Raw genomic sequence first — 243793 nt, forward strand, 5'->3', positions numbered from 1 at the left:
TAATTAGAGAAGATACAATATTTTATAAGAGTGTACAGCGTACACCAATGATATTTATGTCATTTGCCCCAACAACCGCGCCTTGAGTTCTTCTTTCTCTAGACTGGAGAAGGAAGCGCAGCGATTGGATTTGGTTGTGAACGAGTATAAGACGAAATATCTCCTTCATCAAACAAATAGTCGTCGCACTCGTGACTTGGCTCCCACGACACTAATAACTTCGAAGTCGTAGATAATTTCGTTTATCTTAGAACGAAGATTAACCCCAAAAACAATGTCAGCCTCGAAATTCATCGCAGAATAACTCTTTCCAACAGGTGCTACTTCGGACTGAGTAGGCAATTGAGAAGTAAAGCCCTTTCTCGAAACTCCAAAAGTCACTCATTATTCCCGTGCTGCTATATGGTGTAGAGGCATGGACGATGACAACATCTGATGAGTCGGCGCTACGAGTTTCGAGAGAAAAGTTCAAGGGAAGATCTATGGTCCTTTGCGCATTGACAACGCCGAATACCGCTAGTCGTTGTATAGATGAGCTGTACGAGATATACGACGACATAGATATAGTTCAGCGAATTAAGACACAGCGGCTACGTTGGCTAGGTGACGTCGTCCGAATGGATGAAAACTCTCCTGCTCTGAAAGTATTCCACGCAGTACCCGCCGGGGGAAGCAAAGGAAGAGAAAGACTTCCACTTCGTTGGAAAAACCAGATGAAGAAGGACCTGGCTACACTTGGAATCTCCCATTGGCCCCAAATAGCAAAAAGGAAGAACGACTAGCGACTATTTTTTCGAAGTATCTATTATCATATCTCTATGTTTATATCGCATAATTAAACGTGACATATTGCCAACTGGGTAGCTCTACAACCTAAGCGCTCCCCAGTGAATGCGGTTCGCAGGCATGCGGGCGCTGAGGAGGGTTAAGTGAATGTCAACAGAGCGTTCATAGAGGAAATTGAGACTATTTATACACAAACATACAAACACTTTTACGCAAACATTATAATGTCTATTTATTGATTAACTAGCATTTGTTGCAATCCACAAAGCGCACTCGCCACACACATTCCAGCCACAAACCGTAAAACTTGTTTGCTGCATACACGAGCACATGAGCGCATATATTTACATGAAACTATGTGCAACTGCAAAGCCGTTCGCAATTTCCCCTCACCTCACCGCAGCCATTGATTAATTCTAATTATTAAGAATTTAGCAGAATTTATTGCAAGCAGCTGGCGCAACACCTCAACATTCACACGTGCTAATCTGCGTGCAACAACACAGCAAGCATATGCGCCACCACATGCACGCACACAAACACAGCTTCGCAGTTGCGCATGTGTTCGAATACGATTATTGAATATTTATAAGTCAATTAAAAGCACTGCTTGCCCCACTGCCGCTTTGCAATGGAACCGGGGGGAGGTTGTTGGCCGCCACAACCACTGAAATGTGGTTGACCAGGAAAACCACAGAAATTATTATCTGTAATCCTTTTGCAGTGTATGAGTTCGTGAGTGTGTATTATGTATATACAAGTATATGTGTGTATGGCCATGTGGTCCATTGCTCTTTGAGTAACCATCATCACAGCGCCGCAGGCATAATTTATGAGTAAGCGCCTTCTGCCGTGCGTGCTGCGAAAATGTTGCACAAACTGAAACAGGAAATTTGAAAATTAATAAAGCGTATGCAAATATTATTGCTAATGCAGCGCACTTCCATGTTTAGGTTGGATTCGGTCGAGATTTCGTAATTGTTTTCTAATCGGCTTGATAATCTAATAAAATGGATATTTCTTTATTTTTACTGCAACTGCATATCAGTTGCATAGGAAGGCTGGCTTGTGAGTGAGTATGATTATTTTGAGCTAATTTTTGTATGCGTACATCCAATGGTAGCAATTTATAAAGCTTAAGGTGAGCTCTTTATGGCCGAAAGGAGTGGATAGAGTTTGAAGTATTGAGGATATATTTTTAATATTATTCAACAATGAACAGTACTTTATTCACTTATTCTATATAATTTTTTCATTTATGTACTATATATACTAATTCAATATCAAAATGCAGATCGATGCTGAAGCCATAATTCTCTTTTGAATCTAAAAACTAGGCATAGAGCGAATGGTTCAGATCGTCAGAAGGATGATCATTCTTAAGGGATCGTCTCAGTGTATCGAGGTATCGAGTTTTTTTTTGTTGCATTATCGGATAGTATCTTGTAGAAAAGGAAGAGAGTGGGGAACGGAGCGACTCAGAATGGTGTTTTTCAAAACGGTTTCCACTCTCAAAGGAAGAGTTTCGAAGATATCTAGTTCCAATTTGTAGAGAAACTTCTATGGAAACTTCTATATTTTTTTCTACGAAAAAAAGGGCCAAATTTGATACCTTTTGTTCAAACCGCCGCCATTTTGTCAAATTACAAAAAAACAAAAAAAACTTCTATAGCGCTATAGCGAATTTTCTACAGATTAATAATCTTTTTGAAATTTTTGCCTTAAACCAAAATTGAGGCCGCAATCGTGAACATGACCAGCGTAGCCTCTGACTGGTCTTCCTCTTTCTCTGATTCCCCCAGCGGTTACTGCATCGAGTCCTCTCATAGCTGGAGTGTTTTTACCCATTCTATGTCAATGTTGTCGTATATCTCGTACAGCTTATCGTTCCACCAACTTCGGTAGTCGCCGTTGCCAATGCGCAAAAGACCACAAATCTTCCGCAGAACTTTTCTTTAGAAAACTGGTAACGCCGTTTCAACAGATGTTGTCATCGTCTATGCCTCTGCAACATATAGCTAGAAGAGGATGTTGTATGACTTGTAGAGGGTCTTTCGAAGATTTGGGGAGAATGAATATCTGGTCAGTTTTTGATTTTCCAGATCTGAAGCCACCCCGATAAGGTCCAATTTGTTGACGGTGGGCTTTATTCTTTCACACAGTACGCGCGATAGAAGCTTATATGCGGTGTTGAGGAGACTTATCCCACGGTAGTTGGCGCAGATTTTGGGGTCTCCATTTTAGTGAATTGGGCAGAGAACACTTAAAGTAGAATCGTCCGACCATATTCTACAAAGAAGCTGATGCATGATCCTTATCAATTCTTTGTCGGCGTATTTGATTAGCTCGACCGGCAATGTCTTCCAACTCGACCGACGTATCTTCCGTTTATCACAATATGATCGATCTGTTTGGTGGCTTTTGGATCCGGAGACAACCAGGTAGCTTGATTAATTTTCCTATGCTGGAATCTGGTACTACAAGGAACCATATTTCGGACCCTGGCAAAGTCGAACAGGTTCAACACATTTAGGTTTCATAATGGAGCCAGAAGTTACCGACCGTTGTGCCAAGGATACCTTCTTTTCCAACACTGGCGTTAGAGTCGCCAGGCACAATTGTGACAGTGTGGCGGAGGCAGCTCTCATAGGAGCTCTCCAAGCGCTCATAGAAGACATCTTTGGTCACATCATCCTTATCGTCCGTCGGTGCTTGGGCGCAAATCAACGATATGTCAAATAAGTTCGATTTAATGCATTGTGGCTAGATGTTCATCCGCCGGTCCGAATCTATTTCCCAACACAAACCTCACAGCGTATTTGCGCTTCTCTATGTATCCACTGTAGTAAATGCCACAAGGACCTACTCGTCTCAGTCGGGACGTTCAGGGCACTTCTTGGACGGCGGTGATGTCAGCTTTTACTTTTACGCGGACATCAACCAGCTGGACAGCGGCACCTTTCCAATTAAGGGACCGAACATTCAAGGTGCATACCCTTAAATCGTTATCCTTAATGCGTTTTCACATTGGTCGTCATTAAAAGGAGCTCTCAAACCCAGCGCACAACCCTGACAGGGCTATACAAGTATTACAATTTAATGATGGAAATGTCTGAAATCGGTGAAACCTCCCATATAATAGTGAGTGATTCTCGAACAGAAAAAATATAACCATATTTAAGATCTCAAACTGGAAAATTACTGGTACCCCATCTTGAAAATTAAGCTCTGAATTTTGAACTTTACCTTCATACTCAATTGTAAACTTAATTATTAAATACTTACAACTGCCTTCGATTCGTCATTTTTATGGTCGCTATCATTGACCAGTTTCAGTTAAAGCTCTCACACTTTGCTTGGAGTTGATTTCGTCAAAAGAGAGCATTCGGATGTCTTACTAAAGTGGTGTAACCGCTATCTTAAGTACTACCAAGTTAAGTATAATACATTTTAGACCAGTTTTACCATTGTGAATGGCTCAAATAAAAAATTGGTCACAAAGGTATAGTTTGTTAGATTTGCTACTTTTCGAACTGAATGCAGCTTACATATACACGATTGATGATCGAACTACTATTATCTAATCTATTTCTGACCAGCAATTAAACGGATAAAGTATACCGTGAAATTATGCACTCCGACAACTCTCCTAAAAAGTAATAAAGCGCATAGTGACTACTTCTACTATGGCACTTATGCCGCTATTTGAGCCCACATGCTGTGACCTCGAGCATTCCTGTTGACTTTTATATGACAAAATGTGATTACATTAAGGAGCTCGACGGTGAATAACCACTTGACAAAGCGCTGAAAAGAAGCTCAATTCTATGAAAAATATTACCGGCTCCTTTACTGGTAATTTTTAACTCGTTTACCAAACTCCCGTACACTTGACATGCACCGCCGCCGATGTGTGTGTGCCTGTGTGTTAGCGTGTAAGCCTTTAGCGCGCAGAAATTTTGATTTTTGCTACACGAGCAGCTCATAACGCCTGCTACGCCAGTACGTGTGTATGTGTAGCTGCATTGCGCCGCCATTAGTGGCAGCAACAACTTATGCCATCCGCTTTTTGCCACAGTCACATGCAACTCTGTAATGCAATTTGCTGCATGCAACATGCCATAAGTGCTTATGTGTGCCTTACAAGTCGCACACCACCCGCTGTGCTAAGTAAACGAGCGCTGCCAGCTTGTGCCAAACTTTGCACGCTCTTACCTTTTTGGGGAATTCTATCATCTTTAGATTTAAGTATCTACTTTGTCTACGAGTTGCTCCACACTTCAACTCTTCAGCGATCCTTTGTGGTTTTCGCACTTTTGTTGCTTCGTTTTTAAACTAAAGCACCGGTGTGTGTTTGTCTGTGTCTAAAGAAGTTTAAAATTGCATTGGCTCGATTTATTATGCCCGGGTATAATGTGGTTAATATGTACTTTCTGGATCTTTGAAATTTTATATGAAACTAAAGAGTTGTTCAACTCACTCGTCATGCTTATATGTATGCGAACCTTATATAGTATTCCGTGATCCGTTATTTCTAAAAGTATCATATGTAGAGATTTTCCGGTTCCGCACCCTTTCAAGGGTTACATGGGTTAACTGGTTTGAAGAAATCGAACTTTTTTATTGTCTTATTTAATTCTACATACATAAAACACCTCTCAATATTTCTCTACAATTTCAAGTTGATCCGAGTAATAGCTTCGAAAAGACAGTCTTGAGAACTTGTTCGCTCGAGGCTAGCTAGGCCTCTTTAAACGCGTTTTTCTGGAACCTGTGTTTTTGAAGTCGCTTGGCAAGATTTCTCGAGAAGAACTACTCAGCCGATCTTCATGAAATTTTACACAGGTCTTTGAGATACACTCTTTAAGACTTGGACGAAGGATTTTTTTCGTTTACAACTATTTGAAAGAAATTGTTGCGAAATTTTCACTGAAATTTTTTTTTGCAAACATGTCGGCTAAAAATTCAATTATCAATTTTTTTTTTTTCCTTCATCCAAGTAACCCCTTAAGAATTGCTATAGTTCCGTGTTTTAAAAAATCGTTATTCTATATCCGATGGAGTAAGATTTTTTGTAAGGACACACTTTTTGTGATATGAAGGGATCTCTTATTTTGGACGGATCTCTTGTCATTTATTTTCCGATCTGAGTACTCAGAGAAGTTAGTTATTGCTCTTATTCACAAATCTTTGAACAGCCTTATTTATTCCTCTTAAAATTATAACATAATATATAACGATAAGAAACAACAAAGTTCAGCAAATTCTTAACTTCAAAAATATTTGATGTATCACACAAGAAATTCTTAGCAAAACTTTTTTTTTCAATTTTCATTTTATTTGCGTTATTTATTCGGCTTTCTTGTTGCAAGCAAATTTTGCATTATGTAGTGATATTGTTGTTATTTGCATACATACGAACATAGCACACATATATTCTTCTTTAGACACCACTTACGGGGTTATGACACACACATAATAGCATAAAAATAAAGCCTGGGAAAAATTTCACTGGATTCCGGGGTGCTTCCGCGATTAGTAGCAAAGAGACAAGTGATTAATGGTATTTTGGAAGCTTTTATATGCCCTCTTTTATGCGAGAAAGTCCTTTGAAGAGATCCAACGCCAATCGCCTACCTTTAATAACTTTCACGGACTAGTTATCGTTGTTACTTTTTTCGAACGAGTCATCTTTCCAGCAATTCTAATATTTGACAACTTCTTCAATAATACCTTGACTATATGTCGTCACCAGAAATGCGAAATAACGTACCATCAAAACATTCGAAATTGAGTGTCTTATTGATTACGATTCACTATGTCCAACATTTTCAGGTTCTGCGCTCAGATATAAACCAGTTTTAATCAATTTTAAATTTTTTTTCACTCATGTTCCATTTTATTTCATGTTTCAATCATGCTACTGTACATTTCCGAAAATGTTCCAACGTTATTTTGCATTTCAGGTGACGATATCTAAATATTTCGCATGTTTTCAACACTAACTCTTTCCCAATGTACCCTACAGAGAATAATCCGGGTGTACTCTCTTTAAAGTTCACTGTCGTAGTTGTTTGCTGGGTATCTATCTGCAGCCTAATATGAAATTATGTGTGCATGTATGTCACTGGCACTTGTTTGGGAAATCTGCAACTCCGTCAACCTTTTGTGCACAAACTTCCGCTAGTTGACGTTGCAAAGTTGTTCTCTGATCTTCATGCTGCGGAAAAAACTTTTTAAACTCCCGCTCACTTCACTTCACTTATGACTGCAAACTTACTATTTTCTTATCGCATGTCACTTATTTTGAGCAAAGGATTCAACAAAAAGTTATTACCATTATTGAAACCTTTGCGATTTTTTAATCGTAGACACTTCGATTTAACTTTTATTAATGGAGTTTTAAAAATAATGTTATGCACAAATCACAGCATGGTCTGGTAGGGAGAAAATAGCTTTTCTCTCATATAATCTCTGATGTTTTCTTAAACAATTGCCTGACTGCCAATTACAAAAGTATGCCGATTATAACCAAATTGAGAGGCATCGATCAAAAATAACGTAAAAAAAATATCTGATGCTTGGATCATTTCTCACGACGCTGTGTTGAAATTTTTACCCAATGTTATGAAATGAAAGCAATATAATCATAACCTTATAAAACCCCTGAGCGGTAACTGCCAGAGATAACAGAGAGACAGAAAATCACCTGCTTTTAAGAAACACTACATTTTGCTAAGCCCTATATCAGAGGTAAGACCGAGTACTAAAACAATCTTAGTTCACATCAATATTAATTTTACAATTTTCTAGAACGATTTTTTTTTTACATAGATGGCCTTTTATTCTTCGGAATTTGGCAGCCCTGGTATTGCAATTTCAAGTTCGAATAGCAGTTACTCGTCTAGAGAACAACAAAGTGGTGGAGGCCGATGGATTGCCGGCCTAGCTTTTAAAATACGGTGGCGAAGAACTGATAAGGGCATGTCTTAGCGTTTTTTGTAGAATATAATTGGACAAAAGTTGGACAATTGAAATTTAAGTGTACTCTGCCCAATCCACTTTTGACTCAGAACGTTTTGACACACCAGTGCCATTTAAAATATTCATCTCGGCCAGAAAAGGAAAATAATTCGATTATTTATTACAATTTTCAACGTGGCATAACTCAGCAACATTGCAACCAGCACCGATGGTGTGGTGAATTCATTCGAGAAGATCACTCACAGACGAATTTCGCGTCTAATATCAGTTTTTGTTTCAGAAACAATTGATACTGTGCGCAAACTGATATGGCAAGATTGTCATGTAATCTATCGTGGGATTGAGACAACTATAGGTATTAGTGGGAACATTCAATATTATATGATTATTTGACTGGAAAAAAATTTTGTTTTCGTTGATCTCACACAATTTTTCATAAGATCAAGAACGGTCGATTGGTTGAATTATATGTAATACATGCCAATGTCTCCATTAAGGCGTTACGTGGGTTTACGGGTTTCAAAAAATTGATTTATTATTTTATTAAAATTCTAAAACACCTCCAGAATATTGTGCTAAATTTTCAAGCTGATCCGAGTAATAGTTCCGAAGATACAGCCTTGAGAACTTGTGCTCCGGATGCTAGCCTAAGTTTTTAAACGGGTTTTTCTTGGAACTGTGTGTTTGAAGTCGGTTGGAAAGATTTCTCGAGAACTACTTAATCAATCTTCTTGAAATTTTGCAGATGTCTTTGAGATACAATTCGAATTCGGACGAAGGAGTTTTTTCGATTAAAACGATTTAAAATAGATGTCGCTAAGTTTTCACTGAAATTTTCATTTTTTTTTGTAAAAATATTTGCTAAAAATCCAATTTTCTGTTCTTCCTTTGTTCAAGTTTTAAGTCAGGGTTTTAAGTAAGACACGTATTTTTTCACTTAGATGATCCTGTAAGGAGTTATCCTACCAACGCGGGCGCGTCTATTTTGCGAGAGGTCACCGAAAATGGCGTCGCAATGGCCGAGTTTTTTTCCAAAACTCTCAGAATTTATTTGTATGGATGCTTGAAACAATAAAAAAATATATTTAATTTCTTATATGAGAATAAAATTGTTGAAGAAAGACTGTTGTTTACCCGAGGAAATCCATGTAACCCCTTAACAACTCTTATCTAATGGCGTTGCACACCAAAGCTTATAACTTGAATTTTACCCGAACAAGCTTTCCCGAAATTCCCTGTCAACGAGTTATTTGTAATCATTACCGAAAAATTGCAGCGCTTCCTAAACTTTGCCATATTACCAGATTTTATTCACTTTGTAGCGTGACAAGGTCTACCGAAGACTGCATATCTTTTTATTACTCCCAAAAGTGCATTATTAAATACACTAGTAAATGTGTCTACAAATGGGCTTACACAAGCAACAGCAAAGCAGGCTGGAAGCCAACACTTTGCCGGGGAAAAGTTTCGGCACTGAATATACCCCAAAAATTCATAAAAATGTTTACACATTCCTCTTTTCATATATGTAAGAGAACCCGCTTGCAGTGCCGAAGCACAGCAGCATCCTTTGTAAGAGGCCACCCAACCAACAACAAGCCCAGGCAGGGTCGCATACGCGAACAGGTCTCCTACGTATGCCATCACGACGCTCCATTAGACCTTACCGTTGAAACAGCGGTAAAAATATGAAGGAATAACTGCGAACGTATGTGCGCGCGTGTGTGTGTATTTGTGTGAGCGCATATTTTCGCCATAACGGAAGGATGCCGGATGTATGATACAACCTCACTTCGAAAGTTTATAAAGTGCGGTTATGTTGGCGTTGTTGTTCTGCTTAAAGGCTCAGTTGGTGCTGAGCTTCCTAGTGCCTGACTACGTTTGGTGCGAAACAACAACAACAGCAGCACCTATACATGCATGAAGGAAGCACCGCTCGGCATCGGGCAATGTTATCGGAGGTGCATTTCGGCGAAATTTTTGCTTTCCTTTTGAGCTCATGTTGTCGATGTGCGCGGTTGGGAAGGTGGCGAGGGGTTGAGGAGCTTTGGTGTTGAAAAGTTTAAAACTCTTTTGTGGTTAAGCATCAGTTTTATCATAAATCCACAATGATGCCCACCAGCTGGGTGTGTCAGCGTGCCACTGCCTGTGCGTGTATATGTGTATAGGTGTATGTGTGTGTGTGTGAAGTTTTAAGAGACGCATAGGGGCTAAATTGTAAGATATAAAGTGAAAAAATGTAATGCGGCTATACTATAAAAGTCTTCACTTCTTTATTTCTTCCTTTTTATTTTTTGTGATTTTTTTTTTAGTTTTTTTTGGTGGCAGCTCCGTGCGCTTTTCGATGAAATGTTGAGGCAAACATATTGAAGTGTTGATATTTTAAAAGTCAATGTTGATAACTTTTCGCAAACTTTATTTACTGCAGCAGCATAGTGGTGTTTACTTGCATCAAATTTTTTCATACTTTTATTTCAGAGTGATTTTTAACATAACGGCAATTGCGAGCGCTGCCATCGTGCCAAAGTTGCAAAGTTTGCGTTGTAAAAGTAAATGGGCTTACAATAATCGTTTATTTATTTTCTACTACAGTGGCGCTGAGTCGACGTGAAAGCTCCGACGTCGTTGAAGGCTCATTTGCTCGGCAAATGGCAATATTGTGTGCAGGTGGTATTGGGTTGGTATGTATCCCTCAGCGAAGCCTCGATATCCGAATCAGATCTCTCTAAGAATAAGGAAAAACTGTTGAGAAATAAATACACATATACTTCAATTGCCCATTACTTGGGCAATAAATGAGCTCCGTTGATTTGGGATTGCGAGTAGGCTTAAAAAGGTAAATAGAAGACAGTAATGCAAAGAAGAAATGTGATGATATGTGTAGTTGCAGATTACTACCTACTATCGAACCAGTCGGTGTGTAGACTGGTACGGCCATGAGTTATTTTTAGTAGATGAGGTGAAAAGAAGTATAAAAGATATGTATTTCTCTTTCTGTCTTCTTGGACCAATTGGACTCGGCACAGATTTTCTATCTATCTATCCATCTACATATGCATCTATAAATTTTATATTCTGAAAAGGTTATACTAGGCCACGATGTTTGTAAGATCCAAAAGGAAACGTCAGAAACTTCACAAAATTTGTAAATCCGTGAAAAAGTCCCTCAGTTTTTGGGATAACGATCTGAAATTTTGCACACATCTTTTTCTCATTAAGAAGCTGCTCATCCTTCAGAACCTCCGATATCAAATCACTTTAGCATATAACTGCCGTACAAACTAAACGATCGAAAACAAGTGCCTGTATGGAAACTTTTTCATTTGACGAGATATCTTCAAGAAATTTGGCACGAATTATTGTACCGGGGTTTTCAATAAGAGCGCTTCAAAATTTCGATGCCATTATGTATGGAACTCGATTTCTCTTACACACACACGGTCACCCTTGCAGAAGTCCAGACGCTGAGCCCAATTTTCGACGGTTATCAAGCATAAATCGGCCGATGCTGCTGCAATTTCACGTTTGATATTCGTACGAAGTTCACCAATCGTCGCTGTCTTGTTAGCAAAGACCATAGACATTACGTAGCCTCACAGGAAATGGCGTCAAATCATACGACCGAAGCGACCAATTGACTGGGCCACCTCTTGAGATAAAACGTTCACCAAACTTGGTTTTAAATAAATCAATCAATTCGCTTTGTGGCTTATGACGCCGTTCTGTTAGAACCACATATGGTCCAAGTCCATTTCATCCAATTCGGGCCAAAAATCTTCGGTTATCATAGAGCGGTAGCGATTCCCATTCACAGTAACGTGCCAGTCTTGATCATTACGGAAAAAGTACGGCCCAATGACCCCGCCGGCCCATAAACAGCACCAAACCGTAATTTTTTCGGCAATAGTGACTCAGGTAGTACGTGTGGATTGCTGCCTGACCAATAGCGCATATTTTGCTTATTGACGAAGCCATTCAGCCAAAAGTAAGCCTCATTGATGAAGATGATTTTTCGATGAAAATCCGGATCATTTTCAAGTTGTTGCTCAGCCCAATTCACGAACATACGACGATTCTGGTGGTCAAGCGGCTTCAGTTCTTGCGTCAATTTGATCTTGTAAGAATGTGGGCCAAGATCTTTTCACAAAATTCGCCACAAAAACGTCACAGAGATGCCCAATGCTTGAGTGCGACGTTTGAGGGAATTGATGTGCTAGCGACAAAAATATTCTCGACACAACAGCACTTCTTTGTCTCACTGGCACGGCAACATTCTGTACTATGCCTGTGGATTAAATTTTTTCACTAGACGCTCAATTTTTATCTGACAGTACGATTATGACGACCATAAATTGGACATAGCACTCTTAAACTTGGCCTCTAATGAAATAGTTCAGACCACATTATTATAGCGTATAGCTGCTATACGAACTGAACGATCGAAATCAAGTGGTTGTAAAGAAATATTTTAGAAATGTCTTACATATATCACAATACCTCCCGGAAATATTCTGAGCTTGATAAAAGGCTTTGCTATTTTGGAACAAAAACATTTATGGAAAGATGATAGAAAAAAATTTAAATTTAGACTCACTATTTGATAGACAAAACTTAAAGAACTTGACATTCGAATTCCTATTCCACCACAAACTCATCTGAACAGCATGGCATCCCCGCCGATCCCAACCGAATCCTCGAATCCTGTTGCCAACTGCTAAATACCTGCCTCTGCATTTTAACTTCCCAGGTCATTGCTCAGCTAAGCTTTTGCCACAAGCACATACACAAACTCACACACACGGTTCATGGAAAAAACTGCCACAATTCCCAGCGTCGTCACACTGACGACAACAAATTTATCCAGATTTGCAATATATCTTCTTGTTCTCTCCTCTTATTTATGGCACATTTTGGCACCGCACCATTGTTGTTATTGCCATTGTTGCTTGTATTTCTTTGTTGCATCACCCTAAGTTTCGCGTCATTTGTAAATTACTTACGGCTGCAGCGGATAAGTCATGTTGCAAATACTTACAGACTTACATTGCTGCTTTTGTTGTTGCTGTTTTTATTGCTGCACCTACGGTTACAACACCCTAACTGTGTAATTTGTAAGGAGCCTTCTCTCTACATATGGGGAGGTGGTGCGAAGAAAAGGTAAATAAAAATAACTTTTGCATTTTTGTTTTGCCAAAAAGTGGAGCTTTGCAACACTTTGATTTGTCGCTGCTTGCGCCATTTTTCTTCTTCTTCCTGTGCCACTTTTTGCTCGTAGTTCGCTCGGTTTTGCAGTGATTTGTGCTGTTTTCTTATAGCTCGAGGATTTTTCAACAACTTGACGGGTTTGTAGCTTACGAATGTTCTTACCGTTTTTTTAGGTTTGTTTTTGTAATCTTTTTGGACTTTTTCACAAACTGCTGCTTGCCACACAGTGTTTCCCTCATCTGTTGCAAGGTATTTGCAGGTAAGCCGTACGTTTACCTCGTTTTGGTTTCAATTTTCTAGCTTTGTGCATATTATCGTTGTTGTTGGTAGTTGTGTCGGCGTCACCGTGATTTATTTTTCGAATTTTTAATTTTTTATTTACATAAGTGTTCATACATATGTACCATATACATATATTTACTCTTCAGTACCGCATTTGAACAAGGATGTCTTGTTATTCTTTTAAGACTTTTGTACTTAATATCGATGGCACCAAAAGCAGCAATGAACCGGGTATTCAGTCATGCAAGCTTATTAGACTTAGCTTAGTAGGAACCTTACCTCGAATGTTGTGAGCCCAAATCAATTGGTTACTTTCGGAGTCTAGATCAACCGTCATTGCTTATCCTTATCCTTTGTTCCTTCGAAGAAATTTTGAAAAGAAAACTAGAATAATATACGTTTACGTGGTAAAGATTTCGTGTTTCCGATAACCTTCGATATAACCACAACGCAAGCGATTGTTGAAAGATATATAATCACAAAACCTTTATGCGAAATCTGACAATTGACGATCTACTCGATCTATTATTCAGACAATCGAGCCGAAGTTAATTGCTTCAGCTGATTAGATTTCGAATAACAAATTCTTTTTGGTAATAGACTATATAAATATTTAGTACCTACATGACAATCTTCACCGCTCTCTACCGTGATCTTGTACACTGGCACTGGCATTTCAGCACTCTCATAAAAGCGACCATTTCGCGGTTGGCAACTTTGGTACCATCTATTGGTTGATTTTGGTATCCAAGCCTCTCGATTAGACAGTTCAAAAGTATTCTCCGACAACAAGTGGTCTTACCGTAAAGCTTTGACACGGACAAACCCATATTATAACAAATAAGGAAGGGATATGCAAGAATTAAAGCCAGGGAAATACCTCAAGATGTAAAACGTCAACCAGAGGATCGGAATCTAAGAAATTTTACATACATATACATGTACTCTATATAACTCATATACTGCCCGACAAATTCGGCATAAGATTTGTTAAAAAAACGAAGGCATTATATGTAGCATGTGGGAGTTGGGTTAGTATCGGCCCGATATCATCCATTAACTATTATCATCAAGTTACCCTACATACAATTACTAATAATCAAAGTCAGCCGGATGTGCGAAAATCCTGGATCAAGTTTTCGCTCTAATTTATCAATTTTAGGCACAAAGATACACTGTCATGATTAAAACACGCTCTCCCAATCTCATTGAGATAACTCACATATTGGCCGATATATGCGGTATTAAGTCACTCTGAAGTTCGAAAATCTTTATATTAGATATATGGCGGCTCAGGCAAGTATGGACCCTAATCAACCCATATTTTATGCACAGAGATACTATTATTAGAAAAATGTAACTCTGAATTTCAATTGCATATCCCATACATTGAACGAAAATTTTCGGTCACATGTCAACTATAGATACCGATGTTCACATATTTGGTACCTGGGGTCTTGACCAGTTTTGGTTGGACTTGGACATTTTTTATCAAAAGGTGCCATACTATAAGGGGATTATTATGATTACGCCCATCTAGTATCTCAAATTTTTTTCTAAGGAACTTGCATACAAGGTTTCATCAAGGTAACTCAATTTTTACTCAAGTTACAGCTTGCACGGATGGACGGACGGATGGACCATATATCTATCTCTCTTAGTTTTAAGTGATACATACAACCTTTATGTGAAAAAAACTATAATACACTGTAGCAACTGGTTGCAAGAATATAAAATGATATGTATATGGATAAATAGATTCTAAGGTTCATAAGGTTCCTGTGCTGCACCATTGATCCGACTCAAAACTTAAGGGTATTTTCCTATTAATTCAATCATGAGAAGAAAAAGTAGAAATGTATCTCTATCTGAGTCTATTTCCTTTGAAATATCTGCTCGATCAACACATTTTAAAGCATTCCCCGGATAGCTTGAAGAGTCTTAAATTTTTTATATACATTTTTTACTTCTATATTATTTCCTTCAATGCATCGTCTAAGTTTTTCTCCCCATAAAGGATGAAAGAAAATCTTGCTTAGCATGTACGAGTACTAACGACTTCCTCGGGGGCATTGCGCGCATCTCTCAAGGCGCTCTTTTTCTGTGCTCGCCCTTCAGCGCTCTTGCCAAAGTACGAAAAGCTGCAGGACAACTAAAGCTCCCTCAACTTTTCCAACAGCGCAGTAGTGCTCACACTGACACCTGCCTCGCACCTGAGCAACTACATACAAAAAGCAACAACAACAGCAGCCATATGCAAATTTATTTTCTTCTTTTTCGGCAATTTGCTTTGGCAGTTTACTGACTTTTGGCGGTTAGTAAGTAAGTATATGGAAAGTTGGCTGGTTTTTTCCTCGAGCGTCGCTTCTTGCTTTTGCTTTGCCTTTCATGGACCTATTTTCATTTACATATACCATGATAGTTACTGCTTGCATTCCTTGGGGTAAGAAGCTTCTTCTTACTTACTTTTTTGTTTTTGTTGGCATCTCGTTGCTTGCAGCAGCAGAAGTGAAGGAGAAATTTGTAGAATTCGTATTTGCATTTTTAGTTTTCCTTTAATATTTTTCATTTCTCGGTTTTTTATTTTTTGGTTTTTGGTGTTCCCTAGTTGTTTGCTTACTTCTTTGGCGCTCGTTCACTTCATCAACAAAATCCAAGGAAAAGTGCAAGTTAAATAGAAACAAAAATCAAAGTTCCGCAGTGATTCTGTGGCCGGTGTCGGTGCTGAAGCTGCTGCTGGAACCCAAACTCTTGTTGATAATGCAAATGAAGGTGAGTGTTGGTTGGTGTGTGTGGGTTGGTAGGAAGCTCTGAGTGGTCATTAGAGTATTTGCTTATTTAGCAAGTAAGTCACGTAATTTGATTTTCAAATTGCAATGACGAACAACAAACTATCAGCAAACTATCACTGAATTAACTTGATTGGAAAAATTTATCAAATTATGACTTTAACAAGTCTTTTGGCAGGAGAAGTTGTTTAGAAACAAATATAAATGCAAGAAGTCCTTTACTGAAGAAAATCTGATGTTAATTAGAAAGGTTTACAAAATTTACAAATTTACTTTAAGTTTTATTGAAGCTTTGGGAAGATTGTAGTAAAGTTATGCAGAATTTGGTCCCTTGAGTTTTCATGCCAACAAAAGTCTTCTTAAAAATGCAAGTAGCAAACTTTGCTTAAGCCACGTGTCCCAAAAAAAGTCAGTTTGTTATGGAGTTGCAGAGTTCTACTGAGGAAACACAGGGCTAAAATTAAATAGGGAATTTATTCAGTCTCAACGACCGTTAAGGAATAGAAAAAGTTTTAGCCACAGTAGGAGTTTTTTTGCGACCACTCAGGTTCCTTTTTACATAAAGGCATTCTGGAAAACCTTGAGAAGACTTACTGCCGCATGATTGCCTTGACAGTTTTTGTAGCTCCCCTAGTTGAAGAAAAATTTCCAAAACGGCGTATGTATCGCAACAGACCTGAACAACTGAAATTAAACTCATTATAAAACCTAATGAGACTGAATCTGTGTTATTAAGTAGGAATTACAAAATTCCGGAAGCTCTTTTTCCATCTCCACGAATATGTCTCCGTCCGGCGAATAGTATTTAGGACACATCTTACATATATAAGAAGCTCCCATGAAAACCCAATTTTAAGGATATAGCCGGAAAGAAAGATGTGCCTTATACTTTAGGAGTAGTGGAGCGAGGAATCATTTGTCTCCCACTAAAAGCAACTCTTCGTCTCTAAGAAACCATAGACAAACTTTTACCTCCCATGGAAATTGCGTGTGAAGAAAGACACTGGAAAAGACTTCGATCGCGACGAAACCAGTGAGTTTTCAAAGCGCAACTCTCATTAGCAATTGTGGTGCCCTCATGTTCAGAGAAGCTGGATTCATAAATGGCAGTGGGCCTGGTCGTTCAGCAATTCTCGAACTTACTTTAATTCCAAAATACTTCCTCCAAGTGGATCATAATTAAAGTAGATCTACCGACAGAGCTGATAAGTTGTATAAATCAGATACTTCAGCCCATTTGCTGAAGAATGGAAACAAATAAAAGCACCGCTGTGTTCTTGCGATTTACTGATGTATGGTTAAATCTCTAACTCTTGCAAAGTCGGCACGCAGTGAATTGAAAATGAACCTTTTTGAACACTTCGAAATCACTCTTCTTCTTTACTGGCATAGCCATCGCTTACGCGGTTATAGCCGAGTTTACAATAGCGCGCCAGTCGTTCTCAAGTTTGGCAGTTTGACGCCAATTGGAAACTCCAAGTATAGCCAGGTCTTTCTCCAACTGGTCTTTCCAACGGAGTGTTGGTCTTCCTGTTCTCTGCCTCCCCCGGCGGCTAATGCGACGAATACTCTCAGAGGCGAAGAGTTTTGATCCATTCGGACCACATGATCAGCCCACGTAGCCGCTGTCTCTTAATTCGCCGAACTATGTCACTGACGTCGTATATCTCGTACAGCTCATCGTTTCAGGAGTAGAATGAAGAATTCGCACGACAGGGAGTTTAATTTTCTCAAACCTCGTTTGGAATCGAACGGTTAGGAGAGGTCTTTCTCAAACGAACGGAGATACCAAATTCAGTCATAGAGTGCTGTCAAAAGCAGCTTTGAAATTCCAAAAATGTGATGTGTGTCGATTCTCTTCTCACGGGTCTTTCCCAAGATTTGGCGAAGGGTGAAAATCTGGTCGATTGTAGATTTTCTAAAGCTAGGCTGATAAGATCCAATCAGTTTGTTGAGGGAGGCTTCAGTTTTCACGCAATACGCTCGACAGAACCTTATGTGCAATGTTGAGATGGCATATCCCACTGTAGTTGGCTCAGATTGTAGGGTCTCCGTTTTTGTGGATTGAGCAGAGTACACTTAAATTCCAAAGATCGGTCATGATTTCGTCCGACCATATTCTGCAAAGAAGCTGATGTATGCTCTCAGTTCTTCTCCGCCCTATTTGAATAGCTCGACCGGCAATCCATGGGCTCCAGCCGCTTTGTTGTTCTTCAGACGGATAAATGCTAATCAAAGTTCGTAATGGTTGGGCACTGGAACGTCCCCCCATGGTCCTCGATTGGGAATTCCAACGTTTTCATAACGTTGCAAGGTAGGCAGTCTGTTTTCTCTCGACTGCGACACGGCGCTCCTCATTGTACAAGCTATTCTATTACTTTTTTCCGATTCCGAGGTCATTAGTTACTTAATTTAAACTAAACTATCCGACTTGATAAAACCATGATCATAACCACCTCTTTGCATTCATCCATCAGACACAAGATTTATATTCTGATTCATGTGCATTGCCAAAAGTCAGCGTCGCCGTAATTTACTAACTTCAGCTTAGACACGCTTTAATGTCATAACAAAAGCGAAATCCTCCCATCCGCCCAACAAAGGGACTTACTCACTTGAACAACACTAATAGCTGCACTTTCCTCCGACATTTTCATAAACGCCAAGCGGACTTGGTCTACTTAAGAAACGCTGTTAAAGTTGCGATGTCAGACAACTTTATTTGCACTAATCCTAAACTGACAGGCAACACGGAAAACTGCGTGTTGCAACAACCACTTCATCAGCGCCAAACAGCGTGTACGCGCAGATGCCTCATATGTGAGCTGGAACAACTTGTAGGACTCTTTAAAAGTGCGCCCAGCAATGAGAGCCAAAAGCGAACGCGAAAAAACTAGTGGACATTTGCAGCGGAAAACTGATGTCAGTACATAATCGTATGTAGGCCTCTGGTACTGAGTGAGCTGAGTTGATGCGATATTCTACACATACATATGTATGTGCGGCTTATGTCGACATGTGTGTGCTGCGTAAGTAGAATCACAGCGTTCTTGTTTTTCCACGAAGAACGCTGGCAGCAAAGCAAGAAATTGAATTAAATTGAATTGCAGCAGCGACGGCGGCAGTGAAAACATTTGTTAAGCAAACAAAATTGCAATCAATTGGCTGCATTCACGCATGCGCACACACGTAGGCGCATAGGAGACTCCGGCGAGCGAAGATTTGCTCCGCGACTCCGCAACTAGAATACACTAGAGCTGTATGTGGCAGCGTGGCAGTACTGTGTGTGGCTCAGCGCCTACTGCCTGGCCTTGTCAAGTGGCGTGTTGCAATCACCCACGCCATCAAGCATAAAAGGCACTAAAGAAGTTTGTAAAAGTGTTTAATGTATGCACACACACACGCGAGTACATACATACATGTCCGCAGTATATTTATACATATGTATGTGTGCTTTGGGTTGAAAAATCACCACGTCGTCGTCGTCGTTATTGCGTGTGAGTAGTGGGCGTTCACTGAGTCAGCGTGAAGTGTCTGCCGAACACGCGACTGCACAGGCGTAGCTCACAGGCGCATGAATAATGCGCGCCGCGCGAATTTGAATGCGCGAAATTTAAATCAAATACTTTTGTATATACTTCAACAATTGTTGTTGTAATTGTTTTCGATATTGTAATGCAAATGTAATCCACCGTTTTGTTGAAATGTACATAATAGATGCGCCTGCAATTCAAGCCTTTGACCTTGTCAACATAAATGACTGTGGCAACAGCGGATCGTGCGGAAATCCATTAATTTCAGTCAGCATTAAAACTTAGTAAAGGCGTAATATAATACTACTCTTTTCAGTGTCAAGAAGAGATATAGTTTAGCTAAGATTATGCAAGAATTTACATATATTATTCAAAAGTAAGCTTAAACTTCGTTCTTTATTAGGCGAGTAACAAACACTTAGTTGATAGAATATATAAAGCAACAATAAATTCGATCTCAAAGGTTATCTTTCCGAACTTAGCGAGTTTTAAAGCAAAAAAAAGCAAACATAACGTATTGGAGCAAATATCCAGGAAATGAGACTTCAAGATCGAAAAAAGCGAATTTTCCAAAATTTTTCTGAGAAATCTTTTAAATTTATTGATCAAGAAATTTTCTAACGGTATTTTAAGACTTATATTAGTAAAAATGCTTTCATTGGTATCGGCTATAATCGCGTAGGCGGTGTCTACGCCAATTAAGAAGAAGAATATTAGTAAAAATATTTATTTGGAAAGGAACTACAGCTGATCTCCGGGAGCTCCTCTCAAAACAGACGTTTTGCGGTGGTCACTATGTCTCTGAACTGGATCCTCTGAAATTAAAAAACCAAACAGATTTCGTTAAAATAATGTTAAATCAAGTAATTAATAGAAGCAATAAGCAAAATAAACTTTTTTTACAAATTGGCGATTTCTCAAAAAAAAATCGATTTTTGATCTAAACATCGGCCTTAAATTGCGTATAAAAAAAATATCGGTGAGGTCTTTTAAACGGAGTAAAGGTCATCCTCTGCTTCCCCCGGCGGGTACAGGGTCGAATACTCAAGGAGCTGAAGTGTTTCCATTAATACGGACGACAAGACCTAGCCAGCGTTGCAGCTTTCTATTAATTCGCTAAACTATGTCAATGTCATCGTAACGCTTTATAAAAAATTTAGGTAGCAGGGCCCTAACACTCCCACTGAATGCACATAAAATGGATGAAATTGTTAAAGCGTTATTCCCTAAACATAAAATAAGAATGGAGGAAACAAGACGATGCACCCTTCTTTACCATCGAAGAGCTGCAGCTGGCGGAAAAGAAACTGAAGGCAAACAAATCACCTGAACCTGACGGCATACCAGCAAAGGTACTACAGATATTAACCGAAATCCGCTTAAACGTGCACATAGAAATGTCCAATACCTGCCTCAAAACCGGTGTATTTACAGATATTAGTAGAAGACAACAGCTCGTGTTAATTAAAAAAGGATAATGAAAATCAAACAGCCCATCAACAAACAGGCCCATCTGAATGGTTCATGCAGTTGGTTGCTGCTCGAAAGATTGCTGAAACCAAGAATAGAAGAAGCAATCGTGACGGCAAGCGACTTAGCACCCAAACAATACAGTTTAGGACTTAATAAATCAACACTGGAGAAAATCGAAAATATCGTGAGGAGTGTGAAAGAGCCGCAAAGAGAGTGCAGCAAACTCAGACGAGTGGTTTTACCCAACACCCTGAGCGATGTTACGTATCACCCACAGCAGAGCTCGATAGAAAAACATGATTGAAGCATTAGAGAAAAACATTAAAATACCCACATACCTCAACGTAATAGTCAGGAGCACTTTGGGAAAATGAATTTTGCTGTATAAAACCTCTGAGGGACCGACATTTAAAGGTCACGTCAGGAGCTGTGCAGAGAACAATACTCGGTCGAGACATATTAAGTCTCAATATGTCCGACGATTCTTACCTAGCTGGCTATGCAGGCAAAATACACCACTATAATCACTGCCAGAGCACAAGTTTGGCTTAGTTTAACGAATCGATTTGCCATTCCTTGTAAAATTTCGCTATGTATACTGCTTTGTAACTAATGTATGAAGTCTGATCAACGACAGCTGAAAGATGTGTTGAATACATGTGAACGCAAAGAACAAAGATTCGCTTACGAGCTCTGGGAATCGAAATAATTACTCTGATCGATAGCTAAATAGCTAATTTTAAGTATTTCGGTATTCAGCAAGTTAAAATATTTTAGCTGTTCCTAGTGAAACGAGATTGTTGTGAGGTAATTTTTAAAATCTCATGTGAGTGTGGTTAATAGTTTTGAAGCTTGTGTTGTCACAACATCATTTCTCCCTCCTTTTTACTTTCTACCCTCCGATTTCTGGAGTGACCACTAATCGCCTCTTAAAATCGAAAATTTAGTGAAAACTGTCGCCTAGTAAGTTCAGGACAGTCACTTATTCCCTTATCCCTATTCGCAACACTATCACCCATATTGAGAACTCAAACTGACAGACGGAACGGCTTGACACATTTAAATCGAGAGCTTGAACTGTAAAACTGAATCCGCTCGATCTTTCTAAGCGACAATTCTTCACTCTATATGCTCTTGAAAAGTTCCAAGAGTATAAGACGTGTTCGAGCCAAATTTTGTTCACCGACGAGGCCCATTTGTGGCTCTCTGGCTCAATGGTTAAACAATTAAAATTTTCATATTTGTGACGAAGAGCAATCTGAAAATTTTCAAAAGCTGTCATTTCATCCAGAAAAAATTTAAGCTCGTGATTTCGACGATATTTGGTTTCAACAAGACGGCGCCCCTTCCCACATATCGTATCAATCAATTGATTTATTGAGAGAAGTCTAAAGTCTATGCTGGTAGTACCGCTTAGTTTCAAGCATTAAAGCAAACCATACCGCATGTCATTCACCAGTTACTAGTCGAAACAAGTCATCATTAAGTTTGCCACGAAGTTTGTAACACCCAGAAGGAAGCGTTGGAGACCCTTTAAAGTATATGTATATATAAATGATCAGTATGTATGTTGAGCTGAGTCGATTTAGCCATGTCCGTCTGTCTGTGTATATACGAACTAGTCCCTCAGTTTTTAAGATATAGGTTTGAAATTTTGCAAACGTCATTTTCTCTTCATGAAGCTGCTCATTTGTCGGAACTGCTGATATCGGACCACTATAACATATAGCTACCATACAAACTAAACGATCGGAATCAAGTTTTTGTAAGGAAAACTTTCACATTTGACGTGGATCTTCACGAAATGGCATGGATTACTGTTTAAGGTGGGTATATAATCTCCGAAAAAATTATTCAGATCGGATTACTATAGCATATAGCTTCCATAAACATAGTTACTGAAAGGAATTCACCTGTAAAGGGTATATTAGCTTCGGTGCAGCTGAATTTAACGTTTTTTCTTGTTTTTTTTTTTTTAATGTAGGGAACTTCAAAATGGATCACCCTTTAATTAAATATACTATAATCGCAGTTTTCTATCAGAAGCTTTTTTTTAATTCAAAGTTAAATATTACCCTTATCTCACCTTTTTGCACCTCTCCACCAAAAACAAAATTGTTTGCGAATTCGCTCATCTAAAAAAATAAAAATATAAATTTGTATTTTCGCTACTCAACTTTACTGCCAATCTCAGGAGACCGCTTTTCACGGTGGAAACTCGAGAAAATGTTGCGCAAACGAAACCTTCAACCCAATCAGCGTTTTTCAACAAAAGGAAAATCAAATATTTTAACATGTCTTGGATAGGCATGTTTGTTGGCAGCAAAGCAGCAAATAAAAGTCGCAGCGGCTGAGTTTGAATGCTGATTTCACCTTTTTTTGGAAACGTTGTTGATTGCAACAAGGCTGCCTCGTGCATTGCGCATACGCCGTGGCGAGCACAACCCCAATGCAAAAGCCTATAACCCAAACAAGCGCATACTAGGATTTCTATAGTCATGTGAGGTAGAAAAATATATATACGAGGAAGAGTATGAGTGTGCATGTGTATGTGTGGGTGTGTGTGTGTGCATAAGGAAAATTTTCAGCACATACGGGTCCACAGGGTATTTAATAATATACAACACATATGTAGGCTCAAGCAAATATGCATGTGCTTATATGTATGTGTTTATGAGTGTGTGTGTGTGTGTGACGAGTTGACTTTTATGCGCATAGAAATTATGCTGCTTTTCCTTTTGTGTGTTGCCATTCAACGAACGTCCCCAAGTTGCAATAAATTCAGTCATAATACAACTGGAGAATGCAAAGCGCCGCAGCACACACACACACCTACACACTTTATAACGAATACATAGAAAAGTTTTAGCTATAAAGGGCGAAAACGTAATTTCATCAGCATAAATTTTTGTTTCGGCTGATTTTTGTGTTTACTTTTTTACTGTTATATTATTATTTCTAATTTTTTTTCCTCACATGCCACAGTGGTAAGCAGCAAATATGCCTCAGTGCGGCGGGATCTCATTGCTAACCATCGGACCATTTTCCATTTTAACTGTTTCGAAATACAAAGTGGCTACTTGTTCGGTTTATTGCCGTTGGGGGTCAGTCATAAAAATGTAAATTTCTCTAAACTCCCATTTATGGCTGTAGCAAATCCGCAACAACAACCACAACAACAGCAACACATAAAGCCTGGTTAAATCACAAATGCAATTTACAAGCTCCAAAGCAAAGCCAAGCGGCTAAGAAGGGGCTAACGGCGCCTTTGGAGCGCCGCCGCAACGACTCAATCAACAGCTCGCATTTTCAGCTACACACGCACACCCACACACACACACATGCCTGCCTGCATATATATTTGCGCATAAATTTCTAAATAAATATTTGGTTTTGTTCTCGATTCGGCTTATTGCCTGGCGTTGCTCTCGCCGCCCGCATTATGGCCGTTCATTTTTTGCCCCCAAACGAGCATATTCGATTAGAACGCAGCACTTCGGCCGCCCCCATATGTGTGCGTGCGCACTCACACATACTTATTTATGCATAAATTTGCCATTTATTTATAAACAAAAATCTTCAATATGCCGGACGTGTGAGCGTCTATTGCGTTTAGCCAACTCAAGCAGGCTTTGAGCATCCTTAAACGCTCATGTCATGGTTGTAAGCGTGTGTGTGCGTGTAAGAGTCTTCGTTGTTGTGTGCGTTTGCTCGACTGGCTAACAGTAGCCAATAAACATGCTAATCTTTTTGATTTTATGCTTCGATATTATTTGCCATTTCATTGTGGCTCGGCATACGACGAGATAAACATGCCAGCGCCAGCACCTCGACCAGCATCCAGCCCAAGCACCCGGCATTTAGCAGATCAAAACTCACACTCATAGAGACGCACGAGTGAAGTGGTTACTATAAGGAGGCACTTTGTTGTTTGCGTTGTGGCTTTCGTTTATTCGTGCACATTAAAAAGCAAATAAATTGTCTGGCATTATTATGAAATATGAATATGGGCATAGAATTTGAAATTTGCGTAAATTGTAATAAACGACGACTCTCATTTAATGCGCTCCATTAAAGCGTTTTCTAACAAAAGCAAAGAGTTATTTTATTTTATTTTATTCTACTGAGCCTATTATCGTTTACCTCTCAATGCAAAAGACATAACAATTTCGAGTATTTACAACATTTTTATTTTAAAGCTTTTAATGCAGAAGTAAAATGGGTACATAATCTACCAATTGGGAGGCCATGTTTGTTTGCGGATTTGTGTCAAATTTTGGCAGTGTGTTTAGTAAGCATTTCGTCTTGCCACGTTTCACTTTAGTACAACGCTTAGAAATTTTGCAAAGTTACTACGCTTCTTCACGTTCTCGCAAAAACCATTGAAATAAAATGAGGATCATTTTTGGCTTAATAGCTTCGTCAACAATAAAAATGTTCATTATTGGGATTAGTCAAATGCTCGTGTGTTTTAGGAAACGCAATTTCATCTCCGAAAATTTACCATTTGATGTGGATTGTGGTATGACAACGTCTTGAGGCACATCGGGTAACTATTACCATTAATATCGAGCGTTATAACGCGATGTTTTCTGTTCGAAATTGGATAAAAGCAATGCAGACGATCTCTACTTTCATCGAACGCATGGTGGTCCTTGTTATCTTTGTTTTATATCCTTTTAACATCATATCGTTCTCGTTGGAAGACCCTTTATACCTATTATACAGATTTCGGGAAGAACAATATTAATATTTTCAATTATAACAAGTAAGAAAGGGCTAAGTTCGGGTGTCACCGAACATTTTATACACTCGCATGATAAAGTGATAATCGAGATTTCATTATCCGTCATTTACATATTCTTTTAGTTTGCTGTAAAATTAATTAGATTAGTAGTTCCTGAGATATGGTTTTTGGCCCATAAGTGGGCGACTCCACGCACATTTTCAATTTAAAAAAAATCCTGGGTGCAGCTTCCTTCTGCCATTTCTTCCGTAAAATTTAGTGTTTCTGACATATTTTGTTAGTCGGTTAACGCACTTTTAGTGATTTTCAACATAACCTTTGTATGGGAGGTGGGCGACGTTATTATCCGATTTCTTCCATTTTTGAGCTGTATATGGAAATGCCTGAAGGAAACAACTCTATAGAGTTTGGTTGACATAGCTATAGTAGTTTCCGATATATGTACAAAAAACTTAGTAGGGGGCGGGGTTCAACGCGCAAAGGACCAACGCGCAAAGGACCAATCTTTTCGCAGAACTTTTTCTCGAAAACTCGCAACGTCCACTCATCAGATATTGTCATCGTCCATGTCTTTGCACCATATAGAAGGACGGGAATAATGAGTGACTTATAGAGTTTGGTTTTTGTTCGTCGAGAGACGACTTTACTTCTCAATTGCCTACTCAGTCCACAGTAGCACCTGTGTTGGCAAGAGTAATTCTGCGTTGAATTTCGAGGCTGACATTTTTGTGGTGTTGATACTGGTTCCAAAATAGATGAAGTTATCTACGATGACTGTCAACAGTGACGTGAGAGCCAAGTCGCGAGTGCGACGACTGTTTGCTTGATGACAGGAGATATTTCGTCTTGCCGTCGTTCACTGCCAGACCCATTTGCTTAGCTTCCTTGTCCAGTTTGGAGAAAGCAGAACTAACGACGCGGGTATTCAGTAATATCATGAAAGAAATTTAAGAAAACCTTAAAGAATTCAAATGAAAATTTAATGGGGTTTTGAAAAGACATAATAATTTAATATCGTCTAGTTATATAAGACTTTGGTATACCCTCAAACTTGCAAGCCTCCGAAATATAAAATAGTCCCGCCATTTGCCAAATATCTGCCACATATATTGTGACAAAAAAGCGGCCGGAAATTGTTAAATCCCCCTTGTAATGTATACCACATATGGGACCGTTCTATCAACCAGTTTGTCTCAAATTTTGTATTTCTAACCAAATTTCGTGTACGGAATCATGCATACGATGATACAGTTTTATCAAAAACACAAGCCTGGACAGCCTTCGGTGTCTTCAACTGTTGAAAATATTAAAAATTTGAAGGATATGGTGCTAGAAAATCGTCAGACAAGTGTTAGAGAGGTAGCAAGAGAACTCGACACATCTCTCCAGTCCGTTCAAATTTGATGATTTTGGTAGAGCTGAATTAACCCATTTTAAAATAATTTCTTCAGTAATTTTTTTAGTGCTGAAAAATCGCCATTGTCTGTCACACCAGGCGTCCCACTTAAAAGACGCATGGAAGAATATATTTTAAACCTATCGCAGGTTATCGGCCTTACCTTAATGTTAGTGGGATATATAAATTACGTATATTAGGGACGCCATGGATCAGTAGTTCAAGTTGGAACAGTTAACTAGACAACATTAAGAACTAGATTTGTCGTATAATAACTGAACCACCTCCTCCACTTTTAACTGTTTAGAAAACAGAAAGAAGAGACACATATGTCGTAATGAGATGAAAGCTAATACTGAGCATAACCATGATAAAATAAAATTTTAAAAATTTTCTTTAGAACAAATATAAGCTGGAAATTATTGTACATAATCTTTTACCATATCGCATGACAAGTTGTGATGCCTTCAAGCCACTTATACTCCCATACTCTTCTCTTCCACAAATAATGTCTCCACTTACTCCAAGCTCCTAAGTAAAGAAACATTTCCTACAGCTGAGTGCATGCTCTTACCATTCATATACGTACTAAATGAAGTATTCTATATTAAAACCTTTGGCTTGCATTGCTTTCACTCACTCAGCTGCAAAAATTTCAATTGGATTCACAAAATAATTCTAATCACAATCGACTTCAATTCATTAGGGCGCTCAATTCAATCACTTTACACATACAAACATACATACATATGTACATACATATATATATACTCGTATATTTGACGGAGTAATGTGCAGCACTTTAGGCTATTGCTTATCTGCATATTCATTTCCATTACAATTCATTTCACTTTGATTGTAACGAGCTGACTGGGCTCCTTCAACACCAAGCACCAAGCTGTCTGTCGGCCATCTCATTAGAGTAATTGAATTCTTCAAACATGAGACCACGATTTAGCGCGAAATTGTCGGCTTATAAGAACTACATGTATTCAAGTTGTTTTTGAAACCTCAGCAAATTTTTGAGGAAGATTACTCGTACAATACTCGTATTATATTTTAACACTCCAGTGCACAGTTATGTGACAAGTGAGCTTATGTGTGCATACAAGTACTTACAGCCTGTACTCCCTGTAAGTACCCGTGGAGAGTGAGACCACAGAAGACTCTGTGCTAAAGCGAAAAATTCCAACTTCGCTGTAAAGACGAAGACTCTAACTGTCGGAAAAGCGTTTGCCCGTTTCGTCCGTCCAAAAAAGAGCATATTCTAATATACGAGTATTGTAATGAAATTGCTGCGAAGGAATAGCGGCAGCTCAGCAGAGGGGTGCTATGCAAATTCTCCGTAAAGTAAGTAAGTGCGGCGAGGGTGGGGAAGTGACGAAGCCATTGTAGTAAATATGCCGGAAAACACCAATCTCAATTACCAAAATAGCTGCGAACGACGAAGCGGAAACAGAATGGAAACGCGGCAGCTTAAAGAAATATGACGAAAAGGGGAGGAAACGCGTAGGCGCAGTCGAACTAGAAAATTGCGATAAAATAAAAATAAGCAAGTTAAACAGCGGGATGAAGACCGTGTTGAAGGTTACGGCGAAAGTTTGCTAAGCAAGCAGATGACAGCGCTCGAAGACAATACTTTGCTTGTAATGCTACTGTACATACGACTTCGGGCCGCAAGTCCAACTTCGGCATGAAAGCGCCCTGAATAGACATGATTGCGAATATATTCATAAACTCAGAGGACAGCAAAGCCAACCGTGCCACAATAAAGGCAATGATAATGGCAGCGCCGACAATGAAGTATGAGGAAAATATGCCAGAAAATAGGAAAATAAGAAAATACTCTTGAAACAGGAGCAAGCATAATAATCATAAAAGAAAAAGTATATTATCCTGTTGAGGAAGATGTCCTGCCAACGACAGCATACACGTCGGCGCACCAAAGACTTGTAGTCTGCTTGTAGGCGCAGGACAGGCAGCTACAAAATATACCCTCGGCATTGCAGCGGCAGCGAGAGCGTTTTACTTGATGTTTAATTTTGTATATCCATCAATATATACATACATACCTACATACATACAGATATTATAAATATACAGGCAGGAGCGGCATGTTGAGAGGCCGTATATTTTTGGTACAGATTAGAACGCAGTGGCAGCATCATTAGCATAAAATACACACGCACATAGATTTTTACATCAAAAATTACTGTTAGTCTTACTGAATGAGCAGATTCTCGCACAGCGGTGTCAACACTAAAATGCCCAATAAATTCAAATTGAAATGCTGGCAATTTGCTTTTTGTCCCTCAAAACTTCTGTATTCGCTCTGAGAATATGTTGTAGTACAATAAAGAAGCTACTAACTTTTGATGTTTTATAATAATCCTCACTTTAAATAATATTTATATTTTATTTTTTTAACGATATAAAAACACTTTCGGAGTTTTACAGAAAGGTCTTTTCAATAATAAATAATTTTTTGTTCACATTTGGTACTTATAATTTTTGTAATTTAAATGAAGCCAATGGAACAAAAATTCTCCACGAAAAATTAATAAATGTTCAGAAAGAGATTCTTAATATTACAAAATCTTGATGAGGCTTTTGCGGTGAAGTCTGATTTAGGTTTCGGTTTGATTGATTTGATTTAATATACATATGTCTTTAAAGGATATTCATGTATAAGAGAAGCTAGAACCTATGGTTTCTAAGATTTATTACATCATCAAACGATAACAGGGTTACCCATAGAGCACAGCAAGCTTGTTAACAAAAACTGGATCATCATTAATTACTCCTTATTGAATAAATATTTTGGTATCAGCACGCCTTAGCAGTCTAATTATTCAAATTTTTTTTTCGGACTTTATTTTGAATATTACTTCCTAGCCTAAAAAACCCTGAAGTGTTAACTTTTAATAAGGAAAAGAAAAAAGGATCGCAATCCCTATTTGCAAACTACGATCCCTCATTTATTGATTTTCTTTGATGTCGAGTTTAGGGGTTTCACCAAATCGAATTTTTCTATTATCTTACTAACTTCTATAACATCTCTATAATACTTCCCTAAGTTTTCAAGTTGATCCGAGTAATAGTTTCGGAGATACAGCCTTGAGAACTTGTGCGCTCGAGGCAAGCTAGGCTAAGTAAGCCGTCTTTGAACGCATTTTTCAATGTGTTTTTGGAGTCGGTTGGCAAGACTTCTCGAGAACTACTCAACCGCTCTTCTTAAAATCTTACAAAGGTCTTTGAAATACAATTTTTAATGACCTGGATGAAATTTTTTTTGATTAAAACTTTAAAAATAAATGTCGCGAAAATTTCACTAAAACTTTAATTTTTTGTAAAAATTTTCAAAAGCCGAGTTTAAAACATTTTTTTCCAAAAATTTCAGAATTTCTTTGTTAATAGTGTATTTTTTTAACAATAAAAAATCTAATAAAATATTTGATTTTTTATATGAGAAAAAAACTATTAAAAATGCACAATTGCCTTTGGAAGTAATCCGTGCCAAATTACGTGAATTTCGTCAAATGAAAAAGTTTTACATGCAACACCTGTATTCCGATCATTCTGTTTGTATGGCAGCTATTTAATATAATGGTCCGATATTCGCTGTTCCGACAAAAATTTTTCGGATCGATATCTCAAAAATTCACTATTTCGCGTAAATGCAGACAGACAGACGGACGTTGCTAAATCGACTCAGCTCGTCATGCTGATCATTTACATAATGTATATCTTTATAAGGGCTCCAACGTTTCCTTTTGGGTGCTATAAACCTCATGGAAAACTTAATATATTTAGAGTAGTTAAATGGGTTAAGCTTCCCACCTTGATGTACTCAACTACACCGCACAATTCACCACTCACAAGGTAACACTCATACACACCACACCTGGAACCAGTACCACACACCAAACACGCGTTTACACCCAGGGAGACGAATTCGCGCGATTAGACCAGCAATCAGAGCCGTGTGTAGACATAAAAAAAGAGGAGATGGCAAACCTAAACTAAAGTACGGTGAACCAGAGACTATTCCGGATATCCTCTAGTGAATAGATGATAATATGGGACCTTGACTTCCACCTAACCCAAATTCTGAGTGAACATGGATGCTTTAGAAGCTACTTGTTTCGATTTCAAAACGACTTTAGCAGGTATTGTCCGACGTGTACCGAGTGCATAGAATACCCTGAGTACGTATTTTTTCAATGCCTTCGTTATTCAAATGTGACAGCACTCATGTGTCAGTCCTCTGGTAAACGGAAAGCTGTCATCGAAGCGTCAACTATGACAGTCTTTTTCTCTGCCATGAAGTAATACTTAATCCGTTGATCGCGTGGGAGGGATATGAGTTGAGAGTAGGTTAGATTTAGCGGATTAAAGATCTGCACTCTGGCTTTCGATGCTACCTCCTACTAAAAAAAACACCAATACACGCAGGTTACCAACCCACCTCTGTTTTCAAAGCGAACAGAACAGTGGCATATTTTTTTGGATTTTTGTAAAAAAGTCCGAGACGATTGACACCTTGGAAGTGAATATTCGGCTCGTTATTGCTGACATACGGCACCAATCGCAGGAAAAACTAGTAGAACATTTAAACTCTTAGTTTATTGGAAGTAACAACTGCCCAAAATCATTTTTAAAGCATAATAGCTAACACGTTTTCTTATGACAAACCCTTAGCCGTAAGATTAAGTAATAAGCGATAATTTCTTTTTGAAACCCACATGCCTAAAGAAAGCACCCTTTATAAGAGGCTTAGCAGTGGCTCCCAGCTCATTTTCCTTAATATTTCTCGACTGTTTCGCATAAGAAGACTATTTACTTTAATTTTTTTTTTACGTAAAGCTTCGCTTTTGAAATGCCTTCAGAAAAAATAAACACGAATTATTCCCTTGTTACCCTCAAACAGCAACACCGCTTCGAAAATCCTTTATTTTTACCAATGAAAGTCAGTTGAAAGGTTTGATATATTAGGATTCGTAGATATTTATAATTATTTAAAATTTCTAGTAATAATAACTACAACAGCTGAATTTCTAATACACAAATATTTATTTTCAATACCTCTCTATCTATATATACCCATGAATTAAATTTTCTAAAGAAAAAGTCATATTTATATGTACGTACCATGTATTCCCAAAATGGTTACTTTGTAAAGCAATATACTTACCTCAAGAAAAAAAAAAAAAAACAAAGCTAAGTGAAAACTAAATTTCTAACATGAAAAGTGATTAATCACATGCTAAATCAGTTTCTTAAGCCCAAAAATTGACTGAAACAGCGCACAAACATTGCAGAGCTCAAATACTCCGAACCACTTGTCCCCAAACAGCGCCAAGAGACATGAGGGAACAGCATACCCAAGCAAAGGGAGCGATGGAATTACACATCACATCACTTTTGTGCACACCAAATGACAAGGCCGAAAGAATAGTCCGACTTCAAGAGGGACAGACAGTCGTCGGTCCGAGTTGGCAGCTGCGAAGACTTGTTTGCCTGCGAGCTTTCGGTAATTTACACTGGCAACTGAAAATAATAGAAATTTCACAATTAGTCAAACATTGTCGGACTCCAACTCATAACGGCGTGTAAAAGGAGGAAACTGGCGCTCTTGAGTGGTTTTTAGACAGCTGCAACTCCCCGTAGACTTGCCAACTGCAATTTGTTATATTTTCTTATTTCTTGCCACTTTTTTTTTTTTTGCTTTCTTGCTCGTAAACTTGAGAAGCGTCATCGTTTGCTTAAACAGAAATTATAATTGGCAAACTAGCTAAATTTGTGCTGCCTTTGAACATTCACAATTCTTGGGATCTTTTTTCCGAACACATTTCGAGAATGTTACACTGGGGATGTGAAATGGATCGGTATCTTTTTCTATATATTCATGTATATAGAAGCATGTATTTTTTGTATTAAGTAGAAAATGAAGCGGCGCGCATCATAAATCAAAGTGTCAAAAAAATTTAAACGTGGAAATTCACATTATTAACTGGCCGTCAGGGCGGTGGGTGGCAGGACGTTTCTTGCATAGTTGTTATTGTCGGAAAGTGTGACGCGCAAGCTGACAGTCTTGCTGGCGTAGCTCGCCTCAACTTGCGTGTACGTGAAGTGCAAAGTTTTTGCCGCAGCCTGTCCGGTAGGGGGCGTGTAAAGTGAGGACTGCAAGTGGGCGTGTTGCCAGTATTTAGTCGTACCTGCGTGTAATCGTTAAACAGTTGCAGTAAGGTATGTGTGGGCGTGCGTTGCTTGAAGTAGAAAGCTGTGTGGCGGTTTGTAAGTGTCCTTCAAACACCTAATGATGGCATTAGTGCAGCTGACACTCTCAACACTTTGTACGTGCAACCAGAATTTATGAAGTACGCGTGCAAGGTGGTGGTTGGTGTAGGCAAAAAACCGGAAAGGTACTGCAATAAGGCACTCTTAACTATACTTTGGAGAAAATAGAACCGTTTCATTTTTCTTTAGTTAGGGGTTAATGAAGGTTCTTAGTTGTCAAAACTTAGTAAAAATACCGTCGGCTTTGCTAAAAACTCTCCGTTTTACTCTCTACTTCTTTCTCTCTACTAAGCTCTAGTCTTAAGATTTGGTTGTTGGCTACAATACCTGAGGTCCCTGAACCACACTTACTTGTACAAGTTTTTATTCAATGTAGAGCGCGAAGAGACCATCTACGGAAGCCGAGTCTCACGAGTAAATGCCTTAGGTCTCAAAATGTAATTCTTGATTTAGAAACCATGACTGCCATTAAAAGCATGAGTTTATTCTCAAAAAAATCACATTCGTAAAACATGAAATAATAATTTTGAAAGTAATTTTTAACTACATTCTTATTTTTTAAACAGCTCAGAAGCTCGGAGCTCAAAAATCGGCAAAGCGATTTCGGCTATGTTTCTTGGTTCGCCGAAAGTTTTACTTTTTTGTGGAACTTTCATCCGCTAAACCTAATATACTCTCAACTCATATTTTTCCCACGGAACCACCGAATTGAGTATTACTTCAAGGGAGAGAGAAAGATTTTAAATCTCATCCACCATACGGACTGACTGACGCCTAATATATTAATCTTGGTCTTAGTTTTGTCATAATTACAGCTGACGTGTCGCTGACAGATTTCAATTTACCAGGGTACTGACTCATGGGTGCTGTCAAATTTTCACTGAAAAACTAGCGTCAAGTGATGTTTTTAACTTTTCTCTTACATTTGAAAAAACGAGGGCTCAGAGTCTTCTTCACTCTGTAGATGTCGGACAGTACGAACTAAGGTCGTGATAGAATCGGAACAGAGAGCATCTAAAGCATCCATGTCCACTCAATATTTGGATTAGGTGGAAGTCTAGGTCTCCATGTTGTCTATCTATTCTCGAATAGATAACCGGGATGAGTATGTGGATACACTGTCCTTTGGTTGAGATTTGCCAACGCTGCTGCTACATTGTGTTGCTTTTGGTTCTCTCCTCTTTTTTACTTTGAGTGACACTCTTTCTTCCACCTTCCTTGTGCTTTGAACAAATCTTCCGTTTTCTGCTCAGCCAACTCTAAAATCATGGTAGCAACACATTACTACCATATATGCTATCATTGCACTTGAGCCAGATGTCATTTAGATGCTTAGCCACTCTACCGCTATGAGGTTAACCGCATATACGATTGTTTTCACGTTTTTTGGTTGATGTATTATTACCACCCCGTCGTACATCAAGTTCCATAGTAGAGGTCCTCAAAGCCTTGCTTTGCGGTACTACAAATGTGATATTGTAGTTCTGAATGCCTTCGCCGAAGGTATGACTGCCAAGATGTTTTAACCTCAGCCATTCAAAAGCCGAACAATGAATAAGAAAATACCGACATGTTTCACCCATGCCTTCTTCCAAGCAATTTTGACAATTTGCGCCCGACAAGTCTTACCGCATGACAATGGCCAGTAAGAACTTCTACAGTTGCGACACCCAATTGGTCACCCAATTGAGGTACTCTGAGCAACTTGTTCGAGACTCGGTGTTATCATATATGGTACATAAAACGTTACCTTAAGAATCGGAAGCTTCAAACCCACACAGATTTGTTATTAAGTGTTTTTCCAAAATTATTTAAAAATAAATAGTTTAAATCGACTTAAGCTAGTTTCATACACTGCCTTAGCAGTGCGGCATAGACTCATCTGCGTCAGTAGAATGTAAAATCATGTGGCACGTTTGCTGCAACGCTTATTGCCGCTTGCCATATAATTTCATGCGGCTTTATCTTGTCACTGAAATGGTCAAAAAAGAAAAAAGAAACAATCAAAAAAGAATTGAAAAACATGCAAAAGAATGTAACTGGTTGAAAGCAAAAATGCAGGACATGGCAAACATGCAAACAGCGCAAAAGTGCTCAGAAACATTTTTATTACACTTTTTCCGTTTTTTTTTTCGTTTCTGCACGTTTTTGATGTATTGTTGGTGCGTATTTCCGTCGTCATTCAGCCACTCGGCATGTAAGCTGAGCCGGCAAGCCTTTCCGGAAATGTTGGCATTTTGTTGCGCTGGAACGCTTAACGGCACAGAGAAATCCAAGCGCGGCTTTTATTTGATGTGCGGCAAATGCTAAAGGCTAAAGGATACACGAGTACGCACGATGGGCGCCGAGGAATGCGGCGCAAAGGCAACCGCGCGACAACAAACAACAAAGCAAACAACACACGAAGGGCGCAGCTGTGGGCGGCGAGCATGAGAGAACCTGTTATGAGTAGTGCAGTTTGGGTATTTGATGTGTTGAGGAAATGAGTGTGTATTACATGCCGCGCCAAGGGTTAACTATGTGGACGTTTTCGCCTACCCTCCTCCAAGCGCTTTTAGTTTTCTCCAACACTCGTCGCTGACGTCGAAAGCACTATCTCTCTGCTATTACTAGTGGCTTGAACATAATTCTGCGCGTACTACTTAGAAAGCTTTGCAGCGCCGCGAAATCTCCGAGAATGGCAGCATGAAGAACGTGCTTGAAATAGCACCAACACTACTGTGCGGCAACAACATGAAGTACAACAAATACGTGGCGTGTATGATATGTCAACGTGTCGGCCATTTATCATCTAAGCGAAGGATATTTTTCCCCTTTTTTTGACTTGCTGCAGCAGCTTCGTATACGTGTCGGCTAGTGCCGCGCTTTACCTCATCTTCGTGGCTTTTGCTTTTTAACGCTTTTTCTACTTTCATTCCCCTATCCACTATGCGCTCTAATTTTCTTGTTGTAGTCTACTCATAAAGCTCGTTACTTTTTAACTTGCTCCATCTAACCCTGCTCGGGAAGTAGGGACCGTTAAAAAATGCGCGCAAGGAATGTGTTGCATACATTAGGGCGTCTAAGCGCTGTTTTTTTACTATTTTCTTCAAGCATTGCAATCATTTAACTACACTAACACATACACCTCCACTTAAACTCTCCTCCCGTGTTTTATTCGCATTTTACATACTTATTATTCGCGTGTCTTCGCCGAAAGTGGACTAACTGTCGGAGCTTTTTAAGCACACATAAAAAAGTAACGGCATTTTTCTTATTCATGCGACCAGCTCGTGAGATAAGCACATGAAAAATGCCAAAGGAAATGAGGGACACACGTTGGGATTCCTTCAAGCCAGCCAGTTCGTCGTGGCCCCCCCTATCGGTTTGGCAGGGCGTATGTGCGGCGGGAAGCACATAAAATTAATGCACTGCAGCAATAAATGCTTTCATGAAAACATATTCGTCGCTCTGTCTTAATTTAAATTTATACCAAATGTTATGCATACAAATTTTATTTACCGAATTCATTCATTCGCATCCTGTTTGGCACGACTGCATCCTGTGTGGAAGAGTTGAGAGTTGAAATTTATGTGCCGCATTTTGTAGCTCTTTCGACGTGAAACCTTTTATGATAAATGCTCGTAGTTTATGGAAATTTACTTAGTGCGACCTATCTTTGTATAAGCGTGTGTGTGTGTGTGTTTGTGTATGTATGAAATATTCACGCCTTTAAGCATTTAGCAGAATAAATGAGTGGCGCAAATGCGTTTATTCGCATGAGAAAGATGAACTCATATTTTATCATTAAACTCTAGATTTATTTTGTTTAGAAAGACTGCTTGCTAAGATAATTTGTGCATATGTTTAAAAGAACCGCTTAGATATGTATACTCTTTTAAGGGTGTTAAATATTCCAGAATACTTCCTATCAGAGTTAGCACATTTTGAAAAGCTTCAAGCAACAAATACTAATGAAATTCGAAAAACGACTAAAACAGTTGTCGGAAAAGATCTCTTGAAGTATTTAATTTACATATAACGGGTGATCCAAGTAGAGATACTTTTTTCAATATCCTTTTCTTCACAGATCACGCGTGAGTCCTGCCAAGCTGTCATGTTATTTTTGTTCAGTGTTGTTTTACATTTCATCATGTAAAGACTTACGTCTGAACAAAGTTTACAAATCATTCAACTTTATTACGAGAATTCACGTTCTGTAAAGAATGTGTTTCGTGCGCTACGGCCAACATAATCGGCCGCTTGAGCGTACTATTCGCAACACCATAACCCATCTTGGGACCCAGCATTCATTATTGCATAATATTCGACCGATAGATCAAGCTCAATACGCGTTAAAGAAAATATAGCACGAATAGCTGAAAGTATACGCGAAGATCGTGTAGAGTTAATTCGGCGCCGTTCGTAAGAACTCGGACTGACGTATCGAACTATTTGGCGCATTTTACGTCGAGATCTTAAAGGCGTATAAAATACAGCTTGTGTAAGAACTGAAGCTGCTCGATCTTCCCATGCGACATCGCTTCGCTCTATGGGCTCTTGAAAAGTTCCAAAAAGATCCGACGTTTTTGAGCAAAATTTTGTTCAACGTTTTTTGTCAATGTATGTGTAGGCAAGCAAAATTGCCGCACTTGCGACGAAGGGCAATCTGCAGAGAATTTAAATGTTCTACGAAGTGCGGCTTTTTCTTCCAGCAACCAACACTTGAGGGGTTTCGAAAGCCTTCTGAAACAAAGAGAAACGTAAAAGGTCTATTTAACTATTAGCAATACTATCATCTCCGCAATTATAGGCAAACTAATTGGCCACTAAAGATTCTGGAAGACCCATCTCGTAAAAGTTGCAATGAGAAAGATGAGGTAGAAATATTTAGGCACTTTCTCGTCACGCTTTCTTATGTTAATGAAAGTCGCCTGGCATACTTTTCAAGAACACTCCGAATAAGCTCGAAATGATATTAGCCGCCTCGATAAATTTGTGACTGGCTTAAGGCGTTTCGTCGATAACCGACAGTCTTTTCATGGCTGTACAAGAAATCAGCCTTTTTACCTAACCTAACCTATTTTTTGTGCCCCGAACATTAATAAGCCGCAACTCCAAAATGAAAGTGGAAAATTCAGCCTTCATGAACATAAGAAGACTAGGCATGTTTCATTGTTGTCTCTGGATCAGAAGATCCATAACCAAATCGATCAGGTTGTGTAAAACAAAAATCATCATGCTCCTGTGTGTCTTAAAGAGCGCGCTTTCAACCACATAATGGTAAGCTCGCCAGCATAAACAGATTTGCTATTTGATGACTTTGTAAACATTGAGCAGCACATAAAAAACAATTGGAAAAGAGGAGGACTCCTGGAAGCGATTTCTTTACAACGAGATTGCATACTTTATGTCATGCGATAAGCAGTTACTTATATGAAAATGAGGATCATGGTGAGGCGGAATATTTTATAGATATCTGTACATCCGTCTATCTGTCCAGGATTGTGTAAAATTGAATAAATATTAAAAGGTTTTCAGAAACTACCTGTGTTCCTTGGCACTCCTTAGACAAAATTTCGTATTCCAACAATTATGCGAACTACAACCATACTTACTTCACCGATCTCTGACATGATGTGCTTCCAATTCACTTAACATTGTAGTTTGGTGCCGTTTGGTGAGCTCATAAAATTAAATATTTGAACGATTTTCATTCTTACGGAAAGTGGGAGTCTGCTATTCCTTACTATTATTAGCGATGCGGCTTTGACCAACGCTTACGACTCGAAAACAAACGATCACTCGGCCGAATATCGTGACAAAGCTAAGACGAAGCTGAAAAAACCACGTCAAAGCAGGTCAAAAATCAAGGTTATGTTCACAGTTTTCTCCGATTATCGAGGTGTGGTGCACTCCGAATTCCTTTCGACCGGCCAAACTGCCAACAAGGAATACTATTTGAGTGGTGTGCGTCGTTCGCGAGAAGCTATTCGTAAAAAGAGTCCAAAATTATGAGCCGACAACTGTTGGTTTCTGCACCACGATAATGCACTGTCGCATACATATGTAGTTGTTGCCCAACCAATATCTTGCCCCAACGTTCGTATTCACATATTTAGATTAATGTGACTTCCGACTATTCATCAAACTCAAACTACTGCTCTGGGAAACCCGTTTTGAGTCAATTTGAAGACAATGAACGTGAATTTCACGCGTTGAAGACTATTGCTGAAATTAACTTTAGCAAATGTTTCGAGGATTGGCACAGGTGTATTGGAGCCAAGAGAAATTACTTTGAGGGGAACGACATAGATTTTGAAGAATAAATTAAGAATTTTAATATTATAAACAAAGTCTTACTATTTTTAAAAAACATACGAAGAGGGTTCGACATATGCCGCGCATGTTGTATACCTTCAAGTGAGCATATACACACAAAATCGTTAAAATATTCATAATTAAAATAAATGCCGCTTTTATTGTGCCCGTCCGTACGTAATTCTTCTTTATTTCTTAATACGATTCGATTCCGCTACTATCATATCTCACACTAAACGACCATAATGTTGCTGTCAAGACGCAATTGTAACAAGATTTCTGCTCCAAATCATTAAGCATTTCGTCGGAAGCATTGAGCAAAAGCAAGAAATGGCCCTCTTTCATGGCAATAATTGCAGAGGCAGAGAATTCAATTTAAAAAATTGACCATAAGTCAAATTGAATCATGTGAGAGACGCTTTTATGGACCATGTCGACGGCGCTGTAGCGCTGTATGTATGTGTATGTGAGCACACAGCCGCACAATGGCAGGCGCACATAAATATAGCAAACATGCAACATATTACGGACTAATAAATATAAATCAGCTTTCATCAGCAATTTCGCCACGGAGAAAAATGGGAAGGCGGTATAAGAAGTTTTTTACTTTTTCACCAACTGCCGCCCTTGCCTCTTGCTCTCCGCACTTCTTGGTTTTATGTAGAGTAATGTGGCTACATGTCTTCTGTATATGTGTGAGTATGTATGTGTGAATGTGGCGATGTTTCAATAAAAGGAAATAAAGCATGGCAGCTAATAAAGAGCGAAAAAAGCAGCGAAAACTCCGGCTGTTGCAGTTCGAAATAAATTGATAGTAGCTGAGCAATTACAGCGGCGTGCGCGAATGTTGGCCGGCGCTGGAAGAAAAACGCTGCGCTCAAATGGAGCAGCGAACAAATGGAATCAGAAAATGAGTAATGGCAATTGTGGCGAGTAAATCCCGACGAACAACCGATTGCCGTCAACAATCGAGGAAAACGCTGGAGAGCGCTAACTTTTCTCCCCCTCTACTCCACACTTAACCAGGCACGTAGGGAAGTATCAAAGCGTAAAGCACATTACCGCTACCGCAGTGGAGGTTGGGTTGAGGCGCTAAGCATCAGAAATGGCTTCATCGCACAAAGGAAGCAGTGGACCGCAGCGCTTTGGATTGAAGTCAGCGCTGGTTGCCATAAATTTAGCGAATCAGTTCATCCAATTAGTAAAAGGCAGCAAAGTTGATAAATAGACGCGGCAAGCGGGAAAGAAGCGCACAAAGCGCCAAGTACTAAAGAAGAAATAATAACAATAACACAATAAAAACGCAAAAAATGTGTGCAAAATAATAAAAACTGCTGACTGCAGCGCAAATATTGCGACAACAAAGCTGCAAAATCAACGATGAAGAAAAAAAGCTCGCCGGTGAATTATGTGTCTTCGCTTGTGTGACATATATTCGCATGTGTGTGTGCCATGTGGCAAGAAAACATCTGCCAAGTTGCGCGCAGCAGTCTTCATATGAATCGCCGAAGCTCTACTTTGAGGCTGCATTTTCGGCCACGCCAAACATTGCCTACCCAAGCCAAAACTCGAAAGCGCCGCCGCAGCACGCGCACATCCTCGTACGTTGTCAACAGCTGCCTTGAATTTGTCGTGACAACAAGCATTGGCAGGCCGCATCACCGCTGCCATATATACTCTCTCGTTGACGGCATGTCTTCATAGTTTGTTGCCAATGGCCATTCAGCAACAACATTGCGTCACATACTCAGCACCTCCGGCTCCTTCATCGGGCAATCTCAACAAAGTGCTAACAAAGTAAAAATTATTTGTGCTTTCAAACGCACTACTTTGTACATTCCACACAAATTATGACAAATTGCGAATTCTTGCTCTTCTTCTGCGCAGCTTTTCGGCATTTCAGCCATTTGAAGTCGGTAAAAGGGGTTCCGCCACGAACTCAGCACTTCCGTTTGACAAATGAAATGAAGTCAAATGATGCACTGCAGCAAAAGCTATGAAGCATAATAACACTTTTATGCGGTGGCGCCGAAAGGAACCGAGGGGAATGGTGCCGCTGACGAAGGACAAAAGTGTTGACAGCAGTTTTCCCTCAAATGAAATTAGTTGACAAGTGCATTAGGAATTCATGAACGAAAGCGGAGCTGAAAAGGAACCCGCAAAGTAAATGAAAATGAAACGAATGAGTTAAAGAAGCGTTTAAATAAAGAACTATGTAGTATTTGTTTCCTTGTGAAATGTATTTAGTGCCAACGAGGGTACAACAAAATGATCAAGTAAATCAAATGAACACAACTAAAAAAGCTGAAAAAAGTTATATGCCGAAATCTCCCAATATATTTCTAACCTAAAAACTGTTGTAGTAACGCTCTGAGGGTGTGGGTGAGGTTAGGTTAGTCCAAAGAAAAACATTTTTTTTTTTTGCAAAAAATCGATTGTTTTATTCAAGACTGTTGCTTTTGTTACATTTTTTTCCAATGGTCATTGGCTTGAAATCTGAGAACAGTAAAAAGTTGTTTGGCTAGATCCGAAGTATAAAATGTGGGACAACTGTTAATTTTATCGAGGATTCTTTCAATAATTAGCTCTAACAGCTCTCGGAATGATTTACAAAAGACTAAGTAGTAATTTTTCTAAAGTTATATAGCGGATCGGGACGAAACAAGACCAATAAGATTATTGTTTACGTTAGGTAGAAGATCTTTTGATTGATTATAGACGACCAAGTTACTTTTCTTATGCACTCTGTTTATCCGTGCTATGGCTAAAGGTGATTTTTAGGCTATGTACCATACTCATGGAGGGAAGCCAGGGTAGTTTTCATACCGAAGGCAGGTACAAACAACCCAATCTACTCAAACGCGTTTAGCCCTATAAGCTTTACTTTCTTCTAGCTGAAAACGCCAGAAAAAATCTCGGATCCGCACATTAGGACCGCATCGCCTTTTAGGAGTTTGTCCAAGGCCCATCACACATATACGAAAGGCAAATCGGTAGAGACTGCGCTCCATACACTGGTATTTGATATCGAAAGGGCTCTTGAATATAAAGAATACAATCTTCAAGCATACCTGGACATTTCTGGAGCGTTCAACAACGTCTCTAAGGAATCTATTCTGAACAGTATCCAGTCAATAGGTGTTGATCCTGCTATATAATGCCGGATCAGTAGCCTTTTGACCTTTAGACGGATAAAAGCAGAATGGAACAAGCAAAAATGACTAAGAAAGTCTGTAGAGGTACTCACCAAGGTGAAGTGATATCTTCGCTTCTATGGATATTAGTGGTGAATAAACTGCTAAAGAACTTGGAAGGCAAAACCCTTAAGCTAATGGCATATGCGTACGACATTCTCAATAACGGGAAGGTGTCTACAGACCATTAGCTGTATTATGACCACCACTCTCAATACAGTCCAGAACTGTTGTGGAAGCACAAGGGAGAAGAAAGAGTGAGGAAAGCCAGCAATGCTGGCCTGGAGGCTACACAGCTATTGTTAGACCAATTCTCAAAATCGGCGGCAAGACTACTGGCTGCAGGAGAATTTACATATAGAACCTTCAAGCGTAGCTCGGTGGATAATGATGGTGGGACAAACACCGACCACATGACCTCCCTTTTCAACTGGAAAAAAAGATTCAAAATCAACATTGAAAAAGATGGCTGGCGTAAAGGAAGGTTAGTTACGCGCAACACTCTAAACATCTATACGTATGGCTCGAAAATGAAAAATGGAGTTGGTGCGGGAATATAGTACCCAGATTTAGGCATGAGGCAACCTTTTTAGTAGTCAGACCATTGCAATATATTTCAAGCTGAGGTCTTTGCTATTGCGAAAGCAGCGGAGCTAGCCTCTAATGTACCTGCAGTCGTTCGAGAGTCAACATCTGTGTAGCCGAGCAGCAATCAAGGAGTAACCTTTTATCGCGTATCGGCCAGAAGTGTCTTGGGAAGCAGGGCGGCAGTGGAAAGTGAAGCCAGAAACGAGCAACTTCACTTCTATTGGGTGCCAGGTCCCAAAGGCAATTAGGGCAATGGAATAATGGATGAGACTGCCAAGAATGATGAACGGTTAATATCCGAAAAAGGGATCAACCTTGGGAAACCCATGCATTGTATGTACGACGAGCTCGACAGAAGCATGGTAAAGAAACCTGATGGAACTAGCTACCTGGATGCAAACTGCAAAAATCAAGTGCAAAGCGGTAGATCGGAAGTACACAAAATTCCTATTGGCACTCGATAGAAGAGACTTTAGCAACATTATTGGAATACTAACTGGTCACTGTCTGGTGGCAACACATGCCCGCAAGATGAGGCTGACATATCGAAAAGCCTGCAGGAAATGTCTAGACCAGGATACAAGGGAAACAATGGAGCATCTCTTATGCACTTGTCCCGCATTGGTAAGACGCTATAAGTATCTGGGGTCCCCACAGTATGATACACTGAAGAAGGTATCGACAGTGAGGCCGCAGAGTCTGTTAAACTCGCGTCAAGCGCAGGCATCCTAAACGACTACTTCTCTTGGACTTAGCAAGTGGATTCCACCTGGCATCGCAAGGGATCAAACTGGTCTATGTGTGGCTTATTGGCCTCGCAGATCAACCTAACCGAATCTAACCTACTTTTTTATGGAAAAGTAGTTTCAATGGCTCGTCTATATTATATTATTTAGTGGTTCTGAAGTAGTATTTCAAATTCCTGACAAGATTTGAAAATATTTACTTATGTACTCGTACATGTGATTATTCGATATCTCAAAAATATTTTTATATCTAAGTATGCAAATTTTCGCTGAGTGCTCACTAAAGCGAAATTTTGATATATCCTTATAGAAGAAACATTTTATTCATCATATCTAAGGTAAATTTTCAGGGTAGGAATTCTGAATCAATAATTAAAATGTGTAAACTTTGTGGACACCAAATTGTATCACAATATACAGTAATTAAAGTTGTAAAAATACAAAACGATTTAGTAAGATTCCAAAGTTATGCAGTACTACATAAACTGTCTGACGTTTTAGATAAACAGTTTTCGATAAAAAATGTAACCAAAATATCTGCTACGTAAACTATTTGTTCAAGTAATCTGAGAACATACAGGTATGGACTCTCAAAATCCACAAAACAAAAACCAAATCAAAAAACAAGAAAAAGTAGGCGAAAGTTTTGTAAATCAAAGCTAATCACTTAGACTATTTAGAGCTCGAAACCACACCTTCAAGCACAAATGAGTATCGCGATAAAGATCAGTGGTATTTATCAAGCAAGCACAAGTGCTTTCCGTTACAAAACCGATGTAAACAGGTACTACACATTCGAATAGGTATTTAATTTCATTTAAATTATGTTGCTCACCCAGCAATGAATAACAAACAAACCCATTGACATTTACATGCCAGCAACACTGTGAGGCGCAATAAAAACAAGGCGATCCCACGCGGCGCCAAACAAACGAGTTGCCACCAATGCCATGGCTCGTTAGCGCGACGCAGCCACCAACAATGTAACCACTGGTGCATTGTGGCTGGGGAATGTCGCTATGCTGATGTGCTCGGCTGCAAACAGCTATTTTGACAGCCTCATTGCCATGTGTTTGGTTTTATTCATCGCCGCTCATAATATTAGAGTTGCTGGTGGCGCCGTGTAACAGAAATCTAATTTGAATTAGAAATAAATTTAAATCTAACAGTGTTTACCCAAAATTGATTGTTATCAATGAAAACATAAACGTAAAACAACAAATGCTACAAATGGAATTGTCGAAATTATGCGGCAACACTGGCGTTAATTGTCGAATTGACAAGTGAACTGCACGGCGACAAATAGAATGCGCGATCTACACAAAAATAACAATGGACAAATGTCAAAATAGCAAGAATGGCGTTTGTATTTATTGAGCTAAATAATAGTGTTACAAAAACAACAGGCGGGTAGAGCGCGAAAAACAGGTGGCAGATAAACATTTAGTACAGTGGACACTATTTGTATGGAGATAAGCGAGTGGGTGAAAAAATACGGTAAATTCCTAGTACTACGAATATAAACAGTTACATTAAATCGACTGAAAAATTGACAAATAATTTGCAGAGTTACAGGAACTTAGTTTAAAATAAACTTCCAATTTGCACAGTAAAGCCTCAGAAGAAGCCGGGAGTTATTTAATTATATTTTTGAAATGTTAGAGAAAATTTAAAGGATCCAAATTTAGTTAGGTTAAATAAATAATAAAAAATAAGGAAAATCGTAAGAAAACTTACACATGAAAATATTTTTGAAAAATGGTTGCCAACTGTTTTCATATGAAAGTAAAAACTATAATACGTACTTAGGTGAGTTTACGAAGAAAATATTTTTAAATTTAAAAACTTAATTATAAGAAGTGTTGCCAGTTGATTCGTTTATTATTAAAAATACCACAAGTCTTAGTCTATAGTGAACCGTTGAGCAACGTTGCAGTGAAGGCAACGATAAGAGAATCGTAAAAAGTGAATACAACTGATGAAGCGTCCCCGACCTGACACTCAGATGGCGCTACTAGAATTAAATCCATTACAGTTATAGTTAGACCAAACCTTCGAAAGGCACGTGTAAACATTTAACAGCTATCGGAATATAAGTTTGTCAATTATAGGCCTTGAGGCCCTATGTTCCACCTAGAAACTGGCGGAAAATATCTGTATGTGACCTGCTCTACGGAAAGGAGGCTTAGGTGTCAAAAAAAAGGAGAACAATTAATGAGATAACGAGAAACTGTCAAAGTCATTGTCACCGAGAGACAGCAGACTCGTTCGAGATAGCAGACTCTCTAAAGATATCAACTGAATGTGTACGTCATAGCATTCACGAATATTTGGCTGAGAGAAAGCTCTGTGCAAAGTTGGTGCCGCGCGAGCTAACTATTGCTCAAAAACGACGACGAGTTGATGATTCGGAACAGTGTTCGGTGATATTCACACGTAATAAACGCGAGCTTTTGCGTCGATTTATGACAATGGATACAACATGCCTCCATCATTTCATTCCAAAGTCCAATCGGCAGTCACCTGAGTAGACCGCACACGTTCAACCCGCTTTAAGGCGTGGAAAAACATTACTGTCGGCTGGTGAAATATGGCGTCTGTATTTTGGGATGCGCTTGGAATAACTTTTATTGACTACCTAAAAAAAGAAAGGACCATCAACAGCGACTACAGCGTTATTGGGGCGTTTGATGGACGAAATCCCCGAAAAATAGACGCATTTCAAGAAACAGAAAGTACTGTTTCTACAAGACAAAGCACCGTGTCATAAACCAGTGAGAACGATGGCACACATCCATCAATTGAGCTTCAAATTGCTTCCGTATCCACCATATTCTCCAGGCTTAGCCCACAGTGACTATTTTCTGTTCTCAGACCTCTAAAGAAAATTTTCTGGGAAAAAATTTTCGTCAAATGATGAGATGATTGCCGAAGCTGAGGCCTGTTTTTAAACAAAGGATTATTCATAGTAGAAAAATTATAGCTATAAGTTGAGGGGTTGCTATAATCAGTGTATGACCCTTGAAAGGAAATAAATTGAATAAAAAAACAGAAATTTGGCGAAAAAAATCTGTTTAGCTATGCCTGAACTTTTTAAATGACCTTTCATGTTACATAAAAAAAATTTGGTCAGTCCGGGTCAAATTTGATCAGACACAACACAAGTAATTTGTAATCGATTAAGGATAGGTTGAATAGCTTTCTCAGAAGATAACAAAAACAGAAAAAAAAATATTTTAAAAAAATTTGAGCTAGCCTACAATATATAACGTTATTTCAACTTCAAGTCTGTGGCATTAACTTAGGGAAACCAGCTACAGTCTTTTTTTTTTATATGCAGCGATAATAAATTTTATGCTATTTCTTGGCCACAGACGACTGAAAAATAAAACTAATTTAACTGGCACACGCGACAGCCGATGGCTGCAGTCGGTCGCCTCGGGTGGAAGTATTTAACTGCAGTTCATTTGCTTTCTTTTGTTTCAAAAGTTTATGGGCCATATTTTCGTGTGTTTATATGGATTTCACGAACTCTCACGAAAGCAGTGAAAGATAAATGTAATAACACCGCTATTAGAACGGGTCATGGAGAATCTAATTTCTACATTTGCATAATCAAACAAGAAAAAACGTTAACTTCGGCTGCACCGAAGCTAATAAACCCTTCACAGGTGCATTTCTTTTAGTAACTATGTGTTCAGTTTGTATGGTAGCTATATGCTAGAGTTAACCGATCTGAATAATTTCTTCGGAGATTGCATTGTTGCCTTAGAAAATAATCTATACCAAATTTTGTGAAGATACATTGTCAAATGTGAATGTTTTCCATACAAGAACTTGATTCCGATCGTTCAGTTTATATGGCAGCTATATGTTATAGTGGTCCGATATCGGCCGTTCCGACAATTGAGCAGCTTCTTGAAGAGAAAATGAAGTTTGCAAAATTTCAAAAGGATATCTTAAAAACTGAGGGACTAGTTCGTATATATACAGACGGACGGACGGACAGACAGTCAGACGGTCATGATTAAATTGACTCAGCTCAACATACTGATCATTTATATATATACTTTATAGGGTCTCCGACGCTTCTTTCTGGGTGTTACAAATATCGTGACAAACTTAATATACCCTGTTCAGGGTATAAAAAGACTTTCCTACAAATTTAACTTAAACAAAACGTAACTCATTGTCATAAATTCATGTATTTATATATATACATATATAATATATATGTATGTATTTACAATAACAAAGCAAAAGGGCGTTTCGTTGACTAGTGGACATTGCAGACCACGCCCCAGCTAATCAACAGATTATTAAAACAATATTTTCCTTTCTCCAATCTTCTGCAACCGTTTTCTTTTCTTGTTCTTTCGTTCTCGCTTTCGCCAACTTTATTTCATTTATGTCACTCTTGTTGTAAATAGTAAATGAAGCACACAAAAGGTCCATCAAGACTAAACGGAAATGATTAAAACGATTATTGAACGACATTAACTGCTCGTCTGACTGAGAAATTGTTGTTGTTGGTAATGCATTTCGAATGGAAGACTTTTGGCTTTTTGCTTATACGCATCTGATTCTGGGAAAATAATGTCGGAAATTGATATGAAATTTATGAAAATGGCCAGTTTAGCAAGCACTTACGCAGCTTATTAGCCCCGCCGAGCTACAGGCTACAACTTAGAAGAACCAATTCTATATTTTCAGTTAATTTATTGCTTTAGACGATTTTTTTTTTTTTTTGACATAAGGAAATAATTTTGTGAAACTAATATTTTGCCGCAGCCGGCAACAAGTTGTTGGCTGTCGACACACTAACGTTTTTGTATGTATGTCCTTCGCAGTCGATTTATCTCCTAACCTTTCTTGTTTCTAAATTATTCGCTTCATTGCACTTCTCAATAAAACGCGACAACCTTTCGTTGTGTCCTGAGGCTAATGCTGTAGGTCCGCGAATTCGATACGAAGCAACTCGCTCATATGATAACTATTATACATTTATACACACATACATATATATAATAATATAGACCTTAGGCTACGCGGCTAATAACACAGCAACTAGCTCGCTTTTCTGAGAAACCGTTTAAGATATTTTTGCAGATGACTTCTCTTTTATTACCAAACGGCTGTCACTATCAATTCTTGTCATTGACTTGTATTAAGCGCGGTTTTCCTTTCAACATATTAATGTTTAGTTGAAATTTCATCTTATAAAATCTCATATATCTCAGCCGCAGAGTGGTGGCGCCAGATCGTTGCGTTGGTAATAGAATATTATTAAAAGTTTAAAGCTCAAATTTTGGAACACACTTCTGAAGTTTAGCGAGCGTAAAGTTTTAGATACAGCGTGGTTCATAAACCCTCCATATATTCGAAGCATAGAATGGCTTTGACCCTAGTTAAGGTTTTCGATCTTCATGATCGTTTTACGAGCCTAAATTGTTGAAGATATGCTTTCCATCGCGCCATCTCTTAACTGCATACAACAAAGAGAATAATAGTTTCGCATTGCAGCTGCTATGCCGGTGGACAATTGATCCCCACAGATTGTGAAGATTTTTTTTATACAAAGCATAAAAGTATCAAATTTATAAAAAAGTCTTTCTAGGTTTGAATATTTTAAAAAAAGGAAACTTTGTTTCAAAATAGTAGAATATAATGAGGCCCATTTCCAGCTCAATGGCTATTAAAACAAACAAAATTACCTCATTTAGGACGAAGAGCAACCTGAAAAGATTCAAGGGCTGCATTTCATACAGAAAAAACATTGGTTTGGTGTGGTTTGTGGACCGGTGGAGTTAACGGTCCATATTACTTCAAAAATGATGCCGGTGAGAACGTAGCCGTCAATAGTGTCCGTTATCGCGCCATTATAACCGACTATTTGATGCTTGAAATTGAAGCTTTTAACCTCGGCGACATTTGGTTTCAACAAGACTGTGCTACCTCCCATAAATGGCATCAATCAATAGATTTATTGGGAGGACAATTCGGTGAGCAGGTAATTTCATGTTTTGATCCGGTCGATTGGCCACCAAGATCGTGTGATATCACATCGTTAGACTTTTTTTGCAGTGATATGTAAAGTCTAAAGTCTATGTGGAGAAAGCCGCTTCGATGCAGGCCTTGGAGCAAAACATCACGTACCATACGCCTGTTACCAGTCGAAATGCTCGAACGGGTCTTCGAAAGTGGGACTTAAAGCATGGACCATCTCAGACATAGCCACGACCAACATTTGAAAGAGATAATCTTCAAAAATTAAAGCCAAAGAACGTTCTTTCGAATGATAATAAACCTTCCCCATTAAATATCTAGTTTCTGCGTTTTTTCTTTAAAAAGTAGGGAACCTGCGCCGAATTCCGTGGAAATATCACGACAAATAAAAAAGTTTTCCGAACAAGGTTCCGAATTTACGATCAGTTTGTATGGCAGCTACCATACTATGTATATATTCTATAGTTGTGCGATATCGGCTGTTTCGACAAAAAACCTGAGGAACTAATTTGCGTACGAGCAGACAACCGGGCAGACAAACGGATGTGGTTGAATCGAGTCAGCTTGTCACATTCATTATTTATATATAAACTTTATAGAGTCACTTAATTTTTCTTTTGGATGTTACAAACCAGGCATAAAAATTCTTCTGCACAATCAAAAATCGACAAAATGGTGGCGATTTTACAAAACAAACAACACATACAAAATTTTGGTCTATTCTTCCTTGCCAAAATTCAATCTCTATTCGAAAATTTGATAGCAGTCGGATCAGATGTCAAATTCGAAAGCTGCTGTTTCAAGATGAACGATCACTTCGCATGCTTTAATCCAAATCTTCATTTTGGCGTTATTTAAATAGTTTCTTGAGCCAATCAAGTATTGCTTTCACTTTTTATAAGCCTCGACTGGGTTTGCCTTCAGAGCCTTCAGCGAATTTTAATTTTTTCGGTTTCGTCTCATTTTTGGAATGCCATTCAGCTGCCAAACAGATACTAATTTACACATGGAGATCAAACTCAACACGAATATAAGAAAATTGTATCAACCTAGAATTTTTTTTGTAAAATGAACTAGTCCGGATCAAATTTGATCCGACGGAATTCGAATTGAAAGATGTACTGATTGAGATGATCGAATTGAGCAGCTACAATTTATAAGGTTATAACTCAAAAACTATTTGAGATATATTTTTAAAGGCATAGCCTATCGATATTAAATTATTTAATATTTATTTGCAAATATTTCTTTAGAAAATCGCACAAATTGTGCAATATAGGCGCTATGAATATTTGCTAAACACTGTACAGCAAGATACCTTACCAAAATATTTGCTAAATTGATTACGTTGTCATGGGCCACAAGGAGGCATCCATAAACGGCAAAATGACGGAAAAAAATCTTTTAAGTCAATTTACGCATTGTCCAAACGTCTTTATGACACCAATAATTGGAAACGTGTGCTCGTCGTTTGTCAGCGTCATTGTGGCAGCCGGCTGACAGATTTTCTACGCCAACACAGCTCCCCTCTTGCGAAACACACGCACCTAACGGCACATATGGACATGTGTGCGCGAGTGTGTAAGAAGGTTGATAGGCATTTTGCGCTATCAGCGAAGATGTGTGCTCGTCCTTCGCGCAGACGCATGTGAACGTGTGTGTGTGTGCGCGAACGCAGACAAAGTCAAATCCCTCACAAATTCGGTATTATCGGCACGTGTGGCACGGTAAAGCCAACGTTGATTGCCGTGTCGCTTTTTAGTTTTCGACAAGCAAATGTACCGCACACACACATACACACATAGTTAGATATGCGATGACATGTAGTTGTAACTGCTGCAGCGGTGGCAGCCCACAAACGTAGAAATGCACGTGCTCGGCATACAAATGTAGGTAAAGACACACACACACCCATACACTAGCAACTGGCTGCGCTAATAAAGGTTCAAAGCGAAAATGATTGCATACTGTTGGGCGCATAAGCTGCCGAACGTCAGAAATCGATGCGAATGGCATATTTCTTCGGTTGGTGTGCTTGTATGTGTATGTGAGAGCATGATATGTAATCACACATACGCACACACTTGCAAGCGTGTGTTGCCACTATTAGATAATATGAAGTTCATAAAGGCTGTGGTGGCAGCCAACAGCATTAGAAGCACACCGCCATCCTTCCACTAAGCATTTTGCGGCGTCTGTTGCAATGACATTGCGTCAATAACTGTCGTTGTGGGGGGGAGTATTCGAGCTTTGATTTTCGACAGATTCCGAAGGGTTTTCCTGCCTCTTCGCCACTCTCCGCCCTAACTAAGGCGGCGCATCGCTTGCATGCGAATTCCCAAACGTGTTAATAAGCTTTGAGTTATGTAACTAGACTGAGGTGTTGAAAAAGTGAGCAACCACGCCTAATCCTCGAATAATGAACTAAAAAGGGCAGTAGAAATGCAGGCATCAGCCAAGTATGATTGGCTGCAATGCAACCCCGCAAAGTAGTGGCACGAAATATTGCTGCCGCTTATCAGTAACTTGATGCGCGCAACACGAACTTGCAACAGTAGATGTTTAAGCGCGCGAAAACCACCAGCAACCACCGTGAACCAACCTGGACCACCCCTTCATGCGCGTCAAGCGTCTCTCGGCAATTCACGCATCTGTCATTGTCATTTGGAAAAATTGTTTTTATGCATTCATATCAGATATTTCATGTTTACTGCCGCACACATACACACACAAACAAACAACTTTTTGCTGATAAACATCAACAACCGGTTAATGGAGGCACAAAAAATCTAATGTTTCTTCTCAACTAATTTATTTTTTGCTCTTTTCATCACCGAACATAAAAGCGTGTGTTTGTTTGTGCTTGTGTGTTAGTGCGCCGTATCACTTACATTGCCGCTGCACGCTGCTTCTCTCCCCGTGGGGTTAAATGTACGCACGTGCAACATGACGAAATGTGACACCCCCTTTACCTTTTCACGCAGCAAAATAAATATTATTGCTTTTGTTGTTATTGTTGCACTTATGAATTATTATTGCGCGTATTTATATGCTTTGTGGCAACTGGCATAGCAATTATTTTCTGTTGTTATTAGTAATTTATGTTAATCAGCGAGTACTTAAAAAGTGCTGCCGCCGCTGCTGCGCTGTAACTTAGTAATGCGCCGCACTAATTGAGCGAAAGTGTGAAAAATGTGAAAATAGTGACATTTAGTTTTCAGTCACTCAAATGTCATTACCGTTAGATTGACAGTGCTTGTATTTAATTAAGACGAAGCGTTTTTCAATTAGCTAACCGCACAAAACAAATTAGGCGATCAGTTTTTTGGGAAACTTTGAAATAAAAAAAAAATTGTAGTAATTTTACTTAATACTGACTCGTTGACAGCCTAAAAAGTGAGTATTTAGGAGCATTTGAAAAGTTTAGCATTAACCTTTAGATAAGTTAGCTTGTACTCAAAATCAACGTCATTGTGGAAGCAAGAGCAATCCATTACAGACTCTCCAAGGTCCCGCTACAACAAAGTGCAACAGTTATTCTTTCTTCAAATGGAATTTCACTAAAACATACAATATTTTTGTTTTTGTATTTTATACATTTTTCTAGCAGCCAGCCCTTTCAAGCTTAAGATATTGACAGACTGTGTCACATTTTCATGATTATACTCGTATTATTATGATTTAAACTTAAAGCACAAACTATTATTTCAACAAATTACTTTAAGTTATCCTTTGAGCACAAGTCTCAGTTGTCGAGGATCGATCAAATATGGATTATGGTATATCGAAAAGGATTTATGATTATGTAAGCAATCCGTAAAGTCACTCATGAGAGAAAGGAGCAAATCATTATCGTAATATTCAGTGCCAAAAACGACTTTTTATTAAAAGTTAGTTTCCTAAAAGTAAGTTCTTTAGTTTATTGAACAAAGAAGTGCGATAATGCACCATCTCATACTGCATTGGTTATTCATGATCATTTCGCCACATTTTCAACTAATATCGTGCTGCAATCACCGCATTCGCCAGATTTACCTTCTTGTGACTTCTGGTTATTCAGCAAAGTCACATGACCACTCCGAGGACACAGTTTTGACTCAATTGAGGATATAAAAGCTGCATCAAAAAAAGCTCTGATGGCTATCACGACGGAGGAGTTTTCCAAGTGCTATAATGACTGTAAAATTCGTTGGCATAAGTGCATTGCAGCGGGAGGGCATTGCTTTGAAGAAAATGAAATGGACAAAATTCACCTTTCAATTTGATCACAGTAGTATACTTATAAAGGAAATAACGTATATCTTTAAATTTTTTCTGAAGAAAAACTTCTACTCTCAATGAAGATTATAAAAATTCGAATTTTAAACTCATACCTGTAGCTATGGTTTTTCACCACTTATACTTTCTAATAAAGCCTTACTTGACATTTTTTTGGCAATTTGTTTTTACAAGTTCTCTTCAAGGATGATACATTGCTAATGGCGACACTCCAACTTTCCGGTCCCATTTTTGTAGTACGATTTCAGCAATCACCTTATCGTTGTATGAAAATTTCTTCCCAGCGAGTTTTCTTTCGAGATCTAAGTGAATGGAAATAGTCACAGGGGCCAGTCCTGGAGAATACGGTGAATGCGGCATCATTACAAAGCACAATTGATGAATTTTTGCCATCACTGTTCGTGACTTGTAACACAGTGGATAGTCTTGGTGAAACAGTATTTTCTTTTTTTTTCAAATTCGACCGTTTTACGCGAGTTCTTCCTTCGAAGTGTCCTTTTTCTTGATAATCAATAAAAATTATTTCATACGTATCCCAAAATACTGACGCCATAATTTTTTCAACCGACTGTTACTCTTTTTCACTCTTTGAGGCGGGTTTATCGAGTACAGTCCACTCGGATGACTATCGATTGGACTTCGAAGTGAAATAATGGAGCCTTGTTTTATCCATTGTCACATATCGATGCAAGACTCGGCTCCAAATCGTAAACTCGTCATTGCTTTTAATCAAAAGTTTTCTCGCGCGGTACCCACTTTGTACAGAACTCTCTCATACCCAAATTTTGGGTGACGATATGATGAACGCTTCGAGTTGATATCTTTGGATCTTCTCGATTATGTCGAACAACTTCACTTTACGGTCATCCAATATTATTTTGTGTACTTGTTTGAAGTTTTCGTCAGTAACAACCTCTTTTGGGCGTCCACAGCGTTCACCGCCTTCGGTACTCATTTCGCCACGTCTAAACTTGACTTGCCAATCCTTGATGGTTGATTTTTCTGGGGCAGTGTACAAAAACTCGTCATGAAGTTTTTGTTTAAACCGTATTTTTTCCCTTCAAAAACCAATATTTTAGCAACAGGCGAAATTCCTTTTTAGTTATTTTTTTTCACAATAACAAAAGTTGCTTTACTAAAATTATACAATTCACAAACTAATGAGCCGACAGCAGTCAAATTTACACCCCTGCTTTTTGATACAAGTATCATACAATACAAGTATAAACAAAATCTTCAATTGACCTGTTATGATTTAATTTGCTTGAAATAAAAGATTTTTGGAGTTTTAAGTTGTCTTTAGTAAATGAAGTACTTTCGTGAGAAGTGTTTTCATATTCGGTAACACTCGAAGAGATGAAAAAAAACGCTACTGTTATGATAAAAAATATTTAGTGATTTTTCAAAAAGTATATTCAGTTATCGCGGAATATTGAAGCGATGATTATTTTCATAGCGAGTTGAATGCCATTTCGAATTATTCTTCTGTTGAAACCAAACTTTATAAAAGATCTTTTAGTCACTTTGCTTGTTTCTGACAGTTGCCAATAAAGCTCACTTGAATATGTTCAACCACCGTTCTTTGAAATATACATTTTAATTGATTCAATTAGTAATTAATTTATCGTAATATCTTCGAACTAAACCGTTTTCTAGTAGTCATATACACCGGCTTAAAAATATAAAACTTTTTTCCATTATTGCACAGCAACTTTGTCGGTATAATTGCGAATATGTGCGTCTGTTTATTTATACAAGTATAAATTTATAGCGCTATTTTTATCGCTTTAAAGGCATATCATCCATGCTGCCAAGGGAATAAAAATCTTTTGTAGCACGTGCGTGAAATCAGTGCTTCTCCTTGCACTGTAATCTGATACTCTTGCTGAGACGCTTTGTATACAAGCCGCTGCTGTAAAAGTATGGATTTCAAAGGAACTTCCTTAATCGGCCACAGAAAATTGATTCTACAACTGTTCAGATTTTTAAGCAAAAAAACGACACACCAAGGAACTACATTACAACACTCCTCACACAATGAATATATGCGTGGGTCTATGTAAACATCCATCTGGGCATTACATATTTATTAGCCGAAATAAATGAGGTTCGTTTGACCGAAGTCATTGAGCTGACATTAAGGTGTGGCCCCGTAATGACTAGGATTCCAGGTTATCAACTATATAAGCGCTTAACTTTCGCTATCCGATTCAATTGGCCCACCAAGTGGACAATCTATTTGATTCTAGTGGATATTATGTGCAACCCCACACAAATGGGAAGCAACACGAAATGCGTTAAAGTCTATCAAACGTTCGTATGTGTAGAAAATAAAATACAAGTACAGACCATATGAAGTTGTGTCTCATTTAGCAGCAGACTACATTGCTTGTAGGAAAATTTTTCGTATTTCATACAATATTTCTTTAAAACCCTAAATGTAGGTAATAATTTTTATTATAAAACAAATCGCCTAAATGTAGACTATGTTTTGTTTCTAAAAATATCGACCACAAATACTTAGAAAAAGTTATAAAATTGTTGACTACAAATAGGGTTCTGTCGAGACCTCAAAAATCTGACACTCAAAAAGAGACTTGTTCCAGAGGGCATAAATATTTGAGTTTTGTTTTAATTTGTATGCAACTAAACAATAGAACTTCAAAAACATAATACCAGCTAACATCTAGGGTTAACATTTTTAAATTGTTTCTCTCTGGGCTGATTTCACTTTCGTTTATTTATTTTTTCGATTTCATTTACAGCACGCTTTCGTGCACTACTTCTCCCTGTCTGCTTATCACGAGCACTAATCATTGATTTGTGTGTTGGCTTATCATTGGCAGAAGATAAACGAATTCTATTTTAAACTCCACTTACTGCAGACGTATTGCATACTTTACGGCGCCGAGACTGTAAACTCCACCAATTCGAAAAAGCATATTTTCTTGCCACGGCAAACGGAAATTACACATTACAAAAGAGTGTGCATAGACACACATACTTTGGAAGTGTGGCATGCCACATACTGCATGCCCCAATTTCTTGCATGTCCAGTTGAAGCGTTTGTTAGCTTATGGTTCTGTAATACTTTCTGAAAGCGGTAGAAACGAACACGAAATTGCCGCACTCTGCATGCACTCACACACACACATACGGGCGATCCAAAAGAAATTCTGCTCTTTCATTGCTGTCTCAGCTGTTCTGTCATTTTCTCCGCCACTGCTGCTCTGTTGTTGTTGCAGCTTGTAAATTGTTCTTTCTGCTGTTCTTTTGACTAGCTTTCATTCAAAAATGCCGTTACGTTAGTGTTTTTTTTTGTTTTGTTGTCGAATCAACTTTCTTGGCGCGTTTCATTGCAATTTTTCAAATTTTCTCATCTGCATCGCTGCATACTGCGCACACACACACGCACACACAATCAACATAAGCGTTTTTGTTATTGTTGTTATTGCGTTGGCGCTATTGTAAATTGCTTGCCTTAAGCGGCGACTACTGTTACTTTGACTGCATTACACACGAATTGGCGAGCAAAGAAAAATTTAGGGCATTGCACGCACGAAAGTATGCTACGAATTTTAGCCTCTTACCAAACATGCTCCCATACATACAAGCGCATGCATGTGTATGTGTCAGTAAGTGTACCTAATGTGTAAGTGTGGGTGTGTGGGTATGCTTTCGCTCCATTTCTTTCGCATTGCAACCAGCCGCCCGTTGGTTGTGCGCCCTTTGTGGTCCTTTGCCGAGTGTGAAGAATGAAGATTAATCGTCGATCATTTCCGTTCGCTCTTTTTCATCGGGCAGCAGCAGGAAATCCTGCAGGAACTAATCAACAGCATACACTGTTCCACAGCAATGCACACATATACATACACACACACCCACATTTACATTCATAGTACTCTTTGCTTAAAGAGGAAACTTTGTTGGGGGAAATGTTGCGAAAATACTTTGAGTTGCTCGGCGAGTGCGAGTGCGTGGCATATGTCCACATATGCTTATGTAGATGTGTATGTGTGCATACTGCTGGTGTGAATTAATTTCGGCCGAGCCATATATAATATAATACGCGCATGTATGGACTTAGGGAATGCATGTTATGAATATAATAATACATATTTCCACTTAATGAACCCGATTATATGAAGTGGGCGCTACAGCTATTTATTCCATGACGTTCGAGTAAGGCAAGGTATAATAAACATACGAAACACGTTTTTGAACATAATGCCTTGGGTAAGCTGGCGATATTTGGCCCATTAGTAGAATAAATATGATTTCTGGGAATATTACTTTCATTGTCTTTTAAGTCTTGGGACAATTTTGGCTTGAAAAAACTTCGAGGAATTATGCAGCAACGTCAAAGTTTTTGGTAATTTATTTTGGTCACATATCCATACAAAAGCTATTTTTGTAATACAGTGAAATCTCCGATAAGCGGACACTGGCAGGACCAGTTTTTCAGTCTGGTTAATAGAGTTGTCCGCTTAATACATAGATCGTCTTTAATAAATATAAAAATAATTTTGGGACCGGCCAATGTGTACGGTTAATGGTGAATTCCGCTTGATAGAGCATCCGTTTAATAGAGCTTTCATTGTATATTTAATACGAATTGTACAGAAACCATAAATTATTCAGAATAAGCAGTAAAGGGGTCGATTACTAGAACACTGCAGTTAGTTCTCAGTCACGAAAATTTTGGTATTTGGAAAGACAAATCAATAAATAGTAAATTCGTATGTTATTGAAATACTATTATGGATGCCAGATATAGTTCTTTGCTGGAAAAGTCACTAATCATTCGTGAGAGTACAACTGTCACAAGAGCAAAGGGCACATGAATAAGATCTTTACAATAGAAAATGGCAAACAATACTTTTAATTTAATTTTTTATTAAAATATCGTGATTTAGTTTAAAAGAGCTAGTGCCCAACGCATCTGTTTTTAAAAGAATGTATAGAAATCTCTAAAACATGAGCGTTATTAAGAACGTCATTAAGCTACCTTATCCTGAGTCAGGTCAATCCTTATTTTTATGACTATAAGCATGCCTAAGCCCTCCTAAATACTCGAATGCTTTTGCTTAGTGCTATATTACTTGCATCATTGCGAGCAGGGCCTAATGCTGGTGACACATTCTCACCGCTGGTGAGGGATCTGAGGCTCTTGGCTCTCATTAGGGTTCACCTTTCCCTAGTTGTAGTGGTTTTAACTCGTTCTTGTCCAACCGTATGATGAACAAGTAAAGAAGTGATAAGTTGGGGTATAACCAAACATTTCATACTCTTCCAAGTTGCAAGGATTAAATGTGCCTTCAGGTACATAAAGCCTGTTAGTTACATGGGGTCTAGGTGGAGTCGAACGTTTTCAAAGTGGTCTTGAGGACATAAATGACGATCAACATATGGGCCAGTCAAAATCCGCGATCACCGGAAATACCATCGAAACTGTGCGTGAATTCATCAAAAATCAGCCGAAATCATCATTGAAATTCATGTAAATGGAACTGAACATCACCAAAACATAGATTTATTGCATTTTGACCGAACATTTTGGCTTACGAAAGTTGTGTGCATGGTTTGTTCTGCACAAATTGACTGACGACCAAAAATTGCTCAGAATCCAACATCCGAAGAACGATTATTTGACCAAAAATCACATTTTAACCATTAACCACTCCCCGTATTCACCTGATATGGTACCGTGCGACTTCTTCCTTTTCGGAAAAATGCATTTGCCCATAAAAGGAAAGCGTTATGCAGACGTAGAGGCCATTCAAAAGGCTTGCACTGGCATACTGACGGCCATACCGGCCAACGAGCTAAAACACTCGTTCGACATGCTTTTGGACCGTGCAAACAGCTATATTGAAGCAGAAGAAGACTATTTTCAATAAAATAAATTGATTTTGCCGAAAAAACCTTTTGTTCTCTTTTTTTTTAAGTCCTATTTACTTTGGAACGCACCTTGTATTATTATTATATATGGGGTATAAATTCACCCGGAAATTCCAAAATCTTTATATTAGGTATATGGTGGCTAAAAAAAATTATTAACCCGATTCCACCCTTTTGTAACACATAGATATACATATGTACTACTATCGAGAAAGTATTATCCCTGAGTTTCAATTAAAAGTCTGACACATTGAAAAATATTTTCAGTAAAAAGTGAATATACTCGTACACTGTGACATATAAATGTTAAATTTGGTTGAAATCGATCAAGGAGGTTCTGTTATATTATTAGAGGCCGGGTCACGACCACTTGTTCAAAATGTTTTGCCTACAGATGCTTCTTGCTATTGCGATCCCCTGAGTTATGGCACTTTATAGGTTTTCAGTTAATACTCGTAGTGTTTTGTGGCATACTAAGTTTCATCAAGATATCTGAATTTTTATACAAGCTAAAGCTTGCACGGACAGACGGACTAACAGACAGTCGACCAGATTTCAACTCTTCTCGTCTGCCTGATTATTTATTTGTATATAACTCTTTATCCATCTCGATTAGTTTTAGTTAATACATACAACCGTGAGGCGAACAAAACCATTATATTTTGTAGCAGCATGGTTCAAGGGTATAAAAGTCTTATAAGATGCCAGTTATAGAAATCTTATTGAAATTACCACAACATTTTTTTCTTGACTGTCCCGTCTTTTCCAGATCAAAGTGAAACACTTTGAATCCTTTAACTTCAGTCAACCAAGTTTTATGAACGGAAGAGAAAAACAACGCCACAGCAGATTTGTGATGAGTTCAAGGTGCTGCGTCGATATATTAGAACCAACTACAGAAGTTTTCTGAAGGATATGGTATTCTCAGTCATGGTATTATCCCCTTCATAGTGGTTCAGTCCTAGAACCAACTCAACTCTAACCTAAGGGTATATTAAATATAATCAATTAAGTGAGTCTTTGTACCTGAATACAAAAACAAACTGGGATCTTATTCGTATTGATGGAGATATTGAACGTTATAAAGCTTTGACAACAATCAGCCAGCACAATAGTATGGCGACATCGTCCAAATTAAGAGACGGCGGCTACGCTGGCTAGGTCATGTCGTCAGAATGGATGAAAACACTCCAGCTCTGAAAGTAGCTTCGACGCAGTACCCGCCAGGGGAAGTAGAGGAAGAGGAAGACCTCCACTCCGTTGGAAAGACAAGATGAAGAGGGAATTAGCTACACTTGGAATCTCCAATTGGCGTCAAACAGAGAAAAGAAAAAACGACAGGTTCTTTTATATATATTGTGTGAATCTTCAATAAAATTTACGACTTGAATTGCACAATAAACCTAATATTATTTCACTGAAGCGAATTTATCACAATAAAGTCCCAAGTTTTACATACTCCCACATACACATACGCATATCCATACTTATACTGAGAGGAGTTTAAAATATGGTAATATTTGACATTTTTGCCACAAAGTGGGTGGCGGAACATTCCTGTTTGCACTTCGGCAGGAAATTTTCGAAAGGCATGCCTTAATCAAGAGCGCTGGCATCATCAAATTCTGCTTAGATCAGCCTCCTCTTAATTTATGTATCTCCTCTGGTACAGAGTGCATATTTTGCATATCACAAACCAACAACAACAACTAAGACAAGTCAAGATGACACAAACACAACAACAAATACAGTACAGCCTCACCCATAATAGCAAAATAACAATAAATGAGAGTCAAAAGAAGCAAGACAACAACTACAATGGACACACCAACAAAGCAATGCCAACCTAACTGTAATAAAGCAACAGCAACATTTTTTACATAGCACAGCAAATATGATTTATGTTGGTGTCATGCGAGTACACATATCAACATCCTGCAGCAGTGCGAGTTACTACAGCAACAACAACAACCATATGATACGTACGTACATAGCATAGACTGGCGCTAAGGGTGCGGGCTGGGACCGATGTGGTGATTTTCAATAGATGAGCCGACCGCTACCCGCTTAGGCTCGAGCTTGAGCTGATGCCACCGGGCACAGATTGACTTGGTGCACACATTGATTTGTGTGTGTTGTTGCTAAGACGGAGGCATTTTTCTGCTTCATCACTCCGGACACAAGCAAGGCGCAGGATAACCTTTTGTACAAAGGACACCAGGGAAATGCTCCAGCGCTCGGTCTCTTTTCACATTATTGTTGTTGCTGTTTTATTTGCTGCTGCTGCTGCTGTATGGTCGTTGATAAACATTTGACGCATTTGCAATTTATGAACAATACAACAAAAGCAACAACATCTACTGTTACTCCGATAACAAGAGACAAAAATGAGAGCAAAAGAAAGAAACATAAAACGACAATAAACCTAAAAAAAGGGGCATTACAGGCCGAACAGAGTCAAGCAAGCATTGTGCTGCCGCTCTATGCCACACGCTGACCAAAGCTCTGCAGTTTTGTTGTTATTCCTACTAGCAACTATCGCTTATCCACATCCGTACATTCTTCTCATCATTATCATTTACAACCATGCCGGTGCATGTGTGTGTGTCGGCTATAAAATGCTGTCCTACTAGGGGTTCGAGGGGTTGAAGTCTAATGAAATGCACTCGGAGCATTTTTTTGTTTTTCGTGTTGCAGTTGTTGTTGCGTAATGGCACAGCTCACTACACTTCCACTGATGCAGGAGCCTGGCACTTCAGCTCGCTTTGTTGTACTGTCGTTGTTGTTGTTGTATTTTTTGTCAGCCTTTTCAGGCTTAATAGCCTTGCAGATATTAATGAACTACAAAACGTTGCACTTTTGGGTCACAGGACACAGGACAATGCGAAAAGGACATGCACTCGATCGCACAGCACAGTGCAACGACCAGCGCTTAGACACATATACACACATACATACATATATGTGTACATATGTATATAATCTCGTATATACATTGCATTAACAAAATGAAAACAATGGCGACATAAATATAGAATAGAGCATAGCATATGCAGCAACAACAACTCAGGCGGTATCATCATCATTGTCCTCATTACTTGGCAGTACAGTGTAAGAGGGTTACTCTGAGCCACTTAAATCAGAAATAGAAATATATTTCATGAAGTTTTAAGGATTTCCGAAAAGTATATTCTTCTTAGTAGAAAAGAAATATCTCAAAATTTGTTTGCTGGAGGCAAAGTAACATAACATTGTCTCTCAAGAATGATAAAGCATTTAGTTTAAGGTTGATTATGGAGGCCGCCAACTTCACCGTTGAACTATTTGGAACATCAGCCTTCTTTATTATTGGAAGTTTGTTGTGAAGACCACCCCATTTTTAGAGAAAGCAAGAAGCGACGTCGGTTGCACTGAAGCCATAATACCTTTCACAATCAATCAAAAGAATATATTTGTATAGGTATTGTAGCGTTGCCTTAAACAACAATCCATACCAAATTTAGTGAAGATAGCTCCTAAAAAACAGTTTTCATTCAAAGACTTGATTTCAATCGTTCCGTTTGTATGACATCTCTATGCTATAGTGATATCGGCGGTTCCGTCAAATGAGCAGCTTCTTGTAGAGAAAAGTAATTGTACAAGATTTCAGAACTATGTATATCTCAGATAGTACAAACAGACAGGCGGTCAAGGCTAAATTGACTCAGGTCATTACGCTGATCATTTATTATTCATAAAGTCTCGGAAGTTTCTTCTGGTTGTTATAATCTTCGTGTGGCTACATGGGTTTACGGGTTTCAAAAAATCTATGCTTTTATTACCTTATTTTGTTCTACAACACCTCTAGAATATTTTCCTAAATTTTCAAGTTGATCCGAGTAATAGTTTCGGAGATACAACCTGGAGAACTTGTGCGCTCGAGGCTAGCTGGGCTAGGTCTGTGAGATACAGTTCTTAAAACCTTGGACAAAGGTTTTTTTGGATTACAACTATTTGAAAAAGAAATGTCGCGAAGCTTTCACTGAAATGAAATGAAAACGTCCAAGTTCCAAGTTAGATTTTAACTACAACACGTACTTTTTTACTTTAAGATATCCTGTAAGGAGTTATCCAACGCGGGCGCATCTTTCTTCCGAAGGGTCACCGGTGTATCTGTGACAATGGCCGAGTTTAAAATATTTTTTTACAAAAATTTAAGAATTTCTTTTTAATAGTCTCTGTTTGTAACAATAAAATATTTAATTTTTTGTATGAGAAAAAATTGTTCTTTTTTACCCATGTTAGCCCTTATATGTATACCCTAATTAGAGTGTAATTACGCAAATTATTCTCACCAGCTTTTATACGGCAACACTAAAAAGAATTTTCCAAATCAGATACAGCTATTCTTAAGTTGGAAGCATCACCGCATAAGCCTTGAAATTCAACGTCGAATCACTCTTGCCAACAGTTACTACTTTGGAATGAGTATACAATTGAAAAATAAAGTCTTCTTTCGACGAACAAAGACCAAACTCTACAAAGCCCTCATCATTCCCATCCTGCTATATGGTGCGGAGGCATAGACAATGACATCATCTGATGAGTCGGGCTTACGAGTGTTAAAAAGAAATGTTTTGCCGAAGATTTATGTTCCATTGTGCATTGGTAAAGGTGAGTACCGCATTCGATGGAACAATAAGCTGTATGAGATATACGACGACATTGACATAGTTCAGTGAATTAAAAGACAGTGGCTGCGCTCATGTTATTCGGTTGGAAAAGAACACTCCAGCGTTAAAGGTTTTCGATTCAGTACCCGCCGGTGGATGCAGAGGAAAAAGAAGACCACCACTTCGTTGGAGAGATCAAGTGTACAAGGACCTAGTCACACTTGACTATCTTCAATTGGTGCCAAGTAGCGGCTATAACCGCGTAAGCGTTGTCTACACCAGTAAAGAAGGAGAAGAAGAAACATCACCACTAACATCTTGAAGGGATTGAAATAGCAAACTTACGAAACCATACTCAGATATTAAAACCAATTTAGGTTCAAAGTAAGGTTCAGTAGAAGAGAAAGTCGAAAATAAAATATCTGACAACCATTTTTAAACTGTTTTTCCAGTTTGTTTAATTCATAAACTATTCTGATCGTTTCAAAACGGGCAATGGCGTCGTAATACCCACATTCTGAAGAAGTTTTAAATCCCTTAAACTACTATATACCGAATAATATATACCATCCCGAAGAAAAAGCGAAATGTTTTAATAAACCTAAGTTAGTGCTTTTAAAGGTTCCAAAACTTAATAAAATCTGTTGAAAAGTTCTCCTCAACAGCATTTGATGATTATTTTGCTTTCGGTACGCTATTCTCCCAAACGATCCTTTTCAAGTGCCTATTTTCTCTGTTTTCACAATTGAGACCCAGGGTATTTCTTTTTATGAGTATAGGAATCGTTCCGAACCTAGTAAATACCGGACTGAGTAGTTCAAATCGAATTTTTGAGAAACACTAATGGAAAGCCCTAGTATATATTCTGAAATTAGATTTGTAAAAGGCATTTGTAATTGTGTATGCAAATCATAGTTGCCAGACAAATAGTCCGTCACATATAGCATTTTAAGGGTGTTAAGGAAACACTATTATTTGAAAAACATTTCTCCTCTGATGACAAAATGTGTTCGGTTCCAGGTGAATCAGCCATTCGTTGCAGGATGCCTCTTAATATCTCCCATCGAACACCTGCATAGTGAGGGGCGTATGCTCCTCCTGAGGTACTTTCGCAGAAATCATCCTTGCAATTACCTGTTTGGAGTGGAACTGCCTCTCAGGAGCATATAGAGATCATTCTTCAAATGCGTCGACGACATAAAAAAATACGCCGACCAGACTTCGGACGCAACTAACTTCCGACAAGCACTGACCGCCACTCACAGTGGAGCCATTAACACCTTCAACGACTCCCTCTCAGTGAATAACGTGCCTGGAGTCAAACCACCGCCCTTTACAAACAGAGAGCTCGAGTTACCGCGAGATACGAGAGCGACTGTACAGATACTGTAACAGGTTACACTCCCACTTATGCATAATAGACTCTGACAAATCAAACATATGTATGTCCAATGTAAAAAGAGTCTCCGCATAACACTAACTACCTTTTTGCATGTCCTGCTAACCCGAGTAGGGTAGGGTAGTCCGACACCTTTCTCTCTTTGATCCGACCCCGTCGAAACAGCACGCTTCCTGGGGCTACCGTTGAATAACAACTTGACAACTTCTCTAATCCTTACCATCCTAACGGAATTAGGTAACCGTTAAAGAACAACATAAAATATACAAAATGATATTTTTGGATAACTATATGAAGATGGAAATTAGGCCATTAGACAACTCTGTGCGAAGGGGGCGTCGTACAAGCTCAAAACCGGACCGATTGAAAGTAAGGCAAATTAATAAAAATTTAGTTTTAAATTACTGCCGCATCCAGCATATTTTCCAGATCTGGACCTCAATGACGTTCTTCTTTCCAGACCTCAATAGACCGCCCACCTATCTTTTTTTTAAAAATTCCAGTCTTTTCCAATTATTTACCACTACTTTTCCGCAAAAGAGTGCACCGTGCAGCGGCTGCAGTTGCAATAAGCAATTAACTGTCTCTGCATATTGCAACAGGCAACAATATATTGCACTCATTGCAACACGATATCAATATGGCAACATTTTTAGTACACGCACACACCCCCACTTAGCGCATGTATGGTGTGTGTTTACGACGCAGAGAAATGCATTGGTGTGCGTGCAGATGTGGTTAGTCGACAAGCCGACGCTGTCATTGATGAATTGCAATGATAATTCGTTTTGTTGCAACAATTGAAAATTCGCAATGTAATCGAAAAATGAAAACTGTGCTTTCCCCTTTTCTGCTTTTGGTGCTGATGTATAGTAGTTGCTGTTGTTGTTGCACATCTAATCGTTTCGTTTGCACAAAAATTAAAGGACACAAATGTCAACATTTCGCAAACGATGAGTAGCATATTATGTTGCAACACACACAAGAGTGTGGCTTATAGAAATCGAACAGTTGCCACGCCGCTGCTGGCCGCCACTGCATATGTGTGTGTACTCGAGCAAATCTACGAGCACCGATTACAATCTAAATGCTATCTGTGACCGAGCACACACCCAACTCGGGCTGCTCAATGTTATTGGCGTCAGCTGCGTGCTATAGCGGTAAATAGATATCAGCAAGGCATCAAAGCATTTGCATTTATAGTTGCATGCTGTATATGTTTATTGTTGTTGTTGTTATTGCTTTCGATGCACATTACTATTACGATTACTATTTTCCGATATCGAGGATATCTATGCAATTACAGCAATATTCTACGTCGTGTACGTGCTTTGTTGCAAATTCACCCAATTTACTGGCCCATCCGGTGCATTGCAATTAACTCGACTGCATGCGAAAATGCTCAGCATCGACAAATATAATTACAAGGCGCACGCACTCTCAACTCACACATGTACATGTAACTCTGTGTGTGTGTGTGTGTGTAAGTGAGAAATGCCTATATAAATTTAACTGCTTACTTCATTCTACATATTTGTGCGTGTGTGGGTGCACATAAAATGCATTTGCCTTCGATTTAAAGCACATTAAAGCGCACTTGTATAGCTCATACCCACACACATACAGATGTGTGTGTGTCGTGGTGTGGGGAAAATTTAATTTATGCTTATGCAAATATTTGTCATGTGCTTCATTTTAGTTGATATTAAAGCAAATTGCGCACAAGCAAAGCCAAGGAAAAGTGGCAGGCGTCTTACGCAATACACACACACATATGAATATATAAGCTTGGAGAGGATTTTGAAAGCCTTCGAGCGCAATTATTAATATTACTTTTAGTGCAAAGAAATTATGAAAAATGCACTCAAATAATGGAAGTCAAATATTTTCTCATATTATATATGGAAAGGCAAAGAAAATATATAAAACTCGTTAGCTTCATAATGGATTAATGTATAGAGCGCTTATGAAGTACAAAATCAAATTTTAATGTGCTCAAAATTTTATGTAATTCACTAGACGAGCTATTATAAGTAACACAGAAATTTTGTTTTTGTTAAGCTTTTACTTAAAAGTCTATTTTAAGCACAAAAAATCTTCATAAATTTTCTAAATTAACTTCAAGTCAGTGTCAAGTGTTGCGAAAAGTCCACTTTGATCACTCACAAGTTGGTTTGATTTATGGTTATAACGGTAATAAGGACAACAAGCGGACACATACATACTTACCATATTTAATATGCAATGTGTATGTATGCAAACAAAGCCTATATCCTCAAACACTGAACACAGTGTATTTGTAATGGTCCATTTGACGGTATTTTGGCATGCAAATTTTATTATCTTCATACAATTTCCAAATATCAGACTCTTTATATATTCATTCTAATATGCATACATACTTATATCTTTTGTTAGATCGTGCGTTTGGCCAAGCTAGCTGCCAGCAATATGTTTATTTGATAAATCTGTAATGTATGTAATTTATTGAGAAATTTTGCTTGTTGCCAAAGTAAAAAGTTAGTAAACTGTATTAGCGAAAATAATAAAATACTGTGCCCAAAAAATAAGGTGACATTGTATTTATTTTGAAAATTCTTTATTTATTCTTCCAAATCAATTTCATCGCCTTCAAAGTAATCCCCTCCCGATGCAATGCACTTATGCCAACGGATTTTCCAATCTTCGAAACACTGGTTGTAGTCACTTTCCGGGATGGCCTTCAGTTCCGTCTTCGCTGCGGCTTGAATCTCCTCTATCGTATAAAAACGGTGTCCCCGGAGCGGTCTTTTGAGCTTGGTGAACAGCCGGAAGTCGCACGGCGCCACATCAGGTGAATACGGTGGTTGCGGAACGATATAGGTTGAGTTTTTGGCGAAATGAACACGAATTACGAGGGCAGTATGGGATGGTGCATTGTCGTGGTGTAAAAAACAAGAATTGTCTTTCCACAATTCCGGCCTTTTTAGGCGGATAGCGTTCCGCAAACGACGCATAACGTTCAAATAATATTCCTTGTTGACTGTTTGACCGGTTGGAAGGAATTTATAATGCACAACACCACGATAATCGAAGAAAACAGTCAACATGACCTTGATTTTTGAGCGACTTTGGCGCGATTGTTTTGGTCTCGGCTCTCGTTTGGCACGATATTCGATCGATTGATCGGTTGTTTCGGGGTCGTAAGCATAGATCCAAGTCTCATCGCCAGTTATAATGCGTTTTATGACACACTGGTAGTCGGAAAGCATCGTTTCACACACTTCAACGCGACGCCTTTTTTCCAAAAAATTCAATGTTTTTGGTACCAGTCGAGATTTGACGCGCTTGAGGCCCAAAACATCCTTCAAAATGGTATTGGCTGAGCCTTTCGATATGCCAACTTCATCAGCAAGGTCTCTAATTGTTAATCGACGGTTTTTCAACACCAACTCTTTGATTTTTTGAACATGAGCTTCGTCGGTTGAGGTTGATGGTCGCCCTGGACGCTCTTCGTCTTCGACACGTTCACGGCCGGCTTGGAACTCACTATACACTTGTAAACCTTTTTTTTAGACATGGCCTCATCACCAAAGGCTTTCTGCACCATCCTCAACGTGTCCGCAGCAGAAAATTGATTCTGTAAACAAAATTTAATTCAAATTCTTTGCTTAACAAATTTCGACATCGCAAAAAACGAAAAACTCACTTTTAGCAGCTCACAAAACGACACGTATCTCAAACACTAATAAATATCTTGCCAGGAAATTCGACATAAATGTGACTGACAGTACTACCAAGCTAAAAAAAAAATAATTCTCCAGGAATCTTCGCTTCATTATCCAGTCTAGTAAAGCAGATCTAACGGCGCGGAAGTTTAGGCCAATGATAACAATATCATCGTCGTACGCCAGCAGCTGTACATTCTTATAGAAGATTGTACCTCCTCGGCTAAGCTCTGCAGCTAGAATTATTATCTCCAGCAGCGGATTGAAGAAGTCGCACGATAGGGACTCGTCTGGTAGCGAACGGCTCGAAGAGATTCTTCCCGATCCTGACGGAACTTTTGATGTTGATCAACATCAGCTTACATCAGCTTTGCGGGGATACTTAGTTCAGATAGCAGTTTCTTTTCATGCTGCCGAAGGCGACTTTAAAATAGACGAAAAGGTGGTGTGTGTCGATCTTGTGAAAATCTGGTCGATTGTTGATTTTCCAGGAGGAAAGCCACTCTGATAAGCTTCAATCAGTTTGTTGACGGTTTTCTTCAGTCTTTCACATGGGATGCTCGATAAAACCTTATATGCAATGTTAAGGAGGTAGTTGGCGCAAATTGTGGGGTCTCTCTTTTTATGGATTAGATATAGCACATGTAAATTCCAATCGTCGGGCATGCTCGACCATTTTCTACAAAAAAGCTGATGCTCGTTATCAATTCTTTGCCGTTGTATGTGAATAGCTCGGAAGAAAATCTATCGGCCCCCATCATTTTGTTGTTTCTTAGACTAGTAATTGCTATTCGAACTTCTTCTTGGTTTGGCAGTGGAACGGCTGCTGGATCGTCATGGATTAGAGAATCGAGTTCACCATCTCCTGGTGTTATGCTTTCACAGTCGCTCAGCATGCTGGAGAAGTGTTCCCTCCATTATTTCAGTATGTTCTGGGCATCAGTCACTAGATCACCTGTGAGATATGTGATTTCATATATGTAAATGTGGGTGATGCCACGCTCCTTGTCTGATTTCGACCCCAGCTTCTATTAAGCATCCTCTGGCGCTTTTTTTTACCGATTTATCGCTCTTTTATCCTATTCCTATTTCACCCATTTTCACACTGTTGGTAGAAGATCTTATAATATTTGATCTAAGTTAGTTTGGTTATTGTAGGTTCAGCGGCGCAGACATGTATTTTAAACTATCAGAGGGTGAGACCACGTCCATGTTACTAAAATTTTTGGCCCACTGGCTTCTCCCTGTAATAGCATTTTATAAGTACTCGAATAATGGTGTTTTATGGGTGTGGCAGTGTTCTTATTACGCCCAGCTACTCACATGTATAACGAACGTAACCGACAACGGTATAATGGTTAAATGGTAGATAAAGTTATGTTATAGTGGTGTTCGGGGATTGTACACCCCGTTGCTTTGGTTAAGAATCTATACCGAATTTCGCGAAGATACCTTGGTAAATAAAAAAGTTTTCCATAAAAATACTTGATTTTCAACGTTCAGTTTGTATGGCAGCTATGTATATCCCATGGTGCTCCGACATCGGTGAATCCGGCAAGCAGCTTCTCGTTGAAAAAAAGGACTGGGTCAAATTTAAAATCGATAAACATGTAAGTCAGGGACTAATCTGAGTATATATAAGCATATACACAGACAGACGATTCAGCTCGTCATGTCAATCATTTCTATATACATATATAGTACTTAATAAGATATCCGATGTTTGCTATTTACGGAATAAATATCGCCCGTTTGACAAGGCCTCAAACTGCTCATCAAGTGACGATTTAAATGACAAGTGGTATTGGGAAATTTAATTCTTTTCTCCCAAGGGGTTTACAAAACCTTCAAAAAATTGTATGTTTTCTCTAACTTCATCTAACTTTTTCTGTCGGCTGTTGGCTATTTTCGATTTATCTACTTTTACAAGTTCATAAAATATACATAAGTGCACAATTATAAACTTTTCTAGTCCTTACCACTCACAGTGACAGAGCGAGACCAAAGCGAGACGGACAGGGCATTACACAAATTTATTGCCTGTGAATGAAGTTCCAATCAGTTTTATACGATGATTTAGTGGCCGAAACGCAAAGCTTTAGTACTTTTAAAAATTTACAATGTGTCAAAATTGTGTGTTGGCACTTCCTTCCGTCCGAACGAACTTTCGCCGCCATTCGAGAGCTATGAAATTAGAAAATATATGTGTACGCCACTCGATGATAAATGACCATGCTGATGATTTGCTAAGAAAATTATGATGTACGAGAGTGGAATCAAGACAAATGGGCGGTTACTCAGGCATAACCGCAAGACACCGGCCAACAAACGCACACTTACATACACTACTGAGTGGCATTAGCGTCTAAGTTGCTACGCCAAGGTATGTGTGTCGAATACAAGTTTAATTACAGGTATGAAATATATTTTATCTGTGGTCTAAATTAACATAAATAACCTGATTTATGTGAAAACTTTTTTCGTTTGAGACTTAATTAGTTTAGTTTGAAATTTCGGCGCAAATCATATATTGACGTCAATTCGTTGTGCATTAAAATCTATAAATATTAATACACTTGCACTAATAATATTAATTTATGCATATTAAAAATCGTTCACATATCGAATATGTTTGTATGTATGTGTGTATGTGTGGATATAAATGGCTCATATAAATCAAATCATTAAATTTCGAGCAATCTCGGTAAATGTCGTTAAACTGACAGCCCGGCTCGGGCTAACCAATGAAAAATTTACGACCTAAAACAACAACAAACAACTAGTCCGGCTTAACCCACTCCGTAAATGGGCCAAAAATGTCGACTAAATAATCATAAAATGGCCAGCAGCTGCGATGGTTGTTTTAGACAGCGAAATGTCAGTCAATAGAGGCATGTGAAAGCGCATATTGTTGTTGTTATGTGGCAAGAGTTTGCTGCTGTTGTTGCCAACTGGGTGAAATATCGAATGAGAGCATCAGTAAATTGGTTACAAAAAATATAAACCGGCAGCCGGCACAACGCGCAAAACCCCAGCTTTTGTGTGTGTGTGGCGGCTGCTGCCAGCGGGTCAACTGTTTGCGTCAGCTCTCAGCTAATCGAAAACTGTGCTAACCGAATGCGGGTATTCGCCAATTGTTTGCTCTCATAAATCTTTGGGCAGCCGACAAGTAAATGAGTATTCAAATGTGGCAGATAATGAGAGCTGTTAGGCGGTGAGGCGGTTGCATTGTAGACAAATTGAAATTGTGGCTGGAAATATGTAACCGAACAGTTAATAAATTCGTACTTTAAATAGAGGCGAATGTAAAGCGTTAGGCAACAATACAGAATTGGAAATTAATTAGCTTATTTTTATAAATAATTGAGAAATAAATTGCGCTGCGATCTCAAATCTTGATGCAAATTCCGTGTTGGCTACTAAGTGTTACACTGAAAGTGTAGTTAACTGTAAAAACGAGTTTATCTTCCAGCCTTTGATTACTAGCAAATAAATTGTAATGCTAGAGAAGCATAAGCTATGTAGACATATTTATGTATAGCTACATTTATCCTAAGGTATATTTGTACAGGTGTTTAATGTGGTTGAACTTTTAACTTACAGTGGCACTCCGTCGCGGAAAAGTAGAACATATTTAGGCAATTGAAGCGATTTTGCCCCCCTTCCATTGATTTTATACAATTCGTAGTCTTCATTGTATAGCTTTTTTTCTATTTCAAAAGCGAATATTTGACCCAATTTCATCTTTCAAGAGTTCTAATGATATTATATATGGAGTGTTCAATTTCGAGGTTCCCTACTTTTGTAAAAAAAAACACAGAAACTTCAAATTTAATGGGAAATGTTTGTTGTCATTCGAAAGAACATTCTTTGGCATTTATGTTTCGAAAATTATCTCTTGCAAATGTTGGCCGCGGCTACGTCTCAGATGCTCCATCAGTTGAATTAAATTCTCGATGACTCGTTTGAGCATATCGACTGGTAATGAAAGATAAGTTATGTTATGTTTTGCTCCAAGGCCTGAATCGAAACGACTTTAGTGACTTTACATAGCCTCACAGAAAAAAGTCTAACGGCGTGATATCGCACGATCTTGGTGGTCAATCGACCGACCTAAAACGAGAAATTATCTGCTCACCGAAGTGTTCTTTCAATAAATCCATTAATTAATGCGATGTGTGGGAAGTGGCGCCGTCTTGTTCAAACCGAATGTCGACGAGATAACGAGCTTCGATATCAGCCATCAAATAGACGGTTATGTGGGCGCGGTAAAGGTCGCCGGTTACGTTCTCAGCGGCCACCAAACCACAACAAACTGTTGTTTTTTTTAGATAAGATGGCATCTCTTCAAGTTGTTCTTTGCGCTAAATGCGGCAATTTTGTTTGTTTACATATCCATTGAGCCAGAAATGTGCCTCATCACTGAACAAAATTTGCTCGAAAACGGTGGATCTTCTCAGAACTTTTCAAGAGCCCATAGAGCAAAGCATTGTCGCTTGGGGAGGTCGAGCGATCTCAATTCTTGCACAAGGTGTATTTAGTACACTTTCAATTTAAGATCTCGACGTAAAATGCACCAAGTCGTTCCATACGTCAGTTTGAGTAGCTGCGAACAGCACCGAATCGACTCTCCACAGACTTCGTGTACACTTTCAACTACGGCTGCTATGCGTGCGGGAAATTGTCTATCCGGTGGAATATTATCCAATAACACTGTGGAACATTTTTGGGATTATTGTCTGGGGGGTGAGAAATTCCAAGTCAGGGTGATGGTACTAGGTCAGTATAGTAAAACCCTCAAAGGGTTTGGCGTTCGTATGTGTCAGTTTTTTTATGACCTTTTATTTATTTATTTATTTATTATAATATGACTTGTAAATCAATTTACAAACATACTAGAAAAAAAAGGAACTGGCTACTTAGGCCTTCGTCCCAAAATGACCTTCTAAATTTTTTCCTTATCTTGATGGTTTTTCGCTTAGTTGTAACATTTTGGCAAAAACGTAGTTTAACATAACTCGCGAACCACTTGTCCGATTTTGATGAAACAAATTTAGAAAAATTAAGAATTACAATTTCTATTTGGTTTTATTTGTTTTTATAGCCTTTTTTATAAAATTTCCCCAATAACTCCAGACTTCTGGCCATAAACTACTAAAAACATAAAGTAAACATTTTTTTTTTTTTTTTTTTTTTTTTTTGCCAAAATGTTACAACTAAGCGAAAAAACATCAAGATAAGGAAAAAATTTAAAAGGTCATTAAAACAACTGACACATACGAACGCCAAACCCTTTGAGGGTTTTACTATACTGACCTAGTACCATCACCCTGACTTGGAATTTCTCACCTCCCTGATTAGCTGTTGAACTGTGTAATGAATGCAGGGTCTCAAGATGGGTGATGGTGTTGCAAATATGTAGTTCGACAGCTGTTCATATAAACGATAACTACTGTATTCTAGGGCACCGTGGTGTAGTAGTTACAGATATGAGGGACCTTGCTTCTAATCAGGTTCCGAATAAATTCAGAAAACGAATTCTCGCTTTCAGAAATCCGAAGAAATCCATGGAAGTAGAAAGATATCAATAACGCTGCAATGAAACATAATAAAAGAATGTGTACGAGGTTTGTACAAAAAGTATCGCAAATTTTGAATTTTCCCGAGTATTCGATTTTCGATTGTTTTATTGAGTTATTTTTGTACTCTTACTTATGCTAACAAGTTCGACCATTCCGAATGTTTAGTTACTTTTTGATAGCTGTGTTGCTTGGGGGCGTTTTGGTTCGTTTTCGCTTTTTTGCTTATTCCAAAAAATGGATCAAGGAATCTGTACAACACTTTTATGAAAAAAAATAATATTAAGTGCGTGGACGTATTTCGAATGCTTACTGTGGCACATGGTGAAGCTGTCTTGAACAAAAGCAACGTTTATTGGTGGTACGAAATGTTCTCAGAGAATCGTGAAGATGGGAACAACGAAAAGCGAATGTGAGGATTTTGCTAACAGTTTCTTACATTGCAGGGGCGTCGTGCATTATGAGTTATTGCCAAAGGGTAGTTCGGTCAATAAAGATTATTACCCGCAAGTTATAAGCAATTTATCCGAAGTAATTGGCCAGAAACTTCCAGAAGAAATTGGCTTTTGAACCACGAAAAGTTTTGTCCAAAGTTACGAGACGCTTGATGAACACTAAGTGAACTTCGCTTTAACAAACTCTCAATTTGCACATCCTTGGAATGACGGCGCCGAATGAGCATAAGTGAGTGCAGACCTATGTACTTTGTTAAAAAAACAGCAATAAGGATTATTGAAAAAGAACTTCAATCCAACAAATGACAACAAAAATTGCAACTTCATAATAATAAGAATTTTTCAAAGACTACTCGTTATCATTTAGCGCCACTCGTTGAAAAATAAACATTTGAAGCGCTCAAAGTTTGGTCTTCGATTTTCATTTTGCTTTTGTAGTTGTTGCCGCTGTCGCTGGTCTCCAAGCTGAGTACATTTTCAGTTAATTTATTTTGTTGCCACACCAGCTGGTCAACACTGATCAACGCCTATCCGCCAACACCGCCACCCCGCTCAATGCTCATGCCTCAAGTAGGAAATGCAGCGTTAACAAAAGCTGCAACAAGAAAAATTTCTGCAATCTTTTGATTGCTCTGTCAGCACATTCATACAAGCAAGCGCATGTGTATGAGTGTTTGTTGTTGTTGCCGTCATCAACAACAGCGCCGTGTCCGTCGTCCATCGTCTGCTAATAGCTTGTTCGCAAGAATGTTGCCAATCGATTCGTTCAGTCGCTTAAATGCTGAGTGCCATCAACGCTACTGTTGCCACAACTCTTTTGCTGCTGCTGCTTCTTCGTCTTCTTTGGCTCAGCCAACAACAAATGTTGTCAGTAGTACATATGTACGTGTTGTCGTAGTTTTGATGTTATTTCTGCTGTTATGTCCACAACATTTGATCGATGGGAAAAGTGTTGTTCACATTTTCGCGTTGACCAGCAACTTCGCTCTCGCATCGCCGACGGCTACTCAGCCACCTAAGCGCCCAGTTGCATCACGTTGCTTTCGGTAGCGCCAGGCGGCTTGTCAATTTCTCATCGCAATTTCAGCTGCGTCCACACCAGTCAGCATGGACCAAACCAGTGTCAGATAAAGTCAGCTACATGAAACGGGAGCTTGCTACTCGCTTGCTTGTAGACACAGTCGAGTTGAGCTATGATGCTGTGCTGAAGCACAGTGTCGCAGTGGTCGGGTGGGAATATGAAGTAAGCTGGCGGGAAATGACATCGACAATTGACCGATCTTGGCGCCTTAATGAGATTTCCGCTTACTCATTTCTTGTCTTGTTAACTGTACTATCATTTTAGCAGAATTGTGAAGGAATTCTCGTTTACGTATGCAAAATTTGAAAAGTGGCGATGAGTATGTTAGGTTTTCAATGTTTTTTCGAAGAAATTTTGAATTGAACCGAATATATAATTATAATATAATATTATTGTTTTTTTCAGCCGTTAAATGTACTTTCTTCTTTATTAGCGTAGACACCTCTTATACGGTTGTTGCCGAGTTTACAACTTCATTTTCGCTGTTTGGCGCCATTTGGAGAATCCAAATGTAGCCAAGTCCTCCTCCATTCGGAGGATTGCCGAGTCCATGCCTCTGCATCATGGAGCAGGACGGGGATGATGATGACTTATAGAGTTTGGTTTTTGTTCGTCGAGCGAGGACTTTACTTCTCAATTGCCTCCTCAGTCCGAAGTAGCACCTGTTGGAAAGAGTTATTCTTCGTTGCATTTCGAGGGTAACGTTGTTGTTGGGTGTTAATACTGGTTCCAAGGTAGACAACATTACCTGCCACTTCGAAGTTGTGACTGTCAGCATTGACATGGGACCCAAGTCGCGCATCCGACAATATATCGTCTTGCTCTTGTTCACTAGCAGACCCATTTGAGTACACCAGCAGTTGTACGTTCTTATCGAAGTTTGTATTTTCTCTATCCAGATCTGCATCTAGAAATTATTTTCTCCAGCAGTAGATTGAAGAAGACGTACGATAGGGAGTGGCCTTGACTGAAACCCCGTATGGTATGGAACGGCTCGGGGAGATCCTTTCCGATCCAGACGGAGGTTTTGGTATTGCTCAACGTCAGTTTACAGGGATACCAAATTCAGACATAAAGACAGTTCTTTTTCGTGATGCCGAAGGCAGTTTTAAAATCGACGAAGAGGTTGTGTGTGTGGATCGTGCTTTCGCGGATCTTTTCCAAATTTGACGCGTGGTGAATATGTGGTCAGTTGTTGATTTTGCAGGTCTAAAGGCACGCTGATGAGGTCCAATCAGTTTGTTAGCGGTGGGCTTTAATCTTTCACACAATACGCTCGATAGAACCTTATACGCGTTGTTGAGGAGGGTTATCCTACGGTAGGTGGCGCAGATTGTGGGGTCTCCCTTTTTGTGGATTGGGCAGAGCACACTTCAATTCCAGTCCTCGGGCATGCTTTCGTTTGACCATATTCTACAAAGAAGCTGATGTATGCTTCTTATCAGTTCTCGCCGCCGCCTTGAATAGCGCGATTGGAAATCCATCGGCCTCCACCGCTTTGTTGTTCTTCAGACGGGTAATTGCTATTCAAACTTCGTAATGGTCGGGCAATGGAACGTCCGCTCCATCGTCATCGATTGGGGAATGGGGCTCACCATCTCCTAGTGTTATGCTTTCACTGTCATTCAGCAGGCTGGAGAAGTGTACCCTCCATAATTCCGGTATGTTCTGGACATCAGGCGCTGGACCACCTCAGGGAATTCTACAACAGCATGCTCTGGTCTTGAAACCTTCTGTTATCCGCGGCATCTTTTCGTAGAATTTCCCTCTTTTTTGTCTGCGAATGCATCTCGCTTCCTTCTTCAACTCTCGGTGCACGTGTTGCAGTCGATTTTAACTGTAGCTGTAGCAGCTAGACATAGGGAGCTTGAAATGCCGTCCCACAGTTTCCTTATAAAGAATTACTGATGAACGCTCTCAGAGAGCCGGACTGCAAGTCGACTAGAAAATGGTTCAGCTGTCTGTTGTGAGTACAGCTTCTGGACGTCAAACCTTCCTTGTGTTTATTGACACGCATTTTTTGTTCTACAAAAGCGGGTGCGTATCTTCGCTGCAACTTGGCCTTTACTCAATGCTTATAACATATAGAAAGACTTAGATATGTAAACTTCAACTTGATGGGCTTTTCTCGAGGGATCACCTCCAGTTTTATTCGAAAATATTTTCTTGAAGTGCGTAGGTTCGCATAAATGCATACATTCTCACAATCACCACTTTGAAATGTGAAATATGTGATTATTTGCAAAGTACCTGTTTATGATTTTCCCCATGTCGGTACATCGCTATGTACTCAGACATTCGTGTAATCTTACTTACATTACATTTTGTGTAAGTACTCTCTTCCGCATGTGTGCTAAACGGCAAGACTCGCCGGCATATACAGCTGGAAGGTAGGCGCTAAGGTGGAACTGGTCGACCAGTTGACCGTTGGAACATTTAGTTAGTTGGCTTATTGGCCGACCGGTTGGCTGGTCGGCTGTCGGCCGCTGGGTGCGAGTAGCTACTAAACACATTGTAGGCTAATTAACGATTATGCTTTACGTACGTGCACACATGTAAATATTTTCCAACTAACAACACTGTGACACCAATGCCAACTGCAGAAACTGTCGGTCGACACAACAACAATAATACAATTACAAATGTAATAATGCCAACAAACTTTGACCGAACGGACCAACGAGCCAACACACAACAACTACAACAACGAGCTAATAGCAAAAGTCCGGGTCTGCGTTTGTCTGTGTGTGTGTGCGTGTTGGTGAGCGCTGGCAACACACTCTCAGTGCAACAACTCGCATAGGTGCCTAAGTGCTGGCAGAGGTTGTTGGTTGAAACCATAATTTACCGATGCAAAAGTACGATAATTTCCGGCCACTTGACCAACAGTAGCAGCACCACCAACAACAACAACAAGCACAACCACAAACAGACAGCGTGCTGTAAGTCAGCGCCAGCTGCAGTCGCACCAGCACCAACGTCGCACATTCGTATAGCGACCGTAAGCCTCGGCCGGCTTAGGTGGTTGTGTGCCGGTGCCGTTGGCCCGCCAACTCTTGACACTACTAAATATGGCCAAATAATATCAGGTGAATAAAGTAATTAATTTATTATAATGTGAAAACAGTTGACCGCATAGACACGCACGTATGCACACACATCCACGGACGAAATGTTTACTAGTCACCTTTAGAAGCGTATGCTCAGAGGCAGCGAAATTCATTCGACAGCGGGACCTGTAGGAACTTCGTTTATATTATGGCGTCAAAGAAAAATTTGGTGAATATCTGAAAAATGTATTTGTCAAGCATCAATTTTTTTGTGCACCGCATATTTCCGATACAGTCTTTTGGTTTCAACAGTTGTTATTGCGGTGTTGATGGAATAAAGAATTACTTATTTTTACGTTTCAAGTTAAATTGAAACACAATAGTACTGATATGTCTATAAATCCATTTCGGATCCGACAAATTTGAGGTAATCGAAGTAACGGGGTTTTTAATAAAAGCGCTATCAATGAAAATCTTTATTCTGGTGAAAGTACAGTCGAAGTCATTATGTATGAACGATATCTTTTGTATGATCACCACGGGCACGCTTGCAGAAATCCAGACGCTAAATCCAATTTTCGACGGTTTTCAAGCAAAAATCGGCCGATACTGCTGCAATTTCACGTTCGATATTCATACGAAGTTCATCTATCGTCGCTGGCTTGTTGGCATAGACCATAGGCTTGACGTAGCCCCTTAAGAAATTGTCTAACAGCGTCAAATCGTGCGGCCATTACACGTTCACGCGTGAGATAACACGTTCACTAAATTGGTTTTCAATAAATCGACTGTGACATTCGCTGTGTGGCTTGTGGCGCCATCCTTTTGGAACCACATATTGTCCAAGTCCATACCATCCTTTTCGGGTCAAAAATAATCGGTTCTCATTGAGCATTAGCAATTGCCATTCACAGCAACTTGCCGATCTTGATCAGCGCAGAAGCAGTACGGCCCAATGACCCATAAATCGCAACAAACCGTAATTTTTTCGGGATGCAATGGTGAATTACGTGTGGATTGTGACTGCTTTTTGAGGAAGCCATTCAGCCAGAAATAAGCCTCATCACTGAAGTTGATTTTCCGATGAATTCCGCATTATTTTCAACCACAATTCTGCTGGTGAAGCGGTTTTAATTCTTGCGTAAATTTGATCTTGTAAGGATGTAGGCCAAGATCTGTTCGCAAAATTCGCCACAACTACGTCACAAAGATGCCCAATGCTTGAGAACGACGTGTGAGAGACTGATTTGGGTTTTCCTCAATTGATGCGCTATTTTTGTGAAAGCAATTCTGATTTTGACATGGAAAATCTAATATTCTGCTTAGTGATAGAAAATGACGTAAAGCTCACGTCTGGGATTAAGAAAGAAAATTTTTCAGGTTTTGTACTATAATGTGCTCTTTATATTACGCTTCCAACCAGAGCAAACACGGATCTCGGTTGTGATATTAACTGCCATATATTTGATAGTCTTTGAATTTCTGCGAAATTGATTCGAAATCATTCAACTTTTCATGGCAGTAGCCTAAACAGACTACCTACTCCTATTGGGTTCTTTCAAAACTTGGCATATGCTTTCATGGCTTGTACACTACTAAACCAGCGACCAGTAATGTTGCAAGCGGCAAACCACCAAACATGGCTCAACAAATTCATAAGGGCGTGTTAATTTGGTTAATAAAAATAGCCGGGTGTCCACAAAAGGAAAAGGGTTATAGCAGCTATAGAATTCCAAAAATGCTAACAATTTTACGATATTCATCAATATGGAAATGTAAAAACTGCGGACCATTGGCAGCGCTGCGCACTTTAGTTCATATTGATGTCATAAAATGAAATGAAAAAGTTGAAACTGTTGTTGGGCAATGCACACGTCAATTAGTATGATATACGATTGCCAGCGCAGAATGCGTAAAGCTATAAAACGTTAAACGTAAAAGGGCTAAACACTTCCGCTCCAGAATTTCGCCCATAAAACACTTTAATTAATTAAGTAATTCATATTAGTATTTCGGCTATTAGTATTTTGAAAGAATGTACTCCAACAAAGCTGGGTTCATAAAATGTCCATTCAATTGCATTTTCGCTTTGTTTCTGGGCTTGTTCGCACATACTCGTTACTATTTAACGCTTCAGTGCTAACGTTGAAACTGAAACGGATGGTCCGTTTTCCCTAATTCGTGTTCTTGAATCACACCTTATAGCGACATGTCACACTATGCCACACCACGTGGAAGCGACTAGTAATGGGAAAAGGGCAAAATTTAATGAAAGTGAATAAAATTGTGAGTGATAACTACTATGACGTATACTTTCCAATAAATTTTTAATCTACTTAATATTATGTAATTATGTCACTACACTATATTTTGGAGATTCCAACTGTAACCGGGTCTGTCCTCTCCTCTGGTCTGTCCTCTCCTTATCTTGGCGAGTATTGCGTCAGAAACTCTCAGAGCTGGAGCGTTTACATCCATTCGGACGACATGACTTAACGAGCGTAGCCGCTGGTTGTTAATTCGCTGAACTATATCAGTGTCGACGTATATTTCATACAGCTCATCGTTCCATCGATTGCGGTATTTACTCTTGCCAACGCGCAAAGGACCATAAATCTTCCACAGAACCTTTCTCTCGAAAACTCGTAACGCCGACTCATCGTCAATGCCTCTGCATCATATAGCAGGACGAGGATGATGAGTGACTTATAGAGTTTGGTCTTTGTTCGTCGAAAGAGGACTTTACTTCTCAATTGCCTACTCAGTCCAAAGTAGCACCTATTGGCAAGAGTTAATCTGCGTTAGACTTTGAGACTGACGTTCTTGTTAGTATTAATACTGGTTACAAGACGAAATTGTCTGCGGCTTTGAAGTCACGACCATCCACAGTGACGTGGAAGCCAAGTAGCGAGTGCTATGACTATTTGTTTGATGACAGGAGATATTTCCTCGTTCACTACCAGACACATTTGCTTTGCCGCCTTAAATTCCAATCATCGGACATGACTTCGCCCGACCATATTCTACAAAGAAGCTGATGCATGCTCCTTATCAGTTCTTATTTGAATAGCTCGGCTGGCAATCCATCCGCCCCGCCGCTTTGTTGTTCTTCAGATTCATGGTCAGGCAATGGAACGTCAGCTCCATCGTCATCGGTTGGGAAATCAGGTTCGATAACTCCTGGTTTTATGCCTTCATTGTCAATCTGCAGACAGGAAAAGTGTTCCTTCCATAGTTTTAGTATGCTCTGGGCATCAGTCACTATCTCACCTCTGGGGGTACTGCAAGAGTATGTAGTATTCTCTTACTACAAGAGTATGTTCCGGTCTTGAAACCTTCTCTTAGACGCCGCATCTTTCCGTCGAATTTTTCAAACATTACGCCAGTTGACCAGGTGGTTAAGCTCTTCGTACTCACGCATTCCGGCCTCTCTCTTTTTTTGTCTCCGAATACGTCTCGCTTCACTCTTCAACTCTCTGTATCTATCCCATTCCACACGTGTTTTGATCGATTATAACGTTGCGAATCTATTTTCTCTCCATGAGGAAACTTTTTCCAAAACGGTTGAATCAATCAACTTATAATTTTCTTATAAACTTCTTAGATATGTTTTTCGGGCGATGACCGAAAGAATGAGATTCAACTTTTAAGCCGCACTGAAGTGTAATTTTTTTTACAACAACAAACAGTATATATTTTCCCTAATCTAATGAGTAATTTCGGTTCGATTGATGGTTTAGTTAATAAAGAGAATAGAGGCGCCTATTTTTGGAATTTTGAAATTTCGGAAATTCCGCACGCAGCCAACCAATGAAGGTGTTACCAAATTAATCAAACCAGGAACAATTATTTCTAAGTTTCAGACCCTTTTAAGATTCTTCAACTATATTCGTTCAATCCCTATTGGGTACTCACACCCTATGGCTACTAGATTTCTACATACGAAGCCAGATTTTTGCTGCCTCTTAACTTCCCATTATTTTCGCCAAAATTAAAAAAATACGTCCAATTATCATTATAATCATTTAGTGCCGCCAACACTCTATAGGCGCGTCATTTAATCCCGTAAACTAATTTCCGCCGCATTTTCACACATCCTTTCATAGCAAATTAAATATGCTTAATTGACATAATGATGTGAAATCGCCTAAAATATTTTCGCGGCACAATCATAACGATGGCTTAAGCATCGGATACAGTAACTATAGAGCTCGGTTGTTTATGCTGTTGTGCGCCTTCGGCTGTTGAAGCTAAGCCTACCACTGTGGCGAGATGCCGCTGCTCGGCCGAGTCAGTTTATCAGTGATTTAGTGCAATGGCTAAGCACAGTGAAGGCAGTGCCACCAGTTCCGCGACTCGAGTACTTCATTGGTCAGTCGAAGATACGCCTGCTGTGGTCGCAGCAGCGCTTCTGAACGGATCCTACGCTGCGAGACTGTTTCAGCCAGTCTCCATTAGCAGACGTCGGCTGGGAAGTGAATGCTTCAATGCGAACATTCACCACTCAACGACGTTCAATTGGATTTGCAGGTATTGTTGTCAGTTGTGCTTGTTGTTGTTGCACTTGTTCCGTTGCACGTTCTTTGTTGGTTCATCTGTGCCGTAGTTTACCCGACACTGCGCTAGCTAATAAATTTCTCTAATCTGACACGATCTCTGGCGGTTGATCAGTGTAGTTGGCCAGTTCGCCGATTCTACCAGCCAGTGTGTCCCACTGGACCCAACTGCTTTGTTGTTGGCAACCCTTCACCCTTCGACTCGTTCAACACCATTGTTTACTTGCACAGACGACACTGTCAAACGAATTGTGCCCAACTGAAATTAAAGAAGTCTCGCGTATAAATGAGAATGTATGGCTTTGGTGATAGCGATAAGAAGCTGCAGCTACTATTGCAAGAACACCTTACTGCACGTTCTCGCATCTTACCAGCTTATAAGCTCGTACTTTATCCACCCAGCATCGTCGAGAGGAAATTGCAGTAGCGCTATTCCCAAGCGATCACCATTGCCCAATCCCTGGTATGCCACTTCTCTCTTCATTCTCGCCATCACAGCAGATGCGATGCGATAATTATTTTGTCCGCAACTCACATATCACCGACATGTCTGCAGCTCACTTCGCTTCGCTCGACGTCCGACTGCAGTTGCACAGTTAGTAGTTGCCGCAGCTGCCACATTTGGCCTGACGACCGCTCCTGTTGGACACCGGCATTGTGTGCACTTGCCACCGCACTTCATTACCGCCCGATGCAATCGAATTCAGGTAGCAAGAAGCCGCCACCGCAACAACAACAGCAACAGCAATGGGAACTAACTAAAAGAGTATTTCGGCACATTAACGCCACAGGTGGTCCGCATGAGGCGGCTCAGTGCAGCCCTGGTGAAGCAACGTCGGACGGCAGTTTGCTGTTGCGCTGGAATACGGTATCCGTGAACGTGTCGGCAAGTGTTGTTGGCAAGTGATTGTCTTATCGGCACCACGGATTGCCTCAGTGTCAGCCACACTTGCTTACCCACATTCGAATACCTCCGCAGTCGTACATCCTCATACATACCAACATATACTATACATGTGATAGCGGCATGTAGGTGTGTATGGAAGATTGGTCTTAACGAATCTATAGCATCCAGGTATTCAATTTGCACGTTTCGTGGCACTTTTTAAATTCTGCTGCGCTGCTGCTGCCGCCGTCGCCACTGTTTTCGATTGCAATCGCTATTTGGTAATGAGCCTGTTTTCGTCATGTAATTACACAGTTGAATTCATTTTATATTTGGCTGTGTGTATGTATGTAAACTTGTTTGTAAGCCATCAGAAGTGACCGTTATGTTATGCCTTCTTTCTTTTTATATCTTTGTGCTAGGTATTTCTTTAAAAAAAAAATCTATTTTATATTTCGAATTTGAAAGGAGTTGAAAATATATTTAATTTTATCAATAAATAATATAATTTCGTAACTCCTATTGAATAACGGAGTTGGAAAGGAAAAGAGGTAAAATCAAGAACAGTACTTGAAAATCGACGTGTTGGCATCAGAGAAACAGCAAAGGATCTCAACGTCTCTAATGGATCGACTCAACATGTTTTGGTTATGTTTGGCTTTTGTTAATGTTTTGGTTAAAGTTTGTGTTATTATTTTGGTTAAAGTTCCATCTCACACGAAAAGACTGACTCTTTTGCAAAAACGATGTTGAGTAAAGTTCGCGAAATAGATGCTTGACAACGCTGCTGAGAACCCTATATTCTCAACCGTTTTCCACTAATGAGCTGAAACTGAAAAAAACACATCAAAGTCGAAAAAAGAACTCTTTCAATTAGATCTTATAGGTGTGACGACAAAGCACAGCGGACCCCAACAAATCTACTTCTCAACTCAATTCAACTTCTATATTCAAAATAGTATAAAGAGCCTTAATAATTGTAATCGACTAAAAATGCTTAGGTGGTCCGTCGCTAAACGGGCTCAAGTTTCTACGCCAAAAAAGTCTAAAAACCAATTTTGTTGACAGACTCCACGTTTACGTTACACCATGCCAAATTTTTATTTGGGTTTAAAAAGGATTAGTGTTTGTTATCTAAAATAAAACTGCAGTTCACTCTAAAACATATTACTGATGCCATTTAAAATTCGGTCACCTGTTTAATTAATTAATTTCCTTCAACAGTAACTCTTATTCACCGTGACGATTAACAGCACACAGTGTGCAGTCAGCAACTGCTCAGCTGACCATTAATCCTCCGCAAATACGCACTTGTAGAAGCCCTTCTGTTAGACGCGCCCTCCTATTTGCATAATTTTCCGTTTTTATTGTTTGAAACATTTTAAAAATTTTCGTCTGACCGAGTTCAGTTTTCCCCTGCTCCACAAGGCAGTCTTATTTAATTATTATTATTATTGTTATTGTTATGATTATTGTTGGACTTGAGTGCCAAAGGCTATTATGTAGCTTCTAAGTGCCAGAGCAACTCGAATGATAATTTTCTGCTCAACTAATTTTTTACTGCTGCGCTGTCCATCATTTGTTAAAAGTATTTTCCATACAAGGGTGAAGGCATTTTGTACAAAATACAGTCTGACGCATTAGCTAAATCATTAGTAACTAATATGCACTTCTTCAGGGGGTTCAGCGTGCGGTGTCTGACAAAAACTTAGGAATTTAAATATACATTTTGTGAACGTACAACAATTAAATTTTGAAGTATGTAATAGGGTGAAAGCAGATGAGTTCTTTATTTATTAAATGGCGTTGATGTAACAGGTGCTACAAAGAGAAAGAGAAAAGGGCAGTCATCATGAAACTATTGAATCAGACGATTATTTGGTTTGGAACGTCAACGTCAGCGTAGAGTTGAAATAGTCTAGCTGTCGAATTTCCGAATGGCTTATCTGAACTTCAATTTATCTTTTTTTTTAGAAATTAATAATTTACTTGACAAGCTGGCAGGGATAGGGGAGGGGGACAGGGATAATACTCGGAAATTCTACCAAAGGATGCGGCGACTAACAGAAGGTTTCAACACCGGAGCATACTCTTGTAGAACCTCCAGAGGTGATGCCCAGAGCATACTAAAATTATGGAGGGAACCCTTCTCCAGCCTGCTGAAAGGCAGTGATGCATAGCGCCAGGAGAAGGCGAACTCAATTCCCTAATCGATGACGGTGGAGCAGACGTTCCATTGCCGGACCATGAAGAAGTTCGAATAATAATCACCCTTCTGAAAAACAACAAAGCGGCGGGGTTCGATGGATCGCCGGCCGAGCTATTCAAACACGGCGGCGAAGATAATCCTTATTAAAATATAATTCTTTGTAGAATATGGTCAGACAAAAGCATGTCCGCCGATTGGAATTTAATTGTGCTCTGCTCAATCCACAAAAAGGAAGACCCCACAATAGGCGCCAACTACCATGGGATAAGCCTCCTCAACATCGCATATAAGGTTCCACCGTCAACAAACTCATTGGACACATCATTATCAGTGTGGCTTTAGGCCTGGAAAATCAACAGCTGACCAGATATTCACCATGCGTCTAATCTTGGAAAAGACCTGTGAAAAGAGGATTGACACACACCACTTCTCCCTCGATTTCAAAGCTACTTCTGACAGCACGAAAAGGAACTGCCTTTATGCCGCGATGTCTGAATTTGGTATCCTCACAATACTAATACGGCTGTGTAAACTGACGTAGAGTAATACCAAAAGCTTCGTCGCAATTCTCCGATCCGTTCAATACGAAACAAGATTTCACACAAGGCGACTCTATATCGTGTGACTTCTTCAATCTCTTGCTAGAGAAAATAATTCAATCTGTAGAGCTAAATCGAGAAGGCAAAATCTTTTAGAAGAATGTACGCCGATGATATTGATATAATTTGCCTCAACAACCGCGCCGTTAGTTCTACTTTCCCCAGACTGGATAAGGAAGCAAAGCAAATGGCTTTGGTAGTAAACGAGGGCAAGACGAAATATCTTTCGTCATCAAACAAACAGCCGTCGCATTCGCGACTTGGGTCCCACATCACTTTTGACAGTCATAACTTCGAAGTTGAGGATAATTTCGTCTATCTTGGAACCAGTATTAAGACCAACAACATTGTCAGCCAACGCACAATAACTCTTGTCAACAGGTGCTACTTCGTACTGAGTAGGCAATTGAGAAGTAAAGTTCTCTCTCGACGAAAGAGAGAAAGGAGAGGATAAAAAAGACATCCACTTCGTTGAAAAGACCAGGTGAACAAGGACCTGGTTTCGCTTGGAATCTCCAATTGGCGCCACATTACGAAACGCCAGTAAAGAAGAAAAAGAATAACTTATGAGAAAGAAAATATGTAATTCCTATGGTTTCCAATGCGCTTACTCTCACCCTTTGTCATAATGCGAATGATTGGCATTTCTTAATTAATCGTAAGGAAATATGTATGGAAATCCCCTCTGAGTTTAATGTAAATTAAAAACAGAAAGCATAAGATTAATCATTTTAATGCTGCCTAAACCTCGTTTTACTCACAGAAGAAACCTTTGCATACATTTATTATGATACAGTGTAAATATGAAACCGTTAAATTGGTTACTGCAAGCAAGGCGTTAAAGTGCTCATTGCTAACCGCAGCGGCCACACAGGCCTGTAATCCTCTCCGCGCTGTGCTCAGTCACTCAGCTGTAGTATATCGATCCACCGCCCTTGTAAATCCGAATGATAAACACATTTAAAGGGTTAAAACGCATAAAACTATTAAATATGCAAGTATGTAGATTACTCCGTAGGCAAGTAAACTGAGTGTGTGACTGCTACGCGGTAAAGTCTGAGTCGGGCCACAGTTTTTAAAAAGAAAAAACAAAAATCTTAAGTGATATTTAGCAAATTTTGATTGTTGTATCTCAGCAAACATTTTTAAATCATAGGGACATTGAAAATTTGTGAAAGCCTAAATTTTTCTCATACTCGAACAAATTTGTAGAAAAGCGTGGCCACACATCTACCAAATGTTTAAGCACCACACATACAACACATACATTCTCAATTCTATGCATATGTATATGTATGTGCATACATCTTTATAGAAGTTTTTTTAATTTTTTCTTTATTTGCCTCACTGATTTCAATCCTTTGTACTTTTGCAGCCTCGCAGTACTTTGTAAATACTTTGCTCACGAGTTCGCTTTAATCTTATTTGGTTAAAATGGTCAACCACATCAAACATCAAAGCGAATTTACACTCATCAACAACAGAGCAGCAAAAGCGATAGCAACAAAACAATAAAAATCATCAGCCAGCGCTGGTTTCCACTGGCGCAGCAACAACAATGCAAACTAACTACTTTTTAGGAAACCCACACGCGCCAACATCAAAATGCACAACAACAAACAACAGCAAATAAACGTACACTATTCGCTTGACCCGTGGCCATTTAATCCTTTTCGCTCTTCTTACGCTTTTTGTTCATTCTAAATATTTTTTCAAGCTGACCGCACAAATTTTTTTGTTTTTGTTTCTGTTTTTTTTTTTTGAATTTTGTGTTTTTTGGAGAATTTCACTTCGGGAAATTTTTTAACGAATTTAAAAGGCTTATGTTCTTGAAAAACTTTAAACGATGCCGCTGGAAGAAAAAACGGTATATTGCTCGGCGAACTTTAACTTTTTATGCTCTATAAATATAATATATACACATGTAACAGAGTGTATAATAGTTATGCTCAATCAACGGTTGTTTGTAATATAAAAAGTTACGTAATACAATACACTTATACAAGTATAGCGTCTTTCCAGTAGAGGTGGCTGCAGTAGATTGAATATGTATTTCTTCGAGATGCAGCATTCGACAGAAAGGTGTGCATTAGAACTGGTCAATTAACAGGGGTTGAAAAAATGAAAAAATTCCAAATGCGAAAAATGTTCTACGTATCATTCTGAACAACTTTGTCTAAGATACTTTTTCTCCTTTACTGGCGTAGACACGGCCTTTGCGGTTATATCCGGGTTAAAAACAGCGCGCTAATCTTTTCTCCTTTCTGCTATGTGCCGCCAATTGTAGATTACAAGCGAAGCCAGGTCCTTCTCCTCCTGATTTTTCCAGCGGTGTGGAGGTCTTCCTTTTTCTCCGCTTCCCCCGGCGGATACTGCGTCGAAAACTTTCAGAACTGGAGTGTTTTTCGTCCATTCGGGCGACAGGACCTAGCCAGCATAGACGCTGTCTTTTAATTCGCTGAACTATGTCAATGTCGTCGTATATCTCATACAGCTCATCGTTCCATCGAATGCGGTATTCGCCGCGGCCAATGCGCAAAGGATCATAACTCTTCCGCAGAACCATACTTTCGAAAACTCCTAACGGTGACTCATAGCAGGACGGAAATAATGAGTGGCTTGTAGAGTTTGGCCTTTGTACGTCGAGAGAGGACTTTACTTCTCAATTGCTTATTCAGTCCGAAGTAGCACCTGTTGGCAAGAGTTATTCTATATTGGATTTCGAGGCTAACATTGTTGTTGCTGTTAATACTAGTTCCAAGATAGACAAAATTATCTACGACTTCAAAGTTATGACTGTCAACAGCGAGCGAATGCGACAGGAGAGGTCATTCCCGAACCTGGCGGAGCTTTTGGTGCTGCTCAACGTCAGCTTACTACCGGTGATTGTTGCTTTGCAGGAATACCTAAGTCAGAGATAGCGGCGTAAATGCAGCTTCTTATCATGCTGTCAAATGCAGCTTTGAAACCGACGACGAGGTGGTGTTGTGGATCCTCTTTTCACGGATTTGTTGCATGCTGAAAATCGATGAACGAAATTATTCAACAAAGAGGTTTCTTTAAATTTTGTGTGTCGAAACAAATTTCTGTCTTCGAAACGTTCAGAATGTTGGAAAGGGCCCATGATGATAATTGTTTGTCGCGAGAGAATGGTTTTGATTAGTACAAATTATTCAAAGAGGGTCAAGAACGCGTTGACGACGAACCACGTCCCGAACGGCCAACATAAACTGATGTTCAACACGACAATAAAATAAAAGAATTGATGCTCGAGAATCGACGATTAGCAGTCACAGATCTTACTGGCATCGTAAGTATATCCTAAAGATCAGTGAAGACCATTTTGAAAGATCATTTAGGCCTAAGAAAAGTGAAATCTCTATTGGTTCCAAAATCACTCAATTTGTTCGTCGCGTTAACTGTGTGTTACCATTTTGAAACCATTTTGAGTTAATTGAATGTGAATCGCTACGCGCATTGAAGGCTATTCCGGAAATTGACTTTAGCAACTTTATCGAGGATAGGAAAAAACGTTGACACAACTGTATTGGGATTAAGGGGGATTACTTTGAGGGGAACGACATAGATTTTCAAGAATAAACTAAGATTTTTAAAATTATGAACTTATATGCATATTCTTAATAATTTTTCCTCATAGTACATTTTCACTCCGAAATTTGTTTTCCCCACATTCCTTAAATATATGGGGCTTTCCCGAAGCGCTCTATTTATCCATAATAACACATATTTTAACACTTTACATTATATTTATTACAAGTAAAAACTTTAAAGTTTTTTTCTCTTCCATTTACGTGCACGTTGCATCCCTTGGGCTTTGCAGAGCTTTCTTTGCATCAATTAAAAGTGTCGCGCTGGTCATTTCAATTACTCTTTTAATGCATCTGCCCTAACTTACTTCAACTTTATTTTCTATTAAACTTTTCTTATTCATTACTGCGGTCATCCAGAGTTCTTACTGCGTGCTCCTTAATCTTTAGCTTTTTACGCAGCACAAGAAATGCATAAACACACCTATTCATAAACTATTTGTGCGCGTATGCATGTATGCGTATGTCTGTATGTGCGCACTCATCGGGGGAAAAGCATTTAAGAGAGGAAGCGAAGCTGGCAAGAAGACAGCAAGTCACTCAGCGCCTGCAGTTATGCAACATAACGGAAATGAGACATGTCCCCGAAGTTAACATGCCGAGCAAGAGCAACGACGCATCACGGACTCGTTTATAGGAATGTGTAAGTGCAAAGACAAACAACCAACATTGCAATTGCTTACTACATACTTACAGACGTTTGTTTGTATGTGCGCATTTAACGGACTCTTTTCTACCTCTGTCTTAACTATGGCCAAAGTACTGTTAGTATGCTTAGTTGTTGTTTTCGGTTCTTTTTTGTGTTTTTTTTGCCTTATGAGTTTTTCTTCAACTAACGGCAATTGTTAGGGCGTTACTGCAGAAAGTAATAAAACTTTAAAATTACTTTTTCCTGCCACACAACAACAATGGCTAACACATTCGCCCATAAACGAGCGTTGAGCCTTTGTTACAAAATACTGGCAAAAAATTTATTGCTCAGCAGAGATGCAATAAAATATCTATTTTGCTGGCTGACGAGTATGGAGACTAGTAAGTAAAAAAAAGAGGTTCGACGACTCTGAAAAGCTTCAACGATTATTTTCATATATGTTTCAGCTAGCGCTATAATCAACACAAAATGGTTGGAAGCTTCAACGCTATTGTACTGCGTCAGCTGAAGTCCTTGTGTTTACGTTTTTGTCCTCAACCTTTTAAATTACTCATATCAAGTTGTAGACAATAGAGATGAGTAGAAGCTTTCGGGATTTCAGTATTGTGTTTTTTGCTTACTGTTTTGCTTACTACACACACTTAACATACATATAGCTTGTGATCCAAGTAGAGGTACTTTTTCCAATAGCCCTTTTTTCACAGATCACGCATGAGGCGTGTCAAGCTTTCATGTTATTTTTGTTCGGTATTGTTTGGCATTTCAGCATGAAAACACTTACGTCTGAACAAAGTTTACAAATCGTTCAACTTTATTACGAAAATTCACGTTCTGTAAAGAATGTGTTTCGCGCGCTTCACTCAACTTATGGTCCATACTCGGCTTACTGAGCGAGCTATTCGCAACATTAGCATTCATTATTGTATAATATTCGCCCGAAAGAATTACAAATAAAATTTTGTTCTGCGTGGAGGTCTATTTCTGGCTCAATGGGTATATAAATATGCAAAATTACCGCATTTGGAACGTGCAACCTGAAGAGATTCAAGAGCTGCCATTTCATCCAGAAAAAACGGTTTGGTGTGGTTTGTGGACGATGGAATCATCGGTCCACATTTCTTCAAAAATGATGCCGATGGGACTATAACCGTCAATGGCAACCGTTATCGCGCCATGATAACCGACTATTTGATACCTGAAATTGAAGCTCGTGATCTCAGCGACATTTGGTTTCAAAAAGACTGCGCCATTTCCCACACGTCGCATCAATGAATGGATTTATTGAGAGAACACTTCGGTGAGCAGATAGTTTCTCGTTTTCTCAGGCTTTGAAGCAAAACAATACGCGTGTCATTCGCCAGTTACCGGTCGAAATGCTCCAATGAGTCCCTGAAAATTGGATTCAACGAATGAACTATCTGAGACTTAGCTACGGCCAACATTTGAAAGAGATAATCTTCAAACACTAAGTGCCAAAGAATGTTCTTTCGAATGATAATAAGCATTCCCCATTAAATTTGAATTTTCTGTGTTTTCTTCTTTAAAAAGGTAAGGAACCCTTTATATATTTGCCACCTTTGGACTGATGCAAAATTTTTAATTCTACAAAACAGTTCCATTATAAAGCATTTAGGAAAGCATTCCAACAAAATAAATAAACTATTAAGACAATTTTTGTTATCTTCATTACTTTTTCATTAATTTCTTTGAGACAAGAGCTACCTTTGGAATTGAGTATTCTCCAATACAGTACATCACTAGCGTGCTATGTCACTCAGCTGTGTAATGAAAAGGTTGAATGAATTTCATACTTCATTAAGTTGTCACTGCCCTTCGCGGCCCCGCTCCGTTTCCATTGACGCTTTGTGGATTTTCTAATTTTACACATACCCATTTTTTCCAAACATTCGCGATAAGTTTGCAGTTTTTTTCTTTACTTTTATAGTTGCGGCGATTAATGCTATCATTGACCACAGAAGTATGTTCTATTGTCTATCGCAAGCTAGTTCGTGGCCGTCAACGACTTTTCGTGCAAACTCGCTTCTTGATGACTTGCAGTCAAACTAGATTAACAAAGGACATGCGAAAGAACATCGAAGGGAATTTATAAATTCATGTGCTGAACGATTATGTACGCAAACGTTAGTGGTCGGACACTGAGAGCCATTCCGTACATATTTATGTGTACCAGCCTCATAGGAGATATTTGGCTAACTCGTGTTAGTTTGTACTTGTTTTGTTTATACATAGATATGTACTAGTGGATCTCGCCTCGCGTTGCTGTGGTATACATTTTATACTGTTATTCATATAATAAACTATTCAATACAGTGGAAATTTTATTTACGAATAAAGACGAAAGCGCTTGTCGGTATAAGAATCCAAGGAATTGTACTTAAGGTTTAATTTTGAATATGAATTTCATTGGAAAAAATAACGAATTTAAGGCTGCTTTCTCAATGTCTGGTTACCAGCCTTTCTGTCCAGTTAATAGAGTTGTCCGCTTAATAGATTGTACTTAATAAAAATCAACAATATCCATGATTAATCGAGATATCCGCTTAATAGAGCGTCTATTTAATAGAACTTTCACTGTATTTCTTATTCATGGATTGTTTATCTTCTAAGTTGGTTCGAACTGGACACTGTGTGCTAAATTTTACTAAAAGCGGTTAAGTAGTTTAGAAGTCCTTTGCAGACAAACAACGTAACACGTACTTTTTATATATAAAGAAGAAGAAGATGTATACTTTTCAACATTAAATGAATTAAAAGTAAAATGTTGTCTTTAAATGTCCAATTCTTAAAACGAAGTTGTCGGCTTTTAACCCTCTGCGATCAATGTCCATTTGATCCGAAATTCCCTTTTATTTGATTGATAAGAGTTTAGCTTAGTTGAAGTAGAATAGCTACATTATTAGGTTAAATGTGGTTATAGCTAGATAGACAGAAAATAATTGAGGTTTTGCACTGCGACATTTGGTCTATTGTGCCATCTTCTATATCACTTATGGTCACAAAGTGAACGCACTGAATAATTCCAACAGCTTACTGAGCGCGATGTAAGTACTATATTGCTTCCTGTCCACGTAGATGGACCGAAGGGCTTTGAGCCTGCTTCTACAAATTGTTGGGCAATCTATAGTCAGGTACTCAGGAGTTTCCAGTTCCATGTCCGCAGTTTATGCAAGAGACTATGCCCATGTTAGACAAGTGTTTCTTGAGCCTCCAGTGGTCAGTATAGAGCGCGACAAGCAGACGGAATTTGTCTCGGGGGAGGTAGGTCATATCTTTAAATCTTGCTAGGTTGTAACCTCCCAGTATTAACTTGTCGCATTCTTATTACATGCAGCCAGTGACATTCTCTCCCCACTCTTTCCTTTGTGCGAAGCAACACCTTTATGGTGTGGGACACTACCACAATGCATGGTTCTGACCCCATCATCCTGGAAGTCGCCGCAGAACGGGCTAGTTCAATGTAGACACCGCTTACGCGATTATGGCCGAGTTAACAACAGCGGGCCAGTCGTTTCTTCTTTTGGCAAGGTGCCGCCAATTGGAGATTCCAAGCGAAGCCAAGTCCTTCGCCACCTGGTTTTGCCAATAGAGTGAAGGAAATGACTTCAAATCAGGCGTACACTCCTCCACTAATAACGATTTGACTTCATAAGCTGATATCGCTTTTAGTCCCGCTTGACTATCGCGATACGCAGGTTGTGATAGTTGCATTGGAGATTGATCTCGTACACTGACCTATAGCAAAAACGTCTGCTTGGAAAATGCTCGGAAAATATCAACATAATAATTTACTCATTAGTTGGTCTAAATGTAACCAAGAAATAATGGACATTTAAGTGTTGCCAACATTTAGGTGCATTGCAAAATTCCACATCAGCTTTTTATGCTTAAGAAGCAAAAGTCGATCAGAAGCATAGAAAAGGAACGAAAGTGAATGCGACGAGGTAACTTTGCTAGTAGCTTATCAGAAAAGAGTTTGATCCCTTGGATATGAGATACAAAACATATTCGATAATATAGTTGAATATACAATGGTTTTATATAATACTGGTAGTCGAAAAAGTCTTTTCGTATTTTGTCAATAGATGTCGTTGCAGACGTTTATCTCCAGTGCTACCAATCACATTGTGTCATACAATATAGTGTTGGAAAGGTGAGATTTTAAGCTTCATTCAATAAAAAAAATTAAGTTCGGGAAAGTTGAAAAAAGGTTACAGCTGTTCAAAGATGAGTGAAAATAATGAAGAAATTTGCTATATTTTGAAATTTTTGTATGAAAAAAGGAAGAATGCCACGCAAGCCATCAATTACGGAGACGATCCTGTATCAGTTTGTGTTCGCTCGCTTCCGTGCTGGAAATTACGAAATTTCGATTTACACAGATGGAATAATATCTCTAGCGGAAAAATGGCAAAAAATGGTAAATATTTGATTATTTTTTTATTAGTATACAATAAATATAAAAAAAAAATAAGTTGAAGTTTGATTAGCCATACGAAAAGACTTTTTCGACTACCAATATAGATGAGCCAAACATTTTTTATCTCATAAAACAGTTATAATAGGGTCTAACTCCATATTTAGGCCTCACAACTATACTTATTAAAATTAAATTTTTGCTGAAATTTAAACCTTTGAGGTTCTTCTGTAAATAAGGGCTTATTTCCAAGGAAATTTTCATGAAAAATTAAATCTCGAAAGTAATAATAAGAAGATTACAAGCATAAACAAGCACCGTTAAAACAAAAAAAAACAAAACATGCACATATTTCCTTGCATGCTCATCTAACGTTTATCATCATCAACTTCAAACAACCCAAAAGACAATTAACACATAACTGCTGCCTTATTAAAAATTTTTATTTACACCTTTTATGCGCCGACAAACTCCACACATATCTACTATAAGCGCGCACGCAACTGTAGAAATAAAAGCGAATCGCTTAAGACTGCAGCGCCCGCGGCACAAAGGAGCTCCTTTGAGGGAACTTACACAGCGGCGGAACCTATAAAGACATTCTTACACATATTCACACACACACACACACACACACACCAATACACACATATATGTTTTTATGTGAGTTTTATGTGCTACCATGTAAGTGACTGCATAATCCCGTGTGCTTGTGTGTGTGTATGCACCAGCAGCACATAATCATAAAAGTAATAATAAAACGAATTAAAAAACTTTTACATACTGGCAACTTTAATTTCGCCCAAAATTATGCAATGAAATGGAAGCACCATGAACGAACGGTAATAACAGACTTCAAAGGAGCCACAAAGTAAAATATAAAATTCCAAAGTAGCGGCACACACACGACCAGCTGCTTACAGGCGGCTTTATGCCCCTACTTCCGAGTCGGGAACATTACGCCACGAATGCACTCCAAACTGAACGCAGTGGAGGCATGAAGAAGTTTCGCACTCTGGTTACTCCACCCAGTCGTGCGCTCCTTGGTGCGCATTGCAATACTTCATGTGTTTCATTATGTTGCCAGCTGATACTTTTTGCCTGCCTGCCAGCCTGGCTGCCTTTCTGCTGCTATATTTACAGCTATTAACAAAAGTTTAACGAAATAATGGCAGCGCGGCAGTTTACATTGCAGCTTTCATTGTTTTTGCTTGCAGTTTCCCGCTTTTAATTTTAATACTCGAAGTATGCTCTCAAATATTTCCACTTTTCAGTGGCAAAATTTATCTTTCACTTGCTTGGTGTATGTGTGTAAGCCTGGGTGTGTGTGTGTGCTTTAAACTTTTTATGCACTCAGCACTTGGCAATGAATGCATTCAGAAGTAATGAGCTGAGTGCAATATTCCTGCCACATCTACAATTACATTTCATTTCCTTTGCATTAACTCATTTAATGGCCATAATTTAATTACTTTAATAAGGCTACGAAGATTTCCTTACAATGTGCTGCGCTGAAATGTGCGCAATATTTAAAAATACAGCTGGTAGGATTGTGGATCGGAATTTCGGTGAGAAATTCAGCAATTTGGGAATTAAAAATGTAATACGTGAAGAGAGAAGTTTATATTGGGTAGTCGAAAAAGTCTTTTCGTATTTCTAATCAAGTTTCACTTTATTTTTTTATATTTATAATGAACTTTAATGAAATTTGTCCGCTAGAGACATTATTTCATCAGTATAAAACTTTTCTGGTTTCTCGTTGAAAAACTGCGACAAGTAATTTTCACAAGCTTCTCTTGAAGCCAACTTTACTCCATTTTACTTTATTCCATTAAGGAGTTCTGCATTGACCGAAACAAGCGGTAGTCCGATGGTAAAAGGTCTTGATGGAAGACGAAACCCTTTCTGTTGATCAGTTTTGGCCATTTTTTCGTTTGCTTGCTTCAATCTCATCAGTTGTTGACAGTAGAATGTAGAATCAATCGCTCGACCAGGCTGGAGAAGCTCTTAGTGGATGATTCCTTTCCACTCCCACCAAACACTCCGCATAACCTTTCGAGGCGTCAACCCAGCTTCTTCAGATGGTGTCTGGCCCGATTCTCAGCCTTACAGCATGAACGTGAATAGAGCAATGGCTTATTGAAACAACCACAACTGGGGTGAGGCTAGCGTTGCTGAGGTCAAAGAGATCATCTCTTGCAATCGATCTTGGGCCAAAAGGATTTTGCGACAGCGCATGAACCGATGATGACACCGACCCGCTCCTATTCTACTGCTAGCGGTTCTAGCCTGCTTTTCCTTGCTAGCTTATCAGTTTTACGATTTCCTGCAATTCCGCTGTGCCTAGCATCCATACAAGTCTTATCACAAAGAGACTCGATGCTACGCTAAATTATGTACCCCTAGACCAACCCTGAATGCATTGTTAAAGACTTATTATTGCCGCGCTGCTATCTGAGTGGGTGGTCCCTTCTCTGAAGGAGGCTGCACTCCAGAGCAGTAGATCTTCTGCTACCTTAATGGCTGCAACCTTGCCTTGGAAAACACTGCAACTGTCAAGAAGTCTGAAGCTGGAGTTGATGGAGAGCTCCTGACAGTAAACCCATTCACCAACCTTAACCCCAAGCTTTTACCCATTCCTGAAGAAGCTTACTGACCCTACCCTCCAACGGCTTCTTGGCACCCACAGCTCCCTCACCGGTACCTGGGTAGAGAAGGAGCCGCCAGAGTGCGGTTTGGCGGCTCCGTACTCCAAGTGATCTGGTTTGAAGTTAAAGTGTGTGAGGATTTCCGTGTGTTCAGACACGTGTTCTTTTAGGAACCTAGATTTCCTGAGTTTGATAGCAACTATTGCAGACATACACCATCCGACGGTGTCTACGGGCAGTATGTGCAATATGGCGTTAATTGCCATGGTTGGAGTGAACCCTAGTGCCCTACTCATACTAATGACTCTTTCACTTTTCTTTGCAAGTGTGGTATTTTCTAGAGCCCACAACCACGTAAAGACTCTATGAAACATTGACTATGATAGCGTGAATCCAGAGGACCACTTTCGGTAAAAGACCCTTTTTTTGTTCTCTCTTCGATACTCGGCTTCTATGAAAGCTTCCAGTATCCGCCGGTTATAGACGGATGCCTCCCAATTGCGCTGCCACGGGGATCTTCCAGTAAATAAAACCACCTGATTTTATTCGGGTTGATATCGAACTACTTCCGACTGCCCAATTTTTTCGACACTAAGATACCCTTTTGTCAACTCGTACAGAGACTTCAGGAAATTTCCTTTGACCATAAAGGCCCGGCAGCTATGATCCTCAGGTTTTTTATGAAGGTCGTTAACGACACGGAGTAGAAGAGTAAAGAGAACTCCAGCTTGTAGGGTTCCCCTGTTTACATTTCGTCGAGCAAGTGCGTTGTCCCATTCTGTTTCAATCATTCTGTCACACAGAAGACGGAAAATGAGGTGTTTGAGGTTTAGTTACCTCAAAACCATCCAGAGCTGTTACGACTGTTTCCGGCAGGCCATTATTAAAAGCTCCCTCAATATCAAGGAAGGTTCCAACACCGAATTCTTTAACCCTAATGACTTCCTGAAGCCATGACACGATAGTAAGCAGAGCAATATCCACTGACTGAAGAGAAAAAAGGACAGAAAGAAGAAGTGGAGCAAAAGCTTCGATTAACACTGCCAAAAACAATAAAGTGCAGGTTTTGACTCAAAGTGTTTGCGATCTTTAAAAAGTTCGACTTTTTTCGGCTTATCCAGAGCCCAATCTTAAAATTTATACTGAGAGTAAGAAAAGGGTATTAAATTTATATCTATCCGGTTTTAAACGAGAATTTAGTATTCAAAAAATAGGTAATTTAGTTTGATATTTGGCTACTAGTCCAATCTCAACCTTTCCAAGAGGGTTCTTACGGCGAAAGTGGTTTTAGCTATCTGAAACAAAAAAAATCGAAATCCAAATCTACGGACTTGCTAGTAAAGTACATATACTCTCAACTTTATACCAACTTTTCGCAAAAGTGTGTCATTGTAACAAAAAGGTTCTATTTTTGATAGAAAAACGACATATTTACGCATGTACATAACTATTCGTATCAACGACAAATAAAAATCAGTATAAATATTTTCAACGCAGGCACCTTCATTCTCTTTCAAGTTGCCACTGATACGATAATAATATTGTTGAAAAATTTACAAATATTTTTTGCCTGCCTTTATTCGCTTTTCCAAGTCGTCACGCACCATCAGCCTCTATCAGCACAATATCCGACCAATTTACAATTCAAAAAGTCAACTTTGAAGTGTTCATACACCCGAAAACGGCAGCCAATGATCAAATACGCGTATAATAGCACCCACACATAACCGTTAATGCGCACACATTTGCTTATGCTAATATATGTATGTATGTATGTACGTGAACGAACATTTTCATATACCCGAAAGCATCAATTTCGAAATTCTTAAGGGATTTCCACTTCTTTATTTTGCATTTTACAAAATTATTTCAGCACCGAAAAAATTTACATTAAATATTCATTGCCTACTTCCGGGCGTTGAGTGCTGACTTTGAGGCGCTGCACACACACGCACGTGCACACTTATTGAAATATACGAATTCACATACCTTTTTCTTTACTTGATTTATTGTTACCTCGCACAGGCGCAACGAACTCATTTGCATACACCGTTATGTTTGTAGCCGCGGCAGCCGATTGGTGCTGACTGTAGTAGAGATTGCAAGTGGGGAAGCCAAATCATTTGGGCGCATTGAAGTAATGAAATCGTTGCTTCATTGCACATGTGTGCACATATACTACATACCAACAAACGCGCAGGTTTACTTAGGCCGCGCGTTTCGCATTACGTATACGCCGTGTATGGCGCGTTGCGCGCAAAAGAACTTTTTTAAATCATTTTTTCATTTTTCAATCTGTTCGCTCGTCAGCGTATTAATTTTTTATTACTTTCTCTTTTGCATATTTATTTTCATTTCTCATTTCCAACAACAGCAACACCAACAACAACGCGCTGCTGTTATCTGAGATAACAATTTCCAGGGTGCTAAAAAAAATAAACACAATTACTTTATTTAAAGTGTTATGCGCTGTCGTTTACTTATTTACTTTACTTATTTTTGCTTTCTTTTTTTTGTTTTTAGTTTTTTTTCGTAATCCACTCGTGTACTTGAGCTATGTAGATGAGTGGCGATAAGCTTAAATGACATTGACTGCGTCAGCAAGCAGCCAACCAATATGTTGCTGCTGTAATTCAGTCGCTCAGTCACTCAGTCGCTCGGTCGCCACTCTGCTCGCTTCATTTCACTCAGACGCTTCTGTGGAGTCCTTGTCACACATTTCAAAACAAGCTCAATTTCCATCACCTTTGAATTGAGGTATGTACACACACACATATACATATCTATATATAGGTGTATAATACGTATTTCGATTTCATTTGATTGCTTGTTTCTTCCTTCAGCTTACGCGGCATTAACTTGAAGCGCTCAGTTTGCAAAAGGATATTCAAATTCGGTTCTCACACCACTTGTTGGCTCTCAACTCACAATATCCATTTCTATCAAATATATATGTATATAAACTCCCTTACCTGCCTTTGTGTAGTTGCGACTCAATTCCTTTGTACCGTTAGCCATAACTTATGGCAGCATTGATTCCAAAATCAAACCGCTGAAATTTTAATTCAATAAATACTCACACCGATAATTCCTTCTGCCTCGCACACAGCTTCGTTGCTGCAGCGCTATTTCACCTTTCCAATCTTTGCTCACGCTCGGCCTTCCCCTCATCCTTGTGCTGTGCAAATATGTACTTACATTTTCAATTGAAATTTAAATGCATCTGCAAATCGCTGTCTGCACAGCCGAGCGATGAGTGACGATTTAATAATTGTGATTGATGGCTTGGCTTTTCAATAACTAGACTTCCATTAATTCGCTTTGTCGCGGGCGCACGTGCGAAGGAATGAAAACGATTTCATTGACTTTGCTGAGAAAAACTCTGCAGCTTGATGACATGAGAATGTACCATATATGAAAATGGAAAAAATAATAATAATTTGTTATACACATTGTACTTACCTGGGACGAAAGTGACATTTGCGGTTTGATTTCACAAATTTCGACATTCGTTAGATTTCTAGCAATTTCACTTCATGCAATATTCACCGTTATTCTATACATATTTCTCTCAAACTCTTGACAACAGTTAAGGCTTATTATTTCTCTATTTAGTGGTATGGAATTAGGAGTCGTCATCTAACGGAAGATCTCAAAACTTCCAGCACTTAATTTTCTAGAAGAGAATTGACAAAATTATTAACTACTTTACCCTTAAGATACAATCAGTGAAATAACCCGTTCATTAGGATATATGTTAGAAATTAGATATTTTCTTGATATAGGACAGGTGGAGATGACCAACTTGGTCGAGTATCTTGGTCTCACGCTAGATTCCACTCTGGGGTCGAAGCTGCATGTTTACCTGACCATGGTCAAAGCGACTAAGGCACTAATGGTGTGCAATCGACTAGCTTGTAAATCCTGAGGCTGCAAGCCAAAGATCGTTAGGTTACACCAGGATCATGATACCGATAATCACTTACAAGGTCCACCACCTTGGGCCTCAAAGGCTTTGCAGACTTCGATAGGGATCCAACTATCGAAGTTACAACGACTTGCATGCATCTGCATGTCTGGTACAATGCGTACTTATCCGACGGCAGCAATATAAGTCATGTTTGAGCTCACACCACTTCACCTAGTAATCGGTCAGATAGCCTTCAAATGACGGCAGAAGGATGTGGCAGAGTGGTGGTAAAGTAATCTTGAAAAAGTTAAGTGGTGTAACACCACTGGCTTTTCTCCTAAGGGACAGCAATACCAAAAGGGTAAACTTCAGAAAGAAGTTCAAGCTTACCTTTAGCAGTAAGTTTGAATGGAATGATTCCACTGTCGAGCTACTACTTTGGGATAGCACAATCAAGTGGTACACTGACGACTCGAAAACGTCGGAGAGAACTAGTGCAGGAGTCGCAGGACCACGCATCAAACTTTCCATATCTATGGGAAGTTCCCCGAGCATTTTTCAGGCAGAAGTCTTTGGCATAAGTCGGTGCATGCACTTGAAGAAATCCAAGTTTCCTAAAAGGGATCACATCGCTTCGTTAGCATTTTTATGATTTAGAAAAAGTGCACAATAGACCCAAGATCGCGATGCAATCCTCGTTTTTCAATCCAATCTATTCTAATCTAATCTGTAGGGTAATCTGATCAAATTGGATCCTGTCTGACTAAAAAAATATATGTAAAAATATAATATTGTAATATTTTAATGCAACTATCAAAACAAATTCTTGGAATAACACGCTAATTCCAATTTTCCACACATTTGTTAAAAGCCTCTCTATTGCGACCTTTATTCGAGGTCATTTTTGCAAGCGATTCAGTTTTTTTAGTAGGAATCTAGCATTGATACACTTCATACCCAAAATATTAATCAAAATGTGTTGAGTCGATCCAAAAAAGATGCTAAGATTCTCTGATCTCTCCCTGATGCCAACATGGCGATTTTCAAGCACTTTTTTTAACTTTTTCGATGACTTCACGATCTTCACTGAATATTTTGTGCTCAAATACTTGTCTTCGGCATAAAGTAGACTCTCCAAAACACAAAATTTCAAGCAAACTCGTTATTTAATTTTTTTCCATGGCAGAACATAGAGACAAAACTTCACAAGAACATAAAAAATACCAATCTAAGCAAAATGGTTTCTTGATTTAGTTTGATCAGATGGATCAGTCAATTCTTCTATATACAGTTGTAAAAAATTTGCTGTGGACCAACACGACTTTTGTGATTATAGAAAAGATGTCGTATTGTGCTTTTTCCCAGCAACCACATTCATCGTACTATAAATAAATATGTAATGTTATGCATGCTCAAATACTCACAAGCAACCATTTTATATCATATACAAATTATGCAATATATACTTACATATACATACATATGTACATATAAGTGTATGTGCATGATAAAATAAATGGAAATGCTGCGGTTGCTTTAATGCATTTTCGGCTACTTTGCGGTTAACCGCATTTCAGCAACAAGCGAATGCATAAAAGTATAAAAATGAATAAAAAATAATAATTCTCTGCGGTTGTTGAAGTAACGCTATTAAATTGAAGAGCTAAACTAACTGTTCACTCAACGGTTGCTGAAGTGTTCAAAGGTTGAAGGGAAAGTTTTATAAAGAAAATATCGTCACCTAAAATTCAAAATGTCGTAACATCACTTTTCATAAGTTGGGAAGCGAAGGAAAAACGATGTAATAGAAACCAGTCATACTAAAACTAAATTTGAGTTTCGGTTATAAAGTGGTTATTTATTGGTTATATAGTGGCTATATATAGGTTATATATTGGTTATACCCGAGAGCGGAAGCTGAAAACTTTATGCTACATATATGTAATATGACGTAGTGAATCGTAAGCAATAAAAAATTCAATTCCAATTTTTTTGATGATAAGTTGTTTTGCATTTTAGGTCACGATGCGGAAATTAATTTTTTAAGTTAGGTGGCAGACAATTCTTACACAAAATAACAGATTTTATTTTTGGTAAACTTTCTAAAAATATTTAAAATGATGTTTTCAGCAAAAATGTGAAATTTTCTGATTAACAACAATCACTATGACTCCACTTTCTCCTTTCAAAATCTCTCCGCTTCACTATATTTCAAGATTTCTATAATTGTCGTCACAATCACTTAGTAAAAAGCATATTTTAAGGCTTTTCAAACACAGCTCTAAATTGGCTATATTCGTTGAGGTAAAAGGATTAAAAATTTACGAGAAAATACTTTGACCAAAGTTTATTAGAGTTTTCAAAAGGCAAGTTCAGGCTATTAAACAGTTAAATACTCCACATTTATTATTACTTAACAAGTTTTTTCTATAAAAAACTGTATTTTCAAAAATGTTTGTGTTCCCATAAAAAGTTCAGTTCAAAATTTAGCTTTGACATCAAATAATGGCACTGGGACTTAGTGTGTACACAAAGAGCTAACGAAGCGCCACCCCTCTCTCGACCGCAAAAAACATTGCGAGTAATCAGTCTGATGATTGAATTTTGACTGCGTCAACATTCTAAGAACGTTTTTAATTAAACCTAACCGCCTCACCGCTCCACCGCCTTTACAACACTGCAGCCTTTGTGCTGCCTGCACCTCATGCCTGCAAATATGCGAAATGCAACTGACAAAATTACAACCGTCAATGCAGCCGCACTTGGCGCGGGGTTGAGCAATGAAAATTACTCATACGACATGACGGTCCGAAAACGAGCGCTGCCGGCAGCAGTTTGTCCATTGCACTTGTCACTTTGCAATGGTGGCCAAGCCGGCTGACGTGCTGACGTGCAACAAAAGAGCAAATATGCCAGTGGCAACTACGACAACAACAACAAGAACAACAACAGCGACAACAATGTTGGCTAAAACATCAACTAAAACTACATTGTCAACTCTAACACGAACATAATCGACAATGTCATCAACAGCAGCCATCCATGTTGCCGCTGATAGAATACTGTTATCGGTGACATCAATACGTGCAAACCATGATGACTATTCACCAACATATACTCGGCAGCACACAGATGTGTGTAGGTGCCGGCTTGTCTTCGTCTGATCGCCAACAACCAACAGCCAACAGGCAGGCAGCAGCCAGTTGCTCATCAACTCTGTGCCGTTATGTACACTTATCCGGCCGGGCCGTCGCATTTCCGTTTCGCATTGCAACCGCAATCGATGCATTGCTGCCATCAGCATATTTTTCACATACTTATGCTTGTTGTTTTTGTTGCTCTTTGGCTCACGCAAGTAAATTTTAATGTCGCTTTAATATGAAACGGAAATAGCATGAAATTGCTTCGCTGCCACATCGCAGGCGGCCAAGGGCCTGTGGCAAAAGGGAAACACGGCGAGTAAACGACTGATGAATATACAAATAGAAAAGCACGCAAACATGTGGGCGGGGCAGCATGTGCGTGCATGCGTGTGTATGTGTGTGCAAAATATTTGTAGGTACACAATGTCCGCTTGATTACGTGACCAGCAGCGCTGCGCCCACACATCGAAATAACCAACTGTCAGCCAACACACTTCAACACAGACACAAACACCCGCACCCACATGCGCCGGACACACACTGTCGCCTCTCAGCAGTTGCAGTTGCAGTTTCAGTTAATTCTCTGGCTCCTTTCAGCATCGCCCTGCCCTATCCGCCAGCGTCGTGCTGCATTGTGCGGCCATATCCGGCGCAGCGTTGCTCATCAATTCATTTCACGGAAATGCAGCAGACGAGCGTCGATGCAGCTCTCTGTTTGTTGTCATTTTGCTTGCACAAGCTTTTGTCTGCGCGCGCGTGTGTGTGTGTGTGCGTCGAAGTTTGCCGGCCGGAAGCGTAAGTTTATTGTTTGCATCCCACATATTTTCATATTTGCTGTCCAGTGTTTGCGTTTTTCACTCGCCCCTTTCTATTTTCATTAAAATACGGCAACTCTGCACTTTTTTTGGTTTTTTCTTCGCTGTAAATTCCATTTTTGTAATACAAATTTCCTTTTCAACGAAATTCGAAGTATTCGGCCATTTTTTGTGGCATTAAATGCATCATTTAACGAAAGTTTTTGAGCTACCTCCTCCGCGCGGGCAACCAAGCAGACAGTCAATTTTTTGCGCGTCTGCTTTCTTTTTCAAATGTCTGCAGCGTCAATTCCTGCTGGTAAGTGAGCGCGTTTGTTTAGGCCCCGCTATAAGTTTCGCCATATCCGCAGCGCTGGCAATATTTCCGCTGTTTAATGCTCTTCTTTGAAGTTTTCTTTTTCAATCGATGTGTTTCTCCCAATAAATCTTCATTTAAACAATTCCGTCAAATTTGTTTTATTATTATATCCATTTTATTGGCCATCCATATCCGTATATATGTATAAATAAGTCTCGCCAAATTTAGCTTAGTTCAATGAATTTATCAAGAGTTTTTATTTGAGCGCGAGTCAAGCGAAGAGAAAAGTAAGGCAGTCTATATTCTTGGACAACCAAAGATTATATTATATTAATATGTGCTTTTAACAATACAGTGCATATAACGTTTTCTATAAACTACTCTTCCAACCCGAGAGTTGAAGAGGGAAGAGAGACGCGTTTGCGTCCAAAAAATGAGAAAGACCAAAATGTGTGAGTATGAAAACCGTCAAGGGTGACGTTCGAAAATTCTACGAAAAGATTCGGCGACTAACAGAAGGTTTCATGACCGGAGCATACTCTCATAGAACCGCCTCAGGTGAGCATACTAAAATTATGGAGGGAACACGTCTCCAGCCTGCTGAATGGCAGTGCAAGCATTACACTAAGAGATGTCGATCCCGATTCCCCAATCAATGACGATGGAGCAGACATTCCACTGCCCGACCATGGGAAAATTCGAATAACAATTACTCCTGTAAAGAACAACAAAGCCGCGGGGTCGATGTATTGCCGGCCGAGCTATTCAAACATGCGCGCATCAGCTTCTTTGTAGAACATGGTCGGATGAGAGTATGCCCAACGATTGGAATTTAAGTGTGCCCAATGCACAAAAAGGGAGACCCCACAATCTGCGCTAACTATCGTAGGATAAGCCTCCTCAACATCGCATATAAGGTTCTATCGAACGTACTGTGTGAAAGAAATGGGGGCTTTGTCAACATACTAATTGAGCCTTATCAGTGTGGCTTTAGGCTTGAAAATCAACAACTGACCAGATATTGACTATGCGTCAAGTTTTCGAAAAGACCGTGAAAAACGAATCGACACACACCACCTCTTCGTCGATTTTAAGGCTATCTTTAGGAGCTACCTTGATGCCGCTTTGTCTGAATTTGGTATCCCCTCAAAACTAATACAGCTATGTAAACTGACGTTTGGCAATTCTAAAAGCTCCGTCAGGGTCGGGAAGGACCTCTTCGAGCTGTGCAATTTGGCTCTTACGTCTCTGTTAACAGTCAGTCGTTCGTCTATCTTGGAACCAGCATTAACACCAACAACGACGCCAGCTTCGAAATGCAACGCAGAATAACTCTTGCCAACAGGTGCTACTTTGGACTGAGTAGGCAATTGAGAAGTAAAGTTCTCTCTCGACGTTCAAAGACCAAATTCTATAAGTCACTCACTATTCCCGTGCTGCTATATGGTGCAGAGACAAGGACAATGACGTTACGAGTTTTCGAGAGAAAGGTTCTGCGAAAGATTTATTGTCCTTTGCACTTTGGCAACGGCAAATAACACATTTGTACGAGCGCTGGCTACGTCATGTCGTCCGTATGGATGAAAACACTCTAGCTCTGGAAGTATTCGACCCAGTACCCGCCGAGGAAGCAGATGATGAAGAAGACCTCCACTCCGTTGGAGAGATCAGGTGGAGAAGGACCTGGTTGCACTTGGTATCTCGAATTGCCACCAAATCGCTAAAAGAAAAAACGATTGTCGCACTGTTGTTAACTTGGCTATAATCGCGTAAGCGGTGTCTACGCCATTAAGGAAGAAGAAGACTCTTTCAAACTACCCAAAATATACTAGTAAGTTAGAGGTACAATTCCGAGATTCATTAATGTCGGCATTTACTTCAAAATATTTTAGTAAATAATGAGAAAGAAAACAAAATTTTATGAATTATTGCGGGCAAGGGAACACTCAGGGTTTCTTACACATCAGAACGCCGGAAAAATATTTTCGTTTGCTCCATTGCCTGTCCAAGCTTTTCCGTCCTATTTGTAAAATATATCTTAAGGTATAAATTATCCGCCTAGTTAAGGGTTTTAAAATCTTAAACCTACTCGAAAAAACCAATGGACGATGAATTTCACTCGCAGCTTTTCTTTTATTTAAATAACTATGGTCGGATATTATATGAGACCGCTATTCGAAGAAAATCTGCCCATCTTATTACAAATTGGTGATTACTAATGTAACATACTACACCACGGTGCCTTGTGATCTCTCTCACCAAAATTATGCTTAGCACAATGTGGCTTCTACGAAGTACAATAGAGGAAAAGATTATTTGACTACAGCTTCGATTACTGTAAGCAAGGTTTTCATCAAGAAGTCTTAATGGCTTATAATTTTATAAAGATCAAGAAAAAGTTGCTGATACCGTGGGCTACAGGGTTTCTATAACTCTAATAAACGAGTACAGATTCAGTAAGAAGTGGCATTATGTCAACTTTTTGACACCGTATTGGGTAGAGATACCCATTTTGCATCAAAATATACATACAAGTATAACCTTAATAGGTAAAAATAACTGGCCACATCTTTCTCCAAAATTTTTCTTCTCTGACAGGCTGCCTGTCTGCAAACTGGTCCCTCAGTGTTTTAGGTATCGATCTGAAAATTTTTGCTCCTTTTCTTTCCAAGAAGCTGTTCATTTGTCGGAACCGCCGATATCGTACATAGCTGTCCTACAAAGTGAACTTGTGGAATCAATTTCTTGTATGGAAATCCTTTTTTTGACGAGATATCTTCACGAAATTTGGTTACTGCTTAAGGCAATAATACAATCTCCATACAAACGATTCTAATTAGATAACTATAACATATAGCTATCATACAAACAGAACGATCGGAATAAAGCATTTTCATTTGACGAGAACTACGGTTCCCCCCAAAAGTTAAAAGTTATACATTATTTCCATCATAAGTGACATCCGCGAAAAAAAAGACTTTAGGTTGCAAGTACAAAATTATATACATACCTCTACCAAAATTTTACTCTGGATTCGCGCCTGATCTAAATCAGAAAATTAAATCTCAGAAAGAATAGTCTTTAAAAATTAAACTTTCGCACAATATCTTATTAATAACATTTTTATATATTGAGCTATTTATGGTTTATTATTTAGCGAGAGAAACATGCAAGTGAATTTATCTAACACATTAGATTTACTACAAATGTTATCAACCTGTCAACAAGATGTTCGAAACTACCAAATTCGTATATACTCGTATAGCGTATTTACTTAGAATGAAAAACGACCAATGGCGATAAGACCACCGACTTCTCGAATTCGCCCGTCTTCGCTACGCACACTAACAACCCATTTAGAAGTCTGATACTGGCCACAGCCAAAACAATAACGAAGATATATATGTATATGTAGATTTCCGATTACGCCGTGTCCACAATGTTATAAATGGCGTTTCCCCGAAATTTTACGCATACCGGCTTCAGTTGCTCAATGCTTCAGACATTGTCAAAGTAACACAATAAGATTATTTTTTATCACAAACATTGTTGTTATTATTGTTTGTTTATCAAAGAGTTGAAATAGTTTTAGCTAAAAACAGAGAAAGTGTTGGAATAAAATTTCGGTCAGCATAAATAAACAATGACAAGTGAGTGCGATAAAAATCATATAAAACTAAGTCCATTACTTGTTATACTTTCGTAAGAAGACCAACTGCTCTTCCTGTGTACCATAACCACAACCACCGCCATAATCCACAGCGTCAATGCGGCCTTCTTCGTGATATTCGCAGCGGCCGCCTACTGGATCTACAGCACTTGGCGCCGGCACAGTCCGCCTAGCAAATGGCGACGTATAGGCGTGGTGGATCGAATGAACATCTATCCGCTGAAATCCGCAGGCCCACTCGAATTGAAACCCGAAGATGAAGTGACCTGTGATCTGTTGGGTCTGCGCTTCAATGCCGCACACGATCGTTCATTAATGCTGGTCGGTGATCAAAATCAAATGATCTCCGGTCGCCAATATCCCAAATTGGTTTTAGTGCATCCCAAAATGTTATCGCCAACGCGTGTAGTGTTCACCGCACCCGATATGGAAAACCTTGAGTTGGACTACTCGCACTTGTTGGAGCAGTCACAGGGTCGCGGTGTGTACACTTCGATTTTTGGCGCCAAAATCAAAGCTTTACTCTGCGGTGAGCGCTACGACAAGTGGTTCTCGCATTTCCTACTCGGACAAGAAAGTGGCATGCGTTTGGCGTATTATCCGTACCGCAAGCCGGTGCGTGCCATCAATATGCGCATGATACGTCAACCGCTGGTGACTTGCGATGACACGGGCACCTTTAACAACGCCACCAGTTATATGCTCATCAATTTGGCCTCGGTGAAAGACCTAAACACACGCATACCACATCCGGCGCATCCGTTGCAATTCCGCGGTAGCTTTCAGTTGAGAATGGACGAAGAAGTGGCGTACGCAGAGGATAATTGGAAGTGGGTGAGAATTGGTGAAAATACTATCTTTCGCGTGCTCGCACCGTGTACTCGCTGTATTTTTCCCACCACAAATATTTTCACCGGCGAGCGTGACCAAGACGGCGAACCGCTGAAAACGCTAAACAAGTGAGTACTCTGTTTGCGCTCTTCAGATTAGATTCGTTGTGTTACAATATAGTTTTGTGTGAACATTGCCAATTTCTTCTTACAGATACCGACTGTGGCCTCATCAAACTGGTCCGTCTTTGGGCATACAAATGGGCTTACGCCAGACTGGTATAGTGAAAGCAGGTGATGTCATCTATATAGAAGACATGTAGGCGGAGTATGCGCGGGATTTTATTGTATTAAAATTGTTGTCTGAGATCTTTCAGCAAAAAATTTATCAACAGCATAAGTTTGTGCCACTTATGGTGAAGAACTGATTAATTTTAATCAAAAAAGCTAAAGTGATTGCTTATCAAATCTTTGGAACAAATAAGTTCTTTTATAGTTAGTTACTAAAATTGCTTAAATAAAATTAAAAACATGCATAAAATGAAGTGACTAAGAATTATTAGGTCTAAACCCGAGGATAACTTCCCCCACACCAGTGAAACAATTATTTGCTTCGAGACCGTTATGAAACTAACAGAATGCAGTAAAATTGGTTTTCTTGTGTCTACCGGCCTTTCTACACAATATGATGATCCAAAGCCACACAAGCTACTTAAAGCTCTACAAGATGTTTCTTATCCCACAAATGAAGTAATACAGGTTTAAAGCAAAACCAGACCGACTCTTATGAGGTCCCTTTTTCTCGTTCCCACGATAGTCGGGCCTGCGGAACCGGAACGGACCAAGGACTATCAACTCGGCAAAACTCTGCCGGTACAACAGCAACAGGTCCCTTTTTCGTGTCGGAAATAAATTCGGATGTTCGGAATGGCCTACCGGTCAAAACGGAAATGAAACACAGATTTTGCATTAACATTAATTCGACTCCTACGCCTTTGCTATACATTTTAAGAGCTTGACTCACAATTTATACAAAATCGCTAATTAAAGCGTGCTCGAACTGATAACAAATAAAAACAAAAACAACCTTAACTTCGGCTGCAGCGAAGCTAATATACCCTTAACAGGTGCATTTCTTTTAGTAACTATATGTCCAGTTTGTATGAAAGTTATGTGCTATAGTAATCCGATCTGAACAATTTTTTCGGAAATTATGTTATTATCTTAAGCAGTAATCCATGTCAAATTTCGTGAAGATACCACGTCAAATGCGAAAGTTTTCCATACAAGCCCTTGATTCCGATCGTTCGGTTTGTATGGCAGCTATATGCTATAGTGAGCCGATCTGAACAATTTCTTCCCATATTACATTATTTCTATCAACAATAACTCTTACCAAATTTCGTGAAGATATATCCTCAAATGAGGAAGTTTCCCATGCAAGCATTTGATTCCGATCATTCAGTTTGTATGGCAGCTATGTGCTATAGTTAACCGATCTGAACAATTTCTTCAGAGATTACTTTGTTGCTTTGGAAAATAATCTATACCAAATTTCGTGAACATATCTTGTCAAATGAGGAAGTTTCCCATGCAAGCATTTGATTCCGATCGTTCAGTTTGTATGACAGCTATATGCTATAGTGGTCCGATATCGGTAGTTCCAACAAATGAGCAGCTTCTTGAAGAGAAAATGACGTTTACAAAATTTCAAAACGATATCTTAAAAACTGAGAGACTAGTTCGTATATATACAGGCAGACGGACATGGCTAAATCGACTCAGATCAACATACTTATCATTTATATATGTATGTATATATATACTTTATAGGGTCTCCGACGCTTCTTTCTGGGTGTTACAAACTTTGTGACAAACTTAATATACCCTGTTCAGGGTAAAAATATTGAATGATCACTAATATAAATAAACATACATATATTTATTTGAAGTGCCTCTTCGCACAAGATAGTCTCAATGAGACGCTAGCAATATGTTTCTAGTTTCTCTCTACTCATTCTCTTATTTCTTTTATTGCTGATCAGACCGGTATTTGCTGCGCTTTATTGTCTAACAGTATTTATTGCAGAAAATTAGTTTCTCTCTATAAACACAATGTAGTGGGAGAGGTTGTGAGCCACCATACAAACAATCGCAGTCGCACTTTGCTACGCACCTCACATATTCTATAACTTATCCGCTTCCACTGCTCTCGTGAAAACTGCTCTTTGCTTAATTCAGTTTTTCCATTAAGTCAAAACTCGATAGACGACAGTTTGTAAGTGGCCGCGATCACGGTAGTGTATCTTACTTATCTTACATTTTAAATACGGAACGAGTAAATCTTATCAAACCGCAATATAAACAACAAGCTACTAATCGCGATGTCAAGTAAGTGCACCTCTGTTTCACACCTTTAGAGCGCAATTTATACCAACAATCACACACAGGCACATCAAGCGCGACTAGCAAACTTGCCATCGGTATTGGGGTCACGCTTGCCACTGGGCTGACTTGCTGGTACTACCTGCAGTGGAAGAAACGCAATACAGTGCCCGAGAAATGGCGTCGCGTTGGCACTTTGGAACAAATCAACATATTTCCCATAAAATCATGCGCACCACTCAAATTGGAGGACAGTACGGCGATCGATTGTGATGTATTGGGCTTGAAATATCTGGGCTGCCGCGATCGTACGCTAATGGTCATCAATGACTCGAATGAAATGATCACCGCACGCGTTTATCCACGCATGGTATTGATTGCCACAAAGTTGTTGGCGCCACACCGCCTGATATTAAGCGCACCTGGCATGGAGACAATCGAGTTGGATTTGAGCGCTTTAAAAGCCGATGGTGAGCAACTGAAAACAATGGTGTGGAGCACACCGGTGCAGGTGCGTTCGGTCGGTGAGAAATATGACAAGTGGCTGTCCAAATATCTGCTCGATAAGGAGAGTGGCATGCGTCTGGTGCACTATCCGCTTGAGAAGCCTGTGAAGGCCATCAACTCGCGCATGGTGCGTCAGCCATTAATTTTGAAAGACGATCGTGTAAGTAGCAATTAAAGTATTGTTTTTGCAATTAAATTTATCCGATTGTATATAAAAGGGCACCTTCAACGATGCTACCAGCTATATGCTGATGAATTTGGCATCGATTAAGGAGCTTAATACTCGCATACCGCGGCCAGTGGATCCGTTGCAGTTCCGTGGTAGTTTCCAACTGAAAATGGACACTGACAAGCCTTACGCCGAGGATCATTGGCAATGGGTGAAGATCGGCGATGAGGTCATCTTTCGTGTGGTAGCACCGTGCACCCGCTGTATCTTCCCGAATATAAACGTGAATACGGCAATACGTGATCCCGATGGCGAACCGTTGAATACGCTCAAGAAGTGAGTTTGGCGTGTATTCTGGGTCGAATTTTAATGCTCATGGTTTTTGTATTTCCAGGTATCGCTTGTTCAAAGGTTACGCAACCCCAGCCATTGGCATACACTTGGGGTTGCGCTCTGCCGGAAGTGTCAAGAAGAACGCAGTAGTATATGTAGAGGATAAGTGAGGTATTTTACTTAAGACAATGTAATATTTGGAAAGACTTTTTACTGAGAGTAAATATATGTATATACAATGTGTTTCTATATACTTTTTATATAGTATAAACTTCAAATTACTTAAAAAGAGTGAATTAGCCGACTTGTTGCGAAATTATAAAGCAAAGAGCTTTCTTGAAAGCTTTTACTACTCTCCATTACAAAAGCACACTTTTTACGCTTAATTGACGTAGATTTGTTCCCCAATCTTCAGGGCTCCACATTTATAAACATCAAAATAAACACCCATAGACGGCTCTTTGGGACTTTGACGCAGTCGATATCTGCAAAAGACCATAAAAATCTCATATGGTTAAGCTCCAAATTTCTGGAAACAGTTACTTACTTCTTTAGCATTCTTAGTGGCTCAAAATCTGGGTTTCTCGTATAATTCTCCACATTCACATTTACCAAAATACAACGCAAGCAGTCCGAGTTGTAGCGCATAACTACCGAGCTTTCAATACCTGCACCGATCCTTAACCAAAGCCAGTTATCTTCGTTGTACGGTGGTATATTCGCATTGCTATCGACTACCATATTGGCGCGGAACTGTTGACAGTCCACTGGTTTCGTTTTTCCGCTCAGTCGTTCATTCAGATCATACACAGAACGTTCGTGCATTACCATAACCGGAGCAATATCCTAAAAGTATTTGGAAAAGGTAAAGATATATAGTACTTCGATTTGTTAACTATTCCAACTCACCAGCTTCTCTCCCGGATACGGTTTTAATTTCACGTATAGCCGCAAACCATGCTCACGCTGAAGCACAGCGCGTGAGAGCCATTCATGATGTTCGGCCCGACATTCTACCAAACGCTTGACATTGCCGTTTTTTCGTTTTTCCAAAACTTCATATGGTTGCCTCAGTAACTCATTCAGGTCCACAATTATAGATGGCATATTCGGCGCTTCCAAACGCAATACCTTTTCACTCACAATATTGGGATGTACACTGAACATGAGTGGATAGGAGCCAGCAAATACCACTGCGCCACACTCATCGTACGCCACCAAGCAACGCTCCCAAAGGCCGCTGGACTGCACACCCAACTCCGAGCATTCCACTTGCTCCAGTCTTATGGGCGCACCCCCTTTGATGGGGTAAAAATTTATTATTTTAAGTGTACCCAAATGTTGCCATTCGTCAGCGCTGGGTAGTTGCCGACGTCTGCTGTTTCCCTTGCGGTATGCCAACCAAATTGTAATGCCACCCACAGCAGCACCAATGCTAAGGCCAGCCCAAGCGATAACTTCGAGCGACCGCATTTCTACTACTACTATGTATATGTGTAAATGAGTTCGATTTCTGATCGTTTTTTATGGCTTAATCAATCGGTCAGCACGAATCACGCTGTCACTGCTTGTACGCCACTCGTACTGAGTGCAAATAAAGAAAGCATTAAGTATAAATAATAAACAATCGCCCTATCTTTAAATGTATTGATAAGCGTCTCTCTTCGCTTAACCCTTCAGAGGTAAGTTTGGGTTCATAGTAACTGAACTTCCTAAGTCGGGTAAAGATGGCAAGTGAAAAAAAAAAGTTCGAAAGTGAAGCATTGATCCATTACTTGATATGCGACTCTCTGCGCTTAACCCTTCAGAGGTAAGTTTAGGTTAGCGGTACTTCATCCATAGTAACTTAAGTTCCCAAATCGAAAAAAGGTGGCAAATGAAAAAAAAGTTCGACAGTGAATTTGTGACCCATTACTACTGATTGTATTGCCCATTCTTATAACTTATAAAAATAAATTGACACTTTACATAATTTTCAATTATGAAATTTAAAAAATTCATGTTTTTAATGGACTAGAAAATAGCTATTGTAATGTCATGATTATTTCAGTTATTATGGTACCCTAATAATAATGGACTCAACAGGCTTCTTAAAGATGCCAAAAAACACGTTACCCCATAAGGGTTAAGAAGTATTGTATACATTTTTGAAGACGAACTTTGCACCTTACAGTGAAATAACATTTCCATTCGGGGAGGGTAAAAAGGGTAACACTCTTAAATCCAGCCATGTTCTGAGGTTTATTTCTACGTCGGATGTAGTACCTTTTTATGGTTATGGGGACTCTGATATCTATAGGACTATATCGATTCTTTGTATACTCTGTTTTGCTTCAGGTTGAGTGGGCAGTAGCACCTCGTAAATAAGAGAGTACTACCAGCAAAAGGAATTAAAAAATAAGTTACTGCCGAATTTAAGCGAATTGATTCTGCATTCTCAACAGCGACAACCAAAGCGATAGATCCGTCTTCTCCACAAACGGATCTATGTAACCGGAAAGCCCTATCAAGCATTGTTAACAATAGTCCTTAAAATTCCCATTCCATTCCCACAACAGTCGGCTCTAAGCAACTGGAACGGACCCGGATTTTAATGCGGCCAAGGTCACTATTTTTCGAAATCACTTTCTCTGCCGCTACAACAACAACATTCCTTCCAATTATTTGGGAAATCTTTTCTTCTCCTACAACAAACAAATAATTTTGAGGAATAAGGAATACCCTATACTATTTTTCTTCAAACACGCTATCGAGGTGTTCCATTTCCGGTTGATATTCAAGGTTAATATTCCGGTTGATAAGAAAGCTGATAAATAATGTAATAATATTTTCTTCTGATGGTATTTCACTAGCCACAATCGTATTTTAGAGAGCAAGTATTATTAAAAGGGGCGTTGATACACCCACAACCCCTTGCCGACTCGCTTTTGTTTGCGCTTTTACTTTGTGAGAAGACAAAACATTGGATTGCAAACACATACGTACATACAAACATACATTTTAGCAGCGCAGTGAGAACACTATTCCATCTGTCTTCAGCGTATAGGCAAAAGCTTTGAAAGCTGCGCATTGCATACGGGATTCTCAGTTGCTCTTCAGAAATATTCGAATAAAGTCTAACAAGTCCATTCTACACTTAACGGCTTCAATTAAACATTGTAAAAGTTTCCAGCAAATTATAAACAAGTGCACTTCAGCTTCAATTACAGATACTAGTATCACAAAAGTGCCCACAAAAACTGCGCACAATGTCCAGTAATAAAAAATAAGATTTATTTCAGCCAAATTTACACGCATTGCTTCATTTTACATTTTCTTGACACAGATCCCGCCACTGGCGTCTCCTCTAAGCTGCTGTTGAGCATCGGCATAGGGGTTGGGGTGACCGCAGTGTCAGGTGCCTCCTATCTGTATTACAAATATTGGAAAGAGAATGCCATACCGGAGCAATGGCAACGTGTGGGTACATTAGAAATGCTCGAGTTCTTCCCAATCAAGTCTTGTGCGCCGCTTAAATTCCCAGAGGGCACTGAACTGGAGTGCGAAGTACTCGGTCTACGCTATGAAGGTTGTCGCGATCGTGCTTTGATGCTGGTCGACAAAGATGACGTAATGATAACGGCACGTGGCTATCCCAAGATGGTGCTGATAAACTCCAGACTGGTCACACCGACAAAACTCGAAATCAATGCACCAGGCATGGAGACTTTAGAGTTGGATTTCAAGAAGCTAATTGAAGAAGCACCGGGCAGAGACATACATACAGCTGTGTTTGGTGCCAAACTGGATGCGATGCTGTGTGGCGAAAAGTATGACAAGTGGTTTTCACAATTTATACTTGGTCAGGAGAGTGGTCTGAAACTTGTGTATCACCCATATCAGGAGCCTCTGAAGCCAATCGACAAGGATTTGGCCAAAGAGCCGCACATCAAAAAATCGGACACGGTAGGCAAACCTTTTCAGCTATCCGCTCAATGCATACATTTGTATATTTACATTATTTTGGCAAACAAGAATTTTTACGACATAAACTGTAAATTATCTTATCACTTAATGAGAGTACAGCCGCTGTTGTTAATTTCTTATCAGACATTGTAAATTATATTGATAGAAGACAGAGTTTAACATTTTCAGGGTGCCTTCGCTGATGCTACCAGTTACATGATGATGAATTTGTCTTCTGTTGATGATCTCAATAAACGCCTACCGCGCCCCATAAAACCAATTCAGTTCCGTGGCGGTTTTTATTTAAAAATGGATAAGAACGAGCCATACGCCGAGGATTCTTACGACTGGGTTAAAGTCGGCAGTGAGGCGGTGTTTCGCAAAGTGGCGCCGTGCCGTCGCTGCATTTTGCCCAATATCAATCCGGAGACCGGTGAGCGCGACCCTGAGAATAATCCTTTGAAAACGCTAAAAACGTGAGTAGCATTTGTAGCACGTTCCCTATTCACGAAACAAAAATATTTGTATGCCGTTGCAACAACTGATTTTAGGTATCGCTGCTTTGAGAATAATCCGAGTCCCGTGTTGGGCATACATTTGGGGCTACGTAAGGCAGGGAAAATAAAACGTGGTGATGTAATTTACGTTGGCGTACAAAAATGAGATATTTATCTTGCATATTGTCTTTTACACACATATTTAATATATATCTTATAACTCGTTAAACAGTTTAATTTGGCTTTATGATTTCTTTTGCTTTTACAACGAATGTAAATACATATTTAATAAAATATCGAATTCCAGCGATTATTTTCGTACTTTATATTTAAATTTATATCTCTGCTTTATTTAATGTTATATTATAACGCTTTTTTAGCACATACATACTTTTTTACATGTGTATGTACAAAAAATATATATTGTATATATTCTCTTATTTCGTGTGCACTTTAAATCAGTAAATGTGATTATTTTCTTATGCTGAACTTAGCCAATGACCCATCTACAATGCTTTGCGCCTTGGCTCATACAACGTATAACAATAAGAATTATTGTTCGGAATATTAAATACATATTCGCATGCATATACATAAATAATGATGGTAAAAAAAAAAATAATATAAAGTAAAACAAAGATTTTAGTTTAATATAAATATGTGATATTCAAAATGTAAATACGTATGGTATTTAGAATAAATTTGCATGGAAAACGTTTGCAGTATTTCAGTTTGCAACACAACTCTGCCATGCCAGTCCACCGCAGAACATACTTATAATCACATAGATTACAAATATTATTATTAACACCACCACTACATAGATGCGAACCTTTTTCCAGAACATTTGTCGTGCCAAATTACGTGATGCCTTACGGAATGCAACAGACTGAAAAATACCATAAAGAATGATAAAGAAGCTTCTTCAAATTCAGTAATATTGTTACTCACATTATTACTAAGATTTTCCGTTTTATTCACAAGCAATTCCAATCTTTCGCCTCGATCACGAAGACTATCTATAAGTAGAAAACGTGTAACATATTAGACATTTTACTTTAAGTAAGTCTATTTTACAGATATTATGGCTAATAATTTCTATCTCTAAAACAAAGTTTTATTTACGCTATGATAAATTATTGTGTACTTTAACATACCTATATTTTTCACCATTATATCTTTTAATTCGTCAATTTGGCCATGGACTCGCGAAATCATGTCCACCTCCCGCGACTGACTGAAATGTGTCATTTGTTCCGCCAGTACCTTCGAAAACTCGGTATTCATTGCATAGGCAATAGCTGTCGCCACTTGCAGTCCATAAGTATGTATAAACTTCTGTTTAATGTCAGCCAGAAATAAAAAGGCTCGTGTACGATCAAATTCCTACAAAAGAGATTAGGCTTTTATTACACATTTATTTAAGCAAATGCGTTGTACTTACGTTGTCTGTGATGCACATATAGATTATGCGATTTTCACATATATAATGTATTAAATATTCGCCATGCGAATATGTCAATTTGTGATTCTCCATTGCGATTTTAGAGATTATCTGTTCGGTGACCTCGGCAAAGTTTCCCACACACTCCGCATATTTAGCCAGCACGGTGCTGCCCCGAGATATTACGCTGTATAGAATAGGCATTTTGTTTGATTGTTAACACTTCTAAAGTAACAAAGTTTCCAACTTCAACCCAAGACTGTGTCTTCTTACGACTGTTCCACGTTTTCTGTAGTTTTTGAAGATTTGTGATATGTTGCAGCTATTTTCGAAGAATAATCAATTTTTTAGTATTTATTTTTTTTTTGTTTTGATTCTTATAATTTGCTGGGATAAGAAGAGAAAACAGAAACAATAATACAGTGACGCATCATAATAAAATGCAACAACTGACGGGTTTCCCCCTACAACTTCTATTTACTTGAGTGTCGCAGGTAATATAGTAAGATACATACATATGTGGCAGCCACAAAGAAGCCTTGCATAAAATATATATTTACATACTTTTTGCAAATACATTTAGGCTAGATAATACCTGCTATTTTTTGTTAGAAGCCATTATAAGATTATGTTTTTGATTTTGAAAATCTGCCGAAAAGTAGTTCCATAATTAGCTTGGATGTTTGCACAAAGAACATCTACATTACTGCCTCATAATTAATTTTTAAGAAAGTATAAGCAATTATAAAACTCTCGCCTATTTAACGCAATTCATTTTACTCACATCTCAAATTTCACAATTGTAGCTGCAACCAAAGGTCAGCAATTCACATTATCTTAACTTCGTTGAAAATATAAAATGCAACTGCACTTATTCTCTGTCAAAATATAATTGCGTTGTTGTTAAAATATGAAAAGCGATATAGCAAGTTACAGAGTGATACATAGTATTAAGAAATATAATCGGTAAGGCGAATTCAAAACTGCTGTTTGCAAAAGTGAAATCTAAAATTGCTATGGATAAGTTATCTTAAAATAAAATTGTAATTAATTTGTTTAGATAAGTATGCAGTTATCGTTTATTTGCACACCAATTATCCATATAAGGAATTTACAATCGCTGCGGATATACTTTCTCTAGTGATAGTTTCTTTTTTTCAAATGTTGGCATCTCTATTACTCCTTGAACTGTTTGTTGTTTCTTGTAGACTTTTCGCATTAAGTATTTGCAAATTTCAAAACGATTTTGTTACCTGATTAAAATTGGAATTCTCAATGACTACAAAGCTAAAAAAATGTCCATATGGCGAGCAGTGTTACAGGAAAAATCCCATACATTTTGGGGAATTTTCACATCCTCATTGTATGTAGTATTTCTTACAAAATAAAACATGTATATATGTAAATTATAATTCCAAACATTGCAGTGGACGAGATATATGCAAAAGGATTAGACCCAGAAACCAAGAAGTATGTAATTCCTGATGAACTCTTTATGACAGCGGAATTAATAGAAACTCAGTTGAAATTACTCGAAAAACTGTTTCCAAAAGCAGGTCCTAGCAGTACAGCAAGTAGCAAAACTACATCAAAAACTAAGGATGGTGATATAAACAGCAGTGGTCACCGATTAGATGGTGGTACTACAAAAGTAAGACATATTTTCATACATTTATATCGGTATAATCATACAGCTCCTTTTAGCAAGAACCTATTAAACGAAGTAAGTCGCCCGAGGCCGGCAGTTCTAAAAGTAACGCCGCACCCACTGTCAACGTAAACTCCTCTTCTATGGATAATTCCAAACTATCTAAAAAAGTCAAAATAACAAGAAACGTCAAGGATTACATACCAGTTGTTCTGGAAAAAGGTCATGCCGCCGAAAAGCTAGAGCGCGCTGCACCTTATAATTTTTTCTTTACTGCTATTACGGATTCAAAACTCACTCATCATGAGCCATTAACAATAACTTTACTAGGTTGTATTCAAAGTGTTTTAGCATCATTCTCAATCTATATATATAATTATATTTTTTCGTATATTCAATATAGAAATCCTTGATGAGAGTCTTGGTGAAATTGAATCATCCGTGCAAATTAATTTTATGGTGGATATTGGCTGGTTACTGGGACACTATTATTTCGCTGGTATAATGTAAATAAATCATTTTTTTTACTAATTAAGAAAAAAGTGTTTAGTTGATAGTTTTGATAATTAGCACTATATGACCAAATATTTTACAGGGGCACTCCGTTACTTGTTCTTTATGGCGATGAAACACCGGAGTTAGCAAATATTTCTAAAACACATCCGGAAGTCACGGCAGTTAAAGTTAACATGCCTACAGCATTCGCTACATCTCACGCCAAAGTAATGCTTCTAGGCTATACGGATGGAAGTATGCGTGTGGTAATTTCGACGGCAAATTTATATGAAGACGATTGGCACAATCGCACGCAAGGCCTTTGGATAAGTCCGAAACTACCTCCATTACCTGCCGATGTGGACACCACAGCCGGAGAAAGCCCCACAAACTTCCGACAGGACTTTATGTTGTATTTGGTAGAATATAAAATATCAAAATTGCAGCCTTGGATAGCACGAATACGCAAAACGGATTTCAGTTCGATAAAGTGAGTCGATAGCAAAAAAATAATGCTTTTGTTCTTGTAATTATTTTACTTTTTTCTGTTAAGTGTTTTTTTCATCGGTTCCGCGCCTGGTGGTTTTCGCGAGGGTCCGCGTGGTTACCCTTGGGGACATCCACGTGTCGCAGAATTGCTTAAAAAGCATTGTACTACTGTCGATGCGAGAACGCCCGTAATATGTCAAAGCTCTAGCATTGGTTCTCTTGGTCCAAACATACAATCATGGGTACAACATGACTTTCTTAACAGTCTGCGAAAACATTCCGGAGCACAAGGGCTTACACATTTCCCACCTTTCAAAATGATATACCCTAGCTTCGCCAACGTTAACAGCAGTCATGATGGGTTGCTTGGTGGTGGATGTTTACCATATGGCGCAAATACTAACGATAAACAGTCTTGGCTACGTGGGCATCTATTCCAATGGAGTTCGAAACAACGTTTCCGTTCGCAAGCTATGCCGCACATTAAATCTTATACACGCATGAAATTGGAGGACCAGTCAATCTACTGGTTTATGTTAACCTCGGCAAATTTATCGAAAGCAGCATGGGGAGCCTTCAACAAAAATGTTAACATAGCATCGTCTTTAAGAATTTTGAACTTTGAAGCTGGCGTGCTCTTCTTACCGAGATTCGTGGTATGTATCTAAGATTTAGTAATTATGTATGTCGTAGACTCATTAAGTCTTTTTTTTCAGACTGGAGAGGAGACGTTTCCATTAGGACATGTGCGTGATGGTATACCGCCATTCCCGCTACCTTATGACGTGCCCTTAACACCGTATGCACCGGACGATAAACCATTTTTGATGGACTATTTGCGTTAGTGATGTATGCAACTGTTAATTGTTATTCGAATATGAAATCGTTATACTTACCACACACCTACCCATGATTTACAATAACTTCTTTAATTATACACATACACATACATAATTTTACAATTACTATATACTTCGCAGTTAGTTAATTACTGCTCCGTGTAAAAATAATAAATTTGTCTAAATTTCTTCACACATTACTTAAGTTTAATATCGCTCTTATTTTGTAACTGAAAAAAAAACCGGTTGTTACACTAAGTTCCCGCATTTATATGCATAGATAACAACAATAATAAAATGAGCTGCAATTAAGCAAAGCCCATTAAGCAATGAAAATTGTTTATTGTAAGTTTTTTTCTATTTTTAATATATTTTAAATATGCACTTTCAGCAAACTTTCTCTACAATCGTCTCAAACTAAAGTACCTTCAAGCAAATTATTTTAAATAAATTTTAGTTTACCGCCAGCGATGAATCGGTTAACACAATCGAAAAAGATGTACACTTTTCCGTATAAGATCGTAGACGTTAATCCCGAAATAAATACTGAGCTGCTACAGTATTTCAAGGGTACTCTACGTGTTTGTTGTTAAATTCTGGATTTTAAGTGACATTTGTGTTTTATTAGGTGAACGCACAGGATTTGTGCAAGTGGGTCCTGAAAAATATTTCTTTCCTCACAAATACAAGCTGGAAGCGGAAAATTTTTATAATTTTTGTGCACGTCCGGATGATATTTGGTTGGCAACAGTTCCACGATCTGGAACCACGTGGACTCAGGAGTTAGTTTGGCTACTGGAACATAATTTAGATTTTGATGCAGCCAAACAGGAGCATCTCTCAGAACGCTTTCCATTTTTTGAGTAATTATTTAACCCCGTTATACACACGCATGGTTCTAACTTACATATGTATATTACTTGTACTTTTATTTGCTTAGGTTTTCATTGTTCGTTCATCCTGAAGTCAAAGCTGAGTTGGCAGCTGAAAATTCTGGGGATAATAAAAAACTAGAATTCATTGAACACTTTTCCAGATCGGGGTACAAAACTCTAGACGAGTGGCCATGTAATAAGAGACGTTTTATAAAAACACATTTTCCCTTTTCTTTGCTGCCTCCAAGTGTTATGCAGAATAAGTGCAAGGTATTCAAGATTGAAACAATCAAACAGTTTTCGTATAAGTATACTATATTTAATTATATAACAATTATACTCAGGTAATATATGTATTGCGTAATCCCAAAGATGTAGCAGTTTCCTATTATCATTTGAATCGGTTGTTCCGCACTCAAGGCTACAATGGTGATTTCCGCCGATATTGGGATTACTTCTCAAGGGGATTAAGTAAGATTTTTAGCTTGGTTAAAATTCTTCTATTTCATGTACTTATAGGACATTTTAATTTTTAGACCCCTGGCTGCCATACTACAGTCACATAAGTGAAGCGCTTGAGCATCGCCATCTTTCAAATATACTCATCCTTAACTATGAAGATATGGTTTCCGATTTGAGGGGTGTCATATTGAAACTAGCCGCATTTTTAAATCGCAAAATCAGTACGGAGGGTTTGAAAAACTTAATACAACATTTGGATATTAAAAATTTTCGTGAGAATTCATCAGTAAATGGAAGTGAAATGGCGGATGTTGGAGTTTTGCTAAAGGGTGAAGCAGGCTTCGTTAGAAAAGGTGGTAATGGAAAGCGAGAAGAGCTCATGAATGGAACTGATCTAAAGAACTGTGTAGACCAGTGGATTCACGAAAATATGACAAAAATTAATATTCATAAGTAAACACATAATTTTTTTTATAAATTTGGCTAAAATAAGGCGAGTAAGAAACGGTTAAGTTCGGGTACAACCGAATATTTCTTAATTTTGCAAATTGCAAGGACTAAAGCCGGGGTATTATCTTCAGTTACAAACGGCTTCTTAGTTATATGGGTTCTAGGGCACCCAATTTTTTTAAGCACAAACATGTACCGTTATTATTAAAACGTTCTCTCAATTTTAACGGGTTTTCCAATAGGGATGAAATGATTTCTAAATGTCGTTTCAGCCGTTTTTAATTTGTTATGATCTGTTTTTGTCATTGTTTTCTGTAATGTTTACAATTTCGTCATTGAATTTATATCAAAATAATTGTTCACCAATTGCAACTTTTCGTGGGCTTTCGCCATTTTTTGGTCGGTATAATCGTCCACATGTCCACATGTGCTCACTATTCGTCGAATACCACTTCTAACCGAAACTATTGCCGAGAACGTGTACCATAATCATATTTGCATAATTTTTTGCATATAAATGTAACAAAAAAAAATATGTTCAAACACCACTGGTAAAAATTCTCCTCTATGATATACGGTCTCTCCTGATATAAATAATTCTCCAGTTTTGTATTTTAAAGATTATTATAAGCTTGGTAACTCTGTTTTTCTACTCGTTAGTTTTTTAGCTTGCGGACCGCAAGATGGAACTACTGTCCACATACGATACACAAAATCCATATAAAATTGTGTTAACAAAAGTTTGGCTTCGCGTCAGTTCAGTTTAATAATTTATAAAAATAACACGTTTTGAGTGTAATTAAAAAAAATATGTCTGAGGATCAAAGCCGTGGTCGTCGACGTCCATCGCGAGAACAACAGGGCTCCGGGTCCCGTTCACCTCAAGAAACTTTACCTAGCAGCGCTGGAGGAGGCGATTCTCGAAGGCGCAGAGAACGCGAACCATCGGATGAGCCGCGACCGTCCAAAGTATATAAAAAAGAACCAATTTCACCAGATAGAAGTTCGAAGTCATCTCGGAATGAAAATTCACGTAAGGAACAGCATGAACAGCCATCAACTTCGGCTGGCTCAAGAAGTGGTGGAGGAGACGGTACGGATGCCGGTGATAACGCGTCAAAACGTGAGCGTTATGAAATTGTCCATACACGTCCTTCTGATATCCAAACAAAAATGGGTAGTGGAGGTGCACCAGTTACATTACAAACTAACTACTATCGTTTGTTAACCAAACCAACATGGCGCATATTTCAATATCACGTTGATTTTTCACCGCATATTGAATTACGGCGTGTTCGAGGTGGAATGCTTTCAGAACATCGTGCAACTTTAGGAGGATATTTGTATGATGGTACAAAGTTATTTACATCTTGTAAATTAGCAGAAGAAAAAACTGTAATTCGAGCAAAATCCAAGTTTGGAGACAACTATACTATTGTTATAAAGTATGTTGGTGTCATTTCAATGACAGAGTGGCAATCTTTGCAGATTTTGAATTTAATTTTGCGTCGTTCCATGGAAGGTCTCAAATTGCAGTTAGTCGGTAGAAATTTTTATGATGCGCTAGCAAAAATTGATTTGCGAGAGTACCGTTTGCAACTCTGGCCAGGCTATCAAACATCAATTCGCCAACATGAGAGAGACATATTACTTTGCGCGGAAATCGCTCATAAAGTTATGCGAACTGAAACTGTTTATGACATTTTAAAGAGGTGTACAGAAACCGCTAGGGATTTCGAGGAAGATTTTCGTCGTAATGTGTTGGGGCTTACAGTTCTCACTGATTATAATAATAAAACTTATCGGATTAATGATGTTGATTTCAGCAAAAATCCAACAAAAACATTTAAGTGTAAGGAGAAGGAAGTGTCATTCATTGACTATTATTACCAAAAATATCATATTCGTATCCGCGATCAAAAACAACCGCTACTCATTTCAAAAGCAAAAGATAGAGCAATGAGAGGAGGAAGCAGTGATATAATAATATTGATTCCCGAACTGTGCAGACCTACTGGTCTAACGGACACCATGCGCAGCAATTTTCAACTTATGAGAGCTATGGCGGATCATACGCGTATGAATCCTGATCGTCGTATAGATCGTTTGCGAATATTTAATCAAAGACTCCAACAGACCGAAGCTAGTGTTCAAGTACTAAACGATTGGAATATGGCCCTAGATCGTCATTTGGTTGAACTTAACGGACGTGTTTTGGAACCGCAACGTATTGTATTTAGCGAACACAGGAAGGAGTCAGCCGGAGTTCAAGCCGATTGGACACGTTATTTTCGAGAAAACGGTTTGTTTACAACTCCATCTCGAGGACTAGAACGTTGGTCTGTTATAGCTACGAACCGAAATTCCAGAGAATTGAGGAATTTCGTTGAATCTTTAATACGAGCGGCAAGTGGTATGCAGATGAGAATCAGTAGGCCACGAGAAGTTATGTTATATGACGACAGGAATCATTCTTATATTCAAGCAATGGAGGACTGTAGTCGTCAAGATCCACAACTCATCCTTTGTTTGGTACCAAATAATAACGCTGAGCGTTATTCCTCAATAAAAAAGAAAGGATGCTTGGAGCGTGCCATCCCTACTCAAGTAATAACCCAAAAATCGGCTGGTAATCAGCGTGGTCTAATGAGCATAGCCACAAAGGTCGCTATACAAATTAATTGTAAGTTGGGCTATACCCCATGGATGATAGACCTACCACTATCTGGTTTAATGACAATTGGCTATGATGTGGCTAAAAGTACACGAGATCGTTCAAAAGCTTTCGGAGCCTTGGTAGCATCAATGGATATGAAAACAAATGCTACTTTTTACAGCACGGTTGCAGAATGCAGTTCACACGATGTTTTGGCAAACAGCCTCTGGGCAATGATGACTAAAGCATTGCGGCAATACCGCAGAGAACATGAAAATAAATTACCAACCCGCATTCTATTCTATAGAGATGGCGTGGGCGAAGGTTCACTACGACAAGTGTATGAGCATGAAGTTAAAGATGTTGTGGAGAAACTCGACCAAGAGTATAAGCGTTGTGGGTCAGAGAAACCTCCAATGTTTGCCTATGTTGTGGTATCAAAATCAATTAACACACGATTTTTTATGAATCGTGGTCAGAATCCCACCCCAGGTACTATAGTCGACGATGTAGTAACATTACCGGAACGGTATGATTTCTTCCTTGTATCGCAGTCAGTACGCCAAGGTACAGTGTCTCCTACAAGCTATAATATTGTTTACAGCAATATACGACTTACACCAGATCAAATGCAACTTTTGACATATAAGATGACACATCTGTATTACAATTGGTCAGGAACCACACGTGTTCCAGCTGTATGCCAATATGCCAAGAAACTTGCAACTTTAGTGGCTACTAGCCTTTATCAGCCTCCTCAGAATGCACTTGAGAAAAAACTATACTATTTGTAAGAGATTTGTAACTGACGAATAAGTTCCATTTTTATTTTTTTCTTCCTTTAAATATTAGCAGGAGTTTTTTGGACCATTTAAAGAATCCCATGAAGAGATTTTTTTTTTTTTTCTTTTGACTATATACAAAGGTAATTCCATGTAGAGTGTAAATGAAAATGTCGCAATATGTGTATAAAAACGACGCATTAAAGGATATGAATCCAAATGAATTAACGAAGTATGCATATACTAATATTGAATTGATTTTATACAAACTAAATACATTCTAATAATTTTTTGTTACCTTTAAATGTAAATGAAATAAAAATACCATTTGCTATAATAAAGTGTTTTATTTAAAAGCTAGCTGTATAGAAAAAACATGTTGAAGTTGCTATAAAAAAGCAAATACAATTTGTTATGGACATCGGGTTTGTATTTTACCACATTAAAATTGGTAAGTTTAGTGAGCCATTTTTGCAAGCATTCCATTTTTTAAATTTAGTTAATCACTTTATTTTAGTTTCCTATCCTGGAGTTATCATGTCAGAGAACGTGTAATATAGACAGAGAACGTTTATAATAAAAAAAGTTCACGGCGCGAAGAACGTAAAAATATTTTTGGCTCAGTCGAGATGGAGGAGTTCCACCACTGCCAGCTCGGCAGCAGAATTTTAACATTTTCGCTTGAACAGAGCTGAGCGTGGAATAAAAATTATGCTCAAAACTATATAATGCTCTAACAGACGTATGTACATATGTATGTATGTTCGCTCTTTTTCTTATACTTATTTTTATACGTTCATGTGCGAACATGTGTATTCGTATGAATTCTTTTTGTGCATATTAATGAATACATGTGCAATTGAATACATTTGAATTAGATTACTTTTTCAAAGCAATATTCTTAGTTAATGTGGAAATAAAGCCTATTTTTTAAATTATTTCATTATTCATTACATATGTACATACATATATGTATAACAAACTATCATACCTAATATATTAAAAAAATGAAATATATTGCAATAGTGATAAATGTACATAAATCGTATATTTTATCATTCAAAGCTTATATTCACATGTATCATGACCATAAGTATGTGTTGATGTTCGCTTTCGCGAATTCAAATCATATTGACAATAATAACATGTACGCGCTGCTCATATGTACATACATAAATATGTGCGTATGACATTGGTACACAAATAACGCATACACAAACCTACATACTTGTATACATATGCGTACACAAGCAAATATGTCACCCTTAAAAATTACAAATATTATATGCATACACATGTAAATATGTCATATAAAAATAAATAATATTGTTCTACAAAAACAAATGTCTGAAATAGCATCAGCGGCGTCCCAAGTCAATATGGCAGCCAAATAGCCGACGTCCAAATTTGTAGAAAAACACACAAAAACAATATTTTCATTCATGAACGCAAGCGCACTTTCAACAGGCAACGCTTTATTCATAAAAGCAAACACCATTACATCTCCCCGAGCATGCCTTTGCCTACAAGCGTCTTTTCGCGACGATGGCAAAAGCTAAAAATCATAAATTGAACATTTTTGTGATTTTTCTTCACAGAAAGAAGTGAGAAAAGTGGCAACAAAGCTAAAAATCATAAATTGAACATTTTTCTGATTTTTCTTCACAGAAAGAAGTGAGAAAAGTGGCAACATAGCTGTTGTCGATTTATAATAATAGAGGTATTCTCTTGCTCTTGCAAGATTGCAGATTGCAAAAATACTATACCGAAATATACAAGAGCACGAGAGCACCCATTGCAGAATCTAGTGATATATGAATGGCTAATTCGGTCAATTTGTTGTGAATGACTATTAAGCATGGCTATTGTGAATTGGCGCAATTTCTTTTAAGAAAAAAAAACTGTAAGAAATCTTTAAAATTTAAATAGAAATAATAAAATCCATTTAAAACTTATCTTCCTCAACAATTTAACGACGTAATATGTCTTTATGTAAAATGGCAACTACAACAGGGTTGCAATTATATTTTTGCGTGACATTGCACGCAAATACACATAGGTTTTGGGCCTGACATATTTTACAGCCCTTGCAAATATTTTTCCGCGTGTGTTTGTTGTTGTGCCGTTGTAAATCTGCAATTCTTGCACCGTGCACCGGGTTTTGCAAGAGCAAGAGAATACCCCTAATGTATTTGTCAATTCTAAAATATTTTTCCGTGCTCGCAAAAATCTACGTCGATATGTATGCACGCTCATACATCTTCATACATATTTACGCAATATAATATTATGATATACGTTCTCTGGCGGCCCTTTGTTGCGTGCAAACTAGAGATAAGGCGTATCTTGTCGATAAGGTAGTCAAATGCAAGTGTCAACAAAAACATTCCATCTGTATAATTTTGTGTTTTCATTTTGTGTACTCTATCATTTTTATATTTATTTCTTTATTTAATATCCTACACAGTTCGGAAAGTTTGTTGGCAAGTAATAAATTGAGCCTATTTTATTTTTAATAAAATGTGCTATTTTGCATTTTCGTGACTCCGTAATGTGAAAGAAGTGGTTGTTAAGGTTATGGACATATCTATATACACACATATAGAAGTCGAATTATTATTATTTTTTCACATCAAATAATCTGATTTTAATCCTTTATAAAGGATATGCTTTCGGGTTGGTACTGCCGCTCTATGGCGAATCAGCAAGCTGCTCAAAACGACGAAACTGATCCCAATGTGGACGATGATTCTGGTTCAGATGATGATAGTCAAGAACAACAACAAACACAGTCAGGTTTAGGTATTGGTAGTGGTAATGGCGGAGGAAATAGTTCCAGCACACCCAACGCCGTGGACTATAAGTCACAGTATCGGTACCTAAAACGCAAGCTTAAGTTTCTAATTTATGTGAGTATATCTACACAAGCATATAAAATCAGAAATTTAAAAAATGTAATTCTATAGGAAAATGAATTCTTTCAAGATGCTCTGCGTTCTAATCAACGACGGCTTTTGAAAGTGTCCCGCGATCGAGCATTTTTGTTAGACCGTTTATTGCAGTATGAGAAACCCGAAAATACATCTTCTGAAAGTGACGAGACTGAATCGTCGGAAGATGAAGCTACCAAGGAAGCAAAAAAGTAAGATTAAAATAAACAACATTTACTGGGATATATCTAACAAAATTTGAAAATTTGTATTTAAAGGCGTAAACTTGAACAAAACACAGCGACTAATCAAGGAGGTGGTGTTAGTACTGGTTCCACACGCGGACGCAAAAAGAAAGTGCCACAAGTTCAACCGACTGAAAATTCTCAAACACCTAAACCGCCATCTATTGACGTTGTCAATCAACATCATCCAAATACTGATTTTGAACAAACACAACAAATGCAAATGTCAGCGGCAGAAGTGGAACGACACTTACAGTCTCGCCAACAAGTCATGGAGCTAGTACAAGATCGTGCGCCAGCCACTGTGCCCACAGAAATGTTCAGCAATGAGCCCTCACTAGATAGTGAATCTAATGACCATATGATGGATGGTTCTTCTCCTACTCATGTTGCGGCTGAAGAATGTGTACAAATGGAATACACGAATTAGAATTTTTCTCAAAAGTTCGTTCCGATTTATTAAACATTTTAAAAGAATACTTAATATATTAATTACAATTACATAATATTTTGAATACCTTAAACTATTTTTATTTAAACTAAAATTGCACTTTGCTGCTGTTTTTAGGACGACTTGAACATTCCTACTGCTAGTAGCAAATTGCGACGTGTAAAATGTAATGCCAGAAAGGGTGTGGATTTTGTGGGATAAGATCGCAGTAAATACGTTTCACTATCGTTAAGATCAGGATTGTGTGAAGATCCGCCGCTCTGTGATAAATACTCCTCAGTTAGTTTTGAGAAATCCCACAGAGTCAGTACGCAATCTAACCCGCCGACGGCAAGAACGTTTCCATCTCGGCTAAATGACATTGTGTGTATAGATCCTGTATGTCGCAACAGTGACGCAACAAGTTGCCCATGTGATAGATCCCATACAAGTACTGTGTGATCCGAGGAGCCAGAGGCTAAATATCTACCGCATGTCGAGAATGCCAAGGAATAAATGGGACCCTTATGTCCGCACATTTGACGCACCAGCTGCCCGTTCAAAACATCCCATAATCTCACGGTTCGGTCGCTCGACCCGCTGGCAATATAATTAGAATTCGGATGAAATTGAACACAATCAACGTCAGACAAATGACCACAAAATATACGTAGTGGCTGATTTGAGTCCGTCGTCCAAAGGCGTGCGGTTTTATCATATGAACATGAAGCAAAATAATAACCATGTGGAGAGAAGCGAACATCCCATACTGGAAACAGATGACCTTTGTATACTACTATACAAGTCCACGTGTGGAAAGACCATAATCGTATTGTAGTATCTTCGGAGCAAGACAGTAAAAGATTTTTTTCTGGAGCAAAAGCACAACGGTAGACGGGACCGCTGTGTCCATAGAATGTTCGTGAAGATTCTCCTGTGCGATCATCCATCATGCGAGTGTTAATATCCTCGGCATCTTTGTCGATGTCTTTAAGTAATTCAGCACTTTTCATTTCTCGCAATTTTGCTGGAGTAAGTGACCATACTTTAATGCTGGAATCGGTAAAACCTACTGCCATCATCGTAGAATCTTCCGAAATTTCAGCGCAAGTAACGGTGTTGTGTGAGTTCAGTATTGTATAGAAACATACTGACGGTAGTGAATCCTTATTAAGTGGTACGCGCTTAGAAGATTCTCTTAAAGCTTTTACCTTTTCCATTTTATCAGCATCCTTCATTTCGGGAAGCGGTATACGATCACTGGCAGGTGCATTAGGGTCTGATTTTGACTTTTTTGAAAACAGCGGATCTTTCTTTGGTTTTTTCTTTTTTGGTTTATCCGGGGCATCAGGATCATTATCGTCTTCCTCCTCCACCAGTGCTGGTGCAGGAGTAGTCAGCGTTTGATAATCGACTTCCTTTAAAAGACCATAGTAAACGCGAATTTTATTATCCCCTCGCTTTGCCTCACCAATCAGAGAACCAGAGCTTACGTCGCATTGAGCTTTACTCCGGGCAGTTCCTTCATACGTGTCGAAATGCAAATATTTAGCAACTATATCTGCTATCACCTCTTGTTTACGATCTTGTATATGCCGTTTAAACAACGAGTGAGAATCACGCGACATGCGAATAACGAATTTGTCTTGCTCCATAGCGGAAACAAAATCATTATTTTCCAGATCAGACCGTTTTGTTATCATGAGCAGATTCTGTAAATCATCACGATAGTAATGATCCAAGTCCGGTCCATATTTTTCTACAAATTTTCTAGCTGGCTCCGAGAATCCGCCATTAATAAGTTTAAAATATATTTGAACGACTATAGGATACAATACCATAGATAACTCATGTTTATATATATCTAGGGACTCTTCAACAAAATTACGGAGATCAGCGTACGCCGCTTCATATATTTCCGGGTCATTGCCCGAACCACCGGTGCCACCAACCGCCAACCCATTTTGGTGATCTTGTCCCTCACCTAGAGCTGATGTTAATAGTGTATTTATTTCAATATCATTCACCTCCTCAAGCTCCTTGTTAGTGATATTAGCCTCACGGCAGAGGAGCTCCTCAGTTTGCTTGAGATTGTATTTCTTTATTAACTTCAGAAGAGCAAGTAAATCACGTTTCTCCTGAGGTGGGGCAACACCACCATTCGTAATGTTGCCGCTGTTGCTGCTCATATTTTCGCAGTTTGTTATAGTTACTAATTAATTTTCACACTTGGTTAATAACAATTATTTTTTTAATATTTTTGGCGGAATTAATGTAAATTTTCTGTTCTCGACGCAGAGTAAACTTAAATAAATATCTTAAGCGTTTGACAGCTTTCATATCACTGCCTTAACTGGGGTTGTCGTTGTACCTACTTACCGACCTACTTATTTAACCAGGGATGCCAATATCAGAATTTGTATACAAAATAATTGTCTTTATTTCATTTGAGATATGTTTTGATAAAGAAATATTTTTAAAAACAAAAGTTTTGTTAGCTTTACCATTCGTCGTTGTACTTTTTAGAACGAAATATGTTTTTTATATATTGTCTTACATCAATATTCTATTACAATAGTTTTTCATATGCTTCCAGATGTGTCACATGTTTTGATATAACCGCGTGCAACCCTGTTGTACTTTCCAGTCTATTTTAATTCGTTTTGGGTGGATTTTTTGGGTAAAGTTGTCGAATTTGTCGATTTTATATCACGCGTAATTAAAATAAAATCCTTTTCCAATTGTATCCTTATGTATCGAGACGATTTGAAGTGAAATCAAATGACATTCAATGAAATATTAAAGTGTCGTGAATTGTTATGTGCTTATTAAATATGTATAGTTAATGACGATTTTATGAAGATATTACATAAACGGTAATGTGAACTTGACAAAAGTTTTGATTTTTTTCATATCCTCCGTACAAGCCTTAATAAGCTCCGGTCAGCAATTAATATTACAATATTCAACGAATTAATCGAAAACGAAATGATTATGCAGACTCTGTACATCCCATCGATCCCTTGTGTTTTATATTCATTGACAATATTGTAAAAAGCATGTATTAAATCTATACGTATAATTAATACATAGTATCAAAGCAAATTCGAAAAAAATTAGATTGAAATTCGTCGATGTGAAAATTGAGCTGGTTTACAATCAACCAACTCATTTCTTAGTGACTCGTCGACAAAAAGGAAGCAGACATTTTTGATGCATTCATTAAGTTGGACAACCCGTGTCATTTCGCGAGCGTTGCGAAGTGGATTTTCTACGTTGTTGGAGACGGCCAGCAATGCAACAGCAAATGTTAACAGTGCTTCGAAACAACGCCCGCACTTTGTATCTGTAGTGTGTGGCTTTCCCAAAGACTTCCTTACCTCCAAATATAAGCCTGGCAAGTACGGCGAAGATTCTTGGTTCAAGACGTCTACAATTAATGCAGATGTTCTCGGTAAGATTAAATAAATATCTGAATAACTGTATATAATAATAAAATAATATACTTTGGCATATTAATAAAGGTCAATATATCTCAAAACCCTATATTTTTATATGCTAACATCCCCATTTTAACTTTAAATTAAATGACAATGAACTTAATTTGGCTGGGATTTAGATTAGCATCCCCGGATTTCGGGGATAAAATGGGTGTCACTGGAAAGGTGGCGTTCTCCAGATCACGAAAATATATACATTTAGTTGCCGCTGACTTATAGTTTTAAAGATATTTGCATTTAAAGTTGAAAAAGTGATCTGGAGAACGCCACCTTTCCAGTGACACCCATTTTATCCCCGAAATCCGGGGATGCTAATCTAAATGTTACTACTTAATTTGTTTATTATAATTTACCAAATTATAAAATGTTAATTTGTGTTAAGTTTTTATTCTGAAAAGAAGAGTTACACATTTGGAATATGAGATTTAACTCTTCGACAAAGTTGTGCACTTTGTACCTGTTATGCTGAGTAAATAAAGCACTGACATTCAAACAAATGTTTTTTGTCTGTTATCTGTCTGCCTCCAATTAAACTGAGCTCAGACTTAACTTGTCACTGCGTCATAAGTTGACATGTGTATGAGTTGATCTGCAGAGAAACAGAACTACAAAACCTCGTGCTCTACTTGTTTCTACGATTCTGATTATTTCGTTTTGAAATAACAGCTTGGAAAGCAAAAAGTTTACAAATAATTTTCCTTAAATATCATTTCTCATACATTACATGCAGTATTGAGGAGTGTGTTTTCATTACAATTTAAAAATTCTCTACCGGTGCAATTTCTTAAATGAATTGCCAAAACTTATTAATCATTTTCCTTTCTCCATAAGTAGGACTAATAAAGGAAAATAAATACAATGTGTCAACATATGTATATCGTTATACATATGTATGTACAATTTTCATTTGCATCACATCATTGAGCCGATAAGAGTATAGATTATAATGTTTTCAATAAGGTCGCCAGATCAAATATTTATTGAAAACACCTACACTTTTTTAAAACTAATCTAATACAGTGAAACATCACAATTTTTACATATCGAATAAGTTTACATATATCTATGTATGTATATGCATTTATTATTTAATCGTTGTTATAAAAACAAATATAAATTTATTTACATAAATTCCAGGTGTTGCTGATGGCGTTGGTGGTTGGCGCAACTATGGAATCGATCCCGGTGAATTTAGTTCTTTTCTGATGAAGACTTGTGAACGTCTAGTCCATTGTGTTAATTTTAATCCTCAACGACCTGTTAATCTCTTAGCTTATAGTTATTGTGAATTGCTAGAACAAAAGAAGCCCATTTTAGGTAAGTGATGCGATCTTCATACAACTTATACGGAAGCCGTAAATATATAATTTTCAGTTGAATGTGATTAAAAGCAAAATTACTTTGGTTTCATATCATTAGTTCCGTTGCACATTTTCAATGCTAAATTTATTCATTCTATTTAATTTATTTAACTTATCCATAAACCTGCCAGCTTTCACATTGTTTTTGCGACATTTGTTTACAACCAAAACGTCAGAATCACATGCAATTTTGTTTTTCCTTCGATCATTGAACATTTTAGTGAAAATAAAACATAACACAATAATGAGTAGATTAAAAATAGATTATAAATGTAGTCACATTTTCTTATTTTCATTTATTTCATGTTCCCCCCTTTATGCTTTCATTCACGTATTATTATTTTGACCACTTTCTTCTTATTTGTTATATTAAAATGCATTGTTGAACGTATATCATGTATGTATATATCATTTATTATTGTATGTATGAATTTGTACCTACATATCGTCACTTGAAATGCAAAATAACGTAACAACATTTTCGGAAATTTACAATGGCGTGAATAAAACACGAAATAAAATGGAACATGAGTGAAAAAAAATTGTAATATTGGTTAAAACTGGTTTATATCTGAGTGCAGAACTTGAAAATGTTGAACATATGTAATATTATGTATGCAATTTGAAGTAGTGAAGCGTAATCAACGATGGAGCAGACGTCCCATTGCCCGACCATGAAGAAGTTCGAATAGCAATTACCCGCCTGAAGAACAACAAAGCGGCGGGGGCCGATGGATTACCGGCCGAGCTATTCAAACACGGCGGCGAAGAACTGATAAGGAGCATGCATCAGCTTCTTTGTAAAATATGGTCGGACGAAAGCATGCCCAACGATTGGAATTTAAGTGTGCTATGCCCAATCCATAAAAAAGGAGACCCCACAATCTGCGCCAACTACCGTGGGATTAGCCTCCTCAACATCGCATATAAGATTCTGTCGAGCGTATTGAGTGAAAGATTAAAGCCCACCGTCAACAAACTGGTTGGACCTTATCAGTGTGGCTTTAGACCTGGAAAATCAACAACCGACCAGATATTCACCATGCGCCAAATCTTGGAAAAGACCCGTGAAAGGAGAATCGACACACACCACCTCTTCGTCGATTTCAAAGCTGCTTTCGACAGCACGAAAAGGAGCTGCCTCTATGCCGCGATGTCTGAATTTGGTATCCCCGCAAAACTAATACGGCTGTGTAAACTGACGCTGAGCAACACGAAGAGCTCCGTCAGAATCGGGAAGGACCTCTCCGAGCCGTTCGATACCAAACGAGGTTTCAGACAAGGCGATTCCCTATCGTGTGACTTTTTCAACCTGCTTCTGGAGAAAATAGTTCGAGCTGCAGAACTTATGTAGTAGAGAAGGTACCATCTTTTATAAGAGTGTACAGCTGCTGGCGTATGCTGATGATATTGATATCATCGGCCTTAACACCCGCGCCGTTAGTTCTGCTTTCTCCAGACTAGACAAGGAAGCAAAACAAATGGGTCTGGCAGTGAACGAGGGTAAGACGAAATATCTCCTGTCATCAAACAAACAGTCGTCGCACTCGCGACTTGGCACTCACGTCACTGTTGACAGTCATAACTTTGAAGTTGTAGATAATTTCGTCTATTTAGGAACCAGTATTAACACCACCAACAATGTCAGCCTGGAAATCCAACGCAGGATTGCTCTTGCCAACAGGTGCTACTTCGGACTGAGTAGGCAATTGAAAAGTAAAGTCCTCTCTCGACGAACAAAAGCCAAACTCTATAAGTCGCTCATAATTCCCGTCCTGCTATATGGTGCAGAGCCTTGGACGATGTCAACAACTGATGAGTCGACGTTGCGAGTTTTCGAGAGAAAAGTTCTGCGAAAGATTTATGGTCCTTTGCGCGTTGGCCACGGCGAATATCGCATTCGATGGAACGATGAGCTGTACGAGATATACGACGACATTGACATAGTTCAGCGAATTAAAAGACAGCGGCTACGCTGGCTAGGTCATGTTGTCCGAATGGACGAAAACACTCCAGCTCTGAAAGTATTCGACGCTGTACCCGCCGGGGAAGCAGAGGAAGAGGAAGACCTCCACTCCGTTGGAAGGACCAAGTGGAGAAGGACCTGGCTACGCTTGGAATATCCAATTGGCGCCACGTAGCGAAAAGGAGAAACGACTGGCGCGCTGTTGTTAACTCGGCTATAATCGCGTAAGCGGTGTCTACGCCAATTAAGAAGAAGAAGAAGCGTAATCAATAAGACACTCAATTTCGAATTTTTTGATGATACGTTATTTTGCATTTCAGGTGACGATATGTACATATATACAGATGTATAATCGTAAAAATACTATAAATAAAAAATTAGGCACATAGAATGTGGAATGAACACGTACATATATACATATATATGGATAAGTATATAGTCAGACGCAGTAGACATTTGGCTTCATATCTTGACAGCTAATTGCCTATTTGTTTATGCTTAGGCAGATTTGTGAGACAGCTCCAAAATATTTTATTTTATTTCTAATACCTCCAACACCTTTTTCAATTTTACATTACCTACCAATCATAATTTATTATATTTCTTTTATATAATAGGCAGCAGCACCGCATGTGTACTCGTGTTGAACCGTGAAAATAGTACCGTTTACACCGCGAATATCGGTGATAGTGGTTTTATGGTGGTGCGTCAAGGTGAAATCATCCACAAATCCGAAGAGCAACAACATTATTTTAATACACCATTTCAATTGTCTCTACCGCCACCGGGACATGGTCACAACGTACTGAGCGATAGTCCCGATTCAGCGGATACACTTAGTTTTTCGGTGAAGGAAGGCGATGTCATACTTGTGGCTACCGATGGTGTCTTTGACAATGTCCCTGAGCGTTTGCTGCTCGACGTACTCAAGGAGGTTGGTTAAAATACAGTGCCATAATGCAAATTCAATATTTAAAATATCTGTAAACCAATGCAATTTCACTTATTTAAATGAAAAAAGTTTGCTGGTTTATAATAGTAAGTGAAATAATTCTGCGCTATTTACTGTTTGAGTAAAAGATGTTTAACGCTTTGCTGATTTCATTCAAGTCATAAGCTGCATTATATGTACTTTACATACTTGTAGATTTTGTTTTTAATTTTGTTGAATTATTATTTAATTTTTCAGTGCGAGGGCGTAACCGATCCTGTGAAACTGCAGATGACCGCCAACTCATTAGCGTTGATGGCACGCTCATTATCTTTCGACAGCGAATTTATGTCGCCTTTTGCAATTAATGCCCGACGAAATAATATTAATGCAACAGGTGCGTATATGTGTATATGCATACATACCATTTACATTTAAAAATTTCTTATGCACACTATTCTGTTTTAATGCTGTACATTCTATAAATATAATAATGTATATTTTTTTATTTCCTTTTAGGTGGTAAACCTGACGATATAACTGTGGTACTCGCAACTGTAGCAATGTGAAATTAAGTTAATTTTAGTTTTAATTTGTTAAACGTGTAAATCTTCTCGTTTTTTTGCGCCTTTTAAAGGTTGGCGCTGTGCAGCGGAGCTGCTTTGTGCTGTGCTTTTGCTGTCGACAGATCTCACAGTCACGTGTGGTGGAATAAGAGATCTGGCAGGCAGTCGCATGTTTGGTCAGTGTCAGTGTCAGTGTCAGGAACTATATTGTGACACATTTGCACGTATGTGATCCACTTCCTATTACAATAACCACAAAAACGTAAAAACATGAACATCTGCGATGCTAAATGATTATTACTACTAATTTTACCTCTACTCGTATGGCTTAATGATAAGTTATCTATTTTTAGTTTAGTTCATTTGTGAATATTCGTGTGCGAGTTTTTTTTATAGTTTTATCGATTCCTTAGTGCTTATTTCGCTATTAAGTGTAAACAGTTTTAACTAGAACTACATTACAGTGTTATTGTACGGCTTAGCTATGATAAATCTTATATTAACGCGATCTTAAACTTCTCTCATTGATTTGAAAATTGTATGAGAAACATAAACGAAATTTTCACTTTTGTGCTAATATTTATATAATTTATATTATGTATATTTGTTGTATATGTAGGTCTGTTACGTCATTAGGCATATAGTTTGTATCCAATAATGAGACGTGCTTTTCGTCAACAAACAATGTATACCCACAGAACAAATAAATTATACTTAATTAATCATAAATAGAAATTCAAAATATTACAACAATCATGGATTTGCACTTTCAAATATTTTATTATTATATAACTCGATGCTGTAAGAAAATGTAAATCTCAACAATAAACTTCACCTACTCATTGTTTTGTGATGTGGATTCAGTGAACGGACCAAATATTTTCAAAATGTATCATCCTTAATACGTTTTACATATAATTGAATTACATGCGATAATATACAATTGAACGAAATAACCGAAGTATTTAAGAGCTAATGCTGATAAATTATTGTGTAGTTGTAGGATGTTACTGAAGCGAATTCATAATTGAATGAAAAAATATATTGATTACTAAATTCGAAATTGTAGTTAAATAAAAAAATTTGGACTGAAAATGAAATGAAAATAAAACACACAACTTGAAATAATAATATATAGTCTTTGCTTAATTCGAATTAATCAGTGCGTATATACAATAAAAAAACAGTAAAATATCGAAAGTTCAGACTAATCAAGGCTTATAGTCCAGTCATTTAAGCTTAAATTAGGTAAGAATCTCGGGTATACCTACCATATGTAGGTTTTGAGACAACTTTAGGGTGTCAATATACAAGTATTTACAGACATATAAATGGGTATATCGAATTCCGAGGTGAACTTACTATAATGACTGGACTATTAATATAATTCGAAAGATCTATCTTGTCTGTGCAATTTTGAAAACCGGTAGGTAAATTTGGCACACAAAAACAAATCAAATTTTGAAAAAACATAAACCAGTACTTTCTGCGACCACGTGTATTACAAGCTAGTAAAGTCATATATCAAGATATTTATATAGTAACTCATATTGAAAGAACCAAAAGAGTCAAACTGACTTAATACTGCATTATAAAACTATGAAAATAGATATAATTGAATTAAATGAAATCATAAACGCAATAAAGATATAAACAATTTAGGCGAAATAAAAGTTTAGTGTTTTGTATTTTATAGGTAATTATGCATTTTCATTTTTTATTTATAGGTAAAACGAAATTCCTGCTAATATGAAAATTTAATTTTATACAATCTGCTTCGTACTCTTGTAAATTGAGGAGACATCAATTTCGAAAATTAAATACATATGTACATTCTGAAAAATTGTCAATTTCTATTAGCACTACTACTACTACACACTAAATACGACTAGGGCTGTCGTTTTTATGTTTCATAAATATGTCTACATAAATACATATGTACATTCTTATAAACAGATTTTTAATTTCCTTGGAGAATTGATTTTTAATAACGAAAACTAAAAGCGACATAAATATGGTGAATGATATTGACAATTTCGATTTATATTTTTAAACAGTTGGTTTATTTATTGCCTTTTCACTATTTATTTACTTTTTTAAATGTATATATGTGCTAAGACATTTCTGCTATCCCCATTTGTTTTTTTTTTTTATGAAATATATGTGCAATTGTCTCAGTACATTGGATGGTAGAGGTACAAAAACAAAGTAGTTTATTTTTATCGTTGGTTAACATCGTTGGCATCACCTGCGCCGGCACCGGCACCGGCACCGGCGTCCGCTACCTGTGCGCCTACGTTTTCTGCTTCATCGGCACCCCAATGGTAACCGCCCGGTCGATCGCCTACCCATGGAGGGATGTTGTTTTCAATATGCTCGTTAAAAAGAACTTTCCTATAAATTAATGTTATGTTATAGTTAGAAAGATTTTTTGTATACGGGAAAGTGAATAACATACAGAAAATGCGGAGTTTTAAGGATTCTGTAACCGTTCGCTTGAAATGGAAACACATCCTCCAGGAAATAATAAATATGGCCCACACCCATTCCAACTACGTCAACCCAAATAGTGTTTCCCAGTATCATTGTACAACACATTAGGACCCATGGCAAGTAGGGCGCCTGAAAGTGGGATATATTATTTTAAATCCTCTTTATCAAATGTTATCAATCAATTTATAGATAAATACATATATGTATATAAATAAGTTTATGTCGCACAGGCATTTGTGTTGTTAAGTACGTTGCATTTATAATTTTTCTTTTATTTAATTGAATTTACTTACTTGAAAGTTTAATACGCCAAAGAAACTCATACGAACAAAAGGATTTCGTCGGGACCACACATAAACCAACATTAATGTGAACGCTTGTCCCAGAAACAGTAGGTTCACGAAGAGACCGAAGAAGATCATTAATCCACCACCGAAGAGAAACATCATAACGAAATCTGCTGTGCGATCGCGAAAGAAGCTCTCTTCCAGCATCCGGCAATAACTTGAATGTGAACGAAAATGTATTTACATGCAATAATTAATTGGAATCGTTAAATTTACAAACATACCGATATGTGAAAACCATATTAAAAAAGAAACTTATGCCCACTGAACCGAAGAATAGGAATGTTGTGGCAAGTCGCCAAACTTGTAGTTTCCAAAGTATGAGCGTAGGATTGAAATATAGTTGTAGTGGAGACACCAGATCCAAATGCTAAAAATTTACGACTGTTATATGGAATAATTAAATATATATTATCACAAATTTACCACTGCCACAGTCGTCAGTACACATGCTGTTGTATATATGCGAGTCACGGTCGGTATTTCCATATAGAATCTAACCAATGATTGGAATGCCATCTCGACTTTAGTTTTTGCCAGTTACTCCGTAAAAATCGTTCAACTTATAATAGTGCTAAGAAATAGTAAATAAAGATGACACCAGGTGCAGTTGTTAGTATTCCCCCGCTGGTGTTACTTTAATTGAAGTGATATTATTATGGCGTTTCTGATTTTCGTACTATTGTATTATAACGATTGCTTTCGTTGCAAAGGTCAAATCTTGGCTTATTGGCGCTAAGCAATTCCAGCGGCTACACTTCTATTCCAAACTAATTATGCACCAAATAAAGGCAACGCCTGCGCCAGCGCCAGGAAATCGCTAACATTCGCTTCCTGCTGTGTCTTGCTATCAGTCTAATCTGTTTTGTGACGTGTATTTTTGGGTAATATTTTTAATTATAACCACTATCGCACCTAATGTAGCTCATTTGCAAACAGAATAAGCGAAAATGAAAACATCGTTGGCCGCACAACGAAAAAAAAAACTTACGTTGACATTTGCTTTTGCAGTGTATTTTGTATATTTTTTTAATGATGTCAGAGAACGTAAATTATATACGTTCTCTGATTTTACTTTGCAGCTGACAATCGAACAGTAGATTGTTGTTGAGACATTTGTGAGGAGTTTTTCAAGTGATATTGTGGTCTATTGTACACATCCGGCGAATCATGTAAATTAAAACTTTAATCAATTATATCCTGCGCTTATGTCGTCCGACTTTCGTTATAAAAATATTCACCGCATCAAGGCAAATTGTTAAACATACTTATGAAATTAACAAGAAACGTCTCCCCACAAAATTAAAGACAAATTTCAACTTCTCAATTACTGGCTTTAGTTTAAAAGATATACGTTCTCTAGTTAGGGTTTAGATATGACAAGTTCGTATAAACTGCGTTACCGTCATTTAGTTAATAATGTAGTGCAATTATTATTTTTAAATGACAGTTTTTACGCGGACATTATTAGTGAAATATTTTAATGAAAAAAGTAAGCCAAGAGTTTTATTGGAGCGTCGAGCATATATAAAGCAATCGTTTTAATGGTAAACGGTAAATGACAAATCTACAAAGTGTCACAGAATAAGCAAATAATTGGTACCAATATCCGTTTTCTTTTTCCGTATTTGTCAAAAACTCTTAGTTATGTAAATCCTTGGAGCTTTCTCAATTAAAAACTACTATTTACAGTTCAATTGAATTTATTTATAGTATATGACACATATTGGAAAAATAAAAGCGTAAATACATTTTAGATCTCCTCAAACCTAACTCATCACCATTATACGAATCTTTTTCTATTCGATACAAGTTAAAAGCTCATGAGTACGTTTAAATTTGAACCTAGAAGTTGTACATTAATTCGCATGATAGTTAGAATTTGTAAAATTGTTTTTCTGCCCAAGAGTTGTCATCTTCTGGGTCTTGTGTAAAGGCAGCAATATCATCAGGACTTATCATATCAATTGGACGGAGCTGAAAGTAATAGTTATGATGTTTATTTGATATTCCAGAAAATTATCTATTTCTCATCATCTTACATTGAGCAAATATTCGGAATAAATTTTGTAATTCTTGTAAAGTGCAATTTTTTGTAGTGACAAAACTGAACGCAAACGCTGTTTTGGCTCGACTTCTAACAGTCTCTTTAGCACATCCTTAGCCTCGTGTGGAAGTTCTTCAATTTCGGGTGGCAGAAAGTTTTGTGTAGCAATTGTTTGTGGTTTCCGCTCATTCACAACGGTTTCCGGGGTTGGAATACTAATATCCTCCTTTGAAATTGATGTTGTTGGAAGTGTGACACGATCAACACTATCCCTTTTTGAATATGCTGCAGGCAGGGCAATTTCCAAGAATGTTCGAATATCAGGGCTCTATAAAAATAAGCAAAAATATAAAAAATATGAAATATCACTGAACGAATTTGGTTGATAGTAGACCGAAATGGTCAATCCACTTAATTTGAAATAATTTAAAGTTCCTTTCTTATTCGCACAACAATAAGGGACCTTAGCCTGAAGATTTAAATCTGAGTTGCACACTTCACTAAAAAATTTTAATTTCGCCTACACGTAAGCTATGATACCCTCCACAGGTGCATTTTTTTATAGCGTAAAGGGATATAAAAAGATTCGAATCCAGGTTTTGATCCGCAGCTCTATGATATAATGATCCGCATTGAACATAGATACATACATATGTATGTATATTTGCCAACATTTCCTTTTGATGTAGCAAACTTCCTGCAAACTTATTATACCCTATTTAGGGTATAAAAATATAAGCAAGAGAAATACGTATAACACGAGTAGCAATAAAAACGACGATAAAAATAATAAAAATAAAGGCGTGCGATATTTACGCGCCGCAAATGTGAATCATTCGAATAGTAAAAGTCACGCTTTGTTATAAATAATTTAAAACCCTACCTTATGTTTATATATGAATGTGTGTTTGTACGGGGAAAGGTGTGCGGAGTCTGGTTTATGATCAAGCTAAGGTTAATCGCAACCATTTGCATACACGTACATATGTAGACACATATATAGGTACATATACATAAAACGTATATACATATGTATGTATGTATTTAATGCTTTGGCGGCTGCTAGCTGGCGGTATTTGCGCTAGTGATAATGCATGCAAATTAAGTTGAATTAACGCGAGTCAGACGCCAACCAAATTAGTAATTTCTGCTTAAACATTTCATTTACATACATATGTATATGCGTTCTATTGCCTCTCTACCTTTTCCTCTTTATATAACACAAAATATCGATAGATTATATGCATACCGGCATTCGCACTAAAGATTTAATTTGCAACTTCTGTCCTATTTTCTGAATTTCACACTTTTCGCTCTAAATTCGGGCAAAAAATGAGTTCTGTGAAATTAGAAAAATTTGCAAATATAAATAATTCATTAAGCATTTTGCATTACAATAGCGTTCCGTCTAAAAGCGTAAATTTATTTGTTCATTAATACAAATTTCGACACTCCAAAACGGACAAACGTCAAATTCGGCGCCGCAGTAATGACATTTAACGGCTCATTGGCCATATGATTCATTATTATGTGAAACTAATTGAGCAAATGTAACTGTGACGCGATCAAAACATTAAAGGGTATTCACAAGTCTATTTATGCACACACAGAATTTCACAGAAGCGACCGTTTTGTGCGAAATAATTTGTGGGTATTGCATATAAATTAATATGCAATGTGCGTCAGCAAGGTGATTCGTCTGGCACAGTCGAACCAGAAGCACCCAACTCAAAAGTTAAAGACAAGAACTCCGATATTCACAAATCAATAAACTACTGTGTAGAAACGCTGACTCCACGACAGTCGGATTACTTCAGATATGTACTCTGCCGCTACAATAACAACCACAACTGATACTAGCACAAAAAAAATACCTCACCATCTTTTAGGGGTTAATCCCCATCTGAAATATCTGTGAATTGTGTTGTTTGATAGGGGTTAAATTAAGATAAATTAAGATAAGATATTTTTTTAAGGGGTTATATACAATTTACATATAAATTTTTTTTCAGAAACCGTCATTTTGTCAAACAATTTTTTTTGCCTATTACTTTGATTTGCTTTAGTAAATTTAACATTACTTTAACGAAATCTGTTTGGATTTTTAGTTTCAGAGAATTCATTTCAGAGATATAGTGGTCACCGCAAAACGTCTTTTTTGAGAGAAGCTCCCGGAGATCAGCTTTATTTTCCTTTCCAAATAAATATTTTTACTAATACTAAGTCTTGAAATACAGTTAAAAGATACCATAATATGTGTACAAATTTTTGGATCAATAAATTTAAAAATTTTCTTAGAAAAAATTCTGGATAACTAGAAATCTAACAGCAATCATTCGAAATAATTTACTCGATATAGTTTTCTCCACGAACCATTGTGTAAAATCATTTAAATATACATATGTACATATGTATATATGTACATACTATGTATGTATGTATCATAGCTCAACTCGTTGACGTCTTCAATATTATATATGTTTTCCAAGTTTTTGGTATTAACTGACCATTTATTACTGGAATTCACATCAATTAAATAATCAAAGTGCATTATTTCCCACAAGTAATAGTAAAACTAATTGCAGTTGCCTGGACAATTTTCCACTTAAGCCAATATTTACTTGGGTTTGCCAAGCTATAAGCATTTAAGTGTTTTCAAAACATAAGATTTATGGACGCTGCAGATTACTCATTGTAATATCAGCCAGTCATGCGCACAGTAGGCGCCGCGTTCTAATCGAGGAATTTTACCTTCAAATGGCATTTTCATAATTTACCGTAGACCTGCTGTGCTAAATGCTCACAAACATTGTACATACAAGTAATATGTCCGTATGAGTAGATAATTAGTTGACTGACTAGTTTGTACATTCCTTGATGACCAGGACTCAGACGAGACGACACGACCTTAAGTCTGGTTTAAGTGGTCAACCAAATGTGACTTATGGACATGATAAGTCTTAATTTCGCGTCGCATAGCTCACAAATCCAAATTCTTAAATAATTATTCTCATCTTATAAGAACTGTTTTAGAAGTTTCAGTTTTTAACGAAAAAAACCCATATTATGTGGTACTATGATTAACATTATATATTTTTTGGTTAGCACGAATGAAATTTTTTAATAAACGGAGCCAAGAGAGATAATCTCTGATAATTGGCACATAAAGGTGTTTTGGGTCCAAAGTCTGCAGGAGGACTTCAACTGGAAAACAACTTTGAGCTTAACCTTGCATTAGAACATTTAGACCAATATGAGTGGTATTTAAATATTTTGCGAGGAAATGCTTTCTTAAACAAAATATGGTTTGGCGATAAATATGACGGTACCCGTGTCTTCCGTTATTTTGCCTCATATACTTATTTTCAATAATGTACATATATTTATTTAAGAATATGAATGATGAATATTTCGAAGTTACACGCGAATTTGAAACGACTTTCCAGAGTGCTTGGAAGTACAAAGCCAAACTATAAACGCGTTTTTCCAAAATGGTATTTTCAAAGTTTGTATCCAACACTATCCAAAAACGGCTGATTAAAATTTTAACATAATTTTTAATAATAAATCGAAGATTTTTTCTCACTGAAAAAAATAAATAAACAATTTAAGGTCGAAATTTTGGTCAAAAATCGATTGTTTTCTTTGAGAAACCGCCATTTTGTCAACAAATTTTATTTTACTTATTCCTTCGATTTGTTTTACCAGATTTAACATTACTTTAACGAAATCTGTTTTTTGTTTTTTAATTTCAGAAGATCCAGTTCAGAGATATAGTGGTCACCGGAAAACGTCTTTTTTGAGAGGAGCTCCAGGAGATCAGCTGTAGTTCCTTTCCAAATAAATATTTTTACTAATATTAAGTCTTAAAATATAGTTAAAGATACAAGATATGTGCACAAATTTTTGGATCGATAAATTTAAAAGTTTTCTCTGAAAAAATTCTGTAAAATTTGCTTGTTTTCGGCATTCTAACTGTATACAACCCCTTAATATGGTATAATAAATAAAAATTAAGTTTATGTTTTAACATATATCCCTGTCTATAGGGATCTATCTCAATTATATCAAGAATATATTAATTAAATAGTATTATGATATTGATAAAAAAAATTATATTCATCATGAATATACAAATTTATTTCAGTTAGATAGTAGTGTTAGTAGAAATATCTAGTTTATGAACCTAAGAGATTATATGACCTATAGTTTAAGTCAATAAGATATCAATTTTGATTGTAATCCATATATTTTCGTCAAATAACGTGTATTGAACCAACACCCTTCATTCCTTCTTTGTTATTTTTTTAAATTATGACACTCTTCTGTTGTTAGCCCGTAGAGGTCACAAATGGAGTACCATGTCGGCTTTAAGTCTTAAGTTAAGTTTTTTAAAGCTTTAATAGTGCTCAAATATACAACTTTTTTTCTTTTGGCAATATTAACGTAGGTTTCGAATGAGTTGATTTGCGCAGAATAAGTCCAAACTTCCCAGAACACGCAATTACTTTAAATTGATCAAAGTTAAACAACGAACTTTTCATTCCACTCATGGCTAAACACTATTAAATAGTCACTACACTTTGGCATCGTCTTTTTCTTGTCCATCACACAGCGCAACAGAAGAACGAATCCTTTAGTGCCGATTGTTGGCAGGAGTAGTAGAATGGCAGCAGAAAGCCAATCATTTACATAGAAATCTAAATTACCTCAAATTTAGACTAGACTCGACTAGACAAGGCGACAATGCAATTTAGCCAATTTTCTGGAGCAAAAAATGCGTCGAAAGCACGACAGTGCAAAACACGCAAATCTTACGCCCAACTAAATTTTACATAATTACTAATTGCGATCAATGTGAGGCTTTTTTGATAGTTACGAACACGTGTGCGAATGCGAATGTGAGGCAAGCCAAGAGCTGGTGCAATGTCGTGGTTTAAGTTTCCCTTTCCATTGACCAACGCAACGAGTCGGCTAGAGCTTGGCAGCTCTGGATCGGTTGCAGTTGGGAGTGCAGGCCAGAAGCTAAATTGTAAGCACAACAATGCATTTGCTTGCACGCGTATGAGTGTGTGTGTGTTGGTAGCATTTTCGCCACCCTTACATTGCGCCTGCGCGTTGACCACAAACTCACCATTATACGACAATGACCTCTTTTCTTTGGCTTAGGATCTTCAAGGCCAATAATGCAGAATTATGTGTGGCGGCATGCAATTGCTGCCACATAAGACAACAGCGGCAAATAATAACAACAACAATATTGCGAACATCGACTACTCATTACAATTGCAAGCAGAAGCGCAACAAAGAACGGCAATGATGTTGATGTTGATGATGATGACGATGACGATGCCAACAACGCTGCTGCCAGCAACACAAACAACAAATTCAATTGGAATGGTCAATCTGAGTGAATATTTACTACAAAGCAAAGTCTGCAAACCGATCGTCCAAACGTAGCCAGCAATGAAGACACACACACACACACACGTAAACACTCGGATGTATGTATGTGCATGCGTGTGTATTGGATCAAAATAACCATGTGGCCAAGAAGTGCACGATGGTAGGTAACGAAAGCGCCTTTGCTCTGATGTCGTCGCATTTAATGCGGCTGCGGAAATTTATCGTCTCTTACACATTGGTAAATATTTATGTTGGCAACGCGTTTTACAGCACCGATATAACCGTGTTATTTGTTGTTGCAAATAGAATGTATTACATGCGGGCTGGCATAAAAATTGGCAAAAGGGCGAACTAATGGCGAAGACAACAATGCGATGGCGTTACGATCACAACGATGACGCTTTGTCCACTCCGATCGCTGAATATTAGTAGTGTGCCGACTTAATGCCTTGCGCATGCGTATCTGCACTACATACGTACACTGGCATGTGCGCCTGTATGTATGTTTGTATGTTTATGACTGGCTACTTGCGGCTTGCATTCGTGTTATAAGTTGGCCACTTGGCTAGCTGGGCCATCGGCAGATAGGTGCATTGTTTGGCCGCTTTGCAGAGACCCTTTCGCCTGAAAGATAGTGAAAAAAGGCTTGCACAGTGGATCCTAATTGTTTTGTTCTGAAGTAAAATGGAGAATGAAAAATATTAAATAATTCGCCCTGAATCTTCTTAGTACTTCTTATATGATTTTTGTACAAAAGCCTGTTGATGGATCTGAAAAGAATACAAACATAACATTGATTGAAAAACTGTTCACAGATCTACTAACATGCATTCGATACAAGAATACTAACTGGTCACTGCTTGTTTTCGACATACGCCCGCAGAAGGGAACTGACAGATCGAGAAGACTGCAGGGAAACAATGGAGCATGTCTTGTACACTTCTTCCGCACTGGCAAGGCTATGCTGTAAGCATTTTTGGTCCCCACAGTATGATACACTGGGGTAGGTATCGATAAGAAGGCCACAGAATCTCTTAAGATTCGCGTCAAGCTAAGGCATCCTAGAGAATGACTACTCCTCATGGACCTAGTAACTGAAATCCATGACGTAGACCAATGACCAGATTAACTTAACCTAACCTAACCTATCTACATTTCTTTTAAAACAAAACTATTTTGAAGTGCTGGAATCAAATAAACGTTTATTTAAAAAAAATTTAAATTTTTGGACTCCGGCCGCCAAGCTTTCATTTTTTTTTAAATATTGTTCAATAATAAATACACGTTGTTCTATCGTGTAACGTTCCATTAATCTTGTAACGTTGTTGATTTATTTTGTTTTTCTTTGGTTGTATTTCGAATCTTGCGTTAATTTTGGGATATCCTTTATATTTACTAGTTGCTAGAGGAAATATGCATTTTAAAGGTATTTTATCTTCGATGCAGCCGAAATTAAAATTAAAACAAAATGCCCTGCTTCTCTAGGTCCTGAAAACTTTAAGAGCGAATTTCTGCCATGAAGAGGGTTTTCATAAAATCCATTAGAAATTCAGGAGCTTGAAAACTAAAATCAGCAATTTTATATATACATTTTTATAGAACTGACCACTGTACAGGCTGCTCTTCCCATACTATTTAGTGGCACATTTGGCTAGAGTTTTATGCTTGGCTACCGCTTACCCAACTGGTGTTTTAAGCGTTCTTGTACTTATATGTAGAATAGTTATTTGTTCCATATATGAAAGGTGCGTTCCAGGGATAATAACGTACGCTAGATGAAATAAACTCAAAAGTGTACAGTGTATTAAACCTGAACCTTCATAGTTTCTAGTGAAACACGTCAAGTAACAGACCTTTTCGTTGAAGCTAAGTAGTGCAGATCAGTCAAAACGACCAAAAATTGTCCTTTGAGGATAAATTTGTTTAAATTTCTTATTGAAAAAATACTTAAAAAAGGAAAACTAAAAAAGTATTAGCAAGTGCTGGTTTTAGTTATCTACAAACCAACTTCCTTAAGACTATATACAGTTAGAGTTTTTAAAAAAATCGATCATTTAAGGCCAAAATTTTGGTCAAAAATCGAATTTTGTTTCGGGAATCAAAAAATTTTATTTTGAATATTTCTTCGATTAATTACTAGATTTAGCATTACTTTAACAATATCTGTTTGGTTTTTTAATTTCAGAGGATGCCAGTCACCGCAAAATGTCTTTTTTAAGAGGAAGGTCAGTTGTAGTTTCTTTCCAAATAAATATTTTTACTAATACTAAGTCTTAAAATACAGTTAAGAGAAGAATAAAAAATATGGCAGTACAAAATTTTCTCAGAAAAAATTCTGAAAAATTCCCTTTTTTCGGCCTTGATATAACCCCTTGACTTGATTAAAATATTTTATTATCTTTTATAAATTTGGGTCACAAGCCATTTTTTTTTAATTGCGGTAAATGCCTTTGAGAACTGTTTTCAAAATACAATTTCAATTTCGAAAATCAGAAGAGCACATCAAAAAAAAGTCTACCTCAAACAAGAAACTTTCTACTTTGTCACGCACTCTGGAATACGTCGCAACCCAACTCAAACCACGGCACAAACATGTGTGCGCTTTGTCCCTATAATTTTCATCGGCACTCTTTTAACTGATTTAAAAATAGAAAGCCAACTTAAGATCGCACTAGAATGGTTCCACGTTCGCTTGCTATAAATAACGCAAGTACCACGATTGTAAGAGGCACTTTGCTAGTGATTCTAATTAATTCTGCAACACACAAAACATGCTTTTGCGTACTTGTGCGGAACCCGCACGTTCCTACTGGAAGTCATTTTTTATCAAACATAGACGCAACCATTATCTTGTATCTTTTATCGCGCTGTTGTTGCCTTACATGGCTATTGAACCAATCATGTTGCATTTAACTAAAAATGGTTTGACAAACCCGCAGCGGTATAAGAAAGGCATCTACGGGCAAATTGCTGACCAAGGGAGAGTTAATATAGACTTGACATTTCGTACCCTTATTTGGTAGCTTTGCTACATGCGTTTCTAGCATAATGGCGACAATTTTAATTATCTTAAAACATTTATAAGATGTTGCAACCGCGTTTTATAATGTTCTTTTTCCTGTCAAATAGCATGCTGGTTTAAGGCGGAGAGGGCTTGTATTTATAAAAGATAGTTTGAAGATTGCTTTCCCGTCGCATAACGTCGTTGTGTAGGCAGTCTTTACCTCTTGCCTATAAATAGAGGGAATACGAACCGATCACGTGCTAAAAGTATTAGTTGATTCAAATCTAAATGAAGCGTATAACCTAAAAACCTACTGATTAAAATATTTTAATGAATTTGAAGTCATTTTTTTGTTGTTTAAGCTTAATTAGCACATAATAGTAATAGTCTGAATATTCTTTAGGTCGAGATACTAAAATTTTACCACAGCGCTACAGTTACAGTTATATTGTATATTGTACAATATTAATATTATTATTTATGCAAATGATCTTCACTAATCTCTCCATAATATTGCTGCTATTAAGGCAACGCCGAATGTCTTCCTTATTTGCATAAGCTTGCCGACAGTAGTTCTTCGTTTGTTAGGCTTCTAAATTCTTATAAATAAATTAAAAAGAATTAGCAACCGGTTTGGGAAACGCGTATGAAAATCTACACACATATAGCATGTTAGTCCACCGATCTTCGCTTAGATTCAATGATTCAGTGGCTTTGTATGCGACACGTGAGCACAGCATCTGGACCACAATGAGTATTATTAAAATAGCTTTACGTCTCGTATATTTATGCACACACACATTCTGTATGAGTATTTGTTTGTATATTCACTAGATTTTTATACTCTTGCCACGTGTTGGTATAGAGTTTAATAGTTTTGTTCACCTAATGGTTGTTAGTGTCACCTAAAACTAAACGAGATAGATATAAGGTTATGTATGTATAAATGATCAGGACAATGAGACGAGTTGAAATCCAAGTAACTGTCTGTCTGTTCGGCCATCCGTCCGTCCGTGCAAGATTGAAATAAATATTTCAAGATGAGACTTGGTACACTGGTTCCTTAGTACCATACAAAGTTTGGTGTTGACGATAAGCATAATCGGACCATTGCCACGCCTACACCATTAATCGAAAACCTATCATTACTACGTGGTAGATTAAGGTATAAAACTTTAATTTGGTACAACAAATCACATTTAAAAAGGCGTTCTTGTGGTTTGAAAGTCTTTCAAAAGTGGGCGTTGGTCTCGCCCCCTAAAAAGTTCAACTTAAACCATTCTAGTTATGTGAACCAAATTTGCCCTGGCGAAATCTTTTGGACTCCTCCTACGGCAGTGTGAAAATAGGCAAAATCAAATGATAACCTCACCCACTCCCCATATAACGGTTTTCTTAAAAACTCCTATAAGTGTGATAAATCAATAACTAAATACGTCAGAGATATTGAATGTTACATACGGAATCGGGTAAGTGGGTTTTATATCAACATCGTAGCACCGCCTACAATTAGGTGAAATATCATATCTCCGGAACTACTCGACAAATTCTAAATTCGGTACATAGCGTAATTTTGACCTTTTTACGTACTTCGTCTTCTTTATTGTTGTAGACACCGTTTACGCGGTTATAGTCCAGTTTACAACAGGGCGCCAGTAATTTTTCCTTTCCGCTGTTTGGCGCCAATTGGAAATTCGAAGTGTTGTTAGTCTCCACCTGGTCTTTCCAATGGAATGCAGACGAGTACTGCGTCGCTGTCTCTTAATTCGCTGAACTATGTCAATGTTGTCGTATATCTCGTCCAGCTCATGATTCCACCGACTGCAGTATGACTGTTAACAGTGACATGGAAGCCAAGTTGCGAGTGCGACGACTGCTTGTTTGATTGCAGGGGATATTTCGTTTTGCCCTCGGTCACCACCAGACATTTTTAAGTTACAAGCTAGCCTACTTCCCGAATAGCACAATTTTACATTTCATATGATTCTTACACTTTCCAGTATAAAAATTAAGCACCAAAGAATATATCGGGACAAAACTTTGCACAAACAGTGCCTTTGAGATGTGCCACCTTATGACAAAAAAATTTCCGAATCGGACCAAAACTATTCTAGCGCACAGCTATCAAATATGCGGACGCCAGTTTCTTTGCGAATTTTTTACCGAAAATATTAGTCACCTGTCAGATATGTATATTATTGATGGCTTTGATCCCAGCAAGTTACAAAAGTACAAAATGTTCTGTTGTACCCGAACTTAGCCCAACCTTGCTTCTTATACATATTTTTACTGTTTTCTTATTCTCCCATTTGTTTATATTAGGTATGTGTAAATATGTATGTATGTAAATGATAAAGGATGCCGCCTTTATAGTGGCCATGCAGGCTGCGCAGCCACACGCGCTGTCGATGTGAATGATTTTAAAATAGTAAATAAATTTTTGCCATTTAGCAAATATAACTTTGGCAAGGAATAGCAAATAGTCTAAGAGGAAGAGATAATAAAACACACAAATTTGCGATCAAGGCATTATTGCTACTTGTTGTTAGTGTGCGTGTGAGTGTGCATGTGCGTTTGTTAGGTTTGCCAGGCGCATAAAACTCGTTTCGGTCTTGTGCAAATTTAATTCGGTTATTGACCGCAAAAACGCACATATACCCACATACACTCACACAACATACATACACACATGCCCAATGTGCTTATGGTGCAAACTTTTTAAGTTTTCCATGCAAAATCAAGACGCTACCTTTATAAAATATCAACACAAAACTATCGAAACGAGAACTTTTTCATATACATACATACATATGTATATGGTATGCCCACATACATATACAGAATGAAGTAAATGTCTATCTAAGACGGTCTTTGTGCGCAAGTGCGATTTGCGTACGCCTATTGATGATTCGGCCAAAAGTACCGGTTAACGTTGGTCGTTGAGTACTCGCAGTAATAAAATTTTGAATGCCAAATACCGTAGTGTCGTAAAATGCACGGAACCGCCTATAAATGTCGCATCTATTGTATTTATAAAGACACACATATTAACATACATATTTACTTATATGTTTACTATTATATATGTATTTATATACGTATACATAAATACATTAAAAAATTTCAACACATGTAAGTTTGTGTGTCAGAGTCCAATTTTTCATTAACTGACTTTTTTCACTAAACCGCAAAATTATCGTAAATGACAATCAGCGAAGTGCCTATATAAATGTGCACATACACACATGAGCATAATTTATGCAAAATTTGTTTAATTGTCAATTTTTTTTTGCCTAAAAATAGTGATGCTACTCAGAAGCGTAGAATATTTTTTGTAACAGTTTTACATGTTGTACTTGAAATTTTTTTTGGAGAATTAAGAAAAATTAGTAGAATACATATGTACATACTACATGTGCATATGTACACACCTTCAAATCTGGAATTTAATGTTAGAGTAGGTATGTATGTATGTACTTATGTTCAAGGCTATAATAGAAAATAGCAATGAAGGGTATGGCGGAATTTTAATAAGAAAGCAATGTATTCTGAAGATGATGAGGGTATTTAAGTTAAGAATTGATTTTTCATATTTCAATAGTCCATACATACTGAATATCAAATATCTTCCTCAAAGTACTTTTCAATATTCAAATTATTTTCTAAATCAAAGCCGTTTCAGTGTTGTGGCAATTTTCTCAGAAATGTATTAGAAAATTCGAGAAATAAGTGAAAAGTCAGTCCATAATTTATATATTTTTTTCAGATTTGCTGATTCATACTATAATGACATTTATAGTAATCAAAAATACGCTATTGTGCTATTTTTTTGAAAACATTACAAGGGTGTATAATAAATCGTGACGACGAGGCCAAATCCAATTGCTTTGTTTTCTTGAATTGTAAAAAAATGCCCCAATCCTTTAGACTAGGATCCCACCAGTAGGTTAGGTTAGGTTAATCTGGTAGCCCAATAAGCCACGCATAGACCAGTTTGGTTCCTTGCGATACCCGATGGAGTTGTGTTGCCAAGTCTAAGAGGAGTAGTCATCCTTTAGGATGCCTGCGCTTGACGCGAATTTTAACAGTCTTTGTGGCCTCACCATCGATATCTCCTCCATTGTTTCATACTGTGGAGATGCTTACAGCGTAGCGAGCCAATGTGGAACTAGTGCTCAAGAGAAGCCCCATTATTTCCCTGGTGCCCTGCTCCAGGCATTTTCTGTAGTCTTCTCGATCTGTCAGCCCCATCCTGCGGGCGTGGGTCGGCTCCAGTCAGTGACCAGTTAGTATTCCCATCACGTTCCTACAGTCTCTTTTATCGAGTGCCAATAAGAATTTTGTGTCCTTCCGATATACCGTTTTGCGCTTGACTTTTGCAGTTTTGCACCGAGGTAGCTCGTCCTATCTGATTTTGATTTTCTTTACCATGCTTCCGTCGAGATCGTCGTATAGACATGAGTTTCCCAATGTTGATCACATTTTCGGATGTTAGCCGCACACCTTTCTTGGCAATCTCGTCCACTATTTCATTGCCCTCGATGCCATTGTGACCTGGCAGCAAGTAGAAGTGAAGTTGCTTACATCTGACAACACTTTCCACTGCTGCCCTTCTTCCCAAGACACTTCTGGCCGAAATGCGATGCGAGCTTATTGGCTTGATAGAGGCCAGCTTCGCGGCTTTCGCAATAGCAAAGACACCACCAATACACTATGCATATTTGTCTTTATTGGAGAAGTTCACAGTACTTCCTTGAATTTGGAGATGAAAAAGCGGTAGTAAATACAAATAATGTTGCCGTTATTTTGGGCGTTTTTCGTACTCAGTAAATTTAGTAAATAGCGTCTATATCAGTTGTTTTACATATATTTCTGCCAGAGAGTTTTCATTTCAGCTAAAAAGCAGCGAATATGGTGAATTCCCTACTTGAAGTGTTTCAGCTCTGTTCGCCGTCCAATCGAGCATCATACCAAATTCGATTTGCAGCTTCTCATTGTTTTAAGTTATCTGGTGAGTCAAATTCTAGTATGGATCAGGAAACACAATTGCATCCCCAAAAATTCACCGTTTCCTGTGAACTGCGAGCGTTATAACGAGATGTTGATGCGACTTTCTTTCCTGGAATTTGATGAAATCAACAACTTTTATTTGAAACAAGACGGTTTCACGTCTAAATATGGGCCCATTGCGTGCAAGGTTTAGAGATTCGAAAATTCGCGATATGACCAGTAAAATGGTCGCCAAGATCACGTGATTAAACGGCTCTAGATGATTTTCTCTGGGGCTATGTGAAATTAAATGCTATACCAATCAATCAGAATTCAGGGCACTATAGCGAAATTCCAGCCGAAATGCTGCGGGTCATAGAAAATTGACGTAAATGGGTGGAAATATGCAGACGGAATTTCGTTGATCATTTGGCTTGTTCAAACCATAAATGGCAAAAAATTAGCTGCATAACAAAAAAAAAACAGAACCCATTTTGATCAATTCGTTGCTCGGGGATCCTTTATTTACAAAGAATTAAAAAAATCGTATACCATAGATAAAACTGTTTCCAGTGTCTTAACAGAATATGTTTACCTTTAAATAAATCGCAAAATCATTAAAAAATTAAAAGTATATGACATTATCTCAATTATAGCTAATAAGGTGGGCTGAGATAATTGATAATCGTTTTTTTTTGTTCCTACATGCTCAAATATATTTCACTCGATCATTACACTTTGCTGGCAGATGCGTAAGGAATAAGTGCATTGAATTATAACGTTTAAAATGCGTTTACACTAAGTGAACTTGATTATTTTTATGTGCCCTGATTACTAAATTCGTCATCATACGTTTACAAATGGAATATTCCGTGCATTTGAGTGGATTTCGAAACTGCAAACTCTGAACTTCCGCTTAAAATTGCCTTCGAGATGTTGACACTATTTTTTTTTTGAGAAACGTGCTTATGTATCTATAAGTCAATTTACTACATCCATATAAGTCTATATATACATACTTATTTACAAACATAATGGACCGAATGTACTAAATATTCTCGCATAAGTGGAAAAATGCAGTTGTACGACCATTATTTGGAAATCTCGCGAAAATCCATTGTGAATCGTTTAACGAAATGCCAACAAAAATTGACTAATTTAAGAATAAATAAACCGTAACCTCACTTGGCATCTTGCGCAAATGTTGGCGTGTAAAGGAGGGGATAAAAGTGTCGTCAAAAAGCTGAATGGCTATAAATGTGCAAGTACTATGGAATATTCTACACACTTGCATATAAGTATGTTAGCGCGGGTCGATTTTTATACCCTGAACAGGGTATATTAAGTTTGTCACGAAGTTTGTAACACCCACAAGGAATCGTCGGAGACCCAATAAAGTATATATATAAATGATCAGTATGTCGAGCTGAGTCGATTTAGCCATGTCCGTTTGTCTGTCTGTCCGTCTGTCTGTCTGTCCGTCTGTCTGTATATATACGAACTAGTCCCTCAGTTTTTAAGATATCGTTTTGAAATTTTGCAAACGTCATTTTCTCTTCAAGAAGCTGCTCATTTGTCGGAACGGCCGATATCGGGCCACTATAACATATAGCTGCCATACAAACTGAACGATCGGAATCAAGTTCTTGTATGGACAACTTTCACATTTGACAAGATATATTCACGAAATTTGGTATATGTTATTTTTTAAGGCAACAATGTAATCTCTAAAAAACTTGTTTAGAACGGATTACTATAGCATATAGCTTCCATACAAACTGAACACATAGTTACTAACAGAAATGCACCTGTGAAGGGTATTTAGCCTCGGTGCAACCGAAGTTAACGTTTTTTCTTGTTTTCCTATAAGATCGTGTATGTGGAAAATGTTCTATGGATCATTCTGAACAACTTTGCCTAGGAGACTATGGGTCTTAACAGGTTTCGAGCCAGCGATTTTTAAGGGGTTACATGGGTTTACGGATTTCAAAAAATCGATTTTTTTTGATCCAAGTAATAGTTTCGGAGATAGAGCCTTGAGAACTTGTGCGCTTGAGGCTAGCTAGGCTAAGTGAGTCGTCTTTAAACGTGTTTTTCTCGAAACTGTGTTTTTGAAGTCGGTTGTCAAGATTTCTAGATAAGATATTAAAAAGATATCGATTTGAGATACTATTCTTAAAAACTTGGAATAGAGATTTTTTTCGATTACAACTATTTGGGAAAAAAATGTTTCGAAATTTTATTTTTTTTGTAAAAATGTCTGCCGAAAATCCAATTTTCAATTTTTTTCCTTCGTCCAAGTTCTAAGTTAAGGTTTTGACTGAAACGCGTACTTTTCCACTTTAGATGATCCTGTATGGAGTTATCCTGTCAACGCGGGCGCATCTTTTTTCCGAGAGATCGCCGGAAATGGCGTCGCAATGTCCGACTTTAAAATATTTTTTTTTTAATTTCAGAATAATAATAGAATTTAATAGTGCATGTTTGTAACAATAAAAATTCGTATAAAATATTTAATTTTTTGTATGATTATTTCGTACATAAAAAATTGAAAAAGGTCTATTTTTTACTCGAGCAAACCCATGTAACCCCATAAGGCGAAGTTTTAAAAACCTGAATAATCGATTGTATGTCACACTTATCGTCATAAAAATCGCTGGCTCGAAATCTGCTTTATACCTATAGTCTCTCAAGGAAGTTGTTCAGAATTATCCGTAGAACATTTCGCATACGCGATTTCCCCGTTTTTTGGCTTCCTATAAATCTACCCACTCTAATGTACATATGTACATATATATTTTCAAATGTGTAATTTTCATTAAGAAATTGTTTTAATTCTATAGAACGTCTGGTAGAGTGTCTGAAAAGCTGTAGTTATACATGTGTACAGGTTTTTTAATTGGAAAATTTTACACTCATAAGCATGTGTGTGGCATGCGGATTAGCGTTCGAAATTAGGGCTGTTTAGGACGGTATTACATGTGCGGCAATTGCCATAATTTACTATTCAAGTTTACTCATTGCATTTACAACCGTTGTGGGATGGCGTGGGCACACATGCAAACCGCTATACATACAGTAACGACCGTCACCGGCTGGCGCTGCCTGTGTGTACAAGTGGCATAAATATTCTAGAAAAACAGATTTGCGCAATAGCTAATCGACGACTAAGCTAAATGGAATTATTGCATATACATATAGTATTTCTAAGAGCGTATATGTAATATGTGTGGACAGACGAAATTTATTAGTTTGGGTCGCTCTTTAAGGAAGCTCTTCATAGAAGGAATAGTAAATGCGGCATGTGAACCCCAACTTTGGACAAATAACTCTTGAACAAATTTTTTGAGGACTTGAAATCCTTTAGATTAATATCCACAATTTTATTATGAATACCAATTTACTATATAACAGTTTCTTATCATAAATATGTATGTATATGCAAGTATGTATAACAAAAGCCGTCTGCGTCATAAAAGTTCTGTTTCTTAGTATTTTCTTTAAGTATGTTTTATTGTGGCAGAAATCAATCAGCCACGCTAGACCACCAGGCGTACCATTGACTTCCTGGCGTCAAAGAAAAAAAAGGGATTGTGACAATGCTTTGGCAGATAATGCCGATCACAGTGTTTTTAAATTACCCATACATGCACGTGCGTATCTACAAGTATAAATATGTGTAATGTAGCGCAGATAATCGCATGCAATTATTGCTTGTTTATTGCATTCAAGCATTGTACCTTTAGGCCAGACTAATTGCTGCTGATTTCAATGGAAAATCGTGCTGCCAATACATTTTAATTTAATGGGCGTGAAGAAGTTTTCTTATAAAAGTTTTTTAATTATAAAAACGTTTGTTGCAGTAAAAATAATAGAAAATCACACCTTGGAAAGCGTATGTATGTATATATGTATGTAGATGTACATATATATAGATATGTAAGTATATGCGTATGTAAATATGAATTCATTAAACGGTGCGTACCTTCATATCTCTAACAAATGCATTTTTTATGCATAAATTTGCACATACATTGTGTCGGATGTGTGCACTATTACGTATTTCTATAACCAATTATGATTAGTGAATTAATTATGAGCATTATTTGCAAAATTTAACGCTTTGTTTGAGTGTTAATAACAATAAGTATTAAAATATAGGCGGCGATTTAATTATTGTTATTAAATTGATAGCCGAGAAATTAAAAATTCAATAGCATCTAGTAAATTCAATTATTGCAGTTTTATTAAGAAGATTAAACGTTCTGATTGTACCAGATGAGTTAGTGGCAGATTTATGTATTTTTTTAAATATTATTAAATTCTTTTAATTTTTTAATATTTTCTTTCACATACATAACTGTATACTATTTGTTAATGTCTAAATAAATTATTTACTTTTATTTTAGAGATTTTAAATTTTCCAATTAAGGAGTCCTCATTAAACTTTTCAAAAAATAGCTGTATGTAGTTCTGAATAATGCTTTCTCAAATTTAAGTTTTCATTTTAAGCAATTTTTTAATGCAAAAAAAATTTAAGTTCAGCTGTATTTAGAAACTATTTGTCCATATTTTGAGTAAGGGGTTACATGGGTCTACGGGTTAAAAAAAATCGTTAAATTATACAACATCTCTAGAATATTGCCCTAAATTTTCAAGTTGATTCAAATAATAGTTTCGGAGATACACCCTTGACAATATGTGCGCTCGAGGCTAGATAAACTAAGTGCTCCGTCTTAAAACGCGTTTTTCTCGAAATTGTGTTTTTGAAGTCGGTTGGCAAGATTTCTCGAGAGCTACTCAACTGACCTTCATTTACACAGGTCTTTGAGATACAATTCTTTAAGACTTGGAAGAAGGATTTTTTTCGATTACAACTATTTGCAAAAAATTAAAAACGCAGTTTTACTGAAAATTTTATTTTTTTGTAAAAATTTCTGCCAAATATCCATTTTTTTGTCTTCGTCCAAGTTCTAAGTTAAGGTTTTAACTAAAACGCGTATTTTTTCACTTAAGATGATACTGTATGGAGTTATCCTGCCAACGCGGGCGCATTATTTTCCGAGGGGTCACCGGAAATGGCTTCGCAATGGCAGTGCTTAAAATATTTTTTTCCGAAAATTTCAGAATTTCTTTGCTAATGGTGTATGTTTGTAAGAATAAAATATTTAATTTTTAATATGAGAAAAAAATTCTTGAAAAAATGCTGTTTTTACCCGAGAAAATCCATGTAACCCCTTAACTTAATCAAATCTTAATCAACAGATGTTTCTTAACCCACATTGTGAAAATGAGTTTAGACGAAACTAAAACGATTATTACGCTTTCTTCTGGCCAGCACTTGAAGCTAAAACTCGATTATTGTTATTGAATATAAATATATCGTTGGATTTAATAAGAAATAAAACCTTAACTCCTCTGAATTGATTAACATACTTTAACAAAGATTGAAAGGCTCGCTTAAGATTTAAATTTTCTGCGAAAAGTTTACAATAATAAAGACGTTCAGAGTTGGCGGAAAAGATGTGGCTTTTATTTATTTTGAAAAATGGCTATCGTATATTTGATATACTTTTCTATATAAGATAAAATCGATATATTTAATTTTGACTATATTTCAATAACCACTATAGCATATAGCTGCAATACGATTTGAACAATCAAATCTAGTTTTGGTGTGGAAAACTTTCTTGTTTGACAATATCTCCTCACGAAATTTAGTATAGTAGCCTCCATACAGTAATCTAAATTATCTGCATACGTACTGCTCAACCGTCACAAAATGCCTGTATCATATATACATACATACATACATATTTGTATGTACAATATAAATATTAACAAAACGAAGTTGACTTCTTCAAAAGCAAATATATGCATCAAGTATTACATTTTTCACTATCGTGCTTGATTTGCTTTTATTGAATTTGTTTTGATCTCGCTTTCTTATTCATAGATTAGTTAGCTATTCATGTGCTTATCGCTTATCGTTTGTTGACACTAACCGTATTTTGTATCTTAAAATAGCCCCAAAACGTCAATAAAATTTCTTGGTGTCGACATTTTTACATTCACTCAAACAATTTATATTTTGTATGTAGTTTTGGTGCTATAAAGATGCCCGTGGAGAAACTTGTGTGAGTTGAATTTCTGCTTTTTAACTATTCTGTGCGATTTCAATACAGTTTGATCGTGTCGTATTTAATATTTGCATAAGTGAAAGAGCCCATAAATGAATCAAACTTGTGTTTGCAATATAAAATAACTGAAATTCAATGGCATGAATTTCGCAAAAGAATTACGACCTCAAGTAATGCAAGTGTAATTGAAGTTAGAGCCAATGTTTTCCCGCCAGGGCATCTGCGCAAAGGAAAAATCAAGGATCTCATGTTTATGCGCAGACTGTGAAGTAATGAGATATTCTAAAAATAACTCCACAACTAAGTAGAGATAATGAATCGCGCACAGATTTGTTGCAGTTGCAGCAAATGGTTTGCGGCACGTATGCCATTAGTGTAACGAGCATGGCCTGCCATTCCGATAAGCTTAGTTTAGAATTTCACCAATATCCATAATCCTAATCTACCCTAACTGAAAGCATACAGTGTGTGTCTGATTCTTTTTCTTTTCAAATTTTTGACTCCTACTGATCACTTAAAGTTCTCTAATGATTTTGTGTTTTTTCTTGTGATTCTTTTTTCGTTGGGATTCGGTTCCGTTTGTACAGCTTACATGTGTACATACAGTTTACATACTTGGAAAATACGTAAACACATCATTGATTAACATTAGACAATTTTATATTAATGATGGATATAAAATATTTATTGCTAATTCATATTTTCTCTATTAAGTTTATGTATATAACCTTAACCTCAAATTCCTTTTGTTTCAACAATTTATTCTTATATGGATTTTTTTGTCAATTAAACGCCCTGCTCGTTCTAGACAGTTATTTATGTTTTTTTCTATAGAACGAGTTTATAGAAAACACTCTTTGGATAAAGTGATTCCGAAGATTGGCCCAGTAGCCGCCAAGGCTGTTCCACTGATTGCTATCTATGCTTTAAAAGCCTAACAAACCTAAAAGTTATATTATAAAACATTTGTCGAAATAAGTCTAGATTTTCTTCCTTTGAATAACGTGAGCCTAAAAGAGACTTATAAGTGGATAAGGATTTTAAAGGGTTACATGAGTTTACGGGTTTCAAAAATAAAATCTATAAATCGGATTTTTTATTGTCTTTTTAAATTCTATAGCACCTCTAGAATATTGTTTTAACTTTTCAAGTTGATCCGAGTAACACTTTCGGAGATACAATCTTGAAAACTTATGCCCTCGAGGCTAGCTAGGCTAAGTGCGCCGTCTTTAAACGCGTTTTCTCCAAACTGTGTTTTTGGAGTCGGTTGGCAAGATTTCTTGAGAACTACTCAACCGATCTTCATGAAATACGCAGATCTTTGAGATACAATTCTAAAAGGCTTGGACGAAGGTTTTTTTTTTCGATTACAACTATTTGAAAAAGAATGTCGCGAAAATTTCACTAATATTTTATTTCTTTTTTAAATGTCTGGCAAAACTCCACTTTTCAGTGTTTTTTCCTTCGTCCAAGTTCTAAGTTAAGGTTTTAACTAAAACACATATTTTTTCACTTTAGATGATCCTGTAAGATCAGATTATCTTGCCAACTCGGGCGCATCTTTTTTCCGCGGGGTCACCGGAAATGGCGTCGCAATGGCCGGGTTTAAAATATTTTTTTCCAAAAATTTCAGAATTTCTTTTTAATAGTTTCTGTTTGTAACAATAAAAAATTCTAATAAAATATTTCGTTTTTTATCTCCTTATTCATGTATGAACAATAAGATGCCTTTGGGTCGCATTCCTAGATGGGACCCGCTAATTGGTGGAAGGAGCGACGAGCCTAAATAATGTTGCCAAAATGATGTTGGAATATTCAATGCGCTCTAACTATTGCTGGAATCTTCTTATAACAGACATTTTAAAAAATACTTAAGAACGGCATAATATTAAAGATTTCGTAAGATTATTTTGTTCTATCGAAGATAAACAACTAATTTTTGTATGCAGTTGTTATCAACTAATCAAAAAATGATTTTATAATTAGCACTTTATACTTACATTATTACTTAAGTCAAGCTTGAATTTGTATACCTCTTATTCGTAACACATTTTCTTCAATTTTGTTTTTATTTCGATTTTCGGCCTTACTACCTCCCAACCGTAAGTTTCCAATACATTTTGTACATGTATGTATATATTTTTGTACATGTATATATGTATGTGTGATTGCTTATGAACTTTAAGCACTGCAACGGCATGGTTTCGAAAGTTTAAAACCAAGATCAGCGACGCCCGCCTCCAATTCAGCTGACGCATCCCAATTATCAAAAATATTTCGTACACATCTACATGCAAACATATACATACATACATACATGTATATGCACCCATTAGATGCTTTAAAGCTTATAAATATATATGCCTTATAAGTCATATTTTATAAGTATGTATGTTTGTCTATGTTTTGGAAATTTTCCACCTTTCGATTAGGCCATAATCTCGCTGGCAGCCAAGCTAACGCTTTGCATTTAATCAATGTTGCATGAATATCAAAATCAGCTGTTGTTGTAGCCATTAATTTGTCGGAGCGCAAGCACGTTTTTGATCGCCAATGGCAGCTTTAACAACTTTAACTGCTACATATCAGGTGAAAGTTCTTGTGAGCTCGTTTCTGGGGTTTTTTTGATTCTAAAAAGCAAATCATGATCAGTTTTTAACTGGCCGATCATTTTGATGGTGCTTGCTGCATTTATGGAGCGCTTGATGCTGACTAAAGTCCGTCTTTGACCGTATGTTCGTTGATCTTATTCTGAACATACGTACATGTATGTATGTAGTATGTGTATGTATGTCGGTATATTGGTTTCTATTTCGATTAAACGCATGCCGGGGCTCTGTGCTTTGGCTTGGTTGATAAGATCAATCTTTAGCTTGAACACCACGTTCGTTGACCCCCTTTAATGGTAAGATTTAACAATCGTGTATCACATTTGCATACACAGTGTATAAAAGTGTATATTCAGTCTTGGAAAACAAAAATGTACAACAGCAACATGCCTCTACAACTGGTGGGTGCTATTACCATAAATTAGAAGAAAGTTTGTTAGATGCTTCGGAGCATCAAAAATTAATTGCTGTCAATTTGCTAATTGAATATGCGCATACCTTCATTCGCTCCTGACATTTGGTAATAACTTTCATGTGTCTAAGCCATATTCCAAGAAGTTTTGAGAGCTATTTATTTGAGCTTGCGAGCCAATTAAGAAGGTCCATATTGTAAAATAAATAAGAAGCGGCTACTCTTGGGCGTATCGAACACTGTATGCCATAGCAATTTGCAAATACCTTGAGTTGTCTACAAAACTTCTTTATAAAATATATTCGCATATGTATTTTTTGGCACCAAAATGTTATTCGAAATTTCAAGTAACTGGCCAAAAGAAATTTAATGATATATTAATGAGATTATTTTTGATATCGTGCAACTTTCTGGCAATTTTATTGATATATTTTCTTAGGTGTAGTATAAAGTGATGCAGATGGACGAATAACAGTATTTATATTCGGTATTAGGGAGTTATGGAAATTTTTGAACCGATTTCGACAATTTTTAGACGAGAGTTACGACATATAGCCTTTTTTGGCAGATCACGCGTGAGTAGCTGAGAGAGTCGACAAGGCCCCGTTCTCTCGGACTGACGTATGGAACAACTTGGGCGCATTTTATGTCAACAAGATCTTAAAGTGAAAGCATACAAAATACCGCTTGTGCAAGATCTAAAGCCACTCGACCTTTCCAAGGTAAATCGCTTCGTTCTGTGGTTCTTGAAAAGTTCCAAGAAGATCCGATGTTTTCGGGCCAAATTCTGGTTCAATGAATATGTAAACAAAAGGCATTGCAGCATTTGGGACGAAGAGAAACCTGAAGAGATTCAAAAGCTGCCATTTCATCAAAAGAACGATTTGGTGTGGTTTGTAGGCCGGTGAAATCATCGGTCCATATTTCTTTAAAAATGACGAAAGAACGTAACCGTAAATAGCCTACGTTATCGCGCCATGATAACCGACTATTTCTTGGCTGAAATTGATGTTCGTGGTTTCGGCGATATTTCCTACACATCGCTTCAATCAATGGATTTATTGAGAGAGCACTTCGGTGAGCAGATAATTTCAAGTTTTGGGCCGGTCAATTGGTCACCAAGATCGTGTGATATCACACCGTTAGACTTTTTCCTGTGGGGATATGTAAAGTCTAAAGTCTATGCGAACATTCCCGTTTCAATTTAGAACTTAAAGTAAAACATCTCGCGTGCCATTCGCCAGTTACCAGTCGAAATGCTCGAACGAGTAATCGAAAATTAGACTAACCGGATGGATATAATCTTCAAAAAATAAATGGCTTTCGAATGATAATAAACATTCCCCATTAAATTTGAAGTTTCTGTATTTTTTTTTTTAAAGTAGGAAACCTCGAAATGGATCACTCTTTAGAAAAAATTTGGGAGGTTGGCATGCTTTTTTTACTTACTTTATTTTTTTAGTATTTCATTACCACGAGATACTCGTAGGCTAAATTAATGAACTGATAATACTTCTTCTTATGAATTGGGACTTCTTGTAAATGTCAGCGTCATTCCGCTTTTGAATGTAGCTAACATTTTTGAAGAGAGGCAACACACCATATACTTATCTTCACAACCAGTATGGAAATATATTACTTCTATATACATTTTAAATACAACGTTACACACAACAGTATTTACACCATATCGCATAACTGTATACATATTTCATATTTATATACAATTAACTAAGCACATATTAACTATTTTTAATTCCACTAAATATCTTAAATACTTTTTGACCACAATAATAAATCGATTTGATGCATAGCCGATGGCCAATAGCAATGCCCCGCCAAAAGTCACGCGACCTTCACACAACTCATCAGAATCTGCAGCATAAGAACTTAAAAAATGAAACAGCAATCAACAACATTGAAGCAAACGATAACCAAAGAATATAAATAAATAAAGAACGTACCTCAAGCAACCTCAACTAATTGCCTAAAACTGAGAACCAAAATACAAACGTATAAATTAACTAAAAAGTTATTTTCAAACTGTTCTAGTAGCAAAATTATCGGAGACGAGCAGTACTCGGTCATTAACTTGTTTATGGTATACATTTGTACATAAAAATCAAGTTCAGAAATGTTTAAGGTAATTTAAAAGTATAGATTTTATACGTCGCTCCTATTTGTTGTTGTACTTCCACATGTGTTTTGCAGATGCCAAGCTTTTGATAAGCTACAATTAAGTGAATTATTGATGGCTGTTGCCTGAAAATCGTGGCGATTTGTTGCACTGGTTCATCTTTTTGCTAGAATTCGGTTGCTTCCTTATTTTGGTTTGTTTTCTGGTTTCAGTGTAACATAGAACTTTGTTGTAGCGATGTTTTTGTTGTGTGCGTTTAAAATTTCTTGTTAGAAACTGAAGCTGAAGGTTTCGAAACCGATTAGCTAGATAGGGTCAATTTGAAGGTTTCGAAATAAAAATGTCTGCGGTTTTTCTTCATGTCATTATATATAATTATGATTAGCTCATGAACACAAGAATTTCAAGATTATTAGTTTTATTGTGGAAATTCTTTTAAATGCAAATATGGAAAATTACAAGGAAATATCAATAAATATATGCAATTTTATATAATATATGTATAATGTAAATACAGTGAATTAATATTAAGTGGAGATCTCAATTAACCGGACAGAAAGGCTGGCTCGCTAGTGTCTACTTATGGGAGATTTCACTGTATATTCATACATACATAAATATGTGAAAATGGAAAATATTTTTTTTGGTCAAATTGAAATGATTTGATCTCAAATTTGAGATAAAATTATACATTGTTGTAAGTTTTGTATCGAAAATGTCATTTCGCCAGACATCGATATCCCATTCCTATTAACATCATAAACAACAACGTCCTTTCAATCATCTATAGCCAAAAGTCCGTACGTTTTATTTCAATAAAGTTTCTAATAAATTCATTTACAGTCGGCCTAGAATGGGGTCTGGGGAAAATTGCGCGCAATTGCGGAAATGGGTCTCTTTATATATCGCATTGACGACAAGATACCTATTTCAACTTAGGTCGTAGGGTTGGTACAAAACCGATGGATTTGAAATATTTGTCTCACTTCTTCTTCTTCTAAAAGTGGATCACCAGATCCTCATAGATCGACGAAACGTTTCAAGCTTACAATACATAAATTTATTAAGGTTACTATCAACACCAGCCACTTCGCTAGAAACTTTAAAGGTGTGTCTGCACAGATATTCAATCTCAGTCTGCAAAATGCCGGGCAATGGAGAAGAAAGTGATAATGTGATTTCATCTCTCCTTCAACCATGCAGCTTTGGCAAAGCTCTGGGCCTGAAGAATCTCGCAGTCGCACAAGTTTTTGCTGAGCTTACTGGAGATTTAAAGGTAAGACGCCAGAACGCAAGAAGACAACAGAAAACTTGCATCCAATCGGATGAATTTCTGGAAATGGTGCGCTCCATGGCCAGCTCATTTACTATGCAGTTTCCAGCGATAATGCCGTGCGGCAAAATAGGTCTAATATGGAGAAGCTTGAAGCTATTGCTAATGAAATCAGGCACTTCTTCAATATTTTTAAGCGCACAGTGAGCAAGCTCAAAGCCAGTATAGCCGCTCGTCTGTCGGAGTGATTGCTCTCCTCTCTCTAGGAAGCTGCACTTCGGAGCCTTTCATCTATTGCTACCTTCTAGGCAGCCACCTCCGCTTGAAAAACGTTTCAGTGGTCTGCTAGTCTGAAACTAGACAAAAGGCTTCACCCTCTTCCCTCCCTCTAAATTTCGAGCAATCCGTGAAAACAACAAGCATTATAGAAAGCACTAAAAGTAATATAGAGCAGCAGTATATAAAAAACCTTTATATATGCTCTGAAACTAAAAACTTCCTAGTTCATCATCAATTCATTCTGAGCTAAAAAAATTTCATAATTTAGAAAACATCTTTTTATGCAGTCACTTCCTTTATGTGGCGCGTTCGAAGAAATTTAATTGCCTTGCTGTGCTCTATAATTTCCACTCCATTATATAAATAACAACAAAACGCCCCGTTTATTTTTACAAACCTCTGCCAACCAATAGACACGACAATGAACCTGATCCTCACATCCGCCAATTATTTTCTATATACCATTCATATTAAAATTAAAATTAAAGAAAATCAATTGAGGAAGGCTTTGCAGCTGCCGTGACGACAAGCACCGCCGTTTATACACTTAATGGTTCGTTCGGTTCTTTGAGGTCCGACGTGTGTTCCGTCACTTAGCGGATGTACATTTGTATGTATGGTTTAATAAACGCCTATGCTTTGGCTCCTACCTTCCCTTTATATTCTAGCTGCTAAATTCTAGATTTATCTTGTTCATTTACAATTCCAACCATGCTTGGCTTAGCTTGACGTTGGTCAAAACAGGCTCGCGCCGATCTTCGTCTGGATAGACTGAGGTACAATGCAAAAAGTGCAAAAAGCTTTGATTTCTGGCACGTTCCCGTGCCGCTTATGCTATTATTATCCTATTCCCCAGTGCATAGAATGGCATAGAATAGTGCGGAGTGTGTGTGCGCATGCGTGTGCATATGTACATATGTATATATAATATGCATGTGTGCATAAATGGCTGTGAGCGTGCGTGTATGCGCGTCGTTGAGGAAAAGTGGCACTTGTTTATGATCAAGGCTTTGATTTCCTTCCCATATCTCGTGGCTTGTGGCTCTAGCGCAGATATACTAACAAACATACGCACTTGCGGGTACTCTTTTATATATGTGTATGCATGTATGCATGTGAGCTGGTGTAGTGTTGCGCTCGTTGGTGACTCTTGTTCACCGCAGTTGCATTTCTTCTATTCACCTTTCCTGATTTTCTTCTTACTTTTGCATGTGCATATAAATAGAATAGTTTCAGGTTTTTCCAGCCACAAGAGCAATTAAACATTTTCTATTTATGCTAAAATGTATGCTATGTATGTATGTACGTAATGGAGCTAATCGAAGCCATGACTTCCACAGATAACAAATGCGGTTGCCCAGATGCATATTTTAAGACACATACTCATACTCAAAGAAATACACATGTCAATATGCACTTGAGTAGAGGGATTCGTTGGTTTTGAGCGAAGGCAGATTCTGGCCAAGCACTTGAGCTTGATGTAAAAATTTCATTAAATTTTCCCAAAGGACTCAAAGGCTTTAAAACTGTTTTCACTTGAAAAGTAAACTCATGCCTGTATTCAAAGATCTTTTTGGACCATAGATCTTTAAAACTGTCTACTTGATCTCCTCGAAATTAAACAGTTTGTAAATGGAACCAACGTCTTTTGAAAGACTCGTCGAAGTCTCACACACTTTTGCACTCGGTTCATTCGCATTGGAGCTGCCGCGCAGGCTAGCCTCCGTCGCAGGTCCACTCTTCAAGCCGCAACTCATGCTAGGATACTCTATATGATTGCTTTGGGGTACGTGATGGTTACTCATATCAAATGGCCATGCGCATTGTCTACTAAACGTCTTGTTAGGCATCTGTTATTTGTGTGGACGATTTTGTAGCTATTTTTGTCCATCTTTATAAATTGATAGCTGCTTGTTGCGCACACTCACGGTATTTATGGTATAATGTGTATCATAGATTCGTGGTACTGGGCACTTTATGCATGGCTTATTACATTATTCTCGGCTACCACAAAAGGGTTCGTTGCACAAATTCCAATAATCAGATAGATTTTAGTTAAAAATAGTTTGTGGTTGATCGGGTTTGGCATGCAGCGTACAGCATACAAACAAAAGGAGGAGGCGATTGAGTAATGTGCGTGTGTGCCTGCGAAGAAGCCTTAAAAACGAGTCTTAGCATATAACGTATAACTAATTTGGAATGATTGGTTTGAAATGGTGAGGAGCCGATGATAGCTTCTGAAGTTTCTGGAAAATTCTTAACACACATACAAAGACATATTTTTAAAATATGAAAGGAGATAGATAGATAGGTTTGACGAAATTTCATTTTTAAGCGCTAATTTTAAATTTTTTTTTAATTTTTCTGATTTGACAAAATTTAATTTTTATTTTTTTTTTAATTTTTTCTGATCTGATAATATATAATTTTTTTTACTAAATTTTAAGTTTTTTGAATTTTTTCTGATCTGATAAAATATAAATTTTTTTACTAAATTTTAAGTTTTTGGGATTTTTTGTTTTTAAGAGGTTGAAAATTGTTTATCAATTTTGTAAACTGGATTGAAAAGCAGGGTGACAGGTGACCAGGGCTTAATTTTTTCTTCTTTGCTTGAAATATTAGTGAAATGTCTAACACTTATAAAATTATATTAATTTTCCAAAGCGAATTATAGTTCCTCTAACTAAAGATTACAAAATTCTTGAAAAAATCCCTACATTCTCTATTCCCTCAGGGCTGTAGAAGCAACAAACAAAAAAGAAACAAAAACAATTTGTATTTTGCCAAACCAACGGAAATATTTCTTTCCACTTATAATTTGTTTTGCAGAAAAAAAAATATTTTCCTCATACCTTCTCTATTCCTCAAAAAACCATTATTTTCCAACACTCCTAAATTTAAAAATATTTTAAATAATATTTTAAAACTTTGGTCTACATATAATAATTCTTCATACGTAAACATTCAACTGTATTGTACTATTTCTAGCAGTTTTTGTCACCACTTTCTTTGTTGCTATTGATTTTTATAAGATTACGTTAGCTGCATATGTTTTGCATGCATTTTTGTTGTTGCTTCAGTACAAATTTAAATAAACATGCACTTGTGGCTTGAAATTCAATTTTAGCTTAAACACACTTCAAGAAAAGATAAATATTAGCACTGCGCCGCACTGAACTCGACGAAAATTATATTTCCACTCCTACATACATACATACATATGTACATACAGACACACATATGTATGCATATAAGAGATTAATGTACAAAAATCGTATTATTCTCGATTATCAGCCATTAAAATGTATATATGTATACACGGAACTCGTGAGTTGGCTTTGCATGTGCATGTGTGAGGACACCGATAGGCAAATGTGCTTGGCTGCTAGAAAATCGCATGCGATATTTTTATTTTCCTCCAATACTACTTTTTTATGCCCAAGCACAGCAAGAGCGTGCAAGTAACTGTGTATTTGTGTGCGCACACCAATGCAAACGCATGAAAAATGTTGAGAGTGCAACGAGTGAGAGCAACGGCACTCGCACGGCTCAAGCCGGTGAGTGGCTTGTGCCGAGCTGCGCTTGACTTTTGAGTAGCACTGCACTAACAACAATGCCGCTGGCGAACAGAATAGAAGCATAATAAAAACAAAAACAGAGCTGTGGCGTAGGAAACGTACCAAACGAGCCAACAGCGACGTCTCATCTATACGTTTGCATGCATGTGTGTTGTATGTATGTCCCCATGTATAGGGAGTATACACACACAAACATAAGCGTACATACACTGCAATATCACCATCATCATCAGCAGCAGCAAGCATACCTCTTACTATCATCACAACAAATTTTCCTGCTCATATCCAGCCAGCAGCCAGCCATTTGCCGGGGATATATAAACGCCGGCCCACGTCTGCAGCTAATCAAAGTGCTTTTCGAAACAGTCCGCTGCGCATAAACACAAGGTAAAGGCAACTAGTAGTCAAAAGTAAAAAAATCAAAATAGAATTAAATAGCGCGCTGAAATTATTTCAAAATTACTACAGCTAAAGTAGCAAGAGCTGCGCTTAAAGTTTAATATTAATATCTTTTTTTGTTTGGTTTTTCAAATAGTGGAAATTTTCTGGTGTTGGTCATTGTAAGCTTTGCACTCGTTGCTTTTTTGTGATAATCAAATAAATTTGCTCAACTCCATCTCTTGTGCATCACGCTTAGCGAGAAAAATAAATAAATTTAGCACAGATTTCAGGTGAGTTGTGGGCAGGAAAATAAAATCATCAAACCACGCTTAACGATTTCGGTGCTTAGTGTAGAATTTCGCATGTGGCGTGGTTAATTAAGTGCAAATTGAACAAACGAAAAACATGTACGAACAACACTTTGTGTGTTTAATGAACTGAAGTACGCAAAAAGCGCCGAAATGCAAATTTTTATTTAACTTGAAAAGCAGTGTACTTGCAAAATGCTCTAATTGGTGATAAAATCAGAGAAAAAGCATGAAATTAGTTGAATAAATAGAGCAGACGCTTTGAGAATTTGGCACAAATTTTGTGTTTTTTCGAGAAAAATTTCCATTAAATTTTTTGTTGTTATAAAGAGTATATTATACTTCAGCCGGTGCTTTCTAATTGTTTTTAAGATGAATAGCATTTTTTTGCTGTTTCAGCATAATAATTTTAAGTTTTTTTTTAATGAAAACTGTTTAAATTAAACTGTTTTTTTAAATTGCATTTTTTTTATTTAGAAAAAAGTTTTATGAAAATATTATTTAAAAATTGTGACTGAAACGGCGATTATCGAAATTTGATAAATTTTAGAATACTAAACTGAAAACGTTATGTTGAGTATTTAATTTTTTTTAATTAAATATAAAGAATATTAAATTTTTAAAGCTTTTTTATTTTTAACTATTCAAATTGAATTATATGAGAAAAGAGAGTTTTTAATAATTGAAAGAATATAATAGAATACTAAAATAAAAAATTTATGTTAAGCCCTCAACATTATATCTTAATTATGAATTTTTTTAAAATTAAATCTTAAGAATATTAAATTTTTTTTGATTATTTATAATGAAATTATATGAGAAAAGAGAGTTTTTAATAATTACTATTGTAATTGAAAAAAATAAAACTAGTAAAAAAGTATTTTTTTAGTTAAATGTTATTTATAGTTTTTATTTAATTATACAGGGTTGCTTTTAAAAAATTTTACAAATAATATTTAAAAAAAATATATATAAAAAAAAGAATACTTCTTAAAACGAATTATAAAAGAATTATTATATAAAAAATAATGTTATTATGTTTTATATATTCTTATTTTATTTTAATTTTTTTAATTATTTGTAAAATTTTTATAAGCAATCTGTTTTATTTTTAGTACTATTAACAGTTTTTTCTTTTTTTTATAATCTTGAAAAAACTGCCTCTATTCTATTTTAGTTGAATTTTCTGGTAAAAATAATAGGGAATTTGCTATTTTAAAAATATTAGAAAAGTATACAAAATCAGACTTTTTCAGAGTTTTTGGGCATACGTTTGTTTTAAGAAGCCAGTATCATTAATGAAATTTAAATAAAAATTTAATTCCCAGATTTTAATTTTAAGCAATGAAATTGTCAGAACCGCTAATATTTTATATATAATTTGCAGAAACTTTTCTTAACCCTGCTTCGTAATCCTTCGTCAAAACAACGAAGTGCGATCTTATATCGTTTGAAAACACATTTTTCTTATTTGTTTTGTTCCGACTTCAATCAATTTAAAAATATATTTAATTAAAAAATTCAATTTAAAATATATGGTATATGAATTTCGTTACTTCTTGATTAAAAATTAAACAAAGTAATAAAATCCATTTTGGTTTCGCTTTTTCCCTCCCAAATTTTTTTTAGCGTTTTAAATAAGTCATAGTCAAAATGACGAAGGATGAGCTTAGTGTAGAAAAAATAAGGATGACAGGATTAAAACACTTTTTAAAAAACTATTTTTTTTTTAATTTTCAAAAAAATATATGTATTTAATTTTTTTTCTTATTATTGAAATACATGAATTTCGAAATTTTGTATGCATACACGTTTTTTTTTTGTTTTAAAACATTATTGAAGTTCATTCGTGAATTTCGAAGCTTAAAAAAGTATTTTTCTAAAAAATTTTCAAAAAATGTATTTATGTATTTATTTGTTTATTATTGAAATTGATATACGAATTTCAAAATTTTCTATGTATTTAATTTTTTTTGTTTTAAAACATGATTGAAGTTGGTACATGAATTTCGAAACTTTGTACTCGCAAAATATTTTATTAAAAAAGTAATAATGGCCGAAACATAATTTGAAAAAAAAATTAATTTCACAATTTCTTTTCCAAACGAATTTCATAACATATTTATGTATATTTATTATTATTTATATGAAAATTTTGCAGAAAAGTCTGCACGCATTAATGCCACGCCAATTAACAAATTTCCATGACATAGCACAAATTATTTTTTATAAATATAAAATGCAACTGCATACATATGTATTTATTTAGCGAGTCAAAACCAAACTTGACATTGAACTGAAAAATCAAATTATCACATATTCACACGCCATCCGAACCTGTTCATATCTATTAATCAAAACGTAGAAACATGTTGTTGAACTCGATCCAACTTTGTAGATCAACGAATTCGAGCCGCAGATCGGACAAGACGGGCCCTAACAATCGAAGCGCACAGTCTAGCTAAAAGAAATATATTAAAATTGACAAATAATGCGCGCACACACACGTGCATAACAGGCAATATATGTATGTATGTATGTATTTATATATAATAAATGCAATGCAAACCACTTGTCCAAGTGACATTCAAGGTGTACGAATAACCAACCGACCAACCGAGCTATCTTGCATATATTGTATTTGACATTAAGAAATACTCAAGAAAAGACACCAAGTCAACGGTGGGAAACACCTACACATGCGCCAAAGCAGTGCATTCGCCGCTCCTCGGCGGCTAAGGCCCGTGGTCCGTTAAGCCGCAGCGCAGTCACATGCCAGATTTTCATTATTGCTGATGAAATAAGCATGTCCGCATTGACTTTTGGAAAACTTCATGCAATCGCATTTCAATTGCAGAATGCAGAGGCTTGTAAGCATAGCACACACACACACACACACACATACATGTGCAGTTGTGTGGAGTGAGAACTTGTTTGCATAACATAACGTGTTAGTAAAACCAGCTTCGATTTGTGTATGCTTTATAATGATCGGCTGCATTTACGCCATAATTCAAGCGCTTACAGCTTGGCGTGCACACAACCCCACATACACATACGAGTGCATAAATAGCTGTTACATGCCAGCAGCGGCAATTATGGTCCAGGGCCTTTCATCGCTCATTTGTTTGGCAAAGTTCAAAAACGTAATTAATACATGTAGGTTCCACATAGAAATTGAAAAGGCGCGCAATTGCATTATTACAGCGTTTTTGTTGTTGCTAATCAACTGCTGCATTAACCATTAGCCATTACCTATACAATTGCATATTGCATTGGATGTATGTATGTGTGTGTGTGGTGTGACTGCTTTGTAGCAGCAGACAATGAAATGCAGTTGTGACTCTGTACCATGACACCGTGTTCTAGAATACCGCACCAGCAAAATAAATGCACCAATGCTTGGTGGCAAGCTTATACATACATACATACATACGTATAGTATATGCACTTGCATAGCTGCTCGTGCATGCAACAAATCGCATTCCTTCGAAACTAGATTTTCCGCGCTGCATGTTTCAAGCAGAAATCGTTCTTTTTCGCGCTTTGGTAATTTACCAGCGACTCAAGCAATTGCAGCAAAACTTGCAGAAAAATTAGCAATAGAAAAAAATGCAAAAAACAACAACAACTCGCTTTGCAACTGCATAACTCATTCGGTTTTATATTGACGGTGGACAACTAACTAGCTCACCAGTGCTCGCCGTAATGCGGTTTATCAGGCAATAAGGCAACAAGGCAACAAGTACTTGTCTCCGTGACTAGTGTGCTGTCGCCTGGTGCCGCATGCGCAGTCCATTTGGCAACTAATTTGCCAGCTAAATGATGCTGCAACGCTGACAGGCTTCATTTTATGGCAGCCAATCGGTTTTTGTTGAATTATTGCAAGTGCCGTTTGTCTTATTGAATACAAAAGTATGAAAAAGCATCAATTTGTGGTCTTTTATGTGCGATGTAGTTTCGAATTTGTTTGAAATTACTTTGGGGATGGGAAATATGCATGCTGTTTAGATAGTACTCACTCGAGAGAGCTATAAACAATCCATTTTTTGACTAACTTCACTCTCCGCTGAAGTTCGATAATTTTCTAATATTTTTTTAGGCCATAAAAAACGGAAAATATGTAGTGCTAATAATACATTCTTTAAAGTTTATTCTTACCCAACGATTATATACATACTTAAAAAGAAAAAATTAAACTAAAAAGGCATTGATTAGCTTGGCTTTAGATCACTAGTTGTTAAACTGTTAATGCTTATCTTAAAAGTCCGCTGTCAACGTGGCATTATTGCAAATCTTCGTAGAATATGGTACATTTCCGAACAAGATATGTTGTTGTTGTTCTTGTAGCGGCAGAATTCTGCCAAGTTGACAGTCCTTGGATGGATAAAAATCCGGGTTCGTTCCGGTTACGTTAGGTTCAAACTGATATGTAGAATGTTTTAGAAAAAAACATAAGGAATCTCAAAAACAAAAAAAACTTTTTTGAAACTAAAATCTTACAATTCACCGTATACTACAATACAACAACTAATTTCTAAATTAACTTGACTACAGCCATTTTTCCATGCAACCACTGATAAAAATTTTTATATTTCTAATAAAAATATTTTTAACAAAAAATCAAAATTTTTTTATTTTTGGTTCTATTAACTTAATTTCAATATAATTTCTGTTAACAGCGTTTATTTTAAAAAATATGGAAGTAAAACTACGAATTTCAAGGAATAAATTTACTATTATTTTTAATTAAAATCGCACGAAATTAAAAAAAAAATTGCTTGAATGTCAACTCACTCATGGATTTTTATTAATGACTTCGGCAAATACAATATTTTTTTTAATACAAAGCTGAAAAAATCAAAAATACTTTTGTCGAAAATGAAGAACGGCACGCTTGCGGGCTGTCAATGCTGACAGCTGATAGAGAAAAATTAACATAACTTCTTTGAACCCAAAGAGCGTAGAACATGGCCAAGCATGTTCATAACTGCGAACACATATTTACCTACTATTTACATACAATTTGTTATATTTCTTTGCTTTACGACTTCACTCAGCACATTTCTATAGGCCATGGCTACCTGACCGAAGTGGAAGCTGTGATTAATCTACCATCAGCTTTATGGCTGGGCTATAAACAATAAATGAAATGACTGGTACAAATTTATTGCAGCAGCCAAGCAAAAAAAACCTAATTAAACTTGTCATTATAAAGTTTTTTACAACAAACAAATACATACATATATATGTATGTATATACATATAGGTATATGTTATGTATTGTCAAGAGAAAGGCAAGGCTAACATTAGAAGCGAGCAAGCATAAACGCCTACTGCTGGCATCCTGCTAAAGTTCAAACTCAAAGTTGAGTGGCATGGCTGGCAGAATATCGGCAAGAATCCATACATGTGCTCATACATACATACATACATACATACGTACGTTCATGGAATCTGGCTTGCCGTGCAAATAACCAGATGATGCTGAAGATGTACAAGTTATGGCATGGATGCCTACCTGTTGGGTAGTAGCTAACGCCTCAAACTATTCTATAAACGAGTTTCTTGGCCAGCGCCGCGTCCGGCGCAGAGTCAATGAACGCGTTGCTCTTAAACGCAAAAATTCGACTTCTGCTCGGAGTCGCCAGATAACCAAAGCTGTGAAAGCTGGCGATGCTATAGTTGGCATAGCTTGGTGGCATGGACGGCAAGTAGTCCGGCCAAGAGCTATGAAGCATTTCGCATCGTTAAATATTAAATAATCCGAAGCGACTAAATCGGGGCATATGACAAAAACAAAAACAGAAACAAGAAAGTTTGTAGCATTTACCACAGATCATTGGACATATATGATTTTATGTACATATATGTATGTATGTGTGAAGGTACTGTGCGCAAGGAAGAGCGAAGGTGCGCGTAATGTGAGACGAATTGGCATGAAAACGAGTTTTATCTATTTACTCCTGTGAAGCCAAGCAAAATATATACATATAAGTATGTACGAATATATTAAAATATATATATTGCAAAAATAAAAAAAAAAATATTTTTTTCGCAAAAAGGCGCGGCAAAAAGCAAGCGGACATAAATTTTGCATTTTTAAGTTCGAGCTGGCGGGCCGGACCGAGGCTGCAAAACGTTTTTGCTTCTTTGCCATAAACCGTTTAGCGCATGTTATGTAATTGTGGTTCATACACCTATGCGTACAGACATACATATGAGCGGTTGTGTGTAATGCGCCGTTATTGATGGCACGTTTATTAATTGCAGGCACTTTACCCATACATATATACAAATAAATATACATATTTCTGTGTTGAAAAGCATTGAAAAGTTGTAGGCGCGATTTCGTCTTTGATTGCGCTTTAAGTGCCTTTTATGATTGTCACTACTTTGGAAAGGAAATACGCTGATTTACGTTTGCGCTACTGCCTCGCCACTTTCAGTTGCACGCACGCGCTGCGGCGCGGCATTAGTCATCGCCTGGCAATTGTGGCGATTTCGTAGTTAATGCAGCAGGCATAAGCGCTGATTTGCATATTGCACTTTTGAAGCGTTTAAATTATTGTCCACCTACTTGCGCTGTCGCGAGACATTTCCAAGTGCATTCGAGCGCTGGAAGCCATTAATTACTCGTAAGTCAAGTTTCACATCTAGAATAATGGCAGTGCCATTAACGCTCAAGCTGCGTTTCGGCTGATTTACTTAAAATTCGCGACACAGTTCGAATACAGAAAACTATATCATCACCGTAGCCTGCTTTGTGGCTATTATAGTGCTCTATAAAAATGTTTCGCCAGATTTATGGCGCCTAATAAAAAGTTTATTATTAAATTATACTGTTCTGAGAAGACGGCAATTAACCGTAATTTAGTTAAGCACTTACTTTCTGCTCGCAAAATTCGTGCATTCGATTGAAAAACTTTCCTATTGTCTGTCGCCGCAAAATAGCTGGCAGCTGGCAGTTGAGAATGCCCGACTGTCGATGTGTGAGTGTATGTTTCTGTGTTTGGACAAATCACGATAATTTCATGTAATTGCAAATTTTGCCTTTTCATAGTAAGTTCTTCGAAATTAACTAGACATTTGCACAAATTGTTAGTGCTTACTTAAAACGCCGTCTGCGGCTGCCAGTAAAAATGTTCTAATTGAAAGCTCAATATGGTTGACGCAGGTTTTGCTTATTTATCTAATCAAATTTAAATATATTCATGGTTTTGTAAACAATTCACTAACTGTGATGACGTTCATGTGACTTCAAACTAAAAATATAACGCGGTGTACATTTTCTGGTTTCTCGGCGAAAAACTGCGACAAGTAATTTTCATAGGCTTCTCTTGAAGCCAACTTTACTCCATTAAGAGATGCGTTGCCGAAACAAATGGGAGTCCCATGTCGCAAGGTCAAGGCTATTTGGTGGATGCATCAAAACTTCCCAGCCAAGCACTCCCAGTTTTTGCCGAGTCATCAAAGATGTGTGTGGTCTAGCGTTGTCCTAATTGAAGACGAAGCTCTTTTTGTTGATAAGTTCTGGCCGATTGCTTGCTTCAATATCATCAGTTGCTGACATTAAAATGTAGAATCAATCGTTCGACCAGACTGAAGCAGCTCATAGTGGATGATCCTTTCCAATCCCACCAAATACTCGGCATAACTTTTTGAGGCGTCAATCCTGACTTTGTGACTATTTGTTAAGCTTCACCACGTTGGATCATGATCTAGTTCGCACATTATTGTCGTATTTGATACACTTTGCGTCTTCTGTTATTATTCGCTTCACAAAAGGTTCGATTCCATTTCGTTTCAGCAAAGAATCGCAGATGTTAATTCGGTCCATTACATTTTTCACAGACAATTCATTTGGTACGCAAACATCGAGCTTCTTTTTGTAGCCAGCGTTTTTTAAATGGATCAAAATCGTTTGATGATGAATGTTAAGTTCCTTAGCGATGTCAAGGCGGCTTATGTGACGGTCCTGGTCAATCTGATCCATAATTTCATTGACTTTTTCAACGAAAGGTCGAGCAGAGCGAGGTGCATCTTTCGCATTGAAATTTTCAGAACGAAAGCAAGCGAATCATTGTTGTGCTAAACGAACTGATACACCATCGTATCCGCAAACTTCACAACTTTCGTTGGTGGCATTCTTTTCTTTTTTATACAAAAATTTCAAAATACTGCGAATTTTTTCGTTATTTTCACTCATTTTTGATCAGCTGTAGTTTTTTTCCAACTTCCCCGAATTTATTTTTTTTTATTTAAATTAAGCTTAAAATCTCACCTCACCAACACTATATGTAATATATGACACCATGTGATTGGTAGCACTGAAGATCTTGTATACGACTGCAAGGACATCTATTGACAAAACACGAAAAGACTTTTTCGACTACCCAATATATTCTTGAAAAGATTGCATTAGTGAAATTTTTAATCTTCTCTTAAGTTCAACGAGTGTTCATAAAACTAATTGAGTCACGTACATATTTTCAATAGAAACTACGAATGTGTGATCAAATGTCAACTGATAATAATACCGAACTTTGAGTTAATTTTTTTGCAATAAACAAATAAATATTTGGCGTGCGGAGCTGCGCTACAAACATAATAGAGAACAGGTAATCAGTTGTTTCAACATACATACACATATGTATGTATATAGCGAAATATATATGTAAAGGAATGCAGTTTAATTGTTTGTGTGGCAAACTTATATAACAAAAATTGTAAAAAAAAAGAAGTTTTGCCGAGTTCGATATTTAAAGCAACTTGGGCTTATTAAAAGCTTGCAGGCGAGTCGCAAAAACACACTCAACTACGATAAAATGTTTCCAATTGTTATAAAAACACTTGTCAGCAATATCAACTAAAAATATCATTAATTTTATTCGTAGATAGCATTTTGAGGCATTTTGGTAGTGATTGTTTGAAAATGCTTTATTATTTTTGACGTGAAAATATTGCTTCTTAAGTCGCTTCCTTTATAACTAAGCTTACTGAACTCGGTAAAGCAGTGAACTCTACTTGTTGCTTTTCAAGCAGTTAAGTGAGTAATCTTTTAAGGCTTATTTTCAAAAGAACGCAGCTTAACTTGACTAAAGCCTTAGTTGTAAGTTGAGGTTAGGTTGTACAACCGCTGCATTCATTTTATGTATAATCAAAGCAGAATATGACAATTATTATCACTTACTCATATTCGTTGTTTGTTGATCAAATTATGGGCCTTTAGAGTAAACAATTAGATCATGTGATATAAATGGAAATAAAACCGTCGCAGTGAAGTATAAATAAATACGAATTGTAAGCGGTTTTGTCAAGCGAATAATGAGTAATCAAAACAACTAACTCACTTTATTTATTTTGCGACAATTAGCAACTCAAAAAGTAAGGTATTGAATTGCAATTACGGAATTTAAGCGAAATGTGCAGGATTCACTGCGTACCACCCACATTCACAGACGTCAGTCGAGTGTCATTTATAATTTCACATTCAATACAATGTAACGAAAGCTTTATTTACTAAAATCATGTATTCCCAGACATATACATACATACATCCACGAGTATAATGCCCGCGCCACTTAGCATCTACAATTAGCACTTAAGCTGATCGGAGGAATGCTCCAGAATTATTTGTGAGCTTTTGGAAGGTGGCGCGTTTAGCCCCCCAACCCGCTGTACGTTGAACTTGCTTGTTGAATTTAGTGGTCACGGCGTTCACGCGTTCATATGATTCTCGCCTCCCGTGGCCATGGGCGGCCAGCACAATGAATGCTTCGAGATTACACATGCCGGCTTACAGTTGCGCCATCGTCGTTGATTAAATTGCAAGCTTCCGTCATTTGGAGAGCGGCGCAGACAATTCAATCAAATTAAGCAGATGTACATACAGTGCGCAGGGCTCTTGTACTAGTCGAATTCTGTCCACTGATTTACAAATAGATCTTGTTAAAAATACAAATACGTGGCGGTCCATTGAAATGTGTGGAATATGTGTGTAAAAATACTTTGAATACTTTGTGCAAAATCAATTGTTAGGAATTCCGCTTGTGTAATCAACATTGTATGAATTTGCGCCGCATTAATATGACCTTTCCAATTGACCAAGCCCTCGAGAGGCGCCATTTATTTCCACTTAGGCCAGGCATAATTAAATTATACACACCAAGTGCAAATAAAATTAGTTTACCCCTTAATTAAGTGGTTATGTAATAATAATTTTTCGTTTTTTTGTCCTCTATCTGTTGCAGTATGAAGTTCCAATTAGTCATTCTCTCCGCCCTGCTCGTCAGCGCATTCGCTCTGCCCGTACCAGATGAGGAAGTGTCACCGGTAGTACAGGCGGTGCCACAAGTACAAGAGAAGTCCGTTGAAGTACAAAAGGTCAATGAGAAGGTTGCCGATGTGGTTAAGCCAGTCGAGGCACGTGCAGCTGAACTTCCCGCTGCAGCAGCGCCGGCCCTAGCCAACGAGGAGAAGAAGGACCTAAAACCCGTCGAACTCCCATTGAACGCTCCCGATTCCGAAATCAGCCAGAGTTTGCTTGCCGAGAAGAAGGAAGAGAAGAAGGATAAGCAGACACGCGCTGATGATAAAGTAGAGGAAACTAAAGCCCTGCCTGTTGCTGCCGCCACCGCACCTGTTGCCGGTCTCGCTGAGGAGCCAAAACAAGCTGAGGAAACCCTTGTCGCTGCTGAGGAGAAAACTAATATTGAAGGCAAATCCACCATTATTGCTGAAGCCGCACCAGCCGAACAGAAGAAGGATGAGCTCTCTGCCGCTGAGGAAACACCTGTGGTGAAGACTGATTCCGCTCTTGCCGCCACTGCTGATATTGCTCCTGCTGCTACTGAACTTAAGAAGGAGGAAACTCCAGCACGTCAAGAACGCGTTGGCGAAGCTGTAAATGAGGTTGATGCCAACGTTGTGCCTGCTGCTTCCGTTGTTGCTGAAGTAGCGCCAGCAGTAAAGAGTTTGTTAGCTGAAGAAGCCGCCCCTGCTGCTACCCCCGTTGCCGCTACACCCGCTCTCACCACCGATGCTGCACTTGAACAGCCTGCCGAACCTGAGAAACAACTACCAGAAGCACCCAAAGAGTTGCTCAAATCGGCTGCATCCGAACCAATTGCTCAGGAGGTCGAACCAGCGGCGCTAGCACCAGCCGGTGATATTCCACTACAAGCCAGCGAAGAAAGCGCAGCCAAGGCCTTGAAGGTAGAGGAACCAGCACCAGCAGCACCAGTTGCCGCTGTTGCCGCACCAGAAGCTAAGAAAATTGAAGAACCCGCCGCCGCTGCTCCCGCACCAGCTGAGTTACCACAGCAGCAACAAAAAGAACTAACACCAGAGGTAAAGGAAAGTGAACCCAAGACATTGGAAGAGAAAAAACCCGTTGCCGAGGCTGAGAAATTGAGTGAGAGCAAGAAATCTAAAGATTCCAACTCGTCATCCGATTCGTCTGAATCCGAATCTAAGGAAAGTAGCGAATCCAAGGAGGAGAAATCTGACTAGAAGTCTATATGCATCCGATCGAATACCTCCTTTAAAAAAAAAAACAGCAAAAATTCAAAAGCAAAAACAACAATTTGACCACACTTCAAACAGCAAACAATTGGGTATGAAGTTCTGCAAAAACACAAACTGACCGATGTCACGTGGTCACAAACTCAACGCTCTTAATAATATATAGTTAGTTATTTTTAGTTGTAAAAACTATTTAGAAAGAAACGAAATCAACAAAACGGACAAAACGAGGGACCGACAGAATTAATATTTGCAAGATAAAGGCAACCAACCAACCATTCGTATGACGTAGGCAGTGTAAAGAGAACCATGAAAGTTATTATTAAACAGTATACAAGAAAGTGCCGATAACGGTCGGGAGAATTAAAACAAGTGCTTTGTAGATTGCAACATCCAACGCCATGACAGTCTAGTGCTCACCACACAGAGAGCTAGAGGTCTTCTACTTCTAATTACCCAGCATTGGAATACACTCGCTGCACTTGAGTGGAAACAAATAAGGACAAACCAAGAAGATGGCATACAAGCAATAATACTTACACAAGTAATTATGATATATCATAAATTATATACATAAAACAAAAGTAATTTAAGCTTAATTAAATTAAAAAAATACAAGTAAATCCACAAAATGCTGTAAGGTGAAGTTCAAACGAGGGAATATTTAATTTTAATATATATGAGGATGTACGAGTAATTATTGCCGATGGATATAAGAGGAACGCAATCATTACGAAAGATGCACAACTACTTTTAAGTTCTAGAACCACTACGTAACGGTAGACGGGTAGACCCACAATGTATTTGTAGCTTTTAATCTAAGCAGTCCACAATTGAAAAGCTCGACATCAGTAACGTCCGCCTTGAAAGCAAAAGCAACAAAAGCAAAGCAACTAATGCAGCCCCAACAATAAAACGATAGATATTATTTTAATGCATTGGAAGACAAAGCAAAAGCAACAGCAAAAACAAACACCAACCTACGTTAGATAATACCTACATACCATGGACCAATTACGTTTAATTTTATAAATTATATGTATGCGTATGCTTAATGTTTATGAAAACTCTGCTGGCACTTGCAATTCAAGTTTTTTAGGTCTCTGAGCGATCCATGCGCATTTATGGCTGCTGTGACTTTCAATTGCATTTCGATCGAAAACGCATTTTAGTAATTGAAATGCAGTTGAGTGGTGCACAATGCGTGTGCGCGTGGATACGAACAAATTACGATGATTACATAACACCTATATACCATACATGCATATGAACAAAATGTATTTGTACGATTTTTATATAGACTGACAATTTTTGGATAAAAAATAAAAAATAATAAAAAATACGAATTGGTCTTTTAATCAAATTCCAACACTTTTCTCACTTTAGCAATGTGTTGCAAAGGGAGTGTAATAGTTCACGTAACGGTTGTTTGTAGCAACATCACATAATGCAGCTAGATATGAAAATGGTAAGTAATGGATAGCTTTGCATAAGTTTTGAAGTATCTTGACAAAGATCTGAATGCAACTTTATTGGAAATCTAGATAGATTCGAGGGCGTTAATATTTAATTGGAGCACTGTCATGTCCACAAAAGAACAAGGGGTATAGAATGGAAGAGAAAATGTGGTAATGACAATTCTTTGCAAAATACTAGAGACTTAAGGTCATTGTCCAAATGAATTTCATTATAGATCAATTTTTTTATGAAGTTCCAAGTATCAACTAATGTGAATTATAGTTTCAGCAAAATGGACAGCTTAACATGCCTTTAATGACACAAAAGGAGTAGTATCAGAAATTTTTAGTCAAGAAATTAAATCTGAAAAAAGGAAGTAGCTAACAGTTAATATCAGAGACTATACTTATCATAAATTAGTTCTATCTAAAAGGTGAAATTACAGCAGATCCCAAGTGCAGGATTTTAAGCACGTATTCTTATATGTGGAAGTACATAAATATGACAAAATAGCTTTCAAGAGCAAACAACGAAAATTTCGAGAAAATGCAGAACATTTTACGTAACGCCCGACAATAGTTTGATGATTCCGAATAATGTTCGGAGTCGCTATGTGATAATATATGAAGCATGCCTCTAACTGCAGTACAACCATCCATTCGAGTGGATTGCATACGAAGAACCGAATGCAAAACGTGAAAGACGGAACATCAACAGAATGAAAAAAATAGGAAAATTATATGAATTGAGCTTTGAATTACTTCCATCCCAATCTCATTCTCCGAATCGGATTCAGCGACTTTTTTTTCAGACCGCAAAAAAATTATCCTTGAAAGGAAATGTGACCCAAAGACAAGGTAAACGCCGAGACTGAGACCTACTAGCATTTTTCTGCCAAGGGCACTAAAAAACTAGTAACGGTGCAAAACTGTTACAATTTCAATTTCTCTCATTCAAGTAAATGCACTTTGAATTCATTCATCACATACATATAGATTTTACCTCAGTCAATATTTCAGCAATCTTTAAAAATTATACAACAAAACAAAAGTGTGCTTTGTTTAGCTTTACTTAGTACCGAAATAGAAGCACATCTTTGGTTCGCAAAACGAATAGTAATCGTTATTTTAGTTTTAACAGCCTAGAGACTCACGCTAATTTCTTCTTACTACATTTAATTTAATATTAATTAAATTAATATTTCACAAGTGTTTCGACTGTTACTACCAAAAAATTAATTGTGATAATTTAGAGTTTGAAACTTTTGAAGTGAATCTCAGTTCTTAACGGGAAATATTTCAAACTGCGGTTTCAAAAACATGAATTATCACATAGAAAATTATACATGTACATATATATTTTGCAGTAACTACTAGGAGAACAAGAATAATTTAAACTGCTTACCTTTTGAATGAGCATCTGACAGACGAGTATGCCCAGTGACCACCAATCGACTGCATGACCGTAAGGCTCACCACGCAACAGCTCCGGCGCTGGCAATGAGAAATGAAAACACACATGTATTGTTTGATGAAGTATGTTTGAGCTGGTGTTATTGTGAAATAAAGCAATTTATATAAATTTAACATTAGCTTGACTTAAGATGTTTAGAAGCAAAAGAGGTAAAGAAAAATATTATGTTATTCGTTGCAGTGCAAATGAAGCGCTTAACAGAACAGAACACGCATGTTCATCATCCGCCCTGGTGGCCCTACTTTCGACTCTACACTTTAGCGTAGAAATTTGTTGTTATGGAAGAAAAGAAAGAATGTATTGACGATATATTGACATTAAAATTAACAGAGATTAAAAATATTTTTTGTTGCATGTGATATTTCATGTCATGCGATTTTTTTCGCAAATGCTTTGAATAAACAGCAAGTTGACAGTTAACAGCCAAAAATAATAATTTTTGTGACTCTTATAAGTATTTTGAGTTTACGTTACCAAAACGGATCCAGATTTAAAAGAAGTTGAGATGATATCCTATAAAAATAGTTCTTGAATATTTTAACGGTAATTGAGCTGAAATATTAACAACATTTATATCTGGGTTCAATTCCAAATTCTATTAGTCTTGGACTTATTCACTTCATTTATAAACAATTTTTAGTTTCTAATATATTTCTTATAAAAAAAAATAAAAAAATAAACAAAAAGCGTGGGAGAGTTTTAGTTAAATGGTTTCACTTCTCCGACAATCGGATCTACACATAACCCGAGCAACCCTATATTTGTTTGCAGTTAGGAACTATAAATTTGTTAATATTCTTAAGCAATTTTTGGAGCGGGTTTGTGCCGCTACAACAACAAAAACAACTACGAAAAAACACTCTGTAAAAATTTAAATAAAAAAAATAAAATTTTTTTTATATTTAAGTTCAGTTTGTCAAAATACTTTAAGCAACAGCAATGAGTTGGAAATTTTTGGGAAGATAAACGTGAGAATAAAGCAAAATACATGCAAATTTTGCTGTTGTCGAAACCTTGGGCAAATTCACTCATGACATGCAAATATTGAAACTGAACAAATTTTATAAAAATATGAATTAAATTAAAAGCAAACCAAAATATGCTTAACAAAAAGTATGGACTACAAAAAGCTTTAATTTTAACAGCGACAATGGCACAAATTAGTTCACAGTAATAATTTCTAACGAGACTTTCCGTTAGAAATCCAACAAAACGAAAAACAACAGAGAGCAGGGAGCGCAGTTTCTCTTACAGGAAATGCCATACCACATATGTATATTAAACTGACCGTCTAACGCGCTTTTTTGTTGGTTGTGGGAGTTTCAGCAGCTAGAATTTTAAACAAAATTTGTAACATAAAATAAAGGCTTGTGCAAAAATGAAATGAAAATCTCAAATTTATGTGCAATTAAAATCAGAAGCAACAGACGAACACACAAACAAACAAACAAACAGGTAGACAACAGTGGAGGGGATAAAACTGCACCAACGCCGAGCAAAGCGCACTAAAAATATTCCGAATAAATAACAATGCAGTTATTTGATATTTTTTAAAAATTCTGTTTACTTAATATATTTACACATTTCATTTTTCATTTCTCTTGAATTTTGTTTTATATATTTTTTTCTTGTTGCATTCATTAGGCATACACAACTAAATGTACAGTTATTTTATATTTATATATATATATATATATTCATTGCTACAACTAAGTGATTAATGTTTTAAATATATATATAATATTTGTATATGGTAGAAATCGTCGTAAACACCATTGCTGTTATTGTAATTGTAATTATTATTATTAAATTACTACATAATTAATATTTCTATTACAATTATGAACTATTCACGAATTGAAGAGATTAATCGCCGCAAGTATTTGCAAGAAATACTCTTAATTTCGCGCTTTAGCATGATTTAAAAACTTTAGACATTGTAAAAGTTCAAATTCATTATTACTTAACAAATAGGTTAGGTTTTAAAATTACAAGAAAAAATTGCCATTTCTATGCTAGGTAAAGTAAATTTTACATGTATATATGTATATATACCTATATCTGCTCAGCTAAACATTTAGTTTGATTTCCATATACTCATCATTATCATCATGAACATCATTATCATTATCATCATCATCATCATCATCAACATCATCATCATTACATCATCTTCATCATTGTCCTCATCAAATTTAATCAGTTGCTTTAAATACATACAAACATACATACATATGTATGTGTGTAGGTATGAATACAGGTATGTTTACAAGTGTTAATTAATCACTTAAAATTAACTACATTATATTATGAATCACAATTCTTTTTGTTGTTCTATCAATTATTACTGATGTAGGCAAACTTAGACAACAGTTAAACACAATTGATATATTCTTATTTTCACTACAAATGAGCCTTTTTGCATTCAGACAAGCTCTCTTCTAATGCTTCTACATTTTTTTTTTTCATTTTTTATTTTTTAATTATAAATCCTCTTAGTTTAAATAATAGTTTGTGATACGCAGTTGTTTGCAATATAAAAAAAAATAAAACAAAAATAAATTACTAGACGCAATATTTAGAGATATTTCATCAGATTTCACTACTGACTAATGGTAATGGCGTATGGATATATGTATGTATGTATGTTATGTCGCATAGCTTTCATACCCTTCACATCAGGTTAGCTATATTTATTTTGATTTTCAACAAGAATCCATTGATTCTCCTCCCTCATACATACTAAGCACAACATATACATACATAGCGTCAATACTTTTGTGTATTTTAACATTTACATATACATATGTATGTATGTACGCACATTTAGTGCGTGAGTGTGTGTGTGTGTAAATCAATTACTTATTTAGAATGTGGACAAACTTTTATTACATATTTTTTTCATTAATTTCTTCGGTTTTTACGACTAATCAGGATTGAAAACCTAACGGTAAAATCGTTGTTGCACTAAATAATTGCAATAGAATTGGAGTTTGGCGCTAAATATGAATCACTTGCTTACAACAAAGCTTTGCGTTAATTTGCTTACCACAAAACAGCTATATACACATACATACATAAGACATGAATATGTCTTGTTAATAGCGCAAAGAAACATAGGTAAGCAATTTTATTATTTCATTTAATTTTTTTTTGTTTTTTTTTTCTTTTTGCTAACGGTAAATAGCTGCTATTACACTGAATTTATTTTTGCTCATTTACAGGTCTTTATTTAGCAGTGTATGTGCTTATTGCATGCATATGCATGTATGTGTGTGTGTTTAGCGCTTGTTGCTTTGTTAGAATACAAAGCTAAAATTAGTTTTATTCATAATTTTAATATTTCTACATATTTATTATGGCTGAATTGCAGCAATCACTTATTATTATTTTTTCTTTATTTAATTTTTAAAGATTTTAGTTTAAGAATATGTATTTATAACACTGCTCCTTCGTTTCAAGTTCGGAGCTGTTACAATGTGGTGCTTCAAAATATAATTTAGTATATTTTTTGTATATATTATTGTTTTATATATTATACGCTGTTCATACATATGTATATGGATCGAGTTGGTGGACTGTGTTGAGGGTTTGACATAATTTCGGCCCCAAAAAGTGCCTAATTATATACACGTGTAAAATTCAAGTGTTGCCTAAGAGTTGGATAAACACTTGTGAGTATAAAATATATTACAGTATATGTGTGGTGTAGGTGTAAATGTGGGCGTGGGTTTGTGCTTAAGGACCGTATTTTAAAAGTGATGCAATAAACTGGTTATTTTGTTGTTGGTGTTTTGTTTTTTTAATATAAATTTCAATGTATGCAAAGTTTACTCAAATCATATTTAACGGTATTTTCAGTGTGCACTTGGCGACTGTTTCAAATGGTCTCAAATGTTTTGCTTATCAAATTCAATTAATTATGCATTTTTTCGCAACTTTAAACACATTAAAATTAACAAAAAAAATTAAAATTAACAAAATAATAATTTTCAAATTAACATGTTTACCAATGCTTAAAAATTTACACATAATATTTAATTTTTATTAAGTTTTCATTACTTCTTATAATGCTTACAACAAATGTGTGGAAAAATTCTCCTTTAAAAAAAAACTAAAAACTATTTTGTACAGCATAATAGCACGTAGATTGCTACATGGTTTTAGACGTTGGGGCATGGGTTGAATCGATTCGATTTCTAAAAAATGTTTAAACGCATATATTCATATACATATGTACATACATACATATATGCACATATTTTTCAGTTAAAAATCAAGAGTGCGCTTAAGGCATACCCACTCACTCCAAGTTTTACATTTGTCGACACATTTTAAGTTAAAAAAATAATAAAATTTTAATTTTTCACCCAATAAAGGCAAATTATTTGTATGCATTTCAGTTAAGCTTGCATTTGCCGCTACAATAATAACAATAACAGCATTTGCACTAAATAGCCTTTGCAAGTTTTCATTTGTTTTTGGTTTCCAATGCATTGCTTTTGAATTTCGCTTTTAATATCCAATAACGTTATTTAAAAAAGAAAGTATAGTGTTTTGAATATAGTAAAATTTTAAAATATTTTCATTTAAATTATTTTTTGTTGCTGTAAGTGCGTAGCAAGCACATTATCGACAAATAGCATGTCACTTTAAGTTTAATATATTTTCTTTCTCATTTCGTTTTCGGTTTTTTTACGTTTCTCAATACGTCTATGCAACACATACACAACACACAACAATGAACATCAATGGTACATACTAAAAACACATCTACATTTATTATGCATATTACACGCACTTGCTTCTTCACCGCGTTTATTACAATTCATTTCATAAAAACGTAAACTACTTAGTATCATGGGTAGTACGTTGGGTTTGGTGAGTTCGTTCAATTGATATAATTCATTCGCTACAACAGAATAATCAATCTATAGCATTCATTGTGCTATTACTTTAAACATTTTTACATTTCTTTCTTCAATTGTTCGTGCTTACAGTGGTAATTTTTAGGCTGTTACATATCAAATTATAAAATACAGTACTATAGCAGTTCATTAGCCCTTGCATTGCTACTACAAAGTATGTATGTATGTATATGTAGTAAAAAAAAATATATGTATAGTATATTGAACTTACAAAACGAAAATTACAAAAGTTCTTAAGGAATACGAACAACCGCTGGGATGCGCAGTTCAAATCAAATATACGCTTGGGCTGTATATCTGCTGATTATGAGGCTTAAGATATAGAACTTAGTAATAAAAACTTCGCTTGTATCTACTTGAACGAGTTCAAGTCAAGTTTAAGATCACAAAATCATAACAAATAAAATGTAAGCAAAACTTATTGCGAATGAGTTCCGTGTAACCCAATTTAATGTAGGTTAATATATTTTCTATGCAAGGTACGCTGACTTAAAAAATACAACTTAACTTTAGGATAAAAAAGTTTTAATAACATAATAATGGATAACGTATAAAAAAAAAATTAAATTAATTATGCAGACCAGTGCATGCGCAAAAATAATAATAATAATAAATAAATAAGATTAAATTCAAGACACTAGTGTGTATAAAACAAATATTGAACGCAATGACACAGTTCAGATCAAAATATTTTAGGTTAACGGAATCTTCAAAACTTTTAAATTTTCAAAATTTCAAAAATTTTCAAGATTTTTAAATTTTCAAAATTTTATAATTTTTCAAAATTTCAAAAATTTTCAAGATTTTTAAATTTTCAAGATTTCAAAATTTCAAAAAGTTTCAATTTAAATTTGGTTGTAATAAATATTGGCAATGCTCTGACAACACTTTTCTGTATTGTGGCATTGATCGCTTTATGCATTATCGACTTTATATTTACGTGTAATTACATTGATAAACTTGAAACTGAGAATAATGTTATTTTTCATATTTAGTAAGAGCATTGCAGCTGCAATTTGCTGCAATAACATTTATCATTACTGATTTTGTGGGGTTTTATACAGCGTCTTGGCAATACTACACAAACTGACAAGCAACCAGCAAGAGAGCGTTCGAGTGTGAGTAGCGTAGGAGCTTGAGACCAATTTGCAGTGTCACAGTTAATCAACAATACTTTTGCGTTTTTATAGTTTTTTTTTGTTTTTGCCTCTATTCTTACTTTTCACGGCAGACTTCAGTTATGATAAATTTCAAATTCAGTTAAAACAATGAATTCAACAATGATAGGCAAACGCGAATGTTGAAACGAGTGCTGCTCGTTAATCACAATTTGAACACAACATTTTTGCGCTTGACGCGCTCACGAATCGAGCGCTCTATTGCAATGGTTTTTAGGTGTTTCAGTTTACGTAGGGTGGAACACAAGTCAATTTAGCCGTAAACAATTAACAATTAAGTTGAGTTTAGCAACTATCTATTTAAATTTATATTGTATTTCAGCGTTTAGCGTGATAAATTGTTGTTTGAGTGCAACTAAAATGAGCCGAGGCGATTGTGCTGACATAAGAACAGCAAAATTATGCCACCCACAACAGCTAAAATTGATTTGCGCTCGCTAGGCTTGGCACCTATACAGGTGGTGGTTTGGAGCGCGTTCAGCTCGATGTTGACATGTTCACTCAACGCTTTGCTACGGTGTGCTCGGCTGACTTGAGAAATCATAATACTTGTACCCTTATTGAAGTACTTTCCACCGGCCACAACAATCGTGTCCTTAGCATATACAGGCTGTAATTCTGCGCTTACTTGCTGTTGTGGGTTCTCTTCATGCTGTTGTTGTTGTTGTTGATGTTTTGATTGTTGTTTTTGCATTTTTTGGCGGTGGCTACGCTCACTCGCAAGCATTACACGTCACAACGTGAACGTCTCCTTAATTATCTTCTTAACGGTATTGGTCACCGAGGGCGTTTGTGAGCCAGCAGTCGTGTAATCAAACTTAAAGAGATACGGCTGTACATCGGGATATGAAGTGTCAAAAATGAGGTCTAATTCACTTTGACTTGGCGTCTTCGGTACATAGTCCGAACGATTCATAAGCTCAGTGATGTATATAACTTTCTCGGTTAGAAGATCAGAGACGTTTTCTCTGCTGATTTGGCGATCATCTGCGTTTTCATACTTTATGAGATCTAAATGAACTGTCCACACCTCCCACGGTATGCACTCTTGCTGGAATAGCCAACGCGATTTGCGTTTTTGAAAGAATTCCAGGCTTATTTGGCCGGAACCGCAACTTTCATTGGAGCGTAACTTCTCGCTGAAAACGTTGATGGCTCGTTTAACGGTTCGCAGCAGCCCCTCGGAAGTGCAACAAACGTATGTGAAATCAATGAAATCACAATCCACGTCGGTGTAGCCAATAGTGCCGATGGAATATTGAGCATCGCCCGTATACATGTATTTGCCTTGGCAGCGATGGAAAAGCACCGTATGAAAGATGCTGGCAACGGCTTCGTCCACTTGACGACCCTCGATGGTGAGGTCGAAAACCTGCGAGCGAGCGTTCATCTTGTTGGGTGAATAGGAGCGCACAGCTACTGACGCTGTAGCATAAAACGTGTTCGCGCGCAGTTGATAACGGTGTTTAGTGTTTGAACTCTTCTATGACAGTTAGTAATGAGGGTTAATTTCTTGCAGCATATTCTTCAACTATTTCAAAAATTAATTTTTTCTAATATTTTTTCACTAAGCATTTAAATAACTTAAACGAACCGTTTAAATTAATTCAACATTTGTACAGTTTTTGGTGTTTAAAATAATTCAAACGTGATTTTTTGCCTAAACAATTTGTTATTTTTTGCTTTTTCTTCCCTTTTCAACACAGTTATCAGTTTGTTTGTTGTTGCTGTTCGCCTCGTTAACAGTTAGCTATTTCTTTTGTTGTTGTTTTTTGCACAAATCTGCGTTTTCATCAAAGTATTTTTAATTTGGTTGTTTTGAAAGATTTAAAACTGTTTTGTTTAGTAGCCCTTTTTCTAGTTCGGTTTTACCGTTAAACACATTCTATTTATATTAAGAAGGATTGCTTTTGTCATTTGGTTCAAATCGTACCCATATATTGGAAAGTGCCGCACATAGTCCTTGTTGTTGCACCTAAGCGAAGCCACTTACTAAGTCCGAAATCAGTTATTTTTATGTGAAAGTTGGCGGTGAGCAGTATGTTTTCCGGTTTAACATCACGATATATTACACCAGCATTATGGAGAAAGTCTACAGTCGAACGGATAGAAATTATACAGTTATTAATAGGGCGAGGACAAAAATACAAAGATATTAATTACCAATAGCCAGTGCGATTTCCGCTAAATATACCCTAATGAGATCCAATGAGAAATGAGTTAATTTGGAGAAGAGTTCACCATTCGGCACATATTCCGAAACTGTAACGAATTCAATAATAGAGTTAGTTAATACTTTTCAGTAGTTATATTTCTAATAAACGAATTTTCTCAGAAAAATTCTTCTAATTTATTAGAAGTTGATGCGCCAAATAGTTTCGGAGATATAAGCGTATTTGTAAGGAACGAAACAAGTCGGTGAGAAAAAATTCCTCTGTAATGGCTGAATCGATCAACTTGAAATTGTTCACATGAAATTTTACATATGTATATTTGTCAGATAATGATCGAAGGCATCAAATTAATGATTTCCACTTCTTAAGCCCCTCTGAAGTGTAAATTTTTTCACAAAAAGCAAGAAGACGCCATTTCGTCAAAAATCGAAGTTTTGAGTAGTCCTAAAGTTATTACATACTAGAGATGAATAGATATAATAAATTTATAAAAAAAAATCACAAAAAATGTTTTACAAGTGGATATAACCCCTAAAAGTTGTATTCGATCTTCTATCTTCGCTGATTTAAGGGTTACATGGGTTTACGGGTTTAAAAAAAAACTACTCAACTGATCTTTATGAAATTTTACACAGGTCTTTCAGAAGTTCGAAGTTAAAGTTTTAACTAAAACACGTATTTTTTCACTTTAGATGATGCTGAAGGAGTCGTACTGCTAACGCTGGCTCATCTTTCTTCCAAGGGTTCAGGGAATGGCGTCGCAATTGCAGAGTTTAAAATATTTGTTTCCAAAGTTTTCAGAATTTCTTTGTTAATGTAACTTTAAAAAATTCTAATAAAATATTTACATTTTTATATGGGGAAAAAAATTGTTGAAAAAATGCTGCTTTTTACACGAGGAAACCCATGTAACCCCTCAGGCCAGTCGAATTATGAATTGTGCAAGTTTGACGAATTTTTCGAAATTGAAATTAAATTCTATGCGCCTGTTCTTTACGGCTTAATCTTATACCACACTCTAATATTGGAAAACGCGATATAAAACCGCGGAAAAATCGTTTGTACGCACTTTCAAACAAAATGGTGGGTCGAAGCAACGCTTACTAGGATTTAGTTCAATCTTTAGCATTCAATTTCATAATGAAATGTTAATTTTAAATCATCTTACGTATATGCAAGTTACGACGATTCTGCCATGAATCCACTTGTTGCACAATAAACGAATGGTGACCGCACAACTTTTGAATATCCGCTTCGTCTTTTATTTGCTGCACACTGTTCTCTTCGATTATCTGTAAAAGCCATAACAGCATGAGTTAATAATTGCAAGAAGCAAAAAAAACAACAACAAAAAAGTAATAACGACAAAAACAAAAGCGAGTAGTTGTTCACGCAAATTAGTCATAAGATACAATAAAAAGATCCGATTGTGAAATTCGAGTTTGCGTCAAGTGAAGTAAGACACTTATGCGTTTCATACTTACTTTGGACTTTTTCAACACTTTGAGTGCATAAATAGGCGCAGGATGTAATGGTGTTGCCGCCGAGCTGTTTGCAGCTTCAGTCGTTTGTTGTTGTTGTGTTAAATCTTGCGCGTAGCGCTTATTAATTACTTTGAAGACAACACCGAATGCACCCTTGGCCACCAAGTCTACAATGTGGAATTGATCGTTGCGACTGGCTTCCTTAAAATGTGAACTGAATATGGCATTGGTAAGTGGCTTATGCCATGGGGTCTTAGAGCGACGCTGCTGTGCCGATGTTAAACTGTTGACGAAAATAAAAATACGAAATTATTACATACAAATATATAAACAATAACAATAATAATAAATAAACACACAGACATGCATACATAACTAGTTAAGCGGTTAAATGCCTTGTTTGTGTGTGTATGTACAGATATTGTCGGTTCAATTACCTTTTTCTGGTTGACTTATTGCGATTGTGAAATGAATTCCTATTAGCACCACCAGTAAAGCTCCAATTTAGACGGCCACTTAAGCTGCCAAAACTCCAAGCAGAAGCCTGTAAATGCGAGAAAAAAGTTTGTGAGTTCTAAAAAATGTGTTTATGATAAAGAATTGTTTACAATAAATTTTTTTTTCTGAAAAATGTTGTTTACCATAAATTTTTTTTTCTAAAAAATGCGTTCTAGCACTTAAAGAATCAATGGCCCGTTTAACGCTCGCATCAATGGAGAACCGTTAAGGCGGGCAGTCATTAATTAATATTGATACGATTATGTTATTTATAAATTCAACGTTGATACAGAGCACTGAACCTTCGATAATGGCATACGTGCACATTTGGCAATTTGAACTTGTCCGCCTCAAAACTGTGCGAAATGCAATGCATGTACTCCAATTAATTGCTTGTTGGATTTGAAGTGGGGTGTCGATTACGGGAAAGATTTAATTTAGCACATCATAAGCAAAAATATTGCCATGATTGGTTGGGCGCGTAGATAATACAAAGGTGAGTGGAGAATTACTCGTATGACACAGTTTAACACATTTTTTGTAGTGCGTTCTAACGGTGTGCTTGTTGTGACGATATTTCAAACAGCCTAAGTGTTTATTATTGTCATTTTATTGTTGTTATTACTTTTCGAATACGTTATTATAACAGAAGTTATTATTGCATACGAAGAATGTTTGTATGTGTGCGTGTCGTAGACTCATTTACATAATAACAACAAAATTTCTGAGCGAATTGAAAGTTGTAACGGCATAAAAAGTGAGTTCGAAAACAAATATGTATGTATGTACTAATGTATGCTAGTGTACTTGACGGTATTGTATGATGTCGTAAGCTATGTTATGTATTGTGTTATCAGGAAAATAGCATACTTGCACACGAATGTTGTACTGTAAGCGCTTTTCTTTAACAACAAAAATACTACATGCGAAGTGCATGAGAAAATAGTATATTTTCACGCGCAATTTTTACTTTAGTATACATATGTATTTACATATGTACATATTTACATGCAGAGTACAAAACACGAAATCACATTAAAACAAGGTAGTAAACAACAAGTTATTAGTGCTGAAATATTACTACGTTCTCGAAAAATATATTTATGTGATGTTTTCAATAAAGTAATTTAGATTTGTTGAGAGAAAATGTTGTTAAACCGTATTGTACTAAATATAGTATACAAATATCAAGATAAAATAAACAAATAGTTAAAAATGTGTAAATATTTTCAATGCAAAACTAATAATACATGCATATTTAGTAGGAATACTATATACTATATCGTCACCTAAAATGCAAAACAACGTACATATGTATGTATGTATCATCAAAAAAATTTAAATAGTTTTTTTTTTTATTATTTACGATTCACTATATTATATTACATATGTACATACATACATATTTATATATAGCATGAAACTTTCAGCTCTTGCTGTCAGATATAACCAATATATGTATGTATGTATAATGTAAACTCAAATTGGGTTTCAATAAGAGGAGTTCTTTTATACATACATATATTTTTTTCTTCGCCTGTAAACTTATGAAAAGTCATGCTACGTTATTTTGTATTTTTGGTGACGATATGTACATATGTATGTACACAAAAATCTGTTTTAGCTATGAACACTAAAAATATGCACTATAAGTTACGTTAATAAAATGCTTTTAATGATATTATTCAAAAAATTACAAATTTTGTGAAACAGCGAATGATTTATTTATTTTTTTCTCTTTGCTACGACATTTTATCTAAAAATTTGTATGTAAAAAAATGCAATTGCGCTTCAAAAACACTTCCGGTACTGAATTTAGTCACGCTAAATATATGTACTTTGAACCAAAAACAAAACAAAAATAATTTTTTTTTTTCAAAATCGTTTACATATTTTGTCAGAAGACAGAATATAAATTTACATATTTTATTAAAAATTTGAATATAAAATATGCAGTATGGATTCCACGTAGTTAGACAATATTTTCAACAAAAATACTTTTTTTAAGATGCATATTTTGCATAAACAAAAAATTGCAAATGTTTTCGATCATGTTCGTGACTATAAATATTTTACTACTAATGTAAATGCGCTCGTAATGCAAATAATAAAATAAGTGTAATTTAAATGATTTGTAGGTGTAATTTAAATTGACAAAAGCCTCCATTAATTTAGCGTTTTAAATTAGTAATAAATTATATAAATTATTTATTAAAAAAAAGTGACTATCAATAGTAAATTACATGAGCTTTTCGTAATCACTGGGGAATCTTATCAAAACTTGCCACTGATACCCTTTGAAATGCTCGCAAACTGAACTTTGAATGCACATGTTGTTTTCATTAAGACAAAAAAATATTGGCATTTCGATATTTACCGATTTAAAAGTTTTGGAGTTGAAACATTTAACATTTACAGAAGTATTAAATGTGTCTAAAGAACAACAAAAATTATTATAGGTGCCTAAAGAACAACTTTTAACAACTTAAGATTTTTCTTACGTTTAAAAATATATAAAGCGTAAGCTTTTTGGCAATTTAGAAAACCAAATAAAATTCAGAAAATCAGAATGTACGACCATGTATAAGTCGGCATGATATGTAAAAAAATATTTAACCCCCAAATGTATTTCTTTTGGAAGCTAAAAATCTCGGCACAGCATTTTACACAATTTTAAAGAGTAGCAAAACGCTAACAAATGTGCGAAAAAAAATAACTTTATCGGCATATTCTGCAACTAAAACGAACATGTTTTAATTTTAATTAACTATAGCAAACAAACTCTTCAAATGTAAAATTGTAATCAGCTGATGTTTGTTTACGTTTTATATGCATACAAAGCCTTGCTCACTTTTACTACAAGAAATTCACCACACGGTGTGGTGAGTTGTGAGGTGCGCGTTTTGAGGACGTAATGAGGCCTTTTTCAATTCACGTGTGTCTATGCATGTGTATTCGTACAAGCAATGATACTGTTGGGATGTAGCAAATGGAACAGAAACAGAAACAGATTTTCTGTTCTTGTTTCATGCGAACAGCAGCAGAAATGATACTATGTGCAATATAAAGAAACTAAAATTATGAAGTTTTTGTTCTAAAATATTTTATTTTTAGCTAGGTTTTTAATGCACTGGCGTAGACTTTACGGCATTTCCTGTCAATTACATGTTTTTGCCACTGCTCCGAATTCGCCAGTTTAGCCACAAATATATATAGTACATACATATGTATATACTACACATGTGTACATATAAACTGGCACTTGATTAGATATAGGTGACACAATTTTTTTTTATGAGAGTTCCTCATAGCATTCAACCAACAACAAATACACTGCCCCATTCTCTTCAAACAGACGCAATAAATGCCACGCGGTATTTAAATACATTACGAGGTAAAAAAAGTAAACGTAGACACAATAATCACAAAACGGCTAGTGCTTTGCATTAGAATGCCACTATCAGCGCGACACCACCTAGCTAACAACAACAAAAAGCAAGCATTAATAATAATAAAAATAAACACTGAAACAAAAGCAATAACAAAATTACACGTGTGTAACGTTGTTGTTTGTGTGCGCTACAGCCGTCGCTGTCGCGTTGTAAACACATATTACTGGTTGTTGTTGTTGCTGCTGCTTGTGGTGGTGGTGTCACTTGTGATTACTCAACAATTTTTCCACAGCACAGCAGAAAAAATATTGTAATTACAATACTACAGAACGAGAGAAACAATAACATACGTCGCGGAGCGATACTGAATCTTGATGCACTTCACTAGACACGATTCAATTACACATTCAAATGAAGTTGCTTGGTTGGCGGGCGGGCGGACAGGCGTTCAGCCAGCCGGCTGTGGGACACGCGTATGCCGCGGCTTTGTTCTGCGCGTTTTTTACGTACGTCAAACTAATAAAAATTGGTAATGAGCCGAGTACTTTAGCTTACCCGTTTTGAGAGCGCTCCTCAATCAGCTAGACACACGATGCTGCAGCGTTCTTTAGTGTTATGACTACGTTGTGACTTATGCGGCTTTACTTAACTCGAACAAGTTTCACGGCGTGGAATATTTATGTTTTTATTAAAACGCACAAATATTTAACAGTCTATATTTTAATTGTTTATGTTTTTATAATGATTTGCTTTGTTTTGCTCGCGTTAGAGAAAATGTTTCTGTTTTTGCTCGGAAGACGGTTGAACACGTTATGAGCCAGAGTGTTGGGCAGAGCGACCAGCTAGAGTCGCTAATGTTGACTGATGCGTTGTTAAGCGTGCCAACAACGCCAAACGTGCCGAATCGAAGAGCAAAACAGAGCGTCCAAAGACCTGCGCGTGTGGCTACTAGCGTCAGCGTTGCGCCGCTGAGCGACTACATAGCGTGTACATAGTACATACATATGTATATAAGTATGTAGATACATGCATACATTTAACGCGCTCCTCTCACCACTGCTGTTGACGCTGTCGTTGTCGGTGTTTTCACTGCTATTGACGCTTTTATCGCCACCTTCGTCATAATAACACAGCTGTATTTTCTTCTGAAACATGCGCTTAGGAGCGGGTTGAAATCAGCACTCTGAGATCAGTAAGCAGCTAGTTAACCAACCGCTTGTTTTTGTAATCGAAACGCAATTGTCGACAATGAAATTCTTTTCAGGGACTCGATCGATACCGTGCCAACACGCATTATATATAAAGTATACGATGTCGCAGCTATTGTCGAGACGGTGAGAGAACTCGCTCGTCAATAGCCTCGTCTACTTGACTCCCGCATGTAATAAGGAAATCAAAACCAATTTTGAAACGACGAGTGAAGTAAGCGGCGTCTGTCTCACAGTCCAACGCCGATAATACGTACTTCATATTTTAGTACACAAATCCTTTTGTCATTTGTCGCAAACGCTCATATCGAACCCCTATAGCATAAGTTTAAGTAATTCAACGATCAAAATCAAGACCTTGTTTTTTTAACTTGTGAAGGATTATACAGGGTTTGTACGGAAAGTAAAAGGACTGATTTTCTTCCGCCGCGACTGTACTTCGGAGCTTGCGCGCCCCAACTGGATTCGGTAGAGGGCGTTCCTAGCTAAAGAACGAGCAGTTGGTTAGTTATCTCCAAGCACCTGGAGAGTCATGACAAACATTTTCGCGCGACGTGTTTCTGTGAGTGGTGCAGGCCGAAAATGCAGCGTTCGTTAGAGCAGAAATGCGCGATTAAATTCTGTGTGAAACTCGGTAAAGACCATTCTGAGAGATTTGTGTCTTCGACAAACACCGACAATGTGAATCGTGTGCGCAAAGTTTTGAACTCAGACCTTCGACTAAGTATTCGTTTAATTGCTCAGGTGCCAAGTTTTACGTGGTAGTCCTTAAGAAACTCAAACGAAGGGTCAATCGGATCCGACATGACATCGCAGCGTGCACCACTGCAACGCCCTGGCTCACACCGCCTTTCTTGTGAACAGCTGCCTAACCAAGGCTGGCATCCCAACGCTTTCGCAGCCGCCTTACAGCCCAGATATGGTTTTTCTTGCTTCCTTGCCTGAAAAGGCCGATGAAAGGCAAGCATACAGAGACGACAGAGGGGATACAAGCAGCATGCACCTCGGCTCTCAAGACTATTCAGAAGAATGCCTTCCGTACGCCGTCAATGATTGGAAATCGCGCTGACTGCGCTGGTTCGACGCAGAAGAAGCTTATTTTGAAAGTTTTTAAAGAATTGTACTGATTGGTTCAATAGATTTTTTTAAATCGACTCAGTCCAATTACTTTCCGGACAAACCATGTATAACCAGATCTCACATTATTTCTTCGAACTAAATCTTGTAGCATCTACGAATCAAAATGAAAATCAAAGTGCCCAACTCGTTTTATTTGGGGCTGACTGTATCACCACGTTGTCGACTGTTTAATGAAAATAAAATATCAAAAACCAGTTGGCGCAGACAAACTACTTTTACTGCGAGGTGAGAGCGAGCGTTTATCAATACAGCGATTGGGGCGAAAGAAAAAAGTTTCGCTGATAACGAGTGATGCACGGGGAATGCTCAGACAACAGCTAAACAAAACTGTCTGCGACAAGGCGGCCAAGGTGTGGACACAAGTACAACAATAAAATAGAAAATTAAAACAATTAACAAGAAATATACGTTAAAGCAACAACAATAAATTAAACAATACAAGTTTCAAAACAAACTGCTACATCAACAAATCGGCCAAAGTAAATGACAACAAAAAAGTGATGATGAAATCTTCACTTGGCCGAAAATCAGCAGCGCATCAGTTCGTAGGGCATATTTATAAGCATGTTGAATGAGAGATTGCTCACTCTTTTACATGTAGGCCTGCTAAATTGTGTTTGAAGTCGAAATAGCACAAAGGAATCGGAAGAATTAAAGAAATTGTGTTCGTATCACCGCTATTAAATAAAGTCACGACGAGTTCCACATAAAGATTCATTTATATTTACTTTCGTACTTAAGGCGTTTCAAGGCCGTGGTTATAGTAAACTACATACATACACGTGTATAAATCTGCTTATACATACATACATATTATTAGGCTCAATTCATAAGTATGTACATACGTACACTGTATATGGGCAAACAATGTGTGTATATAATGTAGGGGTTTATAAACATTTTCAAGTGCGTAATTTAAATTCACGACAGCAACATGTGCCATATAGATGTGTGAGTATGTAGAGCTTCTATATTCTCTATTCTTTATTTTTAATCACACACAGCGTACATTGGCCGATTCAGGTGAATCAAGTTTGTATGCAAAAATAATAATAACAAACAAAAGCGTTGAATTGATAAAAAAGCATTCTAAAATAAAAAAAATAATTACTTTAAAATTAGAACAATAGTCTATAGCAAAGGGATAGGAAAGTGCAAAATAATTAACAGTTATTTACTGCTTTTCTATTTGCAACTTTTTTCCAAATTACCTTCGTATTTGTATGTGTACTGTGCTGATGAATGACCGAGTATTTACGGCGCGCGTTCTTTTTACAAAAAAAATTAGGAACAAATAAATGAAACATAATTAAAAATGGGTTTGTTAAAACATGTCAAACGAGTTTTATTTATTTCCTTTAGGTTTTATCAAAAAATAACTAACGCGAATATGAAGCATTTCAGCAGCATTTGAAACTTTATAGCTTTCGAGTACGGCGAAGCGCGTGGGAAGCTCAATTTAGTGTGACAACACAAAATAAATATTGTTTTTATATAGTACATACATAAGTATGTATGTATTTTGCATTTGCTCTATGTTGGTATATTGTCTGTCTGTCTGTCTGTCTCAAAAAAGCTACTTATTGATCGGAAAACCCTAAATCGGACCTCTATATGCCATATAAACTGAGCGAACAAAAATAGGTACTTTTATGGAAATTTTGTATAGATTATTGTGTAAGGCAACGAGATAAAATCCAAACAAATTGTTCAGATCGAGACTCTATAGCATACAGCTGCCATACAAGTTCAACTATCAAAATCAAGTTCTTGTGTGGAAAGTTTTTTATTTATAAAGGGTATTATAGCTTCGGTACAACAAAAGTTAAGTTTCTTGTTTTAGTTTTTATATAAAATGATAATGATGATCTTTCGATGTGGTTTCAACACTTTTTTAAACATTTCAGTTAAAAAGGCCACGCTGTTATTATGGACAACTCAAAATGCTCTCTTCATATGAAGTGTGCTAGACTGAAGGCTAATATTATCTACACAACTGTAGAAATATGCATGTATGTACAAATGTATATATGCACTGGAATAGTTCGAAAACATTCAGCACTTTTCGAAGCGTTCTCACTAGCGTCAAGTAAAATTTAGCAGGTAGAAATTATAGAAAGCAAGTAGACGTCATATTTATTTAACATAGCATGTGCTCGAATATATACAAATACATATGTACATGTACTTCGTATTTAACTTCATAAGTATGTTCTGTACACTACGGCAAACATCCCTTCCCAATGACTCGGTGGAAAAACCCAGGCAATGGATAGTTAAGGGCAACTTTAGGGATAAGCATTTGGCCAAAGCTATACATTATGTTATGCTCAAATATTCGTAGATTTCATAGGTAAAACATAAACAAAAATATGTACATATATGTATGTCAATGATGAAAAATTCACCCTAGGTGTCTTCAATAGCAACAGGGGGAGATAATGAAGAAACAGGTAAACAATTATATGGTATAATATTCGAATCCTTGCAGAAAAAAGTTCCACCACACAACATAACAGCAATTATGGCGCTGGTAAAGGTGGTGAAAATCAACACACCATCTCCGTATGTTATAGTATAAAACGAAAAATATAGAACTACGTCATTTGGCAAATAATTTCATACATAAAATGTGTAAATGACTGTAAGCAACGATTGAAATAACAGCAAAAGAATTGTACGTAGGGAACATAGTACGTCGCATACGCTTGAAGAGCAATTATGGGGGTGGTGTGGCAGGAGGTAGAATAAAAGAAGTGAGCAACAGCAAATCACGAAGTTATTGAATGAAAATAGCAACAAAGGCAGAAATAGCACGAGTCACATACACCTATACAGACATATGTGTATCTTTTCGTGTACATATACATATTGTTTACATATTTTAGGAAAAATCTAAATATACACAAAAAATGTTAACAAAAATACGTATGCACATTTATATATCTACATATCTATATGAACATGTGTATATTCTATGTAGTATTCGAGCATGTTTGTGAAAAAATGCAAATATACTTAAAATTTAACAGCTGTTTTTCGGTTAACAGAAAGTTGTGCTCGGTACATAGAGGAAGCATTATTCGCGCAAAATCATTTTCTTTTGTTGTTCCTACGTTTTGTGGTGGTAAATAACAAAGACACAGCTCTACTGACTTTTATTACCTTTTTGCGCAGAAAAATAAGAAAACTACGCAAAAGGGGCAGTGGGAAAAGTAATAACAGCAGAGCTGATTCGACGTGAAATGGTCGTTGAACGTTTGGCGACGCAGTTAAGCCTCAGCTCACACTCCAGCAGCGCATTACGCTTTGCACATACAATACGAACATATTGAGATTGATGCCTTTTACCCATAAGCGTTGCTGCTTTGCGCTACTTTTGTATACACGGACTTTAGTGGCAATAGCTACAGTTACTGCGTGCAATGACACTGACACTGTTAACGCATAGGCGCACGTACTTGAGGGTGGGTTCACATGGCTTCCTCTTGCACTTATTCCTTTCTACCACCGAATACCAAATTTCAAAGTACATACAAACTGGCGCACATACTTATATATTCTGCTGCTGTGCTATAGTTATAGACGCTGCCGCGTAATGATGTCAACGTATAGATATTCAACATGACATGTTAAAGGCAATTAACTAACTGACCCCCAACGCAGTTCATATTAGAAACTAGCAACAACAGCAATAAACAACGCGTTTGTTGAGTAGAAGCACAAATGTTTATATTATGAATTGTAATAACAAGGTTCTAGTCATACAAATATGTGCAAGGATGCAAATATGATTGAATTGCAATGTTAATATTGTCTAATTTAAGTCAATACCTGTCTAGAGCGCTGAGTTCCGTGATTGTTAGCAGCTGATTGCCCTTCACTGTTATGTTCTATTTCAAGTGCCTCTGACTTTTTGCTGATGTTCGTACTTTTGCTTCGTGTTTTTTGAGTTTTGGGATAAGAAAAGTTCTGCTGCTGTGGGTCTTCTTTATCCTGGACTTGTTCACTCAGAATTTGTTTGGATACACTCTCTTTCTGCTGCCGTTGCTTTGGCGACTTTGTGGTCTGCTCATTCCTGGATGCACTGACACTGTTTCCCATTAAAGTTTCCGTTTACAATACATTTATTGGGTTTGTTTTGCTTTCACCGTAGTTTTGTTTCTTTCTTTTCCTCTTTTAACGCTTCATCCTTTTTATAACTTTCTAAAAATTACTCGTTGCTATTATTTTGTCGTTTGCTTTAATTTTCACTTTCTGATAACAAAAAAGTTGAAAGAAATTTTTCATTTAACAAAACGTCTTTACAGCAATAAATTATCAGTTTTCATGAACTATTAGCTAGGGCACACTTTAAATTAGATCTTTATGTTTTAATTCTTGCTGTTAAACTACTGAATAAATTTATATTTGTTTTTAAAATTAAAGCAACCCTATAATACTCTTTTACATCCAACAGCAAACGAGAAATGCGAAATGCTAACGAGTTCGAACCAATACATAAAATGCTACGAATTGAAATTTTACAGTGCTGCCAGGTGATAAGTATTAATATAAGCCAATAAGTATTCAGTAGATGAAAGTTATTTTATTTTAAATTTTTATTCAATAAAAGTGGTTGCAACATAATTTGCAATGAAAAATTAATACATTTTATATTTTAACATAATGGAATTTTTAGAAAAATATTACCAATGCTTAAAAAAAAATTTGTTTTTCTGATAATTCCTTACTAAAAAGTCTATCACAAAATTCTATTTACCCACACAAGGTCATGATTTGCGATCACATCCAATTTGAATTTTGAATAAAAATAACTTTTTTGAGTTGAACGTCAATAATTTATTCATACGTCGGAAATACTTGCGGCTGAAACGTAAATCTACAGTATTAAATATTTCCTTATGTGTTACATATGTGAACACCAATATTTATTTAAGATACATTAATAACATGTATTTATTGACATGCGGGTTCTGCTTGCTATATTTTTAATATAGCTGAAAAGTTAATATTTTAATTCTTAGCGTTAATGGCGCCGGAAAAGCACCTTATGCAAAGCGTCTATGTCAATTTCTAAAGGTGTTTTTCCAGAAGAATTGCGCGAACTTGAACTTGTTGGTATTGCTGGAGCGGTGGGCTTGTTTGAGGCGCGGGGGTTCACCAGGAGACATTTCATAGGTTGACCATCTAACTGTCGGTTGTGGTATGTATCCACCGCTTTTTCTGCATCCGTAAGAGATTTATATATTACTTCTGCAACGCCGGGACGCACCAAACGTGAATCATATAAAGGACCGATATCCTCGAACAATTCTTGGATATCTGACTGAGTTACGCTGCTATGCAAATTACTAACTACAATGCGATAACCGGAGGATGATGATGACGATTTAATTGGGTTTGAGAAGATACCCATAGATGCATGTGGATCAGGAGCACGTTCCAAACGTGAACGCATCTCATATGAGAGATGTGATGATGGCTCCGGCACATATCGGCGTTTATAAATATCTGGACTTAATTGTCGGGTGCTAGGCCTTAATATGCCCTTAGGTGGGGGTGGTGGTAGGTCTGGTGACATGCGACGCTCACGAGGTTTATAAACATCAAAAGGATCAAAACCTTCAGTATTTGCCACCCATGAATTCATGCGCCTTATTGGTGGTGTTGGCGAAACGTCACGTTGGCCAAATGTGGCAAAGTCATTTGTGACCGTGCGGCTTAGTCTTGTGGCGGCAGCTATTTCCTCTAAATAGAATAAATAAATTACAAATTTGCGTTTTAATTTAAATTTTTAAGTCACAGCACTTACCTTCTTCCATGCGTTCCATATCGTCGTAGTCTACGTAGCCACGCGGCACATTTATTAAATCCGGCAATCGCGCTGATACATGAGCAGGCTGCCTTATAAAGGGTTGAGTACTTTTCAATCCTGGTCTAGCTTTTAGTACCCCATTTCGATACGCTGCTGTGTACAACTTTTTTGTTGCGCCCCGTGTTTTTAGTCCGCCAGCAGATAACTTTTTTGCCAATAATCGTTGACGAACATCACCACTAGCTCGTGTTAATTCTGACAATTTATCACGCGCATCCCGTATTTTTTCACGATTCTTCTGTATAATTTTATTTCGTGCATCAGTCACCATACTCTGTTTGAATACAGGCTTATTCAACGTTTTTCGTAAGGCCAATCCTTTTCGAGGATTTTCCGTATTATTGCTGAAATATGAATGAAAGGATTACAGTTTAATAAATTTGTTTAAATTTAAATTTCATCGCTTTACACTTTTTATTATTATAAATAAGTATGAAGTGAAAAGAACTTCGCCATTTTAACTACACTTACAATTTCTTCACAGCTGATGGTACAGCGATTTTTTTGGTTTTAATTATTTCATCCAAACTAAGATCCATGGCTGTTCCTGGCGTGTATAACTTTTTGTACCAATCAATTAACAGCGTTTTATAGATTTCTTTTTCTCAAATTGTTGAAAAAAGAAACAAATATGAGTCCGTGTGAGAAAGTATAAAAAAGCCGATTCGCGTTTGTTGAAAAGTTGGCTGCTGTTGCTATATTGTGAATAATCAAACAGTGTTAAGAAGCAGAAAATACATTCACATGTAACGCTTTCAGAGATATTTTTCTGAATGTTTGAAATTATGAACTTGTACGAGTTTTTATACTTTTTTCACTTTGCCCCTTCATTGACCCAGGTACCTGCTATTATTTTTCCTCGCTGTACCCTAACTACCTGATCTTAAGCTGCAGCTGGCAAGTTAAAACAGAAGCTATTTTCTAAGAATTAAGTTAAGTAAGTAAGCAACGACTTGCACCAAGGACGTTGCGACAAAAGGAGGCAGGTATACACAATTTTTACCTCAATTAACCTACCTTTAACTAAACGAAATAATGAGTTCAGGAGGATTATTATTTTATTAATATTTCGATTTTTAATCATAATTCTCAGAAACTTATTCTTTTGTGTTTTTGTGGGAGGCTTTCAGTCCTAAAAACTGTCCTAACTGAGTTTTTATTGATGCTCCACATCGTCTTAACACTAGATTGCCTAAGCAAGTAATTTTGACTGCTTTCGAATTTCAATTAAACAAAATAGTGATTTAAGGGGGTGTTCTAGTCTAGAGGCTTGAAATTCGAGCTTTTTTCAACAATTAACAAAAAAGAAACACTAGATATTTGTACCATCTGTTTTTTTTCATCGAGTTATGCGTCCTTGAAGAAAAGGGGGGAAAAAGCGGTCGTGTCCTCATCGCCATGATTACACAAAATAAATAAAAAAAAAAAAACAATTTCATCCAGTTATGCGTCCTTGACGGAAAGGGGAGAAAAAAGAGGCCGTGTCCCCATCGCCATGATTTCTACCATTGTCGTCATCTGAAAAATAAAACAATTCTTAATGAGTACGAATGTCGCTATGTCATGAAGCAGCAAAACTAAAAAAAAATGTTTTCATAAAATGGCGGCTACTCATAAAAAATCGATTTTTTCACTAATTTTTCAATATTGTCGATTTTTTTTTAAATATTATTAATTTCAAATTTTTATTTTTTGTTGCTTCTATTGAAAGAGATATGTTTAAAGAATATTCATGCCAAATTTCAAATAAATCGACTGATTAGAACTTGAGGTATTGTGGCTACCGCACCAAAAAAAGGATTTTTGAGAAAAACGCGTTTAAAGTTTTACGTTTTATACGATATTCGCTCAACCGGTCTAGTTGCCACGTCACTAAAATGGCTATAACTTTGAAGTTTTGAAAAATCCTTTTAGGGAGATATTTTTGAATATCTATCGCATTATGAAAAAAAAATTCGATTTCTTCAAATTTCTAAACTAGAATACCCCCTTAAGCAGCTCACCAAAAAGATGCGCTTAAAAGTATGCAACATCTATATAAAACTAGTTTTGGTGACATTTGAATAGCATATGTACATATATACTGAAATATATGAATATCCTTAAAGAAAGTATACTTTATATAGATATATGTATGTATGTATAACCGCGCACCAGGGGCCCTATTCTGTATCTCGATTCGAAAGTAAATTCTATTCAAATTTAATATTCGACTCGAATGTGTTTTAGCACTCTGTAAAAAATCGAATTAAGTTTATAAATATGCGAAAGTTGTACCACCCTGTGCCAGTAACTTCGAATGCTAAATGTCAAAATAAAATGAAATAAGTTTAAATTTATTTGAAAAATATGGATTCCGTTGCATTGTGGATGGAGGACGAGGAAATTATTGAAGAAAGGATTACGAGAAGATATATAAGAAATGAATTTAATATTATGGAATTATCGTAAAAAAGGTAATTTGTTATTTATAGTACATACATATGTGTTGTGTTCGGTTATAAACTGTTTTTGCATTTGGGATTATAGCTTCATACAAAACTTTAGACTTTATAAGGAAGCCTTTGATTATGTCTTAAGAGGCATAACTGCAGAACTAACGGTACCTATAAGGTAAACGGCAGTAAATCCAGCTATAAAACTTGCTGCTACTTTAAAATTCCTTGGTCAGGGGGGCTATCAACATCAAATAAGGCAAGGCCGGTTTGCAGGGTTAGCACAGCACAGTCCACTACATCTAAATGTATTGCAGAAGTTTTGAACGCTATTGAAAAAACAATGTGTCCGACACGCATAAAATGTGAAATGAACTCACAAGAAAAGCGTGAAGCTAAGAATTATTTTTATTCAACATTTGGAATAATAGTTGCTATTGATGGAACTCACATCCAGATGGTTAGAACAGTATGAGATGAACATCTCTTTTTTAATCGAAAGCTAAAGCATAGCGTCAATGCTATGGTTATAAGTTTATATTACGACGTTTTATTCAGACTTATTTATTATAGATACTTTATAATTAGATTTGTATATAAGAGCTGTAAATGGAGTTTATGGTGGAGCAGCGCATGATGCCCACGTATGGAGCCTTTCAAACGAACGACAGTACATGCTATCCAACTACCAAAATGGAGATAAATTGTCATGGTTAATTGGTCGGAGATTTAATTCAAACCGCTTGTACTTGTATTTATATATAGCCTAAGGCTTACTAATTATTCATTATCTAGCCTATTTAAGGTGATTCTGGTTATCCATTAGAGCCATGGCTCCTTACGCCTTACCGCAATGCAGAAGAAAATTCACTTGAAAGTTTGTACAATGAAAAATTTACAAAAGCAGGATCAATAATCGAGCGTGTATTTGGAATTTTAAAAAGTCGTTTTCGATGCCTGCTTTTCGGAAGAGAGCTTCACTATGCACCAAAAAAAGTTGTTAAAATTTTGAACGTTTGTTGTGCCCTGCATAACATTTGCCTCATATACAACGTTGAAGCTCCAACAGTTATTGAAATTAATGAAGAACGATCTAATTTGGCTTTACCCAACGTAGATCAAAACAATACGCGACCGAATTAAAATAAGCTTGCGTTCGCAATTTAAATAAAGTAACTTAAAAGCAATCCATTTACTATTTCATTTCTTTCAATTATTCATACATTTAAATAAGTAAAATTAACGTCCCTTCCCTTTTAATTTTGTACTCATGCTTTAACTTTGCAAACTTTAGTTTTTGTCTTTCTAGTTCTATTTTTTCTTCATTTTGTTCAATAAGTTTGTTATTAGATTTAACTAAAGATTTTAAATTGTAATTCATGTCTTTTAAAATCTTAGAACAATCCTTGTGAAACTTTATTTGCCCGTCTTCTTGCATTTTCAAGAGATTGTTTTTACTTCCTTTACGTGACCGCACAGTACATTTGGGGGACGTTTGGGGGCGAGAAGATGGTGGTTCTTCCAAATTTTGCAAATCACTTATGTCGTTCTGAGTGCTTGGATCCGTGGTTTCACGTTGTTAGCTTTGTGACTTCACTTGTTCCCGCACCGAACTTTTGAGCACCTACTATCCCATTTACCATCTTGAACTGAATTGAAGGAATGAACTTTAGCAGGCCCACCACCTGTCCCCGACATATGCAACTTAATTTTGCGAGCTTTAGCCTTAATGTGGGTTTTGTAATCCGCCCAAACCTTAAATGCAAACAAAATAAATAGAAATCGAAGCACAGGTAACGTATAATAGCAAAATAATTTTGTTCACACAGAAATTTACCTCTTTCCACGAAAGCATGTCCTGTATGGGTGGTCCATCTCCATTTAATTTTTCATTTAACCGCTCCCACAAATGTTTACTTGTTTGTTTAGCGTCGGCACATTTTACGTAGCCTTTGGCCAAGTTTAGATGTTATTCCCTAAACTCCGCCATTAATTCAAATTGGATTTGTTTAGTGTGCTGAGAAAAGCGTGGGGTGCTTTGTGACATTTTTTTTATATATCGAGCATTCTACGCTATTTTCGCAGTAATGCAGGAATTTTTCCATAAAAGAAGGTATTTCTCACAAGAGTTGCACGAGCTTGAACTAGTTGGTATTGCTGGAGCGGTGGCTTGTTTGAGCCGCGGGGTTTCATCAGGACACATTTCGTAGGTTGACCATGAACCGTGGTCAATTCTCACAAATCATTCTCTGAAATTTTGAAATCTAAATTCAAATTATTACAGAGTGGGGAACGGAGCAACTCCAATCTTTAAACGTATTTTTCTCAGAATGGTATTTTTCAAAACGTTTTGCGCTCTCAAAGGAAGAGTTTTGAAGATATCTAGTTTGAATTTGTAGAGAACATTTTTAATGTCATCCTCTATCGCGCTATGGAAGCTTTTATTTTTTTTTTTAAATCTCCCCATATTTTTCTACTTTCCGCATTTCTGAGGTGAGATTTCAAAGTCAATGCCCTTTAGCAAGGTCTACAATAATACTTTACCAAGTTTTCTCTTAGTAGTTAAGAGTAAACTTTTTACGTCTTTCCACAATCCATACTGTTCCTAAGTAATTTTGTGGCATGACTGTATTGTTGTGTTGCAAGATCTAAAGTTTTCCTCCAAGATCTCTTGCTTAAAGAAGTCCTCGATGGAGTTCTAAGGTCTTGGGCAGAATCTGGACGAGCTAGCTCGTCTACTTTCGTTCCAGTCTTAGTTCTTCATTATTGTTTAGATATTTGTTTAAAGGGTTATATGGGTTTCCTCGGATAAAAAACAGCCTTTTTTCGACAATTTTTTTCTCATATAATAAATGAAATAGTTTATTAGCATTTATTGTTACAAACATACACTATTGGCAAAGATATTCTGAAATAATTGGAAAAAATAATTTTTAACTCGGCGACGGCATTACGACATCATTTCCGGTGACTCCTTATAGGATCATCTAAACGAAAATATACTCGTTTTAGTTAAAACCTTAACTGAGAACATGGACGAAGAAAAAAAAACTGAAAATTGATTTTTGGCAAACATATTTACAAAAAAAATTTAAATTTCAGTGAAATTTTGCGACAATTCAAATAGTTGTAATCGGAAAAACAATTCTTCGTCCAAGTCTTTAAGAATTGTATCTCAAAGACCTCCGTAAAATTTCATGAAGATCGGTTGAGTAGTTCTCGAGAAGTCTTGTCAACCGACTTCAAAGCCACAGTCTTCGATGGAGTGCTATGATCTTGGGCAAAATCTGGACGATTCTTGGTTAGCTAGTTTCGTCCATTTCATAATTCTTCATTATTGTTTGAATATTTGTTCAATCTGTGGCAGTGGTATTTCGAAAGATATTTTTATTTTTAAGCAGCAGAGACCGGTGGTGAATATAATGTGATTAGGGTTAGACAGTTGAAACTCTTGTATGCGGAGAGTTTAGCAAGGTCGGATTATTTTTAGAACAGTCGCTTCAAACAACTCGAGTACATCGTTGCCCAGAGTACAGCATACTCTGTTGTTGTTGTAACGGGTACCTTATCCCCTTATCCCCGTTAGGTTTAGCTTTGTTGTCTTCGACGTCATCCAACGATAAGCCCATGAATCGTGCTGTTTCGATGGGAACCAAGGAGAGAAGGGTGTCAGATGAGTAGGTTTAGCAGGGCATGCAAAGAGGTGGCCAGTGTCATGCGGGGACTCATTGCACGTTGGCTGCCAATTCGGATATCTAACCCCGTTTAGAACGGTAAGTCTACAGGATACTCTCGGCGCTCACGCTCCCATTTGCCTATATGTATGTACATATATTTCTTGTATTTCTATTCAATAAATATACTTGTAGTTTCAGTGATTTTCAATGTTTTTTTTTAATTTTTATTTGCATTTTTTACAAATATAATCATATACATAAGTATCAATGATTTTTTCAATATGGATTTTGGTTAAAACTGTTCATTGGACTTTACAAAACTGCTATGTATTTGTATTTGTTTTATAGTAAGTATACATATGTATGTAATAATTTCACAAAATACATAAGAATGCGCTGGACAATACATAAACGTCTTTCCAAATGTCTTAAATATGCATGTTTATATGTATGTATGTATGTATGTATGTATATATAAGTTGTAATCAATAAACTTAATGACTAATCAGGGACTCGTTGATGCGTCGTCACGTCTCGTTTTAAACACCTAAAAAGAATTTAAATTTATAATTAAACATATAATAGGCACTAAACTCCTCCGATCCACACAATCCTCAACCGCCAATTTCTTTTTAACTTTCTTGATTTTCACGCTTCGCACTTGGTTCTGGACAATGAAATCTGTATTGTACGATATTTGTTGTTGTTTTTAATGTTGCTGTTAATTTTGGTTTCGAAAGTGTTTGCCGTCCTTGTTATTGTTTTTGTTTTTATATGTTTTTTTTTTCGTTTAATATTTTTTGTTTAATTTGTTTTTGTTTTGTTTTTGCCAATTTCAAGTACAATATACAATTTTATTGCGCCCCCAATGCTCTTGCGTTTCACCAATTAGGCTCACCAGTGCCGTAGTTGGCGCCACCCGCGCGTTCCAAGGCACCACGGAAAAGTTCAATGTCCAGTTCGTCGTCAACGCCCGCATACAACTCCACGGCGAAATTCTGTTTCGAATAAAGCAAATAAATTATATTATATACATACACACATTACTCGTCTTTTATCGCAGAAACAACTGTTCGGTTAGTCATCGATACATTGTGAAAAATAATAATTGGTAATAAAAAGGAAACAGTCATTGTGCACTTTGTTAATGTTCGAGCCATCGAATACTTACGCTCAGCACCTCACGTATGAGCGCCTTGTCCGTGGACATTTTGGCACGCGGTAATACGCCGACATATTGGCCGATCCACGTCAGGAAGATGAACTTTTGCCGCTTGGACATCTCATCGCCCATTTGTATGCGGATGTAACCGAAGGCGCGGTCGTTTTCACCGAACTGCTCGCGGAATTCTTCGAAGCCTTGACCGCGTGCTGTGCACGTTATGGTGCAGTTTTGGAACTTGAAAACGGCCCTAAAATCAGCAAGATAACAAGCGAAATGAGTGATTTGCCGCTCTTGATTCACAAAACTATATTTAAATTATCGCGCTTACCAATCGGTGTCTGTTTGGTCAGAGCGCACATCCTCGTAAGCCTCACGAATGGAGTCTTTGTCTAGCCCCGTCGGGAAGAGCATCTAGAAATACAAATAATGTATGATTATTATTTGGCACGACAATGCAGGGTTCAAGCTCTATGTTTCTCGCAGTATTTTGAAGCGCGCTTGGCATATTTACAGCGATTTCGGCGACATTAAATAGAAAAAACTTAAAGAAAGCACATTTGACGAATTTGTGACTCGCTTGTTGGCATTTAATGCTATTTAAAAATAAAATCACTAAAAATCAAATTTAAATACAAGGTCTTCAACAAAAAACTTAAAATAATAAGTTATAAAATAATCTAAAAACTGTAAGGCCCTCAATTATAAGGTTTTTTCAATAATTTCCAAAAATATTGGAAATCTTTCATTATTTTTTCAATAATTGCTCGTAGTATTGTTAAAAATAAGTATATTTAACAAGGATCGCATTTGTGACCCTAAATATGTTTATATATGTAGTATATGTATGAATAAACTCGTTTTCTTACCATTTATTTTTTGTCTTACGTTAACATGCTCTGATCTATCGGGTGATTTTTTAAGAGCTTGATAACTTTTTTTAAAAAAAAAACGCATAAAATTTGCAAAATCTCATCGGTTCTTTATTTGAAACGTTAGATTGGTTCATGACATTTACTTTTTGAAGATAATTTCATTTAAATGTTGACCGCGGCTGCGTCTTAGGTGGTCCATTCGGAAAGTCCAATTTTGGGCAACTTTTTCGAGCATTTCGGCCGGAATAGCCCGAATTTCTTCGGAAATGTTGTCTTCCAAAGCTGGAATAGTTGCTGGCTTATTTCTGTAGACTTTAGACTTGACGTAGCCCCACAAAAAATAGTCTAAAGTCTACAGAAATAAGCCAGCAACTATTCCAGCTTTGGAAGACAACATTGTCCGAAGAAAATTCAGGCTATTCCGGCCGAAATGCTCGAAAAAGTTGCCCAAAATTGGACTTTCCGAATGGACCACCTAAGACGCAGCCGCGGTCAACATTTAAATGAAATTATCTTCAAAAAGTAAATGTCATGAACCAATCTAACGTTTCAAATAAAGAACCGATGAGATTTTGCAAATTTTATGCGTTTTTTTTTTAAAAAAAGTTATCAAGCTCTTAAAAAATCACCCGATATTATTTAGTGGGTTAGTATAAGTTCATATTTTGACTTAGATTTTAAAAGTCTCTCATACTTGTTGAAATAAAAGTTAGTTTAGGAGTCTTTTACATCAAATACTTACTCAGTTTCGTTTTCTTGAAGTTGAGCTGTTAAAGAAGACAATAAAGCATACCTACCACACATGGTGAATTTGCTCTGGTTTCTAACTTTTGTTGAAATTAATATAATTTCTTCAATGGTTGTTAATAAAATGCATGAGAAAATATGAAATTTTGTTACTGATTTCATGCGGAGACATCGGAGAACTCTAGGCTACTTGGGGGAGGCGGAACTATTTCTACATAAAATATGTATAGAATAGAATCTACAAAAAAACAAGGTGCGTTTCAAAGTAAACAGGACTTTTTGAATCTACGGCCCCCTGGTGACATTTATATGTCGACAAGTGCGTTAGAATCTGCTATCTTTATCGATTGTCCAGTGAGTATTTCATCACATTTCATAGATTGGAAGTGAAGTTATTGCGTTTTAAGTGTCAGTATGTTTGTGTTATCGGTGCGAAAATGAGCTTCGAACAAAGAGCCAAAATTAAATTTTGTTTTAAAATGGTAGTGGAGTGGTTTCAACGTTTTCAAAGTGGTTGTGAGGACATAAATGACGATCAATATGTGGGCCAATCAAAATCCGTGATCACCGGAAATTCCATCGAAACTGTCCGTGAATTCATCAAAAATCAGCCGAAATCATAATTGAAATCATAGAAATGGAATTGAACATCTCCAACAAAAAGTTGTATTGAAGCAGAAGGAGACTATTTTGAATAAAATAAATTGATTTTACCGAAAAGACCATTTGTTCTTGTTTTTTAAGTCTTGCTTACTTTGGAACGCACCTTGTATAACATTTACAGGAGAAGAGTGTGGAAAATTTTACTAACTATCGGGTAGTCGAAAAAGTCTTCTCGTATTTTTAATCAAACTTCAACTTATTTTTTTATTTTTATAATAAACTTTAATGAACCAAATATGTACTGGAGATATACGACTGCAAGGACATCTATTGACAAAATACGAAAAGACTTTATCGACTATCCAATATTTGTTTTCATTTGTTTTTATTACAAGAAATGCAACTTAAAAGCTACTCATTTCATTGTTGCGCTTATTATATATATTAATAGAATTTTATGTAATGGATAGTGGTAAATATTCTCGAAAAATAATAGATAACTACCATCTGATCAAATATGACTCGGACTGGTGCATTTAAACTACGCGCGCTAAACGAATCGATAACAATTTTCTTAAAGAGGCGAAACTTTTTTATATTCCTGTGAAATTTGATCTTTATACATATGTCAATCAGTGTGTAATTTGGAGCTCTTTGTTTAAGATATAAAAATGCCAATTTTTATCATGGAAAAATATTGAACAACGAATTTGCTAGAAATTATGGGTTTCCAATGCAGGCCCAGCTGTGGAATCATTGAAAATGTTGCAGATGTGTTTTGTGGAGTTTAATGTATCACAAGCATATTTGGGTGGCACAAAACATGCAGTGAAGGTTGTGAAAGTTCATTCACCTCAGTTAATTGCGTTAAGAACAAAAAAGTTAAAGAAACGGTGCTTGAAAATCAGAGCAATAGCACCAATCTCAACATCTCTTATGGCGACTCGAAGACATTTTGGTTAATGTTTTGGGTATAAATCATGTCAATGCTAGACTCGTACCAAAATACCTGGATTTTTTGCAGAAACAACGACGAGTAGAGGTCGCAAAAGAGCTGCTGCTTGACAACGTAGCTGAAGACCCTGCATTCATCAAAGGCTTTTTACTTTTGGATATGACGTCGAAACTGTTCATAATCTAGCGAATGGTGCACTATAAATGAGCCGAAACCCAATAAACCAAAATTCGCTTAAAGCACTGAAGGCCATCACAGCTGAGGCGTAAATCAGGCGTATTAAAAATTTGATTCAGCGTTAACATATTTGTATTGACTGTCTTGAAGGCGGTAATAAAGATTTGGTGGGTAGAAATGTAAAGTTTTTGTCAGTTTGGTAAAAATTTAGTCAGTAGATATTTTATTAGAAAACTATTATTTGTGTTTCTAAAAGAATTTTATGCAATGTACTGTTATGAATACCATTCCTCGTATTGGAAAAAATTATGAGATAACTAAACTTTCTGCTGCTCAACTTTTCTACGTAAATAAATGCAAAAAATATTATTTGTCGATATTCAAAAAAATTCTTATCGAAGGAAATGACCTCAAAGAAAATAAAAAATGTGTTCTCTTCGCTCTTACATGCTACATGCAAATTCATCAGTTAAGTATGTATAAATATGTATGTCATGCATTTCCTTTTCAAACTGGCAGTTTAGTGATATTGTTGGATTTGTTTTGCAGAAAAGTTTCATTACTTTTTGTACTTCGTACACATACATATATGTATGTACATATGTATGTAATTTGCAATGCGCTGATATCGTTGCACACATATGCATGTAAATTGGTGTTTTTATTCTCAATCTTATTGCTTGTGCACTTCCTCGCTGGTAATTTAGCCTTTTTTCTGCTCACTCATTCATTTGTGTGAGTTATGCACACTTAAAATGTGATTCATGAGCAAAAACGCATGTTTTCATACGGAGCATACAAAATATTTAAATACAATTTTATTTACACGATTTCTTCTGCGTGCATGAGTGTGTGTGTGCCATATGGGATGGCTTGCGTATTTGTGTATTTTAATCAACTGACTCATTGCTGTTGTCGGTTGACTTCAGTTCACGAAAGTTCAGCCGTCGAATTCAAGGAATTCTTGCAAAACGATCGACATGACTACTCCTTCCTGTGCGCGGTTTGCGTGCATTTTTCATTTGAAAATAAATGTGGAATCAATTCACAAACATATATTTGATTAAGACTGTTATCAGTTAAATTTCTTAATTTGTGGTAACAGCTCAAAATAAATTTAATTTGGGATAATATTTTGCCCAATAACTTTCAAATTGTGTAAAATTTATTAAGAATATATTATCTGAGAAGTAAAAAGTGTGAATAATTCTGATTTTTTATTTATAATAAAGTATCGGCTATTGTTGCTAATATGTTCTTATGAAGCGCCTTGTAAGGAGAACAAATTTAAGCTATACAATTTTCCTATAGTTTTCAAACAATCTGGGATTTTGGGTTGGCGATCATATTTTAATAACATAATTGTTATAATTTACTATACTTTTAGGGTCTTTAGTTAGGATAAGATAAGTTAAGGGTTTACATGGGTTCAGTGGCGTAGCTACAACTTCGGGCGCCCGGGGCCAAGGATGTTCCGCCGCCCCCATTTATCTACCTACCTACAAGTTTTATCAGGTAGTTCGAACAAAAGTGAATTTTTACAAAATATCTTCGTTATTAAGTATATAAAATTTAGGAACTAGAAGCCAGGCAAATTCTGAAGTTCCAAAATTCTCACAATACGGTTTTTACGGAAATTAATTGTAAATTTACAAGACATCTTATTAAAAGCCATAGAAAAATCCCATTTTCGCCCTATATCTTGTACACTTTTGACACAATTTTCAGGATTTTTTGCCCGAATTGGAGTTTTTAAATACCATTTTTGAAAATTTGGAGAAATAAAAATGCATCTTTAAGTTCTATCACTATTTTTAAGAAAGATATAAGCCAAAAAATATAAGACAAATTCAAAGACTGAAGAGTTTTCGAGTAAAAATTAATATGTTTCATTGTTATTCAGATTATTACATTGTGAGTGTACAACTCTTTATCTTTTATAATAAATTTTGTAAACAAATTTGTTAAAGTATTTTTCTGAATATTAAAAAACAGCGAAGATCGTTTTGTCGCCCCCAAGACGTTGCGCCCGGGGCGACGGCCCCCTTCACCCACCCCTCTAGCTACGCCACTGCATGGGTTTCAAAAATTCGAATATTTTTATTGTCTTATTAAATTCTACAACACTTCTAGAATATTGTTATCCTGCTAACGCGGGCTCATCTCTTTCTGAGGGGTCACCGGAATGGCGTCGCAATGACCAAGCTAAAATATTTTTTTTCAAATATTTCAGAATTTGTTTGTTAATTCTAATAAAATATTTAATTTTTTATTTGAGAAAAAAATTGTTGAAAAACGGCTGTTTTTTTAACCGCGGAAATCATGTAACCTCTTATGAGTCTCAAAATTAATTTTCAAATTTTCAAAAAATTTTCATTCCTCAAAATATGGCTAAAGTTTGTTTGTTGTTGCTCCAACTAGTTTGAATGGAAGTCAAGAAAAGAGGGTCAAATAAATCAGGTACTCAGCACCTTGATCTAGTTGTGCAAAATATTCAAATCAGTTTCTCTTTTTTTAACATTTTTAGCTCAAGAGTCGAGAAAACTAGTCTCTTTCATACCAAATTTGGCTTCATGTCGTAAAATCTTACAAAATACAAAGCTAGAAAGAGCAATATTTTGCACTGCTTAACAAAAAAAAAATTTCTTAAATGGATCAATCCGAGTCAAATATGATCAGCTGGTAATGCTATTCGAAAATTCGTCAAATTAAAAAAGAAAATATATGTATACATTGACTTTAGGTGCTATAAAATATGAAATGTGTATACCCATTGCAGAGGGAGTGTCTGCTCATATACCTATACACTTCCTGAACCAAATGCATTCGAGTAAATTATATTTATATACTACTTTGTGAATGTGTATGTGGCTACAAAACTATATACCATATATGTAGATAAGTATTTGAAAACCAGACATAGTTCATGACCAACACTTACATTTTCCAATAGCGCATTATGCGCCCCTTAAGCCATAAAGTCATGTTAAATGGTGAAGTGTTTAATTAGCTTAGTGCCACTGGAGTGTGCCTTTGACAGCGAAAACACATACATATGTATGTATGTATGTATGTAGATATATTTTGCTTACGAGTGCATTAAAAAACAAAGTGTCTCCAGGCGAACACTGGCATACTTTTTAACCATGTAAGGAAGCACATGTGCATGTTTTTATATATACACACATACGTATTCATACTTGTATATGCTTAAGAAAGCATACATATAGATATATTTGTAAGAAATTTACTCTGCTGCTTGTATTGAAGAGACTAACTTCGAATTTTATTCGAATGAGAAGAACAGGTCAGATTTATTTCAAGACGATTTCTATATTTCAGACAGAACATGCATAATACAGTTTCTAATACACGGAGACTAGTGACAAGTTTAGAGTTCTTTGGAAGTTCCTCAAATTGGCCGTCAAATAAATCGAGCAAAATATGATATTTGTGTAAGCAGAAACTTAAGGTGAGCCATTTGCTAAAATATTTTTGTATTTATAAAATATTTTGTGTCGAAAACATGCAAATTCTGTTGAAAGAATATTGTATTAATAATAAGGAGTTTCAAGATATAAAATATCAGAAAAACACATCAAATAATTTTATTAAATCTGTTTTAAATGATCATCCATAAAAGGTGTCAATTTTATGATTTATTGAATTTAGCTTGATCCCCTTCCGTGTTTACGGGTCTCAAAATATCAAATTTTCTTATTGTCTTATTAAATTCTACTAGAATTTTAGCCAAAATTTTCAAGTCGACCCGAATAATAGTTTTGGAGATTAGAACCTGTGCGTTCGAGGCTAGCTAGGCTAAGTGCGCCGTCTTCAAAAACGTTTTTCTCCAAACTGTGTTTTTGAAGTCGTTTGGCAAGATTTCTCAAGAACTACTCAACCGATCTTTATGACATTTTACACAGGTCTTTGAGACACAATTCTTAAAGACTTGGACGAATAAATGTTTCTCGATTACAACTATTTGAAAAAATGTCGCGAAATTTTAATTTTTTTGTAAAAATGTCTGACAAAAATCCAATTTTCAGTTTTTTTCCTTCTTCCAAGTGCTACATATGTAAGTTAAAGTTTTAACTGAAACACGTACTTTTTCACATAAGATGATCCTGTAAGGAGTCATCTTGCCAACGCGGGCGCATCTTTTATCCGAGGGGTCACCGGAAATGGCGTCGCAATAGCCGAGTTTAAAATATTTGTTTCCAAAAATTTTAGAATTTCTTTGTTAATAGTGTACGTTTGTAAGAATAAAAAATTCTAATAAAATATTTAATTTTTTACATGAGAAAAACAGTTGTTGAAAAAAGGCTATTTTTTACACGAGGAAACTCATGTAACACCTTAAAAAACTCAAGTTATAAATATCCTCTCTTTGATGTTTCGTATGCTGTGAATATATGTACATATTTGCGGCAGTGACCAAAAAAAAAAAAAAAAACTCGTTAGTTTGATGCCTCTCGACCTTCAACGTAAAATAGAAGTTAGATGAGTCAGTAATAACAACAACAAAATGTCTAACGCAAAAGAAGTAAGGAGGACATACATATGTATGTATGTATGTACATATATTATGTTTTGTAGTATTTATGTTGTGTGTATCGTCAGCATTGATATCTGCGCGCCTCTCACTGTCGACTACTTTCATTTCAATGTAACGGTTAATTAATTAAATTAGTTTGAATTTAATTTTATGCCAATAACGGATTTTTCGCCAACAATTACGGCCACTTTTCAAACCAAATAAATGTGTAATACACGAGAAAGAGTGTGAAGGCAAACGCATCTAACGAAATCGAAAGCGAAAAAGATGCAAAAATAAAGCAAATTTGCACAATAATGAATGGACATATAAATTGATGGTTAGTTACAGCCGCATGTACATACATACATACATACCACATATGCAAAAGTATGTACATATTTAAATTGGTATGTTTGGGCGAATGGACTCCTCCAAGTGCCGGTGCACAGACAAAGCGGCAAAACGCGAAATGGACAATGTGAGACTTAACTGTGCGGCCAAAGCGGTTGGCCAGACAGACAAACAGACATACTTATGTACAGTGGCTACTGTAAGTCATGCAACTTAACGTTTACGGTGTTTTGTTTTCACTGCCGTCGCGGCGCAAATCGCTGCTTGTGAATTACAAGTTTGTGCAGCAAAGTAGTTTGGTAATTCGCAATTAATCAGCAGAGGATGCATCTGCATAAATTTAACGATCCACTCGTGTGGGGCAAAATGCGCTAAAGTGCAGGCATAAATTTCGGAATTTATTTGTAACGGATATACACGAGTAATACGTTTGCAACGAAAATATTTAAAAAGTTGCATTTTATTGCTTTTCGTTTTTTACTATTTTCCTGTGAAGCGCATAAACACACATAACGCTCGCTCACTTGTTACGGCTTTTTTATATTTTGAAGCATAGTTTTTTTTTTGTTTTTTAGTTTGCTTGCTTGCATTACTTTTATGGCGTTGTTATTTTGATTGCTGCCTTTATTGTTATATTATATTTTCTTATGTGTGCCTTTTGTTGTTGTTTTTGTACGTACAACGTACTTTAAGGCTCACACTTTTTCTTATTAGCCGTTTTTGTACATTTTTGCCCATATGAGGTAAAATGTGCTGAAGTGTGCGCCGCCGACCGTCATAGAACACATTTTACGAGTGTTCACGAGTGTACTTGTTCGCCGCCTCAGCTGGAGCGGCCTGCACTCGCATGCACTTGGCAAGCTCCCCGCGACCGCCGATCAATGTACCGTGTCACTTAACTGTGTAAGTAAATATCGCATATATTGTATGTATGTATGAATGTATGTTTGTTGGCATGGCTGTGTGCTGCGTGTGCCCGTATATAGCCAAACAATCGGCGAATCATCCATTGAATGCGATTTGAGTATGCGCCGCAAGGTTATTAATAAATTTCAAGTTTAAAATCAGCGTAGGAAATGCACGAGTGTTGCGTGTGAGTTGCGTGCGAGTTGGCGTTGCTGCTGCCGCCGCTACCGGCACCGCTGTCGTAGCACCCACCCATGCGATGCGTCGCTTCACTCATCCTGAAGGTGAGAGTGAATATGTTTTTCATACATAGATGTACATATTCATGTATATAAAAGTATGTATGTATGTAGGTGGGTTCGTGTGAGGGCACATAAAAATATAGAAATATTTTGTAGGATGCGAAGCGAAGAAAGGAGAAACTAAAACGGTAAGTGCATGCTTGCGTATGCAGTTATACATACTATGTATGTTTGTGTATTATGTATATATGTATGTATGTCAATATTGAAGTTTACGTATGTACATATTCAATAGCGTAGCACTGCATAGTATTTAATGGTTATTTAAAAATATTTAAAAATAACTTCAATCCCCCTTTTATTAAAGAAATATTTTAGAGTTTTGCATGCGGTTGTAGCCTGTCTACAAGACAGTCGAGTTATTGTTATATTCGCTGCTTTATACCGTATACGTTCATATACATACATACATACATACATACATATGTTTATAAAAGTGAATAGGGCTTCAGAAATCAATAAGCTTTATTGATAAAGTTCGCTGATTTCATAAGTCATTTACTCATGCTAAAGACAGCACATATTCTGCTATCATTGGTCAACATGGTCAAGATTGAGATTGAGGGGGTGTAAATTCAATAGAGGTCCAACTGTTAGTTCTCTCGAGGTTAGCTGAACTTAGACTCCAAGCGACATGTTCTTATCATCTTAATTCGGGACCTAAAATTATACTTTCCACAAATACGATTGTAATTAAGGGGTTGCATGTGTTTACGGGTTTCAAAAATCGAATTTAGAATATTGCGTAAAATTTTCAATTTGTTCCGAGTAATAGTTTCGGAGATACAACTTTGAGAACTTGTGCGCTAGGCTAAGTGCGCCGTCTTTAAACGTGTTTTTGTCGAAACTGTGTTTTTAAAGACGGTTGGCAAGATTTGTCGAGAACTACTTAACCGATCTTCATGAAATTTTACACAGGTCTTTGATATACAATTCTTAAAGACTAGGACGAGGGATTTTTTTTCGATTACAACTATTTGAAAGAAATTTGCACTGAAGTTTTATTTTTTTTTTTTGGAAAAATGTCTGCCAAAAATCGAATGTTCAGTTTCTTCTTGGACGAACTTGGACGAAGGAAGTTCTAAGTGAGGGTTTTAACTAAAACACGTATTTTTTCACTTTAGATGATCCTGTAACGAGTTTTCCCGCCAAACGGGATGTAGCGTTTTTCCAAAAATTTCAGAGTTTCTGTTTTAAAATATTTCATTTCTTATATGAGAAAAAAATTGTTGAAAAAAGACTGTTTTTTGCCCAAGGAAACCCTTGTAACCCCTTAATAGTCTTTATTTTTAGAGGGTTTTATGCCGCGTTTTATAGTAGGGTTAAGTTTTATATACAAGAATTTTTGTGCTATTGTGGTCCGATTAGGACGATTATGAAAAGTGACAGCTCCATGGAGAGAAAAGAAGGTATGCAAAATTTAAGATCTTTGTATATCTCAAAAACAGGGGCCTGTTAGCGTATTTACAGACAAACTTGGTAGAGTCATATGTAGATATACTATCTTATAGGGTCTACGACGTTTCTGTATGTAATAATCTTCTTCGCAAAATTAATATACCCTGTTTAGATTATGAATATTTGATCATTTAAATTGTATTTTGTAATATACCATAAGTAAATGGAAAGTGTGCAGAAAGTGGAGTGTCAAATTATTTTTAAATATTTTGAAAATGTTAAAATGGTTTACAAAATTGGTCGCGTTAGAAAGTATACTCAAAGTGGAACGAGCAGCCTAAAAACCAAAATCTATAAATCCTCCGGCGTTTGGACTAAGCCATGCTCACATTCTCTATGTATTATATATTTGCTAAACTATGTATATAGTATAACAGTACCATTAGCAAATTTTGTAATTGTGCTCGTTTGAAAATAACCGTTAACCTCTAGCGTTTACTACGGCGGTTACACAACTAAGTGTGTCACTCGCTCTCTTTTTTGACTTGTACATTCTAAAAATGTCGCGAATTCTGTCATTCGCCGGTAGCGTACCACTCAAAGTCATCAATATTTTATAACTGTATTAATGATCAGCTAAACAACCAAATGTATTGTAAGTGGTTCGTGCTGGTGTATGTACATTAGGGTGATTCAAAAACAATTTATATCCCGCTTCCAACTACTTGAAGAAATGATGAAACTTATAAGCTTTCTTAAGATGTGTCTAGGAACCTATTTTTCAGAGTACCAAACGAAAAAAAAAATTTTTTTTTTTGATCCACCTTAATATGCATTGATGTTTGGCGATGAATATCTCGTAAACGCTTAACTTAATCGAAATATCGTAGTAGACCATTTTTATAGAGCAGTAAATTTCCTACAAAACTATGTGTATCATCATTCATAATATTTTTTTTTCATTGAGTTATAAAATTAATAAGAAAAAAAGAATTTTTCCAAAAATAGACAAATTTCAACCGTTAATATCTTTTAAACGGTTGGGTTTACGAAAAAATCATAAGAGACCATATTTTAGAGCATTCAATTTCGTACAAAACCTAATTAACAAGATATTTTTTCAAGTAGTTGGAAGCGAGATATAAATTTTTCTATCTGATAATAAGAAAAAATAGAAAACCGTTAGGCGGAGGACCTTCCCGTTACAATTAAAAACTCATATTTGGAGAGGCTTTCTTAGAGGTGTCTAGGAACCTATTTTTGCGAGTACCAATTGAAAAAAAAAAAAAAATTTTTTTGAATCACCCTAATCTACATATATGTGTGTGTATGCAATATTGCAACAACGAAACCGTATAGCAATTGCCGCTGCTCTTGCCATTAGCAATCACCTTGGCGGCCGCATTCACATTTCACATTTCAACGCATCAAAAGATTTCAGTTAAATACTTTCACCTCTCGGACACATTCGCGCAACTGTGCTGTGCGCCGACTGTTACTGGGTCCACTGGCAGCTGGTAGCTGATAGCTGCTTGCCGGGTGGCGGTTGGCAGCAGGTTCGCGCTGCGCGAAACGCGTGTTTATTTGCGATTCGAGGCGCGTGATGCGCTTGATTTGCAAAATCCGCTTAAAGCTTGCGCGGCAGCAAAAGAAATTTGCTCACTTGTATTGTGCGTGTTTTGGTGCTTCGTCTGTTTTTGCATTTCTTTCAGAGCTTTATCAATGCAATCGTGGTGACGAACGGACGGACGCACCGCCGGACGGTGGCAGACAATGCGGCTGGTGTCACCTTTATCTGTTTTCAGTTGCCGTTGCTGCTGTTGATGGAACTGTTTAAGAGCGTTTCGTTGGCGACAATTTATATGGCATTATTTGAGCACTCAGCAACAGTCACTACAAGTGCATGTAAATACACATGTATGTATGTATGTATTTAGGTATGTATATGGAAGTATGTGTGATAAGTAGATTTGCGCGCTCATAAACGCTTGTGCATACTTATTTAATTGCGTACGCTTTGTGGTTTTGGTCAATTCACTTTAACGGTACCCACTCTTGGCTACACTTTGTTTAATTGTACATATGGTAGTTATGTATGCATGCGTGTGTATTTGTGTGAAATTTGCATGCCGCAAAAATGTATTTTTATCTGAGTTTTTGAAAGTCAATAAGTAGAAAGCTTCGATGAATTTTCGTAGGCGTAATAACGTCATTGTTGCCACGCCGCTTTGTATGAAAAAACTTATTTATATAGATATGTACATACATACATACATGCTATGTACATAATATAGTAATATCATTATACGTATATATACATACATATTTTCATATAAGTTAACTTCTTCTACTACGTGACTCTATATTCTATACTAATATTGGGTAGTCGAAAAAGTCTTTTCGTATTTTGTCAATGGTCGTTGCAATCGTGTACAAGATCTTCAGTGCTACCAATCACATTGTGGCATACTATATAGTGTTGGAAAGGTGAGATTTTAAGCTTCTTTAAACTAAAAAAATTAAATTCGGTTAAGTTGAGAAACAATTACAGCTGTTCAAAATTGAGTGAAAATAATGAAGAAATTCGCTTTATTTTGAACTTTTTGCATAAAGAAGGGAAGAATGGCACGCAAGCCACCAATGAAATTTGTGAAGTTTACGGAGACGATGCTGTATCAGCTCGTGTATCACAAGAATGGTTCGCTCGCTTCCCTTCTGGAAATTTCGATGTGAAAGATTTACACTAATGAAAGTTTTACACTGATGGAATAATGTCTCTAGCGGAAAAATGGCAAAAAATGGTCGACCAAAATGGTACATATTTGTTTATTTATTTATTATTATAAATATAAAGAAAAATAAGTTGAAGTTTGATTAGACATACGAAAATACTTTTTCGACTACCGAATATTCATATCAGGTAATCATAAAAGCGCTGAAGTGTCTATTAAATATGCTTCATTAGCTCATATGCGGGCTATGCACAATAAGTATACAAATATCAGTGTCTGTATTAGAAGCAAATTAAGCAAAAAGTTAGATTATACTAATTATATAACTAAATTATCATATGAAATCGGAGTGATAAAAATTAAATGCAGATAAGCGTCTTGTTTGCTTAGTGTGACAAGTCATATAGTCATATGGCTGTCTCTATATATAGTGTACATACTTTTCATATAGTTGACATACCGTTTAGCCCCAATTTGTTCGAAGCGGCATGAACTGCTTTTATTTTTATTGCTATCATAAAATCTTAGTAGACACGTCATACTAAGACACTACGGTGTCATAATTTCGCGTGATATACTGCCATTCTTATGGGCAATAAGCCGCGCCCCTCTCTTACATAATTATAATTTTTGTAATTTACAAGAAGAGTGTTAGTAAACAGCCAGTTGGAAATATGTAGGCATTTAATATTTAAGAAATCTGCCACCTATAGGCCTTTGGCTGAAAACTGCACAGCAAAGATGGCGGGATGATTGCTGGCTGCAGGAGAATTTACATATAAACCCTTCGGGCATCGGTAATGGCGGTTGGGCAAGCATTGGCTTCATTACCCCACTTTTAACAGGGAAAGAAAGTTGAAAGTAAACATCGGAAAAGATGCCTCTCTAAACTCTAAATATCTCTACGGATGGCTCGAAAATTGACGATGGATTTGGTGCTGGAATATGCTGTAATATAAGTTAGGCATAAAGCAACCTCTTAAGTTGCCGGACCATTACAGTATATTTCAAGCTGAGGTATTTGCTATTGCGAAAGCCGCGAAGCTAGCCTCTAATGCACCTGCTGGAAATTCCAGAGTCAACCTTTACCTAGACAGCCAAGCAGCAATCAAGGTAGTAACCTTATATCGCATATCGGCCAGAAGTGTCTTGAGAAGCAGGGTGCAGTGGAAAGTGTTGCCAGAAGCAAGCAACTTCATTTCTACTGGGTGCCAGGCCACAAAGGCATCGAGGACAATGAAATAGTGAACGAGATTGCCAAGAATGGTGTACGACTAACATCCGAAAACGTGATCAATATTGGGAAACCCATGTTTATACGATGATCTCGACAGAACCATGGTAAAGGAAATGAAAATCCTATGGAACGAGCCAAGTAGATAGAAGAAACTGTAGGAACATGACGGGAATACTAACTAATCACTGTCTGGTCGCGACTCACGCCCGCAGGATAGGGCTGACAGATCGAGAAGATTATCGGAAATGTATAGAGGATGGCACCAGGGAAACAATGGAGCATCTCTTGTGCACTTGTCTCGCATTGGCAAGACTACGCTGAAACCATCTGGTTTTCCCACGGTATGATACACTGGAGTAGGTATCGATAGTGAAGTTGCAAAGTATGTTAAAATTCACGTTAAGCGCAGACATCTTAAATTACTCTCATGGACTTAGTAACTGAACTCCATCTGGTATCGCAAGGGACCAAACCCTACCAAATTAACCTAAAACCTAAACTAATCTTTAGTAGTCTTTAAATAGAAATTACTGTCCTTGAGATTCATTTGTTGAAGTTTCCAACTCTACCCTTTAGTCTACAATAAGATATTAACTCTGTTTTTACGACAGGTTCAAGCAAAATGGGAAAATTCCGTCTTTAAAAAGGGAGACATTAATCGCAAGCTAGGTTGCCACTCATCCCAGTTACATATATCACCGGGTTTTTTTAAGCCAGGGTAACAATAACCCTACTTTTTGATCTTATATATTTTTATCATCAATTCAATTTATTGACACTGGATTCACGGAGTTATTATAGGAAATAGATATCGTTTTATCGCTAAACGAAAATTGTTTTTTTTTTTACTGTGCACATCCGCCACTTGAGCTGATTGGCGATAAGAGCTGTATTACCTTCAACTCTATGTCTAAAACAAAATCAAATAAAAGGCAAAATAGCAAATACAATTGCAATTGCATTACAGCCATTGGCTTGGGCCATTTCTTAACAAGTTATCAATATCAGTGCATATTTCCAAAGAAACTCTCCGCGTTTATCACAAAAATCCCAATACTCCACACTCGCAAGTGTGTGATTTATCAACAAATGCATAAATATTTTGTTTTTAATCGTGAATCATGCCGTCAATACTCGTCTATTGAACGCTTTGTGTGCAATCAATTAGTAAATGTGGAGCAATGCTATGCGTTATAGAGATGGAATTTGTCCCATGAACACGTACAAAGTATGCTGACAAATATATATATATACATACGTCTGTATATATAGAGGAACGTTTTTATGTATTTATATACAGCATTTTCAAGGCAACTTGTGTGTTTTAAAGCGAAGACACGCTGCTTGGGCCGCGATTACTTACGCTCTTCAATTAAGCGCATCGAATTTTAAGTGTCCCACGAGTTCCCGTTGAGCTTATAAGACTGTTGCCCCCAACAAACATAAATTATTACAAAATCATAACGAAGTAATTTCCCAAATTTGTACAAAACATTTTGATATTGCTTTGCTCCATAATGTGTAAAACGCATTTTCAATTGAATGAAATAATTTTTTGAAATGAAAAGAGTAGAAATTGCCCTTGCTGTATTTTCTTAAAGTTGCTTAAAGCATTTCCTAACCCTAGCCGAGCGTGTGTGGTGGCTAGATGCAGATAGTACCATGCAGCAGACGTGAGTGTTAATAAATCTTCGGCCGACCTTTGCGTTCTCACATTGAAAAAATATGAGTTTGAGGCTTTTAAGTGTGAGACAGCCACTCGTAAATGTCAAAGTGTTATTGTCCTTAAGATGAGTGCCTTGGTACTATCGCACTTGTCTGCACAATACGAAGTTTTGCATAATATAAGACTACACGTGTGATTGAAAGCTTGTAAACCATACATAAGCAGAATGTTGTTGCATTTTTTACTATCACAGAAGCATATTACCTACATATAATGAACGCATATGTATGTGTATTTATGAATATGCAAGCAGACTATATGTAATTTTATCTGGCTTTTATAACTTGACTTACCCTTCGTGGTCGACACTCGAACTTTTTAACAGTGTCTTCTTCTTCCTCTTCCACATTGTCGTTTTCTTTTACTTGATTGTTGTTTTCACTTACCGTTTCGGGCTCATCCTCGACTTCAATTGTTCTACTTAATATTTCTACCTCACCTTCTTCGATTGGTGCATCTTCTTCAAAGATTTCCAATGCAGGTTCCGGTAATTCTTCACCTTCATTTGAATTTTCTACTTCTTCTATATCTTCATTCTCTTCAACTGACTCAATGGTTTCTTCTACTTCGTTATCTTCTGCTTCTACTTCATCTAAAACTGTATCTAAAACTTGAACAGCTTGTAGCTCTTCTGCAAGATCGTCTTCATCTACTAATTCTTCCTGCTCTTCTGCAGAGTTTTCTTCACCCTCACTTTCTACTTCATCATTCAGGGCTTCTACTTCTGCCTCTTCTACTTCTTCTTCTTGTTCTTCTTCTATATCATCTACAGGTTCGCCCTCATCAGAAGGTTGCTCATCTTCAGGCTCTGCAGGGATTTCTTCTTCATCCTCCACTTCTGCAAGCTCTTCATCAGCAGGTTCATCTTCAACTTGAGGTTCTTCATCTTCTAACTCTTGTTCTTCTTCTTCAACGGGTTCTTCTTCCTCCACCGCTTCTTCTTCCTCTTCTTCCGGTTCGTCTTCATCAGCAGATTCTTCCTGCTCTTCTGCTTCAGCCTCTTCTACTTCTTCAGGCTCTTCATCAGCAGGTTCATCTTCATCAGCAGGTTCATCTTCAACTTCAGGTTCTTCAACTTCTAAATCTTCATCTTCCTCTACTGCCGGTTCCTCTTCTTCAGCAGATTCTTCCTGCTCTTCTGCTTCTGCCTCTTCTACTTCTTCAGGCTCTTCACCAGCAGGTTCATCTTCAACTTCAGGTTCTTCAACTTCAAAATCTTCGTCTTCCTCTTCAACGGGTTCCTCTTCCTCCACCGCTTCTTCTTCCTCTTCTGCCGGTTCGTCTTCATCAGCAGATTCATCTTGCTCTTCTGCTTCTGCCTCTTCTACTTCTTCAGGCTCTTCATCAGCAGGTTCATCTTCAACTTCAGGTTCTTCAACTTCTAAATCTTCGTCTTCCTCTTCAACGGGTTCCTCTTCCTCCACCGCTTCTTCTTCCTCTTCTGCGGATTCGTCTTCATCAGCAGATTCATCTTGCTCTTCTGCTTCTGCCTCTTCTACTTCTTCAGGCTCTTCATCAGCAGGTTCATCTTCAACTTCAGGTTCTTCAACTTCTAAATCTTCGCCTTCCTCTTCAACGGGTTCCTCTTCCTCCACCGCTTCTTCTTCCTCTTCTGCCGGTTCGTCTTCATCAGCAGATTCTTCCTGCTCTTCTGCTTCTTCGCCTTCTACTTCTTCAGGCTGTGCAGTGATTTCTTCTTCAGCAGCATCCTCCTCTTCTGCAGGTTCTTCGTCAGCAGGTTCATCTTCAACTTCAGGTTCTTCCTCTTCCTCTTCAGCGGGTTCCTCTACCTCTTCTTCTTCCTCTTCTGCCGGTTCGTCTTCATCTTCCTCTTCTTCTGCTTCCTCTTCTACTTCTTCAGGCTCTGCAGAGATTTCTTCTTCAGCAGCATCTTCCTCTCCGGCAGGCTCTTCATCAGCAGGTTCATCTTCAACTTGAGGTTCTTCATCTTCTAAATCTTCCTCTTCAACGGGTTCCTCTACCTCTTCTTCTTCTTCTTCTTCTTCTGCCTGTTCGTCTCCATCTTCCTCTTCTACTTCTTCAAGCTCTGCAGGGATTTCTTCTTCAGCAGCATCCTCCTCTTCTGCAGGCTCTTCGTCAGCAGGTTCATCTTCAACTTCAGGTTCTTCCTCTTCTTCTTCAGCGGGTTCCTCTTCCTCTACCTCTTCTTCTTCCTCTTCTGCCGGTTCGTCTTCATCTTCCTCTTCTTCTGCTTCTTCTTCTACTTCTTCAGGCTCTGCAGGGATTTCTTCTTCAGCAGCATCCTCCTCTTCTGCAGGCTCTTCGTCAGCAGGTTCATCTTCCACTTCAGGTTCTTCCTTTTCCTCTTCAGCGGGTTCCTCTTCCTCTACCTCTTCTGCCGGTTCGTCTTCGTCTTCCTCTTCTTCTGCTTCCTCTTCTACTTCTTCAGGCTCAGCAAGGATTTCTTCTTCAGCAGCATCTTCCTCTTCGGCAGGCTCTTCATCAGCAGTTTCATCTTCAACTTCAGGTTCTTCAACTTCTAAATCTTCCTCTTCCTCTTCAACGGGTTCCTCTTCTTCCCCCGCTTCTTCTTCTTCTACCTCTTCGTCTTCTTCAGCAGATTCTTCCTGCTCTTCTACTTCTTCCTCCTCTACTTCTTCATTTTCTAAAACTTCTTCCTCTTCCTGTTCCTCTTCTACATTTTCTTCTTCTATCTCTTCCTGTTCTTCTTTTTCTTCTTCTTCTTCCTCGTCTTCATTTACTTCCTCTATATGAAAAACCGCTTTAATCGGTTCTCCATCACTTACGTCTTCTTCGGGATTTTCATCTTCCCCATCTTCCACGTCATCCTCTTCATTTTCTTCCTTACTATCCACTTCATCCACCTCTTCTTTCAGTTCAAAGTCAGCAACACTGCTGTCCAAACTTACCCTTCGTGGTTGGTCCTCGACTTCATCCTCCTCCTTATCCTTGCTCACTTCATCTGTGACTTCAACTATTTGCTCTACTTCAACTTCAGCCATTTTTTCGTTGTTGTTGTCGGTTTCAGGTAGATTTGTTGTTTCTATAATAGTTGAACGCGTCTGTGGTTGCGTTTGAGGTTGTTCTTCTTCTTCTTGATACTCGATTGCCTTACTCGCTCGATGTGGCCAAGTAAGTCTGTTTGTGCGAATACCGTATGGAGATCGTTGGCGCACACTGGAACACAGATGAAATGGAAAAGTGTGAGTTTAATAAAAAGAAATAAACGAATAATAATAAAAGCAAGAACAGATTTAAGTATAACAATAGTGAATTTGAAGAAATCACAACAAAATAACAATTGTGGACGCTTTTTTGCTGTAAGCTAAATCCAAAGAAATGAGTTGGCGAAAAACCGAACGTGCAATGAGCCAAGCTTATTGAGTGCCAAGGTTTTATACCACATACAACATTTTATATTGTTTGTGAGAATAATTTAGGAAAACATTTTATTTCGATTTTTCAAAAGTTTTGAGACTTGGTCCAACGGATATTTTATTTGATTCCAATGTTAATTTGTTTCCATCCAAAAAATTTCGATAATATAAGTATAATAATAAATATTTTCCTCCGTTTAATTGAACCTAGTCCGAACAACAGTTCGTAGTTGGGAAATACTAGTTCAGGGAAACATAGAAAATATTATAGAAAGGTAATAACATCCGACTTCTGACTCTGAAGCCGTCGAAAAAGTCCTCTATTCGAACAATAATGTGACACTCCCCATTGTAAGTACGATGTCAATGTTTTCTAAAGCTCAATGGGACTATAAAATATGTAATTTAGAGTTACATAAGAGTGCTTATTTGGATTTCGCAGAATTGTGTAGATTACTAGCGATCAGATTTCGTATTCAAGAGCTTCGAGTACATAAGTATGTAGAATAAAGAATATTGGTTTTGTTTTCGAAAACAATATCTACCGAGAGTGCCTCGGAAAATCGCTTGTTAAATAATATATTAAATAAATCAAAAGACATATCGAAAATTTTAGGCCTTATTACATCAAAAGATATAATCACGTGCCCGTTTGTGACCTTGATTAGTAACTTGAACTCATTATTGAAAAGAGTTATTTTAAACTTTCGATTTCATTTTTAAATCACGATTTGAATAAGCCAAATTATAATTTTTTAATAAGAAAAAATATTATTATAAAAATTCGAAATCCGAAAAATAATAAAAAACTTAAATTTTTATCAAATTTTTTTAACAATTAATAACACAAAACTTTTTACGTGAAAATATTTTTTTCAATTATCCTTTTCAACCAAATTTCTTCCACAAGAACCTCTTCACAGAACTTTTCCAAGTGAATGGTATACCGTTAAACAGAATTTTAAAATAAGGAACCAAACGACTGTATCCCAGAGAATGGCGCACGAGCGATGGCAAAACTTGTTTCGCGTATCTACTTTTGCTGATATGAAATTTTGCAAATAAGAGACAATGTATGTAACTTTTTAACTGGACGTCTGCGAGAACATACATACATACATATGTATATAAGTATGTATATATTTAGTATATGCACTTAAATAAGTATTTGCATGTATTTGTTAGTTCACACACAAGCACTATAAGCGCATGGGCTTGGCCCCGGCTACATATGTACATACATATGTATATAACAGGATGTACTAGGACACAACAAAGCTCTTTTAATTTTTAATTTGGAAGAGCACATAAATTAATACTTTTTAATTAAAAGATTTGTACAACATTTTACGATTTTTTAGTTTAACATTTTAGATAAGATACGCACAGACACACACACTCACACACTATATACTTATAACAATTAATTTCCTTTTGTCACAATTTGCCAATTTTTTTTTTGTTAATTTTCCAAAATGTATAATTTTGTAGAAATTTAAACAATTAAAAAATGTGTTCACCTTGTTTGTTGTAGTCACACGTTTGTTGTTGTGTTTGCTTGCTTTTTGGCAATTATTTACGCGTGTATACTATGCTTGAAAGCTTGAGCGCCTAATTTTACTACACACTAATTACTTGAAATTAGGAATTCCGCAGAACGGTAAATGTTTGAACCAAAAACAAGAAACAATATCACTTTAAGTACATAAATATATATGTGTTATATATATGTATGTAATATTCTTGTCTGCAACTATACCGACTACGCGATATTTAACGAAAAATATATACACAAATGTAATTTAGTATGAATAGCGGCAAAAACAAGACGATACCACAGAAATGCGTCCGATTCCAGCGGGTTGTTGCTCTCGAATACGACTCGAACGAGTGAAGTTGGAGCAACTTAAACTATTGCTTTGCGGCGGGTTGGCCGTTACGGCAGAGAGCTGCACCTCCGCGCAGCGAGCTAGCTGAATCAGACACAACAATAGCAATAACAACAATGATAAACACAGTGACAGCAACATTCACCATATCAGCAACAAAACCGCACCAGCTCACCCATATGTGCATATGCCTCTTGTGTGTGTGTGCGTGTGTGTGTGTTGGGTAGGTGCGGGGCCGGCAAGTGAGTTGGAGTGGATTGGAGCGCGAGCAGAGAGCGCTGTAGAACGTCAGTGGAGTATCGCGATAACGAATGCCGGCACTCCGTGCTGCACACACACTCATGCACACGAGCGCATTTGTGCACGCTTGTATGCAAGTTGTACATG

The 243793-nt window shown here is 37.1% G+C and overlaps 17 protein-coding genes across 23 annotated transcripts; 9 read left to right on the forward strand and 8 right to left on the reverse strand.

Annotated features, from left to right (window-relative positions):
* Positions 1 to 111697: 111697 nt before the first annotated feature.
* On the forward strand, positions 111698 to 113074 carry LOC120775688 (mitochondrial amidoxime-reducing component 1-like). 2 transcript variants are annotated; one of them, XM_040105987.1, is made up of 3 exons: positions 111698 to 111840; positions 111898 to 112819; positions 112905 to 113074. In XM_040105987.1, the coding sequence occupies exons 1-3, from the start codon at positions 111834 to 111836 to the stop codon at positions 113011 to 113013; spliced, it is 1038 nt and encodes a 345-aa protein (XP_039961921.1). In that variant the 5' UTR covers positions 111698 to 111833; the 3' UTR covers positions 113014 to 113074. The 2 variants fall into 2 exon arrangements, with proteins under 2 accessions (XP_039961921.1, XP_039961922.1); XM_040105988.1 differs by having other exon boundaries at positions 111780 to 111840; positions 111901 to 112819.
* A 1755-nt stretch (positions 113075 to 114829) lies between these two features.
* LOC120775424 (mitochondrial amidoxime-reducing component 1-like) lies at positions 114830 to 116344 on the forward strand. Its single transcript, XM_040105606.1, has 4 exons — positions 114830 to 115081; positions 115141 to 115742; positions 115801 to 116087; positions 116146 to 116344. Exons 1-4 carry the CDS (start codon positions 115075 to 115077, stop codon positions 116252 to 116254), a joined length of 1005 nt encoding a protein of 334 aa, XP_039961540.1. The 5' UTR covers positions 114830 to 115074; the 3' UTR covers positions 116255 to 116344.
* Positions 116239 to 117657, reverse strand: LOC120775425 (mitochondrial amidoxime reducing component 2-like). Its single transcript, XM_040105608.1, has 3 exons — positions 116994 to 117657; positions 116632 to 116930; positions 116239 to 116569 (listed from the first exon to the last, which is right to left on the reverse strand). The coding sequence occupies exons 1-3, from the start codon at positions 117555 to 117557 to the stop codon at positions 116467 to 116469; spliced, it is 966 nt and encodes a 321-aa protein (XP_039961542.1). The 5' UTR covers positions 117558 to 117657; the 3' UTR covers positions 116239 to 116466.
* Positions 117658 to 119166: 1509 nt separating this feature from the next.
* On the forward strand, positions 119167 to 120837 carry LOC120775929 (mitochondrial amidoxime-reducing component 1-like). The gene is made up of 4 exons (XM_040106335.1): positions 119167 to 119339; positions 119410 to 120029; positions 120219 to 120505; positions 120581 to 120837. Exons 1-4 carry the CDS (start codon positions 119333 to 119335, stop codon positions 120690 to 120692), a joined length of 1026 nt encoding a protein of 341 aa, XP_039962269.1. The 5' UTR covers positions 119167 to 119332; the 3' UTR covers positions 120693 to 120837.
* A 313-nt stretch (positions 120838 to 121150) lies between these two features.
* Positions 121151 to 122864, reverse strand: LOC120775930 (vesicle-associated membrane protein 7). 2 transcript variants are annotated; one of them, XM_040106337.1, is made up of 6 exons: positions 122755 to 122861; positions 122566 to 122676; positions 121971 to 122292; positions 121684 to 121912; positions 121478 to 121545; positions 121151 to 121415 (listed from the first exon to the last, which is right to left on the reverse strand). In XM_040106337.1, the coding sequence occupies exons 3-6, from the start codon at positions 122172 to 122174 to the stop codon at positions 121254 to 121256; spliced, it is 663 nt and encodes a 220-aa protein (XP_039962271.1). In that variant the 5' UTR covers positions 122175 to 122292; positions 122566 to 122676; positions 122755 to 122861; the 3' UTR covers positions 121151 to 121253. The 2 variants fall into 2 exon arrangements, with proteins under 2 accessions (XP_039962271.1, XP_039962270.1); XM_040106336.1 differs by lacking the exon at positions 122566 to 122676 and having other exon boundaries at positions 122755 to 122864.
* Positions 122865 to 123164: 300 nt separating this feature from the next.
* LOC120775927 (probable tyrosyl-DNA phosphodiesterase) lies at positions 123165 to 125772 on the forward strand. Its single transcript, XM_040106333.1, has 7 exons — positions 123165 to 123333; positions 123398 to 123621; positions 123675 to 123948; positions 124022 to 124124; positions 124214 to 124603; positions 124667 to 125258; positions 125319 to 125772. The coding sequence occupies exons 1-7, from the start codon at positions 123246 to 123248 to the stop codon at positions 125445 to 125447; spliced, it is 1800 nt and encodes a 599-aa protein (XP_039962267.1). The 5' UTR covers positions 123165 to 123245; the 3' UTR covers positions 125448 to 125772.
* Positions 125736 to 127484, forward strand: LOC120775928 (luciferin sulfotransferase). The gene is made up of 6 exons (XM_040106334.1): positions 125736 to 125786; positions 125899 to 126011; positions 126070 to 126304; positions 126382 to 126586; positions 126661 to 126787; positions 126853 to 127484. Exons 2-6 carry the CDS (start codon positions 125912 to 125914, stop codon positions 127233 to 127235), a joined length of 1050 nt encoding a protein of 349 aa, XP_039962268.1. The 5' UTR covers positions 125736 to 125786; positions 125899 to 125911; the 3' UTR covers positions 127236 to 127484.
* Positions 127485 to 127932: 448 nt separating this feature from the next.
* Positions 127933 to 131003, forward strand: LOC120775926 (protein piwi). The gene has a single exon (XM_040106331.1). The coding sequence runs from the start codon at positions 128039 to 128041 to the stop codon at positions 130676 to 130678; it is 2640 nt and encodes an 879-aa protein (XP_039962265.1). The 5' UTR covers positions 127933 to 128038; the 3' UTR covers positions 130679 to 131003.
* A 2037-nt stretch (positions 131004 to 133040) lies between these two features.
* Positions 133041 to 134318, forward strand: LOC120774864. Of its 3 annotated transcripts, none has more exons than XM_040104693.1 (4): positions 133041 to 133240; positions 133330 to 133575; positions 133633 to 133808; positions 133875 to 134318. In XM_040104693.1, the coding sequence occupies exons 2-4, from the start codon at positions 133333 to 133335 to the stop codon at positions 134269 to 134271; spliced, it is 816 nt and encodes a 271-aa protein (XP_039960627.1). In that variant the 5' UTR covers positions 133041 to 133240; positions 133330 to 133332; the 3' UTR covers positions 134272 to 134318. The 3 variants fall into 3 exon arrangements, with proteins under 3 accessions (XP_039960627.1, XP_039960628.1, XP_039960629.1); XM_040104694.1 differs by having other exon boundaries at positions 133047 to 133149; XM_040104695.1 differs by having other exon boundaries at positions 133049 to 133153.
* Positions 134314 to 136580, reverse strand: LOC120774863 (transcription initiation factor TFIID subunit 5). The gene has a single exon (XM_040104692.1). The coding sequence runs from the start codon at positions 136458 to 136460 to the stop codon at positions 134406 to 134408; it is 2055 nt and encodes a 684-aa protein (XP_039960626.1). The 5' UTR covers positions 136461 to 136580; the 3' UTR covers positions 134314 to 134405.
* A 342-nt stretch (positions 136581 to 136922) lies between these two features.
* On the forward strand, positions 136923 to 143658 carry LOC120773988 (protein phosphatase PTC7 homolog). The gene is made up of 5 exons (XM_040103251.1): positions 136923 to 137725; positions 138909 to 139088; positions 141716 to 142032; positions 142288 to 142426; positions 142549 to 143658. Exons 1-5 carry the CDS (start codon positions 137485 to 137487, stop codon positions 142596 to 142598), a joined length of 927 nt encoding a protein of 308 aa, XP_039959185.1. The 5' UTR covers positions 136923 to 137484; the 3' UTR covers positions 142599 to 143658.
* Positions 143659 to 144635: 977 nt separating this feature from the next.
* On the reverse strand, positions 144636 to 146424 carry LOC120773989 (derlin-2). Its single transcript, XM_040103252.1, has 5 exons — positions 145862 to 146424; positions 145660 to 145805; positions 145382 to 145592; positions 145054 to 145217; positions 144636 to 144989 (listed from the first exon to the last, which is right to left on the reverse strand). The coding sequence occupies exons 1-5, from the start codon at positions 145952 to 145954 to the stop codon at positions 144815 to 144817; spliced, it is 789 nt and encodes a 262-aa protein (XP_039959186.1). The 5' UTR covers positions 145955 to 146424; the 3' UTR covers positions 144636 to 144814.
* Positions 146425 to 147120: 696 nt separating this feature from the next.
* LOC120773687 (serine/threonine-protein kinase S6KL) lies at positions 147121 to 212908 on the reverse strand. Its single transcript, XM_040102718.1, has 9 exons — positions 212292 to 212908; positions 202657 to 202763; positions 202220 to 202502; positions 201904 to 202027; positions 200725 to 200823; positions 200495 to 200653; positions 192387 to 192475; positions 147478 to 147810; positions 147121 to 147412 (listed from the first exon to the last, which is right to left on the reverse strand). The coding sequence occupies exons 1-9, from the start codon at positions 212559 to 212561 to the stop codon at positions 147311 to 147313; spliced, it is 1566 nt and encodes a 521-aa protein (XP_039958652.1). The 5' UTR covers positions 212562 to 212908; the 3' UTR covers positions 147121 to 147310.
* Positions 177591 to 190866, forward strand: LOC120773688 (enolase-phosphatase E1). Of its 2 annotated transcripts, XM_040102720.1 has the most exons (3): positions 177630 to 177696; positions 177845 to 177980; positions 188252 to 190866. In XM_040102720.1, exon 3 carries the CDS (start codon positions 188253 to 188255, stop codon positions 189510 to 189512), a length of 1260 nt encoding a protein of 419 aa, XP_039958654.1. In that variant the 5' UTR covers positions 177630 to 177696; positions 177845 to 177980; position 188252; the 3' UTR covers positions 189513 to 190866. The 2 variants fall into 2 exon arrangements, with proteins under 2 accessions (XP_039958653.1, XP_039958654.1); XM_040102719.1 differs by lacking the exon at positions 177845 to 177980 and having other exon boundaries at positions 177591 to 177696.
* LOC120773690 (autophagy-related protein 101) lies at positions 199279 to 200220 on the reverse strand. Its single transcript, XM_040102723.1, has one exon. The coding sequence runs from the start codon at positions 199949 to 199951 to the stop codon at positions 199295 to 199297; it is 657 nt and encodes a 218-aa protein (XP_039958657.1). The 5' UTR covers positions 199952 to 200220; the 3' UTR covers positions 199279 to 199294.
* A 367-nt stretch (positions 212909 to 213275) lies between the features above and the next one.
* On the reverse strand, positions 213276 to 215027 carry LOC120773689 (polymerase delta-interacting protein 3-like). Its single transcript, XM_040102722.1, has 3 exons — positions 214807 to 215027; positions 214273 to 214679; positions 213276 to 214208 (listed from the first exon to the last, which is right to left on the reverse strand). The coding sequence occupies exons 1-3, from the start codon at positions 214872 to 214874 to the stop codon at positions 213487 to 213489; spliced, it is 1197 nt and encodes a 398-aa protein (XP_039958656.1). The 5' UTR covers positions 214875 to 215027; the 3' UTR covers positions 213276 to 213486.
* A 5647-nt stretch (positions 215028 to 220674) lies between these two features.
* LOC120773691 (coactosin-like protein) lies at positions 220675 to 243406 on the reverse strand. 2 transcript variants are annotated; one of them, XM_040102725.1, is made up of 6 exons: positions 243038 to 243405; positions 241050 to 241317; positions 221941 to 222023; positions 221619 to 221859; positions 221346 to 221445; positions 220675 to 220994 (listed from the first exon to the last, which is right to left on the reverse strand). In XM_040102725.1, exons 2-6 carry the CDS (start codon positions 241140 to 241142, stop codon positions 220987 to 220989), a joined length of 525 nt encoding a protein of 174 aa, XP_039958659.1. In that variant the 5' UTR covers positions 241143 to 241317; positions 243038 to 243405; the 3' UTR covers positions 220675 to 220986. The 2 variants fall into 2 exon arrangements, with proteins under 2 accessions (XP_039958659.1, XP_039958658.1); XM_040102724.1 differs by lacking the exon at positions 220675 to 220994 and having other exon boundaries at positions 221314 to 221445; positions 243038 to 243406.
* Positions 243407 to 243793: the final 387 nt, after the last annotated feature.

This window comes from Bactrocera tryoni, chromosome 4, assembly GCF_016617805.1.
Source record: "Bactrocera tryoni isolate S06 chromosome 4, CSIRO_BtryS06_freeze2, whole genome shotgun sequence".
Taxonomy (NCBI): domain Eukaryota; kingdom Metazoa; phylum Arthropoda; class Insecta; order Diptera; family Tephritidae; genus Bactrocera; species Bactrocera tryoni.

What these genes read in the sequence shown, in the direction of transcription:
- LOC120773989 (XM_040103252.1), bottom strand. Translation starts at nt 145,954, where the DNA reads ATGGCATTCCAATCATTGGTTAGATTCTATATGGAAATACCGACCGTG. An exon ending in TACTGACGACTGTGGCAGTG is followed by an intron (nt 145,806 to 145,861) that starts GTAAATTTGTGA and finishes GTAAATTTTTAG; the next exon opens with CATTTGGATCTGGTGTCTCC. An exon ending in AATATGGTTTTCACATATCG is followed by an intron (nt 145,593 to 145,659) that starts GTATGTTTGTAA and finishes TTCACATTCAAG; the next exon opens with TTATTGCCGGATGCTGGAAG.
- LOC120773687 (XM_040102718.1), bottom strand. Translation starts at nt 212,561, where the DNA reads ATGGGAAACAGTGTCAGTGCATCCAGGAATGAGCAGACCACAAAGTCG. An exon ending in AAGTGTTGAAAAAGTCCAAA is followed by an intron (nt 202,028 to 202,219) that starts GTAAGTATGAAA and finishes TGGCTTTTACAG; the next exon opens with ATAATCGAAGAGAACAGTGT. An exon ending in TCGTCGTAACTTGCATATAC is followed by an intron (nt 200,824 to 201,903) that starts GTAAGATGATTT and finishes AATTCGTTACAG; the next exon opens with TTTCGGAATATGTGCCGAAT.
- LOC120774864 (XM_040104693.1), top strand. Translation starts at nt 133,333, where the DNA reads ATGCTTTCGGGTTGGTACTGCCGCTCTATGGCGAATCAGCAAGCTGCT. An exon ending in AGCTTAAGTTTCTAATTTAT is followed by an intron (nt 133,576 to 133,632) that starts GTGAGTATATCT and finishes GTAATTCTATAG; the next exon opens with GAAAATGAATTCTTTCAAGA. An exon ending in GCTACCAAGGAAGCAAAAAA is followed by an intron (nt 133,809 to 133,874) that starts GTAAGATTAAAA and finishes TTGTATTTAAAG; the next exon opens with GCGTAAACTTGAACAAAACA.
- LOC120775425 (XM_040105608.1), bottom strand. Translation starts at nt 117,557, where the DNA reads ATGCGGTCGCTCGAAGTTATCGCTTGGGCTGGCCTTAGCATTGGTGCT. An exon ending in CGTATCCGGGAGAGAAGCTG is followed by an intron (nt 116,931 to 116,993) that starts GTGAGTTGGAAT and finishes AAATACTTTTAG; the next exon opens with GATATTGCTCCGGTTATGGT. An exon ending in CCACTAAGAATGCTAAAGAA is followed by an intron (nt 116,570 to 116,631) that starts GTAAGTAACTGT and finishes GGTCTTTTGCAG; the next exon opens with ATATCGACTGCGTCAAAGTC.
- LOC120773690 (XM_040102723.1), bottom strand. Translation starts at nt 199,951, where the DNA reads ATGAACGCTCGCTCGCAGGTTTTCGACCTCACCATCGAGGGTCGTCAA.
- LOC120775930 (XM_040106336.1), bottom strand. Translation starts at nt 122,174, where the DNA reads ATGCCTATTCTATACAGCGTAATATCTCGGGGCAGCACCGTGCTGGCT. An exon ending in ATATGTGCATCACAGACAAC is followed by an intron (nt 121,913 to 121,970) that starts GTAAGTACAACG and finishes TCTCTTTTGTAG; the next exon opens with GAATTTGATCGTACACGAGC. An exon ending in CGGAAAATCTTAGTAATAAT is followed by an intron (nt 121,416 to 121,477) that starts GTGAGTAACAAT and finishes GGTATTTTTCAG; the next exon opens with TCTGTTGCATTCCGTAAGGC.
- LOC120775688 (XM_040105987.1), top strand. An exon ending in CCGCTGAAAACGCTAAACAA is followed by an intron (nt 112,820 to 112,904) that starts GTGAGTACTCTG and finishes TTCTTCTTACAG; the next exon opens with ATACCGACTGTGGCCTCATC.
- LOC120773689 (XM_040102722.1), bottom strand. Translation starts at nt 214,874, where the DNA reads ATGGATCTTAGTTTGGATGAAATAATTAAAACCAAAAAAATCGCTGTA. An exon ending in CCATCAGCTGTGAAGAAATT is followed by an intron (nt 214,680 to 214,806) that starts GTAAGTGTAGTT and finishes TTCATATTTCAG; the next exon opens with CAATAATACGGAAAATCCTC. An exon ending in TATGGAACGCATGGAAGAAG is followed by an intron (nt 214,209 to 214,272) that starts GTAAGTGCTGTG and finishes TATTCTATTTAG; the next exon opens with AGGAAATAGCTGCCGCCACA.
- LOC120775424 (XM_040105606.1), top strand. An exon ending in TAATTTTGAAAGACGATCGT is followed by an intron (nt 115,743 to 115,800) that starts GTAAGTAGCAAT and finishes TGTATATAAAAG; the next exon opens with GGCACCTTCAACGATGCTAC. An exon ending in CCGTTGAATACGCTCAAGAA is followed by an intron (nt 116,088 to 116,145) that starts GTGAGTTTGGCG and finishes TTGTATTTCCAG; the next exon opens with GTATCGCTTGTTCAAAGGTT.
- LOC120775927 (XM_040106333.1), top strand. Translation starts at nt 123,246, where the DNA reads ATGACTACAAAGCTAAAAAAATGTCCATATGGCGAGCAGTGTTACAGG. An exon ending in GGAATTTTCACATCCTCATT is followed by an intron (nt 123,334 to 123,397) that starts GTATGTAGTATT and finishes CAAACATTGCAG; the next exon opens with TGGACGAGATATATGCAAAA. An exon ending in TATTATTTCGCTGGTATAAT is followed by an intron (nt 124,125 to 124,213) that starts GTAAATAAATCA and finishes AATATTTTACAG; the next exon opens with GGGCACTCCGTTACTTGTTC.
- LOC120775926 (XM_040106331.1), top strand. Translation starts at nt 128,039, where the DNA reads ATGTCTGAGGATCAAAGCCGTGGTCGTCGACGTCCATCGCGAGAACAA.
- LOC120775929 (XM_040106335.1), top strand. An exon ending in ACATCAAAAAATCGGACACG is followed by an intron (nt 120,030 to 120,218) that starts GTAGGCAAACCT and finishes TAACATTTTCAG; the next exon opens with GGTGCCTTCGCTGATGCTAC. An exon ending in CCTTTGAAAACGCTAAAAAC is followed by an intron (nt 120,506 to 120,580) that starts GTGAGTAGCATT and finishes AACTGATTTTAG; the next exon opens with GTATCGCTGCTTTGAGAATA.
- LOC120773691 (XM_040102724.1), bottom strand. Translation starts at nt 241,142, where the DNA reads ATGGCTGAAGTTGAAGTAGAGCAAATAGTTGAAGTCACAGATGAAGTG. An exon ending in GACCAAACAGACACCGATTG is followed by an intron (nt 221,860 to 221,940) that starts GTAAGCGCGATA and finishes TGCTGATTTTAG; the next exon opens with GGCCGTTTTCAAGTTCCAAA. An exon ending in TCATACGTGAGGTGCTGAGC is followed by an intron (nt 221,446 to 221,618) that starts GTAAGTATTCGA and finishes TATTCGAAACAG; the next exon opens with AATTTCGCCGTGGAGTTGTA.
- LOC120774863 (XM_040104692.1), bottom strand. Translation starts at nt 136,460, where the DNA reads ATGAGCAGCAACAGCGGCAACATTACGAATGGTGGTGTTGCCCCACCT.
- LOC120773688 (XM_040102719.1), top strand. Translation starts at nt 188,253, where the DNA reads ATGAAGTTCCAATTAGTCATTCTCTCCGCCCTGCTCGTCAGCGCATTC.
- LOC120775928 (XM_040106334.1), top strand. Translation starts at nt 125,912, where the DNA reads ATGAATCGGTTAACACAATCGAAAAAGATGTACACTTTTCCGTATAAG. An exon ending in GAACGCTTTCCATTTTTTGA is followed by an intron (nt 126,305 to 126,381) that starts GTAATTATTTAA and finishes TTATTTGCTTAG; the next exon opens with GTTTTCATTGTTCGTTCATC. An exon ending in TTATGCAGAATAAGTGCAAG is followed by an intron (nt 126,587 to 126,660) that starts GTATTCAAGATT and finishes AATTATACTCAG; the next exon opens with GTAATATATGTATTGCGTAA.
- LOC120773988 (XM_040103251.1), top strand. Translation starts at nt 137,485, where the DNA reads ATGCATTCATTAAGTTGGACAACCCGTGTCATTTCGCGAGCGTTGCGA. An exon ending in ACAAAAGAAGCCCATTTTAG is followed by an intron (nt 139,089 to 141,715) that starts GTAAGTGATGCG and finishes TTTATATAATAG; the next exon opens with GCAGCAGCACCGCATGTGTA. An exon ending in TGCTCGACGTACTCAAGGAG is followed by an intron (nt 142,033 to 142,287) that starts GTTGGTTAAAAT and finishes TTAATTTTTCAG; the next exon opens with TGCGAGGGCGTAACCGATCC.